The 288,358-nt window shown below is 40.4% G+C and overlaps 1 non-coding gene across 1 annotated transcript; it reads left to right on the top strand.

Annotated features, from left to right (window-relative positions):
* The first annotated feature begins 160,511 nt into the window (after positions 1-160,511).
* Positions 160,512-160,615, top strand: LOC126070795 (U6 spliceosomal RNA). The gene has a single exon (XR_007516312.1). It is a non-coding gene; the product is annotated as a U6 spliceosomal RNA (small nuclear RNA).
* The last annotated feature ends 127,743 nt before the right edge of the window (positions 160,616-288,358 follow it).

Genomic DNA, 288,358 nt, shown 5'->3' with positions numbered 1-288,358 from the left:
CACTGTTCTACTCTGGCTTGTATGGTGTGGCCATGAGTCAGAATCGACTTGAGAGCAACCAGTACTGCACTCTTAGCTTCATTTTATTTAATACAGTACACTTTCTACCTAGGAGTTTCTTCCTGTGTGTCTATAGCTCTTCAATCTGATTTCACTTAAGACATGTCACTACACATACTTATGGTTTCCTGGCTTAGGAAATCTGTCATTGCTACCATGACATCAGACGAACCTCAGAAATATTTCTTCAATTCAAATCAAAACCAAGAAAGCCTAATCATTCCATCTTCCCATATTCAGATCAACAATTTAAATCCACCTTTAATAGTTTTCCGATATCACCTTCTGGAACCCCTGGGCTCTATGTCCTCTTTCAAACACTCTTCCATGGTTGACTCAAGGTAACTCTTAGCCTGACTACACAGAGCATGGTTTTACTTTAAGTCTTCTTCCTACTTAGGAAATCATATCAAAGCTTTTCCCTCATTGCTCCAATTCTCACAAACTAATCTTAATGAAAAATTATAGAAAGCTGATGAATATTTAAAATATATGTGGAAACACAGTTTATTCAATACACTTCACTCCCAGACATGAGAAACTGATTTAACTCCTCCGTTCTCATCAAATGATGCTTATCAGACTAGAGCAATCGGTGCCCACTCTAACAACATGACCTCACCAAAGGTCTCCGATTAAAATTCACCTGAGTTTGCATGTGTTTATTAAAATACTATTTATCTAGTTCTTATACCTTTTTTAAAACACATCTACCTAGATGATCTTACTTTATCCCTACATAAACTCTACAAATAAAGCAATAATAATAATCAGGAGGAAGACAGGAAGATACTCTTCCACATTTTTAAAGATGAGCAAACCAAGCCCTGAAATAATTGGCTTTGTGATTGCTTCAGAGGTCCCTGGGTGACGCAAAGAGTTTGTGCTCAACTACTAACTGAAAGGTTGGCTGTTTGAACCCACCCAGTGGCTCCATGGGAGAAAGGTTTGGTGATCTGTTTACATAAAGAGTATGGCCAAGAAAACCCTATGGAGCAGTTCTACTGTGTAACCCTTTGGGTTGCTATGTATCAGAATTGACTCAATGGCAATGGGTTTTGGTTTTGGTGGCTGGTTCATAACCTTTTAAAAGAGCATTATCCTGATCTATAGAATGAAATAATTGAGCCCTGGGTGCTCTAAGGTTTTTCCAGCATTGACATTTAATTTTTACTCAGTATTCTCTTGACAGAATGCAGTTTAGCGATAGATCCAAAGCTAAGAATTCAGATTCTTTGAGGAGGAATAGGGAAATATCACGAAATCAAACAAAAATACCAAGTTACAACTCCAAAGAGGTTGAAGTTACTGAATTAGAGAATTTCATGTCTAAGGCTGTGACGATACCCAGAGTGAATTATAGAAGACAGCATACATAATCCTAAAGGTGAAGCTCAACTTTCATTGGCAGAATCTCAGCAACAAGTGGAATATTTGAAAAAGAGCAAAAAAAAAAAAAGTTTATCTTTCAGGCTGTAAAATGGTCTTGTTGAAAATTCCATCCATTTCCAGCCAAGTGACTCAACCAAAGTTAGAAATGCAGGTGGACCTGAAGCAATTTTTCAAAATGGAAAGGTTTTTATACAAGAAATGCAGTTTTCACCAAGATCGTCTCTGGATCATGGCTCGTTGCCTGCACCAGGGTCAGCTAAGGGGTCAGCAGCTAGACACACTGAGCCCAGCGCAGGGCTGTTGAAATTCCACCCTGAAGTGTGTGCTTGAGCTGCAGTAGGTGCTTACCGTCAAGGGCGCAGGGGTCCGAGCACTCAAGGACATTGAGTCTCTCAGCTCAGGAAGCCTCTCACCAGAAGGCTTACTCTCCTGGGCCAGCTGTGAACTTGGCATTGCTTGGCAGAGTCATTAGCCATCCTTAAATAAAAACCCCAGACTAAGGTCACAGAGCTGCCCATGGGAGAAGCAGCTCTACCTCAAGTCAACATTTGCAATTTGGAGAGTCTGCCCCTGTGATTTTTTTTCTTTATGGGCTTATAATCAAAATGACTATTTTCTCTGTCCATGGTGGTTGTTTTTTTTTAAATAGGTTTATTGAGATATAATTTGCATATCATAAATTCACCAATTTAAAAGGTACAATTCAATGGTTTTTAGTATGTTCACAGAGTCCCCGGGTGGTGCAAATGATTAATGTGTTCGACTCTTAACCAAGTGGTTGGAGGTTCAAGTTCACCCACAAGTGCTTTGGAAGAAAGGCCTGATGATCTACTTCTGAAAAATCAGCCGCTGAAAACCCTGTGGGACATAATTCTACTGTGATGCACGCGGGATCACCAGGAGTCAGAATCGACTTGATGGCAACCATCACCACAATCTAATTTTGGAATGTTTTCATCATCTCAAAACAAAACTCATACTCATTAATAATCACTCACCAGTCCCTCAGCCCCAGCTCCTAACAACCACTAATCTATTTTCTATCTCTATGGATTTGCCTATTCTGGACATTTCATATAAATGGGATCGGAAATATGTGACCTTTTGTGTCTGGCTTCTTTCACATAGTGTAATGTATCTGAGGTTGATCTGCTTTGTCCCAGTACTTCACTCCTTTTTATTCCTGTATAATATTCCATTGAATGGATATACCAATTATGTTTATCTATATATCAGTTGATGGACATTTATCTTTTTTCCACTTTTTACTACTATGCATACTGCTGTTGCAACCATTCATGTTCAGGTCTTTGCATGGATATATGCCTAGGAGTGGAATTGCTGGGCTATATGGTAATTTTGAGGACTTGTCAAACTGTTTTCCATAGAACCTCTGCCATTTTACATTCCCATCAACGACGCATGAGGGTTCCAGCTGCTCCGCATCCTTGCCAACACTTGTCATTGTCTGCATTGTCCATGGTGTCTTAGTAAAAATGTCCAATCACTCCCATTTGATGCTTCATTGTAGCTTCAGTGCAAGGTGACTGTCCATCCCTTGATAGTGTCTCTTTGGGCTCCAAAAGTGGCAATTTGGTATACTCTAATCAGACTACCCAAACATACCTGGAGAAAATATTCTCAGACATTTCAGTCATTTTTGCCTGATATGATAATATTTATTTCATTTATGTAGATAGGTTTTAGTCCTTTAATACCTTCTTGGTCTCCTTCTCACCAGAGTCTTATGATGCATAGATTCAAGCTCAGAGACAGTTACAGATGATTCACCAAAAGAAGGGTTTCAGACCTCTCCAAAATGGCAATTAACTCAGAAACTCAGGATACAATCATTACTTGGTATTATTTTGATGGTTATTAATTTTTTAAAAATAAGGATGTAACCCAAATATTGAAAAACATAGTTTCTCAAACTGATATCTATGATGCACCTGCATCAGAATCATCTGGGAGGAGAGTGCGCTTGCTAAACACCCAGATTCCCTCCCCCATTTCGAACCTACCATAGTGGAGTCTCGAGTGGAATGAATGAGTCTGTACTTATAACGAGAGAAGAGACGAGGATGATGTACCCTAACACTTGAGGCTGTCTGCTATAAAGCCCACAGTATGTGTCTGAGCCTGGCTACTATCTGGGAGAAAGAGGGAGAGAGTTCAGGGCCGTATACCCCTGGGGTTATTGGCTGAACGGGAAAATTCAGAGGGCTTATTTCCAGTAAAGAAGCCCCAGGGTAATGCAGGGTAATGCAGTTAACACACTCAGCTGATAACTGAAAGGTTGGAGATTCAAGTCCATCTAGAGTTAACTTGGAAGAAAAGCCTGGCAATCCACTTCCAAAAATCAGCCACTGAAAGCCCTAGGGAACATAGTTCTACTTGGGTACACATAGTCTCCAGGAATTGGAATTGCCACGACAGCGGTGACTTATTAGGTTATTCCTAATAAGAGAGAGATAATCAGGTAGCAACTCTCTTACTAAGTGGGATGCTTAGAGGCAAGGCCTCTTATTTGAGGTAGATTGGGGTGTACACACCACATCTAGTTTAAGATTCAGAAGTATTGTGCCCATTGCATTTAGCCAAGCTCCTTCAAGAGGACTTGAGCTGTGGCTCTCTGAGTTACCAGAAATGAAAGATCCAACATGTGAGTGGAGAGGTCAAGAGAAGACCTGATTCTGGCCAGCTCTACTAGCCAGGGCTGGAAGGAACTATCAGTGTGGTTCTGTCAGCTCAGCTCTTCTGAGACAGTGGAAGCAAAAGCTGGTAGAGTAGTGCAGACAACCTCTGGCATGGCGAAACCTGTGGAGAAGTATTTGGGCGTCTCTAAGGGGCTTATTCCTCATCTCCTAGTAGAGATATTTCAAGATTGGTAGCAACAGCAGTGGACATAAGGGGGCCACATTCAGTGGCCACTAGTCCAAAAGTATACTCCCCTATTGATGGCAGACATAGTGACCATTAGGTAGCTACTCTGGTAGTGGGCAAGGCCATGGTAGAGGGCAGAAGGCAGCTGGGCAACTGTTACCAGGAGGCCAAGGTCTCCAAACTCCAAAGCCTGTGGCCACCACGAGTAGCAGCAGCAATGAGAAGAGGATAGTTCTTCCTCATGTGGGAGAAGAAACAAACCTTCTTTCTCTGAACCCCACATAAGTGTCCAAAAGCCCATGCCAGCAGCTGTAGCCAAGAGTGGGGTTCTGAGTCTAAAGAGCTGGCCCAAGTAAAAGCAGATCCCCAGTAAGCGGGATCTAAGCTAAAATCCTACAGGGGGGTCCTGTCAAAGCTCAGGTGGTCATATCCTCAAAGGGTGGATATGGGGTCCTAAATGGCCAGAAGCCAGTTGGAGCCTGGATTAAAACATATGGAGCAGGTCCTGGGTGATGGCTGTGAACCCTTTTGGAGTGGTTACCTTTACGCTTTGGCAGGTGAGAGCCCAGAGCAAGGGGATGACCTAAAAATATAGACGGAATTGGGAAGATTATGCTCCCCAGTTCTCTCCGGGGCTGGTCCCCGGTAGGAGTTTATTTGAGGAGGGAAACACTGTGGACTGAGTTTTTCCCTGGGCCTGGCACATTCTCTCCTAGGAGTGAGGCTGGATCTTGCTGATTTTCCCTGGAAAGAGCCAAGAAAGACAGCTGATGGGTGGGAAAAGAGTTCTGGAATTCTGGTTGCTAGAAAAAAAGAGGCTGTCAATTAGTAGAAGCCCAGGGTTGGGCTACCCCTCAAATTCCTCACTAGGGTTATAGGTGTAAATCCAGTGAGTTTATGATTTGGAAGATTCTCAAACACTCTCAGCCCCCCGCACATGCATGCATGCATGCACGCACACATACACACTTACCTGTAGACAAACACGTATCGATAAATAGATACCAAATAAAACCAAAGCCAAAAACAAAAAACCCTTGCCGTCGAGGCAATTCCAACTCACGGTGACCCCATTCCATCTAACGAGTGAGCCTGGGCCTTGCTGATTTTCTCTGGAAGGAGCTGAGAAAGGTGGCTAAGGGGCAGGAAAGGAGTTACAGAGCAGAACCGCCCCATAAGGTTTTCTACCAAAGGAGATGACCAGGGCTTTCTTCTGTGGCCCCACTTGGGTGGGTTCAAACCACCAACCTTTCAGCTAATAGTCAAGCACAAACCATTTGCACCACCCCAGGACATTTAATCAGACACCATAGACCACAGAGCTTACAAAGGCTACTCAACAGAGAAGAGCTGATGAGGATCCATTTGTTGATTATTATTCAACACAGAGACAAAGGAGGCCAGCAGGGGAAGGGTTCAGATGCCAAAACTATCTGGGATTAAAAACCTCAAGGGATCAGATTCCCTCACCAAATTTGAAGTATTTCCTGGTCTGAGCTGGCCCTTAAATGCCAGAAGTTCCCTGGAGCGCCTGACGTTTTGGTATTTCCAGCAATTAGTGGTGTTGAAAATCCTTAAAGGGAAAAAAAAATCTAGGTGGTAAGTTCACAAAAGAAAATCAAATAAACAAATCCCTAAGTGGGGGGTGAGAAAGTGAGCCAGATTTTCATGTTAATTTTTGGAAAAACTGTAAATGTTTTTTATCTGTGTTGTTTTATCCACTCTGGCAGTTCTCTGGGTCCATGGGAGTGTGAGTGGATGGCCTTCGTCCTTCACATCAAATTGTGGATCTAATTTCGATCCTCTGTCAATTATGCCATTTCAAGTTTTCAGACAGATTTAAATTAGTAGCTGGGAATCTTCATGTGAATAGAGGTGGTCACGGTGGCCTCCTTTTGGTCCTGCCTGCTGGCTGGGAAGGCTGAGCACCGACACCCTGGAGTGGTGGCCAAGTGCTGATAACCGCAGAGGGGTGAATTTATGAAGTGAGCAGCTCATCAAAAACACAAGTCTCTCAGAATTCATCGAAGCAGGTGCGAAATGACCAGGTTTCAACAGCTGAGGTAGGATGATACTTTGTAATAGGAGAAGCCATTCCTGGGACAGAGTTGAGCGAGACCTAATCAGGGCATGCTGTGATGGAGTCCAGGACTCCGGAGCTGGGTTAACCCACGCGGAGATGACAAGCCCGCGGCTCAGCGTGGGACGCAGGCCCGCCCGGCCGGCAAAGGCTGCGGTCGCAGGGGGCAGAGGGGCAACAGCGGAGAAGAACGCAGACGCACACAAGCTTGCAAGCGTGCTTAAAGAGAGCCTCCCGCCAACATCAGAAGCCAAAAGTTCGATAGGTTGCACAATGCAGGCTTTTATTTTATTAAATAAAAATGCTCAAATGTAGTTTTAAATACTTTGCAAACCAAAAATATCAGCACTCGCCAGAGCGAATTTACCAACGGTTTTCTGCCTCTTTCTTTCAAAAGAGAGAAAAGGCAAATAATTATCCTACAGTTGGGCTTCAGTTTTAAATGTTCTGTTTCCTTAGAAGTAATTTAGAATGAAATGCAAACTTTACTTTTTTTTTTTTTTTAAAGCACCAGCCCAACAAGGAAGGGCAGTTTACTTCACCAGCAGCCAACAGAAAACACCACGGTTTTTAGATTTCATCTCCTAAAAATTACACCTACTGTGGGACTTTTTTTTTTTTTTTTTTCTGATTTATTGATGGTACTTTTTGAAGTTGAATAAAACCACTCTTTAAAGAAATAAGTATTGTCCTTAGGCACAAATCTGAAGGGCACATGGATGAGAGCGTGGAGAGCTGAGTAGCCTTTCCAGCAAGGGAGGCCATTCCAGGAATCAAACCTTGAAATGGCTGCACCTTTGGGTGAACAACTGAAGGGAGACAACAGTTTGATCCCTTAAACTGAGTGAAAGTCAACACGGGCCTCCAGTGTTGTTAAGGTTGTTTTACTTTGAGTTTTTAATAAACAAATACTGTGAAATGTTATGAGGAAAAGAAAATGTTCTGGGCAAACTCAGCAGGGGGTAGGGGTGTCCATACAGACCAAACACTTGAAGCAGTTGCAAATGTTATTGTTTTACTCTTCTTTGTTTTTATTTCTTTTATAACCTTTTGACTCTGCTTTTGAGAGGTCAGATATTCAGGTAGGACCAACTACATAATCTTCAGGGGACAATGAAGAAATGCAAATGTGGAGCTCTGTGGAATTTCAAGATGGTGACGGCAGACAATTAACCACAGGCGGGAGTGATGAGCCCTGTGCGTTCATCGTAGGTCCTTCGACCCTGTGAGGTCGGCCTGGTTTCAGGGATTACTTCACCTTCGGGTGCAAAGCTGAATGACAGACAGACCTTGTTTCTTCATTTCACAAGGCAGCACTGCTTGAGGTACCTCCTCAAGCTCTGCCATCTTGCTGAAGCTTTATACCCCGCAGCCCTTACCAGGCCAATAGAGGAGAAACTGTGAGATCTCAGCTGCAAAACAAAAAAGACAAGGGCAGCTTACCTGCCCAGCAGCCATCAGAAAACACCAGGGTTTCTAGATTTCATTTCCTAAAAATAACACCTACTGTGGGACTTTTTTTTTTTTTTTTTCTGATTATAAAAATCATGCGTTATTATTGAAGAAATTTTTAAAAAGAAATATAGGAAAGCATAAAGAAAACAAAATTGCCAGTAATCCAACCACCCAGATATAACAACTGGTCACATATTGTTAAAAACCCTTAACAACAATACATATTGTTAAAAAGAGTTAGGTATCTTTATTTTTTCTATGTATATTTTACATATATGTGTATGTATAAAATTTGACAAAACTGGAATCATATGCCAATGTATTATTTCCCTTTGTCATTGCATATTCTGTAATCACCTCTTTTTTTTAAGGGTTGCATGGTAGTTGTATATATATATATTTTTTTCCTTTATATACATATATATATTAAAAAAAAAAAACCAAACCCACTGCCATCAAGTCAATTTCGACTCATAGCAACTCTATAGGACAGAGTAGAACTGCCCCATAGGGTTTCCAAGGTGGTAATCCTTACCGGAGTAAACTGCCACATCAGTCTCCTGAGGAGCCATGGTGGGTTCAAAATGCCAACCTTTCACTTAACAGCCAAATGTTTAATCACTGTGCAACCAGGGTTCCTGTGTGTATATATATGTATACATACATACACACACACATGCATATATATATAGTATATATGTACTTGATTTATGTTGTTGTTAGTTGCCATTGATTTGGCTCCAACTCATAGCGACCTTATGTGTAACAGAGCAAAACTTTGCCCAGTCCTATGCCATCTTCGGATACCCTGGTTGCATAGTGGTTAAGTGCTGTGGCTGCTAACCAAAAAGTCAGCAGTTTGAATTCACTAGGCCATCTTCATGATCATCGCTATGTTTGAGTCCATTGTTTCAGCCCCTGTGTCAATCCATCTCACTGAGGGCCTTCCCCAGCTTTTCAGACCCACCACTTTACCAATCACGATGCACTTTTCTAGGGACTGGTCTTTCCTAATGATGTGTCCGAAGTAAGTGAGCCAAAGTTTTACCATTCTTGCATTCTGGTTGTATTTCTTCTAAGACCATTTCCTTGTTCTTCTTGAAGTCCATGGAGTCCATGAAGTTCAATATTCTTCTCATATATACACATATATGTGTATACTCACACCAAAATGTGTTTAATGGATTATATGAATTTGGTCATTATTTACAAAACCAATGAAGGCTATGTCTGGCCACACTGGTTAGATTGAAATGAAAATTCCCTTCACTGTTTGCTCATTTTGTAGTATTTAAAAAGAAGGCATTGGATTGATTTTTCAATCATAAATTTGAAAGAAAAGGCATTCCCAGCTTCTGGAACAATTTTATCCCTGCATAATTGGCACATTTTGTCAAATAATTAGTTCACTGAGTGCCATTCTGTTTGGTCCAATAGTTAAATGGCATTTCTTGATATTCCCAAGTGATGATTCACGTGCAGTCGACAAATGTCCACAGAGGAGATAACCAGCAATACTCCTCCTGCTCCAAACTGGAGCATTTCCTCATTCAGTCACGCAGGCGGGGGCGGCAAAGAGCCTTCCAGATTAAAAAGAATAATGCTAATACTACGCTAAAATGGTTTTAAGCATGAAGGGATGTTTCAGAAGTGGGTTTTCATTTCAACATTCTTTCAACAGTTCAGTTAACTTCTCGTAAAATTAGTAGTAAATACTTTTTTAAAGGGGTGTATATGTGCTGGTATTTTTGTTTGATTTGTTTTTGTGTTACTGAAATATGCTACCCTGGAAAATGCTCAGCTATAAATGCCAGTCTTTATAAACATGAGCTGGACTGCTGATACATGGCTTTGCAGTTCTCTTTGAACTGCAGTTTTGGTGGTTTCTACTGCCTTCTTGCCACCAAGCAAGGGTCTAGGAATAAGAACTCAAGATGAGAAGGTCACGAAGTTGTAGTGGAAACAGGATCTATCCCTCTAGGTAGATTTGGCTAACATTTATCGAGCAGTTAACTTACACCATTAACCTTCCCAGCCCCTCTTTTAAGAACTACTAGCCCAATTTTCAGAGTAGAAAACTGAGAATCGGATTACTTAAGCATCTTGCTTAAAATCACACCATTATCGGGTGGCCAAGGAGCCCTGGTGGGCCAGTGGTTAAGCACTTAGCTGCTAACCAAAACGTCAGCAGTTCAAACGCACCAGCCACTCTGAGGGGGAAAGATGTGGCAGTCTGCTTCCGTGAAGATTATAGCCTTGGAAACCCTATGGTGCAGTTCTACTCTGTCGTACAAGGACACTATGAGTTGGAATCAACTCAAAGGCATTTTTTGCGGGGGTTGGGGTGGGAGGATTCAGGTGGATGGCACAAATAGTTTAGCACTTGGCTACTAACCGGAGGTAGGTAGGGCCAGTCCACCCAGGTGCCTCAGAAGAAAGGGCCGGTGATCTACTTCTGAAAGATCAGCCATTGAAAACTCTACGGAGCACAGCCCTACTCTGACAGACATGGGGTCACCATGCGTCAGAATCAACTTGACAGCAACTGGTTTGAGTTTGGATTTTAGTTGGTGGCAAAACAAAGATGAGAATCAGATCTCATTCTCCAAGCAGGATTGCTTTTCTAACAAATCTGCCCCATGTCCTGGTAGGGGCAGGAACAAGGACCTACTCAGTCCCTTTACCTGAAGTAAGTATTTTGAGGGACCTTCTGGTACATGTGGTGGTTTTCAGGGTGATTTTTTTGCTTTTTTTGGAAGTTTCCACACCCGACAGCATTAACTAGTGACTGGATCCTTGTTAAGTGTATTCTTTGAAAGATCATAATCTGGGTTAGACAACCCCAGAAGGACAAGCCAACATTTTTCTGGTGACTTCAACCATGACCTAAATTTTTGGACCTTCCCTAAGAGCTGAAAACGGAAAACGTGTATGTGTGTGTGTGTGTGTGTGTGTGTATACAATGGACATGAAGTAATAGGGATAGAGCCTGGGCAACAGAAGGAACTTCACCACTCACATAATAAAACCAAAGTCTGCCCCCCCCATTGCCACTGACCCCATCTGATCTACTTCCACTGCCACGCTTGTCACCACAATCCATCCCGTGACATCTGTTTCATATAGAGGTACCTCTGCAAAATCCTGTGATTTTCTGCAGGGCTCTACTGGCTCTCTGTTGTTGTTGTTAGCTGCCTTCAAGTCATCCACTGCCCATGGAGACCTCATGTACCACAGAATGAAATGTTTCACAACCATTACGCTCCATAGGGATTTCATTGGCTGATTTTTGGAAGCAGATTGCCAGGCCTTTCTTCCTAGTCCATCTTAGTCTGACTGCACTAAAATGTTCAGCATCACAGCAACACACATATGCGTGAGGTTCATTGGCCAGAAATCATACCCTGCCTCCTGCATTAAAGGTGAGAATTCTACCTCTGAACCATCAATGCTCCCACAGTGGCTACTCTAAGGGGTCTAAAATACTTTCTGGGTCAAATTCCCTCTGGTGATCAAACTCTAGCTTCAATCAGGTCAAGAATGGCTGCTCAGTCAGGTAGAGTCGTAGTGTAACTCCTCAGGGCCAGAAATTGTGTCAACCCCACCATGCACAGTACACATATACTAGGTTTTCTGCCTTGCACCCAGGTACATCCTTTACTCAGAGAGAAAACCATTAAGTGCTATTAAAAGACAAGCTAGACTAAGGAACTGCTCATCTTGCCCTGGGCCCACAGTACTGTTAGTGAGGAAAAGAACCTGGAAAAGGCAACAAACACCCTGTCAACAGTCATGGACAGTGAAGGAGAGTTTTTAATTATTGTAGTCCTCTACCCCACCGCATCTTCCACACTCATCTGTCAGTTTGTCGTACTGTAGGGCTTTCATGTTGCTGTGATGCTAGACACTATGCCACCAGTATTCAAATACCAATCAGTCACCCATGGTGGACAGGTTTCAGCTGAGCTTCCAGACTAAGACAGATGAGGAAGAAGGACCTGGCAGCCTACATTTGAAAAAAAAATTAGCTAGTGAAAACCTTATAAAGAGCAGCGGAACATTGTCTGATATAGTGCCAGAAGATGAACCCATCAGGTTAGAAGGCACTCATAATACAACTGCAAGAGCTGCCGCCTTAGAGTCAAACTTAACGACGTGGATGGAGTCACGCTTTCAGGACCTTCATTTGCTGAAGTGGCAAGGCTCAATATAAGAAGAAGCAGCTGCAAACACGCACTAAACCTCAACATAAAGTGAACAAAAATCATCACAACTGGACCAATAAGTGACATTATGATAAATGGAAAAATGAAGTTGTCAAGGATTTCATTTTGCTTGGATCCACAATCAGCACCCATGGAAGCAGCAGTCAAGAAATCAAAAGACTCATTGCATTGGGCAAATCTGCTGCAAAAGAGCTCTTTAAAATGTTAAAAAGCAAAGATGTCACTTTACAGACTAAGGTGGACCTGACCCAAGCCGTGGTGTTTTTTAATCACCTCATAAGCATGTGAAAGTTGGATGATGAATAAGGAAGACCAGAGAAGAACTGATAGGTTTGAATTACGGTGTTGGCAAAGAATGTTGAATATACCATGGACTGCCAAAAGAATGAACAAATGTATTTTGGAAGAAATATAGACCAGAATGCACCTTAGGGACAAAGACAGTGAGACGTCATCTCAAATAATTTGGACATGCTATCAGGAGAAACCAGCCCCTAAAGAAGGACATCATCCTTGGTAGAGGGTCAGAGAAAGAGAGGAAGACCTTCAACAAGATGGATTGACACAGTGGCTGCAACAATGGGCACAGGCATAACAAGGATCGTGAGGATGGTGCAGGACCACACAGTGTTTTGTTCTGTTGTACATAGGATCAATATGAGTCAAAACCAACTGGATGGCACCTAACAACGACAGCAACCCTATCCCATCTAGCTCTGTTATTGTTAGGTGATGTCAAGTCAGTTCTGACTCATAGCAACCCTGTGTACAACAGATCGAAACATCGCCCAGGCCTGCACCATCCTTACAATCATTGCCATATTTGAGCCCATTGTTGCAACCATTCTGTCAGTCCACCTTTTTGAGGGTCTTCCTCTTTTTTGCTGACCTCTACTTTACCAAGCACAATGCCTTTCTCCAGGGACTGCTCCTTCCTGATAATATGTCCAAAGTACATTATCAGTATTTGTATATACAGAGCATGTCCTATATTTAATGATTTTTGTCCTGTGCCATGTATTGACTTTGTCAAGATGTCCTAAATGTCTTGTATTTACCTTTTTTCAATAAATTACAAAAATTTTGGCAGTTAAAGCTCTTTTTCAAATTTAATTGGGTGTCTTGTATTTTTATTTGCTTAATCTGGCAAACCCATGGAGAAACCACTCTGCTAAAATCTTGTGGAATTTATCCTGAGAAATATGTCCTCCCAGATTCAGTATGTGTCTCGACCTCTTTTCCAGGTTTTTATCCCAGACCTCTGAACTTCAGTAGGTTAAGTCTGTTGGAAAAATGTGGCTACTGTACTAGCCAAGAATTTCACTTCTTTCTTCACTGTTCCTGTTATTTAAGTTGAATTTAATAGTTTGGCATTTATCACACCCATATATCACACATGAGATAAATTAACATTGACAGGCATTTGTTGCTAATAAAATGATCCCAAATTTTTTGGTATTTGTTTTTCTTGTGTTGTTTTGAAAAGAATAAAATTAAGGCAAGCAGTGGTGATAAAAACAGGAAACAGGAACCCACAGATAAGCCAGATGGACATGAAATGACTGTTCATGAACTGCTGGCTCCCACATAGGACCCAGGGCTGTAGATGCCACAGAAAAGATGGAGAGGCTGATTGAACTTGAGTGTGTTCAGTCAAATAACACAAACATGCTGATAAGCCTTTGGAGCGTCTCTTGATTGTGCCTGGGCGCAGCTGAAGCACAGTCTAGCCTTCAGAAAAGAGCTTTTATTTTTGTCATTTTCTATCCCTCACATTTCCCTGTTCTGATTTCTTCCTACCCCATCCTTCCTGTGGGCCGGGGAATAGCCAACCTTCTGTGTGGGAATGTAAGTGCAGTGGATATAAACAATGAGGTTTTGTGCTAGATGATCAGGTGCAGGAATTATCCTAGGAAGCATCAAAAAAGGGTGAAGAGATGAAAAGAATGAGAGAAAAGTTAAGAGACATGGAAGATAGTCATAGAAATAGCAACATCTTTCTAATAGAAAAAAAAAAAAGAGAGTAAATGGAGGGAAGGAAATAGTGGGGCAAGTAGACCACAAAAAGCACACATATAGAAGACTTCAGTAACATAATTTATGAAAGTGAAGAGGACTTGAATCACTTACTGATGAAGATCAAAGACTACGGCCTTCAGTAAGGATTATGCCTCAACATAAAGAAGACAAAAATCCTCACAGCTGGACAAAATAAGTAACGCCCTGGAAAAAGAGAAGATATTGTAGTGGTCAAGGATTTCATTTTACTTAGATCCACAATCAGTGTTCATGGAAGCAGTGTCAAGAAATCAAAAGATATATTGCATTAAGCAAATACACTGCAAAAGACCTTTTTAAAGTGTTCAAAAGTAAAGATGTAACTTTGAGGACTAAGGTGCACTTGAGCCAAGCCATGCTATTTTCAGTCGCCTGAAAGCTGGACAACGAATACGGAAGACTGGAGAAGAACTGATTCATTTGAATTATGGTGTTGAATAAATCATGGACTGCCAGAAAAAGGAAGAAATCTGTCCTAGAAGAAGTATAGCCAGAATGCTCCTTAGAAGCGAGGATAGCAAGACTTCATCTCACATACTTTGGACATGTCATCAGGAGGGACCAGTGCTTGGAGAAGGACATCATGCTTGGTAGAGGATCAGCAAAAAAGAAGACTCTCAATGAGATGGATTGACACAGTGGCGGCAACAAGGAGCTCAAACATGGTGACAATTGTGAGGAAGGCACAGGATCGGGCGGTGTTTCATTCTGTTGTTCCTTGGGTCACTATAAGTCCGAACCGATTTGATAGCACCTAACAACAACAAAAAAAAAAAAAAAATTTTTTTTTTTTTAACAACAACATATATATAGGTATATATAGTCACCACGAGTTGGAATCGACTCGTCAACAACTGGACTGGTTATGTGTGTAGGTGTGGGTATAATTTTAATTTCCAACAAACAGAATTCATATTCTTTTCAAGCTTATAAGAAACTTCATAAAAATTGGACGTGCTTTTGGCTATAAACAAAGATTCAAGACATTTCAAAGGGTCAATATGATGCAGACTTGACCACAGTGTGGTAAAATTAGAAATCCATAAAGTGATATGGGTTTTTTTTTTCCTAATCCCTTATGTCTAGAAATAAAAAAAGATACTAGTAAACAATATGTCAGTGCAAGGGGAAATCAGATAGAAAATTATAAAGAATATGAAGCTTCATGGCAAGGAAAGCATCACATTTCAACAGCTAAAGCAGTGCCTAGAGAACTAGTGAGAGCTTTGAATACATGTAACAAAAAAACAAAAAAGATTGAAAGTGAAAGAAATATAACAGCATACATTAAGAAACAAGAATGAAGAAAATAAGATAAGGAATATAAACAATGAGAGACACAGAGATGAATACAAAATAAGGAATACAAAATATTCAAGGCAGCTTTTTTTTTTAAGTTCATTTAAATCTTTTTTTTTTTTTGGTGAGAGAATAAAAAAAAACACCCAAAAATATACCATTTCAACAATTTCTAGATGTACTTGCAAGGTTGGATGAGAAGCTTAGGGGGCACTGTGTTTAAGATAAGGGTAGTAGAAAGACAGCTTTTTAAAAAGAGATGAAAGGTAAACAAATCTCTAATATGATCAATAAAAAAAAAAGAAAGAGAGAGAGAGGGAAAAGTGCTAAGTGTACATAAAAAAAAAAAACAACAGAGAATACAATTTGTCTAATTATCTAGTCCTGCTATAACAGAAATACCACAAGTGAATGACTTCAACTGAAGAGAAATTTATTCTCTCACAGTCTAGTAGGCTAGAAGTCCAAATTCAGGGCATTTGCTCCACAGAAGGCTTTCTCTCTCTGTCGGCTCTGGAGGAAGGTCCTTGTCACCAATCTTCCTGTCAAGGAGCTTCTCAGTGTAGGAATCTCAGGTCCAAAGAAGCACTCTGCTCCCTGCATTGCCTTCTTGGTGGTATGAGGTCCCCCCGTCTCTCTGCTCACTCCTCTCCCTTATATCTTAAAAGACATTATCTATTCTTACAGATCTCATCAATGTAACTGCCACTAATCCATCTTATTGGAAACCCTCACGGTGCAGTGGTTAAGTGCTATAGCTGCTAACCAAAAGGTCAGCAGTTCAAATCCACCAGGCACTCCTTGGAAACTCTATGGGGCAGTTCTACTCTGTCCCATAGATAGGGTCACTATGAGTCAGAATCAACTTGACAGCAATGGGTTTTATTTTTAATCCATCTTATTAACATCACAGTGATAGGATTTACAACACACAGGAAAATCACATCAGATAACAAAATGGTGGACAATCACACAATACTGGGAATCATGGCCTAGCCAAATTGATACATTTTGGGGGGACACAAAATTCAATCCATGACACAATTATAGAAATGCCAGAGTTTTTAATTATTAAAATTAGAATGAACAATTACATGCCAAAAAAAATTGAAAACCTAGATTGATAAAAATTGACAAAATTGTGGGAAAATATGAAATGGTCAAATTGGCATAAAAAAAAAAAATGGAAAGCCATTTAAGAAATTGAAATAGCAATCAAGTGTTCTCCCCCTAGAAGGGTTTTTAAAGATGTTCAAAGACCAGAAATCCCTACATTCTATATGTTGTTCAGAAAACTAGATAAAAGGAAAATCTCCAACTTATTTTATAAGATCAGTATAACCTTGATACCAAAACTTGTAAGGACAGGCAAAAACATAAAAGAAAATAAAATAAGCCAACTATTAACACGGATACAAAATCTTAAATAAAATTTTAATTGAAATAATAGTATATTTTTAAATATAATGATCAAATTTGTTTTACCCCAGCCATAAAAGAATATCCCATCAAAAATTTATTGAAATTCACCACAGTGATGGACTAAAGAATATAAAAATCACATGATCATCTCAATAAATACAGAAAAAGGCATTTCATTCATTCATTTAGTAAGTGTTTGCTGAGTGCCTACCATGTGCCAGGCAGAGTTCTGGGTGCTAGGGATATAGAAGTGAAATAAATAGCAAAAATTCCTTCCCCCGTGGAGCTTTTAATCTAATGGAAAGAGACAGAAAACAACACACACACACACACACACACACACACACAATGTTATATAGCAGAGGTTCTCAAAGTGTGGTCCTGGAACCTGCATCATCATCATTATCTCCTGGGAACGTCTTAAAAATGCAAATTCTCAGGCACCTCCCCAGATCTACTGAATCAGAAACTGAGAGAGGGGCCAGGAATCTGTATTTTTAATACCCCTCCCCCCTTGATTCTGATGCCTCCTGGAGTTTGAGAACTTTAGTTATAGGTGATATGTTAGGAGAAAAAGCAGGAAACTGGGAATGTAGCTGGGGAAGACGTTTATTATTCTAAATAGAAGAATTAAGGAAGGCCTCACTGATGGCGACTTTTGAACAGAGCACCTAAAAGAGGTAAGGAAGAGAGTCAGGAGTTACGTAAGGCAAGAGTGGTCCAGGCAGAGAGAACGGCAAGTACAGAGGCCCTAGGGCAGGTCAGTGTGTCTGGAGTAAGTGAGCCAGGGAGAGAGTACTAGAAAATGAAGTTAGAAAGATGAAGAGCAGTAGGAATGAGGGGCAGATCCTGCTGGACGTTTTAGACCATTGTAAGGACTTTTGCTCTTGTTCTGAGTGGCATTGCCTATTTCCCTGCTCTTTTTCACTAGAAAAGTACTTGTAAGAGCTGTCTTTAGTCTCTTATCTCCACTCCCTTAACTCCAATTCTCATCTCAACTCACTCAATTTGGGATATTGGCCTTTAGATCTCAATGAGACTGTCCTTGACCAATGGTCAGGTTGCCAAATCTACTGGAAACATCTCTATTCATAACTTACCTGACCTCTTAGTAACGCGCAATACTATCAAGCATTGTCTCCTCCTTGAAACACTTTCTTCCCTTGACTTCTGTAATGCCAGACTCTTCTCGATTTCATCCTACCTCCATGGCCAGTCATTCTTGGCCTCCTGTGTGCCTTCCTCTGCTTGACTTCAGTACATTGGAGTGCCCCAGGGCACATGGTCCTCTTCTTGGTCTGCCCCTCTTGATGACTTCAGCAAGTGCCTTATCTTTAAACACCACTTTAAATGCTCTTACCTTTCCCCAGGATTTCACACTGTCTACTTGAATGTCTAATTGTTGTTGCTGTTAGGTGCCTTCAAGTTGGTTCTCACTCATAGTGACCCTATATACAACAGATCAAAACACTGCCCAGTCCTGTGTCAACCTCACAATTATTGCTATGTCTGAGTTCATTGTTGCAGCCACTGTGTCAATCCATCTCACTGAAGGTCTTCCTCTTTTTCGCTGACCCTCTGTTTTACCAAGCACGATATCCTTCTTCAGGGACTGATCCCTTCTGATAATATATCCAAAGTATGTGAGATGTAGTCTCGCCACCCTTGCTTCTAAGAAGCATTCTAGCTGCACTTTTTCCAAAACAGGCTTGTTTGTTCTTTTGGCAGTCCATGGTGTATTCAATATTCTTCGCCAACGCCACAATTCAAAGGTGTCAATTATTCTTCGGTCTTCCTTATTCATTGTCCAGCTTTCACATGCATATGAGGCAATTGAAAACACCATGGCTTGAATCAGGTGCACCTATCCCTCAAGCTGACATCTTTGCTTTTCAACATTTTAAAGAGGTCTTTTGCAGCAGATTTGCCCAATGCAATGTGTCTTTTGGATGTCTAATTAGTATCTTAAATTAACCTGTACCTGTTACCATTGAGTCGATTTTGACTTGTAGCAACCCTGTAGGACAGAGTAGAACTGCCCCAAACAGTTTCCAAGGAGTGCCTGGTGGATCCCAACTGCCGACCTTTTGGTTAGCAGACATAACAGTTAACCACTACACCACCAGGGTTTCCAATCTCCTAATTAGCCATGTCCAAAATAGATCTATTAATCCCTCCCCCCCGCCCCGCCCCACCTAGGATTTAACCTCTTTTTTATCTCAGTAGATTCTGCTCTGTCCTATAGGGTTGCCATGAGTCAGAATCAACTCGACGTCAACAGGTTTTTTTTTTCTTTTGGTATCTCAGTAAATGGCACCACAATTCACCCAATGTTGTTATTGTCATTACATGCCATTGAGTTGGTTCTGACTCATAGTGACCGTATGTACATTAGAGCAAAACACTGTCAGTTCTGCACCATCCTCACAGCTGTTGCTACACTCACCATGACCAATAGCTCAAGCCAAACATTTCTTATGCTCCATATTAAATACATCTACAAGTGCCGTCAGTTTTATTTCCAGAGCATACTCAAAATCCATCCAATTGTCCCATATTCACTGGAATCATCCTAGCCCAAGGCGTCACCACTCTCTCTCATCCAGACTTCTGCAGTGGCCTTCACCTGGTATGTCTATCCCTTCCAAGTGTTCTACTTGCCAACATTTTCAAAATCAGGAATTTTCTAAACTGATGTTATCATTCCCTTTAATTTTTTTAGTCTCTTTTGAAAATAAAAGATAAAATTTCTCTTGAAGCTGAATGTAAACTCAAGCTTTGGGATGCAGGTCGTCAATATCTTCTCCCTTAATTTCCCTCAAAAGCCAAAGCTGAAGAGCCATCCAATTCCTTAGGCACCTCAGACATTGGAGAAACCAATGTACTCTATCCTTCCCAGGGTCTGTTTCAAGCCTGCCCTAGGTTATGTGGATGTATGAGGATGTCCTAAAAGAAAGACAGTCTCAGTTTGTCTGCCTCACTCCAATCCACCTCCTAGCTCCGCAGTCTATTTTCTCCCAAAAATTAATCAGTCCTGGATTACTTTCCAAACTGAGATAAATTCCAATAAATCCCAAATTGAGATAAATTCTAATAATCATCTTGGTCTCACCTAATTTCCTCACTAGGTAAGAACATTTCCCTTCACCTGTGCATGTTGATGGACCAGCTGATCTCATTCCTTAAAGACACCTGAAGACACCAGCTACACAGAGAATTTATGCAGGGCACTGAGGACAAAGGGATGGATGCATGGAGAATGTAAACATAGGAGTCAAACACCATGCCCCCTAAACCTTTTGTCCCTAGAGTGTGGTACCAGGGCAGGCTGCTCATGGGCCTCCTCAGGGCAGAAGTTCTTGCTTTCCACTAACACCTACCTGAGCTTCTTGGCCCTCGCTTCTAAGGAACACCAGGAATTTTCAACATGGTTACTAGTCCTTTCCTCACTTTGAAAAAAAAGGCAAAATAACTTGAAGACACAATAGTAAGCTGACACAGAAGGCAGAATGTTCTTCACGTTTCCCTTTTTCAGGCATTGCCCCTTCCCTTAAGGCTAGACTCCCGTCTTCTCCATGACACTTTGACTGTGGTAACTCATATACGTCCATTGCTCTCTGGGAGTCACAGTCAGCAGACTGTCCCTTTTTGTTGTCTCCCAGGACTTTTAGCCTTGGTTTGCTTTGCTGAGAAGCAGCAAATCTCATAGTGAGGAACACAGACTTGAGAGAGAGATAGGTCCAGATGCCAATTCTGGCTCTGCCAGTTACAAGCTTGGACAAGCCACTTAACTAGCCTCACTTCCCTACTGTTAAAACTATTCAATCATATTTACCCCACTGGCCCTTTTCATGAGTTTAAAGTAGATAACATGTAAGAAGCCTAGTAGTTTGCCTTGCACATGATATGATACTCCATAATTACACTACTGTTGTCATTATTGAATTTATTATTTCTAACAGCACACCTCAAATGAGATTTATGCACTCCAATGTTAGGAGAGTCTTGTTTTCCTTGTGCACAATTCCTGGGCCTATATATTCAATCTGTGTGCTGAGCAAATACTCCGAGAAGCTGGACTATATGAAGAAGAAGGGGGCATCAGGATGGGAGGAAGACTCATTAACAACATGCGATATGCAGATGACACAACCTTATTTGTTGAAAGTGAAGAAGACTTGAAGCACTTACTAATGAAGATCAAAGACCACAGTCTTCAGTATGAATTACACCTCAACATAAAGAAAACAAAAATCCTCACAACTGGACCAATAAGCCACATCATGATGAATGGAGAAAAGTTTGAATTGTCAAGGATTTCATTTTACTTGGATCCACAATCAACAGCCATGGAAGCAGCAGTTAAGAAATCAAAAGAAGAATTGCATTGCGCAAATCTGCAGAGGAGGACCTCTTTCAAGTGTTAAAAAGCAAAGGTATCACCCTGAAGACTAAGGTGCACCTGACCTAAGTCATGGTATTTTCAATTGCATCACAAGGATGTGAAAGCTGGACAGTGAATAAGGAAGACTGAAGAAGAATTGACACCTCTGAATTGTGGTACTGGAGAAGAATATTGAATATACCATAGACTGCCAAAAGAAGGAACAAATCTATCTTAGAAGATGTACAATCAAAATGCTCTTTAGAAGCAAGGATGGTGAGACTGGGTCTTACATACTCTGGACATGTTGTTGGGAGGGATCAATCCCTGGAGAAGGACATCATGATTGGTAAAGTACAGGGTCCGCGGAAAAGAGGAAGACTCTTAATGAGATGGATTGACACAGTGGCTGCAACAATGGGCTCAAGCATAAACAATGATTCTGAGCATGGCGAAGGACTGGGCAGTGTTTTGTTCTGTGGTACATAGATAGGGTTGCCATGAGTCAGAGCTGACTCATGGCACCTAACAATAACAACAATGAGCTCCAGTCAGAGCTGTCATTATTACCCAATTACAACGATTGGAATTACTTGGTTTCGTCTGCACAGGCTTCAAGTGCGCATCGTTGTTTTACTTGCCGCCAGTGTTTTTATAGTGACTGATTTTGTCAGATTTTCTAGTGGTTTAGCTACAATATTGTGGCAATTAGTATTTGTGAACCTATATGTATAACTATTTTGGGAATGAAGTAGTAATTAAAGGAAAACAAAGAGGAAAATCAAAAAAGGCTTCCACTCAGTTACTAATAATGTAACTACACCTACTCCTCACTTATCAACTATCTTGTTATCCAACATTTTGCATTTATAACGATAATAAAAAATCTACTATCTGGCTAGTTTGTGCATTAACAACGTACATCTGGGAGTAATGAATTCCAAGGTGTGAGGCGAGAGTAACTCTGTCTATGATGGTTAAGTTTATGCGTCAGCTTGGCTAGGCAATGATTCTCAATGGTTTGGCGGTTACGTAATGATGTAATTTGGTGGTTATATAACGATGTAGTCATCCTACATTTTGTGATCTGATGTGGCCATCCTCCATTTCTTCATAACACCAATTTTTGCATAATGACCTGGTTGTTCGAACCTGATCATGTTAATAAGGGAGGAGTGGGTGTAATAATGTTGTAATTCAGTGTAGAAGGATTTTACAAAACAATTTTGTTGTTAGTATTCATATAATCTAAGAAATATTACATTTAAGCTATTTACAACTATATTTATCACATATTATTCTATGATTAAAATTGATAATAAACATCACTAAGGATTCTGTATGGCCTGGTATAGGAGGAGGTCCATGGGGGGGGTGACACCATGAGTTACTGAACTGGGTGACACCAACGCTAGTGACACCACCGGCCCAGCCCCACCCCCACCAGTAACCTTTTCAATCAACGAACTGACAGACTCATATCTGTAGGCATTAGAGGCCAGGCTGTACTACCGAAAACAACAAAAATGTTCCTCCAGAAAAATTTGTGAAGCAAAACTCAATTGTCAAACACCAGTTTTCTCTCAAAGGTACACTTTTGAGTGTTAACATTCCAAGAATTTTAACAGCAGCTTTCCAAATCTAAACCAAACCCAGGTTTCTTCACTGACCCCTGCCACCCACCTCCCCCACCAAAAAAAAAAAAAAAAATTCGTTCTTGTTTCAGCCTTTGCATATGCCATTCCCCCAAATCTGCAACGTTCTTCCATCTGAAACGTTCTATGTCTCTCTGCCCATTTGAATCCCACCCTGTCCTGAAACCCACCTCTTCCTTGAAGCAATCTCTAGACTCCAATTTGCATTGGTGTCTCGCCACCCTGATTTCCTCCAGTAATTATTTCCTAATATTGTTATTTCTTTGTAGACTTTTGTGTCTAACACTAGCCTAACACTACGCCAGGCACAGAACAGCTGCAAAAACTTGTTCCTTCACTTTGAGTTGATTCACATGATCTTCCTTTTTCTTTATCCTGTCCCTCTACCCACCACTATGTACACATACATGTTTTGTTTTTTCTCTCCTGGTTCCTTGTTTTTAATTGTATAACATTGGACCACATTACATACTAAAGGTTACTTGTAAAGTGATTTACCAATGGAAGATGTTGTTATAATTATACGAGGACAATCCCTGGGAGTTGCTTCTCTGGCAGACATTCCCATACATTTTTTTGCTAGCAGAGCCCTAGTTTTGTCCAGGTACCATTGTGCTTACCTCAGGGGTTGAATGCCATTGATCTAAACCAATTAGGGCAGAACTATTAACCTTTGCAATGCCAGTGGCAGTCAGGTGACCCACTTCTGGGTCAGATGATCCAATGATATGGAAGGAAATCCACTGGGGGGTTTCTGAGAAAGGTTTTATTTCTTGATAGAAGGAACAAGCAGTCATGGAAGGAAAGCCTTTTTTGCCTTTTCTCTCCCTTTCTGTTTTGGAGCCTGTCATATGAAAAAAATGATTTTGGAGACTCTGCATCTATCTTGTGGCCATGAGGAAAATGTGGTTCATAAACAGAGGATAACAGAGAGAAGATAAGGGAGCGTGGGTCCTGGATGACGTTGCTGAGCCACTGAGCCTTTTTTGATATGAGGAAAACACCTGTTCCTCCTCCCCTCATGTATCTAAACTAATTGCAAACTTTCCTAGTGTTGCCCTCACTCCACTCCAGACCTTTAAGGGAATTGGACCAGGTTAATGAAGGCAAGTTCCATGCATAGCAATCTTCCCCTCTTCTCCTCCCCTCTCCTTCTACAGCTTTAAAGCTGGAAGATGCAACACTGAAACAGGGTCGACCAGAACCCAGACTGAGCCTCTCTGTATGGTGCTCCAGACAAGGTCAGTGATTTTACAAGCTTATCATGATGCTGAGAACTAATTAAATCTCTGGGGATGTTTTCAGACCCCAAACTCAACAAGCTTAAGCCCTTTTCTGGATTTATCAAATCCATTGCAAAAAGGACATTTGTGATAAGCCCTACAGATTGGAACCATCTGGCCATGTAAAGTTACACAATGAAGAAGAAAGAGGAATGAGTGTCTAAAAAGAAGATATTTTTGTTTGCATGTGATCCTTAATGCCAAGTTTTGCTGACCTAACAAGATAATCGTTAATGGTGAGGTTCTTTTTTTTACAGATTCTTTTTTCTCCTGATGAAGGTGATGATCTCAAGTTCTGAGGAGCCAAGAGCTACTTAGCGGCAAATGATTTTTCTTTAGGAACATAAAACTAAGGACCTCCCGACTTGGCACATCAAGAGCAATTTAATGATAATTAAAATCCTCATAATTTTTGTATCTTCCTTGACCTGCCTATAAAGGGTCCAGGCTGTGCACTCTGATAGTTAATCTTTGATGAGGTTATTCCTCTGCCTACAGGAGGGAAACACTGTTCTTCTCTAAGAACTAATCACCAGGCAGCTAGTGAAAGACAGTGTCCCCAGCTCCCACACAAGCCAAAAGTATTTCTAATACTTAACAAATCAAAAACATTTAAATCATGTTAAATAAAGGGAAATTTTAAGACTCTCATATGGAACTGTTGTTTTTTTTTAACATTCTTTGTAATGAGATTCAAATCTTTGGCTGTATCTCCAGAGGCACACTGAAGCATAAACCAAACCAGTTTCATTATTTGAGTTAACAAATGCTTCTACTTAACTACATGGCTATTTCAGAATCTAGTGGGAAGTTTTGGGGTGAGGCAGTAAAGAGGGGTGCTTTTGAATACTTCATATAGTCAAGATCCCAGTTAATAAATAAGTGATAGACACGAAGGCTCAGTTTATAGAAGGGAAAATACAAATATCTGATCACCAGTATGTTCAGACACCCTTGTAATTAAAAAGAAGAAAAGTAAATTAAAATGGCAAAAGATATACAGCTTTTCACCTATCAAATTTTGGAGAATTTAAATATATATATGTATGTATATACACACATATACAATGATCGATTCCAGATACAAGACTGTGATAAAACTCAGTGCTTCTGGGGGTATAAATATGTACATTTCTGGAAAGAAATTTGACCATTCTTTTAAGAACTGTTAAAATATCCATATTTTTCGGACCCAGTAGTTCCATTCCTAGGAATCTTTATGTGGTAGACACAAACCGAGGTGAATACTGTGTTCACAATGCCTCCCCTAGTGATCCTGTGTCGGTGAGACCCCTATTTGCTGACCGAGCCAGCGTTGACTTCACCTCATCATCCTCTACTGGCTGTGGGAAAGCTGAAACACATTGTGCCTGAAGAGCCACCTGGGTCCCACCTCCTTGATGCCTGGATGTTCACCATGTTTTACAACTTTGTGAGCTACTCCTATCTCCTTCCAACAATCCTCCAAGTAATCCCTATTTTGCATAAGTAGCCAGAGTTGTGACTATACCTTTAAATGCTCAGACTCTTTGAACTATTGTTTCCACGTTTGCTCATACTCCTTGTCCCAGTATTTCCAGATTCCAAGAATCTGGCCTACGGAAATAATCTGAAATCTAGACACAAAGAATGCTAGAATCATTTATAATATAAAAAAACAAAAACTTACAGTGCTCAAAGATTACAGAATGATTGAGTAAATCATACTAATTAGAAATTATGAAGCCATTTAAAATTATGCTTCCAAAACATTTTAGTGACGTACGGGAAATGCATATGACAATGTCAAGCGAGAAATAAAATTATATGAAATTATGAATATAGTATGATTGTAACCACAGTATATGTGCATGTACTTATAAATGTCAAGTAGCTAAAGCAAACAGAAGAAATGATGAAGTAAAATTGCTGAACAGAAATTTTCAAATGGTGGCTTGAGACAACAAATTAAAGTATTACAATGACATGTGCAAAGATCTGGAGTTAAAAAAACAAAAGGGAAGAACACATTTGGCATTTCTCAAGCTGAAAGAGCTGAAGAACAAATTCAAGCCTCAAATTGCAATATTGAAGGATTCTATGGGCAAAATATTGAATGATGCAGAAAGCATAAAAAGAAGATAGGAGGAATACACAGAGTCGCTGTACCAAAAAGAACTGGTCAATGTTCGGCCATTTCAGGAGGTAGCATATGATCCAGAACTGATGGCACTGAACAAAGGAGTCCAAGCTGCACTGACACTGGCAAAAAACAAGGCTCCAGGAATTGACGGAATAGCAATTGAAATGTTTCAACAAATGAATACACTGTTGGAAATGCTTACTTGTCTATGCCAAGAAATTCTAAAGACAGCTTCCTGGCAAACCGACTGGAAGAGATCCATATTCATGCCTATTCCAAAGGAAGGTGACTCAACAGAATGTGGAAATTATTGAATATTATCATTAATATCACACACAGGTAAAACTATGCTGAAGATCATTCAAAAGCGGTTGCAATAGTACATTGACAAGAAACTGCCAGAAATTCAAGCTGGATCCAAAAGAAGACACAGAACAAGGGATATCATTGCTGTTGTGAGATGGATCTTGACTGAAAGTAGAGAATACCAGAAAGATGTTTACCTGTGTTTTATTGACTATGCAAAGGTATTCGACTCTGTGGAGCATGACAAATTGCGGATAACACTGTGAAGAATGGGAATTTCAGAACACATAATTGTACTCATGAGGCAGTCATTTGAACAGAACAAGGGGAAACTGTGTGGTTTTAAGTCAGGAAAGTTGTGTATCAGGTTGTATACTTTCACCATACTTACTCAATTTGTATGCTGAGCAAATCATCTAAGAAGCTGGACTATATGAGGAAGAATGTGCCATCAGGATTGGAGGAAGACTTATTCACAAGATGCGGTAGGCAGATGACACAATCTTGCTTGCTGAAAGTGAAGAAAAATTGAAGCACTTACTGATGAAAATCAAAGACCACAACCTTCCATATGGATTACACCTCTACATAAAGAAAACAAAAATCCTGGACCAATAAGCAACATCACGATAAATGGAGAAAACATTGAATTTGTCAAGATTTCATTTTACTTGGATCCACAATCAATGTCCATGGAAGCAGCAATCGAGAAATCAAATGACATACTGCATTTAGAAAATTTCTGCAAAAGACCTCTTTCAAGTATTAAAAAGCAGAGATATTACTTTAAAGACTAAGGTGTGCCTGACCACGGTATTTCCAATTGCTTCGTAAGCATGCGAAATCTGGACAATGACTAAGACCGGAGTATTGATGCCTTTGAATTAAGGTGTTGGCAAAGAATATTGAGTATATCATGGACTGCCAGAAGAACAAACAAATCTGCATTGGAAGAAGTACAACCAGAATGCTCCTTAGAAGCAAAGATGCCAAGACTTCATTTCACATACTTTGGACATGTTATCAGGAGGGACCAGTCCCTGGAGGATGAAATCATGCTTGATAAAGTAGATGGTCAGCGAAAAAGAGGAAGACCCTCAAGAAGATGGTTTGATACAGTGGCTGCAATAATGGGTTCAAGCATAGCAGCAATTGTGAGGATGGTGCAGGGCCAGGAAGTGTTTCCTTCTGTTGCATATAGGGTCACTAGGAGTCAGAACCAGTTCAAGGGCACCTAACAACTACTTATAAATGAATGGAGAGAAATACAAGAAATCAGTTATCTACAGCAGAAAGATTTTGATAATTTTTTATTTTCTTAATATCATATTCCTATTTCCAAATTTTCAACAACAAGCATTTATTTTTTTTTATAGCCAGGAAATATATTTTAAATAATTCTAATTAGGCGAGATCCTTATTTTGCTTGCATCATGTCTCCCCGCTGTGACTGAGTGAAGTGCAGTTCTAGCAGATACTTTGGGGCAATGGTCTGCACCTGGCTGCCTATTAAAGTCACCCGGAACACTTTTATCCATGTATCCATCTGTTCTCCATAGTAGTGGCCAAGTCATCACTAGTCACGCCACTACTATTTTGAATACTTTGACTTGTTCTCTATTACGGAACGGTTAAGAGCAGAAACCTTGAAGCTAGCCTGCCTGGCTGTGACTCCTACCTCCACCGCTTTCCAGCAGTGTGATCACGAGCAAGTTATCTAACCTCTCTGTGTTCTAGTTTCCTGGTCCATAAAATGGGAATAATAATTATGGTACTTAAATTCACCAAGTTGTTGTAAGGATTAAATTAGTTAATATATGTAAAGTACTTAGACTATTTCTGGCAAAAAATGTTATTGTTGTTAGGTGCCATCAAGTCAATTCTGACTCATACCAACCCTATGTACAACAAAATGAAACACTGCCCAATCCTGTACCATCCTCACAATTGTTGCTATATCTGAGCCCATTGTTGCAACCACTGTGTCAACCCACATCGTTGAAGGTCTTCTTCTTTTGCACTGACTCTCTGCTGTACCAAGCATGATGTCCTTCTCCAGGGACTGGTCTCTTCTGACAGCATGTCCAAAGTATGTGAGACAAAGTACCGCAATCCTCACTTCTAAAGAGCATTCTGGCAGTACTTCTTCCAAGACAGATTTGTTTGTTCTTCTCACAGTTCATGGTATATTCATTCTTCTTTGCCATCACCACAATTCAAAGGCATCAGTTCTACTCTGGTCTTTCTTATTCATTGTCCAGCTTTTGTATGCATATAAGGTGATTGAAAAAACCATGGCTCAGGTCAGGTGCACCTTAGTCCCCAAAATGACATCTTTGCCTTTTCAACACTTTAAAGAGGTCCTTTACAACACATTTGCCCAACACAGTATGTTGTTTGATTTCTTGACAGCTGCTTCCACGGGCATTGATTGTGGATCCAAGTAAAATTAAATCCTTGACAACTTTAGTACTTTCTCTGTTTATCATGATGTTGCTCATTGGTCCAGTTGTGAGGAATTTTTTTTTTTTTTACGTTGAAGTGTAATCCATACTGAAGGCTGTATAGTCTTTGATCTTCATCAGTAAGTGTTTCAGGTCCTCTTCACTTTCAGCAAGTGGCTTAAAATTAGCACTGTATATATTTGTATTAATATTTTTATATACATGGGGGTTGCCCCGAGTCAGAGTCTACTTGAGAGGAACTAGTTTGGTTTTTGGTTTTATGTTATCAAATAAAGTCTAGGTTCTTCAAAGCCTTCCAGGCCCTCCCAGAAAGGATCTCTGGGTCCTTTCTACCTTCTAACCTAATCCTTTACTCCCACACACCAGCATTTGCCACAGTAGATTATCTACCCATAATTTCCTGCCTTCTGACCTTCATTTACCCTTTGCTGCCTGGGATGCCCTTGTCCTCATTTCTGGCCATGGAAATTCTGTGAATTCTTCAAGTCCAGCTCATAGACAAGCTTATTCATGACCCCTTCACTGATGCCCCAAATTGGAATTCATTTCTCCTTCCTAAACTGTATACTTGTCCTTCACATTTTACATTTAACAATCATGCCTGATATTACAGGAAGCACATGTGGCCCCTTTCTTTCTCCTGCCACCCCCACAACTTCCATTGTCCAGGAAAATGTAAGCTCTTAAAGAATGAGTTCTTTGCTTGTTCACACTTTAAACATTTTTATTTAATTTATATTTTATGACCTTGCACTTAGCAAAGTGCCTAGTCTAAAGGAAATGCTAAAGTTTGTTAAGGAGAATTGTTGACTGCGTACAGAAGCTGTCATATCTACTCCAAGCTGAAACAGAAATTCAGAAATTATCTGGTGACTATAATTAGGGTATGAAATTTGACACTAAGGACAAAATAGTCTCTCTGAGACCCAAGTTGTCTAACCTAGCCTACACTGACGAGACTGGCACTGCAAATCTAATACGTCCATTGATCTGGGTTTGTCATTCAAAACTTTTTGGTTGCAAGTAATGTAAAGCTGATGTAAACAGATTTAAACAATGAAAGAAATTTGGTACCCTGTGACAATAAAATAGGAAATGTTCAGGCAAGGCTTGATCAAGTAGCTCAACAATGTTTACAAAGACCCAGTTCTGTCCGATCTTTCCTCCCTATCTTATACAGGTTGTGTTAAACCCTAAGGCTTATGGCCACAATATGGCTGCCAGCAGCTTCTGGGGAACATATTCTTTCTCACTCATGTCCACTAGTAGGGCTGCCAAGTTATACAACTCTAGGGCACATCATCCATTGAAATGAATAAAATATGATGTGCATGATGCCCCTGGAATTGTACAATGCAATGGCTTTGCCCATCAGAAAGAGAGAATCTTTCCAGGAGACTTCCATAGAAGAGAGAGGAGACTTCTTTCCCCATAGTAGACAGGAGACATCTTCTTACATTTATGGATTCCATTAGCTCTGCCAGTCAGAGCCATAGAGTGAGATCAATGGAATTGATCATGTCTGGCTCCATGTTTGGGAGGACTTGAGTTACTGTGAAGACTAGAAAGATGGGCAGTGACTCAGAGAGGAGAGACCAGTGAAGATGGAATTTGCATGTATTGAATATATGCACTGAATGTGGACAATAAAAAAGGAAGACTGAAGAAGAGTTGGTGCATTCGAATTATGGTGTTGGCAAAGAATACTGAATATACCACGGACTGCCAGAAGAATGAACAAATATGTCTTAGAAGAAGTACAGCCAGAATGTTACTTAAGAGCTAGGATGGCAAGACTGCATCTCATGTACTTTGGACATGTTATTAGGAGGAACCAGTCCCTGGATAAGGATATCATGCTTGATAAAGCAGAGGATCAATGAAAAAGAGGAAGACTCTCAATGAGTTGGAGTGATACATTGGCTGCAACAATGGGCTTAAATATAGCAATGATTTTGTGTATGGCACAAGACCAGGTGGTGTTTCATTCAGTAGTACATAGAGTCACTATAATTCACAACTGACTGGACAGCACCTAACAACAACAAAATATGCGTACACATATAATAAAACCATAATTTTCATTTACTGGACAAATATTTGCCTGCTACGCCCAGTGCTAGAGGTGCTCAGCCGTCTATGCCAGGACATTTGGAAGACAGCTAGCTGGCCAACTGACTGGAAGAGATCTATATTTATGCCCATTCCAAAGGAAGGTGATCCAACAGAATGTGGAAATTATCGAATGATATCATTAATGTCAAATGCAAGTAAAATTTTGCTGAAGATAACTCAAAAACAGCTGCAGCATTTTATTGACAGAAAACTGCCACGAATTCAAGCCAGATTCAGAAGAGGATGTGGAACCAGGGATATCATTGCTGATGTCAGATGGATCTTGACTAAAATAGAGAATACCAGAAAGAAGTTTACCTGTGTTTTATTGACTATGCAAAGGTATTCGACTGTCTGAATCATAACGAATTATAGATAACATTGTGAAGAATGGGAATTTCAGAACACTTAATTGTGCTTATTGGGAATCTGAATGTAGACCAAGAGGCAGTCATTCAAAAAGAACAAGAGAATACTGCATGGTTTAAAATCAGGAAAGGTATGTGTCAGGGTTGTATACTTTCACCATGTTCATTCAACCTATACAATGACAAATGATCTGAGAATCTGAACTATGTGAAGAAGAACACAGCATCAGGGTTGGAGTAAGATTCATTCACAACATGTGACATACAGATGACACAACGTTGCTTTCTGAAAGTGGAGAGGACTTGAAGCACTTATTGATGAAGATCAAATGGTACAGCCTTCAGTATGGATTACACCTCAACATAAAGAAAACAAAAATCCTCATAACTGGGCCAATCAGTAACATCATGATAAATGGAGAAAAGATTGAAGTTGTCAAGGATTTCATTTTACTTGGATTCATAATCATTGCCCATGGAAGCACAGTCAAGATATCAAAATGACATATTGCATCGCGCAAATCTGCTGCAAAAGACCTCTTTCAAGTGTTAAAAAGCAAAGGTGTCACTTTAAAGACTAAGGTGGGCCTGCCCCAAGCCATGGTATTTCAAATCATCTCACATGCCTGTGAAAGCTGGACAATGAATAAGGAAGACTGAACAAGAATTGACAAATTTAAGTTATGGTATTGGCAAAGAATACTGAATATACCATGGACTGCCAGAAGAATGAACAAGTCCGTCTTGGGAGAAATATAGCCAGAATGTTCCTTAGAAGCAAGGATGGAGAGACTTTGTCTCACTTACTTTGGACATATTATCAAGAGGGACCAGTCCCTGGAGAGGAACATCATGTGTTGTAAGTAGAGGGTCAGTGAAAGAGAGGAAGACCCTCAGTGAGATGAATTGACACGGTGGCTGCGACAATGGGCTGAAACATAACAATGATGGGGAGGATGGCACAGGACTGTGCGGTGTTTCTTGGTGTCTTACCTAAGTTTGCTATGAGTCAGAACCGTCTTGAGGGTACCTAACAACAACAACAACAACCTGTGCCCAGTACAGTGAACAATATTCATTCTTTGCTCTTATATAGTCCTTTCCCTTTTCCTTCTCCCCTTCATTACCAAGTCAAAGTGGCTGAAGCCTTGTCTTATCCTTTAATACAGCCTTTTCAGCATCTCAGTTTTCCAGTATGCTCATTCTTTTTACCTTTAACGTTCAGAGAATGAGGGGCTGTTAGGCATGCTCTGCCTGTGGCCCCATAGGCTTCTTTCTAAGGGTGGCTGAGCTCATGTCAGCCATATAGAAGGTACTGCTCAGTTTGACCTGGGGCTCCCTGAGTAGCCCAGAGGCAGAAGCAGATTACCACAGCTGAGTGCTCGTAGATTTAGTTCAGTCATTCAACCTACATTACTACTTATCCAGGAAAATATACTCGGCCCCTCTTTCAATGAATGATGTATTTATACTGGGTCCCAGACATTTTGAGACAGGGTTTTAAAAATGATTTTTCCACATGTGGTGAAATTTCTGACCTCCAAACAAAGTGCAGATTTCTAGTCCCACCGGGGTAAAATCTATCAGATGAGATTGAGGAGACCAGAAGTCTGGGCTCTGTCATTTATTAGTTATTTTGTTCTGAACAAGTCATTTCACCTCCTTAGGTCTCAACTTCATTAATCAACAATAGCCCACAGAAAATATTTATTGGGTGCCTGTTATGGGCCAGGCTCTGTGCTAGATGCTCAGGATATAACTAACCATAAAGATAGTTTCTATACCCATAAAGAGAATGAGAGGCCTAGATAATGTCAACCTTCCTCCCAGCTATAAAAAAACTGCAGGCCTTAGAGATGGAGACAGCAGATACTTGTCCCCAAGCCTCCACTGCAAGGACCACAAGCAATGGGTTGTGATGACAGCAGAGACCGTTTCCACCTGTCATAACCAACTTCTCTTCCATGCAATGCTGGGACTCCACATGACCAGGATGTAAAGTGCATTCTGCCAGGGCTGCAAACCTCTGACTTGCAGCCATTCGTCATTTAGTTTATAGGTTAGTGGATTATAAATACCCTATCCAAAATAAGTCATATATCCTCCACTCCTCAAGGTATAGTCCCAGAAGAACAGGTGTGTTTCCTCTCCTTTCATATAAACATCAGAGCCGGACCTGCGAGTTCATTTAAAAAACAATCCATTGGTGGGTGGTAAAATTCCTTTTCAACTATCTGGCTGTGCATGGAGTTATTCTCAGAGTGATCAGTGATCATCTGGACAGCAAAGAGAAATTAATCACATTGGAGGTTTGTCTGCTGCTATAAACCAGCCAAAGATGTGGTGCCTGTGGCTGTGAGGCACAGGGGAAGGTGGAATGGGATTGAGGCAGAGAAGCTGGGCTAGTTTAAGTCTTAGCTTAGCCAATTTACCAGAGAGACCTTGGGTATATCATTAATCTCACTTAGTCTCAAATGTCTTATCTGCAAAATGGGTATATCTATTCTCAGTTATTCTTAGTTATTTTTAAGATTACCTGAGCTAATACGTGTAAAATGTACTATACAGATGTCAGTTATCATTCTCTTTATTCCAGGATTTTAAATATTTTTTCTTAGAAAAAGGTGAGAAAGACCCTACAAACAGCATCTAGCAATCAGTTGGAATCATAGAATTTTAAACCTGGACAGGACCATGCCAACCATCCAGCTCACTCACACTATTTCACAGAAACTAAAGCCCCAGAAGGTTGAGTGGCTCACTCAAGAGAACAGTGTTGGATGTAATAACAAACAACAAAAAAACTAAAAATGGGGTTAAACAATAGATTAATCATTTCACATAACTAGAAGCCTAGAGAGTTGGCTATTTTAGAAACTCAACTTTGTTAGGGCTCAGACTGTTCCGTCAGGTAGATAAGATGGTTTTCACAGACTCAAGTATCGGACCCTCATAGGATAATGCCCAATGAAAGGAGGTATGTGTGTGTGTGTGTGTCTGTGTGTGTGTTGGGGAATGGAGGATGAGGAAACTCCCGTTGCATATCCTTCTTTTTCTTTGACAGAGTAAATATTTCCCAGAAGCCCCCAGTTGATGTTCCTTCAGGTCCTCTTAGCCAGAAATGAGCTACACGCCTACCTCTAAAGCAATTACTGATCAAAAAGATTGGGGATTACCATTATACATGGTTAGATGATTCATAAATTTTGCCCTGGGACCACCTTCCCTGAACATGTTGCTGACTCATGCCCAAATAAAACCAGAATCCTATTAGTTAAGAAAAAGTGCGGGGTGGCTGTTGGGTGGACAGCCATCAAGGTCTGTCATACCTGTTAAAATAGTCTGCCATTCTTCTTAGCATCCATCATAGGTGGTGGTACATTGGATAACTGGTGGCTCTTGTCACATTAAGAAATGAGTCCATGCATTTAGGTCAATTGGCATAACAAAATGTATTAAGAAAACGTTCTGCATCTCACTTTGGTGAGTGGTGTCTGGGGTCTTAAATGCCAGCCAGCAGCCATCTAAGATGCCACCTGGAGCAAAGGAGAATGAAGAACACCAAAGACACAAGGTAATTATGAGCACAAGAGACAGAAAGGGCCACATAAACCAGAGACTACATCAGCCTGAGACCAGAAGAACTAGATGGTGCCCGGCTACCACTGATGACTGTCCTGACAGGGAACACAACAGAGAATCCCTGATGGAACAGGAAAACAGTGGGATGCAGATCTCAAATTCTTGTAAAAAGACCAGACTTAATGGCCTGACTGAGACTAGAGGGACCCCAGAGGTCATGGTCCCCAGACCCTCTGTTAGCCTAACATTGAAACTATCCCTGAAGTCAATTCTTCAAACAGGGATTGGGCTGGGCTACAAGACAAAAAATTATACAGGTGAAGAGTGAGCTTCTTGGCTCAAGTAGACACATGAGACTAGGTGGGCAGCTTCTGTCTAGAGGTGAGATGAGAAGGCAGAGGGGGACAGGAGCTGATTGAACGGTCACAGGGAATACAGGGTAGAGACAAGGAGTGTGCTGTCTCATTAAGGGGAGAGCAGCTAGAAGTACATAGCAAGATGTGTAAGTTTTTGTATGAGACTGACTGGATTTGTAAACTTTCACTTAAAGTGCAATGAAAAAAAAAAGAAAGAAAGAAAGGAGTCCATGGTATTCACAGTCTTGTTTCTTTTACATAGAGGCTAATTCCTTGCCTTCAAGGAGTTTTTAGTCCTTTCTCATGGTCTTTTGTAATACACATGAATAGTTCAGAGAATTTTTCATTCTCTAAATATAAGGAATGCTGGATTAAATGCTAATAAATTAATTCCTAAATAAGAAAGGGAATTCTTGAGTAGTACAAATGGTTAACACACGTGGCTGTTAATTGAAAGGGTAGAGGTTTGAGTCTGCTCAGAGGCACCTTGGAAGAAAGTCCTGTGATCTAATTCCAAAGAATTAGCCGTTAAAAGCTCTGTGGAGCACAGTTCGGCTCTAACACACACAGGGTCACCATGAGGTGGAATCAGCTCCACAGCAACTAGTTTGTTTGTTAAATAAGAGTTAGTCGAAATATTTACTCACTTATTCAAAACACTTTTTGAGCTCCTATAATTACCAGCAAATGTTTTTGGTGTGATTCAAATATGGCCCTGGGATAAATGGTCAACTATCTGGAGAAGGCAAATAAACGGCTAATCTATTAAAGAGTTATATATTTTAAAATTATATTTATGCAAAATTGAGATAGATAAGGCCTTTATCATAAAGGAAAGGAAAAAAAATCATAAAGCAAAAAGTTAAGTTACAAAAAACTTTTTAAGTTTCTATGCATCAAAAAAATAATATATTAAGATAAACACAAACTAGAAAACACATTTGCATTATATTCAAGAGAATTTGAGTCTTTATATAAAGAGCTTTGTAAATCAATACAAAAAAAGAGGATAAACCAAAAATATGGTCAAAGGAAGGAACACATAAGTCATAAGGTAAGAAATACAAATGGTCAATAAATTAAAATGTTCAATCTCGCTAGTAAAGTGCATAAAATTCTGTATTTAAACAATAAGATATCATTTTAACTTATTAAACTGGCAAATGATATTAGCATGTGTTGGTAACGGTAAATGAAAAATGACCACTCTCATATGTTGCTGGTGGGAGTATGAACTGGCACAAAATGTTGGGAATGCGACTCGATGACATGTAGTAAGAAAACTTTAATAAGGGGCATACCTTTGGATCCAGCAATTCTATTTCTAATCATTTATCCTAAGGGAATAATCAAGTGTACGTCCAAAGATATTTTGAATCAATATACTCACCATTATTGCTTAAAATGGTACTTTAAACTCAGGCTGTGGATTCGAAGGGCAGACATCAAACCTAACTGTAGATTTAATTTGACTTCTCTGGGGCCTACCAAAATGTTATGGATTGTGCAGCACAAAGATCTAGAAAAGAAAGGCATTTTAATTTTGAGGGCCTGTCTTATAAGAAAAGTTTGAAAACATTTGAAAATCTGTACATCTTTTTGTGAGAAAGTATAACCTAAAAATATTAAGAAAACATTCCTTCACCTTCAAATTTTAAAAAATCAGAAAAAAAGATGTATTATGTTGTATCACCTGTTGAAAATTAACCTGAAAGGTAGCATTTAAAAATTTTAAAGATGAACCTACAGATTCTAAAACTTTAAAGAGAGGAAGAAAAGGAAAAAAAAAAAGCACTTTTAAACTAAAACCATGAAAGAATTTAAATGAGGGGAAAAGCCAGCTTAGGGCCAGATAGCTTTATGTAGTAGGCTTTTCTGTTTTGTTTTATATATTTTAATTATTTCATAATTATTGTTATTTAATGCTCGATTATTTAATGTTTAATTATTAAAATTCAGAAATTTTACATTGCTCATATCTAGAGTTGTGGCTTATATGTAACTTAAGAATTAACTAAAGAAGATAATTTTTTAAAGAATTCAAATTTTTGTTACTAGTTTGTAATACTTTATCAGGGTATGTGCTAAATGACCCAAAATAAGTAGTTCTAATAGTCACTAACATCTATTGTTTACTGTGTACAAGGTGTTGCTTTAAGTTCTTTGTATATATCGACTCATTTAGGCCTCAGAACAACTCCATGAGGAGGTACCATTATTATCCCCATTTTACAGATGAGGAAACAGAGGCACAGGGGGGTGACTAACCTCCCCATGTATACACTATTAGTAGATGGCAAAGCACACATTCTTATTCCAGAGTTCTAGCTCATAACCGCTGGGCAGGACTGGGCCAAGTGCCTAAATAAGATCCCATACTAGGTGTGGACAATAAAGACAATCTCACTGAGTAGAGACAGGAAGTATACTCCGTGCTTTCAAACCAATTCACCAAGGAAATATTTGGAGAAAGTTGTGAAAAATACAGATTCCAGAATCAGAACCCTGAGAACCCTGAGGTAGGGGGCAGCAAATCTGCCTATTTAACAAGCTTTCCACTAGCCAAGTAATAACAACAAATGGTTTTTTAGTGTTTACTATGTGCCAAGTAGAAACCCTGGTGGTGTAGTGGTTAAGAGCTATGACTGCTAACCAAAATGTCAGCAGTTTTAATCCACCAGGCATTCCTTGGAAACCCTATGGGGCAGTTCTACTCTGACCTATAGGGTCACTATGATCGGAATCTACTCGATGGCAACAGGTTTTGGTATATGTGCCAAGTGCTAAGCTAACTGCTTTATGTGCCTCACCTTACTTAGTCAAGCACACAAGCCCCACACGGTTGATACTCTTTACACTCTTCCCGTTTTAGAGATGTGGAAACTGAGGCTTAGAGAAGTTAAGTGATGTATGTGCCCAAGATCACAAGCTAGTGAGCAGTCAGATCAAGGCAGAGGGAGAGAGCACCACTTGCTGGCTATAGCAACAGACATTCTGCCCCTCGGGTAAATGAGTCAGGCTCTAGAGGATTCTCCAGCATGGGGAACTGGTGAGTGGGCCAGGGTGCTTCTGGGCCCTTGAGCTCCACGATAGACTTTGTCCTGTGGAGGCTGACGGTGCAAACTCATAGTAAGGGCTGATGTGGGCAGAGGAGGATGTGGCCAGCCCGAACCAAGCCCCTACAGAAATGAAACCTTCCCCAGGAACTGTCTCTGAATTCTAGAACCTTCTCAGACACTCAGGATTTGATAAGAATATTAGATGCTCTAAACTGCACTGTTCCCCATACGCCCGTGAAATTCAAAATAAAAACAAAAGTAAACAATAAACTAAACCCAGCAAAGTTCTCATGTTTTCCTCATCATCATAATTTTGATATTACTTTGAATTATTTATCTACACCAGGGGCATCCACTTTTAATTATTGCTAAGGTCCAATACTACTACCACCTTTGCTATCAATGGAAGCTTCCCTTATGGTAAATTATGGCCAATGTGTTTATGTGGGAAGGGGAGAAATTTTCTGCCTCATTTCAGACTGAGGTGTCAACATGATAAATACCAGGATAATAAAGTAGATATGTGACAAATTCTTCCACCATCACACACACTCACCCACTCACCCCTCCCACAATCGCACACACATGCATGCACACACACACGCACTCTCACACATTTATGAAGGAATGGCTCTGAGAACCCGAAGCATAAAAGGAATCCGAGAATGGAGGGAAGAGAATTCTGTGGGGAAATTTTCAGAGAAAATCGTGCTCTGAACTTTCTTCCCTCCTCCTCCCACAGGGAAGGGGGAGAGCCCCTCCTGAGGGGGTCTTTCTTGGATGCCCTTCATGGAGGCAGATGTGGCCCTGCAGTCCCGGGCACGTGGGGAAGAGAGGGTCTGTGGAGTCATCCAGGGGAGCAAGGCGGCCTCAGCAAAAGGAGGCCAGGGTTTATTGCCAGCCACAAGGACTGCTGCAGGAGAGAGAAGCCCCTGAGGGAACTACCAAGGATCCCATAGAGGTGCCCGTGAGGGAATACTCCAGCCATCTGCCAGGTCCCGAGAACTTGATGCTACCCAGCCAATTAGGAGCTGTTTTATCCTTATCCCTTTCCTCTACCCAGCCCTGTCTGCCCCACTTGGCTGCGGCAACGAAACCGTTACCGATGAGTGGAGACTGCAGTGAGCAGAGGGCAGACAGACCACACCACAACTTGCCAGCTTCAAGAGTGAAGGGGTAAAGCTTAGAATTTTTATTATTGTACCAGTGTGAGCATTCTATCTTCTGATTCCTGACTGTTGGACTTAAAGACACTGACGGCTGCCGCTTTCCTGGGTATAAGTACGACCCTGCCTGATTCTTCGTTTGGGTCAAGGAAACATTACCACCACCACCCTGCATGAAGTTAAAAGACCCCATGGAAGCAAAAATTAAATTGTGCTTTGAATACCCTGCAAGCTGTACTTGTTCAATATGCTGGTTTCTCTAACATGTGTGGGGCACCTACTTTTTGCCAGGCACTATGCTAAGAGAGGAATCCCTGGGTGGTACAAACAGTTACTGAGCTTGCTGTTAACCGAAAGTTTGGTCGTTTGAGTCCACCCAGAGGTGCCTTGGAAGAAAGGCCTGGCAGTCTGCTTTTGGAAAAGTTGTAGCTATTGGAAACACACAGGGGGTCACCATGAGTCGGAACCAACTCAAAGGCAGCTGGTATGCTAGGAGAAGCACTTGCTGTCTAAGTTCAAAACAGTCCTTTTAGGAGGTATACATCTCCCCCATTTTTTTACAGATAGGAAAACTGAGGTTGAGAGAGGATAAATGACGGACTGAAGCAATCCAAATCTGTTTGGCTCCACTAGGAATGTTATTGTTCTTAGTTGTCACTGAGTTGGCTACAACGCATGGTGACGTCTGTTTACCCAAACAAAACGCTGCCAATCCTGCATCATCTCCACGATCATTGGTATGAATTCCTTTGCCTTTATACCATTGTGCCTTGGGGTGAGAGGACTTGCAGCCTCCTGTAGAAAGAGTTCCCTAATTGGAGCCTTGGGGCAGCCGGCATATTGATTTATCCTATGCTGCAGTTGCAGGGAAACCCTGGTGGCGTAGTGGTTAAGTGCTACGGCTGCTAATCAAAAGATCTGCAGTTTGAATCCGCCAGGCGCTCCTTGGAAACTCTGTGGGGCAGTTCTACTCTGTCCTATAGGGTCGCTATGAGTCGGAATCGACTCGACGGTACTGGGTTTGGTCTGGAGTTGCAGAGACAAGAGTTGCCCTCTATGTATAGATACAGCACTGCAGACGCTACCGGGGCGGGGCGGGGGAGGGCATCTGATTCGACTTTCATTTCAGGCAGTGGGGACAGATGTACACGGAACCGCATACACTCTCTCATCCATAACAGCCATCTAAAGGGAGCATGGAGGTGCAGCCCTCATCCCAAAGGTGGTAGATAAAGCAAGTTAACAGACACCAATCTTGGCCCCTTGTTAACATGTTAGAATAAACGGTAGAAGCCACTAACATCCAGAACAGCTAAGTATATGTGAAGCAAGGTATTTAAATCAGCAAGCAGACAAGACTGAAAAGGTAAAAAGAGTTTAGAATTTTACAAAAAGGTGATGTTTAAGCTACCATGAAGAAGAATGCTGAGATCTGAGTAGGGTCTTACAATAATCAGCTTAAGGGGTCAGGGTTTGAAACAGAAAAACCTCTTTTTCATCAGTCTTTAATGTGTCAGGAAACTGGATAGGTGACTTTTTTTTTTTTAAGCTTTTCATAAAGTCTCAATAAATCAGGTTCAAAATGACTTGTAAATTTCCAGGCAATCCACATATCACCCCCCAACTACATCCCCCCCCTCTGCCCCGAAACCACATAAACATATAAACAGAAGCAGGTTTCTCTCAAGTACAGGCTGCATTCTTCAGATTACTAAATCTTCATGAAAAGCTGCCATTGTCCTGGCAAGGCATTTGGGACACCCAGATTGACAGCGTTGCCTACAGAATCGCCCATGTCAGGCCAGAGGGGGCTCCTGGGCAGCCAAATGGAGGTTATCGCATCAGCAGATGGGGGTAGGAGTGGGGTAGGGGGAAGGTCACTAATTTATCTTAGTGGGGTGCAAACTTTGAAGCACACTGAAGGCTACTTAGATGTTAACATTTCGAGGGGAAAGCACAAACACCCAGCTTTCAAGCCATCAAATTTTTCTTTTAAGAGATAACCACTTCTGACTCAAAAGACAAATATTAAAAATAAAAATACCCAATCCAAACAAAAACCAGACCAGCTCTCCACCATCCATACGCTCTTGGTGGTCTCAAGGTGTGTGTGTGAGTGTGTGTGTGTGTGTATGAGTGTGTGTAAGTACATCCCAACACAGGTTTTCTTTTTTTTTTTTAAACAGTTTCTTTTTCCCCACTTTTCAAAGGTTAGCTAAGTTACACAAATTCATCTGACCAAAGCAAATCCCATTTACAAGTGATGAAACACGGTCTTATGAAAGATAAATAGAAAGAGGTATTTCATTAGCATGAAGCCCAAAAAAAAAAATCCCTTATCTAACCATGAATTCAGTAAGAGGAAAAATTGTCTTAAAGAATTTAAACAATGAGATTTTAAGTCAAGGCACTATTTTACGTTTTAGAGGCTATTAGTTCCTCCCATCACCCCTCGCCTCCCCTCCCCCAAAAAACTTGGCAAGGGAGTGCTACAAAGAAAGAACAAAATTGATGTTCTTTATTTGCATTCAAAGCTAAGGTTTCAGTTGTTAAATCTAGAGTATTAGTTTAAAACTAGATTTTCCAAGGCCCAGATTTTGACTTTTTCTTCCAGCCAAGGTCTCTTCATCAGAAACCACTTCTATCTCTCATTAATTCTCCTTTCTGCTTCCAGCTGGTGACTCACCCATAGAGATCAGAAAGCACTGAGCTAGCTCCTCCAGTGACTCTACTTTCACCACCCAGAAGGAACTCCTTTTGTATCATTTGCAAAAAATTAGCCTCGTCTTTCTGGCTTTACCAAGAACAAAACCTGGAGAAAGCATAGCAGGACCAAACAGCCATTCTAATTCCCCTTTCACGACAAAATCTTGCCAACAGATTTAGAATGGGGTAGGTTGGCAGTTCGAACCCATCTATCACTTCCTCAGGAGAAAGACCTGGTGATCTGCTTCCATAAAGATTACAGCCTAGGAAATCCTACAGTTCTACTCCATCACATGGGGTTGCTGTAAGTCAGAACTGACTCTCAACAGCACCCAACAATAACAAAAGCTTAGAACCCCTGTAGTCTGTAAGTTTATCGTATTGTGGCTTGCATGTTGCTATGATGCTGGAAGCTATGGAACCGATATTTCAAAACCAGCAGGGTCACCCATGGTGGACAGGTTTCAGTGGAACTTCCAGACTAAGACAGAGTAAGGAAGAATGGCCTGGCGATCTACTTCTGAAATTTGCCCACGAAAACCATATGGATCACAGCAAAATATTATCTGATACAGTGCTGGAAGATGAGTCTTCTAGGTTGGGAGGGACCCAAAATACACAGTGGACATAACAATGGACTGAAGCGTAGTAACGATTGTGAAGATGGCACAGGACTGGGCAACATTTTGTTCTGTTGTACCTGGGGTTGCTATGAGTTGGAACCAACGTGAAGGCAAGTAACAACAACAGCAGAGCTTAGAAGCCAAACAAAATGAAGAAAGCTTTCTATTGAAAGTGGTCTGTTAGCTTAAAAACTACAATGAGATTCCATCTCACTCCAACAAGGCTGGCATTAATCCAAAAAACACAAAATAGTGAATGTTGAAGAGGTTGTGGAGAGATTGGAACACTTACACACTGTTGATGGGAATGTAAAATGGTACAACCACTTTGGAAATCAATTTGTCGCCTCCTTAAAAAGCTAGAAATAGAACTACCATACGATCCAGCAATCCCACTCCTCGGAATATATCCTAGAGAAACAAAAGCCTTTACACAAACAGATATGCACACACCCATACTCATTGCAGCATTGTTTACAATATCAAAAAGATGGAAGCAACCAAGGTGCCCATCAACGGACAAATGGATAAATAAATTATGGTATATTCACGCAATGGAATACTACGCATCCATAAAGAACAATGATGAATCTGTGAAACATTTCATAACATGGAGGAGCCTGGAAGGTATTATGCTGAGTGAAATTAGTCAGTTGCAAAAGGACAAATATTGTATGAGACCACTATTATAAGAACTCAAGAAATAGTTTAAACGGAGAAGAAAATATTCTTTGATGGTTAAGACGCGGCGGGGGGGGGGAGGGAGGGAGAGAGGTTTTCACTAATTTGGTAGTAAATAAGAACTATTTTAGGTGAAGGGAAAGACAACACACAATACAGGAGAGGTCAGCACAACTGGACTAAACCAAAGGCAAAGAAGTTTCCAGAATAAACTGAATGCTTCAAAGGCCAGAGTAACAGGGGAGGGTGTTTGGGGACCATAGTTTCAGGGGACATCTAAGTCAATTGGCATAATTAAATCTATTAAGAAAACATTCTGCATCTCACTTTGGAGAGTGGCGTCTGGGGTCTTAAATGCTATCAAGCGACCATCTAAGATGCATCAATTGGTCTCAACCCACCTGGAGCAAAGGAGAATGAAGAACACCAGAGACACAAGGTAATTATGAGCGCAAGAGACAGAAAGGGCCACATAAACCAGAGACTACCATCAGCCTGAGACCAGAACTAGATGGTGCCCGGCTACAATCGACGACTGCCCTGGCAAGGAACACAACAGAAAACCCCTGAGGGAGGAGGAGAGCAGTGGGATGCAGACCTCAAATCCTCAACAAAAAGAGCAAGCTTAATGGTCTGACGGAGACTAGAAGGACCCCAGAGGTCATGGTTCCCAGACCTTCTGTTAGCCCAAGACAGGAACCATTCCCAAAGCCAACTCTTCAGACAGGGATTGGATTGTACTATGAGATAGAAAAAGATACTGGTGAAGAGTGAGTTCTGGGATCAAGTAAACACATGAGACTATGGGCGCAGCTCCTGTCTGGAGAAGAGGTGAGAGGATGAGGGGGTCAGAAGCTGGCAAAAGAGACACGAAAATAGAGAGTGGAGGGAAGGAGTGTGCTGTCTCATTGGGGGAGCACAACTAGAAGTGTATAGCAAGGGGTACATAAATTTTTGTATGAGGGACTGACTTGATTTGTAAACTTCCCCTTAAAGCACAATAAAAATTAAAAAAAAAAAAAGGGATTTCAAGGCCTGAAGAGTTCCATATTTATATACGTAGACACAGCACACATACATGGACTTTTAGAAAACCTTCTAGCCCAACTGCTGTTCAGCGTAGAACTTCAACATTGTAGTGCTAAAGCAAAATATAAAATCTGTCTTTGCTTTTTTTCTCTTCATTCACATCATAGCCCAGACAAAATTCTGCCTTTACTCCATGTCTTTGCCTCCCAAGACCATTCTGAGACCAAAAAAACTCAACTAGCCTTGTGTTTGATAGAATTTTCAAATGCTAGAGGCATAAATAACGGCATCCACAATGGTTTAAAATCCATTTTGCCTGCCTTCTGCCTCACTTTTTCCTACCTGAAGCCTCTCCTTCTGGTTCTCTTTGTCCTCCTTTGCTATTTCAGCCAGAACAATGACTTTGTGTTGGAAATTTTGGGCCAGGTGTGAGGTATTTAGATTAACCTTGGCAGAGACAGCAAAGATTAATTTAAGAAAAATATAAGTTGGCTGAAGAAATTGCAGTAGCTGTTTCTCCAGGAACAGGATTAACAAAGAAAAATAAAAGCTATTACACCGGACATATTTCAAAGACATGAGAAAACACATGGATTGTATAAAATAAGGTGAAGTTCTAAGTTGACCCAGTCCATAAAGAATTAAGAAGGCAGCAATAAAAATGTTAAACAACATAAACACAGTAATTCCTTTCCCTTTATTCCTTAAATCCCGCCTCCCTCCCCGCCCCAACCCCATATATGTCTTCACAAACTTTCTTTAAATATTTTTCTTGGGCCTTTCTTTTCAGCCCACCACTGACAACCTCACAGATCACTGACATACACAATTCCAGTCTTTGTATCTGTCAACATGGTCCACTCACACACTTTATCTCTTCATTACTCAAAATGCCTCCACCTCCAAGATCTACAACCCTGGAGTTTCCCTCACAGACCTACTACCTCTTTACCTTCCATCTTTCTTATTCCTTTATTCCTACTGAGCTTAATGTCTCCCTAACCCTGACTCTTCCATATTACTCTTATCTTCTAACCCCTCTGACTTCATTTTTCATCTCTATTAAAAAAAAAAAAAATTTTTTTTTTTTTTTTATTTAACCTGAATGCCAGGTCAATTATTTCAACAAATGGAATCGACTCGACCGCACTGGGTGGGTACCTAGATCCCTAGAATCTTTCACTGTCTTGTCTTAATTCCTGACTCTGGGGAAACCCCAAACTCTGCAGTCTTCGTTCCCCTTTAAGAAGAGTTGAGTCTCACTGGAGAAAACCAAATCAATGCAAATTCCTAATATTTCATCCCCCTCTCAGCGACCCTCTTCATTCAGCATCTCCCAAGAGCATTCAAAACTCTTCATTATATTTATCCTAGGTATAACCATTCTCTTGCAGTCATCTTTAATGCCTAAGCCCACATGTTCTTTCTCCACCTATTCATCTGTCTAGGTGCCATGTCCTATTGATTTTGATTTCCACAATAATTTTAAATCATTCTTTTCTTTTCAATTTCAGTTCTTAATACCAATGCCTCGGTTCAATCCTTCAGTATGTCTGTTCAGACATTTCAAGAGATTACATCCTTCTAACTCCCAGCCTCCCCTTTCCAATCCGCCAATCTTTCTAAAATACCTCTGGAATCACTTCAATCATGCAAAGAAGTCTTCGGTGGCCCCCTTGTTGGCTACCAACTGCAATACAAACTCTACAGCTCAGCACAAGTCCATCTACTTTTCCCAATCTACTTTTCCCATCTCATTTCCTGATATTCTATTCTTTGTCCAAACTGAAAAGACACACTGTTTTCATACCTCTACACTTTTGATCAATTCCCACCCATTTCAATTCAGTCTTTTAAAAGCCTAGCAAATTTCAAGGCTCCTCTCAAATACCTTCACTTCCATGAAGCCTTGCTGGTCTGTGATCTTCCATTCCATTAAGTTCCACAGTAGGTTGTTTGGGTCACCATGAGTGAACTCATCTCACCCTTCCCTGGATAGTTTGCTTATATACTTCTCTGCGTTCGAAGCTCCTTGAGGAGCCTTTTCACCTTATATCCCTACAGGATTTGTAAAGTGCCTTTTTCCACAATACAGGAGCTGTATGAATATTTATGAAAAGAAAAGAAAAGAAAAGGAAGAGTAAAACAACCAGCTGGACCTAGCTATTCAATTTTCCACTCTGCTTCTAATCGGTGGGATGTCCCAATACGTCCATTAACCTCTCTGGGTCTTGTCCTCTCATTTGAAAAAAGAGAAGATTTTAACTTCAAGTTCTCTAAATTAATAATCTAAATCAAATGGAATATAATTTCTCCTGCTAGCTAAATAAATTTTGAAAAATACTGACAAGCTTGATTTGCCGCTTCTATAAGAAAATCCTCCTCAAATAGGTAACTCCACAAACTTGCAATCATAATATTGTCATTGTCAAGACTGACTACATACAATCTTATTTAATGGAGAAAGGTCCAAGGAGTGAGGTTATGATCCCAGCGCTGTCTGACATCATCTGACCCACTCACCCACTCATCCACAACATTATTATGTGCAGATATTTAAATTGCATATTGTTTTCCCAAGACTTACAATGAATTCCACAGAGTCATCCTTTCAAAGTCTTATTGGGTCTCATGAGATATGATGACAGGATCAGGGTCTGCCATTATTTTTTAAATTTAATTTCCTGATTCAGTCTCACCTCTCCCTACTTGGACGATCCACACGTAAATGGTGACCCCTGTCGTGAAAGTGGAGCCCTGGTGGAGCAGTGGTTAAAAGCTCAGGCTGCTAACCAAAAGGTCGGCAGTTCGAATCCACCAGCTGCTCTTTGGAAACCCTATGGGGCGGTTCTACTCTGTCCCATAGGGCCACTATGAATCAGAATCAACCCAATGGCAACAGGTGTGTGTGTGTGGTGTGCTCTGAATGTGGTGTTTTATTTATTTACTTACTTATTTTGGTAGCACTTACTGTAAAAGACCATACTAAGACTCTGCCATTCTGCTAATGAAAACAAATATGTTTTTGCTTTGGCCTTTGTCCTTTTGGTAAACTGTGCACTGACTGATAGAGGATGTTTTGAATCCTGGAAATGATATTTGATATTATGGCAAGCTAACAAGTGTGTAAGAAGCCCTGGTGGTACAACAGTTAAGGCTTTGTCTGCTATTAGAAAGGTTGGCTGTTCAAAACCACCCAGCAGCTGTGGGAGAGAAAGAATTGGTGACCTGCTTTCATAAAAATTACAGCCAAGAAAACCCTATGAGGCAGTTTTACTTCTGTACATGGAGCCACTGAGTAGGAATCCACTTATGGGACCTAACAACAATAAGTGTGTAGAATGAAAAATGCTATACTAAATATTATTGCATATATTATATACTTATTAAATAATATGAGGAGCCCTGGTGGCAGTGCTTAAGCACTTGGGTGCTAACCAAAAGGTCAGCAGTTTGAACCCACCAGCCACTCCTCTGGAGAAAGATGTGGAAGTCCACTTCCTTAAAGATTATAGCTTTGGAAACCCTGTGGGGCAGTTCTACTTTGTCCTCTAGGGTCGCTATGAGTCGGAATTGACTCAATGGCAGTGAGTTTGGTTTTGTTTTATATAATATTAACAATAAAATATTCATCTAAAAGAATAGGAAGGAACTAGAAAAAGTAAGACTCTCTGGCAAAGTCACTTGGCCACCATGGCCCTGGGCTATAGAATTTTAGATCTGGGCAGCTCTATTATTAGCTCATATTTGCAAAGTATTTTACTTTCCAACAAATGTTTCCAAACACTACCTCCTTTCATCCTTGTGACATCCTTATGAAGAAAGCAGAGGGAGTATTATTATCCCCTTTTAACAGATGACAGAACGGCGTCTCAATCTACTCATCAAATGGTACACTTCAGAGAGTCACAGCTACGAGCCAGGAACCTTGACTCCTGCTCCAATTGTCTTCCCACTACATTGTACCACTGCTGAAAGGTGCCCAGAGGACATTCATTCCAAAGGCCCCCTTTTAGAGACAAGGAAACAAAAGTACAGACAGTTCCAAAGCACTGCAGTTACTTAGAGCAGAGTGTAGCTGAGAACAAGGACTTTTGAGTCCTCAACCAGCAGACTGCCTCTGCTCACAAAAGAAAACAAGTGGTATAGAAACTAAACCCTTCTGAGGAGGTATTACTTATGCAAGATCAAAGGTTTTATATACTTGCCATAATCTCTGTAAGTTTTAAAACTGTGATAAAATTATCATGATGCCAGAGCAGGAAGCAATGTTACTTGAGCAATTAAAAAATTATACTGTCCTATAAATATGGAGCTTACTGCTGTAAGCCAAATTTACAATGAAGTTAATTTGACAAATTTAGTGATTACATATATAATATACATACATACTCAACAGTAACAAGTTTGATATATATATGTATGTGTATATATAGATACATTTATATATATGAATTTCATATATATACACACACACACACACATCGAGCCCATTGCTGACTAGTTGATCCTGACTACAGACTGACAGAATACAGTAGAACTGCCCCATAGTGTTTCCAAGGCTATAATCTTCATAGTTTGTTAAAACCTATCAATTCGTGTTTCAGCAATTCCTGAAGCTGTGTTTTCTGTCGATGCCTTCAGAGCAGCTTGGACTTCTTCCTTCAGTACCTTTGGTTCTTGAGCATATGCTACCACCTGAAATGATTATCAACAAATTCTTTCTTGGTACAGTGGCTCAGTGTATTCCTCCCATCTTTATTTATTTATTTATTTATTTGGTGCTTCCTGTGTAGTTCAAATTTTTGCCCATAGAATCTTTCAGTATTGTAACTTGAGGCTTGAATTTTGTCTTCAGTTCTTTCAGCTTGAAAAATGTCAAGCATGTTCTTCTCTTTTGGTTTTCTAACTCCGGGTCCTGGCATATGTCATTACAATACTTTGTCTTCTAGAGCCGCCCTTTGAAACCCTCTGTTTAGCTCTTTTACTTCATTTCTTCCATTTGCTTTACCTGCTCTACTTTCAAGAGCAAGTTTCAGAATCTCTTTGGACATACATTTTGGCCTTTTCTTTCTTTCCTGTCTTTTAAATGACGTTTTGCTTTTGTCATGTACAATGCCCTTGATGTCTTCCCACAACTCACCTGGTCTTTGGTCATTAGTGTTTAATGCATTAAAACTATTCCAAAATCTAAATCTAAACCAAAAGGGAAGGACGTGCTTGGCGTTTCTCAAGCCGAAAGAAGTGAATAAAAAATTCAAGACTAAAGCTGCAATAGTGAAGGATTCTACAGGCAAAATACTGAATGATGAAGGAAGCACCAAAAGCAGATGGAAGGAATACACCAAATCACTGTTCCAAAAAGAATTGTTTGACTTTCAGCCATTTCAGGAGGTAGCATATGATCAAGGACCAGTGGTATTGAAGGAAGCAGTCAAAGCTGCACTGGAGGCACTGGTGAAAAATAAGGCACCAGGAATTGATGGAATACCAATTGAGATGTTTCAACAAAGGGATGCAGTGCTGGAGGTGCTCACTCATCTATGCCAAGAAATTTGGAAGACAGCTATCTGGCCAACTGACTAGAAGAGATCCATATTTGTTCCCATTCAAATTTAGGTGATCCAATGGAATGCGGAAATTATCAAACGATATCATTAATATCACACACAAGTAAAATTTTGCTGAAGATCATTCAAAACTGGTTGCAGCAGTATATCACCAAGGAACTTCCAGAAACTTAAGCTGGATTCAGAAGATGACATGAAACAACAGGTATCGTTGTGGATGTCGGATGGATCTTGGCTGAAAGCAGAGAGTGTCAGAAAGGAGTTTATCTGTGTTTTATTGCACATGCAAAGACATTTGACTGTGCAGTCGTATCTATATGAGAGCCCTGGTGGTGCAATGGTTAAGAGTTTGTCTGTTAACCAAAAATATCAGCAGTTCGAATCCACCAGCCATTCTTTGGGAAATCTGGAGTAGTTCTACTCTGTCCTGTAGGGTCACTATGAGTCAGAATCGATTCGATGTCAACGGGTTTGGCTTTGTATATGTATATGTGTGTATGTATATGTGCATTGTATATGTATAAAAAATTAAATTTGATGATACATAATGCACATATTTATATAGAAAAAAAATGTTATATACATACTATTATATATACATACATATTTATATACATACTATTATATATACATACATCCTGTTGAGTAGAATGAGAACTAGTCAGAAATAAGAAGTATGTCTCTTGAATGGCTTTGATGACCTTATGCAATCAATCCATGTGAATACTTTAATCCTCCTTGTTAGTATCCCAGCATCTTTTTTCAGCATCGGTGGCATCTGCATACCCTGTTATTCTGTGATCTTTTATGTTTATCTCTTACACTCTGGTTTCCCCTCGTTTAACATTTTGGCTGCCCTATCCTACTACCTCCACCCTCCTACACACACTCACATACACACACTCACCATACAATGCCATGGTTTTGGGCCTTTGCTCTTACATTCCGTCTGTTTGGAATACTCTTCCCACCTTTGTTTGCCTGGATAATATCACTTATCACTTACACCGTCAGATTCAAGTTTTATCTTGGGAAAGTTCCGCTCAGTCCCAATTAGAGCAGTGCCCTTCCTTTGTGTTGTCCTAAGTGTCCTGTGGACTCCTCTGTCCTAGCCCTCACTATGTGTCATTCTCATTACCTGTTTATATCCTCTGTGCAGTTAGCCAGCATGCAGATTTCCAGAGGGCAGGATCATCGCTTATTCATCCTTGTAACCCCGGCGTTGGCACAACCACAGCCATAAAGGAGGCCCTCAGATTTTTAAATGAATCAAACCTGAAAAATAGGAGATTAAAAAATATTTATCTGTGGATTGGACTGGACAATGGGTTGGAGAGGGATGCTGGTGAAGAGTGAGCTTCTTGGATCAGGTGGACACTTGAGACTATGTTGGCATCCCCTGCCTGGAGGGGAGATGAGAGGGTGGAGGGGGTTAGAAGCTGGTGAAATGGACACGAAAAGAGAGAGTGGAGGGAGAGAGCGGGCTGTCTCATTAAGGGAAGAGTAATTGGGAGTGCGTAGCAAGGTGTATATGGGTTTTTGTGTGAGTGACTTGATCTGTAAACTTTCACTTAAAGCACAATAAAAATTATAAAATATATATATACATATCTGTATAGGATTTTAGAATTGAAACAACCAAGAACAGTTGATTAAATATTTTCACTTGTCCTTAGTGACAAAGAGTTGGTGATTGATATTGGATTATTAGAATCCAGGCTGCCACTAGTGGTGGTGCCCCAGGTAAGCAGCACCCCTACAGTAGGCTCTTTGTCATTGTGGCTTGCCTACTGCTATGATGCTGAATAGGTTTCAGCCAAGCTTCCATACTAAGAAGGACTAGGAAGAAAGGCTTGGCTATCTACTTCTGAAAATCAGTCAAAGAAAATTCTATGGAACACATCGATCCAATCTGTGAGCCATCTTAGGGATGGCACAGGACTGGACAGCATTTCATTCAATTGTGCTTGGAGTCGTTGTGAGTGGGACTCAATGGCAGCCAACAACAACAATAACCACCTCCGCATGCACTGCCTTACCCTTCACACCTGGCTCCCACCACAGGGCATTTCACCACTCCTGCTGGATACTTTCATTCCCTCTACAGCTAACGTGTTGAGGTTTGGGAAGGGGCAGCATTTCTGCTGTGGTGAGTTGGGAACAGTGCCCTCTCCACACAGTGTAAACAGTGTGTCTTTGCCCCAGCATCTTACGGAGTGTTGACTCCTGATCTCCTCTGTCCCCAGGACTTAGACATGATCTCGTGAAAGATTCACTGGTAGCTGCTACTCCTCAAAGGACCAGGCTTCTTACTGGGACACACTTGTTCTGCTTCATTCTCCCTTTAGGATAAATTCTTTCCAAGAAAGTGTCTTCATCTCCCATGTACATAGGCTTCTGCAGGCCTGGCTCACTAGTTCCTCGGAGGTATTTGAATCAGAAATATAACTTAGGCTCCATCTGGGACAAGGGATACTGTGTGTATTTTTCCACAATTCAAATGCAAAATGAATGTGAATATTCAGTTAAACATTGCAAACATGGTGTTAAATTTATCAGGTCACAAGCAAATTCTCAGAATACATTAAAACAAACAAACAAACATTGCCGTTGAGTTGATTCTGACTATATTTGGCTTTTATTAAGATCTAAGAAGACAGTTTTAAATCTGTAAAATTAGGATATTTTTGAAATCTTGAGAATGTGACTCTGGAAAAGAAGTTAGCCTGGAAAATCTGAACGTACACAGGGTTTGATCCAGATGATCTCAACTATTAAGGAATTACTTAAAGACCATTCTATTGTACTTGTTTTGTTACTGTGTATTAAACTTTGACGTGGCTGCACCAGCTTTGCTGTCTTTGATTATAAACGGAACACTACTGGAAAATTGGGAGTTTGGAAAAGAGCAACATTGGTGTTTGAATATATAGCAAAGGCTATATAAGGAAATATTTTAAGGAGATAAATACGCATATTATACAGAATATATTTAGCATAAACTCACATCTGAAATATATTTATGTGCCTACATATAGAATAGCTACTGAACAAATATTTCACTTTTACATATGAGATCTACTACGCATTGTTCAGTGAAAGACTAGAAATCAAGGGTTAGAAGGGACTGGAACAAAACATTTAATCCATTTGCCTCCATTTAGGCAAGTTCTTTCCACCATGCATGAAATCTTAGATAGTGTACTTAAGCAACTTAGCAAATTGCTGGCATAACCACGCAAACTATTAACTTCCTCTACATGGATCCTTAGCCATTAGTGTCTGCTTGGTCTAATTGCAGCTAGATCAATTTCATGCTTTTCAGTCAATAGACATTTAATTACGTCCTAGTTAAACTATCAGGCTTCACACTGTGGTGAATCTGAAGAAACTAGCAATACCTTAACCTATATGTCATATATTTACGCATATATTTTTATACAGTACTTTCGCACATGTTATTTCATTTAGTAGTTACAACAGCTTCTTTTAAAAATGAAAAAAGTAAAGCTCAGAGAAGGTCAATGACTTACCCAACTACCTACAGTGGCAAAACTAAGGTTTGAATTCAGGTCTTATGAAATTCAAGTTCCAGTTTACTAGATTACAACTTCCCTTAAACATAACAACTTCCCATAACCTTGTTCCCCCAGTCCCCACGAGGAATTGGCAATCTAGAAGCGGGCTAAAATGTGTACACATTGATGGGAAGATAACATGATGACTGAAAAAGAATGATAGGAGAGCAGAATACGGTGGAATCAATCACTTCCAAATTGGTTGATTAGGAAAAGTTCAAGGAGGAGGTAAAAAATTTGATTTGGATTTTGAAAAACTGGCAAAATTTTTGATTAAGATGGTAAAAAGGCCATTCCATGAGTTTTCAAGATCAGATATAACAGGGAATGCCTAGGGATTATTATTGGTTGAAATTTAGGGAACATGAGGGGGCACAGCAGAAAATAAACCTGAAGTTATAAATTGGGTTCAGATTATGCAGGTCTTTGAATATCAGGAAAAGGTGTTAGGTCCCCATAGAAGGTTCTTGAACAAGATATCTCTGCACCTATAGATTAGAGGAAGAAGAGATTAGAAGAGGGAGACCAGTTAAGGTTCTACAGAGAAGGGCACAACTGTATGACATGAACTTCAACAAGTTATTGGTCAGTGGAAGAGTCAGAAAATTCTGGAGTGAAGTGGCATAGTTTATTATGGCAAGGCTCTTAACTCTACCTCCTCAGCCCCAGAAGCCACGCAGGTGTACCAACTAAATCCAGGGACATCTCATTAAATCCCAAAATTAAGACAGAAGCTTACTGAGGTGATAACTCTCCAAACAGGAAGTCATGGAAAACATTAGAATACAGAGGAAATGAACAATAAGCTATAACCACTTAATAGCATTGAAGGCTCTAAGACTAAACATTAAATTAGGGGTAGATTCAAAGTCTGGGGATATCTTCCCATAGGACTAGAATACAACCCCTCAACTCAGTAACGAATGCCCTGAAACATTCAGCAAGCTTTAGAAATAACCGTTGAGCCCTGAAACTCTGATGTAGTCTGCACAATACCTCAACTGAACTCTGTCCTTCCTTGCCATGCTCTCAAACTATAAAAAGGATAGGACACAAAAGACCAAACCCTAAAATTATGGCTTGTCAGGAAAACGAATGGATTTCAGATGAGGTGGGAAGGGAGACTCAAAGACACCTACACTATATTAGAGCAAATAACATGTCTGAACCAAGTGGCCAGTTGAGCAAGATGAAAATTAATGATCAGGCAATCACCCACACACACACACCTAGAAAGCAAAAGATAAAGATACCAACTTAGATGTAAAAACAACTAAAACACAGAAGACAATTCCTCACAAGTGCTCACAGCTAAAGAAAATGCAGTAAGAAGATCAATTCAATAAATCCAGGACCCAAAGTCAAGATAACTAAATAACAGATTAAAATAAACAGGAAAGTTACAAAACCAAGAAAACAAACTGAGAGAGAAAACTACATCATTGTATATCTATGATTAAATTTGAGATGACAAGAAATAAACTGGATCCTCATAAAAATAAAATTTTCAATATATAGGAGAGTGAAAATCAAAAAGCACAAAAAGACAAGAGTAATCAAAGAGAAGCTAATTAACACAGACAGCGAAATTGACACAACATAAGAATAATTAGTATTCCTGAAAGAACCCAGCAAAAGGGATATACAATGTATTAAAAGACATAATACAAGCAAATTTTACCAGAAGGAAAAAATTATTCAATCCGCTGATCACGCCACTCCATGTTAAAGAAAAATTTAATGGAGACCACTTACACTGTTAAAATAATGAATTTCAAGGATAAATAATATGACATTCGATATTCAGACAGAGTAAAAACCAATCACATCGAGGGAAAAAAATATCAAATTGATCTCAGTCCTCTCTACAGCAACATTTGATGCCAGAAGAAAATGTAAAAATGTACCCAAAGTTCTGAGAGAAACAGTATGTGTTTAGGAGAACTAGGCAAGTCATTGACGAATATCCAGATATTTTCAAATATGAAAGAGCTATGATATTTGGGCTTTTCTGAGCTTTCTTTTTTCTTATTTTGATTTTTGATGCCGATGGTATATGGCTGAGATTTGTTTTATATACAGTAAAATTCACAAAATTTGAAGTATAGCTCAATGAATCCTGACCTGTGTAACCAGATCAAGATTTAGAGTATTTCAGTCACCTCATAAAGCTTCCTGATGTCCTTTTCCAATAATACCCCCATACCCTTTTCTAATTTTCTCACCATAGATTATTTTTGCCTGTTCTTGAAATTCAGATGAATGTGATTACACAACATGCACTGTTTTATCTAGTTTCTTTAGCTCAGAAGGAGTCCCTAGGTTCTACCGATGTTAAGCACGAGGCTACTTACCTAAATGTTGGCTGTTCGTACTCAACCAGAAATGACTCAGAGAAAGGGCTGGTGATCTGCTTCTGAAAGGTCACAGCCATGAAGACCGTATGGAGCACAGTTCTACTCTAAAACACATGGGTCTCCGTGAAACACAATCAACTTGACGGCAACTGGTTTGGTTTGGATTTGGGTTTTCTAGGGCTTTTTTTTTTCTTAAGCTCCAAGTAATGTTTTTGTGTTTCATTCATGTTGTAGTGTGTATTAGTAGTTCTTTGTTCTTTTTTTTTTTAATTTCTGAGTAGTATACTGCAAGTTTTACATTCTAATGTTGAATATTTGGGTTGTTTCCAGTGTGTACCTCTACGAATAAAAATCTTACGAACATTCTTGAAGGAGTCATTTTGGCTATATAGTTTGTTGTTGTTGTTAGGTGCCCTCAAGTTGGTTCTGACTCATAGCAACCCTATGTACAACAGAACAAAACTGCCTGGTCCTGCACCATCCTCACAATCATTGCTATGTTTGAGCCCATCATTGCAGCCACTGTGTCAATTCATCTCATCGAGGGTCTTCCTCTTTTTCGATGACCTTCTAGTTTACCAAGCATGATGTCCTTCTCCAGGGACTGACCCTTCCTGATAACATGTCCAAAGTATGTGAGACGTAGTCTCGCCATCCTTGCTTCTAAGGAGCATTCTAGTTGAACTTCTTCCAAGGCAGATTTGTTTGTTCTGTTGGCAGTCCATGGTATAGTCAATATTCTTCGCCAACACTACAACTCAAAGGCATCAATTCTTCTTCAGTCTTCCTTATTCATCATCCAGCTTTCATGTGCATATGAAGCAATTGAAAACACCATGGCTTGGGTCAGGCACCTTTATCTTCAAAGTGACACCTTAGGTTTTTAACACTTTAAAGAGGTCTTTTGCAGCAGATTTGCCCAGTGCAATGCATCTTTTGATTTCTTGACTGCTACTTCCATGGATGTTGATTATGGATCCAAGAAATCCTTGACAACTCCAATCTTTTCTTTGTTTATCACGGCATTGCTTATTAGTTCAATTGTGAAGATTTTTGTTTTCTTTATGTTGAAGTGTAATCCATACTGAAGGATGCAGTTTTTTGATCTTCCTCAGTGTTTCAACACCTCTTCACTTTCAGCAAGCAAGGTTGTGTCATCTGCATACCCCGGGTTGTTAATAAGTCTTCCTCTAATCCTGATGTCCCGTTCTTCTTCATATAGTTCAGCTTCTGGGAATATTTGCTCAGCACACAGATTGAATAGGTATGCTGAAAGATACAACCCTGACACACACATTTCCTGACTTTAAATCACACAGTATCCTCTTGTTCTGTTTGAACAACTGCCTCTTGGTCTATGTATGGGTTCCTCATGAGCACAATCAAGAGTTCTGGAATTTCCATTCTTCAAAATGTTATCCATAATTTGTAATGATTCACACGATTTCTGGCTACGCAGACCTAAATCTATGCCTCTAAACTTTTCTGTGGTTCTATGAACTACTGAACAGCCTACTTAGCTCATTTTCTACTTCTATCAACCAAACTTAGTTTCTATTGCTTGCAACAAGGGGCACTGACTGTTAAAGACTGAATCAAAACTCACACTTACTATATAGATGACTTTGACTAGGTCATGCAGTGTTCCTGAACATCTTTTTCCTGAGCTCTTAAATGAAAGAAATGATACCCACCTCAGCGCAATTTTGATTGTTAAACAAGGTAATATGCAAAGCAACTGATATGTAGCTAGTGCTAAATAAAAAATTATAAGTCACATTGTTAAATGCACACATCACAAATCAGAACAATTAATAAGAAACTTTGGGTGGAGGTAGGCAGTGTAGTCTTCACTTTCAAGATTCTGAGAGTAAAGAAAGGCAGGCATGGAATGGTAACTCAAGGAGCAGGGTGGAAATAAGATTTTTTTGTCTTTTTTTTAGGAGCTGGAAGACCTGAATTTGTTTTTAAGATGAAAAGTAGGAGTTAATAAAGAAAGAGCAATTTGAACAGAAAAAGATTGTTGATGAAAATGCTTTAAAAATATCGAGATGCTGGATTAAAAATATTTTTTGTTGTAAAAGTAAGGGTGACAGGGAATTTTACATACCGGTTACCATAAGACACAAAGAATAACAAGTATTAGCCAGGTGAGGGAAAGTTCCTGTTTAAGTTAAATCTATACATACTCTGTATCTTGTCATCATAAAATTGAATTGTTTACTGAAAAAGGCAAGAAACTCTCCTGTGATTTTTCTGCTCTTAAAAACCACAGAAGTTTTATAGTTATCTCCCACGGAATGTAAACCTTGACTACAAAGCTACGATAACTGCAAATCTTCTTTTACATATTTGTTGTAGAAATTATATTTGGATACTTTGTTATAGAAAATATTTTTGTTAGAATATGTTGTAGTAAAAATGTTGAACTAACTCTCCTAAATTATAATTTACACACCAGTTTATGTTGATGGTGACTGGCATTGTGAGCCCATTAATTTTATTCTCCAAATTTACTACCATGTTGTGGCAGATCCTTTTGTCTTGCTTTTCTCCTTTCTCAAAAACCTGTTTTTTAAATTAAATTTGTGATTTTAAACACAAATGAAGTTTGTTTCCCTGTTTTCTTCTTCTTCCTCCTATCAAGAGAGCGGTTTTGACAAAGTAAGGGGGATGATAACCAGACCAAAAGGGATGAGGGAGAAAATGGCAGTAAGGCAGGCCATGTGGATGCCGCCTTAAATATGGGGGGTAAATGAAAGGACATGAATATAAGATCATAACATAAGAGGATAGGTAGCAGGGTTAAGTCAAAGTTTTTTAGATGAGGGAGTCTTGCATTTTTTTGTAAGACAAGAAGCAGGAGCCCATGAAGAAGGAGTAAATTGAAAACTCAAGAGTAACGAATAAGAGTAACGAAACAAAATCTTAGAAAAACTGGGCTCAAGGGCACATATGATGGGACCGGTATTTTGGAGAAGGTGGGACGCTTCTTCCTCTGAGAAAACAGTGAATAAGCAGATGATGAAAATGCTAGGATCGACATGAAATCTCGTATTCAGATAACGTCAACGTTCCTTTAGAAAACTAGGGCAGCAAGTCAATTTCAAGACTGGAGGAGAATGGAGACTGGAAACTTCAGAGGAGAATGCAATGCAGAATCATCAAGAGTTGAACAGGACAATTAGTGAGCTCAGTAAGGATACTGAAATGCTGTTGGATCCAACTAGCAGAGTTCCTTGAATTTTTCTAGCAACATGTGGGTGTAGAGAATCTCTAACAGAAGCTGGAATATTAGGGATACTGGCCCTCCCATGCAGCTATAGAGCTTGTGGAAAGATCCAAGAATGATACAGAACCAAATAGAATCAAAACAATAGAGCCGGGAGGAACACTTGGGAGACTGTGGGATCCACCCATCTACCTCCGGGCAGAGGGATGGCTGGATCACCTGTTGGAGGTACTTGATGGTAGAATACGGTGTTCCCAAAGAACTTGAAAATGAGAGAAATGAAATTGTCTCTAACATCTTACATTTTGAAATCAATACACAGTACACCAGAACAGAAATATGCATTCCCACCTTAATGATCAGAGTGGCTCCCAGGCCTGCCAGACCCGACTGTAGTGACCTGACTGAATATATTAACATATCTATGGAATGTAGGAGTTCCAGGGTGGCACAAACTCTTAGTCTATAGGAGAAGGCCTGGGTTCAAATTCCAGCTCTGCCACTATTTATCTCTGTGACCCTAGCCTACTTCTTGGCTGCTAACCAAAAGGTTGGTGGTTTGAATCCACCTAGAGGCACCCTGGAAGAAAGTCCTGTCAATCTAATTCTGAAAGATCACAGCCATTGAAAACCTTATAGAGCACAATTCTACTCTGAAACACTTAGGGTTGCCGTGAGTCAGGATCAACTTGATGGCAACTGGCTACTGGTTATGGAAAGCATCAATCAACCCAAGAAAAGAGAAAAAAGAGAACACTGTCCAAGGGGAAAGAGAATGTTGCCGCTGGACTTTGAGTTTTCTGGTCCTCTTGGCAAGATCATCCCTAAACGGCCTGGGATGTGACAGGTGGCCTTTGCATCATGCCATTTAATGGGTCAGTCATCAGATTTGCTGCTGACCTAGAGACATTCTGAAAAGAATTTGGCTTCCTTTAATTGTAGGGATTCCAAAAGGAAGATAATACGCATGCTGACATGAGTATTCTGGTCACCATGACAACTAGTTTTTGTTATAAACTTACTAACTAGTGACCAGTTTTATATATCAGTCTATGAACTTGACTAACCTGAGCCCACCTCTGAAAGTTACATCTCTGGGTGGGCTGGTCATGGACTTCTGAACCTGCAAGACTAAGATTACACCATAGACCTTGAAGAATTCACCACAGTAAGATTCCTTCCTTCAAGGTGTCCTGGGAGACAGTAGACTGGCCTTCCCTTGGTGAGAACCCAGGTGCACATAGCCTTTTCCATTTTAAAACAAAAACAAACAAAAAAATATGTGTAACAGATTGGGCATGGTCTGGTGTATTTCCCCCTCACTTGCCATATGGATGTCTTTTGCAGGCCCTTCAAGATGGCCCTGGCCCTCCAGATTTCCTTACAGCAAAGGGAATAGGCCCAGTGTTTGGCAGGGCAATTACAATGCTGGACTGCAGATCAATATCATTGAGTGCAGAGTCTGAGGAGCCAGTAGTCAGCAGTTTTGAGTTCCTCCCACCTTATTTATTTATTTTTTCCTTCTCTTTTTCTGGTGAGACTTTAGGCTAATGACTCTAGACTGAACATCTCTGTCTCTGCAAGAGCCCATTTAGCAAAGGGAGCTATTTCCTCAAAATACCCATATAAGCTGTGCTCCTAAAAGGTCTTCCAACTACATATTTCTCTCCATGATCTCGGAGGTCTTGCCTACTTAAAAAAACCAATGGTTTGCCAGGCAGGTAGAAAGTCTGGAGGAAGGGGTTTAATTTATAGTCTCGAGTGCTTGTATCTATGTGCGTGACAGCTCCTCTGCCTTGTGGAAAGATAAACACAAAGTGTTTAACATTTTCCAATAATTTTTATCCACCTGGACTTCCTCTTACCTTCTCTATCTCCAGCTTTCACGTGGGAGTGTTGTGGGGTCAGGTGTGTAAAGGAATGAGGATGAGGTTAGATAGGTGTGTGTGTGGCAGGTCAGAAAATTTGACACATGAGAAGCTGGAAGCAGAAAGATCTATTGCTCCCAAAAGAAAGCCAGTGGAAACACAATTGTAGGGAAACAAGAAGGGGTACTAGACCAAAGAATCATGGAACCTGAGAATGAAGGAGATGGTATAGTGATCAAGAGTAAGCAGTCTATAGGGAGAATGCTTGGGTTCAAATTCTGGCTCTACCACTATTTATCTCTGTGACCCTAGCCAGGTTCTTTAACCCTTCAAATCTTGATTGCCTCCTGAAAAAAAGAGGCTATTACCCTGTCATCATCATTATGATGATTAAATGAAGTCATGAATGTAAAAGTGTTTGGTATAGTATCTAGCTCAAAGTGAGCATTTATTAAATATTGTCATTACTATTCCTTTGGGAAGGAGCCTGGTGCCACAATGATTAGAAGTTCTGCTCTAATAGAAAGGTTGGAGGTTCAAACCCACCCAGTGGCTCTACGCCAGAAAGACCTGGTGATCTGCTTCCTTAAAGATTACAGCCAAGAAAACCCTATGTTACAGTTCTACTCTGTTACATGGGGTTGCTATGAGTTGGAATCAACTTGACTGTACCCAACAACAATCCCCTTGGAAGGTGTGGTTAATCTTTAACCCTTTGGTGAAGCTATTTAGTTTATTATTTTCTAATGGAAAGTTTTCTGGCACGGTGGGGCACGGTAGGATACAACACAAGTCTTGGTACTGAAAGTCTAGCACACCAAGGACCCCTAGGGAGGACCAGCAAGGGACAGACACCAAGGCAGGGGTAGAGGGTGGGAGTCGGGGAGAAGTTCCACCAGCCAGGAGAAAGCTCTGAAGAGGAAGTGAGTTGAGGCTGGTGACCCTATAGATGTGCCTAGGTCTTTGATCTTGTGGGTGGTGGAAGAAGTTTTTATAGGTCTCCATGAAAAGGCTGTAGATGTCCTTCTTTCTTCAAGTGTGACTCTAGACTATGTGTGATTGAACTTTGACCAAACACATTGGATCCCGAGGCCTGGTGTTATTGTTTGCACAAATGAGAAAAAGCAAACTCCCTGGGCAGCCCTGTCCAAGGTAGACAGCCTAAAGAGCAAACTGCAGGCTAAATTTCAGCCCTCTCTGCCAGTTGTCTTTGTGGCATGCGTTACCTGCTCAATCATCCACAGTAGATGAATATGAAATGGATATTAGGGAGATTTTAACATGGCGGCATCTACACTAACAATAACCCAGCTGTCATCAAGTCAGTTTTGACTCATGACATCACAATGTGTGCAGAGTGGAGCTGCTCCACAGGATTTTCAGAAGCAGATCACCCGGTCTATCTTCTGAGGTGCCTGTGGGTGGGGTTGAACCTCCAGCATTTCAGTAGTAGTCTAGAGAGTAACTGTTTGCACCACCGAGGGACTCCTACATTAGCAATAAAACCCAGAACCAAACCCATTGATTCCAACTCATAGCAACACCATGTGTTACAGACTAGAACTGCGCCATAGGATTTTCTTGGCTGTAACCTTTACAGAAACAATTTGCCAGCCCTTTCCACTGGGTGGGTTCAAACTGCCAGTCCTTAGGGTAGCAACCAATCACAAACAGCTTTTGCCAGCAAGGCCAACCCAAACCATTTGTTACATAGGAATGATCTCTTTTGTTTACAAAGTATCTCACACTCACCTTCTCAACTAATGCTATTCTATCAGCAATTTTAGAGTGTAAATTTGGAGATATTTGAACAATGGTAACATTTTTTAAAGAAATGTACACTTTATATTACATTAAACAAAAAACCAAACCTGTTGCCATCCAGTCAGTTCTGACTCACAGCTACACTATGGGACAGAGTAGAACTGCCCCATAGGGTTTCTAAGGAGTGGTTGGTGGATTCGAACTGCTGACTTTTTAGTTAGCAGCTGGGCTCTTAACCACTGTACCACCAGAGCTCTTTATATTACGTTACTTTCTGCCAAATGTGTGTGAGGTACAGAGGAAAGAATGGAGAGTACAGACTGTAGTGTTGGCTTTAAAGAGGTCTCAAAACACGTATCAATACAAACAGCAATCACAGCCTCTAATACTTCCTAAGTGCCAGGCAGTAGCACAGGTCATTTAACATATTAATTCATTTAATCCTCACATCAACACTGAGATCGGTACCTGAGGTCGCAACTATTGTTTCCCTGTTTTATGATCTAAAATTAACAGACCGAAAATGTATTTCTCTCACACAATATTAGAGCTTCAAGTAACCTTAGAGGTGAACACTCCCTATTTTGCAAATGAAACAAATGTTTGTGTTCTACTCCACTCAAAGGTTTTGTTATTTTTTTAGCACACTCCCCAAATAGAAGGCATTTGTTACCCTGAGTGTGCTAATCATGAGTTCCAATTCCTGTGACCTCTAGCCCAGCTATGTCCTATAAGGGAAGTGACACCTAGTGTAATGCTCTCCAACCCCATAATCCATCCATCACATACACTTTGAAAAGCACTAAAGCAAAATGTTTGCAATAACCAAACACACCTAGTGTATTTCACAAGGCTTGCCTAAATATTTCCCATTTATGCTATTTTGAGAACTGGCTTCTAGCCCATTTCCAACCACACTGTTGAAGATTAAGTGGAAGACCATGAGAGCATGGTAATTGAAAATACAATTCTCCCCCCTCAGGGTTATTAGCTATGAGTTTACTCACTTGTGTGTGAGATCCCCTTTTGAGCATTTATGAAATGCGGATTCTACAAATGTCTTACTTACTGGAAAAAAAAGTGTGTCCTATTAGGGTCCCAGAGGACAACGGTATGTCGACTCTAATCAGTCTTCCCTCAGAAGATTCTGCAGAAGCTTAGCCCAGAAGCCCCTCCTCAGACTACCTCTCCCACAGCAACCACCTCACTCTTGGCAAAAGCACAGATACTTTGCTCTGTTCAACTCTGATGACGTCAGTTGTGTTAATAAGCTAAGGGTTCCAGACAAGAGTGGTTACCACAGAGCCGTCTCGAAGTCAGCTCTAGGGGCACCAGGAGCTCAGTTCCTGGACAAAATCCCACTGTGTTTTTGGATTAAAGCCTTTAGCGGCATAGCTCCATCTTTGGGGATAGCCCATCACGGGACCAAACCCATTGGCTGATGACAACCTGATGCATTCATTTGGCCAGGACATTCTGAGCAAGACAGTAATCAAATTTTGATGACTTGGATGAGCTCTGCCTTCCCTCCCAATGCTGCCTGCTTCTGCACCAAGTCTAATACTTAAAGGAGAGGAGAATGCTTGGGATATGAATTTTCTACGATCAAGCAGCTGGCTTAGATCTATTAAATTGCAGTTTTAAATTAATATACTCTATACTTCTCCCATAAATCAAGGAAAACAACTACGTATCAAAGGAGTAGAAAGAAGGTTTGTGAGTTCTTTTAAATTGTGTCTAAAGGTTTTGAAGAGGGAGAAGACCTTGGTTGAAAGTCCCTGAATGTGAATGCCAAACAAACCCACTGGATTTTTTGGCAAGACATTTGTGCTTTGGGTTCTCCCAATTAGAATTATTTACTCTAATGCTTCATATAAAATTATAACTTTGATTTCAATTGGCAGCCATTTCATAACTGCATCGTAGAAGCATAATATCATTTAGTCTCAAAATTCAATAAGCTTTCTCAGTTATGGGATGAGTAACTGACTTAACTAATTATTCCTTTAGATGTCCACATCTTTATTTTGTCCACTTATTAGTTAGCCAGGAACATTTGAACAACAAGTGTGTGGTCAGCCCCCTAGCTCCTGCCCAAACTTTCCTCTGTCTCCATAAGTTTAAAACCAATTGCCATCGAGTTGATTCCAACTCATGGTGACACCATGTGTTGCAGAGTAGAACTGTGCTCCATAGGTTTTCATGGCTGTGACCTTCTAGAAGCAGATTGCCAGGTCTTTCTTCTGAAGAAATTCTGAGTGGGTTCGAACTGCCAACCTTTTGGTTAGTAGTCGAGTGCTTAACTGCTTGCACCACCTAGAGACTCTTCTCCATAAGTTGGTTCCAGCTCATAGCGACCCTATGCACAACAGAAAGAAACACTGCCCGGTCCTGCGCCATCCTTACAATCATTGTTATGCTTGAGCTCATTGTTGCAGCCACTGTGTCAATCCACCTCGTTGAGGGTCTTCCTCTTTTCCACTGACCCTGTACTTTGCCAAGCTAGGAAGAAGGACCCGGCCGTCTACGTCTGAAAAGCATTAGCCTGTGAAAACCATAAGTTTAAGGACCTGAAAAAGAGGTAAATTCCAAGTAAACACAGAAAATATTATTTATTAAGTTCCTCAAAGGCTATGTGTATCTACAGGCGGTCATCACATAGACTATTTTGCAGGCAACTGCCTGGCAGAATGGATCAGGCAACATACCAACAACTTGCTATTAAAGATCTGCTACACACTCAGTACTCAAGTCCACACTGATTATGAGCAATACTGGAAAACAGGGAGTTGGTCACTTTTCATTATCAACTTTTCTTTTTTTTTGCTTCCTTTTTAAATTATACAGATGTGGCCAGAGTTTGAACCTGCATTGCCTGGATCAGACCATGAGTAACTAACTGCATTGATTGGGAAGACAGGTGAGGCTCCAAGATCCTTGTTCTCTATCTGCTTCCACCCCAAGAAAAGGCTGTGCTTCCTTCCAGTGAACAACCCAGTACAAGCAGTGACTTTTCCTGCATTTTCTGGCAAGGACTATGGAAAAGAATGTATATGGAAAATTGTGTGTGTTTGTGTGTCTGTGTGTGTGTGGTATAATATTTTTTGCTTTTTTTTTTTTCCTCCAATGATTTTTTTCTATCTTTCAGCTTTCCAGGATAGAGTAGTAATAAACACTGCAGCTCTGTTTATTTGCTAGGCCCTAAGATTCCTCTGCACACTGGAGCCTCAAGGCCAGTTTCCAACTTACGAGCTTTCTATTTTTTTTTTTTTTTAATTATTCTGCCAATGAGGTTTGACACAATAAAACAGAATAGGAACCTGCCCTTGAAGGAGGATATTTCTTCTTTGTTTTTAATTCTATAATTGTTCACCACGAGGGTGTGGTTGAATGGATACTAAGAGGAAAGTTTATTTAGCCTAAAAATGAGAAGACAGAGGGAAGGAAATATAATTCCGATCTGGAGGTAGATTTAGATGAGGATTAGCAGCTGCCCTGTCTCCTTTGATGAAGAGCTTAACTAACAGCGAGAGGAATTGAGGACACGTCTTAGGAAAACTTCCTGACTCTTCTAAAGTCCTGGCAATGTCTTACCCCAGGGGATTTCTCAGTGCACCTCACTACATTTTCTTTTTTTTTTTTTTTAGTGTGGTGATTACATTTTTTCCTGTTATTCAGAAGTTCCAGATTTTTATGTTTTTTTTATTACCCAAGTTTATTGTATAAAAAATGGAAAATATTGATAAGAAACAAGAAAAAAAAATTATCTGTAATTTCATCACCCAAAGATAAATACTGTTATTAGTCTGGGTCACGTCCTTTCAGACATTTTTCTCTGGGAGATTGGTTATGTAAATGCTGGTAAACCAAAAAAGTAAACCCACTGCCTTCAAGTTGATTCCTGCTCATAGCAACCGTACAGTGTTGGTGCAGTTATAACATGTGGCTACTAAAACTGATATATGTGTGATACCCAATGTCGAGCCTTGGCCTTGATATTTGTCCAAAATCTCTGCTCTTTGGTTTTGTCTTTGGTCTTGGTTTCGGCCGGCCAAAAAGCTGAATGCCAACTTCGTCACCATCTGGCAATCCTGAACTTGGTTTTATTGGGTGATTGTATGGTGGACTAGATTACCATCACATCTAGTTGGCGATTGTGTCACTAATCATTCAGATTTCAAGATAGTATCTGAATATTAACCAAAAAATATAGGTAAGCATTTTAGATGTAACTTGGAGTGAAAATCTCATGTGCTCAATGTATTGGGATTCTAAGAGTTGGGGTACAAATATTAGTGGTTAAGAGTTTGGCTGCTAACAAAAATATCAGCCGTTCAAATCTACCAGGCACTCCTTGGAAACTCTGTGGGGCAGTTCTGCTCTGTCCTGCAGGGTTGCTATGAGTTGGAATTGTCTCGACGGCAATGACTTTTTATGTTTATATATATATATGTGTAATATACTTTGAATATGTTATATATTATTACAATATATAAGAGTAAAATCATACACTAAGAATGATTTCAAAAACTTCATTTTATGTGCTAAAATAATTATTAGGAACTTTCAAAAGATTAAATAAATACTCCATAGACACATCCAGAATCCCTGAGAGACCGAATTACAAGGCTCAAGGGCTGTGGGGACCACGGCCTTGGAAAACATCTAGCTGAATTGGCATAACATAGTTCATACAGAAAATGTTCCACATTCTACTTTGGTGAGCGTGTGGGGTCTTAAAAGCTTGTAAGTGGCCAACTAAGATCCTCCACTAGTCTCACCCCATCAGGAGCAAGGGAGAATGAAGAAAACTAAAGACACAAGGGAAAGATTAATCTAAAGGACTAATGGACCACAACCACCACAGCCTCCACCAGACTGAGTCCAGCACAACTAGGTTGTGTCCGGCTACCACCACTGACTGCTCTGACAGAGATCACAGTAGAGGGTCCTGGACAGAGCTGAAGAAAAGTGTAGAACAAAATTCTAACTCACGAAAAAAAGACCAGAATTACTGGCCTGACAGAGATTGGAGAAACGCCAAGAGCATGGCCCCTCAGTCTTTTAGCTCAGTAATGAAGTCACTCCTGAGGTTCACCCTTCAACCAAAGATTGGAAAGGCCTATAAAACAAAATGAGATTAAAGGGGCACAGCCCTGGGATAAGGACTAGAAGGCAGGAGGGGGCAGGAAAACTGGTGATAGGGAACCCAAGTTAGAAAAGGGGAGAATGTTAACATGTCATGGGGTTGGTAACAAATGTCACAAAACTGTATGTGTACTATTTAATGAGATGCTAGTTTGTTCTGTAAACCATCTAAAGTAAAAAAATTAAAAGAAAAAATTAAATAAATAAGGGAATGACTTGCAAATATTAAACTGGAGAGTGAATTAACCCAAATATGAATAGAGAATAATTATTTAGATAACTCAGTAAAGTCATGATATCTATTTTGAACAAAAACATGCTTATAAAAATATAAATAATAATACATGGCAGACTTATATTCCACTAATTAATTACATTTGCCTGTGAATTTTTTTTTATAATTTTTATTGTGCTTTAAGTGAAAGTTTGCAAATCAAATAGTCTCTCATACAAAAACCCATATACACCTTGCTACACACTCCCAATTACTCTCCCCTAATGAGGCACTCTCTCCCTCCACTCTCTCTTTTCATGTCCATTTCGTCAGCTTCTAACCCCCTCCACCCTCTCATGTCCCCTCCAGGCAGGAGATGCCAACATAGTCTCAAGTGTCCACCTGATCCAAGAAGCTCACTCCTCACCAGCATCCCTCTCCAACCCATTGTCCAGCCCAATCCATGTCTGAAGAGTTAGCTTCGGGAATGGTTCCTGTCCTGGGCCAACAGAAGGCCTAGGGGGCATGACCACCGGGGTCCTTCCAGTCTCAGTCAGAGCATTAAGTCTGGTCTTATGAGAATTTGGGGCCTGCATCCCACTGCTCTCCTGCTCCCTCAGGGCTTCTCTGTTGTGTTCCCTGTCAGGGCAGTCATCGGTTGTAGCTGGGCACCGTCTAGTTCTTCTGGTCTCATGATGATGTAGTCTCTGGTTCATGTTGCCATTTCTGTCTCTTGGGCTCATAATTGCCTTGTGTCCTTGCTGTTCTTCAGTCTCCTTTGATCCAGGTGGGTTGAGACCAGTTGACGCATCTGAGATGGCTGCTTGCTAGCGTTTGAGACCCCAGATGCCAGTCTCCAAAGTGGGATGCAGAATGTTTTCTTAATAGATTTAATTATGCCAATTGACTTAGATGTCCCCTGAAACCATGGTCCCCACACCCCTGCCCCTGCCCCTCCCCCTGTCCCTGCTATGCTAGCCTTCGAAGCATTCAGTTTATTCAGGAAACTTCTTTGCTTTTCGTTTAGTCCAATTGTGCTGACCTCGCCTGTATTGTGTGCTGTTTTTCCCTTCACCTAAAGTAGTTCTTATCTACTATCTAATTAGTGAATACCCCCCACCCCCCTCTCGTAACCACAAAAGAATGTTTTCTTCTCAGTTTAAACAATTTTTCAAGTTCTTATAATAGTGGTCTTATACAATTTGTCCTTTTGCAACTGACTAATTTCACTCAGCATAATGCCTTCCAGGTTCCTCCATGTTATGAAATGTTTCACAGATTCCTCACTGTTCTTTATCAATATGTAGTATTCCATTGTGTGAATATACCATGATTTATCTATCCATTCATCTGTTGATGGGCACCTTGGTTGCTTCCATCTTTTTGCTATTGTAGACGTGCTGCAATAAACATGGGTGTGCATATATCTGTTCGTGTAAAGGCTCTTATTTCTCTAGGATATATTCCAAAGAGTGGGATTGCTGGATCGTGTGGTAGTTCTAACTTTTTAAGGAAGCACCAAATAGATTTCCAAAGTGGTTGTACCATTTTACATTCCCACCAGCAGTGTAGAAGTGTTCCAATCTCTCCACAACCTCTCCAACATTTATTATTTTGTGTTTTTTGGATTAATGCCAGCCTTGTTGGAGTGAGATGAAATCTCATTTTAGTTTTGATCTACATTTCTCTAATGGCTAATGATCACGAATATTTCCTCATATATCTGTTAGCTACCTGAATGGCTTCTTTAGTGAAGTGTCTATTCATAACTTTCACCCATTTTTGGGTTGTCTTTTTGCAGTTGAGTTTTTGCAGTATCATGTAGATTTTAGAGATCAGACGCTGATCGGGAATGTCACAGCTAAAAGCTTTTTCCCTGTCTGTAGGTAGTCTTTTTAGTCTTTTGGTGAAGTCTTTGGATGAGCATAGGTGTTTGATTTTTAGCAGCTCCCAGTTATCTGGTTTTTTTTTCCTACATTCTTTATAATGTTTTGTGTACTGCTTATGCCATATATTAGGGCTCCTAACGTTATCCCTGTTTTTTCTACCATGATCTTTACCATTTTAGATTTTATATTTAGGTCTTTGATCCATTTTGAGTTAGTTTTTGTCCATGGAGTGAGGTATGGGTCTTGTTTCATTTTTTTGCAGATGGATATCCAGTTATGACAGCACCATTTGTTAAAAAGACTGTCTTTTCCCCATTTAACTGTTTTGGGGCTTTGTCAAATATCAACTGCTCATATGTGGATGGATTTATGTCTGGATTCTCAATTCTGTTCCATTGGTCCATGTATCTGTTGTTGTACCAGTACTAGGCTGTTTTGACTACTGTGGTGGTATAATGGGTTCTAAAATCAGGTAAAGTAAGGCCTCCCACTTTGTTCTTCTTTTTCAGTAATGCCTTATTTATCCAGAGCCTCTCTCCCTTCCATATGAAGTTGGTGATTTGTTTCTCTATAGTATTAAAGCATGTTGTTGGAATTTGGATCAGAATTGCATTAAATGTATAGATCGCTTTTGGTAGAATAGACATTTTTATAATGTTAAGTCTTCCTATCCACGAGCAAGGTATGTTCTTCCATGTATGTAAGTCTCTTTTGGTTTCTTGCAGAAGGGTACTGTAGTTTTCTTTGTACAAGGCTTTTACATCTCTGGTAAGATTTATTCCTAAGTATTTTATCTTCTTGCGGGCAACTGTAAATGGTATTGATTTGGTAATTTCCTCTTTGATGTTCTTTTTGTTGGTGTAGAGGAATCCAGCGATTTTTGTATGTTTATCTTGTATGCCGATACTCTGCTGAACTCTTCTATCAGTTTCAGTAGTTTTCTGGAGGATTCCTTAGGGTTTCCTGTGTATAAGATCATGTCATCTGCAAATGGAGATACTTTGACTTCTTCCTTGCCAATCTGGGTGCCCTTTATTTCTCTATCTAGCCTAATTGCTCTGGCTAGGACTTCCAGCACAATGTTGAATAAGAGTGGTGATAAAGGGCATCCTTGTCTGGTTCCCAATCTCAGTGGGAGTGTTTTCAGGCTCTCTCCATTTAGGGTGATGCTGGCTGTTGGCTTTGTATAAATGCCCTTTATTATGTTGAAGAATTTTCCTTCTATTCCTATTTTGCTGAGAGTTTTCATCATGAATGTATGTTGAACTTTGTCAAATGCCTTTTCTGCATCAATTGATAAAATCATGTGATTCTTGTCTTTTGTTTTATTTATGTGGTAGATTACATTAATTGTTTTTCTAATTTTGAACCATCCCTGCGTATCTGGTGTGAATGCCACTTGGTCATTGTGAATTATTTTTTTGATATGTTGTTGAATTTTATTGGCTAGAATTTTGTTGAGGATTTTTGCATCTGCATTCATGAGGGATATAAGTCTATAATATTCTTTTCTTGTGGTGTCTTTACCTGGTTTTGGTATCAGGGATATGCTGGCTTCATAGAATGAGTTAGGTTGTATTCTGTCCTTTTCTATGCTCTGAAATACCTTTAGTAGTAGTGGCGTTAACTCTTCTCTGACAGTTTGGTAGAACTCTGCAGTGAAGCCAGGGCTCTTTTTGGGGGGAGTTTTTTGATTACCTTTTCAATCTCTTTTGTTATGGGTCTATTTAGTTGTTCTACCTCTGTGTTATTTTAGGTAGGTGGTGTGTTTCTAGGAATTCATACATTTCTTCTAGGTTTTCAAATTTGTTAGAGTGCAATTTTTCATAATAATCTCATATGAATCTTTTAATTTCAGTTGGGTCTGTTGTAATATCGCCCATTTCATTTCTTATTTGGGTTATTTGCTTGCTCTCCTGTTTTTTTTTTTGTCAGTTTGGCCAGTGGTTTATCAATTTTGTTAATTTTTTCAAAAAAACAGCTTTTCATCTTGTTAATTCTTTCAATTGTTTTTCTGTTTTCTATTTCATTTAGTTCAGCTCTAATTTTTATTATGTGTTTTCTTCTGGTGACTGTGGGTTTCTTTTGTTGCTCTCTTTCTATTTGTTCAAGTTGTAGGGATAATTTTTTGATTTTGTCCCTTTCTTCTTTTTGGATGCGTGCATTTATCGATATAAATTGGCCTCTGAGCACTGCTTTTGCTGTGTCCCAGAGGTTTTGATAGGAAGTATTTTCATTCTCGTTACATTCTATGAATTTCCTTATTCCCTCTTTAATGTCTTCTATAACCCAATCTTTTTTCAGGAGGGTATTGTTCAGTTTCCAAGTATTTGATTTCTTTTCCCTAATTTTTCCGTTATTGATTTCCACTTTTATGGCCTTGTGGTCTGAGAACATGCTTTGTAATATTTTGATGTTTTGGATTCTGCAAAGGTTTGTTTTATGACCTAATATGTGGTCTCTTCTAGAGAATGTTCCATGTGCACTAGAAAAAAAAGTATACTTTGCAGCAGTTGGGTGGAGAGTTCTGTATAAGTCAATGAGGTCAAGTTGGTTGATTGTTGTAATTAGGTCTTCCGTGTCTCTACTGAGCTTCTTACTGGATGTCCTGTCCTTCTCCAAAAGTGGTGGGTTCAAGTCTCCTACTATAATTGTGGAGGTGTCTATCTCACTTTTCAGTTCTGTTAAAACTTGATTTATGTATCTTGCAGTCCTGTCATTGGGTGCATAAATATTTAATATGGTTATATCTTCCTGGTCAATTGTTCCTTTTATCATTATGTAGTGTCCTTCTTTATCCTTTGTGGTGGATTTAACTTTAAAGTCTATTTTGTCAGAAATTAATATTGCTACTCCTCTTCTTTTTTGCTTATTGTTTGCTTGATATATTTTTTTCCATCCTTTGAGTTTTAGTTTGTTTGTGTCTCTAAGTCTAAGGTGTGTCTCTTGTAGGCAGCATATAGACGGATTGTGTTTCTTTATCCAGTCTGAGACTTTCTGTCTCTTTATTGGTGCATTTAGTCCATTTACATTCAGCGTAATTACAGATAAGTATGTGTTTAGTGTTGTCATTTTGATGCCTTTTTATGTGTGTTGTTGACAATTTCATTTTTCCACTTACTTTTTTGTGCTGAGACGTTTTTCTTTGTAAATTGTGTGTTCCTCATTTTCATAGTATTTGACTTTATGTTTGCTGAGTCATTACATTTTTCTTGGTTTTTATTTTGAGTTATGGAGTTGTTATATCTCTTTGTGCTTACCTTAATATTTACCCCTATTTTTCTAAGTAAAAACCTAACTTGTATTGTCCTATATCACCTTGTATCCCTCTCTATATGGCAGTTTTATGCCACCTGTATTTAGTCCCTCTTTTTGATTATTGTGATCTTTTACACATTGACTTCAATGATTCCCTGTTTTGAGCATTTTTTTTTAAATTAATCTTAATTTGTTTTTGTGATTTCCCTATTTGAGTTGATATCAGGATGTTCTGTTCTGTGACCTTGTGTTGTGCTGGTATCTGATATTATTGGTTTTCTGACCAAACAATTTGCTTTAGTATTTCTTGTAGCTTTGGTTTGGTTTTTGCGAATTCTCTAAGCTTGTGTTTATCTGTAAATATCTTAATTTCATCTTCATATTTCAGAGAGAGTTTTGCTGGATATATGATCTTTGGCTGGCAGTTTTTCTCCTTCAGTGCTCTGTATATGTCATCCCATTGCCTTCTTGCCTGCATGGTTTCTGCTGAGTAGTCTGAACTTATTGATTCTCCCTTGAAGGAGACCTTTCTTTTATCCCTGGCCGCTTTTAAAATTTTCTCTTTATCTTTGGTTTTGGCAAGTTTGATGATAATATGTCTTGGTGTTTTTCTTTTTGGATCAGTCTTAAATGGGGTTCGATGAGCATCTTGGATAGATATCCTTTCGTCTTTCATGATGTCAGGGAAGTTTTCTGTCAACAGATCTTCAGCTATTCTCTCTGTGTTTTCTGTTATCCCTCCCTGTTCTGGGACTCCAATCACACGCAAGTTATCCTTCTTGATAGAGTCCCACATGATTCTTAGGGTTTCTTCATTTTTTAAAATTCTTTTATCTGATTTTTTTTCAGCTATGTTGGTGTTAATTCCCTGGTCCTCCAGATTTCCCACTCTGCATTCTAATTGCTTGAGTCTGCTCCTCTGACTTCCTATTGTGTTGTCTAATTCTGTAATTTTATTGTTAATCTTTTAGATTTCTGAATGCTGTCTCTCTACGGGTTCTTGCAACTTATTAATTTTTCCACTATGTTCTTGAATAATCTTTTTGAGTTCTTCAACTGTTTTATCAGTGTGTTCCTTGGCTTTTTCTGCAGATTGCTTTATTTCATTTCTGAGGTCATCCCTGATGTCTTGAAGCATTCTGTAAATTAGTTTTTTATATTCTGTATCTGATAATTCCAGGATTGTAACTTCATTTGGGAAAGATTTTGATTCTTTTGTTTGGGGGGTTGTAGAAGCAGTCATGGTCTGCTTCTTTATGTGGTTTGATATCAACTGCTGTCTCCGAGCCATCACTAAGATATTATAGTGATTTATTCTATATTTGCTCACTGAGTCTTATCTTGTTTTGTTTTCTTTCAATATATGTGGATGGGCTACTAGATTGTGCTGTCTTGATTGTTGTAACCCTTGACTTACTTATGACCTATTACCAACTGGTTTGGGCTGTTACCAGATATATAAGCCTAAGAATCCATTCACTATTCTTGAGTAGAATCTGATTTTGGGTCATCAAGTTTGTGATGCACCCTATCACCTATCCACCTTGAGAGGTAGTGGTGATAGTTGTGTGCTCCAGAATCTAGTAGCAGCTGGGGTTCACACTCCAGGGCAGGGGCAGGATGCTGACAGGCTTCCCCCAAGTGTCCGTGAGGTAGGTGTGTCTCTGTTCCTAAATGACCTTGGTGGGAGGGCTCTGCAGCTGTACCTTAGGCCCCCAATGCAGGTACCTCTACAGATTGGTAGGTGTCACTCTCCTTAGAACCCTAAGGCAGGAGGCTAGGTGGTCTGGGGGGAGCTTCAGCCCTCAGTTCCCTGTTGTGGGTCAGTGAGGGCTCTGTTGAATAGGCAGAGATATCAGACCTGGGAAACTTGTCTTTCCAGTAAATCCGCTAAAAAAAAAAAATGCATTCAGATCCCTATCAGAAATGCCTTTGCATTATAATAGCCACCTTGTTCCCTGTAGGGATGAAAGCCCGAGTCTGTGGATCACATATGCTTGGCTGGAGCTGGTTCTGTGTTTTTAGTCCAATTAGGGAAGGATTTTGGGTCCCTGGGTTTTTTGTGGTTGCTTCTCTCAGGCCGGAAGAATGGGTTAGCAAAAGACCAAAAAAAAAAAAAAAAAAAAAGGGAAAAGAAAAACCGCGGACCAGTTCTCCCTCTGGCTCAGGAAATTCCAATGTTAATGAAGCCGCCTGGGAAGGGGAGGGGAGGGGAGGGTTCAGAAAAACAGGAGAGAGTAGCACCCCGGAATATAGACAAAGTTACTTATCTTGCTTGGGATGACTATTTCATCTGAGATTCCCAAGGGGCATGTCGCCTATGTGTGCTGGCTGGGTAGAGATTGCCCCCGAGGGTCAGGCCCGCAGAAGCCACGGTCAGTTCCTCCGCTGCCAATCCAAAGCCCAGCGTCAAGGTTCGCTGGCTGGGACGCTGCATTCCCGGCTCCAAAACCAGTCACTGCCTCCCAGGGACTTCTCCTCCCGCCAGCCGCTCGCCACGCCGCCCGTGCGGACCGGCTGGGCCCCCTCCCGAGGTCAGTTCAGGGGGGTAGGGCTGTGCCCGTGTTTGCGCTGTCACAGGATGTTGTGTTCAGCTCCCCTGCGCCCAGTCCTAAGCCTGGCGCCAAGGTTACCTGACTGGGACGCAGGCTCCAGGCTCCGAAAACAGTCTCCGCTTCCCCGTGGTTGTTCGTTCTCTGTCTCTGTCACTCAGGTCAACTCTTTAAATCTGTGTTTGTTGGTCAGGGTTCGTAGATTGTCATGTATGTGATCGATTCACTTGTTTTTCCGAGCCTTTGTTGCAAGAGGGATCCGAGGTAGCGTCTACCTAGTCAGCCATCTTGGCCCCGCTCCCCCTGCTCTTTTTTGATTGTTGTTTGCTTGATATATTTTTTTCCATTCTTTGAGTTTTAATTTTTTGTGCCTCTAAGTCTAAAGTGTGTCTCTTCTAGGCAGCATATAGACGGATCTTGTTTTCTAATCCATTCTGCCACTCTCTGTCTCTTTGTTGGTGCATTTAGTTCATTTACACTCAGGGTAATTATGGATAGGTATTAATTTAGTGCTATCATTTTGATGTCTTTTTTTGTGTGTTGTTGACAGTTTCTTTTTCCCACTTGATTTTATGTGCTGAGTGGATTTCCTTTATAGATTGTCCTTTCCTCATATTTGTTGTAACAAATATTTCTCCCTTGTATTTTATTTTGATGAGTGGATAGTTTGTCTCCTTTGTGGTTACCTTATTATTTACCCCTATTTTTCTAAATTTAAAACTAACTTTTATTTCTTCGTATCGCCATATCTTCTTCTCCATATGGAAGGCATATGATTACATTTCTCAGTCCCTCTTTATTATTTTAATGTTGTCTTCTTTTCTGTAATAACGTCGCTCTTACCCTGTTTTGGGCTTTTATATATATATATATATATATATAATTTTGCTTTGTTTTTTTGGATTTCCCTGTCTGGGTTGACTTCTGGTTGCTCTGCCCAGTGTTCTAGTCTTGGGTTGATACCTGATATTATTGATTTTCTAACCAAAGAACTCCTTTTAGTATTTCTTGTAGTTTTGGTTTGATTTTTACGAATTCCCTAAACTTCTGTTTATCTGGAAATGTCCTAATTTTACCTTCATATTTAAGAGACAGTTTTGATGGATATATGATTCTTGGCAGGCAATTTTTTTCCTTCAACTTTTTAAATATGTCATCCCATTGCCTTCTTGCCTGCATGGTTTCTGCCAAGTAGTCTGAGCTTATTCTTATTGGCACTCCTTTGTAGGTGACTTTTTGTTTATCCCTCACAGCTCTTATAATTCTCTCTTTATCCTTGGTTTTGGCAAGTTTGATTATAATATGTCTTGGTGACTTTCTTTTAACATCTACCTATGTGGAGTTCGATGAGCATCTTGGATAGATATCTTCTCATCTTTCACGATATCAGAGAAGTTTTCTGCCAACAAATCTTCAATAGTTTTCTCTGTATTTTCTGTTATCCCTCCCTGTTCTGGTATTCCAATCATTCATTGGTTATTTCTCTTGAGAGAGTCCTACATGATTCTTAAGGTTTCTTCATTTTTTTAAATTCTTTTATCTGATTTTTCTTCAAATATATTAGTGCCAAGTGATTTATCTTCAAGTTCAGATATTCTAGCTTCTGCTTGCTCAATTCTGCTCCTCTGACTTTCTATTGAGTTGTCTAATTCTGTAATTTTATTGTTAATCTTCCGAATTTCTGATTGCTGCCCTTCTATGGATTTTTCCAGCTTATTAAACTTTTCATTATGCTCCTGAATAATCTTTTTAATTTCTTCAGTTGCTTTATCTGTGTGTTCCCTGGCTTGTTCTGCATATTGCCTCGTTTCCTTCCTGATGTCTTGAAGGGTTCTGTATATTAAACTTTGTATTCCACATCTGGTAATTCCAGGATGCACTTTCATCTAGAAGATCCCTGGATTCTTTGTTCTGAGAGCCTGTTGAGGTGATCATGGTCTGTTTCTTTATGTGACTTGATATTGACTGTTGTCTCTGAGCCATCTATAAGTTATTGTATTAGTTTATGCTTGCTTACTGTGTCATAGCTGCTTGCTTTGTTTTGTTTTGGTATACCCCTATGGGTTGCTTGAGTGAGCTAGCTTATTTTTACCTTTGGAGCTGTGGTGTCCTGTCCCCAGCTGGCTAGAGCTGTTATCATGTATATCAGTCTAGGAGTCCATTCAGTTTTCTTGTATGAATTCAGCTCAGGTTTCCAGGTAGCTGATCATCAAGTATGTGGTATAGGCTCTGTCCTACAGTCTTAGAGGGCGGGGTGATTGGCATTTATACCGGTATCTGATTGCAGCAGGGGGTCATGCTCTGAACAAGGCAGGGGGCTGAGAGCCGACCCCCAGGTGTCTCTGAGGAAAATGAATCTCTGTTCCCTAGAGCAGCTGGTGGGTGGGTTCTGCAGAGGGACCATGGGTACCCAAAGTTTTTGGTTGTAAGGACTTGGTGGTACCAGTTATCTTTGGACTGCTGTCAGGGGTGGCTGCTGCCTGTGAATTTTTTAAGAAAAAACTTTTTTTTTTAATTCTCCACTGTTTTGTGGGTGAATTAACAGCAGCATGGAAACTGTGTCACTTTACAATTTCACAAGTAGGAAATGGTCCCAAATTATGGACCACCATATCCATGATAAACTGCCTATCATCCAGACATAAAATAAAATATAAAGAGTACAAATCAAAGAAGAAACTGTTAGAGAAAAATGGGCACATGTGACACATTTTGTTTTTACCCTTCAAATTTCATAATGACAAACTGGATTAGAATTTTCTTAGAAGGCCATCCTTTATAGCCTTTGAGCTTATAATGGCTAACATTCTAAATAAAAAACTTGCTGAGATTATTGCTGTATATATTCAATTTTGGCAGCCAAAGATTAAGCATTTTTGAGATTTTCTAAAGCTATGACTGTTGGGTAAAGTTCTTTCTAGAAAACACACTACTGGAACCTTTTATCGAATTATATTCTGCTTAGTGTAAAATGGTTGGTGCTTTTACTAAATGTGCCAGTTGAAATGGAACCTCTCTTTAATGTTGAAATTTGCAGAATAGTGGGTTTTTATCAATAGTAATTGATAGTGCTGAGAAACTGTTTATACACTATAATAACAAAATTTGAAATTTTGACTATCAAATACTAACAATGAAACTATAGTAATAATTTAAACATTTTACATAAATTTTTAGTTTGATTCTTGTATTTCAGAAGTTCATTCAATGATTGTGATGTTTGACTCTTGCCTCTATTTCAACAGAATGCTTCATTTAATCCTCAGTCATTTACTATCCAGCCGGAATTTTAACTGGTGCCTCCTGAATGTATTACATGTTAAAGATGGGGTGAGTATATTGGTTAGCATGCCTTCAGTGTATGAAACAGTCATCTCTACCCAAACTGGCTTTAAAAAAGTGGAGAGGGGAAGATAATTTATTGGCTCATTCAACTGAATAGTCTAGGGATAGTGCATAATACTTGTTTCAGACAAGGTTTTATCAAGGGCTCAATGATGTAAAGAGGACCTGTTTTCTCTGTCTTCATTTCCCAGCTCCTGAAGCCATTTGCTTCCACATTAACATCCAGAAAACAAGATAGTCTTTGTCCCAGCATCTCCCAGCAAAAGTCTTGGAGTACACCCTGATGCATTCACCTCTGAACCAATCACTGTGCTCAGAAGGACACCATATGATTCTTTACTTAAATAAACTGATGTCATAGCTAGAGGAGGGAAAAGGTCAGTTTCTACTAAGCCTCATTGGGAAGTGGTGGCTTCCCATGGAAGTTACGAAATGCTATTACCAAGACTTAGGAGAAATTTATGTTGTCAAGCAAATGACAAATGTGAACCCACAGCGTGGAAACATATTTCCCATTGTTAAAATGATTATAAAATGATATATAGAGTGCAATCCTAATACGTTTCAGTGCAAACATTTTATGTGCCTTCATTTATTTTACCAATTCCCCCTACGGTTTTTTGGTTCCACCAATTCACTATTAGAATCAATACGTCAGTTAGCACAATGGTACAAAACTTTTTGCACATGCATAAGATGACTTCCTTAGAATAACTTCCTAACCACTGAACTGTTGAGTCAAAAAAATATACACAATTTAAGATTTTTACACATCTTGCCAAAGTGCTTTTCAAAAAAGTTTGCACACACTTGTATTTCCAGGACAGGTGTATAACAATGTCAGTTTCCTATAGCCTCTCCAACGAGTAATATCATTCACCAATTCAATAACATCTCATTGTTTAAATATGTACCTTTTTTATCACTAGTAAAGGTGAAATTTCTCTCACATCAGTTATATACTGGTATTTAATTTTGCTTACCTATTAGTATTTAATTAGTTGCCTATTGGCAACCCTGGCTTATTTCTCCATCAGATATTCATCTTTACATATTAAAGGAGCTCTGGTGGCACAATGGTTAGGTACTTGGCTGCTTACTGGAAGATCAGTGGTTCGAGCCCACCAGCAGCTCCTCAAGAGAAAAAACCTGGTGATACACTCCTGCAAAGACTACAGCCTAGGAAACCCTATGGGGCAGTTCTACTCTATCACATGGGATCGCTATAAGTCAGAATCAATTCAACGCCGTGAAACAAGAGCAACATATTAAAGAGACTCTGTAACGTGGCATAATTTTTTCTCATTTGTCATTTTTCTTTTGATTTTGTTTTTGGTAAGGTTCATTTGTTTTTTGTATAAGTGCTAAATTTAGATGTAATCAAAATTATAATTTCCTTTGAGATTTCTGCCTTAAATGTCCTTTTTAGAAACAATCTTCCCCATCCCAATTATTTGAATTCATACTTTTATTTTCATCAGCTACACTTATTGTTTCTTAAGCCCTTAATTCACCTAGAATTTACTTTGTTGTAAGATGTGAAATTAGGGCATAGTTTTACTTTTCTCTAAGTGGCTAAATAGGATCCCTAATGTAGATGCGGTGTTGCCTGGTGGTAGGTTTGTGACCTTTGAGAGGTATGCATCTTTTCGGTGTCCTGTCTACAAAATAGGGATGAAAATAAAAGTGTCCCCCTCATAGGGTGGTCATGAGTGTGAAATGTGTTGAAGCACATAAAGAATTAGGACATTGCTCAGAGCATAGCAGATGTTAGACATTGTTATTATTGCTTTCTATTGATAGATCTATCAATTCCCCTCTTGAGATACTACATTCGTGAAATACTATTTATCTATACCTGGGTTTGTTTTCAGAATTTTTGTGTTCTTCTCTTGATCAATACATTTGCTTTTGCCACTCTGGTGATTCTTTAAAAGAGTTCGTATCAGTATTTCTGGAATCATCAGAGTTATCTTGTGACTTCTTAAGACACCTTGGTTTCTTGCCCTTAAAAGCAGTAGAAGTCATTTCTTTCCTATGTGCCTCATGTCAATTTTGTACAAATTAGCTATCATCATCAAGCTCTATGGGTATAATTTTGTGGTTCTTTAGCTAGTTCAGTATCAGCTGCCAATTAGTGGCTGTGTAACACCTAAATTCCTGGCCTCAGTTGCTTCTTTTGTAAAGTGGACATAAAAACAGTTATGACCTTATAGGGCTGATGTGAGGATTAAATGATATACTACATATAAAACACTTAATACGGTAAACATAATAATCCCCACATAATTGCTATTTATTTGTATTATTACTTTTGTTCTATCATAAGTCCCTAAAGTCTTTTTTCATTGAAAGGCCTAAAAACTACTGATGTGAGCAAAGATATGAGGGATACAGAGAAAAGGAGGTCAATGGTATTTTTCACGTAAAGTTATTTTTTTCCCAAGTAACAGATATTTAATCAATAGCATCCAATGTAATATACATAGAAAGTGCTGAAAATACTGTTGAAATGGTGGATCTAAAGATATCATACTATCTTTCTATAGGTACAGTGCTGAGGATTCCACATGAAGTGAATGTTGAAAAAAAATTCACAAATACAGGCATATCTCAGAGAGATTGCAGATTCAGTTCCAGACCACTGCAATAAAGTGAATATCACGATAAAATGAGTCACATGAATTTTTTTGGTTTCCCAGTGAATATAAAAGCTATGTTTACACTATACTGTAGTCTATCAAGTGTGCAACAGCATTATGTCTAAAAACGCAATGTACATATATTAATTAAAAAATACTTCATTGCTAAAAAATGTTAACAATCATTGGTGCCTTCAGCAAGCCGTAATGTTTCTGCAGGTGGAGGGTCTTGCCTCAATGTTGATGGCTGCTGCCTGCTCAGGATGGTGGTTGCTGAAGGCTGGGGTGGCTGTGGCAACTTCTTAAAATAAGGCAACAATGGGAGGGCGGGACCAAGATGGCTGACTAGGTAGAAGCTTCTGCTGATCCCTCTTGCAACAAAGACTCAAAAAAAAAAAAACAAGTGAATCGATTATATACATGACAATCTACAAACTCTGACCGTCAAACACAGAACTAAGGAGTTGACCTGAGTGACAGGGGAGCGAAAAGCTGCGTGCTGAAGAAGGGACCACTTCCAGAGCTGGCATGCCATGCCACAGCCTTGAGCCCTCATGGTTCTCTGGAGCCAGAGTGGTGGGGCTGATCATAGCTTACTGAGACACGGCAAGTGCAGGACACGGCCCTAACCCCTTGGAGTAACCTCAGTGGGGGCCCAGCCAGTGCACACAGTCTGCGCACTGACACTGCTGACAGGAGAATGAGAAACCACGGGGAAGCAGCACCTGGTTTCGGAGCCTGGCGCACAGCATCTCAGCCAGGAGACCTTGGCTCTGGGCTTTGGACTAAGCATGGAGGGGCTGATCACAGCTTCCAGAGATGGCACAAGCATGGGACAAAGTCCTAACCCTCTGGGGCAATCTCAACCCAGCCAGCACACACAGGCTACACACCCCTCTGGAATCTCAGATAAAGCAGTCCTCACCAAACAAGATAAGTAACTTTGTCTATCTTGCCGTGCCGTGCTACTCCCTCCTATCTATCTGATCCCTCCCCTCCCTGCCCCAGCTGGCTTCATTAACATTGGAGTGCTCTGTGGGTTTTTTTCTTTTCTTTTCTTTTCTAACGCATTCTCCTGGCCTGAGAAAAGCAGCAATTAACAATCAGGGAAAAGAATCCTTCCCTGACTTCCCTAAACTGGAATAATAATACAGAACCAGCTCCAGCCATGCATAAGAGATCCACGGTCTTTGGCTTTCATCCCTACAGGGAACCAGGTGGCTATTATAATGCAAAGGCAATTCTGATAGAGATCTGACTGTAATTGTTTTAGCTAAGCAGTGGAAAGAAAGTTTTGGAGGTCTGATACCTCTCTACCTATTAAACAGAGCCCTCACTAATTCACAGCAGGGAACTGAGGCTGAAGCTCCACCCACACCACCTAGCCACCTGCTAAAGGGGTCTGAGGATAGTGACGCCTACCAATCTTTAGAAGTACAAGCATTGGGTGCCTAAGGTACAGCTGCAGAGCCCACCCACCTGAGTGCTCTAGAGAGCAGAAACATTCCTACCTCACTGGCACATGGGGGAAGGCTGTCAGCATCCTGCCCTCCTTGGAGTGTGACTCCCTGCTGCTACTAGAGTATGGTGCATACAACCATCACCACTACTCCTCTAAGTTAAATAGGTGACAGCCTACACCACACACTAGGTGACCCACTATCAGGACACCTAAGCTGATTCTATTCAAGAATAGTGAGTGGACTTATAGGCTCATATATCTGATAAAAGTTCAAACCAGCTGCTAACAGGACATAAGTGATTCAAAGGCTACAACAATCAAGATAGTGCAATCTAGTAGCCCATCTGGATGTATTGAAACAAAACAAAGCAAGGAGATTCAGTGAGCAAATATAAAATAAATCATTACAAAATCTTATAATAGATGGCTTGGAGAGAGCAGTTGATATCAAATCACATAAAGAAGCAGACCATGATTGCTTCTACAAATCCCCAAATCAAAGAACCGAAATCTTTCCCAAATAAAGATACATTCCTGGAATTGCCAGATGTAGACTATAAAAAACTAATATACAGAATGCTTCCAGACTTCAGGGATGACCTCAGAAATGAAACAAGGCAATCTACAGAAAAAGCCAAGGAACACACTGATACAGAAATTGAAGAAATCAAAAAGATTATTCAACAACATAGTGAAAAATTTAATACGCTGCAAGAATACATAAAGAGACAGCATTCAGAAATCCAAAAGATTAACAATAAAATTACAGAATTAGACAACTCAATAGGAAGTCAGAGGAGCAGAATCAAGGCATTGGAATGCAGAGTTGGGGAGACGGAAGATAAGGCAATTGACACCAATATAAAATAGTTGAAGAAAAATCAGATAAAAGAATTAAAAAAAAATGAAGAAACCCTAAGAATCATGTGGGACTCCATCAAAAAGAACAGCTTGCATGTGATTGGAGTTCCAGAACAGGGAGGGATAACAGAAAATACAGAGAGAATAGTTGAAGATCTGTTGGCAGAAAACTTCACTGTCATCATGAAAGATGAAAGGATATCTGTCCAAGATGCTCATCGAACTCCATACAAGATGATCCCAAAAGAAAATCACCAAGACATAGTATCATCAAACTTTCCAAAACCAAAGATAAAGAGAAAATTTTAAAAGCAGCCAGGGATATACAAAAAGCCACCTACAAAGGAGAATCAACAAGAATAAGTTCAGACTACTCAGCAGAAACCATGCAGTCAAGAAGGCAATGAGATGACATATATAGAGCACTGAAGGAGAAAAACGGCCAGCCAAGAATCATATACCCAGCAAAACTTTCTCTCAAACATGAAAGTGAAATTAAGTCATTTACAGATAAACACAAGCTTAGAGAACTTGCAAAAACCAAAACAAAGCTACAAGAATTACTAAAGGAAATACTTTGGTCAGAAAATCAATAATATCAGATATCAGCACAACACAAAGTCACAGAACAGAACATCCTGATATCAACTCAGATAGGGAAATCACAAAAACAAAATCAGATTGATTAAAGAAAATGCTCAAAACAGGGAGCCACTGATACCATTAGGTTGGGAGTTCTTAAATTACTTTTTCAATCTCTTCTTTTGTTATGGGTTTATTTAGCTGTTCTGTCTCTGTGTTAGTTTAGGTAGGTAATGTGTTTCTAGAAATTTGTCTATTTCCTCTAGGTTTTCAAATTTGTTAGAGTACAATTTTTCATAGTATTCTGTTATGATTCTTTTAATTTCAGTTGGGTCTGTGGTGCTATAGCCCATCTCATTTCTCATTCAGGTTATTTGCTTTGTCTCCTATTTTTCTTTTGCCAGTCTAGCTAATGGTTTATCGATTTTGTTAATCTTTTCAAAGAGCCGGCTTTTGGTCTTTTTAACTCTTTCAGTTTTTTTTTTTCTGTTTTCCGTTTCATTTAATTCTGCTCTAATTTTTTATTATTTGTTTTCTTCTGGTGCCTGAAGGTTTCTTTTGTTGCTGTCTTTCTATTTGTTTAAGTTGTAGTGGTAATTTCCTTCAAGAACTTTTCCTTTGCATTCACAACTTGGCTAACTGGTGCAAGAAGCCTAGCTTTTGGCCTATGTCGGCTTTTAATGTGCCTTCCTCACTGAGCTTAATCATATCTAGCTTTTGATTTAAAGTGAGAAATGTGTGACTTTTCCTCTCACTTGACCACTTAGAGGCCATTGTGGGGTTATTAATCGGCTTAAATGTTTTCATGTCTCAGGGAATAGGGAGCCCTGAAGAGAGGGATAAAGACAAGGGAACAGCTGGTCAGTGATAATTCTTGGATCTTGGCCCTTTCATCTTTTTGTGTGTGTGCATTTATTGATATAAATTGATCTCTGAGCACTGCTTTCACCGTGTCCCAAAGGTTCTGATAGGAAGTGTTTTCATTCTTATTGGAGCCAATGAATTTCTTTATTCCATCCTTAATGTCGTCTAAGTCTTTTTTGAGGAGGGTATTGTTCATTTCCATGTGTTTGGTTTCTTTTCCCTGATTTTTCTGTTATTGACTTCTAGTTTTATAGCTTTATAATCAGAGAAGATGCTTTGTAGTATTTTGATGTTTTGGATTCTGTTACGGCTTGCTTTATAGCCTAATATGTGGTCTATTCTAGAGAATGTTCCATGTGCATCAGAAAAGAAAGTATACTTGGCTGCTGTTGGGTGAAGTGTTCTGTATATGTCTCTGAGGTCAAGTTGGTTGATTGTGGCATTTAGATCTTCCATATCTTTTTTGAGCTTCTTTCTTGATGTTCTGTCCTTCACTGATCAGTGATCTTTGATGTTACCACTACAATTGTTTTGGGACATCATGAACCATGTTCATATAAAACAGCAAACTTAATTGATAAATGTTGTGTGTGTTCTGACAGCAACACCTCATCCAAAGACTTCACTAAAAAGGTAAAAAGATTACCTACAGATTGGGAAAAAGTTTATAGCTATGACATTTCTGGTCAGCATCTGCTCTCTAAAATCCACATGATACTGCAAAAACTCAACAACAAAATGACAAATAACCCAGTTGAAAAATTGGCAAAGGGTATGAACAGACATTTTACCAAAAAAGACATTCAGGCTGTTAACAGATACATGAGGAAATGCTCATGATAATTAGCCATTAGAGAAATGCAGATCAAAACTACAATGAGATTCCATCTCACCCCAACAAGGCTGGCATTAATCCAAAAAACACAAAATAATAAATGTTGGAGAGGTTGTGGAGAGACTGGAACACTTATACACTGCTGGTAGGAATGTAAATGATACAGCCACTTTGGAAATCAATTTGGTGCTTCCTTAAGAAGCTAGAAATAGAACTACCATACGACCTAGCAATTCCACTCCTTGGAATATATCCTAGAGAAATAAGAGCCTTCACAAGAACAGATATATGCACACGCATGTTCATTGCAGTACTGTTTACAGCAGCAAAAGATGGAAGCAACCAAGGTGCCCATCAACAGATGAATGGATAAATAAATTATGGCATATTCACACAATGGAATACTACACAACAATTAAGGACAATGATGAATCTGTGAAATATTTCATAACATGGAGGAATCCAGAAGGCATTATGCTGAGTGAAATAAGTCAACTGCAAAAGGACAAATATTGTATGAGGCAACTATTATAAGAACCCCAGATAAAGTTTAAACACAGAAGAAAATATTCTTTGATGGTTATGAGGGTAGGGAAGGAGGGAGAGGGATATTCCCTAACTAGATAGCAGACAAAAATCTTTTTAGGTGAAGGGAAGGGCAACATATAATACAGGGATAGTCAGTACAACTGGACTAAACCAAAAGCAATTTCCTCAATACCACCAAAATCTTCAAAGGCCAGAGTATCAGGGAAAGGGGTCTGGGGACCATAGTTTTAGGGGACATCTAGGTCAATTGGCATAGCAAAATGTATTAAGAAAACAGTCTGCATTCCACTTTGGTCTGGGGTCTTAAACCCTAGCAAGCAGCCATCTAAAATACATAAATTGGTCTCAACCCACCTGGAGCAAAGAAGAATGGAGAATACCAAAGACATATGGTAAAGATGAACCCAAGAGACAGAAAGGGCCACATAAACCAGAGACTCCATCAGCCTGAGACTGGAAGAACTAGATGGTGCCCAGCTACCGCTGATCACTGCCCTGACAGGGAACACAACAGAGAGTTCCTGATGGAGCAGGAGAACAGTGGGAAGCAGATCTTAAATTCTCGTAAGAAGATCAGGCTTAATTGTCTGACTGAGACCAGGAGGACCCTGACGGTCATGCTCCCCAGACCCTTTGATGGCCCAAGATTGGAACCATTCCAGAAACCAGCTATACAAACAAGGATTGGCCTGGACTATAAGACAGACAATGATGCTGGTGAGGAGTGAACTTCGTGGCTCAAGCAGACACATGAGACTATCTGGGCAGCACCTGTCTGGTGGTGAGATGAGAAGGAAGAGGGGGATAGGAGCTGGTTGAATGGACACAGGGAATACAGGGTAGAGAGGAGGAGTGTGCTGTCTCATGAAGGGGAGAGCAGCTGGGAGTGTATGGCAGGATGTGTATGGCTTTTTGTATGAGAGGCTGAATTGATTTGTAAACTTTCACCTAAAGCACAATAAATAAAAGAAAAAAAAAAAAGATCACTGACCACAGACCACCATAACAGATATAATAATAATGAAAAGGTTTGAAATATTGCAGGAATTACTAAAATGTGACATAAAATACAAAGCAAACACTGCTGTTGGAAAAATGACACTGACAGACTTGTTTGACACGAGGTTGCCACAAACCTGAAATTTGTAAAAAACGCAGCATCTGTGAAGCACAATAAAATGTGCTACGCTTATAATCCTTCTCAAGAAGTGTGAATCAATAAAGCAATATTTAGATATTTGTTCAAGTTTTCTGGTACTTCTTTTCCCTTATGACTACCACATGTTTACACACTTGGAAGAGATGAAAAAAAGAAGAAAAATGATTCGGAGTTAGAAGTCCATCAGATCAATATCTCCATTTTCTTGAAAGCTGTGTTCTTCCACAGAGTAATTATCGTCTTCTGTAATATATGTGACACACACAGAGACACACACACACCACAAACAGGCATTTCTTGATATTTTAAACCTTCCCAGATTGGCTCAATTCCAGTTAATCATATTAAAATGTCAAGAAAATTAAGTATTAAAGATACAATCTGGTCCTTCTTGAACTTATTTACTCGTTCTTAAAAAAAAGAGAAAAACAGATATGCAGGGAGCAGCTGACAGTATCCTTCCTTTCAGCAGACAGCCTACTTAATGTCTTCTTGCTTTTACTCAAGCAATGTCTTTTACCACGTGTAAAAAGGCGGAAAGACAGAGGGCTTTGAGCCTACATAAGAGAGAAAGTGTGGGCATGTGTTCTATTTTTGCCTGAGGTTTAAAGTGTTAGGGCAAAGCCACTGATAGAGACACTTGTGAGACTCTCAACCCTGAATCATCTTCGGGATGCCGGTAGCATTTAAGATGTTATGCTAAAGAATGATTAAGAACCAAAACATTAAAATCACTCCCATGTGAGTATGGAATTCGATCTTCTTGACTCTTGAAGAAGAGATGCTTCCTTTATAATTCCTCCTTTTTTTTTTTTTTTTTTTTAATGCCCGTAATTGCCCACTGGATTAAAAGACTGATGAGAAATGGAATTGGAAACCTGGAGATGATTTAAGAATAGCTTGGGTAACTAGACCCAGTCTTTGAAAAGAACCGTATGGGGGAGGTCTTAAATGATCTTAACTCTTAACCACAATTCCTTGGACACCACCACAGAAAAAGAAAACACCACTTATGTTTACGTGGCATCTGAAAATTCAGCTATGTCAGCTTGAGTTGATTTTTACAGCCATTTTCACAAGTGATTTAAGTCACTAATTAATTGGCAAATGTTCAATTCCCAGCCAGTCCAATTCCCTAGGTCAAGAGAAATAAACATATCAATGTAGCCAATAAAGAAAGAATTAGAGAATTCCTTTACTGATCTGTGACACAAAAGCCTTTGCTTTGGTGAGCTAAATAACATAGCTATCCCGGTCAAATCAGACTTTAAAAAATAGGCATACTCCCTACTTCCTATATAGGCTTATGTTTTAAATCTGATTTGAGACAAACTCCTTAGTCCAAGGCTTTCTTCTAAAGATTTTAGAAAACAGAATAAATAGGTAGATGATAGAGAAAGATTGATGACAGATAGATGATAGGTAGTATGCATATAGAAGAACCACCTAAAGAACAGATTCTAGGTTCAAAACTAAAATACATTTATTTTCTCCAAATTCATTTGTTCATTTCGTACATTTCATTAAAGGTCAATCATTGTTTTATGCATAGAAGATAGAATGGTGATCCAGAAGACAAATATTTTTCTCTGCCCTCACTGGCACTTCTAGTCTAACGGAGGTCAGGGAAGACTTCTCTGAGAAGTAATACTTGAGGTGCAGTTTGAAAAGGAAATAGGACAGGTATTAACTAGGTAAGGAGGGGAAGGAGAAGTAGAGGGATCAACATGAACAAAGAGTTGTTTAATATCCCCTAAAAATATATGTTGAAGTCCTAACCCCATTTTCTTGTACCTGTGAATGTGACCTTATTTGGAAATAGGGTCATGGCAGATTTAACTAGTTAAGATGAGGTCATTAGGGTAGCCCCCAATCTCTTTATGACTGGTGTTCCTAAAAGGAGAAAAGAGAAACATGGAAGACAGCCTTGCGGAGCAGGAGGCAGAGATTGAAGTTATGCTGCCACAAGCCAAGGAACACCTAGGGCTACCAGAAGCTTGGAAAGACGAGGAAGAAATCTTTTCCTAGAGATTTCAGAGAGAATATGGTCCTGCTGATACCCTGAATTCAGACTTCTAGCCTCCAGAACTGTGAGACAATAAATTTCTTTTGTTTTAAATCACATAATTTGTAGTAATTTGTATTGGAAGTTTAGGAAACTAACACAAAGACTGTATGGTGGGAGAAAGCAAAGACTGTAGAAAGCAAAAGAAAGCCGATACAAAAAAGAGGCCATGGTTTAGGGTGCAAGATAAAGCTGGAGAGCCCATGTTGAGTGTTGTGTGCATTGTAAGAACAATGAGAAACCATTGAAAGAATTTAATTAAGAGGGTGTCATGGTCAGAATTACATTTTATAACCATCTGTCTGGGCGCGGTACAGAGACTGAATTAAAGAAGGCCCAGAGTGGCTATGGGGAAACCAGTTAGAAAGTCAGGGATAAGTTATTGCTGTCATCTGGTGACAATGGTTGCTTGGATCAGGATGGTGCCAGCGGAGATGGATCAAAGGAAAAATTGCCAGGACAGGAATTAGATTTGAAGAAGGAAAAGGGCATTTTGGATAAGGTTAGGTAGTAATTACTTTGAGTCAGGGAGGTGTGCAGTAGGGAGGGTTAAAACAACATCAGTCCTTTCCAAGGCCAAGTAGTCCTCACGAATCAGGCAACTGGCATTCTAAGTGTGTAGTTGTTGTTGTTACATACCATCAAATCAGTTCCAACTCATAGCAACCCTATGCACAACAGAACGAAACACTACCTGGTCCTATACCATCCTCACAATTGTTGTTATGCTTAAGCCCATTTTTGCAGACACTGCTTCAATCCATCTTGATGAGGGTCTTCCTCTTTTTCACTCACCCTCTGTTTACCAAGCATTATGTCCTTCTCCAGGGACTGATCCCTCCTGACAACATGTCCAAAGTATGTGAGATGAAGTCTCAACAACCTTGCTTCTAAGAAGCATTCTGGCTGTGCTTCTTCCAAGATAGGTTTGTTTGTTCTTTTGGCTGTGCATGGTACATTCAATATTTTTCACCAACACCATAATTCAAAGGCATCAATTCTTCTTTGAGAAACCTGTCCACCATGGGTGACTCCGCTGGTATTTGAATCCTGGCGGCATAGCTTCCAGCATCACAGCAACATGCAAGCCCCCATAGTACGACAAACTGACAGGTGCATGGGGGATTCTAAGTTTAAAGAAATCTAAATCCAGAATTCTGACTACTTTACACTGCACTGAGGTCTCATGCTTCATCCAAAAGCAAAACTCAAAAACCAAACCCACGGCCATCAAGTCAATTCCAACCCACAGTGACTCTGTAAGGACAGAGTAGAACTACCTCATAGGGTTTCCAAGGCTGTAAATCCTTACGAAAGCAGTCTGCTACATCTTTCTCTTGCAGAGCAGCCAGTGGTTTCAAACCACCCACCTTTCAGTTAGCAGTCAGGTACTTAACACACTGCACTACCAAGGCTCCTTGTCTAAGACAAAACTCTAGCAAACTATGGGAGTTTTGCTTCTAGTGAAGATGTAGAAAGGCATAAAGATTGCCACACTAATCATAACAAAAAAAATAAACTGGACATTATATTTTTCTTAAAGACCATCAAAGAGCAGCAGACACACAAAAAAGAGTCTACATAAACTATTTCCAGAGAACTATGGCCTTCGAATACAGAAATGATTGGTGATTATTTTCATTCTTGGGGCAAATTGGAGCCCTGGTGGCACACTGGTTAAGAGCAGCTGCTAACTAAAAGGTCGGCAGTTTATATTCACCAGTTGCTCTCTGGAAATCCTGTGGGGCCTCTCTATTCTGTCCTGTAGGGTTGCTATGAGCCAGAATTGACTTGACAACAATGGGTTTGGTTTGTTTTTGCTTTTGTTCTTTGGGTATAGGCAGCTTGAGGAGCAGGTGTGACATAGGTAGAAAGAGTTTGTTGGATTGTGGAGAAGCCAGCTAACTTTTAACAACAGTGTGGGCTAGCTAGATTGAAAGATTGAAATCTGGAATAGTCCCAAACACAAAAATAAATCTCTCAGAACAATAATTCTCTGCCATGTGAATTTTCCTGAGTCAGCAGCAATTGGGGCAGAGCTAGACAGTAGAAAAAGATCTCGAGTCCCTTGGGCTTCTTAGGTTCCAGAGCCCTTCTGGAGTTGAATCTGAAGGTGAAATCAAACTAAATCTGTAACAAAACCCCCTTCTAGTTCAAACCTTGGAAAGACCAAAGAGATCAGCCCCTCAGATGTGAAGCAAGACATTGGGAGTTAGGTTGAAAGGCAAAGAGAGAACTCTTTGGCAAGAAGTAAACTAAAACTAATTAAAGGTGTGTCCTAGTCACAGCTCAGCTAGACTCATAATGGGAACTGGATTTAAAAAAAAAAAAAACTCTTTCCAAGCTACCTTACAGAGAAAAGAGAATGCCCTCGGGGGGCGGGGGGGAATATATATATAATTTAGTTTATTCCCTACTGTTCTTTTATATGAAAGTTCTGAAATACAATAAAAGAAAAAGTTATGAGACATGAAGCAAAGAATGAAAATGTGTCCCATAATTTAAAAAAAAAAGTCAATAGAGGCAGACCCACTGATGACCAGACAGTGCAATTAATAGACAAGGTCTCTGAAATGACTATTTTAAATGTGTTGAAGGATTTAGAGGTAAAATGGACAGAATGGGTGAAGAGATGGGCAACTTCATCAGAGAAAGGAACGCTCTAAAGAAGACCCTTAAGAGAAATTTTAGAATAAAAAAAAATATGATACTCAATGAAGGAAGTATCAGGGAAGTCAAAGGCAGAAGTGAAATACAGAAAGAAAAAAAAAAATTAACACTGAACATAGCATCAGAGACATGTGGGTTAATATCAAATGATCTTACGTGTACTTGGAACTCTCAGAGTATATTACCTCTCCAAAATGGAATCCAACTAAAAATCAGTAATAAGATAATAACTAGAATATTTGAAAACTATGCCACACATTTCTAAATAAGCCTGAGTCAAAGAAGAAATGACAATAGAATTTACAAAACAATTTGTACTAAATAGTAATGAAAGTACAGCATATCAAAATTTGTGGGCTGTAGTTAAAGCAGTGCTTAGAGGAAGAGTGATAGTAGAAAGGCAGAACAGTTTAAAACTAAAAATAAAAGGTATAAAGATTGAAGGAGAAGAAATAAAATGACCTTTGATTACAGACAATATAATTATACATGTAGAAAATCCAAAGGAATCAAGAAAAGAGTACTGGAACTACTCAGTGAGCTTATCAAAGTTATAAGATACAACGGTAAAATATAAAAAGCAATTGTATTTCTCTATCCTGGCAGCAACAACAAAAAAATTGAAAAATGAAAAATTTAAAATAACATTTCTAATAGCATCAAAAACATCAAATATCTAAGAATTTTTTTAATATGCACAAGTCCTCTATACTTGTAAACTACAAAAACATTACTGAGAGAAACTTTAAAAAATCTAAATAAATGGAAAGATATACCATGTTTAAGGATTGAAGCATTCGTTATTGTTAAGATAGCCGTTCTCCCAAATTCATCTATATGTTAAATATAATCCTAATCAAAAACCCAACAGGCTTCCTTGCAGATTTTAAGACATATTATAAAGTTGCATTAATTATGATAATCTATTTTTTTTTATTGGCATAAGGAGAAACAAATACATCAGTGGAAAAAAGAGTCCATAAATAGATCCATGTAAATATAATTAACTGACTTTCAACAAAATTTAATACAATTCAATGGAGAAATATCAATGGTGCTATAACATCAAAAGTACTGAAACAACTAGATACCTGTATGGAAAAAAACTACTATTGATCCCTAATTCACAGTATACACAAAAATTAACGTGGAATGGAACATGGATCTAAATGCAAAAAAAAAAATTTCTAAACCTCTAGAAAAAAAGTACACAGGAATATCTTAATGACTGTGATAGTCAAAGATTTTTTCAGTCAGGCTGCAAAAAGCATTAACCAAGAGAGAAAAAATGACAGTTGGTTTCATCAAAATTAAAAGCTTTTGCTCTTCAAAAGACAACATTAAAAAAGTGGAAGAAAAAAAAAAAAAGGCCATTCATACACAGTGAGGAAACGTTCACAATACATATATATGAAAGAGAATTTATTGCCAGAATATATAAAGATCTATAAGTCAATAATAAAAACTCAAACAACCCAACTAAAAAGAGGGAAAGAACTTGAACAGACCATTTCCCAAGAAATGGCCAATATGAACATAAAGAGGTGTTTAACATCATAGGTTATCAAGAAAATATAAAATAAACCTATAATGAAATACCACTTTATACACAATAAAACCAAAAAACCAAATCCATTGCTGTCGGGTCAATTCCAACTCATAGCGACCCTACAGGACAGAGTAGCACCTGGTGGATTCAAACTGCCGGCCTTTTGGTTAGCAGCCATAGTCATCAGCCATGACTGAACCAGTTCGAACCTGAGTGAAACCTGGTTTTAGTGATCATCCTCAAAGATGATGACAGGCAGCTTGGTGGAAACATTTAGACTCTGGAGCAAAGCAAACCTAAATTCAAAGGCTATCTGTACCTGTGAATTTCTCTGTGACTTTGGCTGTGATCCCTGACTCTCTCTGCCTCAATTGCCTCATCAGTAAACTGGAGATAGGATTGTTGTGAAAATTAAAGGAAAAATTTATAGAAACCACTTAGTGCCTGGCACATAGGCAACTCTCAATAATTAGTTGCTATGGGGAGGTGATAACTTGAGGCGACGTGGTGGAAGTAGGCATAAACTGAAGTTGTCAGCAAGGAGGTGCTAGTGTTGCCAAGCAACCAACCCCAGTGTCATCTTTCCTGAATGTTTGAATTTCAGAGCTTTTTTTTTTTTTTTTCTGTATTAACTGAACCACCAGATCCTCCCTCCAGAGGTATGATTCTAAATTGTCCTTTAACAATCACAAAACAAGCAAGCAAACAACACTACCAGGGCTCAGAATGACTACCTGGACTTTCTGTCATCTAGATACTACCTATATACAGTTTTCTAGGATTATAGAGACTGCACCACCCAGGCCACTTCAAATTCTATTCCTTCAGAACAACGTAATTATAGTAACAATGGACTAACTGTGTCTCATCATTTTTCTAAACATCAGTTTAGCACCTCAGGGTTTTTCCATTTCACGGTCCTCTCTGTCTGTACCTCTGTGTTCTCTTATTCTCTGTCCAGCTGGACATCTCCTTCCTTATGTTTGCATTTAGTTTGTCTGTGAAATTTGAACGTAATTGCATTAGAAGTTATGTAGATTTCATAATGCTATATCATCATATCACTTCACAGAATCTTAGAATTGTAAGAGACCTCTTTGTTCATCTGGTCAACCCCAATCCTCTCACTCACGTTCTTCACAAGGCTACTGACTCAGAGTCTGCAGTTAGCTCTTCACTTATATTGAACTCATTTTTTCACAAAAGGTGAAAAAATGCATGGATGTTGTTGCTATTGCTGGGTGTCATTCAGTCTATTCTGAATCATAGAGGCCCCATGTGACACCGTAGAACTGTACCATAGGGTTTTCTTGGCTAGAATCTTTACTCAAGCAGATCTCCAGGTCTTTCTTTTGCAGAGCCACTAGGTGGATTCGACTCACCAACCTTTTGGGTAGCAGCTGAGTGCTGTTGTGTTGTTGTTGTGTGCGATCTAGTTGATTCCAACTCAGCTGACCTACAGGACAGAATAGAACTGCCCCCCAAGGGTTTCCAAGGAATGGCTGGTGAGTTGGAACTGCTGACATTTTGGTTAGCAGCCTGAGGTCTTAACCACTCCAACTAAACCAAAAACCAAACCTGTTGCCGTCGAGTCAATTCCGACCCATAGCGACCCTGTAGGACAGAGTAGAAACCCCATGGAGTTTCCAAGGACTGCCTGGTGGATTTGAACTGCTGCCGTTTTGGTTAGCAGCCTTGGCTCTTAACCACTATGCCACCAGGGTTTCCACTGCAACTAGAGAGCTCAAATTGGAAAATTCTTTCTTATATTGAACTAAATATGTTAATTATGTTCTTCTTCAAAGGGCAGATAAGACATCTGAAAAGACAATTAAAAGGGAGATTTTATCCCCTTTTCAGCTATACTCCCAGGACTCCTTATCTATCCTTTGAAGGAAAACAAAATTAACATATTTTCCTTTCACACAACAGGCCTTCCCCAAATTTGGAATGGCCAGCAACTTCCAAGATCATGTCATCCAAACTAATCTGTTCCTTAGTGTTCTCTACTTAAGCCTTTCCTGTTTCCTTCTTATCAGAATTTGCTTATCACAATTTGCAGTTGTTTTGTTGTTGTTATTGTTATTGTTGTTAGGTGCCATCTAGTTTGTTCAGACTCATAGCGACACTGTGCTCATAGCCACACTGTGTACAACAGAACGAAATACTGCCCCATCCTACAGCATCCTCACAATGCTTGAGCCTATCGTTGCAGCCACTGTATCAACCCATCCCGCTGAGGGCCTTCCTTTTTCCCTGACCCTCTACTTTACCAAGCATGCTGTTCTTCTCCAGGGACTGATCCCTCCTAATAACATGTCCAAAGTATGTGAGACATAGTCTCGCCATCTTTGTTTCTAAGGAGCGTTCTGGTTGTCCTTCCTCCAAGAAAGATTTGTTCATTCTTTTGGCAGTCCATGGCATATTCAATATTCTTTGCCAAAACTACAATTCAAAGGTGTCAATTCTTCTTCAGTCCTATTTATTCATTGTCCAGCTTTCACATGTGTATGAGACGATTGAAAACACCATGGCTTGAGTCAGGCGCACTGTAGTATTCAAGGTGACATCTTTGCTTTTCAACACTTTAAAGAGGTCTTTTGCAGCAAATTTGCCCAATGCAATGTGTCGTTTGATTTCTTGACAGCTGCCAATTGTTTTACGTTTTTTGTATGTTCTTTTCACATGAGAAAGTTAAAGGGGGTATTATACTGCCCCTAGCACCAGGGCACTCAATAGACACCAGATAAGGAATGCATGTCTTTATATATTTAAAAACAGTTAATATTCTCTCCTTAGCCTTCTGTGACCTGATTATATATCTTTATTTCTTCTGAGAGCCTTTGAACTCCAGAGCCTCAGAGAATAAGCAGGTAACAATGGCCAGGAACTAAACTAGCTAGTATAAAAAGGAAGTGAAGAGGCTGTGGAACTGGACAGCACACATGCATTGCCCAAAGGCACTCAAATCCAAGAATGTTTCAACTGCTGGGATTACTGAGGATAGCATGTCTACTGCTGGATTGGGCCTGCAGGCCACCATTTTATAAGCCGTCCTTCAACCCTTTTTCTTGAACATAGTTTCCAGATCCCTCATCTCTCTCCCCTAGAAATATTTCAGTTTGTCAGCTTCCTTCTTAAAGTTTGCTTAATTGACAAGGAGTCACAGTTATATGGGGCCCTGAGTAGAGGGGACTGTTGTCTTCTGTGTCTGAATATTAAATGGCTCTCCAAGCAGCCCAGCAGGCCTGAGGTCTCTCAGCAAATGTCTTGTCTTAACATTGTTGTTGGCTTCAGCTGAGTTTGCGGTCAATACGTCTTTTTTCCCCATGAGCTGCTGACAAGCCACTTAATGATAATAATATTTATTGAAACAGCCTAAACAAAGATCTCTGGCCTTGGAAGAATTCAGACCATACATTTATTTCTTGACTATGTTTTCCTTCAGCACAAGTCTTGACAAGAACAGGGATCTCCAATTGTGCTGATCTCCTACAGACAGGTGAGGCTCAAACAATCAATCCAACCACAAAAGAGTAATCCAATCAGTTGTTCTTACTAACCAAAACAATTAAACTAGACCAGTAGTTCCCACCCCTACCTGCAAACTGAAATCATCTGGCCTCATCACTGGAGATTCTGACTGATTGAGACTGCAGTGGGGCAGAGCAACCTGTATTATCAAGTTCCCCAGGGAATGTGGCACATTCAAGGACCTGAATTTATGAGCCACTGTCTAGACTAGGGAAACCCTGGTGGCATAGTGGTTAAGTGCTACAGCTGCTAACCAAAAGGTCAGCAGTTCAAATCCACCAGGTGCTCCTTGGAAACCCTATGGGGCAGTTCTACTCTGTCCTATAGGGTCGACTCGATGGCAACAGTTTTGGTTTCATTTTGTTTGGTCCAGACTGGCAGCATCAGCATCACACGAAAACTTATTAGAAATGCATACTCTGGGAGGGAGGCCCTCTAAGTGATAGATGTACCACAAAGTTTGAGAGCCACTGATCTAGATCAGGGTTGGCAAGCTTTTTCTTAAAAAGCCAGAGAGCCTAAATCTTTTAGGCTTTGCAGGCAAGGAGACAAAATCAAGGATATTATGTGGGTACTTATATAACTGTTTAAAACGTAACCATTTAAAAATATAAAAACCATTCTTCACTCAAGGGCCATCTAAAAATAGGCAGGTGGTGGGCCATATTTCACCCTGGGCTGTATCCAGACTATGCCTAAACATTGGCTTAGCATCTTAGCAATAAACATATTCATAACCTCATAATAGACTGAGTTTTAGGTCCTCAAGTCTCATTCAAATATTACCTCTTCCCTAGGTCAGAAGTCCAGGATGTTGTGGCTGGGTTCTTTCCTTGGTGTTTCACAAGATAATGACCAACTGCATTGTCATCTCATTCCAAGCTCATTCCACTTATGCAAAAAATTCAGTCACTTAATGTTGTAGGACTGAGGTTTCCATTTCTTGTTGACTGTTGACTGTTGGCTGAAGGTCGGTTTCAACTAGGCCACTCTCCAATCTCTGCATGTTGTCCCTTACGTCTTCAAAGCCAGCAACAACTCTTAGCATCCTTCCTATGTTTCAAATCTCTCTGACTTCCCATTCTCCCTTCTGCTGCTGCTTTTAAAGGGCTCATGAGATTAGATGAGGCCCACCAGGATAATCTCCATATTTTAAGGTCAATTGACTTTAGATTTTAATTACATCTGCAAAATCCTTTCACAGCAGTACCTAGAGTAGTGCTTGATTGAATAATCAAGGGGCCAGAATCTTGAGGCATCTGTAGAATTCTGGCTCCTGCATATAGCGGACACCTGAAGGTCATCTTTACAGGTAGCAGTGGTGGTGGGATCCTAACCACTCTGTTTCAACTAGGAGGGAGTTGTTCTTCAATCTTTTCTCCATTTGCCATGATGTAGCTTACTGGTCCAATTGTGAGGATTTTTTTTTTTCATGTTGAGTTGTAATCCATACTGAAAGCTGTGGTCTTTGATCTTCATGAATAAGTGTTTCAAGTCCTCTTCACTTTCAGCAAGGTTGTGTCATCTGCATAATGCAGGTTGTTAATAAGTCTTCCTCCAGTTCTGATGCCGTTATTCTTCATATAGTCCAGTTTCTTGGAGTATTCGCTCAGCATACAGGTTGAATAAGTATGGTGAAAGGATACAATCCTGACACACACATTTCCTGACTTTAAACCAGGCAATATCCTCATGTAGTTCTTATTGAATTTAACTTTGTGTTTTCCTAAACAGGACAAATTCTTCCTACAGACACAGCCAGACTACCCATGCCTCAAGTTTCAGATTTTGTCCCTGAGCTAGTGTACAAGGTCACCTTTCAACACAAAAGCTAACATAGGCAGGGTTTCTGGGTTGACTTCACTAGAAACATATGTGTATCAACATATTCCTTTCTAATCCAAAGTTTCCTCCCAGGGATTTCTTTATTCCATAGGGTGAAAAGACTTGGTCGACACACTTGAATTTGGTCACAAGAACCCAACCTGTTATCTTCTAACCTAGGAATCATTTTTCTGACCCTAGACAGTCTAAGGAGTAAAACTGCCCTGGATTGGACAGGGTGGTTGGCATGGATAAAAGTGGCTTCTTTCGGCTATTGGACTAAACAGTCCAAAAATGTACAGAGAAAAGAAAACAAAGCAGCCCTTTCTCCCCCTGAACTTTGATTTTGTTTATAGACAGCAACCTTTATGTGGAAAAATGCACTTGCGCCAGCCTCTTCAAGCATCGCTGCGAGAGCTCTTTCCTCCTTTGTTGAACTTAGCTTGGAAAAAAGCATCACAGAGGGAGGAATGGATGGCACTGGGCAGAACATGCTGTATATTTCCAGAGTCTACTCCAGCATAAACAGACCACGCTTATTATTTAATGAAGAGCCAGGAACCTCCCTGCTTGTAGAAGACATAAGCCACATCCAGGAAAATCAGGAAACAGATTGAGTGCATTCTTTGTACCCAGCTTCCTCTTCTTCTGTGCTGCATCCACCCTTTCAATGACTTCTCTCCCACTCCTTTTGATACCCAGAGCCCTCACGTTCCTCTGCATAGCTTCAGGCATCCTAGAGTACAAGGTTTAGCATTTAGCTCTAGGATGCAGTTCCCTGTGCCTTTGAGACATCTATAGTAAAGCAGACAAGGAAAGATGAAGGAGACATTTCCTACTCTGAGATCTTGATTAGTAAATGCAAGGGACATTTGAGCAGTACAGACATGAAGCATTCAGACTCTGCAGCCAGATGGCCTGGATTTGAATCTAGCTCCACCACTGTATTTGTCAGGAAGAGTGCTATAATTAAAAGAATAAATCCTCAAATCTCAGAGACTAAACATAGTCAAAGCCCACGGAAGCAGCAGTCGAGAAATCAAACAACGTATTTCATTGTGAAAATCTGCTACAAAAGACCTCTTTAAAATGTTAAAAAAGCAAAGATGTCACTTTGAAGACTAAGGTGTGCCTAAGCCAAGCCACGGTGTTCTCAATTGCTTTATATGCACGCAAAAGCTTGACACTGAATAAGGAAGACCAAAGAAGAACCGATGCCTTCAAATTTTGGTGTTGGTGAAGAATGCTGAGTATACCTTAGACTGCCAGAAGAATGAACAAATCTATCCTGGAAGAAATACAGCCAGAATGCTCCTTACAAGTGAGGATGGCGAGACTTCATCTCATGTACTTTGGACATGTTATCAGGAGGGATCAGTCCCTGGAGAAGGACATCATGCTTGGTAAAGTAGAAAAAACAAAACAAAAACAGTGACCCTACAGAGGGTCAATGAAAAAGAGGAAGACTCAAAGAGATGGATTGACACAGTGGTTGCAACAATGGGCTCAAACATAGCAATGATTGTGGGGGCGGTACAGGACCAGGCAGTGCTTCTTTCTGTTGTAGGTAGGGTCGTTATGAGTCAGAACCAACTTGATGACAACTAATAACAACAACAACAAACGTAATATAGTTCTGCTGCCCACTCAGGTCACAGTACAGTGTGCTTCTGGCTAGAGGCTCTGCTCCACACAGTTGTTCATGTATTCAAGCTCTTTCCATTTTGTGGCCCTGCGGTCCCCCAGAGTCTTAGGGTCAGAGGTCAGGGAAGAGAGACCATGGTCTAGAGGTATGTATATCACTGTCACTCACCATCGGACATATCGGCAATCAGTCACATGGTCTCACCTAGCTGCAAGGGAGGCTGGGAAATATAGTCTAGATGTGTATCCAGAGGAAAAGAGAAATATTTGAATAACTAGTCATTCTGTACCATAGCCTTGAGACACTTAACTGACTTGGGTTTCGTCTTCTTCTTAGGGATGATTAATTAGTATGTATAAAGCACCTAGGACAATGCCTGGCTTCTAGCAAGTTCTCTGTAAATATTGGTTTATTATGACTACTATTGTTAAAGATTGACATTGTCAAGGATTTCGTTTTACTTGGATCCACAATCAACACCCAAGGAAGCAGCCATCAAGAAACCAAAATTGCATGGGGCATTGAGTGGGGCAAATCTGCTACAAAAGACCTCTTTAAAGTGTCGAAAGCAAGATGTCACCTTGAAGACTAAGGTGTGCCTGATCCAAGCCATGATATTTTCAGTCACATCATATGTGTGCAAAAGCTGGGCAATGAAGAAGGAAGAATGAAGAAGAATTGATGCCTTTGAATTGTGGTGTTGGAGAAGAATATTGAATATACCATGTACTACCAAAAGAGAAAACAAATCTGTCTTGATAGTAGTACAACCAGAATGCTCCTTAGAAGCAAGGATGGCAAGACTTCATCTTACATACTTTGGACATGTTGTCAGGAGGCATCAGTCCCTGGAGAAGGACATCATGCTTGGTAGAGGGTGAGCAAAAGAAAGACCCTCAGAGAGATGGATTGACACTGTGGCTGTAGCAGTGGGCTCAAGCATAGTAATGATTGTGAGCGTGGTACAGGACCAGGCAGTGTTTCATTCTGTGGTACATACGGTTGCTGTGAGTTGGAACCAACTCAACAGCACCTAACAACACCAACAACAACACTACTGTTAGTATTATCATCATTACTACCATTAATTGAAGCCAAAGCTCAGAACCAGTAGCACAACCGTCACCCCAATATTTTCCCTCAACTACCCCATCTCAGGAGTGATCGACCTAGAGGGAGCTAGTCTTATTTGAACAAATACTTTCTTTCTTTTTTTTTTTTTTTTCAAAGTACTTTCCCATTTACTATCTCACTCAGTCCTCACAACCCTGTAAAACAGGCAGAGCAAAATCATTCCTACTGTTCTTATTTTAGACATGCAGTTCAAAGATGCTGCCTGCCCTCCCACCCATTATTCCTAATCCCTGCTCTGCCTGTCCTCCAGATTCTGTTCCAGAAGAACCACCCCTGCCTTATGCAAGCGATGCCTTTCTTCCAACCTGATTTGAAGCTCATTGTATATTACCATAGAAATAATGATGCAACAAGTGTTGGGCAAGATTAATTGAAATATTCCTATTAATACCAATCTTCAGGTACTGCATGGGTTAATTAGTGTTTTCTGGATGGATCTGGGGGACTCTAATTCAGCATTCAAAACATTTAGAAATATTATTTCCCTGGGAAAACAAGCTCCACGATGCAAGAAATAAACATATGAATGAACTTTTGGAATATGACTCTGTTCATAAGAGGGGATTTCCTGCGTGAGTGCTGACACCAGGGCTGGCCTTAGGCACAGCTGGGAGGTAGTTAGAGTTTGCCTTTGGTCTCCTTCCCACTCCCTGTGTTCCAGGGCTCATCCTTCTGTAGTCGATCTGTTTTCTTCACTGTTGCTTATACTAATAAATAGGACAGAAGTAGAAGCCAAAAGATCTAGGTATCTGACTTGGCTCTGCTACAACTAGTTGTTTGTCCTCAGGCAAGTCTTTTTACTCTAGTCTCCTTGGCTGTGAACTGAGAAAGGTTCATGAGCTTATAGTAAGTTGCCTTTCAACTGTACCCTTTCTCAATCTATTCTGGCCGCTTCTCCATAGGCTGTCCTTGTCAGGTATCTAATAACTGAGACTCACAAAGCTTAGCTTCCTCTCACCCTAAGTAGCTGTTCTGAAGTCTTAAAGAGAGACGGTAATGACTCCAAAGCTTTCAACACACAAAGGAGTTTCTCACTAATGGTGGGAGTTCAGGCATAGAGCTACTCTACTGGAGAAATCTTTGCCCCTTAAATCCTATCAATTGGGAAACAGCACACTCTCCACTCTCTCACCAGCCGGCCTGGTATTAGGTACCCAGCCAAACATGGCTAGAGAAAGAATGTTTACACAGGCTGGAATGATTGGGGTAACTGGAGCCATGTGGAGTTCAGTTGGAGAGAGTCATTCAATCACAAATACTGCCCCTCAAAACCCAAATCCTTAGAGGGCGAACCATTTCAGCTGTCTGAGCTGGTGCATTTTACGACGCAGTTGGTATAGAGCCTCCTGCCCAGCCACAGGCACGATCCCCTATTCCCAAGGGCAGCGGTGACCCCCACAGAACCTTTTCTCCCTGACCTGCATGCTAGCCAATCATGCTCTCCTGAAACTAGATACTGTGAGGCCAGACTTGTACAAAGCAAAAGAGACCGCCCCAGCACACTAATCCAATGAAAGGATAGCTTTACACAGGGCACATAGTGTTCCACTCAGCCCATAATGCCTGCATGTGCCTGGGGGTGGCATAGCAGTTAAACACCCAAGACGCATCTAAGCCTGCTGAGCAGTCCACCCATTCTTGTCAACCCTGAGCAAAATAAGTTGTACAGTGTAGCATAACACAACATAACAGTCCTGAGACCTAGGGTTCAGTCCAGTTTCTATAACTGGCTTACCATCTGGCTTAGGACTCTAGGAATAGGCCCAACACATTTCCATGGAGTCATGACATTCCTCACTTTCATTATTTTCTCTCCTAAAGAAGAAAGTTAAAAAACAATTACAAATAAACATTAGATACCTCTGATACACAGATATAATCTTTCAATCCTCCCATTTACCCAATGAGGCAAGTATTATTACCCTCATTTTACAAAGGAGGAAACAAGGTTTCAGGGAGATTCACTAATTCCAGATCACACCATAGTGAGTGATAGGGGTGGATCCCAACCAGAACCCACACTCTGTTATCCCTGGCTCCCAAGCCAGTTTTCAGTTCACCTGTTATCAGAACCACCTGAGGGTGCTTGTTTAAAAATACAGATTTCCAGGCCTCACCTCAAACCCGTTAAATCAAAATATCTGTGGATGGGGTCTGGAAATCTGCATTTCTTTTTTTACAAAGTTTGGGAAACCACTACGCCATGATACACTGCTTCTCTTCAGTCAAACTCCAGCAGTTAAGAGAGAGATGCCTTGGACCAAACTGTTTACTACGATGACAGCATCCAGCGCAGCACATGCTCAAAAAAGTGTCATTGACTGATGAGTTCATGACATTCATTTGGACGTGAAGAGTGAACTTGAACTTCCAAACTGTCTCTGGGTTCAGGAAGTTTGAAAACAGTTTTTAATCTCCTATTACTTAATGAGGGGCCCTGCTGGCGCAACGGTTAAGCGTTTGGCTGCTAACCAAAAGGTTGGCAGTTCGAAGCCACCAGCTGCTCCTTGGAAACCCTATGGGGCAATTCTACTCTGTCCTATATGGTCACTATGAGTCGGAATTAACTCAACGGCAACAGGATTAGTTTTGGGTTTGGTTTATTACTTAATGAAGACATCATTCTGTACTACAATCTTTACAATGACAGAGACTATTCAACTAGACTTTTTGGAATGGTTAATTTTTAAATTTTTCAATCAATTTTAAATCTAAACACTCTTTGCAAGTATTTCCAGGGTAAAATCAGTTGTCATCGAGTTGACTCCAACTCGTGATGACCCCATGTGTGTCAGAGCAGAACTGTACTCTGTAGGGTTTTTAATGGCTGATTTTTGGGAAGTAGATCACCAGGGTAACACTACCGTTAACACTGAGATAACTGACAAAAATACAGACTTCATTGGTTCACCACTTCTCTCATCATTCATTCCCTTCTGTTTGTTTTGATCACATTCTTCTTTGGTCAGGATAGAGAATAGCTTAGGCTATTGTATACGTTCTAACATACAAAATTTATGTACCTGAAAGTCACAACAACCTCCAAAATTACTGGAGTTAAAAAAAAGTACAAAACAATGTGTATTAAAAGCTACCATCTATTTAAAAAGTGAAAAAATGTATACATACGTGTGTAGGCAGGCATGTATATATGTATGTGTTTGCCTATACATGTATAAAATATCCTTGAAAGGTTTCACACACACACAAAATGACAACACTGGTTTACTCTGGGAAGAAGAACTTGGGGGCTGGGGGAGGGAGGGAAGAAGGATTTATAAAATATCTTGTGTATGTGCATGTTTTTAAATTATTATTTACTATTCTATTCTATTTACTATTCTTCGACAGCATTGGTTTGGATTTATTCTATTGAGGCAAAGTGCACAAATCTTAAGAGAACAGTTCAATGAATTTTTATGTACGTACTCACCCTTGTAACATCCACCCTAATCGAATTGTAGAACATTCCCAGAACTTCAGAAGGCTACACTCTGCTCTCACACAGGTAAGCCCTTCCCCCAGAGATGACCGTCTTATGACCTAGAACATGAGAGAGTTATGTTTGGGTGGGAATTAAAAATAGTGCAAGTAAGAAAACAGGGAGGAGACAGATCATTATAGACCTTGCTTCTTATGCTAAGAAATTTTAACTTTATCCCCAAAGCTTTGGGTAGGTCACTGAAATATTTTAAGCAGAAAGGTAATCTGATTTTTTTTTCAATTTTTATTGTGCTTAAAGTGAAAGTTTACAAATCAAGTCAGTCTCTCATACAAAAATTTATATACACCTTGCTATACACTCCTAATTGCTCTTCCCCTAATGAGACAGCCCGCTCCTTCCCTCCACTCTTTCTTTTCATGTCCATTCTGCCAGATTCTGACCCCCTCTGCCCTCTCATCTCCCCTCCAGATAGGAGAAGCCAACATAGTCTCAAGTGTCTACTTGATCCAAGAAGCTCATTCTTCACCAGCATATGTTTCTACCCCATTGTCCAGTCCAATCCCTGTCTGAAGAGCTGGCTTTGGGAATGGTTCCTGTCTTGGGCTAACAGAAGGTCTGGGGACCATTACCTCCGGGGTCCTTCTAGCCTCAGTCTGACCATTAAATCTGGTCTCTTTACAAGAATTTGGGGTCTGCATCCCACTGCTCTCCTGCTTCCTCTGGGGTTCTCTGTTGTGTTTCCTGTCAGGGCAGTCATCGGTTGTGACCAGGCACCATCTAGTTCTTCTGGTCTCAGGATAATATATAAAAAAAAAAAAAAATAGTCTCTGGTTTATGTGGTCCTTTCTGTCTCTTGGGCTCATAATTACCTTGTGTCTTTGGTGTTCTTCATTCTCCTTTGCTCCAGGTGGGTTGAGACCAACTGATGCATCTTAGATGGTCACTTGAGAGCATTTAAGATCCCAGACGCCACTCTCCAAAGTGGGATGCAGAAGGTTTTCTTAATAGATTTTATTATGGCAATTAACTTAGATGTCCCCTGAAACCATGGTCCCCCGAAGCATTCAGTTTATTCAGGAAACTTCTTTGCTTTTGGTTTAGTCCAGTTGTGCTGACATCTCCTGTATTGGGTGTTGTCTTTCCCTTCACCTAAAGAAGTTCTTATCTACTATCTAATTAGTGAATACTCCTCTCCCTTCCTCCTTCCCTTCCCCCTCTCGTAATCATAAAAGAATATTTTCTCTTCTGTTTGAACTATTTATCAAGCACAGTATTTGTCCTTTTGCAACTGACTAATTTCACTCAGCGTTCCAGATTCCTCCATGTTATGAAATGTTTCACAGATTCATTACTGTTCTTTACTGATGTGTAGTATTCTGTTGATGGGCACTTTGGTTGCTTCCATGTAATCTGATTTTTATGATGAGAAGATGAAGTTTTCTTATACTGCTTACTTAGACAGAGAACCAGAAAGAAAAAAGAGAACTAAGGAAGGGAGAAAGCAAAACAGGGGCTCAAATGGAAGGCAAGAAAAAGAAAGTAAGGAAAGCAAAGGTAATAAGAGAAGGAAAAGAAAAATTGGACCCATTTTATTTTATTATTGTTAAAATATAGGAGAGTATTTTTATAACCTTGGAGCAGGCAACATTCTCTTAAAGAGAATTAAAAAAAGCATTAACCATAAAATAAAATTCATAAATTGGACAATATTAAAATTAAGAACTTCTCTTCATCAAAGACTCCATTAAGAGAATTAAAGGAAATGCACACAATGTGTGCGTGTGTGAGCACACATCTGTGTGTGTATATATATATGTCTGTTGTTGTTGTTAGGTGCCATCAAGTCGGTTCCAACTCATAGCGAATCTATAGGACAGAGCTGAACTCTCCCACAGATTTTCCAAGGAGTGGTGGATTCCAACTGCTGACCTTTTGGTCAGTATGTATACATGTTGTTGTTGTTGTTAGGTGCCGTCGAGTTGGTTCCGACTCATAGCGACCCTATGCACAACAGAATGAAACACTGCCCGGTCCTGCGCCATCTTTACAATTCTTGTTATGCTTGAGCTTATTGTTGCAGCCACTGTGTCAGTCCACCTCGATGAGGGTCTTCCTCTTTTCCACTGACCCTGTACTCTGCCAAGCATCATGTCCTTCTCTAGGGACTGATCCCTCCTGACAACATGTCCAAAGTACGTAAGATACAGTTTCACCATCCTTGCCTCTAAAGAGCATTCTGGCCATACTTCTTCCAACTCAGATTTGTTCATTCTTTTGGCAGTCCATGGTATATTCATTATTCTTCACCAACACCACAATTCAAAAGCATCAACTCTTCTTTGGTCTTCGTTATTCATTGTCCAGCTTTCACATGCATGTGATGTGATCGAAAATACAATGGCCTGGGTCAGGTGCACCTTAGTCTTCAGGGTGACTTTGCCCTTCAACGCTTTGAAGAGGTCCTTTGCAGCAGATTTGCCCAATGCAATGCGTCTTTTGATTTCTTGACTGCTGCTTCCATGGCTGTTGATTGCGGATCCAAGTAAAATGAAATCCTTGACAACTTCAATCTTTTCTCTGTTTATCATGATGTTGCTCATTGGTCCACTTATGAGGATTTTTGTTTTCTTTATGTTGAGGTGTAATCCATACTGAGGGCGGTGGTCTTTGATCTTCGTGAGTAAGTGCTTCAGGTCCTCTTCACTTTCAGAAGCAAGGTTGTGTCATCTGCATAACGCAGGTTGTTAATGAGTCTTCCTCCAATCCTGATGCCCTGTTTTTCTTCATACAGTCTTGCTTCTCGTATTACTTGCTCAGCATACAGATTAAATAGGTATGGTGAAAGAATACAACCCTGACGCACACCTTTCCTGACTTTAAAACAATCAGTATCCCCTTCTTCTGTCCAAAAAACCTGCCTCTTGATCTATGTAAAGTTTCCTTATGAGCATATTTAAGTGTTCTGGAACTCCCATTCTTCACAGTGTTAGCCATAGTTTGTTATGATCCACACAGTCGAATACCTTTGCATAGTCAATAAAACACAGGCAAACATCCTTCCGGTATTCTCTGCTTTCAGCCAGGATCCATCTGACATCAGCAATGATACCCCTGGTTCCATATCCTCTTCTGAAACTGGCCTGAATTTCTGGCAGTTCCCTGTCAATATATTGGTGCAGCTGTTTTTGAACGATCTTCAGCAAAATTTTGCTTGCGTGTGATATTAATGATATTGTTCTATAATTTCCACATTCGGTTGGATCACCTGTCTTGGGAATAGGCATAAATATGGATCTCTTCCAGTCAGTTGGCCAGGAAGCTGTCTTCCATATTCCTTGGCATAGACGAGTGAGCACCTCCAGCACTGCACCTGTTTGTTGAAACATCTCAATTGATGTTCCATCAATTCCTGAAGCCTTATTTTTCGCCAATGCCTTCAGAGCAGCTTGGACTTCTTCCTTCAGTACCATCAGTTCCTGATCATATGCCACCTCTTGAAATGGTTAAATATCGATTAGTTCTTTTTGCTGTAATGATTCTGTGTATGCCTTCCATCTTCTTTTGATGCTTCCTGTGTCGTTTAATATTTTCCCCTTGGAATCCTTCACTATTGCAACTCGAGGCTTGAATTTTTTCTTCAGTTCTTTCAGCTTGAGAAATGCCAAGCGTGTTCTTCCCTTTTGGTTTTCCATCTCCAGCTCTTTGCACATGTCGTTATAATACTTTACTTTGTCTTCTTGAGAGGCCCTTTGAAATCTTCTGTTCAGTTCTTTTACTTCATGAATTCTTCATATTGCTTTAGCTGCTCGACACTCAAGAGCAAGTTTCAGAGTCTCCTCTGACACCCATCTTGGTCTTTTCTTTCTTTCCTGTCTTTTCAGTGACCTCTTGCTTTCTTCATGGATGATGTCCTTCATGTCATTCCACAACTCGTCTGGTCTTCGGTCACTAGTGTTCAATGCATCAAATCTGTTCTTCAGATGGCCTCTAAATGCAGGTGGCATATACTCAAGTTCATATTTTGGCTCTTGTGGACTTGCTCTGATTTTCTTCAGTTTCAGCTTGAACTTGCATATGAGCAATTGATGGTCTGTTCCACAGTCGGCCCCTAGGCTTGTTCTGACTGATGATATTGAGCTTTTTCATCTTCTCTTTCTATGGATGTAGTCAATTTGATTTCTGTGTGTTCCATCTGGTGAGGTCCATGTGTATAGTTGCTGTTTATGTTGGTGAAAGAAGGTATTTGCAATGAAGAAGTCCTTGGTCTTACAAAATTCTATAATTCAATCTCCAGCATTGTTTCTATCACCAAGGCCATATTTTCCAACTACTGATCCTTCTTCTTTGTTTCCAACTTTTGCATTCCAATCGCCAGTAATTATCAATGCATCTTGATTGCATGTTTCATCAATTTCAGACTGCAGTAGCTGATAAAAATCTTCTATTTCTTCATCTTTGGCCCTAGTGGTTGGTGTGTAAATTTGAATAATAGTCATATTAACTGGTCTTCCTTCTAAACATATGGATATTATCCTATCACTGATAGCATTGTACTTCAGGATAGATCTTGAAATGTTCTTTTTGACAATGAATGCAACACCATTCCTCTTCGAGTTGTCATTCCCAGAGTAGTAGACTATATGATTGTCCAATTCAAAATGGCCAATACCAGTCCATTTCAGCTCACTAATGCCTAGGATATTGATGTTTATGCATTCCATTTCATTTTTGATGATTTCCCATTTTCCAAGATTCATACTTCATACATTTCAGGTTCTAATTATTAATGGATGTTTGCAGCTGCTTCTTCCCATTTTGAGTCATGCCACATCAGCAAATGAAGCTCCCGAAAGCTTTACTCCATCCATGTCATTAAGGTCGACTCTACTTTGAGGAGGCAGCTCTTCCCCAGTCATCTTTTGAGTGCCTTCCAACCTGGGGGGGCTCATCTTCCAGCACTATATCAGACAATGTTCTGTTGCTATTCATAAGGTTTTCACCGGCTAATGCTTTTCAGAAGTAGACTGCTGGGTCCTTCTTCGTAGTCTGTCTCAGTCTGGAAGCTCAGCTGAAACCTGTCCTCTATGGGTGACCCTGCTGGTATCTGAATTCCGGTAGCATAGCTTCCAGCATCACAGCAACACACAAGCCCCCACAGTACGACAAACTGATAGACACATGGGGGGTATATATACATACATGCATATATATACACATTTATAATACATATACATACATATATGTGCAATATTTATCTGAGAAAGGATTCCTATCCACAAAAACTCTTACAAATCAACAAGAAAATGACAGGAAACTCAACAGAAAAACGTATAGACAATTCACAAAATAGACTACCCAAATAACTAATAAACGTATGAAAATGTGCTCAAATCTCCTAGTCATCAGGGAAATGTAATTTAAAACCAGAGGAGACATCTGTGGGTTTTTTTTTTTTTTTTTTTTTGCAGAATCTGCTAAAGCTGAATATACATTCTCTAAAGGTCAGCAGTTCAGACCCAACAGTGGCTCCACGGGAGAAAAGACCTGGCGATGTGCTCTGATAAAGATACAGCCTAGGAAACCCTATGGGGCAGCTCTACTCCATCATACACGGTTACTGTGAGTTGAAGTTGACTCAATGGCACACAAGAACATGATTCATTAATTGTACTCCTAAGTATATATCCTAGAAGGTACTAGAATGTTTATAGCCAAACACTATTTGTAATAGCCAAACGTTAGAAACTATCCGAATACCCTCAATAATTGGAGAAATACATTGTGGTATAGTCATGAAACATGATGATGCTATATAGCAGTGAGATAAATGATCCACAAGTACACACAACAGTATGAATGAGTCTCATAAACATAACGATGTGTAAAAGCAGCCAGACACAAAAGAGTACATACAGTACGATTCCATTTACAAAGTACAAAAACAGGCAAAATTAATCTATACTGTTAGAATTCAGAATAGGATCTACCCTTGGGAAGGATAACATTTGAACACAAAGAAACAGGCAGGATTTGTAGACAGAAAATAAATTTAGAATTCTGGGTCCGACACAGGAGTTTTGGCGCTGGGTTCTGGGTATGCAGCATTTAAGTTACCAGTGTGTAGTGTTTGGGGACATTAATAAGATGAGCATATAAAGGGAGAATTTGCCCCCAAGCCATGGCAGGAAAATATGCTTACTCCTCACTACTGCCACAGAATCTAAAATGTGCAGTAAGTGGTTTATTCCTTTGGGTTAACAACTTCCGTCTCTGAACAGAGCAGAGGAGAGGTAGAAGTATGACACTCCTGGTATAAGGCAGGCCTGTTTTCCTTACATATCTCTAGAGAACAGTATCTTAGCAAGGGACCTGTGACTTGCCTTGTACAGGTAGTGCTGGGACTCTCACTGAGCTATCAGTCATAGAAGCAGAAGCCACCCGAGATGTAAGAAATGCCAAGGACCTTAAAAGGCCACTACTGTGGTGAGTCCCCACTGGTAAGAGTGCCCACAGGAAGGTTTAGGCGATACCACCCATTAAAGCAAAATCTAGTAGTGGCCCTCTCTGCCACCTGCCACCTTCTTGATATCATCAAGAAGTCCCTTCCAGGAGGTACTTGTACAAGCTGTAGAGTAGAGGTCAGAACAGAGAAGTCTTGTTACCCAACTCTCTGATATTATTGCCATCCTGATTGAGCCGCCCTCAACATTCAAAGAGAGTCTACATAGAGATGGTTGCTGTTGTTGTTAGCTGCCATGGACACCCAATACACAATGGAGCAAAATGCTCCTCAGTCCTGTACCATCCCCATGGTGGGCTATGGATCAAACCAATGTAATCCATAGGGCTTTCTTTGGCTGATTTTCAGAGGTAGATTGCCAGGCCTTCCTTCCTAGCCCATTCTTAATCTGGAAGCTCTCCTGAAACCTGTTCAGTGTTCAGTATCATAGCAACATGTAAGCCTCCACTGACAGATGGGTGATGGCTGCACATGAGGTACGTTGGCTGGGAATTGAACCCGGGTCTCCCACATGGAAAGTGAGAATTCTACCACCGAACCACCACTGCCCACATAGAGTTTACTAGTTTTTAAATACACACTTCCCTAAAGAGGAAGTATAGCCATTTCTCACTAGGAAACAGGGTGACATTGGGGCTCTGAAATCCTGCATAAGGTCTCCAGTAAGCAAGAGACCAACAATTCAACTTCTAATGGAGAATGCAACCTGGAAAATCTGGGTTCAATCCATTTTTTTCAACCTCTTTCAACAATGACCCATAAAAAGAAATACATTTTACATTGAAACCCAATACCCACATATACCAAATCTAAAAAAAAAAAAAAAAACTAAGTTGTCATCAATTGCAAGATACATCATTCTTTCACTGCAGAGAAAGAAAACAATGTTGTCTATTAGAAGACCCATCCTGATTTCAGAGATTTATAATTAAAAATAAGTATGTCTTCAAATGGATAAAACATAGGGCAAAATTTCCAACAACAATACTTTCATTATGTGCAATCCACTTTGATATTTTCTACTCTATTCTATGTCACTTTCCCCTAACACCCCTCCAAAAAAAAAAAAAAAATACTGGTCATGGCACATTAAACTGAGTTCATAATCCACTGCAAGAATTCAACCCATAGTTTGAAAAACACTAGGTTAAAGTTAAGATATAGGTAATTTTACCGAAAACCCCAAGGAGTTTGAATCTACTGGCAAGAGAACTGAAACCACGTGGTAATCACTGGGCCACATTGCCTAGAAACTGAAGTAGACCAGTTCAGAGACATTGCTATGGGAATAATGCAATATCCTGGTGCTGTGGATGTGCTTTGCTGTAATTAAGCCACGAGACATGTCAGCCAGGGCATTTCTGAGTGCTGATTCCTGCATGCCTCCTGTATGTTGTAAGGTATGTGTCCAAAATTAGAGTGACTGAAAGCCCCGAAAAAAGTGCAATAATCCTCCCCTTTAATATCCCTTCCTGGGGAGTTAGGCTACTATTTATAAATGTGGTTTAAGAAGGAAAATACCCAAAATTTTATTTTATAACTCTCTGTAGACTCAAGTATAATAGCCAATCAGAATCTACTCCAGTGCCATATTTCGCCTCATATTTTGGAGTGGAATCTGTTCCATTCATGTCAGAGCCCAGGAGAAATCAGATGAGAAGTGCTTCAGCTGTGCATTGCTTGAACATTTAGCTATGCACCCAGTGTCATTCGAGGCAGATGTGTGTTGAGTAACAAATCACTGGATGAGTCGATACTAGAATCACAGACAAGTTCAACATCTTGTTGAGAAGGTGGGGCCGCTGAACATACTGATAAGTCATTTTATTTTGTGCTTCATGTGGAGGATTGGTCAAGAATTATCCACCAAAACATAGAAATGGAAAGCTCTCAGTTTTCTAAAGAGCTTCCAGGAGTGGAATCTCCTGGAAGTTGTCATCAATGGCAAGATACACCATTCTTTTACCGCCGAGAAAGAAAACAATGTTGTCTATTATAATTATAAGACTCATCCTGATTTCAGAGATTTATAATTAAAAATAAGTACGTCTTCAAATGGACAAAACATAGTGTGTAGTTCTATACACACTGATACAACTCAAATGGAATTACCGTGAGCTGGAAAAAAAAAATTTACTTATTTTTCCAATTTGGTGTGAATTTTTGAAAATATCGTCTTGGACAACATATGAACATTTTTCTTTAGGAGAAAACCATCAATGAGGGTAAAGAACAAAGCAAGATCCAAGATTCAGGTGTGATCCAAGAAGCCAAAACCTAAGTGTTAAAATTTGGGTCTTCATAAGCAGACAATTATAGCTTTTACTGATCTCAGGAGATTTCTTCCCCTTTCCCTAGGAGATCAGCCCCATTGCTACTCTCTGCTAGAAGTTAAGATACTCTGAACACTTGGAACCCCATCAGTGGATGGTCAGGGTTGTTATATATCACTGTACAGGTTGTTCACTGCACAAGTACATGCAGCCAAGAGGGTGACCGAAGGCTGAAATCCAGCCTACACTCCTGTTGCCCGATACGCACCCTGATGCAGGCATGCTTCTGCCTTTTAGAATTTTCACTAAAGCGACATATGGATCAGTAGATGGCTCTGTGAATGGGGGAAGAGGAGGTGATATAGTCATTGGCTCTATCATACTTCAGATAAATTGCAAATCCTCCTCTCTATTCTTCCTAAATATCAGCGATTGCCATTAGATGCCTTCAAGTTGATTCCAACTCATAGCAATCCTATGTACAACAGAACGAAACACTGCCTGGTCCTGCGCCATCCCCATAATTGTTGCTATGTTTGCCTTCCGACCTGAGGGGCTTAGTTTCCAGCACTATATCAGACAGTGTTCTGCTGCTATTCATAAGGTTTTAACTAGCCAATGTTTTCAGAAGTAGACTACCAGGTCCTTCTTCCTAATCTGTCTTAGTCCAGACGCTCAGCTAAAACCTCTCTACCATGGGTGACCCTGCTGGTATATGAAATACTGGTGGCAAAACCTCCAGTATCACAGCAACATGCAAGCCACTACAGGACGACACACTGGCAGACATGTGGTGGAAAATATCAGCTAGCTCCACGGAATATATTGGTATTTTAATCTAGAAATCTACACTTCAGCCCAACTCTACATGTACTTAAGAAATATAGGAAATGCAGGTGTGTAGAGCCCTGTTGTAGCCTGTTGTTGTTCTGATGATATCAAGCTGTTCTTTTCCATCATCTCTTTCCACAGATGTAGTCAATTTGATTTCTGTGTATTCTATCCAGAGAGGTCCACGTGTATAGTCACCATTTGTGTTGCTGGAAAAAGTTATTTACAATGAAGAAGTCGTTGATTTTGCAAAATTCTATCATATGATCTCCAGCATTGTTTCTACCACCAAGGTCATATTTTCCAAATACTGATCCTTCTTCTTGGCTTCCAAATTTTGCATTCTAGTCACCAGTAATTACCAATGCATCCTGATTGCATGTCCAATCAATTTCAAACTCCAAAATTTGTTGAAAATCTTCAATTTCTTCATCTTTGGCCTTAGTGTTCCATTGCTATTCATAAGGTTTTTACTGGCTAATTTTTTTCAGAAGTAGACCACCAGGTCCTCCTTCCTACTCTGACTTAGTCTGGAAGCTGGGCTGAAACCTGTCCACCATGGGTGACCCTGCTGGTATTTGAATACTGGTGGCATAGCTTCCAGCATCACAGCTACATGAAAGCCCCCACAGTACAACAAACTGATAGACATATGGGGGTGTTGGAACCTATTGATTAGAAATTTGGTTTAAAAAATCCCCATGAGATTTGAAGATGAGAGCTGGGGCTTAAAGGGGGAGGTGGAGAGAGAGGGAATGTCAAAACTGAGGACCTGCAATGCAAATACTATTTACCTCATGTCTTAAAGTATGCCCAAACTAGAATTATTAAAGTAGGCTGCGTCTTGGCATAAGTCTCTTCAACCCCTCACCCTGACCTCAAATCTTAGACAAAACAAAGATAGTTCTTCCATCTGGAAGACTATTGGTTTCCATCAGAAAACCAGCAAATTGTCCATTCTAATTGTTAATTAACCAGTGGGAATATTGGCATAAAAACCAAGTAGCAGAATTTAGGATTTAGCAAAGATATAACTTCAAATTCAGGCCATCTTCTAAGAAGTATCAAACTGAATGCTAAGTATCAGAACTCCCTGTTCCAGCCTCAGCCCAGCTTTCAGCATGTTCTTTCACTGCTTCTTCATAGGTTGTCACAGACCATCCAACAGAAGAAACATCTGCTGCTGGACAAATCACCCTGGACCTTGCTCCTGTTCTTCCTTTCTCAGGTGGACGCTTATTCCCTAATCACCTTTCAAGACTCTGCTCATAACCCTCCTTCTCTCTTCTCCCTGATATGTTTCCTTATTCCCACTATTGGATTCTAACTCTCAATCCTTTCAAATCCCTGGAACTTACTTAGCTCCACCCTCCCCAAGGCCTTTATGCAGGCTCTTCAACCTGTTGTCTAGAATGTTCTTAAGCCACCACCACCCTGATCCCCACCCACATACCCATGGTTAACTCCTCTTTATCCTCCAAGTCCCCCAAAGAGGCCTCCCCTGCCACTCTTTTATCTTTCATAGCTATTTTTTCCTAATTCTTATCACAAATTGTCATGCTATATTTCTGTATTTACTTGTTGCTTGTCAGTCTTCTCTACTAGATTGTAATCTCCTATGAGGATAGGCATCTTATCTGTTTTATTTCTCTAGCACAGTGTCTGGCACATAGTAGGTAGCCACTCAATAAATATTTGTTGGATGAATAAATAAATGGACGAACAAACACCACAGTATTTAATTTTATCTCTCTTTTTTTTTTTTTTTAATGTAGGGCAGCCATTTAATTTATTGTCCAAACCAGGACACTTGAGTGTGAAAAATGCTAATTATTATAATTATGTTGAGATAAAACAAGTACATACCAGAACCTACAGTCACCATACTTTTAAGGTATCTCCTTCTAAATGTTCTGGCTTTAACAACCAAGTTCACAGACTCCACAATATCTAGATGCCACCTGCTGAACAAATTTCCTTTTGTTGACCAGATTCCTTCTCTTCAAGAGCAAATCTTTGACTTGTTATTTTCTTAGAAGAGCTTCATCTGTGTCATTGACATCAGTTCCGATAATGCTGGGCATTATTTCCTTAGCATGGCTTATGAGCATGTCTTCATCGATAGCAATGTTCTCACTCAAGGAGTCCAAGGGAAAGGTTGCTTCCTTTCAAGGGCAGCTAATGTCATCTCGGACATCTAATCCAATTTTATTTCAGGACAGGCTGTGTTAGTGCCACATGTAACAGGGAAGGCAGATATCTCTGCTGTGGCTACACTCCAGCCTTGGAGTCAGAGGGGAAAGAGAAGGGTAGAGAGAAGGCCAGCGGTGGAAGAATGGTCTTTTGGATTCAAACCCTTCTAGGCCATAGCTGGGAATAGCTGGAAGACTCCCAAGCAGAGGCAAGGTGACAAAAAGGGAAGGGGAAGAACATGAGGGTCTAAGATAAACATTTTTGGCGTGGGTTCCAGAGTCTGCCTTTTTTCAGCTACGTGACCTTGAAAAAGTTATGCTTTAAGTCTCAGTCACCTATCTGTAAAATGGGTATAAACCCAAACCAAAGCCCCATTGCTGTTGAGTCAATTCTGACTCATAGCGACCCTGTAGGACAGAGTAGAACTGCCCCATAAAGTTTCCAAGGAGTGCCTGGTAGATTCGAATGGCCAACCTTTTGTTTAGCAGCCATAGCACTTAACCACTACACCACTAGGGTTTTCAAAATGGATACATTCCTATTTAAAACCTGCTTATTGATTACAATCAATAAAGTACCCACCAAGGTTCCTAACACATAGTAAGTAATGAATAAGTGTTGTCATAAAAATAATTGTTTCCAGCCATCTAAGATGCATCAATTGGTCTCAACCCACCTGGAGCAAAGGAGAATGAAGAACACTAAGGTCACACGATAACTATGAGCCCAAGAGACAGAAAGGGCCACATGAACCAGAGACTTACATCATCCTGAGACCAGAAGAACTAGGTGGTGCCCGGCCACAACCGATGACTGCCCTGACAGGGAGCATAACAGAGAACCCCTGAGGAAACAGGAGAACAGTGGGATGCAGACCCTAAATTCTCACAAAAAGACCAGACTTAATAGTCTGACTGAGACTAGAGGAATCCCGGCAGTCATGGTCCCCAAACCTTCTGTTGGCCCAGGACAGGAACCGTTCCTGAAGACAACTCATCAGACATGGAAGGGACTGGACATTGGGTTGGAGAGAGATGTTGACGAAGAGTGAGCTACTTGTATCAGGTGGACACTTGAGACTGTGTTGGCATCTCCTGTCTGGAGGGGAGATAGGAGGGTAGAGAGGATTAGAAACTGGTAAAAACATCACGAAAGGAGAGACTGGAAGGAGGGAGCAGGCTGACTCATTAGGGGGAAAATAAGTGGGAGTATGGAGTAAGGTGTATATAAGCTTATATGTGACAGACTGACTTGATTTGTAAACTTTCACTTAAAGCACAATAAAATTATTTAAAAAAACTGTTTCTTAATAAATGCTATCATTTTATTATAATACGAGGATCTTAGTACGGGTAGCCCCCAACTTATGACGAAGTTCCATTCCAATGACTCTATAATAAGTGGGCTCTGACATCAGTTGAAGAACTTTTTTCTTTTTAGCTTTCATTATTATTGCCTTTTATAATGAGAATCTCTATAAATCTAATCTTTATTTGTCTTTCGGGGTTAGAAACATTGCATAAAAACATCTGTGAGTGAATATCTGTGTATGATAACATCAGCAAATTACACACTGCAACATTGTGTGTAATACATATTACTAATGATAAGATGTGCCATAAAAAAAAACAAAAAACAAAAAAAGACGGTTGTAAGTGTGGTTCATGGTAACTTGCATACGCCGTAAGTCAGGGACTGCCTGTATAATGTAGTGTTCAAGAACTCCAGAGCCCTGGGTTCAACTTCTACTTCTGCCACTTACAATCAATGTGGCCTTACGGAAGGAATTTAACTTGTATAGGCCTCAGATTCCTCATCCGTACATTGAAGGTAATTATGACTACTTCCTAAGACAGTTCTGAAGATTAAATGAGATCATGTATATAAAATGCTTGGCATAAGCATTACTGGTATGTGGTAATATTTTTTAGAGTAGAATTTGCTGTTGTTGTTGTTAGGTGCCATCCAGTTGGTTACGACTCATAGAGACCCTATGCACAACAGAATGAAACACTGCCTGGTCCTGAGCCATCCTCACAATCGTCGTTATGCTTGAGCTCATTGTTGCAGCCACTGTGTCAATCCTTGAGGGTCTTCCTCTTTTCCACTGATCCTGTACTCTGCCAAGCATGATGTCCTTCTCCAGGGACTGATCCCTCCTAACAATATATCCAAAGTATGTAAGATGCAGTCTCGCCATCCTTGCCTCCAAGGAGCATTCTGGTTGTACTTCTTCCAAGACAGATTTGTTCGTTCTTTTGGCAGTCCATGGTATATTCAATATTCTTTGCCAACACCACAATTAAAAGGCGTCAATTCTTCTTCAGTCTTCTTTACTCATTGTCCAGCTTTCACATGCATATGATGTGATTGAAAATATCATGGCTTGGGTCAGGCGCACCTTAGTCTTCAAGGTGACATCTTTGCTCTTCAACACTTCAAAGAGGTCTTTTGCAGCAGATTTACCCAATGCAATGCATCGTTTAATTTCTTGACTGCTGCTTCCATGGCTGTTGACTGTGGATCCAAGTAAGATGAAATCCTTGACAACTTCAATCTTTTCTCTGTTTATCATGATGTTACTCGTTGATCCAGTTGTGAGGATTTTTGTTTTCTTTATGTTGAGGTGCAATCCATACTGCAGGCTGTGGTCTTTGATCTTCATTAGGAAGTGCTTCAAGTCCTCTTCACTTTCAGCAAGCAAGGATGTGTCATCTGCATAACACAGGTTGTTTATGAGTCGGCCTCGAATCCTGATGTCCCCTTCTTCTTCGTATAGTCCAGCTTCCCGTATTATTTGCTCAGCATACAGATTGAATAGGTATGGTGAAAGAATACAATCCTGACGCACACCTTTCCTGTCTTTAAACCACTCCGTATCCCCTTGTTCTGCCCAAACAACTGCCTCTTGATCTTTGTAAAGGTTCCTCATAAAAACAATTAAGTGTTCTGGAATTTCCATTCTTCGCAGTGTTATCCATAATTTGTTATGATCCACACAGGCAAATGCCTTTGCATAGTCAATAAAACACAGGGAAACATCCTTCTGGTATGCCCTGCTTTCAGCCAGGATCCATCTGACATCAGCAATGATATCCCTGGTTCCACGTCCTCTTCTGAAACTGGCCTGAATTCCTGGCAATTCCCTGTCAATATACTGCTACAGCCATTTTTGAATGATCTTCAGCAAAATTTTGCTTGTGTGTGATATTAATGATATTGTTCTATAATTTCCACATTCAGTTGGATCACCTGTCTTGGGAATAGGCATAAATATGGATCTCTTCCAGTCAGTTGGCCAGGGAGCTGTCTTCCATATTTCTTGGCATGGACAAGTGAGCACCTCCAGCACTGCATCCATTTGTTGAAACATGTCAATTGATATTCCATCGATTCCTGGAGCCTTGTTTTTCACCAACACCTTCAGAGCAGCTTGGACTTCTTCCTTCAGTATCATCGGTTCCTGGTCATATGCTACCTCTTGAAATGGTTGAACGTTGACTAATTCTTTTTGGTATAGTGACTCTGTATTCCTTCCATCTTCTTTTGATGCTTCCTGTGTCGTTTAATATTTTCCCCATGGAATCCTTCACTATTGCAACTCGAGGCTTGAATTCTTTGTTCATTTCTTTCAGCTTGAGAAATGCTGAGCGTGTTCTTCCCTCTTCGCTTTCCATCTCCAGCTTTTTACATGTCATATTACTTTGTGCTCTCGAGCTGCCCCTTGAAATCTTCTGTTCAGTTCTTTTACTTCGTCAATTCTTCCTTTTGTTTTAGCTGCTTGATGTTCGAGAGCAAGTTTCAGAGTCTCCTCTGACATCCATCTTGGTCTTTTCTTTCTTTCCTGTCTTTTCAGTGACCTCTTGTTTTCTTCATGTATGACGTTGTTCCACAACTTGTCTGGTCTTCGGTCACCAGTGTTCAGTGTGTCAAATCTATTCTTCAGATAGTCTCTAAATTCAGGTGGGATATACCCAAGGTCATATTCTGGCTCTCGTGGACTTGCTCTGATTTTCTTCAGTTTCAGCTTGAACTTGCATATGAGCAATTGATGGTCTGTTCCACAGTCGGCCCGTAGGCTTGTTCTGACTGATGATATTGAGCTTTTCCATTGTCTCTTTCCACAGATGAAGTCAATTTGATTTCTGTGTGTTCCATCTGGTGAGATCCATGTGTATAGTCACTGTTTATGTTGGTGAAAGAAGGTATTTGCAATGAAGAAGTCCTTGGTCTTGCAAAATTCTATTATTCGATCTCCGGCATTGCTTCTATCACCAAGGCCATATTTTCCAACTACCGATCCTTCTTCTTTGTTTCCAACTTTTGCATTTCAATCGCCGGTAATTATCAATGCATCCTGATTGCATGTTCCATCAATTTCAGACTGCAGCAGCTAATAAAAATCTTCTATTTCTTCATCTTTGGCCCTAGCTGTTGGTGCATAAATTTGAATAATAGCCATATTAACTGGTCTTCCTTGTAGGCATATGGATATTATCCTATCATTGACAGTGTTGTACTTCAGGATAAATCTTGAAACGTTCTTTTTGACGATGAATGAAACACCATTCCTCTTTTGAGTTCTCATTCCCAGCATAGTAGGCTATATGATTATCTGATTTAAAATGGCCAATATCAGTCCATTTCAGCTCACTGATGCCTAGGATATTGATGTTTATGAGTTCCACTTCATTTTTGACAATTTCCAATTTTCCTAGGTTCATACTTCGTACATTCCAGGTTCCGATTATTAATGGATGTTTGCAGCTGTTTCTTCTCATCTTGAGTCATGCCACATCAGCGAATGAAGGTCCCAAAAGCTTTTTACTCCACCTACGTCATTAAGGTCGACTCTACTTTGAGGAGGCAGCTCTTCCCCTGTCATCTGTTGAGTGCCTTCCAACCTGGGGGGCTCATCTTCCAGCACTATATCAGACAATGTTCTGTTGCTATTCATAAGGTTTTCACTGGCTAATGCTTTTCAGAAGTAGACTGCCGGGTCCTTCTTCCTAGTCTGTCTTAGTCTAGAAGCTCAGCTGAAACCTGTCTTCCATGGGTGACCCTGCTGGTATCTGAATACCAGTGGCATAGCTTTCAGCATCACAGCAACATGCAAGCCCCCACAGTATGACAAACTGACAGACTCGTGGGGGCTAGAATTTCCTTGAAGTACTAAAATAGAAGCAAACAGCAAGGACTGGAATCTTCTTGAGAGATTTCTTCATTTCTTCAAAAATGGAGCCCTGATGGCAGAGTGGTTAAAAGCTTGACTGCCAACTAAAAAGTCAGCAGTTCAAATCTACCAGCAGCTCCCTGGAAACCTTGTGGGACCGTTCCACCTTGTCCTATATGGTCGCTATGAGTCAGAATCAATTCAATGGTAACAGTTTTTTTGTTTTTTTTTCTGGGGGGAGGAGAATGTTACCCACGAAAACGGGGGCCTACACAGGATTTTTCTACCTTGGTATCTGGTCCCAAGGAGCACTGGGGAGGACGAAATGCCAGAAGAAAGTTGTAATATAGTGTTGTCCACTGAAGATCCCAATTAGAATGAGAGAGTAATCAGAAAGTATATGCTTCCTAAATGCTTCTAGTGAAGGAGGTAAGAGAGGCTGGAGAAAGGCAATTCCAATTTAGTAGATTCAGTGACCTTGGTTTTATGTTTGACTTTGCCATTAAAATCAGAGCATGGTAGACTTGGCTGGACATTACAGACATTTTTAAACACTCAGTATTTAAGATTTTTCCTGTTTTTACTATTAACCATGCTGTATAATTTGTCTTGGTCCAAAACTTCTAAAATTTTCCTCCATTGATCATAAAGAACACACCTTCGTCTTGGTCCCAAACTTCTAAAATTTTCCTCCATTGATCATAAAGAATACACCTCTACTAACCATCAAATGCTTTCCTAAGTGTACATTATTATATTAATGATAGGTGAAACTAGGAATGGCTTTGTTTTAGAAAAGTTATTTGATTGTTTTTAAAAGATCTTTGCTAATTACCTCCTTGGCATTTACTCACTCCATTGCATGGCATTTTAAGACATGAAAAATTCATTGGGAAATTCCAATTTTAACGATTCCTCAATTTACAGAAATTGCCTTAGGATACAAATTCCATTCCCTACATTTTTAGCATTGGATAATAGTATACACGCAAATACTGCATAGTAATGTATTAGAACTCCAGAAATTGCTGTGTGTTATGACACTGGATGAAATGGTACAAAATTTCACACACACAAACTCAGATATGCACACACACATATGCAACAATATTTAAATCTAGGTTTGAAAGAAACAAAATTTCCATTTGCTTCTGAAAAAAAATGCTTTTAACTCACTGGACTGGAGAACCTCTTGTATGCTCTGAAATGAAGAAACTAACTAATGAGGGAAGGGGAGTTTTCAGAAGCAAATCTCTCCAACCTTTTTGGAAACTAAAAAGACCACGTTTTGGTGTTAAACAAATAACCTGAAAAATGTCCCTTAAAATCCAACCAAATATCATTACGTGGAATACAAGAAACACTTTCATAATAACCATTATGTCTGCCACTCTTGTCACCATCATGTGTACCTAGCCATGCCATTTAAGGACCTGTTTTGCAAATCCCCAAAAGGGGAAAATGAATCTGTCAAAGCACAATTTAAATTTACCATATTTAAAAGTGATTTTGATTTCTTAAATTGTTTTTTCTTAAAATTGTTCAGTCTTTCAAATCAAGTCATTTAATCTTTGAGGCCTCTACCTCTCATTTTATAAGTAACCTGAGACCAAAGCATCCCTGGGTAGGGTTGCCAGATTTAACAAATATAAATACATATGCAAATACTGCATGGGACAAATGGTTACTAAAAATTATTTGTTGTTTATCTAAAATTTAAATTTAACTGAACATCCAGTATTTTCTCTGGCAGCTCTACTCCTGGGTTACCAAGTTAATGAATAGAATAGCCGCACAAGAACTGGATGCTCTGACAGTCTAGAAAACAAGCAGAACTCTATTTCTGGTGAGAATCCATCCATTGAACAATTATCCCTTGAAAGCTAGATGTCCTGGGAAACAATTGGCGGTGTAAGGTGTCCCATGCCCTCAGGGAGCCTGCAGTCTAATGGCAATGATTTCAGGGGAAACCTAGGTCAATTGGCATAATAAAGTGTTAAGAAAATGTTCTGCATCCCACTTTGGGGAGTGGCCTCTGGGGTCTTAAATGCTAGCAAGCGGCCATCTAAGATGCATCGATTGGTCTCAACCCACCTGGAACAACGGAGAATGAAGAACACCAAAGACATAAGGTAAAGATGAGCCCAAGAAACAGAAAGGGCCACATAAACCAGAGACTGCTTCAGCCTGAGACCAGAAGTACTAGGTGGTGCCCAGCTACCACCGATGACTGCCCTGACAGAGAACACAACAGAGAATCCCAGATGGAACAGTGGGATGCAGATCTCAAATTCTCGTAAAAAGACCAGACTTAATGGCCTGTCTGAGACTAGAGGGACCCTGGAGGTCACGGTCCCAGGACCCTTTGTTAGCCCAAGACTGCAACCATTCCTGAAATCAACTCTTCAGACAGGCATTGGACTGGAATTAAGACAGAAAATAATACTGGTGAGGAGTGAGCTTCTTGGCTCAAGTAGACACATGAGACTATGTGTGCAATTCCTGTCTGGAGGTGAGATGGGAAGGCAGAGGGGGACAGGAGCTGGTTGAATGGACATAGGGAATACAGGGTAGGAAGGAGGAGTGTGTTGTCTCATTATGGGGAGAACAGCTAGGAGTACGTAGCAAGGTGTGTGTAAGCTTTTGTATGAGAGACTGACTTCATTTGTAAACTTTCACTTAAAGCACAATAAATACATTTTTAAAATTTTTTAAAAAAAAAAAAAAGGTCAGTGTAACCATTTCAGCAAACTACTACCTGGGAAAATACTTCTCAATCCTGGCTGCGTGCTGAAATAACCTGGAGAGCTTTAAAAAAAAAAAAAATTATTAATGCCTTGGGATTCTGATTTAATTGGTTTGGGCGGGATCTGAGAACTGGCCTTTTTTTGGTCTTCCTTTTTCAAAATACCCTCCAGATAATTTTAATGTACAGCCCAGTTTGCGTGGTGCGCCAGAGAGCTAAAACTTAGAAATCTCCTCATACTGATTCACAGAATGAGTAGATCTGTGCTAAAGTGGGGGGTGTGTGTGTGTGTATTCCCTAAGCCCCATACTTCTTGCACCAGGGAGGTATTTAAAAAGGCCACTTGTACCTTACAATATGATTCATTAAAGGGGGAGCATTTTTAATTTTGTCCCTATTCTGACCTTGGTTCTTTGTCATTTTTTAGTCTATACATTTTGCAGCCTTTCTCCTAAAATTCTTTTTAAGTATAACCAAAAAAACCAAACCCAGTGCCGTGGAGTCGATTCCAACTCATAGCAACTCTATAGCGACTCTATAGGACAGAATAGAACTGCCCGATAGAGTTTCCAAGGAGTGCCTAGTGGATTCGAACTGCCAACCCTTTGGTTAGTAGCCATAGCACTTAACCACTATGCCACTAGGGTTTCCATTTTAAGTATATAAAAAAAAAAAGTATACAGGTCACATATTCCTTAAACATGAAATAATGAAGAGATCCAAAACCTAAAACCCATTGCCATTGATTCCGATTCATAGCAACCCTATAGGACAGAGTAGAACTGCCCCACATGGCTTCCAAGGAGCAGCTGGTGGATTCAAACTACCAGCTTTTGGGTTAGCAGCCTGAGCTCTTAACCACTGTGCCACGAGGGCTCCTAATCGAGAAATACCCAGTGCCGTCGAGTCGACTCCAACTCATAGCGACCCTATAGGACAGAGTAGAACTGCCCTGTTGAGTTTCCAAGGAGTGCCTGGCGGATTCAAACTGCTGACCCTTTGGTTAGCAGCTGTAGCACTTAACTACTATGCCACCAGGGTTTCCAGTTAAGAAATAGTTCCATTTAATTTTATAGTCTGTCCCAGAGTTACCTGGGGTCAGACCTGTGATCTCTAGCTCAGAATAGATCCCAGGGCTTCAGCATTGTTTGCATATCTTCCCACCAACAGAATCCACTAAATGGAAGCCCCATTTAGTCCTATGTCTTCCCACAGAGAGATAAATAAGAAGAAGTCTGGGTGTTCTCATTACTGTCATTATGTTTGTTGTCCCAGTTAGAGAGAGGTAAAAAAAAAGCCACAACCACATCTTCCTCTACTCATCTATTATTATTATTACCAAAAAGACACAGTAGTAAGCATACAAAAGTAAGATTTCTCAACACTATCACCTCTGTCCTGGAGTGCGGCCCTCAGCGACTTATTTCTGACAAAGTACAAGGAAGGTAAGTTCACTGCCTCAGTTTGCTGCATTTGTTTGCAGACTTGTGTCACCTCTCAACACGAGCTTAATTTAATATTCTGGAATCATTTTGACAGCCTCATGCCATCTGAAGTCCAAAGACAATGGCATCTCACCTCCAACAACAGGACATGTATGGCTATGGGTCAAGTGTTCTTCCTAAGGGTCACTGTTTTGTAATGCGTATTTGGGGCATTTTACATAATTGTTAATCCTTCCATTCCAGAATCCGTCTGAGATCAGTTCAGCCTATGATAGCAACACTGTTCTGCTGGGATACTTGGCCAGGACCAGTTTTCTTAGCCTAACATTTGAGAGAACCTGTATCTCCAAAAGTGTTCAACTGAAAATTCTGTTACAAATAAAAAGCATGATAGAGCCAAATAAGACCAATTGCATCTCTCCAGGAATAATGAGATGGCACATTTTGTCGACACATAAAAGGGCTAAATGACTGCTCGATAATACCAACACCTGGCAACCTTATAATCAAGACAAGTCAAAAATATTCCAAATGAGTGTGAGTAATGTTAAATATTTCCTATTCCAGTTACCAACACGCCATGTTAAAACCGGTCCCAACTCCTTTTGGAAATCTTGTTCTGTTTCCCATATGAAAGGTAATGTAAGAATTTTGATGAGTGATGCAATATTGTTAATTCTCATTGGGTAATTTTCCCCATTAGTCAGAGCCTGGCTTTGCCAACTTGGAGGCCTCACGTGCTTTGCAGTCGGCTGCCATCAGGAGCTAGCTGTCAAAACCTAGGAGTGCTGGAAATTCTAAAGGCCAAACTCCACCCTTGGCTTGTGTGGCTTCAGTTCCTCACCAAGCACAGAAGCCTCAACTCCATCGCAAAGCCTGTGATTTCTAGTCATTCTATAGGAGGAAAGATTGTCTTTTTAAATCCTAGTTGATTTGCAAAGGCGAGAGTTCAGATTTTTAAATTCTTTGAATTAGTTAAAATTCATCCTGCGGATGGCCTCAATGTCAATAGGTCCACCTGCCATGGCAGAGGCAGACTAACTGCTTAATCTTCAAGGGCTGGAATTTGGGTTAAATGACCAAAGAGGTCAATGGGGGCGTTGTCACCTGGGCTAAATGAGTAAATAGGTTCATGGGGCCAATGCAGGGGCAGATTAACCCCTAAACAAGGTATGCACAGGCATACAGTAAACAAGATATGCGTGGGCTTAATTGTGTTTGCTGACTAATCTGTAGTGCATGATTTCACCTGTTTTTCACCATATCAAAGATGTAGTGAAACCTATATGAAATTGTGCACTACAGACTAGTAAGTAAACACAAGTAAGCCAGTGCGTAACTTGCTTATTGGGTCACCCGTCCCTGGGCCCATACATATGTATGAGAGGTGTTCTACACCCATCTCCGTTACAAATCAAATTCCTGCAGCCAAACATACACATTCAGGAGTAAACAGGTTGACTCTCTCCAGTGTTTCTAAATTGACAATTCAAGTGGTATAATTTTAACATAGAAAAGGATGTAGGTTAGTTTCCCAAACACAATCAAAACAAGGTCAACATCATCAGGAATGCCTAGAACTGGGATACAGCTTCCCTGCTTTAGATCTGAGGAAACTCAACTGAAGGCCCAGTCATGTGACCTATACAAGTGCCTACGAAAGTCATGAAAACCAAGACAAAGCTATGTATCTCTGTGAGCCAACTCTAATTCACAAGCAGTAAGGCAAAACTCCTTTCCTCCTCTGCCCCATGGCAAAAAAGTGAGTCTGTTCCATCTGTTTACAATGAGTGCTGTTACTTTCCAGTATAACCATAATCTTATTTTGTAAATCCTATTCCTGACACACCTCAAACCATCTGACTATTCTTTCTCGGGTTTGCTTGGGGCTGTTTGGCAAATGTATGCCATTACCTGTAAGTGGAATATTTTTTAACAGAGTACATGCCCCTTCTAAAGGCATGTTGCCATGGCTGCTCGGTGTTCCTAAATAATCTCCTTCAGGCCTTCCTCTAAACCCAACATGCTTTTAGTAATATTTAATATGAGTAAAATAAAGACCAAGAGACAAAGAGGCATACATGCAACCATTTGGGCTTCAGATTCAAAGTATGCTTGCACATGATCTCAGTCAAACACAGGACCCAGTTGAAATTTTACTCATAAAATCATGTCGGTTGGAGGGAAGAGTTAGCCTCTGTTTCAGATTCAGATTTGCAAAAAGTTTTGGAAAAAAAGTGATAAAACCTGAGCGATAGAATTTCCACTATTGCTTCTCCTCATAGATCTGGGCCTGGTTTCTCATCAAGTCTCCACAATCTGCCTTTCCTTCATCATTTTGCTGTCTTCCTGTTATTAGAACTACAGGGAGCTGAGGAAGGCCAGAGAATCCCAAACTGGACAAAGGATATGGGATCAGGCAATTCACAGAGCAATAATAAAAATGGCTGAACATGAGAAAAGATGGCTCAACTCATTAGTAATTAAGGAAATCTAGAATGAAATAACAATGAGATCACTGTCAGCCAGTTAAAACAGCAAAGATTCAAAACATTGAAAATATTGAGCAAGGGTGTGGGGAAATAAGTGCTCTTATGCACTGCTGGTCCCCATGTGTCTGTCAGTTTGTCGTACTGTGGGGGCTTGCATGTTGCTGTGATGCTGAAAGCTATGCCACTGGTATTCAGATACCAGCAGGGTCACCCATGGAAGACAGGTTTCAGCTGAGCTTCTAGACTAAGACAGACTAGGAAGAAGGACCCGGCAGTCTACTTCTGAAAAGCATTAGCCAGTGAAAACCTTATGAATAGCAACAGAACATTGTCTGATATAGTGCTGGAAGATGAGCCCCCCAGGTTAGAAGGCACTCAAAAGACAACTGGGGAAGAGCTGCCTCCTCAAAGTAGAGTCGACCTTAATGACGTGGATGGAGTAAAGCTTTCGAGAGCTTCATTTGCTGATGTGGCATGACTCAAAATAAGAAGAAACAGCTGTAAACATCCATTAATAATCAGAACCTGGAATGTAAGAAGTATGAATCTAGGAAAATTGGAAATCATCAAAAATGAAATGGAAAGCATAAACATCAACATCCTAGGCATTAATGAGCTGAAATGGACTTGTATTAGCCATTTTGAATTGGACAATCACATAGTCTACTATGCTGGGAATGACAACTCAAAGAGGAATGGTGTTTCATTCATCGTCAAAAAGAATGTTTCAGGACCTATCCTGAAGTACAACACTGTCAGTGATAGGATAATATCCATATGCCTACAAGAAAGACCAGTTAATATGGCTATTATTCAAATTTACGCACCAACCACTAGGGCCAAAGATGAAGAAATAGAAGATTTTTATCAGCTGCTGCAGCCTGAAATTGATGGAACATTCAATCAGGATGCATTGATAATTACTGGCGATTGGAATGCAAAAGTTGGAAACAAAGAAGAAGGATCAGTAGTTGGAAAACATGGCCTTGGTGACAGAAGCAATGCCGGAGATCAAATGATAGAATTTTGCAAGACCAAGGACTTCTTCATTGCAAATACCTTCTTTCACCAACATAAACAGCGACTATACACATGGACCTCACCAGATGGAACACACAGAAATCAAATTGACTACATCTCTGGAAAGAGAAGATGGAAAAGCTCAATATCATCAGTCAGAACAAGGCCAGGGGCCGACTGTGGAACAGACCATCAATTGCTCATATGCAAGTTCAAGCTGAAACTGAAGAAAATCAGAGCAAGTCCACGAGAGCCAAAATACGACCTTAAGTATATCCCACCTGAATTTAGAGACCATCTCAAAAATAGATTTGACACATTGAACACTAGTGACTGAAGGCTAGATAAGTTGTGGAAGGACATCATACATGAAGAAAGCAAGAGGTCATTGAAAAGAAAGGAAAAAAAGAAAAGATCAAGATGGATGTCAGAGGAGACTCTGAAACTTGCTCTCGAACATCAAGCAGCTAAAGCAAAAGGAAGAATTGATGAAGTAAAATAACTGAACAGAAGATTTCAAAGGGCAGCTCAAGAAGACAGAGTAAAATATTATAATGACATGTCCAGAGAGCTGGAGATGGAAAACCAAAAGGGAACAACATGTTCAGCGTTTCTCTCAAGCTGAAAGAACCGAAGAAAAAATTCAAGACTCGAGTTGCAATAGTGAAGCATTCCATGGGGAAAATATTAAACCATGCAGGAAGCATCAAAAGAAAATGGGAGGAATACACAGTCGCTATACCAAAAAGAATTAGTCAATGTTCAATCATTTCAAGAGGTGATATATGATCAGGAACCAATGGTGCTGAAGGAAGAAGTCCAAGCTTCTCTGAAGGCATTGGCGAAAAACAAGGCTCCAGGAATTGATGGAATATCAATTGACATGTTGCAACAAACAAAGGCAGCACTGGAGGTGCTCACTCATCTATGCCAAGAAATGTGTGGAAGACAGCTTCCTGGCCAACTGACTGGAAGAGATCCATGTTTATGCCTATTCGCAAGAAAGGTGATCCAACTGAATGTGGAAATTATAGAACAATATCATTAATATCACACACAAGCAAAATTTTGCTGCAGATCGTTCAAAAATGGCAGCAGCATTATATCGACAGGGAACTGCCCGAAATTCAGGCCGGTTTCAGAAGAGGACGTGGAACCAGGGATATCATTGCTGATGTCAGATGGATCCTGACTGAAAGCAGAGCATACCAGAAGGATGTTTCCCTGTGTTTTATTGACTATGCAAAGGCATTTGACTGTGTGGATCATAACAAACTCTGGATAACATTACGAAGAATGGGAATTCCAGAACACTTAATTGTGCTCATGAGGAACCTTTACAAAGATCAAGAGGCAGTTGTTTGGGCAGAACAAGGGGATACTGAGTGGTTTAAAGTCAGGAAAGGTGTGCATCAGGATTGTATTCTTTCACCATACCTATTCAATCTGAATGCTGAGCAAATAATACGGGAAGCTGGACTATATGAAGAAGAACGGGGCATCGGGATTGGAGGAAGATTCATATAACAACCTGCGTTACGCAGATGACACAGCCTTGTTTACTGAAATTGAAGAGGGTTTGAAGCACTTATTAATGAAGATCAAAGACCATAGACTTCAGTCTGGATTGCACCTCAAGAAAAAGAAAACAAAAATCCTTTGGAAATCAATTTGGCCCTTCCTTAAAAAGCTAGAAATAGAACTACCATGCAACCCAGCAATCCCACTCCTTGGAATATATCCTAGAGAAATAAGAGCCTTTACACGAACAGATATATGCACATCCATGTTTATTGCAGCACTGTTTACAACAGCAAAAGATGGAAGCAACCAAGGTGCCCATCAACAGATGAATGGATACATTATGGTATATTCACACGATGGAATACTACACATCGATAAAGAACAGTGATGAATCTGTGAAACATTTCATAACATGGAGGAACCTGGAAGGCATTATGCTAAGTGAAATTCATCAGTTGCAAAAGGACAAATATTGTATAAGACCATTATTATAAGAACTTGAGAAATAGTTTAAACTGAGAAGAAAACATTCTTTCGTGGTTATGAGAGGGGGGAGGGGGAGGGGGGAGGGGGGCATTCACTAATCAGATCAGTAGATTAGATAGTAGATAAGAACTACTTTAGGTGAAGGGAAAGACAGCACACAATACAGGCGAGGTCAGCACAATTGGACTAAACCAAAAGCAAAGAAGTTTCCTGAATGAACTGAATGCTTCGAAGGCCAGTGTAGCAGGGGCAGGGGTCTGGGGTCCATGGTTTCAGGGGACATCTAAGTCAATTGGCATAATAAAATCTATTAAGAAAACATTCTCCATCCCACTTTGAAGAGTGGCGTCTGTGGTCTTAAATGCTAGCAAGCAGCCATCTAAAATGCATCATTTGGCCTCAACCCACCTGGATCAAAGGAGAATGAAGAACAGCAAGGACACAAGGCGATCACGAGCCCAAGAGACAGAAAGGGCCACATGAACCAGAGACTACATCATCCCGAGACCAGAAGAACTAGATGGTGCCCAGCTACAATGGATGACTGCCCTGACAGGGAACACAACAGAGAACCCCTGAGGGAGCGGGAGAGCAGTGGGATGCAGACCCCAAATTCTCATAAGACCAGACTTAATGGTTTGACTGAGACTAGAAGGACCCCAGTGGTAATGGCCCCCAGACCTTCTGTTGGCCCAGGGCAGGAACCATTCCCAAAGCCAACTCTTCAGACATGGATTGGACTGGACAATGGGTTGGAGAGGGATACTGGTGAGGAGTGAACTCGGATCAGGTGGATGCTTGAGACTATGTTGACATCTCCTGCCTGGAGGGGAGATGAGAGGGTGGAGGGGGTTAGAAGCTGGCGAAAAGGACAGGAAAAGAGAGAGTGGAGAGGAGAGAGCGGGCTGTCTCATTACAGGGAGAGTAATTGGGAGTGTGTAGCAAGGTGTACATGGGTTTTTGTGTGAGAGACTGACTTGATTTGTAAACTTTCACTTAAAGCACAATAAAAATTATTTAAAAAAAAAGAAAACAAAAATCCTCACAACTGGGCCAATGAGCAACATCATGATAAACGGAGAAAATATTGAAGTTGTCAAGGATTTCATTTTACTTGGATCCACAATCAACACCCATGGAAGCAGTAGTCAAGAAATCAAAAGATGCATTGCATTGGACAAATCTGCTGCAAAGGACCTCTGCAAAGTGTTGGAGAGCAAAGATGTCACCCTGAAGACTAAGGTGCGCCTGACCCAAGCCATGGTATTTTCAATCGCATCATGTGCATGTGAAAGCTGGACAATGAATAAGGAAGACCGAAGAAGAATTGACGCCTTTTAATTGTGGTGTTGGCAAAGAATATTGAATACACCATGGACTGCCAAAAGAACGAACAAATCTGTCTTAGAAGTAGTACAGCCAGAATGCTCCTTAGAGGCAAGGATGGCGAGATTGTGTCTTACATACTTTGGACGTGTTGTCAGCAGGGATCAGTCCCTGGAGAAGGACATCATGCTTGGCAGAGTACAGAGTCAGCAGAAAAGAGGAAGACCCTCAACGAGTTGGATTGACACAGTGGCTGCAACAATGAGCTCAAGCATAACAACGATTGTAAGGATGTCTTAGGACCGGGCAGTGTTTCGTTCTGTTGTGCATACGGTCACTTTGAGTCGGAATCAACTTGACCGCACCTAAGAAGAACAACAACATGCACTGCTGGAGAAAGTAGAAATTCATACAGCTTTCCTGGAGACACTTCGGCTGTATCTAGCAAAGATTTTCTGGAAGACACCTTTTGCTTCACTTTTAGGCCTCCATCCTAGAGAAATACTAGCATGTATAGACACACACACAAAAAAAATTGAACATATTCATACCAGCATTGCATATGAGAGCCAAAACTTAGAAACAATTGATTAATAGGGAAATGGTTAAAAAACTATAGTTTATCTACCCAATGAAATATTATACTGTTGTCAAGAAAAACGAGGCAGGTAAACATGATCTGTATATTTAGCAGAAATCAGATGATATCAAGATAGTAATTTGGAGAGCATTAATATGTTCCAAATTATGAAATTTTTAGTCTATAACAAGCTGTTAAAATGGATCTCTTCCACAGCTTTGTCTAAGGCCCCAAAAGACCCAGAAGAAGCAATAAATGATTACCAAAACCAGTTACCATGAGATCAGTTCTGACTCATGGCAACGCAATGAGTTTCAGAGTAGAATAGTGCTCCATAGGGTTTCCAGTGGCTGTGATCCTTTGGAAGCAGATCACCAGGTCTTTCTTCTGAGGTGCCTCTGGATGGATCTGAACTGTCAACCTTTTAGAGTTAGTAGCTGAGAACTTAACAACAAATTGAATGGCACACAGCCATTCAAAACCAAAAACAAATTCACCATCAAGCTGATTCTGCCTCATGGTGACCCTATAGGACAAAGTAGAATTGCCCCATAGGGTTTCAAAGGAGCAGCTGATGGATTCAAACTGCCGACCTCTGTGCCCCTCAGGGACCCCTAAGAAAAAAAAAAAACCTGTTGCTGTTGTGTCCATTCTGACTCAGGGACCCTTAATAGGTAGTTAAAAAATAAATTCTGACTCATGCAACTCTATATTTTACAAAGTAGAACTGCCCCATACTGTTTTCTTGGCTGTAATCTTTACACGAGCACATTGCCAGGCCTTTCTTCCATGGCACTGCTGCATGGGTTTAAACCACCAATCTTTAGGTTAGTAGCCAAGCACAAACCATTTGTACCACCCAGGGATTTTAATAAGTGATGAGTGCTCCCACTTTCCAAAATGAGCTGCTAGACTACCTAGGCAAGATTTACAAAGACTGTACCCTCTGGAGCCATTAGTCCATCACCACCACCAGGGTATAAAAGGGCTGAAATTGAGAAGACAAAAGAGGATTTCTTTGGAATGATTTGTTGAAGTGAGGTAGTGTTTCCCCCCTCCCTAAGGAATGCTTCTCTTTTACCTCAGTCTAAATAAGAGGGGTCTCAAGGAGACCACTCATATCCCTGGAGTCTATAGGGTACAGACTAGCCCCTGAGCCATGTCCAAAGATTATCTGCCTGCAAGAAGTTGGATCCAGCAGCTTATGGAGGCCCAGCCCTGAGTGAGCTTCACTGCGGCTGACTGCACCTCTGCTAACAGGGGGAGCAAGAGTACATCAGAAAAATAAAACACACAAACAGAAAAAGCGTGCATCAGTGTTTTAGTTGGATCACATGCAAGGGAGCCAGCAAGGATCATTTTTAAAGGGGCCTCACCTAGAGTGATGCTGTTAGGGTCCACCCATATCTTTCAGATCTCTTGATCATGTGATCAAGATGCATGTGAGCTCTTGCATCTTTTGTCAAGGGATGCACTTGGGCTGCTGGAACCCACTGTGTGCCTAGGGCCAGAGAAATCCTGGGACTATGCTTGGAACTTGAAGTGACTGGAGAACTTTTTATTATATATGAGTTTCCAAGAAAGTTGAAACCGACCTGCAAATCATATTTATAGAGAAGTAAGGAGAAACTGTTCTCTACCGGCACTATAGGGAGTCCTGCCCTTTCAATATGATGTTGGTAACTACATATGTGTAACAGAGAAAAGGTCTGGAAGGTTACACACAAAACTGTGATCTCTAGGCAGTGGAGTATGGTTAGTGGACAAATGAAAAGGAACTTGTCATTCATATATACTTCTAAATAGTTTGATTTAAAAAAAAAAAGCATATATACTGATCTTTTTTATAAACAAAAACTGAGGATAGATGTACTCTTTGTAGAGAATTCAGTAAAAGAAGAAAAATACAACACACAAACAAGCCAAAAACCTAATTCCACTTCTCCTAGATCCTACTTCTGTTGGTAATTGGGGAGTTTTCATTCCCCATCTTTGGCTATTTTACTATTTGCTTTGAGTAGGTAGGCTGAGCTCTGACAATCTAGTTAAATTAAACAAGGAAGAGCTCCAAGGATTGTTTACTGTCTTCGCCCATATCTTCTGTGGCCATAATATAAAAATTCGGGTGTAGGAGCAAAGAACAGATTTGCTACTTATGGCTGTCCTTTGGAGTCCCTGGGTGGTGCAAAAGGTTAACACGCCCGGCTGTTAACTAAAAGGTTGGAGGTTTGAGTCACTCAGAGGTGCCTCAGAAGAAAAGCCTAGAGATCTACTTCCAAGAAATTAGTCATTGAAAACCCTCTGGAGCACAGTTCTACTCTGACACCAATAGTATTGCCATGAGTCAGATTGTCTTGATGACAACTGATTTGGTCTCCCTTAATCTCAAAGTGCTCACAATTGAGGTGGAGAAAAAAATCCTCAGTGTGGCATTTTATGCACTGCCTCTAGACAACAGCAAGGTAGCAGACTAGATTAGAATTTACTGCTTCTCTTATGAAGTCAGAAATGCATCTTCCTCATCTAAAAATGAGCACTCAAGTGCTCAAGCCTGCCAAGACTTTCCAAGTCTGCCAAGAAAGCCCGCCTGAGTCTAAATCACCTCCATGCAAATTCGAGGTGACTTTTTTTCTTCCTCTCTGAGATTTACACAAAAACTAATCAGTTGCACTCTGCCCAAACTCATCTCCTAAAAACACAAACACAACTTAAAAGCCTTGGAAAACCAAAGGGTTGCTATACATGTAGAAATTACATCCTGGTTTGTTTTCGGTCTTCCTGTTCTCGCCCCGGAACAAGAGAACAAATTCAGTTCCTAAACCTCGAAGCAGCATGAACAATGAACAATGGTGAGCCTAGACATAGCAGACAAAGCCTATTACTTCACAATGGAAAGCAAACTGCGTTGTCCTGAGGTTTTGTTTACTATCCAGACTTGGTGGGTAAAATGATACAGGAGAGAAGCAAAGCTGGTGTCCTAGTCATTAGAAATCTTCGAGACACCCTCTACATTAAGGGTAACATCCAACTCCTTTCTGTTTTCCCTCTTGTTGAGTATAGGTTTGGATAATTATATGTAATTTCCGAAAGTCTGTCTACAGGAATGAACCTTCTTACCAATTTCAACCAAAAACCTCTACCAAATCAGATGAAGATAGGGTCAGCGGAAAACCAGTAACATGAAAGTACACAGTAGAGATCTTCATTTTTTTAATTTAAGTGGCAAACCAAACGTCTTGAAGAGGCAATAATCCCATGATCCAACAAAATAGTGATGGAACACATAAACATTCCCTTGGCTTGGAATATGAAAAAAAAAAATTAACAGTAAATGATATTGAACTGAAATTTTAAAGTCAGGGACAGCAAAGTGTGCTTTTTACCAAATTTGTTGGAAGCCAGTCAGAGTCTGAGAATAAACCCAAACTCAAACTGGTGCTAATGTCCACTTTCATCTTAGCATTTTTAAAAGGAGAAGAAAGAATGAAAGAAAAACAAACTTTGTAGGTTTTAAAATGAACTTTTTAAAATAAGGTACCAAGGGTTACTTGGATGTTGGCTGGCAATACATAAAACAATACTAACAAGTTGAGTGTAAATGCATCAAAACCAGACAGATTCCATTTCCCCTCAAGTAAATGGGTGTTTGGAGGAAAAAAAAAAGGCTTCTCAAAATGTATGTATATGAGTTTTAACAAAACCACAGGGTTCTGAATAAAAACTGGAGAAATTTCATGTGATCTTCAACCAGGATTGGGTGAGTGATATCCCAGGGGGCCCTTCTGTGTCAGGCATTGAACCTCAAGAACACTGGCTCATTTCATTCTCATGATAACCTGTGAAGTAGGTAGGTATTTTCCCCCTACTTCAGAGGTGAGAAAATAAAATTTTGGAATGCTGTAGTCACCTTATCTAGGCCATAACAACCAGTAAGTGTCCATAAAGGGCTTCTACATTAGGAAATGGTGTTCACCCACCTCCCATGTTGTTGTTACATGAGAATCATTGATTACTTTGGAGAGTATGATTTAATGATGTTGAATAAGCCTATTTTGGAGCACTCCACTAGGGCAGTGGAACATCCTGTCAAGGCCCCAACACCTGTGCTGGCTTAGACGGTAACTGGCAGCACTAGATGGGGATGGAGAAGGATTTTATCTTGACTTGACTTACAGTCACTCTGAAGTCATGTCATAACAACTCCAAGCTATTCAACTCTGTGGCAGGTCTGGCCTAAGTGCTTTACCTGCATAAACTCCCTTTATACTTACAATGACTCTAAGTTTCTTTGCATTTTTATTCCCATTTTATATCTCAGGAAACTGAGTCCTGGAAAGACTAAGAAAGAGCTAGGGCCAGAATTCTATCCCAGCCTGTCTGACTCCTCTAGGTCCAGAGCATGAGATCTTACCCACTTTGCCAAACTGAGAGGGTAACATCATCAAAGTACTACAGAATCAAGTTCAGGATGACTATAACACTAGCTAGCAAGCAACAATGGCCTCCTTAAGATATGTTGACTTACGATCAGTTCTCTAGAGAAGCAAAACCAGAAAAGTATACATATATAGAGAGATTTACATCAAGGAAACGGCTCACGTGGTTGTAGAGGCTAGAACATCCTGTGGGTCACAATAGAGGCTTCTCCTGATTCACGTAGCCGCAGGGGCTGGCAAACCCACGATCTGCAGATCAGAGAGCAGGCCTCCTGCTCACAGGCTGTGAAGATCAATGAATCCCAAGATCAGCAGGCAAGATCTCAGGTAAGCTGCTAGCTCAAGTCCCAAGAACCGGAGATCAGACAAACAGGAGCCAGCTGCAGGATCCAGAGGGAGCAAAAGCCCTCAAGCCTTACCGGAGTGTCCACTTATATTCCTTGACCACACATCCAAGGAAATTGCCTTTCAACTGATTGGCTACACATAGCAGATCCCATCATGAGGGTGATCACATATCAAATCTCAATAGGAAAGTGATCACATTATATGACCACCAAAACACTAAGAAGCCAACTTGACACACGATCTTAACCATCACATATGTGAACATCAGAACTTAATAGCATCTTCCTACACATTTATCCATCCATCCATCCATCCATCCATCCATCCATCCATCCATCCATCCATCCATCCATCCATCCATCCACCCATCCATCCATCCATCCAGCAACTATCGATTACATGCCCTTGGAGACTAATTTTAAAAGATGCATTTTAAAGTCTAGGAAGTTCATTTTTCTTTCTTCTCTTTTTAAAAATGCTAAAAGGAAACTGACATAAACCAAACCAAACCAATGCCACTGCCGTCTAGTTGATTCCAACTCACAGGGACCCTATAGGCCAGAGTAGAACTGCCTTATAGAGTTTCCAAGGAGCACCTGGCATATTCGAACTGCTGACCTTTTGGTTAACAGCCGTAACACTTAACCAGTATGCCACCAGAGTTTCCAAAGCACCAGTTTATTCTCAGCCTCTGATTGGCTTCCAACAAATTTCATAAAAAGCACACTTTGCTGTTCCCAGTTTTTAAGTTTCAGTTCAATTTAATTTACTCTTGAAAAAGAGTTTTCATATCCCAAGCCAAGATGAAGGGTTATAAAGAGATCAAAGATGTACAAGCCCTTGTCCTTAGGAAAAATACAATATAACAACATGCCTCAAGTCATGCACATCATGGATTTACTTGGTTCTGAATCTTTCCCTGGCCTTCTATTTCTTGTTCTTTATCTTTTCAACACTTTTATTACTATTTCTTTCTTTCTGACGTATCTAAATTTATGATTTAAAATATTTGTCCCTGAGAACAGGCAAACCTGGCTGAGAGACAAGAGAATGGAGAGACAACTTTAAACCAAGGAACTCTTTTCATTCATAGAACATTAGTTGTCGAAGGGACTCTGGGATGGAGCCCGTGTTGGTCAGAGTAGGCTAACAAACAGTCCCAAAAGTTTACTTCTCGTCCTAGCACAATTGAATCTGTATGTTCCTGGTTAAGCCACAGTCCTCTCAGTGGTGACACATGGGGATCCGGGATCCTTCTGTGCTGTGGCTTCACCATCTCCACAAAGAGTTGCAAGTTGCCCCAGGCTTCATCCAACCAGCAGATAGAAGGAAGAGAGCAATTTTTAAGAAGGCACACTTACTCCTAACTGCCTCCTGCTATTCCATTGGCTAGAGTGAGTCACATGGCCATCTAGATGTCAAAGGCCTGGGAAATCTACATTAGCAGGGTGGCTGGAGAGAATACACAGATCTAGCGAGCGTGCAGTCAGTCTCTGACATAGATACCAGTCACCACCATCGTGCAGGTGAGAAACTGCACCACAAAGCAGTTAAGTGAGTTGTCCAATACCACACAGAAGCAGATTCTGCCTTCCAGTGCCGTGCTCTCTCCCTACAACGTTGCTACTTTCTAAAAACACATTTACTGTTTTTATTTTTTATCACATGCTTACCATAGAAAATTTGAAAAATATGGAAGACTTCAAGAAAATAAAAATTGTTTATAATCTCCCAGTGAAAACCTTGGTTTATAGTTTCATGCATATCTTCCAGTATGCATGTGTGTATTATATGCATTTATTAATGTTTATTTATAAGATATTTCCAACATACAGAAATATTAGAAAAGAACCTATGTACACACCACTCAGATAGAACAAATGTTAACATTTTATCATATGTGGTTCAGTCCTCTCTCTTTTCTTTAAAAGAAAATGGATGCAGCTAAATCTCCACACCATTTACATCCTTTCTGCTTCTGAAGAGAAACCAGGGAGCATCATCCTGAAGCCGGTATCAATCCTGTGCATGGTTTCTATTTTACCATGTATTTATATATTCATAAGCACATGTATTTCTTTTGTGCGTTGTAAATTTTTGCATAAATGGTATCATACCGTATATATCCTTTTATACTTTGCTTTTTTTCACTCAATAATATGTTTTAAGATTTACCCATGTTGATACATGGAGATCACTTTCTTTTAGTTGAACTAGATGTCGTATTCCATTGTATGACTAAGCCACAGTTTATTACTCCTTCTTCCACTGACATAGAGTTAGGCCATCTCCACTGTTTTGTCTCACAATCTTTAAAAAACCAAACTGGCATCAAATTATACATAGATTTGTTACCTGCTTTTTCTACTTAACATTGTCTAGTATTCGCACATAGTCTTTGAGAATATTAACAGTTGCATAGTATTCCATGACATAAACATACCAAAATATATTTAACCAATTCTTTCTTGTGGAACATCTAGGTAATTCCTAATAATGTGCTATTTTGAATTATATTCCCATGAATATCCTTTCACATGCATTTTTGGCACATTGGCAAACAGAGAAGACTAGGAGTTACCTCTGAGAGGCAACATACTGCTGTGGTTAAGCAGCCGTGCTCTGGCCCATCATCCCTGGGCTCAAATCCAACCAGTTCCACTTACTAATTGTGTGGCTTTAGGAAAACTCCTTAAATTTTCTGTTTCAGCTTTCTCATCTGTAAAATGAGATTCATTATAGCACTAAGCTTGAATTCCATACCAAGTGGGTTTATATGCTTTGAGTTCTATCGTCTCTTTGAATTCCCTTCCAGGCAAACAACAGGCAAATAAAGGTAACCCTGCACGTGACAGCAAACTTGCTTACATAAAGCTAGTTCCACTCAGAGGACAAAAAAATCCTGTGAAAGTTAAATCACTTACTCCAGAAAAGTGCCTGGTGCTCACTAAGCACTCAGTAAGTGTTGAGTTAAAAAAAAAAAAATTGCACATACGCATAGTAAATACATACGCACATACACACACATCTATAACTCTCTCTACATAGTTTGGCTTTGTGATATGGAGCCCTGGTGGCACACTGCTTAAAAGCTATGGCTGCTAACCAAAATGCCAGCAGTTTGAATCCACCAGCCACTCCTTAGAAACCCTACCCGGCTGTTCTACTCTGTCCTGTAGAGTCCCTATGAATCAGAATCGACTCAATGACAAAGGGGTTATGTGTTTTTTTTTTTTCTTATACTTTAGTTTTTCTCAACTATCCTTATAAGATTACCTAATCTTCTCTCTAGTGATTGTTCCATCCAGCACAACTTTCAGTTTTGTCACCTTTCATGGGTAATTGAATCTGAGACTGCCAGCAATCCTTAGCTACCTTATACATTATACACGCAGCAAGGGTCACTAAAGCCAGTAATTGACTTTACGAAATTTTCAGGCTTCTCCTTTAATTTTCATATATCACCTGCCCCCAGTTTCCTCCTCTCTTTTTGTCTTATGAACGGCACTGCCTTTTCAGCTAACATCAGGTGACTTGAATCTCAGTGCAGAATTACCTTTTTAAGGGAATTAAAAAAAAAAAAAAGCAATAAAGTACAAAACAAAGAAACCTACTTGATTTTTTTAGTCCACCTAGGCATGGTGTAATAAAAACTTCACTAGCCACAAGAGACTTCCCCTAATTCAGCTGAACAAACATTCTTCCTTCTACTCTTGGGAATGCTATTGGACAGGCTAATGGACTTGGAAAAACTCTATGGGGCTCCTGCACTGGAAAGGGGATGAAAGGAAGCTACGGATGACCAGTGAAGCAGTCAAGCTCAAAGCCCAGCCCTCACCTCAGTGGTCAGCACTTTCCAAAGCCTGATACAAACCAGAAGTTCACAGGGAAGTACTTACACAATTTGTCACTTAGGATAATAAAAAAAGGATAATAGTGGTCTCTTTAATCTTTGTAGTGCCAGGGGAGTACTTGAAAGGCCCTTAATTGCTGAACACCATCATGGTTACAATTATTTCCGCATTACCAAATATGGTATAAATCAGCCTCAAAAAAACAGGAAAAATATTTCTAGAGAAGAGAAAACACCACACATACACACATGTGCATGTACACACACACACTCTCTTCAATTTGATAAAGCTAGTTAAAAAGGGGATTAGGTCCCACCCTACTTCTGTGGGGAATATTAGTGTCTTTTAATCTCTAGGAATGTATTTGTTTTCCTTAGCTGCAAGCTTAGTTACACTCTCCCAACTCATTAGTATTAATTCTTTTTCCTACTGCATCCTGACCAGAGCTAATTCTGTTCTGAGGAGTCTTAGCAATGAAATCCAAATGGAGTTTTGCCCTCTGGCCTACAACAGTTGGTATTATTCCTGTGAGACCATGTCTAGACTCTTAAGGAAAGTCAGAGAAGATGTCATCCTTGATTGGCTGCTGTGGTTTTGAACTTTGGGAAGTTAGGTAACTCTGCCACCCCTTTTATACCCTCAGGAATCCCATATCCTGATTCAAAATTAAGGGGAGATGGGAATAAAGTAGGCATAAATCACGTCTACTCTGTGATCATGCCATTAATGATCACACTTTCTTTATAACAATGCCTTTCCAAAAAAAACCAAACCAAACCCATCGCTGTCAAGTCGATTCTGACTCATAGCGACCCACTAGGACAGAGTAGAACCTCCCCATAAGGCTTCCAAGGAGTGGCTGGTGGGTTCAAACTGCCGACATTTTTGGTTACCAGCCCAGCTCTTAACCACTGCACCACCAGGGCTCCAACAATGCCTTCAGGAATGGAGAATTTCCATAATCTGAGGTAAACACTTATTTTTTGCCTTTGCTATATACTTTCCTTTTCTAAGGTTTCTTTTTTTCTTTAAGACTGGGGGTCAGTAAGTAAAGTGTTTTATTTGAGAGCAATTAGCATCAACTGAATTATAAACATATTCTATGTCTTCATCCTGACAATTCATTCCCAAACATTCCTTTTCCGAAGAAGGAAAAGCAGAGAAGAGGGCATTAAGAAGTGGAAGAGGAGAAGAAGTTGGAGGATTAGGCAGAGGAAGGAAGGAAAGGAAGAAGAAAGAAGGGAGAGGAGAAGGGAGGAAAAGCACCTTCTGCCACAGTATCTGAAAGAAAATGATATATGGAACAGAAAATTTTCAACTGTATGCCCAGTAAACCAAAAAAAAACCCAAATCTGTTCCCGTCATGTTCATCCCAATTCACAGCAACCCTACAGGACTGAGTAGATCTGCTCCATAGGGTTTCCAAGGCTGTGATCTTTATGGAAGCAGACTGCTCCTGCAGAGCAGATGGTGGATTTGAACCTCCAACCCTTCAGTTAGCAGCCTAGTGCTTAGCCACTGTGCCATCAGGGTTCCTTTCATGCCCAGTAAGGCCCCCTAATTTTCACTACATTCTTCACAAAGTCCACTCAACCCTAAACAACCTGTAAAAATGCCATTGTCATCAAGTCAATTCTGACTTGAGGTGACCCCATAAGACAGAGTAGAACTGCCCTATAGGGTTTCCAATGCTTGTAATCATTATGGAAGCAGATTACCACATATTTCTCCTGAGGAGCAGCTGGTGGGCTTGAACCACTGATCTTTCAGTTAGCAGCCAAGTGATTAACGACAGTGTCACCAGGGCTCCTTCCCTAAACAATCAATCCCCTCAAACACAAGACTCACAGATCATGATAATGATAAAAATGAGCCCCCTGGAGTTCCTAGCATTGGTTGCTGCAACAGTGGGCTCAAACATACCAAAGATTGTGAGGATGGCACAGGACTGGGCAATGTTTCATTCTGTTATACGTAAGGTTGCCATGAGTGGCAGCTGACTCCACAGGAACTAAGGACAACAACAGAGTACCTTAAAAGTATCCACGTTGCTTAACATTTTAAATCAATGCAGACTCACATTTCTAGACTCTCTAATATCACCACTTTTGCTGAGAGTCAAGCAAAATGGACTTCTTTAAATCTAAATTTAATTTGCCTCCTGGTAACTGGCACAGGATTGTGTGATGTTTCATTCTGTACATAGGGTTGCTGTGAGCCGGAACTGACTCAATAGCACCTAACAACAACTGGTGTACAGAAAACTGCCCTCTCCTGAGGGAGGATGCTACAAGGAAGAGCACAAGCTTGTGACTCAAGGCTGCATGGAAATGGGCCTCTCCCTGCCTGACAACTAACCGTGTTGATTTGGATAAACTATTTAATCCCCAGCAGCCCATTTCTTCCTCTGTAAAATTTACTAGTCTCTGAGGGTCCTCCCTGCACTGAGAGTTCAGCTGTGGCCAGATAACTAATTCACTTCTAATGTTTCCTTCATCAGTGAAATAGAAAAATAATATCTACTCTGAGGGCATGGTATGTGAAATACCATAGAAGGTAAAATCCACTGCATACATACTAGAGGACTTTCAGTACATTCTCCTTGAAAGTATAGAGTCACAAAGTCTATGATTCACAGTGTTTCTGTGAGTCTATGATCTATGATTCCAAAATACACGGTTCTATCCCTCCGAGATCTTGCTTCAAGAGCTTGCTTCTTATGTTCAGTCCACTTCCAACAGTGTGGCCTTTGCTGCCTCTGCCATTCCACCTTCAAGTGTCTTTGGGGAACTAGATATGAGACTCAGATTGAGAACCAACTAGACAATAGACTCAAATTAAGAACTCACTTGGATTAGGGTCATATTGAGTATCTGGGGTAGTGACCAGACAGCCTCTTAGACAGTCCTAGAAAGATCTGTCTTGTTACCTTGCAATTCGGCCATTGATGGTACCAGGATTTGGGATGGATGGGAGTAGGGAGGCAGGTGTTGTATAAAATGAGAGAAGTTGAGGAGGCTCAGGATACTTCTACCATTAGCACTCTGACTTCTGGGAACTGTCGGCCATAACCAAAACCATTGCCCGAGAGTCAGTTCCAACTCATGACAACCCCACGTGTTAGAGTAAAACTGCCCCATAGGGTTTTCTTGGCTGTAATCTTTATGGAAACAGGCCTTTCTTCCATGGCACCGCTGGGTGGATTCAAACTGCCAACTTTTAGGTTAGTAGTAGAACACAAATTGTTTGTGCCACCCAAGAACCTTAAGAGAAAAAAAAACCTGCTGCCATTGAGTCGATTCCGATACACAGCGACCCTATAGGACAGAGTAGAACTGCCCCATAGTGTTTCCAAGGAGCACCTGGTGGATTTGAAGTGCTGTCCTTTTGGTTAGTAGCCAAGCTCTTAATCACTGCACCACCAGGGCTCCTCAAAGACCTTAAGCATCCTGTTATTTGGAGGGGCAGAGAATGAAACAGACAAGTGCCAGAAGGGGACATTTTCTTATCCTGAACTCCAATCTAGCTTCCCCAAGAGGCTTGGAGGTGGAATGGCAAAGGCCGCACTGCTGGCAGTAGACTGAGCATTCGAAGGAGTGGACACAGCAAGAAATGGAGCAGGAGACCTGTTACAATGCAGATGTTCCTCACAGCGTGTGAGGCTACGCAGGCTCAAACAGCTACACCAGCAGGAAAAAAACCCAGTGCCGTCGTGTCTGGAGAAATCCCTGTTGAGCTGTTTAGCAGCAGATGCTAATCCTGACTCCAAGCGTTGTTCTAATTGTCTGCTATTGATTTCTTTAGTGATGTTGGTTACTTCCCTACAGGTCAAGTGAGGAGGGCCAGTAGAAATCCTGAAAGGACATGAGGCAGTTCCATATCTGCAGGGACTGTACTCCAGCTGCAAATGACAAATATGCGAGGCCTGGTTGTTATGATGACAATTGCTAAAGAATAGCGAAGAATATGCACAAACGGGTTAAAGACTGTTTCTAGATGAATTACATAAGCCTGCAACACATTTGGCGTAACTCATTGCCGTAGAAATGGTAAATATTGCAGTTAGCCAAGAGAGAAGCCCTGGTGGCTAGTGGTCAAGAGCTCAGCTGCTAACCAAAGGTCAGCAATTTGAATCCAGCAGCTACTCTTTGGAAACCCTGTGGAGCAGCTCTACTCTGTCCTATAGGGTCACTGTAAGTTGGAATTGACTCGACAGCAACGGACTTGGTTTAGCCAAGAGACAAGAGTATCTGACTCTCATGCAAAACAGATTGCCCTTTTTTTTAAAAAAAGGATTTTTCAAATTAGCACCTAAATCTTTTTTTTTTTTTCTGACAGAGTCAAAACGCAACTGTCACCCAAAGGAAAGAAATATCCAGAGAGACAGCCAAGTTTCTAAGAAGCTAAAATATCTCTTCCATTTCTCTTATAGTTAATACCTTGGGCTTCTCCACAAGAAAAAAAGCTATGAGTGTGTAATTGGCCTTCACTTTGCTTATTCACAGTGCCACAAGAGCTAAGAAACTAGCCACGTCTGCAGAAAGTCTTGTCAGGACATTGACTAAAAGGCATGGGAGGGTCTGTGAAAGCTTTGAATAAAATATTTTGGTGAGCCCCTAATTTGGGAAAGCCAGGCTCATGAAAGTCAGAACAGTCAACATTTCCTATTGGCAAGTTCCTAGGTTGTCATCTGTGGTGGAAATCCTGAGTAGTTCAATGGTGTCATCTCTATTTTCCAGACCAAGAGATGAAGATAAAAGTTGAATAAGTCATCCATCCATCACCTGCAGCATCAGTGAGTGCCAGAATCAGACCTCAGTCATGCCTCTCAGAACCACACCCTGCCATCTTGCTCTCTGTCAGGGCGCCATGGACTCTTGCTCAAGACCCCAGCAAGCTGTTTCAGCTTCACTTGACACTGGCTCATCTCTACTGTCTATGGAGTGGAGTGCCTGTCGTCCCCACTGTTAGACTCACCAGGAAGGTCTTTTGTCCCATCTCTCAGAGAACAGCTAGAATTGAAACACTTGCAAATCCCCTTAGAATCGCTGAAATTTTTAAAGGTACTATTTTACCCCTCAACACTCCTTAGGACTTGGACAGACAGGCAGGATGGCTGTTTGGCTGGGGCAAGGAAAAGTCATCGGGCCACTGCCTTTTTGCCTTCCAAGAAAAAACAGAGTAACAGCACAACTCTCCTCTCTTTGCTACTCCCATCACCAAGCAGGTATGCTGGTAACCAGAAAGTTCTCATTTGTGCAGATTGTACTCTTCTTACCTTGGATGCCAGCCATTGAGCAGTAGGAGATTTGATGGGGGAAGAAAAACTGAGGTGTTTCCGTTTGTGTGTTTTAAAGATCTGAGGCAAATTTATCCTCGTTCTACAATTTAGTAGGAATTCTTAGGGAAGAAATTGATGAGGATTAGGGGGTTGGGATAGTCTGTTCTTCAGAAGCCTGGATGACTGTCAACTTAGCAAATTAAAAGCACTTGTATTGGGCTCAGGAACACACTCACTCCTTTAACCACATGTGCTAGAGTTTTCACTTTTTACAATAATTCCTCATGGGAGAAGGATGAAAGTTGCACTTCAGCTTTTGTTAAAACTTAATGAAGCTTCATGAAAGGAATCTGATCTGTGCCCCGGCACTTGGAGGCTGCACCTTCATAAACCGTATGGCAACGGTCTTTGGAAGATTTATAGGAAATGGCAATTGGTAGAGCAAACATTTGCTCCTACCCTGGCCCCATAAAGCTTGACTGTTGGCTTTTGCAGAGCTCTCAGAAATGTTATTGAAAACAAAGGCAAAATCAATACCAGTCTACTGCCAGAGTGAGCCCCTAAAGTGGAGAAACTTGGATTCACCTGCCTTTCACAAGAAGCATTTTAGTATGTCAGCTTCAACTAGATTGCAATTATTTTCAAAGTTCTCTACCCAAATCCTTAGAAAGTAGTCCCTCAACAGAAATGGTCATGAAATCTCTCAACTACAAAGGAGACAGCATGCGAGGATTTTTCAATTCAGAGCAAAATAATGGAGAAGAAAGGATTGTTTTCTGCATGTTATGTAGTGAATTTGATACTGATGCTTGTTCAATGCGAGATAGCTCTAGAAGTGTATGCCAGGCAACTCTACAAGTGTCTCACGTTGCCAAGAACCAGGTAATTAATAGGGGACCCAGACTAATTGTGAGTTTGGAAAGGAAAGAAATAAAAGGAAGCAACATTCACTGAGAGTTGGGTTTTGTGTAACAGAATATAAAGTTTTTCTTTCTGACTTTATTATATGGAAGAGAATGACTAATTATTAAACACCATGTCTCCCACCTTGAAACAGAAAGTTCCAAATGATTAGTTCACATACCTTATTCTTAGAACCTCCTTGTTCTACCCAATATGAAACAGCTTACAGGTTAATGTGCCAATTAAACCTCTGCCAGGCCATGCCCTCCTCAACATTTCCGCTGTAGGAGTCGTGAATGAGGAGCTCTGCACAGGATTTTGCTGAATGAAATAGCTTGTGCTTCTAAAATCACCAACCAGCACTCCCCTCCATCAACCCCTTTAATTTAAAGTTGGTGGCTTGTCTCTTCACCCTGTCGACTCTCAAATACTTATCCTCTGGGGTTGGGAAATGTCAAGTTCTCTGCAGAAGAGGGAAAATTTTCTCAATTACTTATCCAAATGCACTGGTCACACAAAAGTGCCCCAGTGCTGATCTGTCCAGTTGGCTTTGAAGGACAAAATTTGGCCCTCATCACTTGGAGGACAAAAGCAGGCACACATGAACATCATAGCAGCTCCTTGCAAGGCCCTGGTCAAGCCAACCATTCATGCTGGTAGTGTGGAATTTCCCTGTCACATAAAACCATGGCGAGGTCAAGAGGCAGATACACTAATCAAGGAGCAGGGTAGGACAGACAATATCTTCTCTCTGACTTCGAAGCTGGGGGAGGTGAAGCAGTTCTGGCAGGTTTCAATGGAATGAAATGTCCAGACACAATAATTTCACTTACCAGCAGACTGACAAAGCAATAAATAACAAACAAATATGTGCTGCATACCTACTCTGTGCAAGGAACTGAGATAAGAACTTGCTAGGGATAAAAAGAAGTGAAGCAGAGTCCTCCTCTCCACAAGGTTATAAGCCCAGGCAATTAAGATTAACAAAACATGGTGTCATAAGGCTATCCTATGAGTGATAGTTGCTTATCTAACAGCCATTAGCCTTTCTACCCTGCTAACTGAACCTTCCATGACTTGTCTGTCTGTTCATCATACTGTGGTGGCTTGCATGTGATCCACACTCATGCCCATTCCAAAGAAATGTGATTCAACAGAGCATGGGCATGATCAAACAATATCATTAATATCACACACACACAACTTTGCTGAAGATAATTCAAAAACAGTTGCAGCTATACATCAACAGGGAACTGCAAGAAATTCAAGCAGGATTCAGAAGAAGATGTGGGATGAGGTGTATCATTGCTGATGTCAGATGGAACTTGGCTGAAAGCAGAGAATATCAGAAAGATGTTTACCTGTGTTTTATTGACTATGCAAAAGCGTTCAACTCTGTGAATCACAGCAAATTATGGAGAACATTGCAAAGAATGGCAATTCCAGAGCACTTAATTATGCTCATGCAGAACCTGTACATAGACAAAGAGGCAGTCATTTGAACAGAACAAGGGGAAACTGCATGGTTTAAAATCAGAAAATGTGTGTGCTTGGGCTGTATCATTTCACCATACATATTTAATCTGTATGTTGAGCAAATAATCCAAGAAACTGGACTATATGAACAAGAATGCAGCATCAGGATTGGAGGAAGACTAATGAACAACTTGTGGTGTGCACATGACCCAACATTCCTTGCTGAAAGCAAAGAGGACTTGAAGCACTTACTGATGAAGATCAAAGATCACAGCCTTCAGTATGGATTTCGCCTCAACATAAAGAAGACAAAAACCTTCTCAACTGGACCAAGGAGCAACATCATGATAAATGGAAAGAGTATTAAAGCTGTCCAGGATCTCATTTTACTTGGATCCACAACTGAGGCCCATGGAAGCAGCAGTCAAGAAATCAAAAGACATATCACATTGGGCAAATCTGCTATAAAAGACTTCTTTCAAGTGTTAAAAAGGAAAGAGGTCACTTTAAGAACTATGGTGCACCATGGTGTTTTCAGTTACTTCATATGCGTACAAAATCTGGACAATGTATATGGAAGACTGAAGAATTGACGCCTTTGAATTATGGTGTTGGATAAGAATATTCAATATACCATGGACTGCCATAAGAATGAACAAACCTGTCTCTGAAGAAGCACAGCCAGAGCATTCCTTTTGAGTGAGGATGGAGAGACTACATCTCACTTACTTTGGACATGTTATCAGGAGCGATCAGTCCCTGGAGGACATCATGCTTGGTAAAGTAGAGGGTCAGCGAAAAAGAAGAAGACACTCAAGAAGGTGGATTGACACAGTGGCTGCAACAATGGGCTCAAACATAACAATGATTGTGAGGATGGCACAAGACCAGGCAGTGTTTTGTTCTGTTATACATAGGGTTGATATGTGTTGGAACCAACTCAACGGCACCAAACAACAACAGAATCTTGATTTTTTTTCAGGTATCAGCGGCCTTGTGTTTTTCCAAAGGCTGGGCTTCTTTCCAGTTCTAGGAGTTGAATCCTGATTTGTCGAAGTCAGTGAATCTCAGCCCTGGTTGTACATTAGAATCACCTGGGGCAATTTTTAAAATTCCAATGTCTCTGATTTAATTGGTGAGTTTCAACATACGATAGTTTTAATAGTTCCCCAGGTGAGTCTAATGTGCTACACAGTTTGAGAACCACTAGACAAAGTCAACACAATTAGCGATTAGCTCTTTAGTCATTGACTTAGGATCAGTCATGTAATTCACTCTGGGTCAAAGATGAGAAGTCTTCTGGAGGGCTTCTGGGAAAGTTTTTGATGGGTTTAAAAAAGACAAGGAAGAAATGGGCTCTCCTTTTCTGGTCTTGAATAGTGTTTGGAGATGATTAAGGTTTGAACAGCTGCAAACAACTTATGACAACGAAGGGAAAAGCCAACAGAAGCCAACACCCTGAGGATGGCAGAGGAAAAAGATTAAAGCTACAGTTTACGTTGACACTGTTGGGCTGATGAAGTAACCAAACCTGGAACCTCTCTACCTCTAGACTAGTGGATTTCGAACTTGGCTGCACACTGTAAATATCTGTTGTTAGAGGCTGTCAAGTCGGTTCCAATTCATAGCAACCCTATGTTCAACAGAACAAAACACCGCCTGGTCCTGTGCCATCCTCACAATCATTGTTATGTTTGAGCCCATTGTTGCAGCCACTGTGTCAATCCACCTTCTTGAGTGTCTTCTTCTTTTTCGCTGACCCTCTACTTTACCAAGCATGATGTCTTTCTAGGGACTGGTCCCTCCTGATAACATGTCCAAAGTATGTGAGACATAGTCTTGCCATCCTTGCTTCTAAGGAGCATTCTGGCTGTATTTTTTCCAAGGCAGGTTTGTTTGTTCTTTTGGCAGTCCATGGCATTCAATATTCTTCATCAACACCACAATTCAAAGGTGTCAATTCTTCTTCGGTCTTCCTTGTTCATTGTCCTGCTTTCACATGCATATGAGGAAACTGAAAACACTACAGCTTGGGTCAGGTGCACCTTAGTCTTCAATGTGACATCTTTGTTTTTTAACACTTGAAAGAGGTCTTTTACAGCAGATTTGCCCAATGTAATGCGTCATTTGGTTTTGTGACTGCCGCTTCCATGGGTGTTGCATGGGGGTTGTAAATTCTAAATGCCTGGAGTGCTTTTAAAAATACCTAGGCCTGAGTCTCACCCCTAGAGGGCCTGATTTAAAATCTAAGTAAGTAGTGAGGTGTGGTCATCAGGATTAAATTAGTTATAACATGAAGCTAAGTTTGAGAACTGTGTTCTTGTTGAGTGAGACCACTAAAGTCCTTTTGTTTAATTAAGCCAGTGATTCTCAAAGTGTGGTCCCTGGGCCAGCAGCATCAGCATCACCTGAGAATTTGTTTGAAATGCAAATTCTTAGGTCCTACTCCTGATCTAGGGAGCCCTGGTGGTGTAGTGGTCAAGAACTTGGCTACTAATCAAGAGGCTGACAGTTTGAACCCATCAGACTCTTTGCAGGATAAAGATGTGTCAGTCTGCATCTGTAAAAATTTACAGCCTTGGAAACTCTATGGGGCAGTTCTACTCTGTCCTATATGGTCGCTATGAGTAGGAATCAACTCTATGGCAATGGGTTACCCCTGATCTACTGAATCAGAAAATTTGGGGGTGAGGGATAGCAATCTGTGGCTTAACAAGTCCTCAAAGTATTTCAGATGCATGCTAAAGTTTAAAAGCCACTGGTTTAAGCTACTTGACTCCAGGTTTTCTGTTAATTTGCAATCCAAAGCATCGTAATGGATACAAAAACTCAGAGGTAAAAAGGATCACCTCAGCTGATGGGATTTGAATAGATGAGGTAGAAGGAACTAGCATATCTCATATCGCGTTTAGAAGTTTTACAGCATATTTAGGAAATGGGGGGGTAGAGGGAGACAGTGGGATGCCAATCAAGCTGAAGCAGAAGGAGTTTTTAACAAGTTCAGAAAATTAAGCCTAGAAAGACAGAGTAGAGTCATATTCCTCAGGATTTCGAGTGAGAGGTTAAGGATACTATATTTTATCTTCTAGGTAATGGGAATCCACTGAAGAATTTGAAATAGAACAGTTTTCTTTTTTTTTTTAATTAACTTTTATTAAGCTTCAAGTGAACATTTACAATTCTAATCAGTCTGTCACATGTAAGTTTACATACATCTTACTCCCTTCTCCCACTTGCTCTCCCCCTATTGAGTCAGCCCTTTCGGTCTCTCCTTTCGTGACAATTTTGCCGTCTTCCCTCTCTCTCTATCTTCCCATCCCCCCTCCAGTCAAGAGTTGCCCACACACTCTCCAGTGTCCACCTGATTTAATTAGCTCACGCTTCATCAGCATCTCTCTCCCCGCCGCTGACCAGCCCCTTTCATGTCTGATGAGTTGTCTTCAGGGATGGTTCCTGTCCTGTGCCAACAGAAGGTCTGGGGAGCATTGCCGCCGGCATTCCTCTAGTCGCAGTCAGACCATTAAGTATGGTCTTTTTATAAGAATTTGGGGTCTGTATCCCACTGATCTCCTGCTGATCTCCTGCTCCCTCAGGAGTTCTCTGTTGTGCTCCCTAACAGGGCAGTCATCAATTATGGCCAGGCACCAACTAGTTCTTCTGGTCTCAGGATGATGTAGGTCTCTGGTTCATGTGGCCCTTTCTGTCTCTTGGGTTCTTAGTTGTTGTGTGACCTTGGTGTTCTTCATTTTCCTTTGCTCCAGGTGTGTTGAGACCACTTGATGTATCTTAGATGGCCGCTTGTTAGCATTTAGGACCCCAGACGCCACATTTCAAAGTGGGATGCAGAATGTTTTCATAATAGAATTATTTTGCCAATTGACTTAGAAGTCCCCTTAAACCATGTTCCCCAGACCCCAGCCCCTGCTCTGCTGGCCTTTGAAGCATTCATTTTATCCCAGAAACCTCTTTGCTTTTAGTCCAGTCCAATTGGGCTGACCTTCCTTGTATTGAGTGTTGTCTTTCCCTTCACCCAAAGCAGTTCTTATCTACTGATTGATCAATAAAAAACCCACTCCCTTCTCTCTCCCTCCCCTCTTCGTAACCACAAAAGTATGTGTTCTTCTCAGTTTTTTCTATGAAATAGAATAGTTTTCTTTTAAATGATATTTTAAGATGATTTAATTGGATGTCATAAATTGGATAGACTGAAGGCAAAAGAGAAACTAGGTGCAAGGAGACCATCATAGCTGCACATAAGTTCTAGTTTCCCTTCTTAGCATCTGAAATAGTCACGCTGAAGCCTAGGCATAGGAAGCATCATCAAGAAGACCCTTGACCTAATCCTTGGTATCTCTACTTTGTTAGGAAATGAGACTCAGGAAAGCTGCCTTTCAACCTCCACTCTCCTGGGTACCTGAGAAGGAAGATATGAATGAGTTTCCTCCGCAAAGGGTTATTTAACTTGACAGTGTAAGTTACCTACAGCACACAGCCCTTCTTGTTTCTTTATTGTAAAGAGAATGAGGTGAGCCATTCTCTCAGGAATAAAGTTGGGAGGAATCAGGGTCATGATACAGGGAAGGTAGGGCCCAAGGGAGGGGAAGGTGAACACTTGAACACTCTTCTTTCCCAAACTGGACCAGAAATAAAATCAGAGATCATGGAGCATATCTCCCTGTTCATAGATCCTGACTTTTGTGCTCACGCCCACACAGCCTGAAGTACAAGGCACCACGAAAAATAACTTACTACAGCTTTTTCAGTTGGCTGATATCACATAAATATCAGTCTGCCATCATTGGAACCAAGTGGGTAGTTGTCTCTGTTAAGAGTGGTTTCAAGTCATCCTGGTTTTTGAGCACTTCCGTTTACCAGAAGAGCTTCAATGTAGGATGTGAGTTAATGAATAATGTAAAATTACATATGTTTGCCTTTGAAATACACTTTCTCATTTCAGATAAAGATATGCCTTTCTAGTTGCATTGTCCCCAATATTTCATTATGAAAATTGTCAAACATACAGAAAAGTTAAAAGTATTGTACAGTGAACAAATTACATTTTGCTATATTTGCTTTATCTCATATCTATTCAATTATCCAGCTCCATCTAATTACCCATCAATCCATCTAATTTTCTGATGCATTTCAAGTAAGCTGCAGACATCAATATACTTTACCCCAAACATCTGAGTATGCATATCTTAAACCCAGACTCAATACTTGCTTACTGTTCTTTTTTTGGATAAATTTGAACGAAATGCACAAATCTTAAGTGTACTATTCCATGAATTTTGAATTATCTTCTGAGCATGTTTATATTTTAATAAAACTAATATTCATTAAATTGCATGTCCTAGGTGCATCTTGTTGCAATGTTATGGTCAATTATGTAATAATAAGTGAGCAAACAACACAGTACAATATATTAATAACATCTTATTGTTTTACCATACATAAAATCTGGGTGTTTTTTCATCTGACTTTTATGAGATAATAAATACTGGCAGGTATTAAAAGTCATTAGTGATTAGTATGTGAATCAAAAATTTCCTCCTATCCTGCCATTTTTCCCCCTTTCTTTCTTTTCTTTCTCCCTCCCACCTAGCATCATCTGCCACCTCTACTTCTTCCCACTGGGCCATGCCACACCACCACATCCAGAGAGCCACCAACCTGCTGATACCCTAGGTCCACCCCCACTCCCACCAGCTACATCCTGCCTCACCATTTTTTTTCTTTCCCTCTTTCTCTTTTCTTTCTTCTTTCTCCTAGCCCCATACAACAGCTCACCCCCCTTCCACCAGCCCCAGGTCTACTCTGCCCCCACCCACCAGCTACCCATTTTTTTTCTCTCTTTCTCTTCTTTGTTGCCCCTACCTAGCCCCGTACACCAACCTCCTTCCTGCTGGCCCTCATGGTACTGCTGCAGCTAGAGCATCCTCAACTCAAGGCCCAGTGCTGCACTGGACTTGCATTGCCCCTCCCTACCTGCTACTCAACCAGCTGCTGAACAGAGGAAACAAGTCTGTACCACTCCCGGTCCATCACCCTGGCCTCTGCCAAGGGGCTGTGAATACTCTCATGCCACTGGACCAACACCAGGAGGCAGACAGCATCCACCCAGCCGACTGTCAGCCACCTCGCCAAACCAGTGTATAGCGAAGCATGCTCACCCTGACTGCTGCTGCCTTGCCCACCCGGAAAAGGTGGTGAGACATATCAAAAAAAAAAAAAGAAGTAGGACAAAACAAATGAACACATAATCGATAAATACAGAAAATAGTACCTCAGTGTCTCAGAGACAGCAGACAATATCAAAACATATAAAAAGGTAGGACAAGATGGCTCCAGCAAGTGACCAAAATAAAGAAACAGATGACCCTCCATTAGAAGAAAAGGCAGTGGAACTACTTGATGTGGAGTTTTAAAAAGGCTAATATCTAGGGCTCCCCAAAGGATTAGGAAAGAGATCAAGGAAAACACAGACAAAACCAAGGAAAAAAAAAAATAGACAAAATCGTTGAAAACACAGATAAAACCAACAAAAACATAGCCAAAATCAGGAATAACACAAAGCACAGAACTCAAGAAAATAATACGAGAACAAAATGTGAAAATAAATAAACAATTAGAAATCATACAAAAGAAGCAACTAGCAATTCAAAAGATAAACAAAATTTCAGGAATGGACAACTCAAAAGAAGGTTTTAGAAACAAATTTGAAACAATGGAAGACAGAATAATTAAGATTGAAAACAAATCCACGAACATTACTTTGAGGAAAAATCAGAGAAAAGAATGAAGAAACCCTGAGAACAATGTGGGTACAATCAAAAGCAAAAATTTGCATGTAATGGGAGTTACAGAACAGGAGGAGAAAATGGAAAACAAAGAGAGGATCACATGAAAGATGAAAAGTTGACCATCCAAGAAGCTCATTGAGCCCCATATAGAATAGACTCCAAAAGAAAATCACCAAGACATATCACAATCACACTGGCTAAAACAAAAGACAAAGAAAGAATCCTGAGAGCAGCCTGAGAAAAACAATAAGTCACATACAGAGGAGAAACAATAAGACTACTGTCCAATTACTCAGCAGAAACAATGCAAGCAAGAAAGTAATGGAATGACGTATATAAAATCTTGAAAGAAAAAAACTTCCAACCAAGAACAATATATCCTGCAAAACTCTCACTCAATTTTTGTGGTGAAATTAGGACATTTCCAGATAAACAGAAAATAAAGGAATTTGTAAAAACTAAATAAAACTTGCCGGAAATATTAAAGGGAATCCTTCAGTTAGAGAACCAACAACATCAGACAACAACTGGAGTCTAGGACGCAGGACAGCATCAGCCAGACAGCAACCTAGGCAAAGCATTTTCAATAATAAAACAAAGCCAAAAAATTTCAAAGAGGGAAACAGATATGTCAATCTGTAAATGACAATGGCAAAACAATAAAAAGAGGAATAAACGATGTAGGTATAGGACTTTTAAATGGAGAGGAAGTCAAGGCAACATCAAATAATGAAAGACTGGTTCAACCTTAGGCAGATAAGGGTAAATTTCAAGGTAACCACAAAGAAAGTTAACAAACCTACTCATCAAAATAAGGAAGAAAAACATAAAGTCTCAGTAAAAACAAAATCTACAAAAAAAGAAAACAAACAAAAAATTCACAAAAGGAATTCAGCACAGAAGAGTAAAAGGAACAAAGAAAACATCAGCACCACCAGAAAAAGCACTACAAAATGACAACAATAAATTCAGACCTATTAATAATCATGCTGATCACAAAAGTCTTAAAAACATCCATAAAGAGACAGAGAGTGACCAAATGGATAGAAAAAAATAAGACCCATCAATACGCTGTCTACAAGAGACACACCTTAGAAACAAAGACATAAATATATTAAAAATGAAAGGATGGAAAAAAATATATCAAGCAAACAGCTACCAAAAAAAGAGCAGGAGTGGCAATAGTAATCTCAGATAAAATAGACTTTAAAACTAAATACACCATAAAAGATAAGGAATGATAGTATATAATGATTAAAGAGACAATCCACCATAAGGACATAACCATAATAAATACCTATGCACCCAATGACAGACCTCTAAAATACATGAAACAAACTCTAACAGCACTGAAAAGAGAAATTGACAGTTCCACAATAATAGTAGGAGACATCAACACATCACTCTTGATAAAGGACAGAACATCTAGAAAGACACTCAACAAAGATACAGAAGATCTCAGGCCACAATTGGCCAGCTTGACCTCACAGACATATATAGAACATTCCACCCAACAGCTGCAAATTACACATTCTTTTTTAACATACATGGAACATTCTCTAGAATAGACCACATCTTAGGCCACAAAGCAACCCTCAACAAAATCCAAAACATTGAGCTAATACAAAGCATCTTCTCTGATCACAATGCCACAAAAGCAGAAATTAATAAAAGGAAGAGCAAAGCAAAAAAAATCAAATACATAGAAAATGAATAACACCTTGCTTAAAAACCACTGGGTAGTACAAGAAATCAAAGATGAAATAAAAAAAAATTCCTAGAATCAAATGAGAATGAAAACACATCATACCAAAACCTTTGGAACATAGGAAAGACAGTGCTCAGAGATCAATTTATAGCACTAGAGGCACACATCCAAAAAAAAGAAACAGACAAAATCAACTATAGCTATACAACTTGAACAAATAGAAAGAGAACAGCAAAAGAAGCCCATGGCAACCAGAAGAAAGGAAATAATAAAGATAGAGTAGAAACAAATGAAATAGGGAGAATAGAAAAACAATTGAAAGAATCAACAAAACCAAATGTTGGCTCTTTCAAAGAATCAACTAAATCAACAAACCATTGGCTGAACTGACAAAATAAAAACAGCAGTGGATGCAAGTAACCCAAATAAGAAATGAAATGGGGAACATTACAACAGATTCAACCGAAATAAAAAGGATTACAACAGAGTACTATGAAAAACTATTCTCCAACAAATTCGAAAACCTGGAGGAAATGGACAAATTTCTAGAAACATAGGTACCTACCTAAACTAACACCAGCTGAGGTAAAAAATCTGAACAGACCAATAAAAAGAGAAGGCATTGAAAAGGTATTCGTACCAGATATGCAAGGTTGGTTCAACATTAGAAAATCAAACAATGTAATCCACCACATAAATAAAACAACAGAAAAGAATCACGTGCTCGCTTCAGCAGCACATATACTAAAGTTGGAAGGATACAGAGATTAGCATGGTCCCTGTGCAAGGATGACACAAAAATTCGTAAAGTGTTCTTTATTTTTTTATGGTATATTCACATAATGGAATACTATGCAAGGATTTAGATCAATGATGAATCCGTGAAACATCTCATAACATGGAGGAACCTGGAAGGTATTACACTGAGTGAAATTAGTCAGTTGTAAAAGGACAAATATTGTATGATACCACTACTATAAGAAGTCTAGAAAAAGTTTAAACAAAGAAGAAAATATTCTTTGATGGTTAAGAGGGTGGGGAGGGAGGAAGAGGGATATTCACTAATTATATAGTAGACTAGAACAATTTTAGGTGAAGGCAAAGACAATACACAATACAGAAGAGGTCAGCACAACTGGAATAAACCAAAAGCAAAGAAGTTTCCTGAATATGACCAAATGCTTCAAAGGCCAGAGTAGCAGGGATGGGTGTTTGGGGACCATGGTTTCAGGGGACATCTAGGTCAATTGGCATAACAAAATGTATTAAGAAAAGGTTCTTTTGCATCCCACTTTTGTGAGAGGCATCTGGGGTCTTAAACACTAGCAAGCAGCCATCTAAGATGCATCAATTTGTCTCAACCTACCTGAAGGACAGGAGAATGAAGAATACCAAAGACCTATGGTAAAGATGAGCCCAAGAGACAGAAAGGGCCACGTAAACCAGAGACTACATCAGCCTGAGACCAGAAGAACTAGATGGTGCCTGGCTACCACCAATCACTGCCCTGACAAAGAACACAACAGAGAATCCCTGATGGAGCAGGAGAACAGTGGGATGCAGATCTCAAATTCTTGTAAAATAAAATAAAAAGACCATGCTTAATGGTCTGATTGAGACTAGAGGGACCCTGGAGGTCATGGTCCCTGGACCTTTTGTTAGCCCAAGATTGGAACTATTCCCGAAGCCAACTCTTCAGACAGGGATTGGACTGGACTGAAAGATAGATGATAATGATACTGGTGAGAAGTGAGCTTCTTGGCTCCAGTAGATACATGAGACTATGTGGGCAACTCCTGTCTGGAGGCAAGATGAGAAGGAAAAGGGGGATAGGAGCTGGCTGAATAGACATGGGGAATACAGGGTGGAGAGGAGGAATATACTTCTCATTAGGGGGAGAGAAGCTAGGAGTACATCGCAAGGTGTATATAAGCTTTTGTATGAGAGACTGACTTGATTTGTAAACTTTCACTTAAAGCACAATGAATAAATTTTTTAAAAAAAGGAATCACATGATTATCTCAATTGACACAGAAAAGGTATTTGATAAAGTCCAACACCTAGCCCTGACAAAAACTCTCAATAAAATAGGTATAGAAGGAAACTTTCTCAACATAATGAAGGGCATCTATACAAAACCAATAGCCAACATCATTCTTAATGGAGAGAGTCTGAAAACATTCCCCCTGAGAGCAGGAACAAGACAAGGATGCCCTTTTTCACCACTCCTATTTAACATTGTGCTGAAAGTTCAAGCTAGAGCAATAAGGCAAAAAAAAGAAACAAAGAGCATTCAAATTGGAAAGGAAGAAGTAAAACTGTCTCTATTTGTGGGTAATATGATACTATGCATAGACAGCCCAAAGGACTTGACAAGAAAATTACTGGAATTAATAGAAAGATTCAGTAGAGTAGAATGGTACAAGATAAACATTAAAAAATCAGTTGGCTTCCTATATAGCAATAAAGACAGCTATGAAAAGGAAATCAGGAAAGCAATACCATTTATAATAAAAAATAGCCCATAAAAAAAAAAAAAAACACTTAGGAATAAATCTAACCAGGGATATAAAAGACCTATACAAAAGAAAACTAAAAAACACTACTGCAAGAAATCAAATAAGACATACATAAATGGAAAAACATACCATGCTCATGGATAAATAGACTCAACATTGTACAAATGTCAGTTCTACCCAAAGCAATCTACAAATTCAATGCAATCCCAATCCAAATACCAACAGCATTCTTTAACAAAATGGAAAAGCTAATCATTAACTTTATATGGAAAGGACAGAGGCCCCAGATAAGTAAAGCACTATTGAAGAAAAAGAATAAAGTAGGAGGACTTGCATTACCTGACCTCAGAAACTAGAGCTACAGTAGTCAAAACAGCCTAGTACTGGTACAACGACAGACACACTGACCAAAGGAAAAGAATTGAGAACCCAGGTGTAAAACCATCCACCTACAGTCACTGGATCTTTGACAAAACTCCAAAGTCCAATAAATGGGCAAAAGACAGTCTTTGTAACAAATGGTGCCGGCAAAACTGGATGTCCATCTGCAAAAAAATAAAATAGGACCCATACCTCACACCATATACAAAAACTAATTCAAAATGGATCAAACTTAAATATAAAACCAAAAACTATGAAGATTATAGAAGGGTCAATGCTAGAGGCCCTAAATGGAATACAAAACATAACTGACAATACAGAAACACAAGAAGATAAGCTAGATAACTGGGATCTTCTAAAAATTAAACACTTAGGTTCGTTAAAGGACTTCACCAAAAGAGTAAAAAGAGAGCCTACAGACTGGAAAATTTTTTGGCTATGACAAATCCAACAAAGGTCTAATCTCTAAAATCTATAGGAAAATCCAACTCTTCTACAATAAAAAGACAAATAATCCAATTAAAAAATGGGCAAAGGAAATGAACAGACACTTCACCAAAGAAGACATTCAGCAGCTAACAGACACATGAGGAAATGCTCCTAATCACTAGCCATTAGAGAAATGCAAATCAAAACTACAATGAGGTACCATCTCTCCCTGACATTACTGGCACGAATCAAAGACAGAAAATAACAAATGTCGGAGAGGCTGCGGGAATATTGGAACTCTTACGCACAACTTATGTACAACTATTTCGGAAAATGATATGGCACTTCCTTAAAAAGCTAGAAGCAGAAATACCATACAATCCAGCAATCCCAATCCTGGAAATACATACTAGAGAAATGAGAGCTATCCCATGAATAGAAATATGCACACCCATGTTCATTGTGGCATTGTTCACAATAGAAAAAGATGAAAACAATCTAAGTGCCCATGGTACATACACTCAATGAAATACTACACAACAGTAAAGAACAATGATAAATCTCCAAAACATCTCACAACAGGGAATGAATCTCGAGGGCATTATGCTGAGTGAAACAAGTCAATCACAAAAGGACAAATACTGTATGAGACCACTATTATAAAAACTCATGAAAAGTTTTACACACAGTAAGAAATAGTCTTTGATGATTACCAGGGACGTGAAGGTGAGGAGAGGAAGACACTAACTAGACAATAGATAAGTGGTAACTTTGGTAAACGGTAAGACAGTACACAATACTGGGAAAGTCAGCACAACTTGATGAAAGCAAGATCATGAAAGCTTCATAGATACATCTAAACTCCCTGAGGGACCAAATTACTGGGCTGAGGGCAGGGGAACATAGTCTCAGGGGACATCTAGCTCAATTGGCATAAAAAGTTCATAAAGAAGATGTTCTACATCCTCTTTGATGAGTAGCATCTGGGGTCTTAAAAGCTTGCAACTGGCCATCTAAGATACTCCACTGGTCCCACCCTGTCTGGAGCAAGGGAGAATGAAGAAAATCAAAGACAATGGAAAGATTAGTCCAAAGGACTAATGGATCAAAACTTCCACACCCTCCACCAGACTGAGTCTAGCACAGTTAGATGGAGCCCGGCTACTACCAACAACTGCTCTAACAGGGATCACAACCGAGGGTCCCGGACTGAACTGGAGAAAAATGTAGAACAAAATTTTAACTCACAAAAAAAGAAAAGATTTACTGGTCTGACAGAGACTGGAGAATCCATGAGAATATGGCCATTGGACACTCTTTTAACTCAGTACTGAATTCACTCCTGAGGTTCACCCTTCAGCCAAATATTAGCCAGGCTCATAAAACAAAATGAGACTAAATGGGCACAGCCCAGGGCCAAGGTCTAGAAGGCAGGAGGGGACAGTAAAGCTGGTATCTGGGAGCCAAGGTCAAGAAGGGGCAACCAATGTCACAAAACAATATGTGTATTAATTTTTTAATGAGAAACTAATTTGCTCTGTAAACCTTCATCTAAAGTATATTTAAAAAAAATTCTAGCCCATAGAATTCAGCATCATATCAAAACAAAAAAATACACCAAGAACAAGTGGGACTCATACAAGGTATGCAAGGATGGTTCGACTTTAGAAAATCAATCAAAATAATCTACCACATAAATAGAACTAAGAAAAGAATCAATCATCTCAATCGATGCAGAAAAGGCATTTGATAAACTCCAATGCCCATTCCTGATAAAAATTCTCAATAAAATAGAAATAGAAGGAAAATTCCTTAACATAATAAAGGCCATCTATATGAAACCAGGAGCCCTGGTGGCACAGTGGTTAAGGACTACAGCTGCTAACCAAATGACCAGCAGTTCAAACAAATTTACCACCCACTCCTTGGAAACCCTATGGGGCAGTTCTACTCTGTCCTTGTCTTAATCCCCTAGTGCTGCTATAACAGAAATACCACACATGGATGACTTTAACAAAGAGAAATTTATTCTCTCACAGTCCAGTAGGCTAGAAGTCCGAATTCAGGATGCTAGCCCCAGAGGAAGGCTTTCTCTCTGTCAGCTCTGGAGGAAGGTCCTTGTCATCAGTCTTCTTTGGTCTGGGAGCATCTCAGTGCAGAAACCTCAGGTCTGCTCCCAGCACTGCTTTCTTGGTGGTATGAAGTTCCCACTCTCTGCTAGCTTCCCTTTCCTTTTATCTCTTGAGAGATAAAAGGTGGTGCAGGCCACACCCCAGGGAAATTCCCTTTACATTGGATCAGGGAGGTGACCTGAACAAGAGTGTTACATCCCACCCTAATCCTTTCAACCACAGGCAGAGATCATGAGTTATAACACATAGGAAAAATCACAAAATGGAGGACAACCACACATGGCCTAACCAAGTTAATACACACATTTTGGGGAGGACATAATTCAATCCATGACAGTCCTACCATAGGTTTGCTATGAGTTGGAATTGACTCAACAATGACAACAGGTTTGGTTTTGGGTTTAAACAAATCTAACTGCCAACATCATTCTCAATGGAGAGAGGCTGAAAGCATCCTACCTGAGCACTGGAAAAAAGGATAAAGGATACCTTTTATCCCCATTCCTAATTAACATTGTGCTGGAAGTCCTAGCAAGAGTAATAAGGTAAGAAAAAGAAATAAAGCCCATCTGAATTAGAAAGGAAGAATTAAAACTATCCCTATTTGCAAATGACATGATCCTACATATAGAGAACCCCAAGATTCTACAAGGAAACTACTGAAACTTATAGATTCAGCAGAGTAGCAGGATGTAAGATCAACATACGAAAGCCCTACCTGAATTCCCATACACCAACAAAGAGAACTTCAAAAAGGAAATCAGGAAAGCAACACCATTTATAAAAAAAAGACATTTATAATAGCCTCTAAAAAGATAAAATACTTAAGAATAAATCTAACCAGAGATGTTAAAGACCTATACAAAGAAAACTACAAAACAGGAGTGCAAGAAACTAAAAAAAAAAACTAAAAAGAACTACATAAATAGAAAAACATACCATGCTCATGAGTAGGAAGGCTCAACGTTGTGAAAATGTCAATCTTATCCTAAGAGATCTACAGATATAACACAATCCCCAATCTAAACACCAACAGCATTCTTTATCAAGATGGGAAAACTAATCACCAACTTTATATGGAAAGAACAGAGGCCCCAGATAAGCAAAGCATTATTGAAGAAAAAGAACAAAGCAGGGAGCCTTGACTCTACCTGATCTCAGAACCTACTATACAGCAATGGTAGTCAAAACAGCCTGGTACTGGTACAATGAGAAACACACTGACCAATGAAACAGAATCAAGAACCCAGATGTAAATCTACCCACCTACGGTCAGCTTATCTTTGACAAAGTCTATTAAATGGGGAAAAGGCAGTCTTTCTAACAAATGGTGCTGGCAAAACTGGATGTCCACCCGTAAAACGAAATAGGACCCATACTTCACACCACACACAAAACTAACTCAAAATGAATCAAAGACCTAAATATAAAACCAAAAGCAATAAAGATATTGGAAGAAAAATTAGGGACAAATAAATGCTCTAATACATGGCATAAATTCAATTTCAAACCATATCTAACAATGCACAAACACCAGAAGATAAACTAGATAAATGGGGGCTCCTGAAAATTAAACACTTATGCTCATCAAAAGACTTCACCAAAAGAGTAAAAACAGAACCTATGGACTGGGGAAAAAAAAAATTTCACCACGATAAATCCGACAAGGGTCTAATGTCTAAAATCTATAGACTATTTCAACATCTCAATAACAAAAAGGCAAATATTTCAGTCAAAAAATGGGCAAATGACATGAGCAGATACTTCACCAAAGAAGACATTCAGGTGGCTAACAAACAAATGAGGAAATACTATCATTAGCCACTGCTGTTGTTGTTAGGTGCCAACGAGTTTATTCTGACTCATAGCAACTCTACAGGATAGAGTAGAACTGCCGCATAGGGTTTCCAAGGAGTGGCTGGTGGATTTGAACTGCTGACCCTTTAGTTAGCAGCCAAGCTCTTAACCACTACACCACCAGGCCTCCAGCATTAGCTAGCCGTTAGAGAAATGCAAATCAAAACTACAGTGATACCATCTCACTCTGACATTACTAAAAAGAATCAAAAACCAGAAAATAACAAATGTTGGAGAGGTTGTGGGGAGCTTGAACTCTTATGTACTGTTGGTGGAAATGCAAAATGGTACAACTATTTTGGAAAACAATATTGTTACCTCCTTAAAAGCTAGAAATAGAAATACCATACGATCCATCAATCCCACTCCTAGGAATACATCCTAGAGAAATAAGAGCCATCAGACAAATAGATATGTGTACACCCATGTTTATTGTAGTACTATTCACAACAACAAAAAGATGGAAACAACCTAAGTGCTCATCAACAGATGAATGGATAAACAAATTATAGCACATACACACAGTGGAATAGTATGCAACAATAAAGAACAATGATGAATCTGTGAAACATCTCACGACATGAATGAATCTGAGGGAATTATGCTGAGTCAATCACAAATGGACAAATACTGTGCGAGATCACTTACAAAAACTCAAGAAAAGTTTTACACGCAGAAAAAGAAAACAATATTTGATGTGAGGGAGGGAAAGGTTAGGGAGGGGAAATCACTAACTAGACTGTAGCCAAGTGTTAACTTTGGTGAAAGACAACACCAAATATATAGGGAAAGTTGGCGCAACTTGGCCAAGACAGAATCATAGAAGCTTCCTAGACATATCCAAACACCTTGAGGGACTGAGATACTGGGGCTGAGAGCTGGGGACCATGGTCTTGGGGGACATCTAGGTCAATTGGCATAACATAGTTCATAAAGAAAATGTTCTACATCCTACTTTGGTGAGTAGCATCTGGGGTCTTAAAAGGTTGAGAAAGTCCATTGAAAGTATATCAATTGGTCCCATCATGTTTGGAGTGTCCTTTGGACTCTGGATTCCTTTGGAATCTGCTCCCGATGCTGCTTTCTTGGTGGTATGAGGTCTCCTTGTCTCTCTGGCTTAAGACACTATCTAATCTTGTAGATCTCATCAACACAACTGTGGCTAATCCATCTCATCCCCCACCGGCCTGTCAGTTTGTCGTACTGTGGGGGGTTTCATGTTGTCATGATGCTGCAAGCTATGCCACCATATTCAGATACCAGCAGAGTCACCCATGGCCAACAGGTTTCAGCTGAGCTTCCAGACTAAGACAGACTAGGAAGAAAGACTCGGCAGTCTACTTCTGAAAAGAATTAGCCAGTGAAAATCTTATGAATAGCAGCAGAACATTGTCTGATATGGTGCCAGAAGATGAGCCTCCCAGGTTGGAAGGCACTCAAAACACAACTGGGGAAGAGCTGCCTCCTCAAAGTAGAGTCCAGCTTAATCATGTGGATGGAGTCAAGCTTTTGGGACCTTCATTTGCTGATGTGGCACGACTAAAAATGAGAAAGAACAGCTGCAAAACATCCATTAATAATTGGAACATGAATATACAAAGTATGAATCTAGGAAAATCAGAAATCATCAAAAATGAAACGGAACACATAAACATCTATATCCTAGGCATTAGCGAGCTGAAATGAACTGGTTTTGGCCATTTTGAATCAGACAATCATAAGCTAAGAATGGCAACTTGAAGAGGAATGGTGTTGCATTCACCGTCAAAAAGAATATTTCAAGATCTATGCTAAAGTACAATGCTGTCACCAATAGGATAATATCCATACTCCTACAAGGAAGACCAGTTAATACCACAACTATTCAAATTTACGCACCAACCACAAAGCCCAAAGATGAAGAAACTGAAAATTTTCATCAGCTTCTGCAGTCTGAAATTGATTGAACATGAAATCAATTGATAATTACTGGTGATTGGAATGTGAAAGTTGGAAACAAAGAAGAAGGATTGGCAGTCGGAAAATACGGCCTCGGTGATAGAAACAACGCTGAGATCCAATGATAGAATTTTGTGAGAACAATGACTTCTTCAATTGCAAATACCTTTTTTCAACAATGTAAATGACAACTATACACATGGACCTCGCCAGACGGAATACAAATCAACTACGTCTATGGAAAGAGAAATGGAAAAGCTCTATATCATCAGTCAAAACAAGGCCAGGGGCCAACCACCATATCAACTGCCATATCAATATCAGACCATCAATTGTCATATGCAAATTCAAGTTGAAACTGAAGAAACTTAGAACGAGTCCACGAGAGCCAAAGTACGACCTTGAGTGTATCCCACCAGGATTTAGAAACCATCTCAAGAATAGATATAACACATTGAACACTAATAATTGAAGACCAGATGAGTTGTGGGGTGACATCAGGGACATCATACACGAAGAAAGCAAGAGGACATTAAAAAGACAGGAAAGAAAGAAAAGCCCAAAATGGATGTCAGAAGAGACTCTGAAACTTGCTCTTGAACGTCGAGCAGCTAAAGCAAAAGGAAAAAATGATGAAGTAAAACAACTGAACAGAAGATTTCAAAGGGCGGCCCAAGAAGACAAAGTATTATAATGACATGTGCTAAAAGCTGGAGATAGAAAACCAAAAGGGAAGAGCACACTTGGCATTTCTCAAGCTGAAAGAACTGAAGAAAAATTTTAAGCCTCGAGTTGCAATAGTGAAGGATTCTATGAGGAAAATATTAAACAATGCGGGAAGCATCAAAGGAAGATGAAAGGAATACAGAGTAATCATACCAAAAAGAATTGGTGGACATTCAACCATTTCAAGAGGTAGCATATGATCAGGAACTGATGATACTAAAGGAAGAAGTCCAAGCTGCGCCAAAGGCATTGGCAAAAAACAAAGCTCCAGGAACTGATGGAATATCAACTGAGATGTTTCAACAGATGGATGTAGCACTGGAAGTACTCATTCATCCATGCCAAGAAATTTGGATGACAGCTACCTGGCCAACCAACTGGAAGAGATCCATATATTAATGCCCATTCCCAAGAAAGGTGAGCCAACCAAATGTGGAAATTATCAAACAGTATCATTAATATCACACGCAAGCAAAATTTTGCTGAAGATCATTCAAAAACAGCTGCAGCCGTATATCGATAGGGAACTGCCAGATATTCAGGCCAGATTCAGAAGAGGATGTAGAACCAGGGATGTCATTGCTGATGTCAAATGAATTCTTGCTGAAAGCAGAGAATACCAGAAGGATGTTTACCTGTGTTTTATTGACTATGCATATGCATTTGACTGTGTGGATCATAACAAATTATGGATAACACTGCAAAGAATCAGAATTCCAGAACACTTACTTGTGCTCAGGAAACCCTGGTGGTGTAGTGGTTAAGTGCTAAGGCTGCTAACCAAAGGGTCAGCAGTTCCAATCTGCCAGGTGCTCCTTGGAAACTCTGTGGGGCAGTTCTACTCTGTCCTACAGTGTAGCATGAGTCGTAATCGACTTGACGGCACTGGGTTTTGGGTACTTGTGCTCATGAGAAAACTGTACACAGACCAAGAGGCAGTTGTTTGGGCCAAACAAGAGGATACTGCTTGGTTTAAAGTCAGGAAAGGTGTACGTCAGGGTTGTATCCCTTCACCATACTTATTCAATCTGTGTGCTGAGCAAATAATCTGAGAAGCCAGACTATATGAAGAAGAACGGGGCAACAAGATTGGAGGAAGACTCGTCAACAACCTGCGTTATGCAGATGACACAACCTAGCTCGCTGAAAGTGAAGGGGACTTAGAGCACTTACCAATGAAGATCAGAGACCACACACAGCCTTCAGTATGGATTATACCTCAACATAAAGAAAACAAAAATCCTCACAACTGGACCAATGAGCAACATCATGATAAATGGGGAAAATTAAAGCTGTCAAGGATATTATTTTACCTGGATCCACAATCAACACTCATGGAAGCAGCAGTCAAGAAACCAAAAAACGCATTGCATTGGGCAAATCTGCTGCAAAGGACCTCTTTAAAGTGTTAAAAAGTAAAGATGTCACCTTGAAGACTAAGTTGTGCCTGACCCAAGCCATGGTATTTTCAATCGCATCCTATGCATGTGAAAGGTGGACAATGAATAAGGAAGACTGAAGAAGAATTGGCACCTTTGGATTGTGGTGTTGGCGAAGAATATTGAATACACCGTGGACTGCCAAAAGAACGAACGAATCTGTCTTGGAAGAAGTATAACCAGAATGCTCCTTAGAAGCAAGGATGGCGAGACTGTGTCTTAAATAATTTGGACATGTTGTCAGGAGGGATCAGTCCCTGGATGAGGACATCATGCTTGGTTAAAGTACAGGGTCAGTGGAAAAGAGGGAGACCCTCAGTGAGATGGAATAACACAGTGGCTACAACAATAGGCTTAAGCATAACAACGATTGTGAGCATGGCGCAGGACTGGGCATTGTTTTGTTCTGTGGTACATAGGTTTGCAACGAGTTGGAACTGACCAGATGGCACCTAACAACGACAACAATCCACCTCATTAGAATCATAGTGGTAGGATTTACAACACATAGGGAAATACATCAAATGACAAAATGGTAGACAATCATACCATACTGGGAATCATGATCTAGCCACTTTGACAGATATTTCTGGAGATCACAATTCAGTCCATGACAACGAGCCACATGAACCACAGTTTCCTCCAGCCTGAGCCCAGAAAAACTAGATGGTGCCTGGGTACCATCACTGACCACTCTGACGGGATCACAATAGAGGGTTCTGGACAGAGCAGGTGAAAAATGTAGAACAAAGTTCCAATTCACATAAAAAGGCCATACTTACTGGTCTGACAGAGACTGGAGGGACCTCCGAAACTATGACCTCTGGACATGCCGCTAACTCAGACCTAAGGTCACTCCCGAAGTCCACCTTTCAAACAATGATCAGACAAGCCTGTAAAACAAACAATAACACAGGTGAGGAACGTGCTTCTTAGTTCTGTCAAGTATAGGAGACCTATTGAGCAATACCTGCTCAAAAGCAAAGACAAGAAGGCAGGAAGGGACAGGAAACCTGGATGAATGGACACAGGTAACCTGGGGTGTAGAGGGGTAAGAGGAGAGTGTTGATGCATTGTGGGGATTGTAATCAACGTCACGAAACAATTTGTGTATAGATTTTTGAATGAGAAACTATTTAGTGCTGTAAGTTTTCACCTAAAACAAACACATCAAAAAAAAAAGACTAGTACTAGGGAGGGGGAGGGGAATGAGCCCTCATGGCACAAGCTTTGCTAACCCAAAGGTTGGCATTTCAAACCTACCCAGTGGCCCACAGGAGAAAGACCTGGCGATCTGCCTCTGTAAAGATTACAGCCAAGAAAACCCTGTGGAGCAGTGATACTCTGTCACATGGAGTCACTGCTAGCCAGAATCGACTCAAGGGCACCCAAAGCAACAGGGGGGATGGGGGCTGCAATAAAAACAGAAGCTGGTTCTCTTGAGTCCTTATCTAATAATCTGTATACCCTACCACGAAGTATACCTGTGGTCATAATTAATAGACTACCAATTAGTTGTTTACCTATGAAAGGTGCTAAATGCAAAATAAGAGATTTAGACAATTTAAAAATTTTTTCCTCCCATTCTTCTTTTACTCTTCTGCATGGGTGTAAATGGCGAGTTCCCTGAAATAACAAGGTGATCTACGTAAAAAAGAAAAATTGATCCTCTTAATGAATCAGGATTTTCTCAATATCATCAAACCTAAACAAAACACAGCAATAAGTTGGCTGTTAAGAAGGCTGATGTCAGATGCCACTTACCGCCATACCCCTGATTTCCAATTTTGTGTTCATACTGACTGACTTATAAGTAAACATGATGAATTTCAAAATTTAATATAAAAAAGAAACCCAAACCCATTGTCATCAAGTGATTCCAACTCAAAGCGGCCCTATAGGACAGAGTAGAACTGCCCCACAGAGTTTCCGAGGAACATCTGGTAGGTTTGAACTACCAAACTTCTCATCAAGAGCTGTGGCTTTTAACCACTACACCACCAGGGCTTCCTAGAATGTTTAATAAGCTCTTGCCTATTGGTGCTTCAGATAAAATAATACTTCACTTTCAAAAAAAAAAAAAAGGTCCACTGCTAAATGAAAAGATTGAGAACTACTGAATCAAATGCATCGCCCTTATTCTATTGAAGAGGGAACTGAAGCTTGAGAACTAGGACTCAGGTCTCTTTTGATCCTAGACTGTTACCACTATATAAATACAAAAATGGGATTAACCAATCTATATTTATTACACAGGCATACCTCATTGTATTGTGCTTCACTTTATTGCATTTCACAGATATTGCAATTTTCACAAATTGAACGTTTGTGGCAACCCTGCTTTGCGCAAGTGTATCCGTGCCATTTTTCTAACAGTACATGCTCGCTTCATGCTTCGTGTCAATATTTCAAACTTTCCCATTGTTATCATGTCTGTTATGATCTGTGATCAATGATCTTCGATGTTACTATTGTAATTGTTTTGGGGCAGCACAGATCCTGCCTATAAAAGATGGCAAACTTAATCGATGAATGCTATATGTGTTCTGACTGCTCCACCCACCAGCCATTCTCCCATCTCTATCGCTCTCCTCAGGCCTCCCTATTCCCTGAGACAGGACAATGTTGAAATTAGGCCAATTAATAACCCTACAATGGCCTTTAAGTGTTCAAGTAAAAGGAGAAGTCACACATCTCTCACTTTAAATCAAAAGCTAGAAATGATTAAGCTTAGTGAGGAAGGCGTGTCAACAGTCAAGACAGGCCAAAAGCTAAGCCTCTTGAGCCAAACAGCCAAGTTGTGAAAGCAAAGGAAAAACGCTTGAAGGAGATTAAAAATGTTACTCCAGTGAACACATGAATGACAAGAAAGAGAAACCGCCTTTTTGCTAATATGGAGAAAGTTTTAGTGGTCAGGATAGAAGATCAAACCAGTCACAACATTCCCTTAAGCCAAAGCTTAATCCAGAGCAAGGCCCTAACTCTCCTCAGTTCTATGAAGGCCGAGAGCAAGAAAGTGGCAGAAGAAAGTTTGAGGCTAGCAGGAGTTGGTTCATGAATTTTAAGGAAAGAAGCCATCTCCATAACATAAAAGTGTGAAGCGAACCAGCAGGAGCTGATGTAGAAGCTGTAGCAAGTATTCAGAAGATCTAGCTAAGATAACTGGCTACACTAAACAACAGGTTTCCAACGTAGACAAAACAGCCTTCTATGGGAAGAAGATGCCATCTACGACTTTCATAGCTAGAAAGAAGTCAATGCCTGGCTTCAAAGCTTCAAAGGACGGGGTGACTCTCTTGTTAGGGGCTAACACAGCTGATGTCTTCAAGTTTAAGCCAACGCTCATTTACCATTCTGAAAATCCTAGGGCCCTTAAGAATTATGCTAAATCTACTCTGCCTGTGCTCTATAAATGGAACAACAAAGCCTGCATGACAGCACATCTGTTTACAACATGGCTTACTGAATATTTTAAGCCTACTGTTGAGATCTACTGCTCAGAAAACAAGATTCCTTTCAAAGTATTATTGCTCATTGACAATGCACGTGGTCATCCAAGTGCTCTGATGGAGATGAACAAAGAGATTAATGTTGTTTTCTTGCCTGCTAACATGACATCCATTCTGCAGCCTACGGATCAAGGAGTAATTTTCAGATCTTATTTAAGAAATGCATTTAATAAGGCTGTATCTGTCATAGATAGTGATTCCTCTGATGGATCTGAGCAAAGTAAATTGAAAACCCTCTGGAAAGGATTCACCATTCTAGATGCCATTAAGAACATTCATAATTCATGGAAGGAGGTCAAAATATCAACATTAAGAAGAAGTCGATTCTAACCCTCAGAGATGACTGTGAGGGGCTCAAGACTTGAGAAGTTAACTGCAGATGTAGTGGAAATAGCAAGAGAACTAGAATTAGAAGTGGAGCCTGAAGGTGTGACTGAATTCCTGCAATCTCATGATAAACTTTAACAGGTGAGGAGTTGCTTCTTATGGATGAGCAAAGAAAGTGGTTTCTTGAGATGGAATCTACTCCTGGTGAAGATGCTGTGAACATTGTTGAAATGACAACAAAGGATTTAGAATATTATATAAACTTAGTCGATAAAGCAGTGGCAGGGTTCGAGGGCATTGATTTCAATTTTGAAAGAATTTCTACTGTGGGTAAGATGCTATCAAACAGCATCACATGCTACAGAGAAATCTTTCATGAAAGGAAGAGTCAATTGGTGCAGTAAACTTCACCGTTGTAGTATGTTAAGAAATTGCCATAGCCGAGGTATGCCCAACCTTCAGCAACCACCACCCTGATCAGCCAACAGCCATCAACATCAAGGCAAGACCCTCACCAGCAAAAAGATTATGACTCGCTGAAGGCTTAGATGATGGTTAGCATTTTTTAGCAATAAAATATTTTTTAATTAGGGTATTTTTTTAATACACAATGCTATTGCTCACTTAATAGACTACAGTATAGTGTAAACATGTCTTTCATATGCACTGAGAATCAAAAAATTCAAATGACTTGCTTTACTGCAATATTCACTTTATCTCGGTGGTCTGGAGTCAAACCCGCAATATCTCTGAAGTATGCCTGTACATCATAATATACGCAATAGTGTGCTTGATCCAAGGAACCAGGTTGCACAGTGGTTAAGCACTTGGCTCCTAACAGAAAGGTTGGCAATTAGAACTCATGGAACTAAAATGTGGCAATCTGCTTTTGTAAAGACTACTGCCTTGGAAATCCTATGGGGCAGCTCTACTCTGTCCTAAGAGTCAGAATCAACTTGATGGCAATGGGTAATGGATGCTTGGTCCTTTGAGGTTTAGTGTAAGGCATGGTACCTTCCTCCCTTGCAGACAACTAACTCCATAAATGAACTTACAGTTCCCATGAGGAGTTAGGACTACTACAGATAAAACAATGCACGGAATCGTTTAAACTCTAAACTATATGGACTACTTCATTCCAGAGAAGGGGATTAGAATAGTTAGATAAATTATGTTGTGTAAGAAAAGGGGAGGTGAGGGAAGGTGTCTTATAGGAAGTGTTTCATAGGAAATATGAACTTGTAGAATCATTTGTATGGTGTGTATTCTACATTGACTTTGGGAGTTGTTTAAGCTGTTTATTTTGTTTACTGTGAGAAAACTCTAAGTCCTCCTTATTTCCTTTGACATAGTCTCCAGGCCTTTGGAGTCACCTTCCGATTTGATAAAAACAACTCTAAATAAAGTCAAACCTATAGGGGACCCAAGGAGCCCTTGTGGCCCAGAGGTTAAAAGCTCGGCTGCGAACTGTTTGAACCTACCGACCGCTCTGTTGGAAACGCTATGGGGCAGTTCTGCCCTCTCCTATAAGGTCACTATAAGTCGGAATTGACTCATCAGCAACCTGTTTGCCTATTCAATTAGATTGCATCTATCTGCTCTATAGACTCTTTTTCTATAGAGTGGGAGGCATGAGAGTATGGGCAAGATAAGAGCAAAATAGTTTTTTCTAAACCAAAAAACCCACTGCCATTGAGTCCATTCCGACTCATAACGACTCTATAGGACAGAGTAGAACTGCCCCCATAGAGTTTCCAAGGAGTGCCTGGTGGATTTGAACTGCCGATCTCTTGGTTAGCAGCTGTAGCACTTAACCACTACGCCACCAGGGTTTCTGGTTTTTCTGAAGCTAGGTGAAAATCTCGGTGTGGAACAGTAAGAAATAAAACCACTTCCAAGACTGTCTCAAATCCAGGAGGAGGGAAACAGCTGGATCTAATTAACTTTGCTCACACATCTCCCAGTAAGACTTCTGCCTTCTAAAGTGATAAGCATTACCCATGTTACAAAGATTATTTAATTTTCTAAGATCTTGGCATTGTTCAAAATTGGTTCCCTAAATACTGGAAGCTCCAGGCCTCCTGGTTCACTGCTTTGAAAATCTAAAACATATGACAGGAAATTCTAGTGAACTAAAGAAGAAATCCTGCTTATTCAAAATTACGAGTCAATTCAAATGCCCTACAATATGTGTGGAGTGCCTCATGTTCAAAGCCTGTAAAGTTTAGATGGTGTTTACCCAACGAGCTCTCCGGGATGGCAGGCCAGGCACGAAAAATGTTGACGCTCACTCCTTCTGTAACTATACACTGCCCTCACTCTCAACCTGCAACTGGAGATTGATATTTAATAGTGCCACAGGGCCCTGGGAAATTTCTTAAATAACACTGCTTGCTGTAAGCACTCAGAGCTACCCTTTTAAGACCATTGCTCGTAGCTGGGTAGCCCCAAGAATGCTAATTCAGTCATTCACAAAAGGCAAGTGCTCTCAAATGACTTGGGCATTCCCAGAAGTAATTCTGCATGCCTGAACTTAGAACTTTTGCTCTTTTGGTTGGAAACTTAGGTCATGCCTTCTTTAACATTGGTGCCTGCCCCCCAAAAGGAGAACAATGTTTATACTCAATTCTTATAACTAAGTTCCAAAGCAAGCTATAAACAAAAAACCAAAGCTGTGGCCATTGAGTAGATTCTGACTCATAGCGACCCCATGTGTTTCACAGTGGAACTGCACTCCATAGGGTTTTCAATAGCTATGATCTTAAAGAAGTAGATTGCCAACCCTTTCTTATGCAGCACTGCTGGAAGGATTTGAACAGCCAACCTTTCAATTAGTAGCCTGCAAGTAAACCGTTTGCACCAGCCAGGGACCATAGCACCTGGTTTTTGTATTCCTGCCTCTTCGAAAAGTCTTTGAACAGTATCCATACAAGCTCAGTATCCTGCAGAGGAAAATTTCTAGGTGAATGTTACCTATTGTGGGGTGATGTATTCATTGAAGAGGCAGAGGAGTTATTTTTGTTAAGAATCGGTAGGTTCGGGGGGAAGTTGCTACCTCTTTGTTATGGATTGAACTGTGTTTCCCAAAAATGTGTCACCTTGGCTAGGCCACGATTCCCACTATTGTGTGGTCGTCCACCTTTTTGTGATCTGATGTGATTGTCCTATGTGTTGTAAATCCTAATCTCTATGATGTTAATAACTCTGGATTGGAAGCAGTTATGTTAATGAGGCAGCACACAATCTACAGATTAGGTTGTATCTTGAGTCAGTCTCTTTTGAGATACAAAAAAGAATGGAGCAGAGAGGAAAGGGACCTCATACAACCAAGAATGAAGAACCAGGAGAGTATTGTGTTCTTTGGACCTTGGGTCCCTGCACTGAGAAGCTCCTTGACCAGGGAAGATTGATGACAAGGACCTTCCCCCAAAGCTGACTGAGAGAGAAAGCCTTCCCCTGAAGCTGTCACCTTGAATTCGGACTCGTAGCCTCCGAGACTGTGAGAGATTAAATTTCTCTTTGTTAAAGCCATCCACTTGTGGTATTTATGTTATAAAAAAAAAAAAAAAAATTTTTTTTTTTTTTTTAGCAGCATTAAATGACTAAGACACTTTTCTTCCATAATCAAGAAAGACAGGAGGAATTTGGTGCACACTAAAGAAAATGTCTTTCAACTTTGGGCGAGATGACTCTTTATATAAGAAAGTAAACATAGAGATCAGTTTTCGCTCCTTGGTGTCTCCCACATGCATTTCAAAGGTCTTTTAACAGCAATCACAGTGCTCCAGGACTGTAGGAGAGTTGCAAGTTAGGCCATGTCAGGTCGTAGCTGAACCAATTTTCTGCAGCACTAAGTTTATTCTTTGCCAGTTCAGAGTACCACCCACCTTCAGGGCCAATGGATCCTGTCGTATATGCTGCTGTGAGAAACTAAAGACATCGGAATTCAGTATGGGTTCTTATGAGTTCTAGGGATGAGCCCAAGTCCCCAGCGTCTGCCTGGAGCTGACAAATTGAATTAGCCAGCTTCCTGGAAGCAGCAGGTGACCAACTCCATTAAGCCAGCTGACATTTTATTGTCATCTTTGACTGATGAGCTATTCATAGAACTCCTCCTGTCTTTGAGATTTCACTCACTTAAACCCCTATTATGCATCACGTATGCAGCCCACATGAAGATAACATGGCTTGATTCTCCTTGATGGACTAAAATAATGCCTACTGAAATCGATTATATTGGTGGTCCGACTTTAAGCAAGAGTTGAGCTTAGGGTATTGATCTCTGTTTGCAAAGTGCTTCTTTAATCATTTGATTAGCTCTTCTTTAAGATACTTTAGCTGGCTTCCTGCTCCTAGCCTGAACATTAGCACCAAATCCCAGGCCCACTTCTAAGATGATTAGGGCCAGAAATAGTTATGGCCAGCGGTCCGAGGGCCACAGACCCAGTCCTCAAAAACGTTATCAGGATAGATCAAGACACCGTGTAGCTATTATAAGGGAAAAGCAAAAGAGGCAAGATCAGAAAGAATACAAGCATTGTCAGGCAAGTAGTCCTGCACCCAGAACAGACGAGGTACACCTTCCCAAAACAATCAGGAGGCATCCTGCTAACAAGGTGCTCAAGAGAAAACAGCCACTCCATGGACAAGGAATTAGGGCAGGCTTCAGGATTACAGAGATCCACAGACAAGGAGTTATCTAAGAAGCCCAAACTTTCTGCATGCCCCCATTGTCCAAGCCCAGGAATCTGAGATGGGACTGGTCCCTGCAGATTGCTGAGGATTGCAGCACCAGAGAACCACACGGCTCTTGAGCTCACAGAGCTCTTTGTAAGCCAGGCCTCACTGAAGGACAAACAGCACCTGGCTCAATGGCTGGTGGGATTCACAAGTCCACTACACTGGTAAAGTCTGAATCTCAGAGTCGCCAAACGTGCTTTCGCTCATGGCACATCTCTACAGCTCAGAGAAAGGTCCTGATGCCCCCAGGTTGGTTTTTTTGTTTGTTTGTTTTTTGTGTTTTAATCGATCAGGGGCCTCAAGACAGTGTAATACTAGCAAGAGCTCTAGAGTCAGAAAGATCTGAGATTGAAACCTGGCTTTGCCACTTCCTAGCTGTGTGATTGATATTTCCTTTCTCGAAACATCGAGTTCCTCGCTGTAAAATGAGAGTCATACTGGTGCCTGCTTCACAACTACTGTGAGAATTTGAGAATTAAATGAGATGATGTCTGTAAAACCCATACAGTGATGCCTAGTACTTAGTAAGTGCTCAGTGTGCTGTGCTTATTATTGTCTTCCTTATCCACACAGTTTTTTTCAGAGTCTAAGTCTCACACACACACACACAGAGTCTTTCCTCAGCCCTCTAACCCCTAGTTCTCCCAAGAATACAAATTCTTACCTATGGGAAACATAGGGTATTCCTCATTATTAAAAAACTATGAGAATTTACAGATGTTTAATGAATGCTCAATATAAATAAAGTACTGAGCCAGATACAACGTCAGGTCTTTAAAGACAGACTCAAAGCTTATGTTGAATAATCAGAAAATAGAGTTGGATAGAGAGGTTGAGTCACAAAGACCTCTCTTTTCCTTTACTCAACTAGTTGCTGAAACCCTATCTTCTCTATAGACTCTTTCTTGAATAAGGAAGGAAGGGTATTGGCAATCTTCCATAAACCAATCCTTTAATGCAGATGTCCAGACTTAGGTGTTGGGCTACATGACGAGCGAGGGGAGGGGTAAAAATAGGACTTGAAGCTCCCAGACAAAATATAGGAACGTACAGGTTATTTGTGATTTAACTATGTACCAACTAGTCTTACTACCCCTATGCCTAATCCCTACCCTAGCTCGAGAATGCCACACATAATGTTCTTCCTTAAATGCACCACTATCGAGTATTGAAGGAGGCCTGGTGGCACAGCAGTTAAGCGCTCAGCTGCTAACCGAAAGGCCTGTGGTTCAAATCTATAAGCCACTCTGCAGGAGAAAGATGTGACAGTCTGCTTCTGTAAAGATGACAGACTTGAAAACCCTATGGTGCAGTTCTACCCTGTCCTATAGGCTTGCTGTGAGTTGGAATTGACTCTATGGCAAAGGGACAAGTATCAAATGTTGGCCTTTTCTGAGGACTTGTATCTTCAGGGCCTTGTTGGAAGCCAAGTGAGGAGAAAGGAGATTCAAAGCACAGACCACTGTGGAGAGAACAGAGAATTCATGCCCTCCCTCTCAATCCCCAAAGCAATATGTATGAATATTATACCTATGAAAACAGACATCCATATACACCACACAAATATATCATGTCCCTGCTCTTGGCAGACACCCAACTAGCCCCAGCTGCAGCCTTAAGCCAAATCTCCTACCAGCCACTTGTGGTGGCCATGAAATATGATCAGACAGGAGTCATATTCCTTACCTGCTTGACTTTGAAATCAAAACCCTGGAGAAGCAAATGAATTTATCCCCAGGTTGTTTATTCGAAGAGTTAGTGATTACAAAGCAGCAAGGATTTTCTCTGTTGGCATAGATTTGAGAGCTGATGTCAACCCAATCTGAAGTGGGAACTTTCTGAGACTATGTTTCATGGAAAGGCAATAAGGCAATTTTATCCACATGTCACCCTGCCTAGATTGGTGGAGATGTTCTGCAGGAGACATGCCAGCACAAGCCAAGCCCCGAGACTTCTGAAATGATTAGGGGAGTACATAATATTTAGCCCCATTTGCAGACAGAGCGAATGTCCACAAATCCATAACTCCATTTGCTTAGAACCCTTCACAAAGGCACTGCAGTATTTCAATTTGATTCTACGTGTATGTATTCAGTCACTAATGTCTGCCTATATATAGTGTTTGTGTGAAGTGTCAGGAGTGGTGAGGGGAGGCTAGGGGAAGACTCAGGAGAAATGTAAGGCATAGATCCTGCTTTTCAGAGTTTATAATCTACTTAGAGTCTGGCCAACACACACACACACACACACAGACACACACACACACATACTCATACACACACGATACCACTAAATGACAGTACTAGTTGCCATCGAGTCAGCTCCTACTCATGGTGACTCCATGTGCGTCAGAGTGTTACTGTGCTTCACAGGGTTTTTAATGGCTGGTTTTTTTGGAAGTAGATTGCCAGGCATGTCTTCCAAGGCACCTCTGGATAGGCTCCAACCTTTACCCTTTCAGTTGGCAGCTGAGTGTGTTAACTGTTAATACTATTCAGAGACTCAGGGAAAATGTGATAAAGTTCCCAGTGAATTTCAGTGAAGAGAGAGATCAGAATAGACTAGAGAAATCTCAGTAAAGGATGGAGTTTATTCGTTCATTTATTCACCAAATATCCGTATTCTATGTGCTGCTAGGGAGGATACCTGGTGGCACAGTAGTTTAGCTCTCACCTGCTAATTGAAAGGTCTGTGGTTTGAACCCACAAGCTGCTCCACAGGAGAAATATATGGCAGCTTCCATAAAGATTACAGCCCTGAAAGTCCTATGGAGCAGTTCTACTCTGTCATATAGGGTCGCTATGAGTCAGAATCAACTTGACAGCAACAGGTTTGGTTTTGAAATGTGCTACTAAAAGGAGCTCTGGTAGCACAATGGTTAAGCACTCAGCTGCTAACCGAAAGATTGGCAGTTCAAACTTACCCAGCTGCTCCACACAAAAAAAAAAGACCTGGTAATCTGTTCCTGTAGAGATTAAAGACTGGTAAACCCTATGATGCAGTTCTACTCTCTCACATGGGGTCACTATAAGTTGAAAATCAACTCAACAGCACCTAACAACAAAAACATGTGCTACTAAAAGTCTCTGAGTGGCTCAAATGGTTTCCACTTGACTACTAAAAGTCGGTAGTTCTATCACACCCAGAAAAGACCTGGCTGTCTCCTTCCATAAAGATTAAAAAAAAAAAATTACAGCCAAGAAATCCGTACGGAGCAGTTCTACTCTGTAACACATGGGCTTGTCATGAGTCGGAATAGACTCAACGGTAATGGGTGTTTTTTTTTTTTAGGTTTATGTGCCAGACACTGCGCTAGGCACGGGAAACACACTGGCGAGCAAAACAAGATACAGTCCTTATTCTCACAGAGCTTACCAACTAAGAACAAATAGCAGGAGTTCCGGTATCCTTGCTTTTAGTCCTTATATATTACATCCAATCAGTCATTTATTTACATTCCTCCTGGTGTTTTTCCAAAATAATCCTGAAGCCTTGCATTTACTCCCTTTACTACCTGTCAGGCACTGCTAACCACTTTGCATGAATTATCTCATTGACTCTTTGAACCAACTTTATAAACTGAGTTTGATTATTCTCACTTCGAGGTTAAGAAATCAGACCCAGAGAGGGTAAAATTTTACCCAGGTTTGCACAGCTTGGAAGAATTCCAATCTAAGCCTCTCAGATTCCAAAGCCACCAGGTGTTTCTTGAAGGCTCAGGTGTGCAGCTGGACCAAGGCCTTAAGGAAGAAGCATTTTGTCATCACCTCATTAGAATAAAGTGAAAAATGTTGCAGGTGGATGTGAGGTTTAAAAAGCTTCATTTTGTGACTATTGAAAAGTGGTTAGTCCAGCCAAATGACTAGTACACGTTTATTTCTCCTTGGCTGGCCAATGGACAACAAATATTTATTCTTTTTACCACCAAAAATTTAAACAAATGAATCCTGAAGTTAACCTTACATGAATTTGTCATTTGTGCTCTGAAAAACTAATTTCCTCCCTCCTAAAGCTCCCAGAGAAGGCCCAACTAGAGAAAAACCCGGCATTTATGCTAAATGCTGATTCCCAGGTGTCCTTTCTCTCTCCTTCCACTAAAGGCTTGGCCCTGAGGGCCACTATCAACAGCATTCGACGAGTGATTCTCCGGAGAGACTCAGAGCCCTCCTGCAGAATTGCTGCTCAACCATATCCTCCCCAAGGTGACCCAGCAAAAGAGGGGAGACCCGCCAAAGTGTCCTGACATTTTCCATGGCTCCTTTTAAGGAACAGCTGGGCCATAATAGAAGGTTACTCAGGGATACCCATAGGTTTGACAGGAGCCCATATTTTAAACAGGGCGGATACTAAATCCATCCAACTCCTGGAATGTTACTGCTCTCTCAGGAACCCAAGAGAAATTTCTGATGCTGATCTATAAATCTCCGTGGCCTAAAATACCCAAAAATGAGTTTCTGCACCATGGGAACATAAAATGATATGGCTTTCTTCTTTGACATGTCAGTTAATAAAGAGTGGGTGGTGGGGTCCAGATGCTGCCTGCCAGGTTTCTGAAGGGCTTACTCATTAAAAATGGGAAGCACTTTAATTACCTGTTTGGTTTCTTGTTATATGTGTGTGTTATATGTTTTAAAAAGAAAGGTCCTATGAACACTCAGGAAATTATATCATTAATTATGCCTGTCAGGACGTTATGTGACCGAAAGTAAATGGAAGTTCCTTTTCTTTCTTTCCTTTCTTTTTTTTTTCCTAGTTTAAAAAATGTTTTAAAAATATTGTTTTCAAATATTTTCACTGACTCCACTCTAAGCACTTGATTAATGAAGGAACTGGATTTTGGGCAGGCAAGGTAGTTATGGACAATCGAGCAAAATGGATAACTATGAAATCTGTGTACTTGTCTTGGAATTTGTTAATTAATGGTTTGCTTAACAGAAAATTTACTTTCCCAAAGTTTGTGTTACTTAACCGAATATTAATGCTAATTTGCATTCCTATACACAGTAGCCATGAGGGAAGAGGGGAGAAAGCAGGCGCCTCAGTGGTACAGGAGGAAGGGCAGCAGGCTGGGATCAGGCCCTCCACTTAATTGGGAGACAGGATTATGTGGCGTGTCATCCTCCTGTTGCTAAGGATACCCACTGGCTTTTGGGACCAGGAAGGAATTATAAGGCAATACACATCAGGCAATTCTAGACTAGTAGCCTAAGGGTGGGTAGCACTCCCTGGCCCCAGCAGAGAACATCTGGCTTGGGCTATACACTGGCTAATTAATTTTTCCAGATCCTGGCTCTCACTTGACCCATTTGGGTTGGGAAGCCAAGGGGATGGTCCCCATGTCTTTGGAAACTAAACTACAGTAGGCTTAGAAGAAGACCTCTACCCCATGGATCCAATTCAGAACCAGTTTGTGGAGAGCCCACAGAGAAGCAGTCAAGCAGATTCTTAGAACTCACAGAAAAGGGGATAATTGGAGCTTATGGACTGGGAGAGAAGGAGCACTTAACCAGCATACTTTAGAGCCATCAAGATTTTCTAAACGCTCTCCAGGGCTCTCACCTCTTTCATGGCTCAATGGTTGGTATCTGTGGTCCTGTCATTCCTGCCGGAGGGCTCAGTAGGGTGAGGGCTCAGTAGGATAAGGGCTTATAAATACCTCATCTGTGAGGCTGTATATGATTAAAGATGGTACCCTCTAATATTGAGGGAGCTTTTGTGACACAACAGTTAAGTGTTTAGCTGCTAAACAAAAGGTTGGCAGTTCAAACCCACCTAGTGGTTCCATAGGAGAAAAACCTGGCCATCAGCTCCCATAAAGATTACACCCTAGAAAACACTATGGGGCAGTTCTACTTTGCCCCCACGGAGTTGCTATGAATCGAAAATTGACTTGACAATGTCTAATGACAACTCTAACATTGTCATGGTGTCAAAGAATGGATGATGCTCTCAAATACACTGCAGGTGGGAGTATAAATTAATGCAATCTTCCTGGAAATCTACTTGGCATAATGTACCAAAATGTATAAAAATGTTCACACCCTCTCAGTCAGCAATCTCGCTGCTAGGACCCTACCTTAAGGAAATAATCAGAGATGGGAACACAGATTTATGTTCAGGAATGTTGGTCACAGCTTTTTCTAGCATAACAAAAAATTGGAATCAAATTAAATCTTGACAATAGGAGATGGATTAAATAGACTATGAAACATCCATACTGTGATACTTGAAAGAGCTGATAAAAGTAATGTTTTTGAAAAATACTCCATGGAAAGAAAAAAAAATGTCCATTTTAATGGTGACTGAGTTATTGAATTATGGTAATTTTCATTTTCTTCTGTAAACTTGCGTCAATTTTTCAAATCTTCTACAATTAGTAAGAATTATTCATATTCAGAGGGCAGTGGTGTTCAGTGGTAGAATTCTCACCTTCCATGCAAGAGACCTGAGTTCGATTCCCAGGCAACGCACCTCATGCGCAGCCAGCACCTGTCTGCTACGATGCTGAACAGGTTTCAGCAGAGCTTCCAGCCTAAGGTGGACTGGGAAGAAAGGCCTTGCAGTCTGCTTCCAAAAACCAGCCAATGAGAAAACCTAAGAATCACAATGGTTAGATCCCACTGTGCATGGGGTCACCACAAGTTGAGGGTTAACTCAATAGCAGCTAACAACAAGAACATTTTATTCAGGGAAAAATACATTGTTAGAGAACAAAAAAGAAATGACTCAATGGCAACGGGTTTGGTTTGGCTTTGGAACCTTCAGCCAAACAATGATTTTGCGCTCCTTGTACTTCTCAAGGGAGGATACAGGACCCTGTCAACTTCTGTATTTGAATGGACGATCATCATCCACTCACTTGGGAGAGCTGCTCTGAAGATGACATTAGTGCAGTTTTATAATCCTTTTGTACACAGCCTATGGACTCTATAGGATGCCTTTCTAGAGAAACACAGGAAAGCATCCTATAGATACTATAGGCATTGAATCATAGATGAATGCCACAACTAAAGTTTAAGACCCAGGCCTTTGTAGCCAAACTCAGAAGGGCCGGTTTTGTTCTTGAGCTCTTTAAGGGCTGCTTAGCAAAGGTCACATCAATATTGATGGTGGCCTTGGATGGGGAGGGCAGGACACTAGTCATTAAACAGAGCCAGCTGTCCCAGAACGCTTGTCTCCAGTGTAATTGGTGTCTTGCTTTCCCATGCCCTTGTTCCAGGAAAAATTGTTTGGTTGAGTCCGGGGTTTTTGTAAACTGCAGTGTCCCTTGTAACAAAGGTCCATATCTTTTTTCCCTTTAGTCAACTCAATATGCATTTGTCAGAAGGCAATTCTCCCCCACCACCATCAGAGTTTACATTGAGGATATGTCAGTCATATCACAGAGGGGTATGTGGAAGAAGATAAAGCCTCTCAAACCTGAAAAAAGCTCTATCTTTAGCCAAATCCCAAGCACAGTTTGCCAAACACTCTCCCCTGAAATTTTCAAGTCCACGTGCATTTGAATGGGAAATTTAATCCACATGTTTCTTATTCATATATACACTTAAAGCTTCAAAATATGATATCTTTGAAGTCCAAATGGCCTCTTTATAGACCTCTTCCTTAGGAATGGAAAGTTGATCTTGGCCAAGAACTAACAAATTTGAACCCTCAAGAGTCCAAGTTCCTTTCAAAGTTCCCAACTCAGGAGATTCCACTGGGCTTTGAAATACACCCTCCACCTCCCTAGCCACCTCAATGTGATTGTAAATCTTGGGATACTTCATTCCACCATACTTTCTCAGTCTTGATCACATACGTCACAGATGCTCTTTCTCTAAGGGAAGCCAAGTGGTTAAGAGCTATCTTCCAGTGAATTATCACAACAGTGCTGTGAGGAAGTGTGGATCAAGGCAGGGCTTCCTGCCCCTTTCCAGGAACCTGAGAGGGGAAATCAAACAATTGGCCAGAAGTGACAGAGAGATTGGGACAGAGCCAATGATTCAGTCTCAACTGCAAACCTGGGGTGGGATCGCAGGTTTAAAACATCACAGTTGGAAGATTGGGATTCAGAGCTTCTACAACGTCCAAATGTCCCATTGCAAACACTGCTCCAAACCTCATGCTGATTGTGAGTCTGTGTAGCCTCTTCAAATCTCCTATACGAAGATGATTTGAAACATAAATCAGTGCTGTCAAAACTGGTGATTAGGAAAGAATACTGTGGAGGATGAGAGAGAACTGTCCACTTTATACACTGTTTCCATCAAACTGGGCCCTCCCCACTGGCCACTACCAGCTGGGCCCCAAGTTGCTAATGGTTGGTGGGCCAGTGAAAGGTGGAGTTGTCCGAGTAAAGCACAGAGGATCAACGATTTCCCTCTGAATTCCTCAACAGGCAGTAAGGCGCTTGAGATCAGGACTCTGTTTAATTCATTGTCATAGCCCCCAAGTGCTTGGCACATGGTGGTCAATAAACTTTTGTTGAATAAATTGTGTGCCTACCTGAAATAAAACTTAATGGAGTCTTTCATTGTTCTTTGAACATCCCTTCTACCTCTTTTCATTCACTTACACTTCCGAAATTTGACTGCAGGAAACTTATCAGCACCATCTCCCCAATGTACCCACCATTAAGAATTATTTACTAAAAATAAATCAAGTCTGTATCTTAAGCAATTTGCCTGCCTTCTATCATTAATCACTTCAAGTGGGCAAATGAACAGTCATTTGCAAATGGGCATAAAACATAGGAAAATGTGAACTACAAATTCAGTTAAGCTTGTCTTCTTAAGATAATAACTGAAAATGTTTATGAACTCAAAGATAATGCATCTAAAAATATCCAGCCTTGTCTACATTAGGGAGTAGGGAAAGAGTGTAGCTTATTATTTTCACCCTTTTTAGTCTAATGAACTTCACCAACCAAAACCATAACGGTTTGCACTTGAGTCTATAAAATCAATTCTGAGTTCCAATTGTTTTTAAAGAATTGCTTACCAAAGCTCTGCCAATCCCCAAGGTTGACACCCAAGAAACAAAATTCCCCTCACCTTCTAGTTTCCCTGATGAAATCCACATCTGTGAGTTTTTAATAAGCCAAACAGAATGAGCAATCCAGGCCTCCATTTTTCCTTCAAATGGTGTACACTGCCATAACCACCATATGTTTTATAGCACCAATTCATGTGCTACTTCTGTTATCCAGATGTGAAAACTAAAACAGGTGGACCATTTTCATAATATGCCAATGAGTTGATTTAGAATTTTAAGGTCAGCATCTCTTGCCTATGGCTTAAACCTCTGAGAAGTATTATATCCCAAAAATTCTTCCTTCCTCATGGTTTCATGGAAGTGTGAGGGGCCTAAGTGTTGATCTGCTTCTATGGCTTTTCAAAAAATGCTTAGGAGCCATTTCTTTGTATCCATAAAAATCTTATGCTAGTGCCCAATATGTAAAGTCCAAACTCTCAGGGGTACACTGGTCGAAAATCCAGTAGTGGGGTACAGGGAGCCAGCCCTCTGTCTATTTGATCCTGAAAGGATTCAAAGTCTGACTAAAACTTCTCAAAGCACAGGTTGAAAAATCCATGAAATAATTTTACAGCTGAGGAAACAGAAGGTGGAAGAGGTGAAATGACTTGCCCAGGGTCTCCAAGCTAGCAACAGAAACAAGCTTAGACCCTAGCAGACAACTCTTATTTGTTCTTTAATGTTACATAAATTTGCCCTCACTTTGAACCAACCCCTACTCACAACAAATTCTTCATTACAACTGCCTTCACTTGCTGTACATGAAGATTTTAAATCATTGAAAAGGCTTCAAGCCTTGTCTTGCATTAAAGTACAGCTGTAAGGCTAAATAAGAACTGTATGCACCTGTTCCGACCTATCTACCAAGTTGACTTAAAAGACAAAGCTAGGAACAGATCTTGTTCGCAACCTGGGGACTGCCTGTGTACTGGAACTAGGGCTTCAAACTGGTTCAAAATGGTTTAGTAATGGCCATCATAAACAAGGGCAGCATATATGTTGCAAGGCAACCGCATCTGTTGCCCTCCAGATTTTGACCCTACTACAAAACAAACAGCAATGTCCCACTCAAAGATGGCAGCCACCGCCCTACCTTGAATATGTGTGGCCCTCCACAGTCCTGCCAATAATCCTGTCTCCTATATTAGGCTCCTGAAACATTCAAAGTGTCACAGTTGGCAGATATCTTTGAGCAGGGCACCAATTTGTTTCCTACTCGGGTCAAAAACTGACGGGCAACAGATTTGGTTGCTATACAATGTGTATGCTGCTCTTGTTTATGATGGCCATGATGGAACAATTTCGAACCGGTTCAAAGCCCTGACTGGAGCCTGCTACTGAGAAGGTTTCATTTTCTAAATCAGCAGCCTCATCACTACTACAATCTAAGTGTCAGAGTCAAAAGTAAAGTGGTTAATACATGGAAAATGGAACCTTCTTGGATCTCGATAAAATCATAAATAGGAGGTAGTGTAATCATTTAGAACAGGGATTGGCAAAATGTTCTAAATGGGCCCGATAGTAAATAGTTTAGGCTTTACAGGCCATACGGTTACTGTCGCAATTACTCAACCCTGTCAGAGCATGAAAGCAGCTATAGACAATACGTAAGCAAATGAGGAGGGCTGTGCTCCAACAACACTTTATTTATGGACTTTGAAATGTGAATATCATTTCATTTTCATATGTCACAAAATATTCTTCTTCTTTTGATTTTTTTCCTCCAAACATGAAAAATCGTTATTGACTTAGAGGCCACACACACACACACACACACACACACACACAAAAAAAAAAAAAAACTGGCAGAGGGCTGGATTTGGCCCATGGACCAAAGTTTGCTGACGCCTGGTGTAAAGAAAACTTTGCTCCATCAAACCCTTAAGTTGGGTTGAACAGAGCGTGCGGATTCTTTGAAATGCACTTAGCACATCATTCTTAGAAGAGCTCAGAAAATGTAGTCACTCGTAAGCATTAACATCTGGATTATCTTTTATTTAACCCTAGGACATCTATCAAGGAGCTCTGGTGGTACAGTGATTAAAGCACTCAGCTGGTAACCAAAAGATCAGAGGTTCAAACCCACCAGCCACTCTTTGGGAGGAAGATGTGGCAGTCTGCTTCCATAAAGATTTACAGCCTTAGATACCCTATAAGGCAGTTCTATTACTCTGCCCTATAGGGTCGCCATAAGTCAGAAATGACTTGACGGCAGTGTGTTTTGGGTTTTTGGAAGTCTATCAACTCCCCCTGCCCCGGAAAAAAAGTAATGGTTCTTTGCCTTTGATTGAGAACTTATGGGATCAGAGCCTTGTTACAGGGTGTGGTGGGAGCTGGTGAACCAAAAGGAGAGGCTGTGGGCCAGTCTGGAGGCAGCAAGGTGGGCTCTGGTAGCAAGATTCCACATATCTGTTGCTGGAGAGTCATGTTAAGCAGACCCAAGTGTCTCATTTCACTCTAGGCTAGGTGTGATCCTAGGAGCCTGGAAGTCACCTATTTGTTCCTTAACCAGAATCATCAATTTATTGGCAGGCGTGCTCATAACCATCATGGTATTCCTCAATGGACAAACAAGGGAGTGCAATGTGCTGTGTTCTGTCTTTGGGGACCCGGGTGAGTTTTTCTCATGGAAACAATTTTAACAGTAATTGGTAGTGTAACCACTCCATTAAAGATGCATTAAAAAAAAAGAAAAAGAAAAAAACAAATCCATTGCTGTCAAGTTGATTTCGACTCATAACACCCCTATAGGACAGAGCAGAACTGCCCTATAGGGTTTCCAAGGCTGAAATCTTTAATGGAAGCAGACTGCTACATCTTTCTCCCGCAGAACAGTTGGTGGGTTTGAACCTCCCACTTTTCAGTTAGCAGCTAAGCACTTTAACCACTGTGCCATAAGGGCTCCTTAAGTAAGCATAACTTATGAGATTTAGCCATAAACTCTAAAACCAAACCCGTTGCTGTCGAGTCAATTTTGACTCATAGCAACCCCATGTGTTACTGCCCTGTGGGGTTTTCTTAGCTGTAATCTTTACAGAAGCAGTTCTCCAGGACTTTCTTCCATAGCATCCGTGGGTGTGTTCAAATCACCAACTTTTTGGTTAGTAGTCAAGCACAATTTGTGCCACCCAGTGACCAAACAACTTATTCACTGGGGCATAACTGGATAAATTGGATAGCCCCTGGATAAAAATCTGAACAGTCCCATGACTTCCCTGATAAAGTTTATGAACTATGAATACTGTATTTTCCCCAAATAACTCATAGCATAGCTTGCTTAAGAAAATAGCGCAGCGTTGGGGGGAGGGTTGTGCCGTTGGCAAAAACAAATAACTCCTGTGTTATTTGTGTAAAATATGGTAATTTCAATCCATTAATTAGATCTGTTAATTAAAATGTCCATCCCCATGTAAACTTGCTGTAAATTGAGACTTATGCCTCCTCACTTCACCCTTACCCCTAGCTAGGCCCTATTATAGGCTGGAAACCCGAGATGAGAAAATGGGTTAAAGACAATTTATTACCTCTTCCATGACCCAGTACTTATATTACTTCTCTCTCAGTTTGCTAAAAGTGCTTTCTGATATTTCTAAAACTCTTGGAAGAGGGAAAGAAAGCAGGGCAGACTCACTCTTAATTGGTTGATATTATTGTGATATTCAGCCTTGTCACTCTCTGGACCTGGCAAAATCTCTTATGGGCACTTTTCTGAGTGTTTTTTTGGAGATGCTCCATAATTATGGACGTCCCACTAGCAGAATGAATCTCTATTCCAGCTGGAGGTTTATTCCTCCCTCAGTCCTAAGAAATCCAACTTCCCCCTGATAAGCTCAGTGCCCCTCCATGAGGCTCGTTCAGGTACGACTTAAGGAGACCTCCACACCAGCTATTGCTTGCTGCAACATGCATTATCTGCTGAAGGAAACTGAAGGTATTGGTCAGTCCCACTGCCACGGCAGCCTCTCTTTCACACCTGAGGACAGGGCAACTAGATAGACTATCTCTTGCCTTTTGGACTTTAGACGTGATAACTACTGTATCCCCTAAACTCAAAGGAACACACAACTTAAGCCCCTTTCTCTTTGTCTGAAGAGAATTAGCAACAACTCCTTTGAGAGGCTCCTTTGTGTTGGATCCCACTCTCTCCAAAAATACTCTCCACAAATCCTCTTCAAAAGTACTCCTCACCTTGGCCCTTTATACCCTCAGTATGGATGAAGGGTTCTAGGTTTTAAGTAGCTGGTCTCACACTTCAGTTTGGGATTTTATTTTTACTGTCTTTGGATCTCAATAAAAGCTTCCATTTAAACCTCCTGTTACAGTCATTTATGAGGACAATTGACCAAAGTCTATCTTCAGTGTAATGTAACCAAACCACAGTGTTAGCAGCGTCGCACCATAGAGCCAGCCTCTGTGACAGACTGTCCTATGTGAAGAGTTACCACTGCACCAAGGCCCTTCTTCTCTTGACCCATGCTCCTCTAAGGTATCCCATGTTGCCCTGGAATATTTATTTGCCCCTGAGCAAACCATATGCATCATTTCTCATTGTATTTGTTCATACTGTTCCCTCAATTTGTAGTGCAATCGCCTTTCTTTCCCATCTCAAAACCTTTCTTATATTTATCCCTCAAGGCTTAGCTAAAATGTAACCACTTTCATGAAGCTTTCTTTCAAAGTCCCCATTAGAATCCTTTCCGCCTTCCCTTGTGTTCCCATTGTAGTTGCTGTTGGTTGCCATTGAGTTGGCTCCGACTCGTGGTGACCTTCTATATAACACAATGAAATGTTGCCCGGTCCTGTGCGGTCTTCATGATTGTTGTGTGTTTGAGTCCACTGTTGTGACTATTGTGTCAATCCATCTCATTTGAGAGTTTTTCTACGTTACCAAACATGATGTCTTTTCTATGTGTTCCCATAACACTGTGTTTTTACCTCTTCATAGCCTCAATTTCATTATATTTAGGAACTATTTTAGTTAATTGTGTACATGGCTCCATCTCTGACAAGATGGTGAGTTCTGCGATGGTAGATATTTGCCTTACTCTCCTGTGTATACTCCATGTTTCTGTATCAGGCCTCAAGAGCAAGGTTCTGTTTACCAGGATAGGAAGAAGAAAGTGACAGAAAACAAGTCCAGGTGCCCTCAGGTATAGCAGAAATAGAGCTCTGGGCCCATGGTAGAGTGGTGAGAGTCTACCCTGAATGTCTCGCCCCGCGCCGTTCCTGAGGCACAGGCCATTCCTACAGTGCGATGCTTCACACACTGCAGAGGACGCTGTCAGTGCTCTGGCCAGAGCCTCAGGCCCGGATTACTGGCTTTGTATGCCCTTCATGCCCCAGCTTCTTTATGCTTTTGCATTAACACAAGCGGCCCACTTTCCCAGATGTGTGAAGCTGAAAGTACCTGAAATTTTGCTTCTTCTGTTCCCTCCTCCATCTTCTGGCCCTTAGCCAATGGTTGACTGGTGAGGGAACGTGAAAGCCCAGCTCCCTTGCCTCAAGGCAAGACAAACTCTAAGGTGGGTTTATGCTCCTGAGCGGGATCAGGTTGAGTGATTTACCTGGGGTGACATGGCTGATGCCAGTGGCTGAGATGGGATTCAAGCCCAGTCACTGTTAACGACCACCATAGATAGCTTGTGATTTTAAGTAGTACCACCACCATGTTCATTTCTACAGACAAACGGTGAACTCATAGCATTTATGAAAGAAAGGAAAAGCAGAGTATTTTTGTATTAAACTATTGTGTAGAAAATGGGCAGGTCAATTTTGCTCTAAATTATTTGCATTGCACAGATATTATTTTCCTTGCAGGGAAAAAAAAATCAAGAGCTTTGAACTTAGGACTGGCTTTGAATCTCAAGTCTGTTACAAACCAGTTGGAGGACCCCAGGTAAGTTATTTCACTTCTACCAGCCTCAGTGTGTTCATATGTAAAATGGATCTAATAACGTCTAACTTGCAATGTTATAGAAAGTGTCACATATATACCAAGCCTCTGGCAGAGTGTCTAACACGTAGTAAACATTCAGTAAATGGCCATTGCAGTATTATTAAATGTAATAATATAGACCTGGAATCAAAAGAAAATAAAATAAGTGATTTGTGTAACAGTGAGGCTCAAAAATACAATACCTCCACCATGCACCATGGTAATCTTTGAATCTAATGGAGTATGACTGGTAAAAGGTAGAACTTGGGGGACTGCATTTCACAAAAAAATGTCTACTTAGAGAGACCCATGAACACTTCTGGCTGACATGTCAGGGATGATCTATCTGCCAGTAATCAACGCCTGTTGGAAAATGAGAATAATTATAAACATCACTGCGTGAGAACTAGGGAATGAGTTCTTCCCAAGACAGGTTGCAACTGTACAATTTCAAGCTGACATTTTATTTCACCTTAAAGAAATAATTGTGCTTTAATAAGATAGCACTAGAGGTTTGGGATCTGGGACCAAGCTTCTATCATTTGATGTGTAACAATTACAAGCAAGATCTGTTTGGAGTTGAAGAAGTCTGAGGGAGCCAAAGAATCCACTTTTCCAAAATGTATTGTAACTCCAGCAAAGGGATTTACATACTGATACCTAAACTCTATTAGAACAGAATATTTGGGTTTATTTTTAAAATGGGTGTGTATATTTGTATTTTCTTTCCTTTTTCTGGTTACAGATTATTTTGTTTTGTTACATGGTTGTAGGAAAACACCTCTGGCTAGCCCTTGCCTTTCTAGAGGGAACAGAGCAGATACATGGTAGGTTTCATTCACAAAGACAACCAAATATGGCAAAAACATTTAATCTGCTTTATGATGATCATTTGGCTGTCCATGGAGAAACAAATTAACCGAGTAAAAGCTAAATCTTCACTTATTTGTGCCCTATTACCACTCAATCTTTGGTTCCTGGCTAACTTAGTAGACACACTTCTAATCCATTAGAAGCCTGGAGAAGTATTCCAAGTTTGTAAACAAATCAAAAAGCACAGCCCATTAGGTCCCAAGGTCAACCAATGTTTTTTAGCCTTTTTTAACCTCCAGCAAGAGGAGCAAGCCAGAGGTTCACTGATCTTCCCAAGGGAGCAAGGTTGATGAGTAAAGCTGATTTATGGGGGCTGGAGTGGAAGACTCTTCAAAAATGTGCCTCCTTTTATTTCCCAGCCTTTGAGCCAGGCTTAATTATATTTAAGGTAGAGATGGGTATTGCCCTGCCTCCATCTTCTATGTATTTATTTATGTCAGAAGTCCGTGTGTCATCACTGCAGAGTCAATAGTAATTTGAGGAGTAAATATTTCTTTCAACTGGCCTGCCTGACATCGTGAAGGCAAAAAAAAAAAAAAAAAATCTCCTGACTGAATTAAACTTGTTTGGCTTTTTGTTATTTTTATGCAATTCAGACTCTCTGATCTATGAACGTGCCAAATTGCTTAGCATGGCATAAAAAAATGTGACTAAGAAAAATCATCCTTCAGCCCTGAGTGAAAGATGATTTTACATAGATAATCCCCAAAAGACAGACACAGTGAAGGAACTACCACACACAACGGATGGAATTTGAAGACTCTGGATTAAACGCTTGACTTGGTCATTAGGCAGATCTTGACTCTGGACCTGTTTTTTTCATCTCCTCTATCCTTATATGTAAACTAAGAGACATAGACTGAGTGGATGAGATCTAAGATTCCTTCTAGCTGTATGACTCTGTTGGGGGTGGGGAGGGCAGATTGATGTCGTAGGTGCAATGTAATTACAAATTCCATAAGAAACAGTCCCATTTGTAAATAGAACTGTTGTACAATAAGTTAGGATTTGACCAAATGCACAATTCTCTCTGCAAACCAAACCAAAAAATAATGTTTATAAATACAATTTATATTAAATTGATGGCAAATCTTTGAAAATTCAATTTTTAAAACAAATTTATTTATGTTATTATTTCTATCTTTTGCCTCGTTTGTTTCTTAACTCATCTGGAGAACTCAAATAATTAACAGTCTTCTACTAACATTATTATTTATATGGTTCCCACCATACATGACCCATCAGTAATTTTCCAGCTAAAGTTTCTGAGTATGAGAATTCAGACACACATGTTAAAACTGTCATGTTTGTGGATACATTTATCACTCTCTGAATAAGGTGATAGGTTCTGCCTGAATGCAAAGACACACCTTGGTCATTAATTTTTCTTTAGGATGCTCATTTTAAAGTGATGGTAATAATTACATGACTCTGATTTCAAATATAAAGAAAAAAAATTTTTTTTTTTATAAAAACCTTACCAAAATCTGAGCCAATTCTTTTCATTTCAAACACAGCAAACCAAGCTCAGAACCTTCAAATCATTCGTTGCTTTTTTATCTTATCACAAAGCTCTCATTGCAGGTTGAATTTCCAGGATGCACATCCTGAGCACATGCATGTAGGAAGTTTATTAGGGAATTAATACCTGCAGAAGAGAAGGGACAGAAGCAGGACTGAGAAGAGAAAGAAGCTGGGTTTCGACATAGACCCAACTACCAACTCCACAGAAACCTCTGAAGCTGAGAGGGCCCTTCCGAGTTGTCACAACTGAGAAAGCAGTTGATGGAATAAATCCCTCAGTCCTGCAGAGGGATCTGGGTGGCTCATCCCGGCATCCACCGCTGGTCCTAATGGAGCCAGTTCTAAGTAGGCTAACATTCCAGTTTGCCTGTTATCAACCTATATTTGAGTACCTACCATGTACTAAGTACATGTACATACATCTTCCAGCACATATCAGGCAATGTTCCACTGCTATTCACAAGGTTTTCACTGGCCAACTTTTTCAGAAGTAGACTGCCAGGTCCTTTTTCCAAGTCTATCTTAGTCTGTAAGCTCAGCTGAAACCTGTCCACCAAGGGTGACCCTGCTGGTATTTGAAATACCTGTGGCAAACCTTCCAGTGTCACAGCAACATGCAAGCCACCACAGTATGACAAGCTGACAGATACGTGGTGGATGTATTACATATACAGGATCCCCAATAGTGCAATGGTTAAGTGCTCAGCTGTTAACCGCAAAGTTGGTGATTCAAACCCACCCAGTGGCTCCATGGGACAAAGACCTGGCAATCTACTTCCATAAAGATCGGAAACCCTGGTGGCATAGTGGTTAAGTGCTATGGCTGCTAACCAAAAGGTCGGCAGTTCAAATCCACCAGGTGCTCCTTGAAAGCTCTGTGGGGCAGTTCTACTCTGTCCTATAGGGTCACTATGAGTCAGGTCAAGAAAACACTATGGGACAGTTCTAGTTTGTCACACAGGGTCACTATGAGTTGAAATCGACTCACTGACACCTAACAACAAATATATATATATATACACACACAGGATGGTTGAGTCTACAGAGAAAGAGAGAGACTCAATAACTATATATATATAGATATAGAAGCCCTGGTGGCATAGTGGCTAAGTGCTACGGCTGCGAATCAAAAGGTCAGCAGTTCGAATCTGCCAGGTGCTCCTTGGAAGCTCTATGGGGCAGTTCTACTCTGTCCTATAGGGTCGTTATGAGTCAGAATCGACTCGACGGCACTGGGTGGGTTTTTATATATATACATATATATATCCATCCAAGGAAGAACTGATGCCTTTGAATTGTGCTGTTGGCAAAGAATATTGAATATACCATGAACTGCCAAAAGAACAAACAAATCTGTCTTGGAAGAAGTATAACCAGAATGCTCCTTAGAAGCAAGGACCGCAAGACTACCTCTCACGTACTTTGGATATGTTATCAGGAGGGATCAGTCCCTGGAGATGGACATCAGCAAAAAAGTAGAAGATGCTCAATGAGATGGATCAACACAATGGCTGCCAACAATGGGCTCAAGCATAACAACAATTGTGAGGTTGGTGCAGGACCAGGCAGTGTTTCACTCTGTTGCACATAGGGTCACCATGAGTCAGAACCGACTTGATGGCACCTAACAACAACATGTATCCTTGCTATCAAGAAACTTACACTTTTGTTGAGGAGAGCAGATAAAAATGCATGAAAAATTGCAGTTTTTTCTTTTTTTTTAAATGACAGGCAAAGATAACACTAGGAGAAATCAGACAGAGGTCATTTTAAAATTTGAAGGATGGAAAGATAAATTAATTCTGTGAATCTTGGAACAAGAGAACTTGAGCTGTGTCTTTAAAATCATTAGGATTTTGATGAGTAGAAAGCAGGAGGAAAGACATTCTTGGTAGCGAGGTATCAACAAAATAACAAAGAGCCAAGTGCAGAGCATCTGGAGGTCATCTTCATAGAAAGAACCAGAAAGTTTTCAAGGGGAACCTATCAGGACCAGGGCTGGGAGAAGAAAGGGAAGTGCACAATGAGATATGGAGGCCACTCAGTTGAGTCCGGATTTTCTGGTAAGCATGAAGATAGAGGCATTTGACTCTTTTGCAGCTGGGAGCAGCAGTGACAGCTTTGATTGATCAGTTTTCTGGTCAGGGCAGAGGCAGTCTGGTTCTGGGGCTCGCTGTGGCAACAGCTCCTTTAGAAGGCCATTTCTACAGTGTGCTTTCTGGAAGCCCAACCTATAGGTCTTTTCCTCTGTATTCTCAGTGATTTGCTTAGCTAATATCCTTTAATAAATACCTTTCTTTTTAAATTAGCTAAAGCAAACTCTGTTGTCTGCAACTAATAACACTAAGAGATACGCACTTCCTTATTTAACATTCACAACAATTGCGTGAGTAGGTATCATTATTCTCTTTTTACAGGTAAGGAAACAGAAGCAAAATGCTCAACAACTTGTTCAAGGTTTTCCAGTGAGTATGTGGTAGAGTCCAGATTTGAAGCTAGGGCAATCTCACTCCCAAGCCCATGTCATTTCTACAACATCATAACTGTTTATAGAAGATAGAGACATGAATGGGCTTCAATATTTTCCATAGGAACATGGATACTGTTATCTGCAAACAGAATGCTTTCCACAATGGGTCATAAGACATTTCAATCAAACTCTGCACTGGAATACATAGTATTACAAGTGAATCATTCCAATGTTAGAACAACATCAAAAAGTAGAAAGATGCCTCCAACCCATGCCAAAGACAGAAAAGAATGAGTCCCTGGAGCCAATGGGCCATCCTAGCACTGTCTAACTCTGCTTTCTGTGATTGTTTACAAATTTAGCAATAAAATTCAGTATCTATAGCCTCATGTTGTTGTAGTTGTTGTTAGGTGCCATAAAGTTGTTTCTGACTCACAGGGACCCTGTTTACAACAGAACGAAACCATGCCCAATCCTACACCATCCTCACAATTGTTGTGCTTGAGCCCATTGTTGCAGCCGCTGTGTCAATCTATCTCATTGAGCATGATGTCCTTCTCTAAGGACCAGGCCCTCCTGATAACATATCCAAAGTACATGAGACGAAGTCTCACCATCCTTGCTTATAAGGAACATTCTGGCTGTACTTGTTTCAAGACATATTTATTTGTTCATCCTTCTGGCAGTCCATGGTATATTCAATATTTTTCACCAACGCTACAACTCGAAAGAAATCAATTCTTCTTCAGTCTTCCTGATTCATTGCCCAGCTTTTGCGTGCATATGAGGTGAGTGAAAACACCATGGTTTGGGTCAGGGACACCTTAATCCTCAAAATGACATCTTTGCTTTTTAGCCTTTGACTCTTTGAAGTAGCCTTTTAAGGCAGATTTGCCCAGTGCAATGTATATTTGATTTCTTGACTGCTGTCTCCATAGGTACTGACTACAGATCCAAGTAAAATGAAATCCTTGACAACTTCAATTTTTTCCTCATTTATCATGATGTTACTTATTGGTCTAGTTGTGAGGATATTTGTTTTCTTTATGTTAGGGTATAATCCATACTGAAGGCTATAACTTTGATCTTCATCAGTATGTGCTTCAAGTCCTTTTTACTTTCAGCAAGCAAGGTTGTATCATCTACATGTCATAGACTGTTAATGAGCCTTCCTCCAATCCTGATGCCATCTTCTTCTTCATATAGTCCAGCTTCTAGTATTGTTTGCTTAGCATACAGACTGAATAAGTATGGTGAAAGGATACAGACTAAGCACACCTTTCTTGACTTTAAACCACCCAGTATCCCCTTGTTCTGTTCGAAAGACCACCTCTTGATCTATGTACAGGTTCCTCATGAGCATAATTAAGTGTTCTGTAATTCCCATTCTTCATAATCTTATCCATAATTTGTTATGATCCACACAGTCAAATGCCTTTACATAGTCAATAAAACACAGGTAAACATCTTTCTGGTATTCTCTGATTTCAGCAAAGATTCATCTGACATTAGCAATGATATCCCTTATTCCAGCTCCTCTTCTGAATTCAGCTTGAATTTCCATCAGTTGTCTGTTGATGTACTGCTGCAACCACTTCTGTACGATCTTCAGCAAAATTTTAATTGTGTAGGATATTAATGATAAAAAAAAAAAAACACATTCAGTTGGATCACCTTTCTTGGAATGGTCTCAAATATGCATCTCCTCCAGTCATTTGGCCAGGTAGCTGTCTTCTAAATTTCTTGACATAGATGAGTGAGTGCTTCCAGCACTGCATCTGTTTGTTGAAACATCTCAATTGGTATTCCATCAGTTCCTGGAGGCCCGGTTTTTGCCAATGCCTTAAGAGCAGCTTGGACTTCTTCCTTCAGTACTATCGGTTCTTGATCATATGCTACCTCCTAAAATGCTTGAACATCAACCAATTCTTTTTGGTAAGGAACTTTGTGTATTTCTTCCTTCTTCTTCGGATGCTTCTTGTGTCGTTTAATATTTTCCCTGTAGAATCTTTCAATATTACAAGTCGAGGCTTGAATTTGTCTTCAGTTCTTTCAGCTGGAGAAATCCCAAGCATGTTCTTCCCTTTTGGTTTTTTAACTCTAGGTCTTTGCACATTAAAATATAATACTTTACTTTGCCTTCTCAAGCTGCCCTTTGGAATCTTTGTTCAGCTCTTTTAGCTTCATTTCTTCGTTTCGCTTAAGCTACTGAACGTTCAAGAGCAAGTTTTAGAGTCTCTTCTGACATCCATTTTCGTCCTGTCTTTCTTTCTTGTCATTTTAATGACCTCTTGCTTTCTTTGTGTATGATGTCCTTAATGTCATCTCACAACTTCTCTGGTGTTCAGTGATTAGTGTTCAACATGTCAAATCTGTTCTTGAGATGGTCTCTAAATTCAGGTGGAATTCCCTCAAAGTCCTCCTTTGGCTCTTGTTCTAATTTTCTTCAGCTTCAACTTGAATTTGCATATGAGCAATTGACGGTCTGTCCCACAGTCGGCCTCCAGCCTTGTTCTGTCTGATGATATTGGGATTTCCATTTTCTCTTTCCACAGATGTAGCCGATTTGATTCCTGTCTATTCCGTCTGGCCAGGCCCACATGTATAGTCATGTGGTGAGAAAAGGTATTTGCAATGAAGAAGTCGTTGGTCTTGCAAAATTCTATTATGTAATCTCTGTCATCATTTCTATCATCAAGGCCATATTTTCCAATTACTGTTCCTTCTTTTTTTCCAACTTTCACATTCCAATTGCTAATAATTATCAATGCATCTTGACTGCATGTTTGATCGATTTCAGACTGCAGAAGTTGGTAAAAAATCTTCAATATCCTCATCTTGGGCATTAGTGGTTGGTGCATAAATTTGAATAATAATCTTTTATTAATTGGTCTTCCTTGAGGCATATGGATATTATCCTATCACTGACAGTGTGGTACTTCAGGATAGATCTTGAAATATTCTTTTTGATGACGAATGCAATGCCATTCCTCTTCAACTCGTCAGTCCTGGCATAGTAAACCACACAATTGTCAAATTCAAAATGGCTAATACCAGTCCATTTCAGCTCACTAACGCCTAGGATATTCATGTTTATGTGTTATATTTCATTTTTGACAACTTTCTGTTTTCCTAGATTCATACTTTGTATATTCCACATTCCAATTATTAATGGATGTTTGCAGTTGTTTCTTCTCATTTTGATTGTTGTCACATCAACAAATGAAGGTCCTAAAAGCTTGACTCCATACACGTCATTGAGGTTAACTCTGTTTTGAGGAGGCAGCTCTTCCCCAGATGTATTTTCAGTGCTTTCCAACCTGAGGGGCTCATCTTCTGGCACTATATCAAAGAATGTTCCACTGCTATTCATGAGGTTTTCACTGGCTAATTGTTTTGGAAGTAGGTCACCAGATCCTTCTTCCTAGTCTGTCTTAGGCTGGAATCTCAACTGGAACCTGTCCACCAGGAGTGACTCTGCCGGTATTTGAAATACCTGTGGCATGTCACAGCTACATGCAAGCCCCCACAGTAGGGCAAATTGACAGAAGTGTGGGGATAGCTTCATAGCTTCATAAATAAATTCAAGGCCACAATGTAAAGCAAATTTTGCATTACTCACACCCTTGTTGTTCCATATACTGAATTCAATCATCTCATAAAGGCTAATGGAAGCAAATTAATATCAGCCTTAGCTCTTTCAGGTTCAAGATCAATTGTATTTGGCAGACTCAGTAGACACTTTCCAAGAGTATTATTTCTAAGACCAATTGCCTTTGAGTAGAAGGAGAATGTAGGGCAGGACTAGAAAAGAAATGATATAGTATCACCACTGATGTTGTTGTTAATTGTCGTTGAGTTAATTCTGACTCATGGTGATCTCATGTGTGCAGAGTAGGACTGCTCCATAGGATTTTCAAGACTGACATTTGAGAAACAGATTGCCAGGCCTGTCTTGCAAGGCACCTCTGCGTGGGTTTGAACTGTCAGGCTGGTGGATTTGAACGGCCAACCTTTTGATTAGCAGCTGAGCTCTTAACCACCAGGGCTTCTGTATCCCACTACTCCTTCCTAAGCCCAAAGGAACATGATCACCACTGGACTCTGGCTTAAACTCTTTCTCAGAACAGTGCCCCAGAGAGCCTGTTCATCAGTCAGAGTTGGTACTTGAATTAAAACCAATATGCAAAGCCCAGTATACAGTCTTCACCTTGGTAAACTCATGGGAAGACTCACAGTCACTGAGTCTCTATACAACCATTTTGTACCTACCATGTCTAGGTTTCTGAAAATTTGCCAGAGAATGACTTAGGCTCCAGGAGAAAGAAAGCTTACTCTCGAACCTCAATACAGGCATTCCCTGGGTTATGAAGGAGTTCCATTCCTACGTCTGTATTTAAGTCAAGTTTGTATGTAAGTCAGAACAGTTAGATATGATTCAGCTTATGTTTGTCAAATGTTTTTCTTAGTATATATGTCAGTCAAATGTTTGTCTTAGTATATAATATATAGTGTACCTTTCTATGCGTAACAAGCATTAAAGAAACACTTCCAGATACACTAAAACATCTCCAACATAATAATAATGTTTTGATGCCAGCAAAATAGCATCCACTTGTTATTGAGAATCATTGTATATACCTTCTCCACAGCTGAAGAGATACCTACCAGGGCAAATATTACCCAAAATACTCAGAAGATTCTGTTCTGTAAAATCTTTGAGACCAATTACATACTTTATTGTAGACTCTGAACTAAAAAATCTACATTGTACCACCAGCTGCCTTTCTGCTGGGTTTTGAACCCTCCTCAGCAGAGGCAGAGAGGGTTGGGGGCATGGGTAGGATGGTGCTGGGGCCAGGGGAATCATTCCCCCATCACCTCCTCACCAAACCTGTCAATCTCATGCACCAACTATGAGGCCCCTGCCTCAGGGTGCAAGGGAGAAATTGCCACTCAGGATGTGCTAAGAGCGAGCCTGGGGCCTAGAAGTTGGGAAAAGGATGCTTCAGCAAACCAATTCCAAAGTTCTCCACACCTCAGTAAACAATATGGACATACAGAGGTCAGGAATCTAAGACTGCCCTCCGCCTTTCAGCCACCAAAATGCCAAGAACCGCTGCAATGTGAAATCTTACATGTGCAAGGCAGGGGAGAAAAGTCCAGGCAGGTGCTGCAATGGCCCCAGGCTGCACAGCACGTGGAGGGCACAGCGGAATGGGGTGGGTCAGAGCTGGCTAAGGGGGCACCCAGGAGGCCGGGCAGAGTGCCCAGCGCGGTGCACTGACAGGTTATGTACTCCCAGAACAAGTAGAGCCGGGTGCATCCTGGCCACCAGCCGCCACTACTTGCAGTCCTGCCAAGTGGAGCAGAGCCTCGGTGCTTGGGGCACACAGACTGTAGGGCCTGCCCTCTCCACTAGCTGATGCAGGTTGCAGCTGGGCACACGGTGTCTCAGGGGCCTGCCCGCCACCGACAAGAAGACCTGCTGAGACACCTGCGCATACTGGAGAAGCACGCCCCGTCGTGGGAGCCCGTGCCTAACATGAGTCATTTTTTTCCTAATAAGCTTTTCCGGGGTTGGTTGTAACCAGGTGTTGTACGTAGGTCGGGCGTTCATAACCCGGGGACTGCCTGTACTTCAAACCAGACATCACATCAGCTTAAAACACTTTATGGCGCCCTTCCATTCATAGAGTGTTCTCCTGGATGTTTCCTTCTGTCCTCAATTCTGTCTTCCGCACAGCTGACGAATGCTGCAGGGACACACAGCTGTCTCCCGAGAGGAGCCCCAGACTTTTTTAAACAGCTTTGCTTTGTGACCTGACCCGCAGGCCGGCTGCATACTTCAGTGCACTGACAGATAAGTCATGTCTTTTGTCCCAGGCACACGGATACAGCAGGATAGGAAGTTCACATGGAACGCTCACATTTCAAAACGTAAATAAATGGCTCCCACCAGAGGCCCAGTGCACTTAAGTTTGGAAGACAAAACCTCCCAAAGAAAAGAGTGACCCGAAGGGGGCTTTTCAGCGATCCCTGCAGGACCCTGTGGCTCTGCTGGCTGCACCTGGAGGGCTGGATGAGGCAGAGCTACCACCAGCAGGAGACCAGATGTCCTGTGCTGAGGACACATCAAGAGTCTCACTTGTCTCTTCTTGACCTGTTCTCCAAAATACCCTCCTGTTAGATTTTCTTCTCACAGAGCCCTACTCCTTTCTTTCATTTTCTTCCCTTTATCCCTTTTTTCTCTCTCCATTAGGCTTTTTGCTTCTTATTCCTCCTGCCTTTTCTCATATTTACAGGTTCTGCAGCTCTTATTTTTCTTGCACTTGTGACCTTTTTATTTTCTTCCAGTTTCCCAATGAAGTTTCACAGCTGGTTCCATCTGTCTGTCCTAAATGATTCTTCCCTCCCTAACCACACTCATTTCCTCTCTGATTCCACCTGCCTTTAATAGACTGGACCCCACAATCTCCACACCCTAAATCCTACTACCAAATATGGGTTTGGGGATGGCGTAGCAAGGCCCTGAATTCTATCACCCTTTAAACACCAGTCATGGATAGCCACCTCACTAGTGTGTTACCACCCTTCATCCCTTTTCTTCAATTTACTTTTTGATATTTAACCCATTTCAAAACTTTTATCATTTTACAACACAAGTAATAAATGTTCATTGTAGAAAAATTAATGATAGCAGATAAGTAGAAAGAAAAACTAATAAATCATCTGCAATTCAGAGAATATTCCTATGTTTCAGGATTGGCTTGATGAACACTGTTTCAAAGACACCAAGGTGCATTAGAAAGACATCCTCTCTACTCTTGGAGAGCCTATATCCAGTGGGGAAGAAATTCAATGAGCAAATACAACATAGCATGACTATATGCTCAGGTAATTGCTGAGCAGGGACTACTCAGGTGCTTTAGCCACTTAAAGCCACTTTGAGCTCTATTTAAGAAAAATAGTGTGAAAGGGGGAGAGAGTTTTTTTTTTTTTAATCAAATAAGTTTGAAATATGATGTATCTCATATTTCCACTAACACACTAAAGGCTGAGAAGTCTTTATCTTATTAAGCATCTCTTAAACTTATTCCACTCTCTCCCTTTTTTTCTCATATTGCATCTATCAACATCCCCATGGAAGCAGTGATATATGGAAGACCCACTAGTAAATGCTAAAGAATTAACATCTAATAAGGGCTCAATGTGCTTATTCTCCCTGAGGCTGAACTTTAATAGAAGGCTGCTCTGCCCAGAGACAGATTGTTATGCATCTTTTAAAGCACCCTGCTTGTGGTCAGAACTCGGCCCTGTTGTGGACAAGTGAAATCTAAATAATAATGGCTAACATTCTTAAAACATTAAAATGGAGTCCCTGAATAGTGCAAATGGTTAAGCACTGGGCTGCTAACCAAACGGTTAGCAGTTCAAACCTTCTTCTTGGAAAACAAGCCTGGTGATCTGCTTCCCAAAGGCCACAGCCCTGAAAACCCTGTGAAGCAGTTTTACTCTGCAAACATGGGGTCTCCAATGAGTCAGAATCAACTCCATGGCAATTGGTTTAACTGGTAACATTCTTAAAGATTTAATATGAACTAGGCATTGTTTCAAGTGCTGTTAATATTATCTCATTTAGTCTTCAGACAATTCTTTGAGGACTGTCCTGTTATTATCCTGTTGGTCAGATGAGTCAGCTGAGGCCCAAGGACACATGGGTGGTAAGTAGTGGAACGAGATACAATCTTAGCAAAAACCAAAACCAAACCTAATGCAGTTGAGTCGATTACTACTCATAGCAACCCTATAGGACAGAGTAGAACTGCCCCATAGGGTTTCCAAGGAGCGCCTGGTGGATTTAAACAGCTGACTTTTTGGTTAGCAGTCATAGTGCTTAATCACTCTGCCACTAGGGTTTCCAGATACAATCTTACCAAAACCCATTGCCCTCAAGTCGATTCTGACTCATAGCGACCCTATAGGACAGAGTAGAACTGCCCCATAGAGTTTCCAAGGAGCACCCGGTAGATTTGAACTGCTGACCTTTTGTTAGTAGCAGTAGCACTCGACCACTATGCCACCAGAGTTTCCAGATACAATCTTAGGCAGTCTTAATTACTATACTATACTCTCTCTTATGAGGCCAGCTACATTCTCTATTGAGTCTAACCATGCTGGGTAAATCAATCAGGAAATTCAAGCAAATATGTTTTGTGTGTGAACCATCCATTTTCTTTATTATGATGGAATTTAGCCCTTTGCCTTGGACTTGAAGAGCAGTTGATTTCCCTGGTTGAGTACCTGGGTAAGCTGGAAGTGGGGTGTGTGCAGGAAGAGGCTTTAAAAGGACCAATCCAGAAGCAAACTGAGCACACAAGACCAGAAATGTTAATATGGAATTCCCATGTTGCTGTTTAGACTGTCTCAAATTCGCAAATGATCAGTCAAGCTCATGTTTTCATTTCTCCGTGTAGCACTTACGAGAGCATGTTTTTACATATTGTTATTGTTGAAAGTTGTTCCAGGTCCTTAAAAGCACTTACGATTTCCCTATTCTAGACTATGGCTTGCCCATTACTGACTCCACAACAATTTTTGTTGTTCATTAAAACAATACAGTCAATATAATTGTTTGGATTTGAGCCGTAAGTCTAGGCAAGTGTTTTTTAAACTCTTTTGATGATAATTCAGAAAAAGAAGTAGGTTTCATACCGAGATCTAGTACAAACACAAATATCTATATAATTGAAACAAAAGCAATAAGAACCAATAATTACCACTATAGCACGTGATGAATGCATCCACTTTCTTTTCCATTTTATTCTATTTTATTTAGTCTATTCTATTTTACTCTGAACTTTGGAACAACCACTTTGGAAAACTCTTTGCCAGGATCTACTAAAGTTGAACATATGAATATTCTATCACCCAGTAATTTCAGTCTTAGGTACATACCCAAGAAACATGAAAGCACGTGTCACCACTTGACTTGTTCTAGAATGTTGACAGAAACAAAATTTATAAACCTAAACATTGAAAACCATCCAAAGGCTCATCAACAGTAGAATGAATGAATAAATTATGGTATGAACCATCTATGATTGCTTACAGTAATACGGATGAATCTCCCAAACATGATGTTAGCTACCAAAGAGTTCATAATGCTTAACTCTATTTATATAAACATCAAAGAGAGTCAAAACTAATCTATGCTGTTAGAAGTCAGTATGGTGGTTACCTTTGTAGGGATCCTGATTTGACGCAGTCATGAGAGGTCTTTGGGGGTGCTAGTCATATTCTATTTCTTGATCTGGGTGCTGGTTACATTAGTGTGTTCAATTTGTAAAAAGGTATCAAATTTTACGTGTACTTTTCTGTATATACATTATATTTCAATAAAAAGTTAAGAAAAAATATTTGTCAGAATCCACTAAATTAGATTCTCTACTCACTAATGGCTTGCAACCTGCAATTTGAAACACACTAGATTAGATATTAAAGGCACCGAGGGAAGGCATACTATAACATATCGAAATACTTATATTTTATTTATGACAATAAAATAGAAAGCTCAAAAGTTGTATTTATGAGGTTTTAGACACCGTGAAAATAAAAAGAAACCAGAAAAAACAAAACAGCTAAACACAAGAATACACTCTCTTCTTACTTGCGTTTTAAAAACTTTACAGCTGCTTTCAATTCAAAATTTTATTGAAACTTTTATATTAATCTATACTTGCTGCCAATCACTTCGTTAAGAGACACAGTTTTGAATATGTTTACCCAGCTTTTTCCATAATGTCCAAGCTACCCGTCTCTTCTTGTTGAAATATCAAGGAGCAACTCACCCATAAAGAACCCCACCACCACAACCTCACCTTTATGGTTATAAACTGACATTTCCCAATGGAACCGGTTTTTCCCTTGGAGCTTCCATCTATAACAATCTATCTTCACAATCTCCCAGCTGCTCCAGCCCAGGCTGGAGGTGAGAAGAGATGCCACCCAACCACGGCCAATTGCAGTCAACATTTACACATTGGTAAAATGAGTGTGGTGCTTGGTATTTTAGAGAGACCCAGATGTATCTCTCTTCCAACCTTTATCTTTCTCAAGTGAAGTGTACTTTACAAGCTACATTGCATATCATTTTTGTTTTTCAAACAGCAGATTGTTTCACACATATATAGGGCAGATGTCTTCCAGGACATTTCTTGGCTGACATCTTTATTCCGTGGTTCCATGAGAGTTTTCAAATTCTACAAAGTGGTAAGATCTCCAAAGGAAGGCGGTCCAGCTCTCTTGGGAAAGCATTTTCCATTTTTGCTGGCCTGCAAGTGTCAGTCCTTCGCAGGCCACAGATGCCATTGCTTGGCTTGAGTTCTCACCCAATGCCTCACTGTGGAACAGATAAAGGTCTTTGGGGTTTTACAATCTCTTCTGAAACGTAGATTGCATCAGTTTCCAAGAATGTCTGACTTCGTCTGGCTGTCCAAAATCTCTGCCCAAGTCCTCCTTACGCTTCACATCTGTCTAAACATAAGGGCAAAAGATATACTGTGCATGATGCAAAGCCAAGAGACAATGCAATGCTCTTCAAACTCAGAGTCAGCAGTGAGAATGACATGAAACAAACTCAACCTGCTTTTCACAAAAGCAGAATTTAAATTTGCTGTCTGCTAAAAGCACATTTGAAAAATGAAATTTTTCCATATGGCTTTATTTTTTCTTATATAAAAGGGTTAGACTGAATTCTGCTTTATTTTAAAAAAAAATAGAGTTCTATGTACACAGTGCTGACATATACACTAAAGTCATCTGGAAAAAATATAAGCTACTACTATAACGAATGCCAAATGCCAAAAGTAGCCAGTTTCAGGCTATTGAAACAAATAGATGGAAGGGGAAATGTGATTAGTTGACAGAGTGAATAGAGAAAATTGGTCTCCTATTGTCAAATATTCCATACCCAGGTGCAAGATATGGGAAGCTCTGCGATGTATTTTGCACATAAAATAAATTTAAAACCTGCAACTGAACCTATTTCAAAAGCTTCTTACAACCAAGGAATTGTAACTAGAAATTATTCATACCAGACTAAGCGTTTACATTAAATCGTTCTCTTTAATTCTTGAGAGAAAGAAAAACCACCCTTCTGCGGAGAAGCATATTTTTTACACAAAGTTTTGAATCTCAAATGGAAAGAAAGAGCATACTCCAAAAAAAGAACATTTAGCACCTAATGTTCAAAAGATCCCTTCCGTGCCCCCCTTTTATGAGTACAGAGTTGTGTCGGCGCCTAGACATTTCAGATTATAGTACACTTGTAATGGGACCACATTTCTTTTTGGAATATAACACAGCTGCAAATAAACAAACAAAATATTATATTTTTTCCAGTTTTTTGCCAAATGAACACATTGTCACACCACTAAGAAAAGTCTAGCTGGGATCCAGATGACGCCAGGAAAGGGGGCAGGGATAAAAAAAGGGTAATTAAGCCCTCTTTCCATTTGCCATAGAATAAATCCAAAGAGAAAGGAAAGGAATAGCATTTCTAAGAAGGCCGAAGGTCATATTTTAAAACATTTAGGTTGTTTATGTTTTAACATACCTTTTTTTTTTTTTTTTTTGGTTTTCAGCTAAGAACCAGGACCTTATTTTTGCTGTAACACAAGAAAGTGATTTATAGACAACCTGACTTGCACAAAGCTTTAAAAAATAATTCATGGATTTATTAGCATAATCCCCACAGTCTTGGCCCTTTCAGATAGCAGACTAATACCGTTTCCTTCAATTAGCCACCAAGCTCCACCTCTCTTCATTGCCACCATTTCTCTTACTTTGTTTTGTCTTTCCCTTCAGTAAACTCGACACCCAGGTAATTCAATCTCCTGCTCAATGTCATGGTTGAATCAAATCGCTGTCACTCAAAATATAACCTGAGGCTTGAACTATGGCATGGTTGAGTGATCAGGACAAATATCCCCAAATCTGGAATTTCTGGGTTTTCAGCCATTGAGCTACTAAGTGGCTTTAGACAAAATCTTCCCATCGCCTCATGAGAACAAGTCAAATCCTCTTTGTACTGACAAGGCCTTGCTGGGGCTGAACACAAGGGGAAGGGAGGAGAACCCCACCTGTGACTGGGCTGTCTGCTGTAACATGGGGAATTGGTTGTAATGGGATTTAAGCAGCAAATTGGCAATAACAGCATTGACTTCACACTATGGATGTGGGAAATAGCAAATAATGGAAAAGCTTAAACAAATGTCACTTTCACACCGGGGTAGAAATTGGGAAAGACCAAAAGAGAGCCCCATTAAAAGATGTCTTTACTCATACAGTATAAATAATCAGGTTTCCCAGAGAAATTCATTTCCATTCCCATCACCAGCTCTGCTTAAACAAGTTTAAAGTCCAATAAAAACAGCATTGGTTTACAAGGGTTAGGAGAGATGAAGGAAGATGGTGACTCTTTCTTGAGTTCAGAAGTTTAAAGAGAAAATACTAAGGATATGAAGTGACAAATTGTATTAATACTGGATCTATTTTATAATTCAAGACATAAACCAGGACCAAGCATATTATACAACTGCTATTAGACAAAGGGAAACCCTGGTGGCGCAGTAGTTAAGAGCTACGTCTGCTAACCAAAAGGTCAACAGTTTGAAAGCACAAGGTCCTCCTTGGAAACTCTGTGAGGCAGTTCTACTCTGTCCTATAGGGTCACCACAAGTTGGAATTGACTTGATGGCAAAGGGTTTGGTTTTTGGGGTTTTTTTATTAGACAAAGAGTAGAATCTATTTCCAGGACTATGACATGGGAAGAGGCTCTGGGTGATGCAAACAGTTAACATGCTTGGCTGCTAACCGAAAGGCTGAAGGCTCTAGTCCACCCAGAGGCATCTTGGAAGAAAGGCCTGATGATGAACTTCTGAAAAATCAACCATTAAAAACCCTATGGGAATTGGGGAAAAGATAGTCTTTTTAACAAATGGTGCTGGCATAACTGGATATCCATTTGCAAAAGAATGAAACAGGACCCATACCTCACACCATGCACAAAAACTAACTCCAAGTGGATCAAAGACCTAAACATAAAGACTAAAACGATAAAGATCATGGAAGAAAAAATAGGGACAACCCTAGGAGCCCTAATACAAGGCATAAACAGAATACAAAACATTACCAAAAATGATGAAGAGAAACCAGATAACTGGGAGCTCCTAAAAATCAAACATCTATGCTCATCTAAAGACTTCACCAAAAGAGTAAAAAGACCACCTACAGACTGGGAAAGAATTTTCAGCTATGACATCTCAGACCAGCGCCTGATCTCTAAAATCTACATGATTCTGTCAAAACTCAACCACAAAAAGACAAACAACCCAATCAAGAAGCGGGCAAAGGATATGAACACACATTTCACTAAAGAAGATATTCAGGCAGCCAACAGATACATGAGAAAATGCTCCCGATCATTAGCCATTAGAGAAATGCAAATTAAAACCACGATGAGATTCCATCTCACACCAATGAGGCTGGCATTAATCCAAAAAACACAAAATAATAAATGTTGGAGAGGCTGTGGAGAGATTGGAACTCTTATACACTGCTGGTGAGAATGTCAAATGGTACAACCACTTTGGAAATCTATCTGGCGTTATCTTAAACAGTTAGAAATAGAACTACCATACAACCCAGAAATCCCACTCCTGGGAATATACCCTAGAGATACAAGAGCCTTCACACAAACAGATATATGCACACCCATGTTTATTGCAGCTCTGTTTACAATAGCAAAAAGCTGGAAGCAACCAAGGTGTCCATCAATGGATGAATGGGTAAATAAATTGTGGTATATTCACACAATGGAATACTACGCATCGATAACGAACAGTGACAAATCTGTGAAACATTTCATAACATGGAGGAACCTGGAAGGCATTATGCTGAGCGAAATTAGTCAGAGGCAAAAGGACAAATATGGTATAAGACCACTATTATAAGATCTTGAGAAATAGTAAAAACTGAGAAGAACACATACTTTTGTGGTTACGAGGCGGGGAGGGAGGGAGGGAGAGGGTTTTTTATTGATTAATCAGTAGATAAGAACTGCTTTGGGTGAAGGGAAAGACAACACTCAATACATGGAAGGTCAGCTCAATTGGACTGGACCAAAAGCAAAGAAGTTTCCGGGATAAAATGAATGCTTCAAAGGTCAGCGGAGCAGGGGTGGGGGTCTGGGGAAAATGGTTTGAGGGGACTTCTATGTCGATTGGCAAAATAATTCTATTATGAAAACATTCTGCATCCCACTTTGAAATGTGGCGTCTGGGGTCTTAAAGGCTAACAAGCGGCCATCTAAGATGCATCAATTGGTCTCAACCCACCTGGAGCAAAGGAAAAGGAAGAACACCAAGGTCACACGACAACTGGGAGCCCAAGAGACAGAAAGAGCCACATGAACCAGAGACCTACATCATCCTGAGACCAGAAGAACTAGTTGGTGCCCGGCCACAATCGATGACTGCCCTGACAGGGAGCACAACAGAGAACTCCTGAGGGAACAGGAGATCAGTGAGATGCAGACCCCAAATTCTCATAAAAAGACCATACTTAATGGTCTGACTGCAACTAGAGGAATCCTGGCGGCCATGCTCCCCAGACCTTCTGTCGGCACAGGACAGGAACCATCCCCGAAGACAACTCATCAGACATGAAAAGGACTGGTCAGCGGGTGGGAGAAAGATGCTGATGAAGAGTGAGCTAATTATATCAGGTGGACACTTGAGAGTGTGTTGGCAACTCTTGTCTGGAGGGGGGATGGGAGGATAGAGAGAGAGGGAAGCTGGCAAAATTGTCACGAAAGGAGAGACTGAAAGGGCTGACTCAATAGGGGAAGAGCAGGTGGGAGTACGGAGTAAGATGTACGTAAACTTATATGTGACAGACTGACTGGATTTGTAAACATTCACTTGAAGCTTAATAAAAGTTAATAAAAAAAAAAAAAACCCTATGGAGCACAGTTCTACTCTGACACACATGGGGTCGCCCTGAGTCAGAATCGACTCAATGGCAACTGGTATGATAGGGAAACACCTGGAAAAACAAGGCTTGATCATGAATTGAAAGAGTGGTGACAAACACACAAATGATCACAGCCATCAGACTTGCTGGACACTTGTTGTACACTGCAAGAGGAGTGTTGAAAGGAACCCAGAGAAGCTGAAACTATCTGACAAGATCCAGAGCTAATAAGATATGCTGCTTGGAGATCGGAGAGCTTGGGCTAGCAAGTTCACTCGAAAGGAGAAAGGGGGCAAGCATGTAGCTGCTAGCTTGATCCTATCACAAAGTCAGCACTCCATAAATCTTAGTAGAATTGAATTGCTGAAATAAACCATACTCCAATGGAAGAACTGAAATTTTTCACATGAGAAGAGCTTCCTAATGAGTTGTACTACTCAGAGAGCAGACAGAGAAGGAAGGAACTCTAGAACAAAATAGTCTCGTTCACAACTGATATTAAAATTAGAGGGAAAACAGATAGCAAGAGAGTACGCAATCAAAATCAAATGGATGGGGCCCATTAAAGTAATTGGGTCAAGGGACAGTAAATGCAGTTCAATTTAGGATAATGTTCAATAAATTACTTCAGGAAATAATCTAGGGAATACATGTTAAATAGAACAAACATGCAGGAGATTGATCTGAAAGTCACAATGAAGAAAATCATTGAAACCAACCACCAGTGCGTTACCAGCATTAGGAAGAGGGCCTGAGCAACTCCAACAGGGAAAATGGAAATAGAGCCTCACCCACCACAGAGCAGCTGTCTTCATTCCAGGCTGCTCTTCGCTCTTCCTGGGCTACTGCAAAGTTAACCATTTTCCAAGCAGCTTTCTAAATTAATATATTTCAAGATCACTACAGGCTTCCCCTAATTTCTGTCCAAACCTCCTTCTTTGCTTGCAAAAAATGGCAGTCACGGCGTTCACAGATAAAATGAACATGTTATAGATATTACTAAAACCAAAACCAAACCAGTTGTGGTCAAGTCGATTCCGACTCAGAGTGACCCTATAGGCCAGAGTAGAACTGCCCCATACAGTTTCCAAGGAGTGGCTGGTGGATTTGAACTGCCGACCTTTTGGTTAGCAGCCTGAGCTCTTAACCACTGCACCACCAGGGCTCCGTAAATGTTACCACTCACTCCAAAAGAGAAAGCAGGCAAGCATATAGCTGTTAGCTTGGCCCTATCACAATTCATTGGACCTAATTCAAATCCCTTAGTGGACTACCAGGAACGGCACCAGGGAATCCATGGTGCCACAGCTGAAGGACTTTCCCCTTAAAGGAGATGTAATAGGACACAAAGACAATACCAGCCCTACAGGTAAAGCTAACAATAAACTAACCTCACACTTTCCCCAGAAACAGAAGGGAGTTGGAAATGATTTGGTTGCCATTTGCCTGCTTGAACTGTGCTCCAGAGGTTTTTAAATGGCTGATTTGCAGCTCTGGGTGAACTCTAACCTCCAAAGTTTAGGGTTAGCAGCTGCATATTGATCATTTGTACCACCTAGGGACTCCTGGAAGGTTGGAGGTTAGTCTACCCAGAGGTGCCTCAGAAGAAAGGCCAGGCAATCTACCTCTGAAGAACCACCCATTGGAAACCCTCTGGAGCACAGTTCTACTCTGACACACATGAGGTAGCCATGAGTCAGAGTCGACTCCAACAGTAACTGTTTTTTTTTTATCTATTTGAATTTAAATTTAACCAAAAGGTTGGCAGTTTGAATCCACCAGCCACTCCTGGAAATCCTGTGGGGCAGTTCTACTCAGTCCTATAGGGTCAATATGAGCTGGAATTAACTTTAGCGCAATGAGTTGGTTTTGTTTTTTGGTTTTTCTCCTCTAGCTCCAGAAAGGAAGCATTAAGATACAAGTTTACTTCAATGGCCATGTGCTGAGTTTAGCTTTGCGCCAGACACGAGGTGCTGGGGATACCACAGTGAAAGAGACACATCCCCTGCCCTCTGGAAGCCCACAGTCTATGGGGGTGAGAGAGATCATTACAACACCATGTACAGGGCAAGGACAGCTTCTACATGGAAGGTGATCACACACATCCTCTGCGCACCAGGACTGGACATAAATTTGGAACAAGTTTTCAAAACCCCCAAAATTAAAAAAAAAAAACATTTTATTGGTATATGTAAGACCCAGCTGAAGGAAAGACAAGGTGATGACCGCCAATTATTTTGCTAAACACAAATGGTCTGTTCTCGCCAGGGAGACAGCAGCTTGAGCAGCAGCACTATTGCGGCCAAGTTCCTTTCTCAGCTTAAGTCTGTCCCATTTTGCCCCAGCGTTGGAGGAGCTTGCTCTCCCTGCCAGCTGGGCCTCACCTGAATTCCTGAATTAGGACTAACACAGCCAGACTAGTTAGGTGTCTGGCTTTCGTCGGGCTCAAGGAAAAACATTTTAATGAGGAGTAGCATGGACATTGGAGTCTGAGAGAGCTGGGTTTGGATCCCGCCTCTGTATTTCATCAGCTGGTACTTAGCCTCTCTAAACCTCCACTCCTTCTATAATAATGGGAATAACAAGGCTTCTTTGCTGGGTTATGCCTTATATTAAATGAGATAATATGTATAACACAGCACCTCTAAGCCAAACCAAACTCGTTGCCATAGATGCGATTCTGACTCATAGCAACCATATAGGACAGAGTAGAATTGTCCCACAGGGTTTCCAAGGCTGTAATCTTTACAGGGAAACCCTGGTGGTGCAGTGCTTAAGAGCTATGGCTGCTAACCAAAAGGTTGGCAGTTCAAGTCTACCAGGTGCTCCCTGGAAACCCTATGGGGCAGTTCTGCTCTGTCCTATAGGGTCGCTACGAGTCGGAATCGACTCGACGGCAATGGGTTTTTGGTCTGGAATCTTTACAGAAGCAAACTGCCACATCTTTCCCCCACACAGCAGCTAGTAGGTTCAGACTGCTGACAGTCTGGTTACCAGCTGAGGGCATAAACACTGGGCCAACAGGGCTCCTTACACAGTGCCTAGCACATTGTGGTGGTGGTTAGGTGCTGTCAAGTCACTTCCGACTCATAGAGACCCTATGTACAACAATGAAACACTGCCCAGTCCTGTGACATTCTCCCAATCATTGTTATGCTTGAACCCACTGTTGTAGCCACTGTGTGAAACCGTCTCATTGAGGGTGTTCCTCTTTTTTGCTGACCCTCTACTTTACCAAGCATGATGTCCTTCTCCAGGCACTGATGCCTCCTGATAGCATGTCCAAAGTGAAACAAAGTCTTACTATTGTTGCTTCTAAAAGAGCATTCTGATTGTGCTTGTTCCAAGACATATTTGTTCATCCTTCTGGCAGTCCATGATACAGTCAATATTCTTCCCCAATTCAAAAAAGTCAGTCTTCCTTATTTATTATCCAGCTTTCACATGCATATGAGGTGATCAAAAATACCATGGCTTGGGTCAGGCACACCTTAGTACTCAAAGTGACATCTTTGCTTTTTAATACTTGAAAGTGGTCTTCTGCAGCAGGTTTACTCAATGTAATATGTCATTTGATTTCTCGATTGCTGCTTCCTTGGGAGGTGATTGTGGTTTCAAGTAAAATGAGATCTTTGACAGCTTCTATCTTCTTTCTGTTTATCATGATGTTGCTTATTGGTCCAGTTGTGAGGATTTTTTTTTTTTTTATGTTGTTGTGTAATCTGTTCTGAAGGCTGTGGTCTTTGATCTTCATCAGTAAGTGCTTCAAGTCTCTGTCGCTTTCAGCAAGCAAGGTTATGCCAGCTGTGTTTTGAAGGTTGTTAATTAGTCTTCCTACAATCGTGTTGCCAAGTTCTTCTTCGTATAGTCCAGCTTCGCTAATTATTTACTCAGCATAAAGACTGAATAAGTATGGTGAAAGAATACAACCCTGATACACATTTTCCTGACTTTAAACCCCACAGTATCCCTTTGTTCTGTTAGAACAACTGCCTCTTGGCCTATGCACAGGTTCCTCATGACCACAATTAAGTGTTCTGGGATTCCCATTCTTCCAAAACTTATCCATCATTTGTTATGATCCACACAGGAGAATGCCTTTGCGTAGTCAATAAACCACAGGTAAACATCTTTCTGGTATTCTCTGCTTTCAGCCAAGATCCATCTGACACCAACAATGATATCCCCCATTCTACATCCTCTTCTGACTCCAACTTGAATTTCTGGCAGTTCCCTGTTGATGCACTGCTGCAGCCGTTTCTTAATTATCTTCAGCAAATTTTACTTGCACGAGATATTAACAATGGGAGAAAGGTGTGGCAGTCAGCTCCCGTAAAGATTACAGCCATGGAAACCCTATGCGGGAAGTTCTACTCTGTCCTATAGGGTCACTATGAGTTCGAATCGACCTGACTGCTGTGGGTTTGGGACATTAAAGATAGAGTTTGATTATTTCCACACTCTGTTGGGTCATCTTTCTTTGGAATAGGAAGAAATATGGATCTCTTTCAGCTGGCTGACCAGATAGCTGTCTTCCAAATTTCTTGGCATAGATGAGTAAGCACCTTCAGCGCCGCATCCTTTGTTGAAACAGCTCAATTGCATTCCTTCAGTTCCTGGAGCCTTGTTTTTCACCAATGTCTTCATTTCAGCTTGAACTTCTTCCTTCAGTACCATTGATTCTTGATCACATGCTACCTTCTGAAATGGTCAAACATTGTCTTAGTTATCTAGTGCTGCTATAACAGAAATACCACAAGTGGCTGGTTTCAACAAAGAAAGGTTTATTCTTTCACAGTCTAGTAGGCTAGAAGTCCAAATTCAGGGCACAGCTCTAGGGGAAGGCTTTTCTCTGTGGGGTCTGGAGGAAGGTCCTTGTCATCAATCTTCTCCAGCTCTAGAAGATTCTCAGGCTCAGGGACCCTGAGTCCAAAGTACAGGCTTTGCTCCCAGCATGGCGTTCTTGCTGGTATGAGGTCCCCATCTCTCCACTTCCTTCTCTTTCCTTTTATCTCTTGTAAGGTAAAAGGTGATGCAGGCCACACCCCAGGGAAACTTCCTTTACATTGGATCGGGGATGTGACCTGAGTAAGGGTGTTACATCTCACACTAATTCTCTTTAACATAATAATCTATGCATCTTGATCACATATTTGATCAATTTCAGACTGTGGAAGTTGGTAAAAGTCTTCAGTATCTTCATCTTTCACATTAGTGGTTGGTGTGTAAATTGAATAATAGTCATATTAACTGGTCTTCCTTATATGTGTATGGATATTATCCTATCACTGACAGCATCGTAATTCAGAAAAGCTCTTGTAATGTTCTCTTTGATGGTGAATGCGACACTGCTCCTCTTCAATTTGTCATTCCAGCATAGTAGACCGTATGATTGTCTGATTCAGAATGCCAATACCAGCCCATTTCAGCTCACTAATGCCTGTGATATCAATGTTTATGCATTCCATTTCATTTTTGACAGCTTCCAATTTTCCTAGATTTATATTTCATACATTGCACATCCCAATTAGGTTTGTTATACTATGGCTTGCATGCTGCTGTGATGCTGGAAGCTATGCCATCAGTACTTCAAATACCCATCGGGCCACCCATGATGGACAGGTTTCAGCAGAGCTTCTAGACTAAGACAGATCAGGAAGAAGGACCTGGTGAACCACTTCTAAAAAATTGGCCAGTGAAAACCTTATTAATAGCAGTGGAACATTGTCTGATATAGCGCTAGAATATGAGCCACTCAGGTTGGACTGGGGAAGAGATGCCTCTTCAAAGTAGTTGTTAGGTTGTTGTTAGGTGCCACCAAGTGGGTTCCAGCTCATAGTGACCCTATGTACAACAGAACAAAACATTGCCCAGTTCTGTGCCATTCTCATGATTGTTGTTATGCTTGAGTCCATTGTTGTAGCCACTGTGTCAATCCATCTCGTTGAGAGTCTTCCTCTTTTTCACTGACCCTCCACTTTAGCAACCATGATGCCCTTCTCCAGGGATTGGTCCCTCCTGGTAACATGTCCAAAGTATGTGAGACAAACTTTCCTCATCCTTGCTCCTAAGGAGTATCCTGGCTATACTTCTTTCAAGACAGATTTGTTTGTTCTTTTGGCACTCCATGGTACATTCAATATTGTTTGCCAACGCCACAACTCAAAGGTGTCAGTTCTTCAGTCTTTTTTGTTCATTGTCCGGCCTTCGATTGCATATAAGGCGATTGAAAACATCATGGCTTGGGTCAGGGGCACCTTAGTCCTCAAAGTGACATCTTTGCTTTTTAACACTTTAAAGAGGTTTTTTGCAGTAGATTTGCCCAGTGTGATGCACCATTTGAGTCTTGATTGCTGCTTCCATGGATGTTGATTGTGGATCCAAGTAAAACGAAATCCTTGACAGCCTAAAACTTATCTCCATTTATCATGATGTTGCTTATTGGTCCAGTTGTGAGGATTTTTGGTTTTTTTTTTTTTATGTTGAGATATAATCTATACTGAAGTCTGTAGTCTTTGATCTTCATCAGTAAGTGCTTCAAGTCCTCTTCACTTTCAGCAAGCAAGGTTGTGTCTTCTGCATAACGCAGGTTGTTAATGAATCTTACTCCAATCCTCAAAGTAGAGTCAACCTTAAAAATGCGGATGGAGTAAAGCTTTTGGGACCTTCATTGCTGATGTGATATGACTCAAAATGAAGAAAAACAGTTGCAAACTGCCTAGCACCTAGTAATACTCTACAAAAGTTAAGACCTTCTCCATGCCATCACTGCTGTCCACTTCTTAGAGAAATGACCTTCCTACACTCCATTTTTCCACCTAGCCTACCTTGATGTGTAGAATTGGCCTCAACTAGGCACTGATTTCCAAGAGAAACCTAAGCTGGTATTTTGTGAGTAAAAACATGGCAGGTCTGCACAGGGAAGCCATCTGTCTTTCCAGAAAATATTTCTAGAGTCATCCTTGTAAAAACAGTCTTGAAAAGGAATCCCTTTGTGCATTCTATAGTTGTTTTTGTCCAAGATACATCATATCTTAGTCAAGATACATCATATCCTAGAATGGTAGAATTTGGCCAGAAGGTGGAACGAAGAGTGAAAGAGAAAAGAAAAATACTATCATCATTCTCATTATAGGCAAGGAATTTTAGAGAAGAGAAAGTTTGAATAACCAGCCAGAGACACATAGCATTTCAGAAGTAAAGCTTATCATGTCATTTGCCTCAGTTTCCAGCATTGTGCTCTATTCTGACATATACTGAGTCTGCCTTTCTCTCTGCAATATCATTAACACTCAGGACCTAGTAATACTCAGAGCCTTGCAACTTATGGTAAAACCTAGTAACACTTAAACCATACTAGGCACTCAATACGTGCTTATAAATAAATAATCACAAGAAAGGTAAAATTAAAAACATGCAGCAGCTCTGTACCTGCACTTAAACCAAAACCTAACAAAATTTATGTACTGAAAAGGAAATAATTCCTTTCCAAACTAGGAAAAAATGAGACACTTTGTTCCAAACTAGAAGAAAAATTTTCAAGTTCTCTCACTTCTATCCAATCACTATCTTGCAATTTTTTTTTCCCCCATTTCTGCCCTCCTCTGGACAATTTGCTATCCATTCTCAAAAGCAACTTTCCAAATAAAATATAGTTCATCATGATTCAAACTTACAACATTTTTTAGTAAAGAAACACCAGATAAACACTAGGAAAGCTAACATTTTGGTGCCAAACAAGCAAACATATGTGTTTCCTACCACTTCCTACCTTTCCAAAAGACATGATTAATGGGGAATTATAGGAATATTCTAATTCTTGTTGAAAAGCTTGATCGATTTATTGGTGCTTGCAGCCAAACAATAACCAGGTCCATGCTTCAAATCACTGCTGAGGACCCAGAATCTGGGGCTCATCATGATTCTATACTTTGCTACAAGACCGGTGCCAAGAAAATTTCCTCCCAGCTCAGTAATTCGTCTTCCTTTCTTGATAAATTCTGCATAGCCTTCCCTTTGCTCCTGCCTTAGTTTAAGATTTCTCTCGGCAGCTCTGTAAATGACTTCTGTCTTTGGAAGATTCGTTCGATAAAGCTGCATTGTGCCTCTGATCTACATCTTTGGAAGAAATTCCACTTTCCACCAAAACAGGACCTTCCACAGAGTCTCAGGACAGCATCAATCACCCCAGGAAACTATCATTGATCCTTCTGACCCTAGACAAGTTTTTCTACTCTGTGTTTTCATAGCGATCTGTGTCTCCTCATCATAGCCCTTTCACATTTTATTATTAATTTTTGTTTAATTGCTCTCTTTCCCTACTAGACTGTAAGACCATGAGAAAAACATCCTATCCTCAGCACATAACATAGTATCTAGCACACAGTGATTTGTTAAGTGGATAAATGCCTCCCAGAGTTGTATCAGCCCTTAAAATCCAAATCTCATTCCATCCCATGAGAGAAATCACCACACTTCCACTTAGGCTAATTGTATCCTGATCTCCACTCTCACTTCCATTCCTCTGGTAATAGGAGCATACTAGTTTCTGCTAGAACATGGGCACACAGCTAGAGAGATGTTTCCAGCTTCCCTTGCAGCTAGGCTTTGGTCAACCAGATGTGAGCTGACAAGATATGTGCAATGTTCAGGTGATGTCATTAAAAAGGAAGCTGCTTCTCCTCCAGTTGGAGTCCCTGTGTGGTGCAAATGGTTAACACATTTGGCTGCTCACCAAAAGGTTGGAGGTTAAAGTCCACCCAGAGGCACCTCAGAAGAAAGGTCTCATGATCTACTCTAAAAGATCAGCCACTGAAAACCCTATGGAGCACAGTTCTACTCTAACACAGGTGAGATCACCATGAGCCAGAAGAAGCGCAATGGCAACTGATTTGTTGTTGGGTTGTTTGTTTGTTCGTCTGCTTGTTTGTTTTCAGCTCCGCTTACTCTTTACCCCTTTCTAAAGGCTGGAAAGCAAACATGGTGGTGGTGAGTCAGCTTCAACCAGAAAGATGAAGACAACAACTTAAGCCTAAGAGATGGTAGAACAAAAGAGAAGAAACCTGGTTCCTGGGTGACCATAGAGGGCAGAACCATCTGTCCACCCATCTGTCTCTGGACTATTACATCAGAGAGAACCAAACTTTTCTCTCTTTTTTTTTTTTTTTTTTGCCTCAAACTTTGGTGTCTCTTTGTTTTAGCATCTTAACTTGAGCCTTAACTAATAATTCACAACAATTGTGAACCCTTAGAACTTGATTTTGCCTGAAGTAGGGGATATTTTTGAAGTTTCCTCTTCAAGTATCCAAGCATGTAGCACTACCATCATGTATATAGGGAACTCCAATCATTTACTATGCATGCAGTTACTATTCAGCAGTAATAATTTAGTAGAATATAACTATGTTTACCACCTACGTTCAAGTAAATGCTTCTTTACTTAATTGATGGCCTCTGTCTTAATTTGAGGAGCCCTGGCAGCTCAGTGGTTAAGTGTTCAGCTGCTAACCAAAAGGTCAGCAGTTCAAATATGCCGGCTGCTCATTGGAAACCCTGTGGGACAGTTCTACTCTGTCCTATAGGGTCGCTGTGAGTTGGAATTGAGGCAATGCAACAGGTTTGGTTTTTTTGGTCTTAATTTGGAGTCATAAAAAAAGTTTGTGCTAAGTGGTACAAACTGACAAAAAGACAAATTGCCCTTTCTCAACATCATTTTGGGGCATGGAGAGTCCTTTGTATAAACAGCATATTCAGCTAGATTTAAAGCTTTGTATAATATCCTCTACCCATCCATAAGACCTTACAAGGCTACAACTAGAAGAAATACAACTGATTTTCATGGGATGTTTATGAAATCAGTCTTATGCTTCAAGTTACACCAGTATATTCGAATGTTTTAGAAAGTAAGTATTTCACTGTTAAAAAATAATAAACCACCAGGGGCATTACAACAAATTTGATGCTTCTCTTTCTTCTTCGTTGTACTAAAACCTTGAGGTCAGAGAGAATAAGTGATACTCATAATGGCTGGCAAGGACTGTCTCAGCTTTTAAAGTTTTTTAAAGACACATTCAGTCAGTCATCACCATGAGTTTTTCAAGTGAGTCTGTTGCTGAAAGTAGCAGAAGAGCGTATTCAACATCATTCCCCATTGTTTGGTTCCAGAGGATAACATCACAGATTAGAGCAAAGATGGAGGCAGAAAGATCAATTATCTCTGGAGTATTCTCCATAATTTGGAGACCAGCTCCTCTTGTTTTAATAAATGGCCTTTAAAAAAATACAATCATTAACTATTCTGCAGGAGCTTAGAAATGGTTCCCTCAATAAGTTTTGCTGAGCCTGAGTGATCTACCTGTGGCACACTCTCTCCAGCCTCTCCCAAAACATTATTCCATTGTCCCAGATGGCAGAAAAACAGTCTTTGGGAAAATCCACCCTATGTCTCCAGCAAGAAAGGCGGTGCTTTGCAAGTGTTGCAGGATGCATCCTTCCATTCTCCTCCTTTGTTCTCTGAGTGTAAGCAGATGTTAGACATTCTCCTCATTGTCTCAGGATACTGCATAATATTATTACGGTGTCAGGCTATGAGAGGCAGCAAACACCATGCAACAACAGTCTTAATTGAGGCTTAGAGTGGAATTGTAAGTATGTAACCTTACTTAGGGGTGTTTGCAAATGCTTTCTGGAAACAGTTAAAAAAGATGTTTTCAATTGTTCCAACAGCTGCTTGTCCTGCCAAGATCAAGTAAAAGCTCCTTAAGATATGGGCATGATTAACATCTTTCTTAAGATTTCAATATTTTTGCAGCCAAAAGCACAGCAAATCTGTGAGCCAAAAAGCCTCATGCATGCCACTTCCTGGATTGTTCCAGAGAAAAACTAATGAATGCTGCAAAAGTTGCACTCAGATCTACTGTGATCTCATGGCCACAGAATTCCACTTTTTCTTTGAAGTTATTTTACTATGATAATAATTATCTGTCCATAAGCCTGGACTTGGCAATGGCCTATACCTAGGGATTTGATTTTTGGGGCATGCAACAACAGCCAATTCTCAGCAAAGAAGCTCCTGGTATAGAAGGCTGTCCATCAATCTTAGCTGAGATACTTACCACCATACAGATGAAGTTACTAGTCTTGTGCTCCTGTGGTGAATTACAGCTCTGAAGCCCTTGGTCGAGGTACATTGTGATTCTGACATACAGACTTAAAAAACAGAAAAACCTGGGTCATTTGAGATTAATTCCAGGCATAAACTGTTAACTGACAGCCTGATTCTTCTTTACTGGATCGAGTAAAGGAAAACAGATAATAGAAACATGGAAAAGTATATTCAGAGCAGGATCCAGAGTTCAGGGGTATATTATCCAGGCTGTGGATTGTGTGGGCTACTCTTTCAGAACTTTGCTCCCAAGGAATTGACTCGAATGGTTGTTTTGTTTGTTTGTGACTTGTTACCATGTGCACAAGAAAGGGACCAGCTCAGCATGCTCGTTTTGTTTCTTCTTGGCGACAGTAGTTAAAAGTTAGGTGGGAAAAGCCAGAGGAATGAAGATGTCTTAGTTACCTAGTGCTGCTGTAACAGAAATACCACACGGGGGTGGCTTTCAGAAACAGAAATTTATTTTCTCAAGTTGAGGAGGCTAGAAGTCTGAATTCAGCATGTGGCTCTAGGGGGAAGTCCTTTCTTATCTATTTCAGCTTCTAGTAGCTACCAGCAATCCTTGGAGTTCCTGGGATTGTAGACTCATCTTTGGACAGTGTCTGTCTTCCCTATGTCTGCTTGCTTGCCTGTGTGTGTATGCTCCTCTTTATATCACTCAACAATGCTTAGGTTTAAGACATGCCCTACAGTGATAGAACCTCATTAACATAACAAAATCCTATTTCCAAATAGGATTGCATCTACACATACAGGGATTAGGATTCCAACACATATTTTGAGGGGCCCATTCAATCCATAACAGAATGGATTGTAAAATCTCAATCAATTCAGAATTTAGGATCATTCTATCATTGTTGTCTTTCAAAGAAGATTAATAATGTATAAAAGACTAGAAGGCTGTGTCTAAGCCATTTATTCAAGAATAGTTTCATATAATTTAGATAGGGAAGGGAAGAGGGCTATGTATCAATTATTGTCATGTTTTTGCTCAGTAGGATTTATATACAAGAGTATTTTCCATGGACATAGTATTTACCCTAGTAAAACTATATGTCTTTGAAAAGTCAATCCATAAATCAGGTGCTACAAGTTCAGCTAGGGTTATACCCCAACCCCATACTCATACTAAAAAGTCTGGTGTAATGAAGAGTTTACTGTATTAAAATAAATGAGATTTAGCCATTGTGGTTGGTTTTTCCTTTTTCTTCATTTCTCATGACCAGAACTGACGTATATGAATAGGATTTTAATGTCAAATTGATTCTGGCAAGTAAATGGAGATCCTCAGTGCTCAGCATAGCCCTCGTTTTCTCCTGCCCTGCTAGGATTATTTACATTTCTGATTTTATTTTTCAAAACTCTACTTGAGGAATGAGAGAGGCAGAGCCAAGATGGCGGAATAGACAGACGCTTCCAGCAAGCCCTCTTTACAACAAAGACCCAGAAAAACAAGTGAAAGGAGTATATTTATGACAAGCTAGGAGCCCTGAGCATCAAAGGCAAGCTCAGAAAATGAACAGAGGGGTAGGGGGAGGAAGAGACAGTTCAAAAACAGAGAGAAGTTACCAGACCTGAATTGCAGGGAGTCCTCAGGCACCGTTCCTGAGTGGCAGCAGCGGGCTGGTACTAGCGTTCTCCCACAGTTTCCTCAGGGAGAAGCAGCCAGGCACGCAGCCTATCACGCTTCCGGAAACAGAGAGGAACGGCGCTCTCGTCAAAAGTTAAGTACTCACATATATTTTAACGCACCCCCCCCCACCCCCAAGACAGCGTCAACGGCTGAATTCCCTGGGCCTGAGATAGGCACTGTTGAGCACCTACAGCCACCCTCCTGGCCTTGGAAAAGGAAAAAATTTGCATTTTGGGGAAAAGATAATTTGCCAGCTACACCAACTGGAGGAGCTCAGGACAGAAGCAGCTCCTGTCCAGGCATAAACGGTCCATGGACTTTGAGCACCTTTCCCTTCTGCATGGACCTGTGTGGGCCTATTTCAGGAGAATAGGCCATTGTTGGCAGACTCCAACCATTTCCCCTGTGTGGTGGAAAGGTGGGTGTTTGATGTTTGACATTGCTTTGTCTATTAAACAGTCTTCTCACCTACCCACACCAGGGGCCTAAGGACTGGTACTTCCACTCCGGTCACCCAGCCACCTGCGACAGGGGTCCAAGGATAACTGGTACCTACAGTCCTTACAACTAAAAATATTGCAAAAAAAAAAAAAATTTTTTTTTTTTTTTTTTGGTCTGCCTGCAGAACCCACCCACCTGCATGCTGTAGGGAACAGGGACGCATTTTCTCAGAGACACTCGGGGGTCAGTTCTCAACCCCCTGCCTTGTTGAGAATGTGACCCCCTGCTGCAACCAGATACAGGTACCTACACCAATCACCCATGCCCCTCTAAGACTATAGGACAGAGCCTGTGCCACATACTTGATGATCAGCTACCTGGACACCTGAGCTGAATTCATGCAAGAAAAGCGAATGGACTCCTAGACTGATACACCTGATAACAGCTCTAGCCATCTGGGGACAGGACATCAGAGCTCCAAAGGTGAAAATAATCAAGCTAGCTCACTCAAACAACCCATTTGGGCATATCAAAATAAAACAAAGCAAGAAACTATGACATGGTAAGCAAACATAAACTAATACAATAACTTAGAGTTGGCTCAGAGACAACAGTCAATATCAAGTCACATAAAGAAACAGGCCATGATCACCTCAACAAGCTCTCAAAACAAAGAATCCAGGGATCAAGCCTTAGCAGAATCCAAAACAATGAAATATTACAAAGCATCTTCTGTGACCATAAGGCCATAAAAGTAGAAAACAACAGAAAAATCAGGGGAAAGAAACCAAACGCTTGGAAACTGAACAATGCCCTGTTCAAAAAAAGACTGGATTATAGAAGACATTAAGGATGGGATAAAGAAATTCATAGAATCCAATGAGAATGAAAACACTTCCTATCAGAACCTTTGGGGCACAGCGAAAGCAGTGCTCAGAAGTTGATTTATATCAATAATGCACACATCCAAAAAGAAGAAAGGGCCAAAATCAAAGAATTATCCCTACAACTTGAACAAATAGAAAGAGAGCAACAGAAGAAACCCTCAGGCACCGGAAGAAAACAAATAATAAAAATTAAAGCAGAACTAAATGAAATAGAACACAGAAAAACAATTGAAAGAATTAACAAGATCAACAAAACTGATAAACCATTCACCAAACTGACAAAAGAAAAACAGGAGAGGAAGCAAATAACCTGAATAAGAAATAAGATGAGTACTGTTACAACAGACCCAATTGAAATTAAAAGAATCATATCATATTACCATGAAAAATTGTACTCAAATTTGAAAACCTAGAAGAAATGGATGATTTCCTAGAAACACACTACCTACCTAAACTAACACAAATGGAGGTAGAACAACTAAATAGACCCGTAACAAAAGAAGAGATTGAAAAGGTAATCAAAAAACTCCCAAGAAAAAAAGCCCTGGCCTAGAGGGCTTCACTACAGAGTTCTACCAAACTTTCAGAGAAGAGTTAACACCACTACTACTAAAAGTACTTCAGAGCATAGAAAAGGATGGAATACTACCAAGCTTATTCTATGAAGCCACCATATCCCTGATACCAAAACCAGGTAAAGACACTACAAAAAAAGAAAATTATAGACCTTTATTATTCCCTCATGAACTTAGATGCAAAAATCCTCAACAAAATTCTAGCCAATAGAATTCAACAACATATCAAAAGAATAATTCACCATGACCAAGTGGGATTCATACCAGGTATTCAGGGATGGTTCAACATTAGAAAAACAATTAATGTAATCCACCACATAAATAAAACAAAAGACAAGAATCACATGATTTTATCAATTGATGCAGAAAAGGCATTTGACAAAGTTCAACACCCATTCATGATAAAAAAAACTCTCAGCAAAATGGGAATAGAAGGAAAACTCCTCAACATAAAAAAGGGCATTTATACAAAGCCAACAGCCAACATCATCCTAAATGGAGAGAGCCTGAAAGCATCCCCCTTGGGAACGGGAACCAGACAAGGATGCCCTTTATCACCACTCTTACTCAACATTGTGTTGGAGGTCCTAGCCAGACCAATTAGGCTAGATAAAGAAGTAAAGGGCATCCAGATTGGCAAGGAAGAAATAAAAGTATCTCTATATATTTTTTTTTCTATTTGTAGATTATGATTATAAGATTATGATCTTATACACAGAAAACCCTAAGGAATCCTCCACAAAACTACTGAAACTAATAGAAGAGTTCAGCAGAGCATCGGCATACAAGATAAACATACAAAAATCAGTTGGATTCCTCTACACCAACTAAAAGAACATCAAAGAGGAAATTACCAAATCAACACCATTTACTGTAGCCCCCAAGAAGATAAAATACTTAGGAATAAATCTTACCAGAGACATAAAAGACTTATACAAAGAAAACTACAAAACACTTCTGCAATAAACCAAGAGACCTATGTAAGTGGAAAAACATAACTTGCTCATGGATAGGAAGACAACATTATAAAAATATTTTACCAAAAGCGATCTATACATTTAATGCAATTCTGATCCAAATTCCAACAACATTCTTTAACGAGATGGAGAAACAAATCACCAACTTCATATGGAAGAGAAAGAGGCCTCAAATAAGTAAAGCATTACTGAAAAAGAACAAAATGGGAGGCCTTACTCCAACTGATTTTAGAACCTGTTATACCACTGCAATAGTCAAAACACCTGGTACCGGTACAATAATAGATACATAGACCAATGGAACAGAATCGAGAATCCAGACATAAATCTAAACACATATGAGCAGTTGATATTTGAAAAAGGCCCCAAAACAGTTAAATGGGGAAAAGACAGTCTTTTTAACAAATGGTGCTGGCATAACTGGATATCCATCTGCAAAAAAATGAAACAAGACCCATACCTCACTCCGGGCACAAAAACGAGCTCTAAATGGATAAAAGACCTAAATATCAAATCTAAAACGATAAGATCATAGAGGAAAAAATAGGGACAACTTTAGGAGCCTAAGATATGGCATAAACAATATACAAAACATTGCTAACAATGCAGAAGAAAAACTAGATAACTGGGAGCTCCTAAATATCAAACACCTATGCTCATCCAAAGACTTCACCAAAAGAGTAAAAAGATTGCCCACAGACTGGGAAAAAGTTTTTAGCTATGACATTTCCGATCAGCGCCTGATCTCTAAAATCTACATGATACTGCAAAAACTCAACTACAAAAAGGTGAATAAGCCAATTAGGAAATGGGCAAAAGATATGAACAGACACTTCACTAAAGAAGACATTCAGGTAGCTAACAGATACATGAGGACATGCTCGCAATCATTAGCCATTAGAGAAATACAAACCAAAACTACAATGAGATTCCATTAATCCAAAAAACACAAAACAATAAATGTTGGAGAGGCTATGGAGAGACTGGAATACTTATACACTGCTGGTGGGAATGTAAATGGTACAACCACTTTGGAAATCGATTTGGCGCTTCCTTAAAAAGCTAGAAATAGAACTACCATACGATTCAGCAATCCCACTCCTTGGAATATATCCTAGAGAAATAACAGCCTTTACAGGAACAGATATATGCACACCCATGTTCATTGCAGCACTGTTTACAATAGCAAAAAGATGGAAGCAACCAAGGTGCCCATCAACGGATGAATGGATAAATAAATTATGGTATATTCACACAATGGAATATTACTCATCGATAAAGAATGGTGATGAATCTGTGAAATATTTCATAACATGGAGGAACCTGGAAGGCATTATGCTGAGTGAAATTAGTTGCAAAAGGACAAATACTGTATAAGACCACTATTATAAGAACTCAAGAAATAGTTTAAACAGAGAAGAAAATATTCTTTGACGGTTATGACAGGGGAGAGGGAGTAGTAGATAGTAGATAAGAACTACTTTAGGTGACAAGAAAGACAACACACAATACAGGTGAGGTCAGCAGAACTGGACTAAACCAAAAGCAAAGAAGTTTCCTGAATAAACTGAATGTTTCGAAGGCCAGCGTAGCCGGGACAGGGGGTTGAGGACCATGGTTTCAGGGGACATCTAAGTCAATTGGCGTAATAAAATCTATTAAGAAAACACTCTGCATCCCACCTTGGAGAGAGGGGTCTGGGATCTTAAATGCTAGCAAGTGGCCATCTAAGATGCATCAATTTGTCTCAACCCACCTGGATCAAAGGAGAATGAAGAACACCAAGGACACAAGGTAATTAGGAGCTGAAGAGACAGAAAGGGCCACATAAACCAGAGACTACATCAGCCTGAGACCAGAAGAGCTAGATGGTGCCCAGCTACAACCGATGGCTGCCCTGACAGGGAACGCAACAGAGAACCCCTGAGGGAGCAGAAGAGCAGTGGGACGCGGACCCCAAATTCTCGTAAAAAGACCAGACTTAATGGTCTGACTAAAACTAGTAGGACCCCAGTGGTCATGGCTCCCAAACCTTCTATTGGCCCAGGACAGGAACCATTCCCAAAGCCAACTCTTAGGACAGGGATTGGACTGGACAGTGGGTTGGAGAGGGATGCTGGTGAGGAGTGAGCCTCTTGGATCAGGTAGACACTTGAGACTATGTTGGCATCTCCTGCCGGGAGGGGAGATGAGAGGGTGGAGGGGGTTAGAAGCTGGCAAAAAGGACAGGAAAAGAGAGAGTGGAGAGGAGAGACCGGGCTGTCTTATTAGGGGGAGAGCAATTGGGAGTATGTCGCAAGGTGTATATAAGTTTTTGCCTGAGAGACTGACTTGATTTATAAACTTTCACTTAAAGCACAATGAAAATTTCTTTTTAAAGAGATGGAAAAAAAAAAACTCTACTTGAGGCAAAGACTTAAGTTAGAACCAGAAACCCAAAAGAAGGCCAAAATGGCTAAGATGTAATATAGTGGTTACAAGTATGATCAGACCTACATTCATAACCTTGACTCTGTCACTTACTTGACTGGGATATTAAAATAACCTCTCTGAGCCTCGGTATCCATGCCTACTTTGTTGTTGTTAGGTGCCACAGAGCGGATTCCAACTCATAGTATCCCTATATACAACAGAACAAAACACTGCCCGGTCCTGCACCATCCTCAGGATTGTGGCTATGTTTAAGCCCATTGTTACAGCCACTGTGCCAATCTTTCTCATTAAGGGTCTTCCTCTTTTTCAATGACTCTCTCCTTTACCACGCATGATGTCCTTCTCCAGGGACTGGTCCCTCCTGATAACATGTCCAAAGCACGTGAGCTGAAGTCTCTCCATCCTTGCTTCTAAGGAGCATTCTGGCTGTACTTATTCCAAGACAGATTTGTTCATTCTTCCAGCAGTCTGGGGTATATTCAGTATTCTTCACCAACACCATAACTCAAAGGCATCAATTCTTCTTTGGTCTTCTTTATTCATTGTCTAGCTTTTGCATGCATATGAGACAATTGAAAAAAAAAATACCATGGCTTGGGTCAGATATACCTTAGTCCCCAAAGTGACATCTTGCTTTTTAACACTTTACAGAGGTCTTTTGCAGCAGACTTGTCCAGTGCAATGAAGCATTTGATTACTTGACTGCTAAAAGGGGCAATATTATCTACTTCACAGAGTAATTGAGAAGATAGGACAGAGTAGAACTGCCCCCATAGGGTTTGCAAGGAGCAGCTGGTGAATTTGAACTGCCAACTTTTTGGTTAGCAGCCGAGCTCTTAACTATTTGTGCCACCAGGGCTCCTACTGAGAAGGTAGAAAGAGAGAATTTGTGGTACATTGGCCATGTAGCATTTTATTAACACACTTATAGTGCTTTGGTTGTTAATCGAAAGGTTGGCAGTTCAAATCCACCAAGCGTTCCTTGGAAACCCTATGGGGCAGTTCTACTCCGTCCTGTATGGTCACTATGAGTTGGAATGGGCTTGAAGGCAGTGCATTTGGTTTTGGTGTTAGGTGTCCCTGGGTGGTGGAAATGGTTAAGTGCTTGACTGCTAACAGAAAGGTTGGTGGTTCGAACACACCCAGAGGTGCCTTGGAAGGCAGGCCTGGAAATCTGATCCCAAAAAGTCAAAGGTTTGTAAACCCTATGGAGCAGTTCTACTCTGCACACATGGGGTCTCCATGAGTTGGAATAGACTCGAAATCAACTAACAGCCAAGACAATAGTGCTTCCTGTGTGCCAGGCACTACTATAAGTAAATTAAAAAAAAAAAACATGGGATTTCAACCCAGGCAGTCTAACTCTGGAGCCTATACACTAAACCACTATGCTGAACAGCCTCAATATGCACTCATTAAATGGGAATTCGTAAATAGTAACAATAGTAGTAGTATTGCCATTGACATTATATCAATTGGCTACTGCTATATAACAACAAAACACCCCAAAGCATTATGGCTTAAAACAACAGTAATTTCATCTTCCTCATCTGTAGGTAAACTGGGTGGTTCTACTGATCCAGGTCATCCTCAGCTGAGCTTGTCTGGGCTCACTTGTATGCCTGCAGTCAGCTGGTAGGTTGGCTGGAGACTGGCTGGTCTTGGATGACCTCAGACGACCTGAATTTCCTTCATGTGCTTTTCACAGTCCTTTAGCAAGCTAGACTGATCATATTTTTGTGGTTATGGGCAAAGAAGCAATAGCAGATTGAGTGCTAAAGTGCATGTTTTACACATTTGTTGACCAAAGCAAGTCATGAACATGAACCAAGAGCTAAGGGTTAGGTCAAAGTGCCCCTCCCACAGGGGAAGTGAAGAATTGGGACCACTAATGCAATTCATACACCACAGAGATACTCATAATTTTAGGGCTGGCAGAATTAAACCCTAAAAATGAATTCTTTCAACAAATATGTATCAAAAGCCTAGATGAACCCATGAAGAATTAATAGGTCTAAAAGTGGTTTATTGATGGTTAATAAAATATAAATAAACCAATATAAATATGAAGTAAAATTATTAACATTTAGTTACAGCTCTACCATTTCTAAGTGATACCACATATATTTTTACATTTAACTCTCACAATACTCCACATGCGAGAGCAACCAGAGTTATAGGAGTCAACTTCCCTTTAGTCTGACTTTCTCTAAGTAGTATCCACAGGGCTCAAGATTTATTACTTTTACAACCTGCTAGTGAAAACTGACAAATTTTGTAATGCCATATTTTATTAAGTGAGAGCAGCCTGGTTATGATGAGAATCAATGCTGATGATCAAAATGATGATAGTGGTGGCTTTAAATTCTATCTGTAAAATACTTCATCAAAGAACTTGTTGTTGTGAAGTGCCATTGAGTCAGTTCTGACTCATAGCAACCCCAGGTACAACAGAATGAAACACTGCCCGGTCTTGCCCCATCCTCACAATCATTGCTATGTTTGCACCCATCATTTGCAGCCACTGTGTCAATTCATCTCATTAAGGGTCTTCCTCTCTTCCATGACCCTCTACTTTACCAAATATGATGTCCTTCTCCAGGGACTGGTCCCTTCTGATAACTCATCCAAGTATGTGAGACGAAGTCTCACCATCCTCTCTTCTAAGGAGCATTCTGGCTGTACTTTTTCCAAGACAGAATTGTTGGTTCTTTTGGCAGTCCATGGTATATTCAGTATTCACCAACACCATAATTCAAAGGCATCAATTCTTCTTTGATCTTCCTTATTCATTGTCCAGCTTTTGCAAGCATATGAGGCAATTGAAAATACCTTGGCTTGGGTCAGCCACACCTTAGTTCTCAAAGTGATATCTTTGCTTTTTAATGCTTTAAAGAGGTCTTTAGCAGCAGATTGGCCCAGTGCAATAGATACATCATTTGATTTTTGACTGTTGCTTCCATGCGTGTTGATTGGATCCAAGTAAAATGAAATTAAGGACTTAGACCTGGTATTTCTCAGTTAAAAACCAAGATGTTATTATTCAGGGGTACTAGGCAAATCGTTTTTGCTGTTAGCTGCTGTTGAGTCAGTTCTGACTCATACTGACTCTATGTAAGAAAGAACGAAATATTTCCCAGTCCTGCGCCATCCTCACAACCATTGTCATGCTTGAGAGCATTGTTGCAGCCACTGTATCAGTTCATCCTGTTGAGGGTTTTCTTCTTGTTCGCTGACCCTCTACTTTACCAAGCGTGTTATCCTTCTCCAGGGACTGATCCCTCCTGATAGCATGTCCAAAGTATATGAGACAAAGTCTCACCACCATAGTACAAGAAACTCACAGATGAGTGCTGGTTAACATAAGTATAGCTCTAAAATGTAGAACAGAGCCTTGTTATATATGGAGATATATATATATATATATACTTTGTATGTATAGTTGGAGATGAGAATAACCGTCATGTTATTTCTCTAATACAGAAAAAAGGATATAATGCACATTACTCTAAACAAGAAGATTCTTCAACCAGAAGTATTTAAATGTATGGTATGTTGTTGTTCTTGTTAAGGGCCGTCAAGTTGCTTTTGAGTCACAGTAACCCCATGTCACAGAGTAGAACTGCCCCATAGGGTATTCTGGAAGCAGATCGCCAGGTGTTTCTCCCTCAGTTAACACCCAAGCACTTAACCTTTGTGCCACCAGGGCTCCTTAATCCTGTGTATGACACTTATATGCTGTGTAACCTTGGACAAATTACTTATCCTCTCTGTACTTAGTTTTCTCTTCAGTAAAACGGAAATGACTGTATTCCCATGTGTATCTTAGTTTTCTCTTAATATTTCCATATGTACCTCTTGGTACAGTCCCATTACATACCTTAGTTTTCTCAATGTAAAATGGGAATAATACCTCATAGTGTTATGAAGATTGATTTAATATATTTTGTAAAGTGCATACAGTAGCACCTGGCACATAGGAAGCACTCAATAATAGTTAATTGGTTTTATCATCATTTTTGTTAAAGCAGAACAGTTTATGATAATGCTTTATTGTCCTACCTGTCTGCTCTCTATCACATTCCCTTTGATTAATTGTATGTAGAATTTAAACTAATGAAACCCATTGCTGTCAAGTCGATTCCAACTCATAGCAACCCTATAGGACAGAGTAAAACTGACCCATAGAGTTTCTAAGGAGCACCTGGTGGATTCGAACTGCCAACCTTTTTGGTTAGCAGCCATAGCACTTAACCACTGCACCATCAGGGTTTCCAAACTAACCAAATTGTGTTTGAATTTTACAGAATCTAAAGCCTCTAAAATAGAACATTTTCAGAGTGGTGTTTTTCATTTGCTAGACAGTGACATCTTCTGTTGAGGTAAAATATTGTAGCCCAGCTCTAAGGGACACTAAATAACCTAAAGGACAATGCAAGCAGAGTTTCAGAGACCTGAGTATGAAATCAGGGAATTTCTAAATATTGTATAAATGACTAGGGCTATGATGGGAAAGAAAGGAAGCGGGATGAAGGAGAATTGAGAAAAGTGCTGTAGTAGGCAACAGAATGGCTTGAGTAGAGACTATAAACTCCAGAAAGCACGTAATTCCTTCAGCACCACCATATGTCCTTCAGCTGGGTACCCTTTAAATACTTTTCCTGCTAGAATTTTTCAACTCAATCTATTGGAGAATTTTCCCCAGATGACTAAATCTCCAGCTATTAATGGAAAATAATGTTTATTTTATAGTAAACTTTGCTAGTATGTACTTGCAGAGTATATTAAAGAAGGCCTGTATACCTTTCTAGTGACGTATGTGAAACATGCAAAAAAGTGTTATAGAAACTCTAGTACAGATTAGGCAAGACAAAGAATGAAAGTATTCTAAGAATAGTATGGTATTTACTTTAAACAGTCGTAAACTGATCAACAAGTCATTTAGAAAAACTACTGAAGTAAAACTTGGCTCTAAGCATTTGTTATTACTTGAAAAACATTTGAAAGGTTACCTAGAACCCACCAAGTTGTCTGTGTTGGAACATGTCCATCCTCACCTATAAGGGACTGCAAGAATATCTGGAAGAGGCACCCAGCCTTCAGCTACAGGTTACTTACTGTAATGAAATTATTTTATAGGAATACACATGAAGAGATAGCAAAACATGCTTTTCCTAGAATATTTTATATCCCTGTTATATCCCTGATGCCTACTTCAATTAAGTATAAATTGTAATTAGTTTATTATTTATATGCAAAGGGATAAAGCTGATGTCACAGGAAGAATCCTCTCATAGTTTGCTCTTTCAAGTAATCTAAATGTTCCTTCCTGGAATCTATCTGGAATCTATTTTTTATATTTGTTTGCATAGAGTTCTGAGGGTTGTTTGCTGTTGTTTGGCTGGTTGGTTTTTTTTTTGTTTTTTTTTTTTTTAATGTTTTGGTAAGAAAGCTAAACCAAACCAAACCCATTGCCGTCTAGTCAATTCCAACTCATAGCGACCCTATAAGACAGAGTAGAACTGTCCCGTAGACTTTCCAAGGAGCACCTGGTGGATTCGAGCTGCCAACCTTTTTGGTTAGCAGCCACAGCATTTAACCACTATGCCACCAGGGCTTCCCAAGAAAGCGAAAGTAAACATAAATTCAGCTCAAGTCTGTATTATTCTGAATTTCCTTTTAGTGGGATCTGAATTGAAGAGAATGTACCTAAGTAAAAGGCCTCTGACAGTGACTCACAGGTGTGGTTCAGAAGAAAGAGAAGACGACAGAAAGTAACAAGAAGAAGGGAAAGAAAAGGGTGGAGAAAAGAAAGTGAGGAAGGAGAAGATAAAGCAATGCAATACTGAGTGTTCCTAGGAGCTCTAGCTTGTAGCTGAGTCACCCATCCCAGGGAAAGAAAACCCTCAGGTTCCAAACACATAGGAACCATTTCAGTCATTTATTTATATTCAAGAAATATTTACTGAAAACCTCATATTCACCAAGTATTGCAATATGCATTGGAACAAATATCAAAAGTACTATTACCATGACCCCTGTCCTCCGGGAGCCCACAGCATAGTGGCAAATACAAACACATAAACCAATAATAACAATCAGTATTAGTTAAGGATAATGTAGCTGCTATAACAAACCAAAACCTCCCAAATCTCAGTGACTTAACATAACAGATGTTTTTTTCTGGCTCATGTAACAATATGACACAGATGTTTCTGGTTAGTTGGCTGCTCTCCGCCAAGAGGTAATTCAAGGACCTAGGTTCATTCCATCTTGTGGCTTCAATATTTTTAACATCTGGTTTCAAAAGTTACGTAAAGAACAGAAATTACCAATATCAGGAATGAAAGGACAATCACCACATTCTACAAACATCAATAGGATAATAAATGAATATCACGAAATACTTTATGCCAACAAATTTCACAACTTAGATGAAATGAACAAATTTCTGAAAAATACAACTTACCAATACTAACATAAAATGAAACAGAAAATCTGAATAGGCTTATAGCTATTAAATAAATTGAATTTATTATTTGAAACTCCCCACAAAGAAAACTCCAGGCCCAGATGGTTTCACTGGTGAATTCTATAATATATTTATGGAAGAAATCATTTCAGTCTTACACAAATTCTTTTGGAATAATTCCCAACTCATTTTATGAGACCAGCATAACCCTACCACTAAAACTAAATAAAGACATTATAATAAAAGAAAATTACCAAGTTTCACTGGGCATCATCTCCATTCCAGCCTTCTGGAAAAGAGCATAGATGATTTCATACAAGAGGTTTTCTTATGAGGCAGGTCTGTATATGGGATAAACTACCCTGCTCACATTCCTTTTGCACATTCCTTTTGCTAGAAATCGGTCATATGGTTAGGCCTGAAAAAAAAAAAAGAAAGGAGCCCTGGTGGTGCAAGCAGCCCTGGTGGTGCAACGAGTAAGCACTCAGCTGCTAACCAAAAGGTTGGGGATTCAAACCCACCCAGCAGCTCCAAGGAGAAAGACTGCGCCTGTAAAGATTACAGCCCGGAAAACCCTATAAGATACTTCTGCTCTGTCATACGGGGTCAGTATGAGTTGAAATTCACTCATCAGCACCTAACAAAAATAATGGCAAAAAAAATAAAACCAAACCAAATCTATTCCCATCGAGTTGATTCTGACTCATACTGACTTGTGCTTAGCTGTCTAACCAAGAAGAAAAGCAACTAGGTTTGTCTAAGCTAGCAATACAATATGATAAATGATATAAGAAAAATGTGTACAGGGTGCTGGTCTACCACAAAGAAAAGACTGGCTGGGGAAATGAATGAATGAAACAAATGAATGAATGAGCGGTTAATGATATACATAACCCCCCTCAAGCTCCAGATGAGGTGGTAACTGAACCAAAAGGAGTAATGATTTACAAATCACTAATGGGCTCTGCTTCAGTGTAAACTCGTGGCAAACACTGAGTGTGCATTTGTTTTCTGTGGGTCTTGGCAGCAAGCCTGGCCTACAATTAAATGTCACAGTTCTGGTTCTACATTAAGCTGGTGGTATTTTCTGCAGTCATTTAGCCTACTACCCCCCAAAATTTGTTTCCTTTTTTATTTCTTTGAGAAGGTGGTGTATGGAAGGTGGGGAAAGGAGGGAGCGGGGGAACTCCAGAAATACGTCCTAGTTGAATTTTATGACAAACACTGTGTGGTCTCCCTTTACACATGGAAAGTTGCTAGGGTTCTTTGTTTTTCGTTTTTAAAGATAGGAAACTTGTGTCCTTTAAATATATGCCACATGCCTTCACACTTTCTGTAGATCTCTTTTTCCTTATTTCCATGCCCTCTCCTACAATTTTTCTTCCTTCATTTCCTGATCTTCTTGGAAGAAGAACAACCAGAAAGATCCTTAAAAACAAGGATGGTGAGACTACACCTCACATACTTTGGACATATTGTCAGGAGGGATCAGTCCCTGGAGAAGGACATCGTGCTCGGTAAAGTAGGGGGTAAGCCAAAAATAGGAAGACCCTCAGCGAGATGGGTTGACACAGTGGCTGCAACAATGGGCTCAACCATAACAACAATTGTCAGGATGGCACAGGACCAGTCAGTGTTTCATTGTTGTGTATAGGGTTGCTACGAGTCAGAACCAACTCGAAGGCACTTAACGACAACATTTCCTGATCTACCACAAAATACCCTGGTTCTCTCTAAAGAGCCAAAGGGAAGATATGCTTTCTGGAGGTTTCTAAGCATAGTTCAAAACCAGATTGTTATTCTCTGAAAATTAATATGGTTGTTTCCTCCAAATACCAGCAGCACCATTTGGGGAAGAGGTGTGTTACCATGGTAATACATGGAGAGAGCTAACTCTTTAGGACTACAATGATATCTCCTATTTACTCACACCTTTTTAATAATGTCTTTAGTCACCTATTAGAGTCCCTTGGTGGTACAAACAGGTATCACGCTTGGAAATTAAGTGAAAGATTGGCGGTTCAAGTCTACCCAGAGGCACCTTGGAAGAAAGGCCTGGTGATCTACTTCCAAAAAAACCAGTCTTTGAAAATCCTATGGAGCACAATTCTATTCTGACACACATGGGGTCAAAATTGACTTGACAGCAACCTGATTGCATCTGCAAGAATAATGAGTTAGAATTTCCACCAATCTTCCCCTCTCCCCACAACTTCTACTCTTAATAGGTCCCTGGGCCACAGCTTCCCTGACACCTCACCACCACTTCCACTATACAAGCAAAACCACAGAGGGTCTTTACTAATTACCTTGAGGAGCCTACCATGGTGGAGGAAGAATGACCTTCCAGCTGACGTTACACTTCATCTTGGTAAGGAGTTTATCTTCACAAGACACAGTATGTTCAAAATCAACAGTTTAGTTGTATTTAATTTTTCTAATGTAAAATGGGGTTCTCTTGCTAGTTATATTTTAAGTTCCTTGAGGGAAAAGCATGTCTAATGCTGCTTTGACACCTCCACAGCCTCACACACTGCCTTGCACATAGTAGGGTCCTCAATAAATACATGTGATTTGATTTAGGTCCAACAAGAGTACAATCACTAGTTAAAAGGCAAAACATCTCTGAGAAAGAGAATGCTTTAAACTCTTCGTATCATTAATCACCCTCATTTGAATACATTCACTGGGTCTTTTTTGTTGTAGCATTTTCATTGGGACTAATAGTGAGAAGATGAAGATGAAAATTCAGTCCTGAGAACAGGGAGAACAGAAGATGCAGATCTTGCTCCAAGTAGGGGAAATGAAAAATTAAGGGAGGTTGGGACTATCCTTTACATTGATTGTAGGACTACCAGAATTCAAAGAACAAATTTCTCCATGGTAGCTGGAGCGGCCGAAAAAAGTTTTGTGAAAGAAGGAGAACTGGAGCTAAATCTTAAAGGGATATGATTTGATTAGGTGGAAAAGTCAGGGAGAGCGTTTCTGGCTTGGAGAACAATATAAGCAAAGACAAGAGAGCATGAAGAGATGGTGCTAGCTTCAGCCAAGAACACTGGGTGATTTTTCTTGGTATATATAATGGGGCAAGTATTTTGAGGCCCATTTATGAGGAACCTTGAAAGCCAGGCATGGGAGTAGGAAGACATTATAGAATCTTAAGCTGGGGAGGGCTCTGGTACATGTGGTAGTTTGGGAAGATTCCCACCATAAGGAACTGCTACTTTACCTCTTATCAGTGCTTACTATTTACATATACAGTTTCCTTGTGAGATAATACGTGGTTTGATCAACCAATAGAGTTTTGTAAGTTCAACCTGAACCAAAGACTACTTTGACCTTTCCCCTCTGCACCTGGCCTTAGTTAGACTAACCTGTGTCTCACAGTCCAGTCCTCTTTTTTTTTAGAGTCTTTGTCTTAGTTATCTAGTGCTGCTATAATAGAAATACCACAAGTAGATGGCTTTAACAAACAGAAACTTATTCTCTCACAGTTTTGGAGGCTAGAAGTCCAAATTCAGGGTGCCAACTGTAGGGGAAGACTTTCTCTCTCTGTCTGCTCTGTGAGAAGGTCCTTGTCTCCTGTCAACATCTTGGACTCAGCATCCCTTGGAAATCTCCATGTGTCTTGGCATCAATCTTTCCCTAGGTTTAGGGGGCTCTCATTGCAGGGACCCTAGGTCCAGAGGACACACTTCACTCCCAGCTATTCTTTCTTGGTGGTACTGAGGTCCCTATCTCTCTGCTGGCTTCTCTCTCCTTTCATCTGTTGTAAGATAAAAGATGATGTAGGCCACACCCCAGGGAAGCTCCTCTTACATCAGATCACAACTGTGACTTGGTTAAGGGTGTTGCACCCTACCCTAGTCCACATTAACATGATCTAATCCTGCCTCATTAACATAATGGATAGCTCACTCCCAAATGGGACCATAACCACAGGCATAGAGGCTAGGATTTACAACACATCACAAAATGGAGGATAATCAGATCACAAAATGGAGGACAACCACACAATACTGGGAATCATTGCCTAGCAAAGCTGACACATATTTTTGGGGGACACAATTCAATCCATGGCAGTCCTCTATAGCTTGCCTAAGGACTTCTGGTGATGGAACAGTTAACTGTACAGCTGCTAACCAAAAGGTTTGCAGTTTGAACCTGCCCAGTGGCTCCGTGGGAGAAAGACTTGGAAATCTGCTCCTGTAAAGATTACAGCCTAGAAAAACCTATGGGGCAATTCTACTCTGTCATATAGGGTCACTATAAGTCAAAAATCAACTCAACATGTCATTGTTGTTAGGTGCCATCAGGTCAGTTCTGACTCATAGTGACCCTATGCACAACAGAATGAAACACTGCCTGGTCCTGCACCATCCTTACAATCATTGTTATGCTTGTTATGTGTCAGTCTATCTCGTTGAGGGTCTTCCTCTTTTCCACTTACCCTGTACTTTACCAAACATGATGTCCTTCTCCAGGGACTGATCCCTCATGACAACATATCCAAACTATGTAAGACACAGTCTTGCCATCCTTGCTTCTAAGAAGAACAACATAGATTAGCTTATTTACTCATTATTTGTACAGCACTGCTTTTTTTTTTTCTCACTTAACTCTTTCTGGGCAAGCTGATGAAGTCCAGATTAGAAGTTCTCATTTAACATTAGTGTTAGGGAATGTTAATTATTCATTAATCTGCTACTGCCACACAAGTGCTGCCAAAAAATACGCCAACCACTGTGATATACATGTATCATGTACATTTAATGTACAACCATGCTAAGACAAGAAAAGCATAAAGGAGAAGTGACATCTGAGACTTCTAAGGTTAGGTTCTAATCCTAGCTTTACAGTTTTTGCCCAGGTCTCTTGGAAGCCAGCCACCATGCTGTGAGAAGCCCAAGCAACCCATGAAAATGCCCACATGAAGAAGAACCAAGACCCTGACTGATAGCCCTAGCTGAGTTGCCAGCCAACAGTGAGCACCATCTTGCCAACATGTTCCATTTCTACATTGGAAGTTATACTCCAGGCCCAGTCAGACCAACCCAGATGACACTATGTGGCACAGAGACAAGCTGTCTTCACCAAGCCTGGCCCAAACCACAGATCTGTGAATGAAATAAATTGTTGTTGTTGTCTAAGCTCACTAAATATTAGGGTAGTTTTTTATATAGCAATGTTGTTGTCATTGTGTGCCATCAAGTTGATTCAGACTCATAGATAACCATAACGCATGTGTAGACATCAACCTTTTTCCCTTCACATAATTTACACACATACTACTCACATTGCACAAGAATATCTGTTAATGTGTTTATCCTGAGTGTGTGTGTGTGTGTGTGTGTGAGTGTGTGTGTAAGAGTAAGCATTATGCCATGGGTTCCCACTGTATATCAGGTAAAAGAGGCAAGCCCTCTACAAAGTTCTCTAAGGAACCCATGTAGAGTGGGTCTTAGTCCCAAGATTTTATGTATGCTAATTTATTAGTCAGATGAAGTAACCAACATGGCACATAAATGTAGTATTCCTGTTTAAAGCCTGGGCTTCCTTAAAAAAATGAAGCTGATGAGACCTTCAAGCATCATGGTGACCTTTAGAGAAGACATATCTAGGCAGGGTCATCATCACCATCACTACCACTATCACCACAATCTCTCTCACCACCACGATCTCCTTCACTGCCACTACCACCATCACTAATACTACTAATACCACCACCATCCCTACCATGTCCATGTTGCCCCCTACATACCATCAAAGCTACTTAAAAGTCAGATCATCCAGTTATTCAAATAAACTCTTCCTTGGCATTCAAGAGATTACTGTTGTTAGGTGCCATCAAGTTAGTTCCAACTCACAACAACTGTCTTAGGCTGGGTTCTCCAGAGAAGCAAAACCAGTAACGCGTATAAATATATATAAAGAGATTTATATTAAGGAAACAGCTTATGCAATTACAGGGTTTCAAACATCCCAAGTCCTTGGATAAGGATAGAGTCATTTCCCACTTCACAGAGCCGCAGAAGCTGGTGAGCCCAAGACGAGCAGGTTGGAGAGCAGGGATCCCACTCACAGGTTGTGATGGTCGAGGAAACCCCAAGGTTGGCAGGCAAGACTGCAAGGTTTCTCCTGAGTCACTTAGCTGCAGGAGCTGGTGAACCCAAGATAGGCAGGTCAGGGGGCAGGACTGTTGCTCGCAGGCCATGAAGATCATCAAATCCCAAGACGGACAGGTAAGCTACTAGCTCAAGTCTCAAGAACCAGAGGTCAGACAAGAGACAGCTGCTGGATCCAGAACAAGCCAACAACTTTTGCAAGGCGAGCAGGAAAGAAGTAGATGGCGGAAGGCGGAGAGATGAAGGCTGAGGGGGCAGTGAGCTGCCACAGCCCCCACCCCCACCAGTATCACTCAGCAGATTCCATCATAGGGGTGATCACATATCAAATTTCGACAGGGAAGTGATCACAACATTATACAACTGCCAAAACACTGGGAGTCATGACCCAGCCAAGTTGACACACAATTTTAACCATCACAGTCCACCTCTTGTCAACTTGGCATCTGTACACATCTCCCCAAACCATAATCTCTGAATAAACACAATTATGTTATACTTGCGCCTAACATGATACAACTAACACATGTAAACTGAAAAAGCACTAGCCCCGTTTACATCTTATATTTTATAAGTGAAGAAAACAAAAATATCCAATGCACACGTACAAAGCAGAAATACCCATAACAATTACGGTCCTTGTTTCTGCAACTGGTCACGTGGCAATAACTGGTATTTAGAACTACCTTCTTCCACCACCCATTCTGTATTCCCTTTGCCCTCAGCAAGCACCTCAGCTGGTTGTGGTTCTTTGCCTGGTGCGGTAACCCAAACCTTCATTCCTGAAGGGTCTGGGCCATTAGTAGTCATGTCGAAATTGGGTTGGTGTAGTTTTCCACTGACTTTAATCACAGGACATGGTAGTACTAAGAGATGCCCTAAAGAATCTCCTGCATTCCAGACATAATCTTCTTTACCCTCATTGTGTAATATCAATCTGATCTCCTCTTGATAGTCTGGATCAATTACACCAGCCATTATGGTAATTCCCTTCTTTGCCTGTTGATCCAGAGCCATAAGGAGCCCAAAGTGGTCAGGTGGCATTCTTAGTTTCCAGTTCAATGGAATCAGTGATGTGACTCCAGGTGGGAGCATTCCTCCCTTTGGAACCAAGACCTCTAGGCCTACACAGCATAAGGTCGTGGGGACAGAAAGCAAAAATCTTCCAGGTGGGTCACTAGGGGTAATAGTGAGTGGTGCCACTCCCATTTCCACCCCTTGATTCCTGGATCCATGAATCCTTGCTAGGGGAGAAACCCTACCATATATTGGATGCTGGTTTAGAGCATAAACAGCCTCTGGAGAACACTGCCCCAATGCTGCAAAGTGTTTCCACCTAGCTGGCACCATAATTGTGTCTTTAGGAGACCATTCCATCGTTCTACCAAGCCAGCTGCTTCATGATGATGGAAAGCATGGCAAGACTAGTGAATTCCATGAGCATGGGCCCACTGCTGAACTTTGTTTGCTCTGAAGTGAGTCCCTTGATCAGAGGCAATGCTGCATGGGATACCATGATAGTGGATAAGGCACTCTGTAAGTCCACGGATGGTAGTTTTGGCAGGGAAGACAAATCCATATCCAGAGTGTCTATTCCAGTAAGGAATAGACCCCTATATGCAATAGGACAAAACACTGCCCAGTCCTGCGCCATCCTCATAACCATTGTTATGCTTGAGCCCATTGTTGCAGCCACTGTGTCAACCCATCTCATCAAGGGTCTTTCTCTTTCTTGCTGACTCTCTACTTTACCAAGCATGATGTCCTTCTTCAGGGACTGATCCCTCCTCATAATATGTCCAATGTACATGAGATGAAGTCTTATCATCCTCACTTCTAAGAAGCATTCTGGCTGTACTTCTTCCAAGACATACTTGTTCGTTCTTCTGGAAGTACATGATATATTAAATATTCTTTACCAACACCTTCCAAGAGATACCAACAATCAAATAAGCGTGAAACCAGCAAATAATGACACTGAAACCAAGACTGTGATTCCAATCAAACAATAATGATTATAACCAAAGGTTAGTAGTTACTCAAGCACAGTCACAACAGTACAGGATACCAACTCTGTAATGGATTGAATTGTGTCCCCCAAAAATGTGTGTCAACTTGGCTAGGCCATGATTTCCAGTATTGTGTGGTTATCCACCATTTTGCGATCTGATGTGATTATCCTGTGTGTTGTAAACCCTAACCTTTATGATGTTAATGAGTCAGGATTAGAGACAGTTATGTTAATGAGGCAGGACTCAATCCACAGAGTTAGAGATCGAGTCAACTTCTTTTGAAATACAAAAAAGAGAATCCAGCAGAGAGGAGAAAGACCTCATACCACCAAGAAAGAAGAGCCAGAAGAACAGCACGTCCTTTGGACCCGGTGTTCCTGTGCTGAGTAACTCCTAGACGCAAGAGAAGATAGATGACAGAGAGAAAAAGCCTTTCCCTAGAGCTGGCACCCTGAATTGGACTTCTAGCCTCCTGAACTGTGAGAGACTGAATTTCTGTTTGTCAAAGGCATCCACTTGTGATATTTCTGTTATAGCAGCATTAGATAACTAAGACAAATTCCTTCTGAAATATAGAACCCCATCTGATCAAAAGTACTGAAGCACAAAAAGAGACCCAGAAGCAAGACAAATCCTAACGAAAATAACATGGTTGTCATGAGGCATTTGCCAAAATAGTCACCTATACATAAGCACACTTTGGGCTTGAAGGAGAGTTTGTATATTTGAAAGGATTTTTAAAAAAAGTAAGTAGACTGGTTTATCTTACAGCTCAAACAGGTAACTCCTCTGTTACCTAACATTAAAAACAGAACATTGGCTTTTCTTTCCTAATAATTCTTTCTTGCCTAAGAATGGGATGAGCTGCTAAACTGCTGTGTCCATCAAACTCTAATCGCTGGCTAATATAATTTTCATTCTAGAAATCGGAAATCTGCCCAAGCAGTAGCAGCATTAAGTTCAAAAACATCTGCACAGCTAGGTAAAGATGATCTGTATACACAATGTGGGCAACGGTGATTTCCTCTTACTCACCTTCTGAAACAAGAAAAGCCGGAAGGCAGCAACTCGGCCCAGAGGCAGTGAACCTTGTGGGGTTTCAGAAGTGATTACAACGAAGTTTTCTAATTGCGTGTGTGTTTTATTAAGTAGAGCCCATTTGAGTTTAAAATCACATATGATGTTTAAATGTTATTTCTGTAAACTACACAAACCATAATTTTCCAGCAAAGAAAAAAAAAGATGCTGTCAAATAAGAGATGAAATGAGATGGTTTCCCTTATTTGTGAGACAGATGTTATTTTTGGCTCTACTGTATAATGCATTCCTTATTATAGCCTTTTTTGAACCAAACACTAGGAATAACACATGCTTGCACACAGTACACCAAAACCATTGTCAGTAAAACTTCTTACTATTAACTCTTCAGGACCCCAGTACTAAAACCTCAAGCTGTCAGCTGTAAACAGAGCCCATTATGCCAAAATGGAATTGTTTTCATGCATCTTACGTATACCTGCGATAGAAATAAAGCTATACATCTCCTTTAGAACCTGCCCCGAGGGTTGGCAGATTTTCTTTTTTCTTCTCCATCTTTCCTGTGATGCTCTTATTCTTTTATACAGACAGATTTCATCGGATTTGGGTTTTCTTAATCACCTTAAAAAAAAAAAAAATGTGGAATGAAAAAAGACTAGACTTGCTGGCCTGACAGAGACTGGAAAAACCCTGAGAGTATGGCCCCCAAGCCCCCTTTTAGCCCAGTAATGAAGTCACTCCCGAGGTTCATCCTTCAGCCAAAGATTAGACAGGCCCATAAAACAAAATGAGACTAAAGGTGCACAACAGCCCAGGGGCAAGTACTAGAAGGCAGGAGGGGACAGGAGAGCTAGCAATAGGGAACCCAAGGTCAAGAAGGGAGAGTGTTGACATGTCTTGGGGTTGTTAACCAATCTCATAAAACAATATGTGTACTAATTGTTTAATGAGAAACTAGAGTACAATCTAAAGTAAACTAAAAAAAATGTGGAAAAAGAAGAAAAGTAAGGATGCAGAAAACTTGTATAGGAAAAAAAATTACACATACCATTGAATATTCTTCTTGTATTTATCCCCAAAAAGTTTGATACTGAGTAAATATCAGCTGCAACTAATTAGCTCCGGGACAAAAATGTCCATATTGAACTGGGATGACAAGAATGCAACCAGAAACAAAGTGTACTGGTTGGAAGCAGACAACAGTCTGCCAACTAGTCTGTGCAGAGGGAGAGACAACTGGTTATTGTTAGGCTAATTTAATTTTCAGTTGGAGATTCTTCTTCATGGTGGAGAAGCTGATGTTCATTTAAATAATTTGACCTCAAACAACTGCTAACGCTTTCTAGATTTGTCAAGGTATTTCTTTTATTTTAGAGTTTTTAACAATGGTGGCTTGCCCTTCAACAGCCTGGGGGCACTACCGGCTTTGATAAAGAACTAATAAATACTCCTTAAAGAGACAAAAGTGTGCTACCTGGATACATGGAACACAGAGCTGCTCTCCATAATGTTTGATGCTCTTCACTGTCATCGACATAGGTGTGGAACGGAGCAATTTGGATTTAGTGGAGCAACAGGCCTCCCTGTTTCAAAGAATAATGTGGGAGAGTTTGCGAAGATTTCTGGGAACACAACTGGGTTGCTCTTTTCCATGGAGAGAGGGGATGGGTAGTAGTGAGAACATTTGCTCTCAAATTCACTGGAAACATAGAATGGGTAAGGCAACTAGCCCATGGGTACAACTATAAACTATTTTCCTTCAGTTCCCCTACACCCTGGGGTCCAGCTCCCACTCTCTCCCAATACAAGACTAGTCACCATTGAGCAGGGTGGTCTGGGGGTGCTGACCTCCTGCCCATTCCTTTCCATACAGCCTTGGCAGGAGTGGAGGCTTTACGCCCTGTTGTAACTTTGGGGAGGCTCTGCTACTGTGAGCAGGCCAGCCTTCCCTGCTGTAGGTCGAGCCATGCCCATATTCCTTCAGCCCACTTGGAGATCATTTGAAGCTTCAGCAGACAGTCTCCAAACATGGCAAAGCCTTTCTACCTCAAGTACTTGCTTCTCTCTCTGCCTAAGATCTTTCTCTGGACTTAGGAGCATGCATGGCCCTTACAACCAATGAAGGATGGAGGTTGGTAAATGAATACCTCATTGCCCTTATTGGGACAATTCCTAGGTGTGTTTTACCCAGTATCTCAGAGGGTCTGCAGCAGGACTGAACTGCCCCTAGTGGTAATATACTCATTAATGTCCCTTTTACTTGCTTTTCTCCCTTTTTGTTTGTTTCTCTTCCCACTTTCTCATTTTCTTAGGTTTACCTCCCAAATAAACTACTAACACTCAAATCCTTGTCTTAGAGTCTGCTTTTCAGGGAACCCAAACTCAGACACCTGCTCTATGAATATCTACGTTATATTAAGTTACTAAGGTTGAGAATCTGGTATCCAGTTCTCATTCAACCACGTGACAAAAACGCCCCCAAATAACAACAATGCAGCAGTCTACAAAGTTCTAAGAGATCACCTCTAAACACTGGTGCCATTGGTGATTTCCAAGAATTGGGAACATTCATTCATTCAACAAATATTTAGCAAGGGCATTGTAAACTGGCTTAAACCATTTTGTATGCAAAAGTAGTAGGTTCCTTTTTTTTTTTTTTTTTTTGGTAGATCTCAGTAGCAGGCCTTGTTAGAAGAAGGAGAAGTCTAGCTGCTTCTGCTCCTCCACAACCTGTCTATCAGTTTTAGTGAACTCACACCTCAGGCCAAATTCAGCCACATGGAACAGGCTGCTTGGCCATGACATGAACAGTACCTATGCCATTTTTCTCTCTTCTAAACTTATTTTTTGACTGCTCAGTTCCTTTTTCCTTGTTAAATTTTTACTAATCACTAATGTCCTTTTTGGAAACCCTGGTGCCATAGTAGTTAAGAGTTTGGCTGCTAACCAAAAGACTGGCAGTTCGAATCCACTAGCCACTCCTTGGAAATCCTATGGGGCAGTTCTCCTCTGTCCGATACAGTCACTATGAGTCGGAATTGACTCGACAGCGATGGGTTTAATGTCCTTTTCAGACTGCAGAATACAAATGATATGATCTAAAAAAGTCTTATGACCATTAAAACCACCCCAGGAGGCCAGTCACCCCCTGGGCAAAAGAGATAATACCTTGGGACCATGATCACTGAAAACATCCCAGGAAAGAATGACACTCCACAAGTTCCTGAAACCCATAATTTTGCCCTATAAAGCTTCCAGCCAGTCTCCATTTGGAGGAATCAGGCTTTGGAGATCACTCCCCCGTCCCCTGTGTATCGATATACGTTAAAGCTCTTGCTACTCACCTCACCCCGTCCCAGGAATTGGCTATCTGCGGCAGCTGGCTCTGACCCGCAATATTGCGGTAACACACACAGAGACATTTACTACTAAGCAGGCAGCAAATAGTGAAACAATCTGGTCTGTAAACTCAAAGATGTCCCAACTCTCTGTCCTTTTTAGAGTCCTCCCACACCTTGCACGAATCATTCGCCTGAGGAAACTGGGTGACATTCCATAGCAGGACTCAGTAAATGAGGCAGTCGAGAGCTGGACATAAGACTCTTTAGGAACACACATTCAGGTGTGCCTTGCTGTAATGTTGGTAAGACAACACTATTGTTTAGAGCCAGTTTATTGAGGTTCCTACCTGTTGACTAGAGCCAATTGCACACACTTCATTCCAACTCCTTGTTCAAGGATGTCATGTTGGTAGCTTGGCCATTGTGGAAGTATTTACACCATGGAAATCAGCAACTCTACAGATCAGGATCCTCTTCCCTCCTCCCTAGTGCCTGTTGTTAAATATTACCAACATGCCAATGGCACTATCCTTGAGAATTGAGTAGTTTCTCATAGCCTGTTGATACAAGAATGGGAAATGTCTCAAAAATATTTAAGTTAAGCCTCCCTTTTATCTTGAATACTACTATCTTTACTAACATAACGTTCATTCTGCAAATAGTAAAGCTTCTGGGTATCGATAGGAGACGGCTTTCTGAAGATCCCTTTAAAGTGTGACTTTTCTAATTAAATGCAAGTTGACTATCACTGGGGTGTATGTACATTCCTGATTAGAGCAACTAATCATCTCTAGAATGTAGCTTAAACCAACACTTGGGGTAGCATCTGGGATCATAAAAGCTTGCAAGCAACCATCTAAGATGCAACTATTGGTCTCTACTCATTATGAGCAAAAGTGAAAGAAGGAAACCAAAGTCTCAGAGACGAAAGTAGTCTACAGAGCCAATAGCTTATACGACCCAAGACCTTATCTACACTGAGACATGAAGAACTAGATTGTGCTCAGTTACACACTATGGACTGTTTTGATCAGGGCCACAATAGCTGGACCCTGATTAAAGGGGGGAAAAATGCAGAACAGAACTCAAATTCTTAAAAAGTCCAATCTTCCTAGACCAGTAGAGACTAGAGGACTCCCTGAGACTACTGCCCTGTGATACTCTTTAAACCTTGAACGGAAATTATCCCCTGAGGACACCTTTTAGCAAAATAACAGATTGACATACAAAACAAAGGATATTACCCATAAGTACTGTGCTCCATTAAAAAACCATTTATATAAGACTGAAAGGTCAACAATTACTCTAAAGCAAAGATAAGGGACAAGGAAACTAGAGTACTGAAAACGAAACAACCAGAACACAAAGAGAATGTTGACACATTGTAAAAAACGTAACTAATGTCACTGAATAATTGTGTAGAAATTGTGAAATGGGAATCTAATTTGCTGCGTAAATTTCCACTGAAAACACAATAAAATAATATTTAAAAAACTAACAGATAATGTCACTCTACCTATGTTGAAATATTTGAAAGTAAGCTGCAGACATTGTACCAGGGTACTTACTATGTCCCAGATGCTAGGTAAGGCACATCTCTATAAGGCCCTAGATATAACTCTTAGATGTTTTCCATGAAGCCATTCCTCCAACAAATGTTTACTGAGGAATTACTATGTGTGACTATCTCTGCAAACCACTATGAGAAATCCAAAGATGAGAAAACAAGGGACACTGTCCCAGTAATACTTAAGTCCTATGATGACCTTGTGAGTTCCACAAGAATAATGACCCCAAAAAACTCCTCTAGTTCACCCTCTGGAGGCTGAGGTGTAAAAGAAGAAGTACACTGGGACCTGGACTCCAAAGTCAGCTCTACCCCACAGAGCTCAAGAAGCAAAGCAGAGGCGGAGCCAAGATGGCAGAATAGGCAGATGCTTCCATCGAGCCCTCTTTACAACAAAGACCTGAAAAAAACAAGTGAAACCAGTATATTTGTGAAAAGCTGGGAGCCCTGAGCATCAAAGGCAAGCTTAGACAACAACCTGAGGGGCAGGGGGAGGAAGAGGCCGTTCAGAAGTGGAGAGGAGTTATCAAACCTGGGTCGCGGGGAGCCCTCGGGCATCATTGCTGGAGTGGCGGCGGCGGTGGTGGGCTGGTACTCGTGTTTAGCCGCAGTTTCCTCAGGGAGAAGCAGCCAGCCAAACAGCCCACTCACATCCCCGGAACCTGAGGAGAAGGGCGCTCCCGGCAAAAGCTACGTACTTGTGTATATTTTACCACACCCCCCCCCCGCCTCCCCGCGCCAAGCTGGCTTCAGCGGCTGAATCCCTGGGCCTGAGATAGACCCTGGTGAGCACCTAGAGCCATCCTCTCCGCCTTGGGGAAGGAAAAAATTTGCAAGTGGGGGGAAAAGATAATTTGCTAGCTACATTAACCAGGGGAGCTCAGGACAGCAGTGGCTCCTGTCCAGGCATAAACCATCTGTGGACCTTGAGCACCTTTTGTTTCTGCATGGACCTGTGTGGGCCTATTTCGGGAGAGTAGGCCCTTGTTGGCAAACTCCAACCATTTCAGCGGTGTGGTGGAGAGATGGGTATTTGACGTTTGACATTGCTTTGCCAATTAAACAAGGTCCTCACCTACCCACAACAGGGACCTAAGGACTGGTAGCTCCACTCGGGTCACCCAGCCACCCGAGACAGGGGTCCAAAGGTAACTGTTACCTCCCAGTCCTTACAACAAAAACTTTGGGTGCCCATGGTCCCTCTGTAGAACCTACCCACCAGCATGCTCTAAAGAACAGAGACTCGTTTTCCTCAGAGACACTTGGGGGTCGGTTCTCAACCATTGTCTTGTTCAGAGCATGATCCCCTGCTGCAATCAGATACCAGTATATATGCCAATCACACCTGCCTCTCTAAGACTGTAGGATAGAGCCTGTACCACACACTTGATATCAGCTACCTGGAAACCTGAGCTGAATTCATACAAGAAAACTGAATGGACTCCTAGACTGATATACATGATAACAGCTCTAGCCATCTGGGGACAGGACATCAGAGCTCCAAAGGCAAAAATAATCAAGCTAGCCCGCTCAAGCAACCCATAGGGGTATACCAAAACAAAACAAAGCAAGAAGCCACAACACAGTAAGCAAGCATAAACTAATACAATAACTTATAGATGGCTCGGAGACAACAGTCAATATCAAGTCACATAAAGAAACAGGCCATGATAACCTCAACAGGCTCTCAAAACAAAGAATCCAGGGATCTTTTAGATGAAAGTGCATTCCTGGAATTACCAGATACGGAATACAAAAGTTTAATATACAGAACCCTTCAAGACAACAGGAAGGAAATGAGGCAATACGCAGAACAAGCCAAGGAACACACAGACAAAGCAACTGAAGAACTCAGAAAGATTATTCAGGAACATAAGGAAAAGTTTAATAAGCTGGAAAAATCCATAGACAGACAGCAATCAGAAATTCAGAAGGTTAACAATAAAATTACAGAATTAGATAACTCAAAAGAAAGTCAGAGGAACAGAATTGAGCAAGTAGAAACTAGAATTTCTGAACTCGAAGATAAATCACATGGCACTAACACATTTGAAGAAAAATCAGATTAAAGAATTTTAAAAAATGAAGAAACCTTAAGAATCATGTGGGACTCTATCAAGAGAAATAACCTACGAGTGATTGGAGTACCAGAACAGGGAGGGATAACAGGAAATACAGAGAAAATGTCGAGGATTTGTTGGCAGAAAACTTCCCTGATATTGTGACAGATGAGAAGATATCTATCCAAGATGCTCATCGAACTCCACATAAGGTAGATCTTAAAAGAAAGTCACCAAGACATATTATAATCAAGCTTGCCAAAACCAAAGATAAAAAGACAATTATAAGAGCAGCAAGGGATAAAAGAAAAGTCACCTACAAAGGAGAGCCAATAAGAATAAGCTCGGACTACTCGGCAGAAACCACGCAGGCAAGAAGGCAATGGGATGACATATTTAAAATTTGAAGAAAAAAAATTGCCTGCCAAGAATCATATATCCATCAAAACTGTCTCTTAAATATGAAGGTGAAATTAAGACATTTCCAGATAAACAGAAGTTTAGGGACTTCATAAAAACCAAACCAAAACTACAAGAAATACTAAAGGGAATTTTTTGGTTAGAAAATCAATAATATCAGGTATCAACCCAAGACTAGAACACTGGGCAGAGCAACCAGAAATCAACCCAGACAGGGAAATCCAAAAAAACAAAGCAAGATTAAAAAAAAAAAAAAAAAAGCCCAACACACGGTAACAGCGATGTTATTATACAAAAGAAGACAACATTAAAATAATAAAGAGGGACTAAGAAATGTAATCATACACCTTCCATATGGAGAGGAAGATACAGTGATACAAAGAAACAAAAGTTAGTTTTAAATTTAGAAAAATAGGGGTAAATAATAAGGTAGCCACAAAGGAGACAAACTATCCTACTCATCAAAATAAAATACAAGGGAAAAATACAGACTCAGCAGAAACAAAATCAACAACAATAAATATGAGGAAAGGACAATAAATAAAGAAAATCTACTCAGCACATAAAATCAAGGGGGAAAAAAACTGTTAACACACAAAAAAAGACATCAAAATGATAGCACTAAATTCATACCTATCCGTAATTACCCTGAATGTAAATAGACTAAATGCACCAGTAAAGAGACAGAGAGTGGCCGAATGGATTAAAAAACAAGATCCGTCTATATGCTGTCTACAAGAGGCACACCTTAGACTTAGAGACACAAACAAACTAAAACTCAAAGGATGGAAAACAATATATCAAGCAAACAACAATCAAAAAAGAGCAGGAGTGGCAATATTAATTTCTGACAAAATAGACTTTAAAGTTAAATCCATCATAAAGGATAAGGAAGGACACTATATAATGATTAAAGGCACAATACACCGAGAGGATATAACCATATAAAATATTTATGCACCCAATGACAGGGCTGCAAGATACATAAAACAAACTCTATCAGCATTGAAAAGTGAGATAGCTCCACAATAATAGTCCTTCACTTTAGGTGAAGGACAGAACATCCAGAAAGAAGCTCAATAAAGACACAGAAGATCTAAATGCCACAATCAACCAACTTGACCTCGTAGACATATACGGAACACTCCACCCAACACCAAACAACTATACTTTCTTTTCTAGTGTACATGGAACATTCTCTAGAATAGACCACATATTAGGTCATAAAGCAAGCCCTAGCAGAATCCAAAACATTGAAATATTACAAAGCATCTTCTCTTACCATAAGGCCATAAAAGTGGAAATCAATAACAGGAAAAGCAGGGAAAAGAAATCAAACACTTGGAAACTGAACAATACCCTGCTCAAAAGAGACTGGATTATAGAAGACATTAAGGATGGAATAAAGAAATTCAGAGAATCCAATGAGAATGAAAACACTTCCTATCAGAACCTTTGGGGCACGGCAAAAGCGGTGCTCAGAGGCCAATTTATATCAATAAATGCACGCATCCAAAAAGAAGAAAGGGCCAAAATCAAAGAACTATCCCTACAACTTGAACAAATAGAAAGAGAGCAACAAAAGAAACCCACAGGCACCAGAAGAAAACAAATAATAAATTAGAGCTGAACTAAATGAAATAGAAAACAGAAAAGCAATTGAAAGAATTAACAAGACCAAAAGCTGGGTTTTTTTGAAAAACTCAACAAAATTGATAAAACTTTGGCCAAACTGACAAAAGAAAAACAGGAGAGGAAGCAAATAACCTGAAGAAGAAATGAGATGGGCGATATTATAAGAGACCCAACTGAAATTAAAAGAATCATATCAGATTACTATGAAAAACTATACTCAAACAAATTTGAAAACCTAGAAGAAATGGATGATTTCCTAGAAACACACTACCTACCTAAACTAACACAAATGGAGGTAGAACAACTAAATAGGCCCATAACAAAAGAAGAGATTGAAAAGGTAAGCAAAAAACTTCCAACAAAAAAAAAAGCCCTGGTCCGGAGGACTTCACTGCAGAGTTCTACCAAACATTCAGAGAAGAGTTAACACCACTACTACTAAAGGTATTTCAGAGCATAGAAAAGGATGGAATACTACCAAACTCATTCTATGAAGCCACCATATCCCTGATACCAAAACCAGGTAAAGACATCACAAGAAAAGAAAATTGCAGACCTGTATTATATCCCTCACGAATATAGATGCAAAAATCCTCAACAAAATTCTAGCCAATAGAATTCAACAACATATCAAAAAATAATTCACCATGACCAAGTGGGATTCATACCAGGTATTCAGGGATGGTTCAACATTAGAAAAACAATTAATGTAATCCACCACATAAATAAAAGACAAGAATCACATGATTTTATCAACTGATGCAGAAAAGGCATTTGACAAAGTTCAACACTCATTCATGATAAAAACTCTCACCAAAATAGAAATAGAAGGAAAATTTCTATTTTATAAATAAAGGGCATTTATACAAAGCAAACAGCCAACATCAAATAGAGAGAGCTTGAAAACATTCCACTGAGATCGGGAACCAGATAAGGATGACCTTTATCACCACTCTTATTCAACATTGTGCTGGAAGTCCTAGCCAGAGCAATTAGGCTAGATACAGAAATAAAGGGCATCCAGATTGGCAAGGAACAAGTAAAAGTATCTCCATTTTCAGATGACATGATCTTATACACAGAAAACCCTAAGGAATCCTCCACAAAACTACTGAGACTAATAGAGTTCAGCAGAGTATCGGCATACAAGATAAACATACAAAAATCAGTTCGATTCCTCTACACCAACAAAAATAACATCAAAGAGGAAATCACCAAATCAGTGCCATTTACAGTAGCCCCCAAGAAGATAAAATACTTAGGAATAAATCTTACCAGAGATGTAAAAGACTTTTACAAAGAAAACCACAGTACACTTCTGCAAGAAACCAAAAGAGGCTTACATAAGTGGAAGAACATACCTTGTTCGTGGATAGGAAGACTTAACATTATAAAAATGTCTATTCTACCAAAAGTGATCTATACACTTAATGCAATTCCGATCCAAATCCCAACAACATTCTTTAATGAGATGGAGAAACAAATCACCAATTTCATATGGAAGGGGACGAGGCCCTGGATAAATAAGGCATTACTGAAAAAGAAGAACAAAGTGGGAGGCCTTACTTTACCTGATTTTAGAACCTATTATACCACCACAGTAGTCAAAACAGCCTAGTACTGGTACCACAACAGATACATGGACCAATGGAACAGAATTGAGAATCCAGACATAAATCCATCCACGTATGAGCAGTTGATATTTGACAAAGGCCCCAAAACAGTTAAATGGGGAAAAGACAGTCTTTTTAACAAATGGTGCTGGCATAACTGGATATCCATCTGCAAAAAAATGAAACAAAACCCATACCTCACTCCATGCACAAAAACTAACTCAAAATGGATCAAAGACCTAAATATAAAATCTAAAACGATAAAGATCATGGAAGAAAAAATAGGAACAACATAGGAGACCTAATACATGGCATAAACAGTATACAAAACATTATAAAGAACGTAGAAGAAAAACTAGATAGCTGAGAGCTCCCAAAAATCAAACACCTATGCTCATCCAAAGACTTCACCAAAAGAGCAAAAAGACTACCTACAGACTGGGAAAAAGTTTTTAGCTACAACATTTTTGATCAGGGCCTGATCTCTAAAATCTACATGATACTGCAAAAACTCAACTGCAAAAAGACAAATAACCCAATTAAAAAATGGGCAAAAGATATGAATAGACACTTCACTAAAGAAGACATTCAGGTAGCTAACAGATACATGAGGAAATGTTCACGATCATTAGCCATTAGAGAAATGCAGATCAAAACTACAATGAGATTTCATCTCATTCCAACAAGGCTGGCATTAATCCAAAAAAAAACACAAAATTATAAATGTTGGTGAGGCTGTGGAGAGATTGGAACACTTCTACACTGCTGGGGGGAATGTCAAATGGTACAACCACTTTGGAAATCGATTTGGCGCTTCCTTAAAAAGTTAGAGATAGAACTACCATATGATCCGGCAATCCCACTCCTTGGAATATATTCTAGAGAAATAAGAGCCTTTACACAACAGATACATGCACGCCCATGTTTATTGCCACTCTGTTTACAATAGCAAAAAGATGGAAGCAAGGTGCCCACCAACAGATGAATGGATAAATAAATTATGGTATATTCACACAATGGAATACTATGCATCGATAAAGAACAGTGAGGAATCTGTGAAATATTTCATAACATGGAGGAAACTGGAAGGCATTATGCTGAGTGAAATCAGTTGCAAAAGGACAAATATTGTATAATACCACTCTTATAAGAACTTGAGAAACAGTTTAAACTGAGAAGAAAACATTCTTTTGTGGTTACGAGAGGGGGGAGGGGGGGCTGGAGAGGGGTATTCACTAATTAGATAGTAGATAAGAACTACTTTAGGTAAAGGGAAAGACAGCACACAATACAGGGGAGGTCAGCACGATTGGATTAAACCAAAAGCAAAGAAGTTTCCTGAATAAACTGAATGCTTCAAAGGCCATCATAGCAGGCGCAGGGGTCTGAGAACCATGGTTTCAGGGGACATCTAAGTCAATTGGCATAATGAAATCTATTAAGAAAACATTCTGTATCCCTTGCATCCCACTTTGAAGAGTGGCATCTGGGGTCTTAAACGCTAAGCAAGCAGCCATCTAAGATGCATCAATTGGTCTCAACCCACCTGGATCAAAGGAGAATGAAGAACACCAAGGACACAAGGTGATTATGAGCCCAAGAGACAGAAAGGGCCACATGAACCAGTGACTACATCATCCTGAGACCAGAAGAACTAGATGGTGCCCGGCTACAACTGATGACTGCCCTGACAGGGAACACAACAGAGAGCCCCTGAGGGAGAAGGAGAGCAGTGGGATGCAGACCCCAAATTCTCATGGACCAGACTTAATGGTCTGACTGAGACTGGAAGGACCCCGGTGGTCATGGCCCCAGACCTTCTGTTGGCCCAGGACAGGAACCATTCCCAAAGCCAACTCTTCAGACATGGATTGGACTGGACTATGGGTTGGAGAGGGATGCTGGTGAGGAGTGAGCTTCTTGGATCAGGTGGACACTTGAGACTATGTTGACATCTCTTGCCTGGAGGGGAGATGAGAGGGTGGAGGGGGTTAGAAGCTGGCGAAAAGGACAGGAAAAGAGAGAGTGGAGGGAGAGAGCAGGTTGTCTCATTAGAGGGAGACTAATTGGGAGTGTGTAGCAAGGTGTACATGGGTTTTTGTGTGAGAGACAGACTTGATTTGTAAACTTTCACTTAAAGCACAATAGAAATTATTTAAAAAAAAAAAAAGAAGAAGAAGCAAAGCAGATCCTGGCAGGCCAAACCCAAAAACTGATTGCCATCGAGTTGATTCCGACTCATAGAGACCCTATAGGACAAAGTAGAACTGCCTTATACAGTTTCCAAGGAGTGCCTGGCGGATTCAAACTGGCGGCTTTTTGGTTAGCAGCCATAGCTCTTAACCACTATGCCACCAGGGTCCTGGTGGGCAGTGGGGAGGAAATGGTGAAGGGGTAGGAGAAGAGGCTGAGGTGGGTGAGGAGGAAATAATCACTAGGTTAATGCAGAGTATGAAGGGACTTAAGAATTACATAATTTAAAAACAAAATTCAGGCTAAACACAACCCCCAACACTGACAAATTTCTTGAAATTGCTACCGATAAGTCAGTCCTTAAGGAATATTAGTTTTTATGCTACTTAATGAAAGATGTGGAAGAGGGAGGAGGGCTCATGAGCCAGCTGTGATCCATTTCTTCAACATATATTTATACACGACAGCAGTGGACGGATGGGATGGGGGTGGAGGACCCATGGTCTCAAAGTGCAGAGGATACCAAACCAAAAAATCAAACCCGTTGCTGTCAAGTTGATTCCGACTCATAGCAACCCTATAGGGCAGAGTACAACTGCCACATAGAGTTTCCAAGGAGTGCCTGGTGGATTCAAACTGCCAACCTTTGATAAGTAGCTGTAGCTCTTAACACTATCCCACCAGGGTTTTCACAGAAGATAAGGAATCTGTTCTGTTGTTGTCGTTGCTGTTGTTATTATTATTATCACCAAGAACAGGTAATTCTAAATAAAGTCAGTGAGAAAACCCTGTAGAAAGAGTGGTTTAAAATAGTCAAGAACAGTGGATTTGATGATTTCTAAGTCTCCTTTTCAGGTCTAGGAGGTCTAAATTCAAAGTATTTTACCTAATTAGATATCAGTCCCTTGGATATTGAAGGGATATAAGATCATGAGACAAGGGACTAATAAGTTGGATGGGGAAGGAAGAGGCTAGAGTTTAGGGTACAGCCTAGACCAGTGGGATTCCACAGCGGCAACCACTGGGCGCTTTGATAGTGCTGAAAAGGGCTGGAATATGACAACACTTGTAACAGTCACCGTCACAAATTTTCCTAAGGCCAGCTGCTTCATAGAATATGAAGCGGGAGGTGAGGAGCAAAGTACATAGGATCAAAATAAAAGCAGTGGTGCCCACCTCACCTAAACACATACAGCCACATGGATAAGGCATCATAGATTCTGAAGGACATACCACAAGTCTTGCTCACAAAAGAAAGGATGAAACTTATGGACTTAGGTTGTTGTTGCTGAATGCCATCGGGTCAGTTATGACTCACGGAGACCCTATGCACAACATAATGAAACACTGCACAGTCCTGCACCATACGCACAATTGTTGCCATGTATGAGCTCATCATTGCAGCCACTGTGTCAATCCACCTCTTCGAGGGTCTTCCTCTCTACTGCACCAAGCATGAAGTCCATCTCCAGGGACTGGTCCCTCCTGATAACCTGTCCAAAGTACATGAGGTAAAGTCATGCCATCTGTGCTTCTAAGCAACACTCTGGCTGTACTTCTTCCAAGACAGTTTTGTTCGTTCTTCTGGCAGTCCATTGTATATTCAATATTCTTCACCACCATAATTCAAAAGAGTCATTATTCTTCTGTCTTCCTTATTCATTGTCCAGCTTTCATATACATATGAGGCAATTGAAAATACCATGCTTGGATCAGGCACACCTTAGTCCTCAAAGTCACAATCTTTGCTTTTTAACCCTTCAAAGAGGTCTTTAGCAGCAGATTTGCCCAGTGTAATACGTCATTTGGTTTCCTGACTGCTGCTTCCACGGGTATTGATTGTGGATCCAAGTCAAATGAAATCCTTGACAGTTTTTTACTCTTTCATATTATCATGATGTTGTTTATTGGTCCAGTTGTAAGGATTTTCGTTTTATGTTAAGGTGTAATCCATACTGAAGGCTGTAGTCTTTGATTTTCATCAGTAAGTACTTCAAGTCCTCTGCTTTCAGCAAGCAAGGTTGTGTCATCTGCATATCACAGGTTGTTAATGAATCTTCTTCATATAATCCAGCTTCTTGAATTATCTGCTCAGCATACAGATTGAATAAGTATGGTGAAAGGATACAACCCTGAAACATACCTTTTCTGATTTTAAATTACACAGTATCCCCTGTTCTGTTGGAATGACTGCCTCTTGGTCCATGTACAGATTCCTCATGAGCACAATTGTTCTAGAATTCCCATTCTTTGCAATGTTATCCATAATTTGTTACGATCCACACAGTCGAATGCCTTTGCATAGTCAATAAAACACAGGTAAACATCTTTCTGGTATTCTCTGCTTTCAGCCAGGATCCATCTGATATCAGCAGTGAGTGATATCCCCAGTTCCACATCATCTTCTGAATCCAGCTTTTATTTTTGGCAGTTCCTGTTGATGCACTGCTGCAGCCATTTTTGAATGCTCTTCAGCAAACTTTCACTTGCATGTGATATTAAAGACATTGTTCGATAATTTCCACATTCTGTTGGATCACCTTTCTTTGGAATGCACACAGAATGGATCTCTTCCAGTTGGTTGGCCAGGTAGCTGTCTTCCAAATTTCTTGGCATACGTGAGTGAGTTCTTCCAGCATTGCATCCATTTGTTGAAACATCTCAGGCACCAGAATTTTGACAGTCTATTCAGAAAGGATCCAGATTGCTGGGGTTTGCACACATCTCCAGTGCCTAATTATCCAGTCTGCATTCAAATTTCCTAACTTGCTGTGTGTAGAATTCAATAAAATAAACTGATAAATGCCACCTGCCACAAATATATTAAGTATATGAAGTTCAGTCTTCAAGGCCTCTGAGTAGAAATGGGGTAGGATGCACACTGGCTTTCTCTCTTAGTACCTGGGTTTGATGGAGGTCAAAGGAGGAAGGATAGTCATAGAGGAGAGAGCTCTGGCATAGGAGACCAGAATGCACTCACCTTTGCAAAGAACCTAATTTTGCTTTTGTAGAGCAACCTACTGTTTCTTAACTTATTTTTTAATTTCTGTGTAATTTCCATTTTTATCTTTATTAATTCCCTCAGTCCACATTCTTTCAGTTTATTTTTCTTATACGTATCCAGCTTCTTGATTTCAAAGATGAGCTCATTTATTTTTTGTCTTCCTTGCTTTTCCTAATGAGTACAATTATATCAAATATTTCTTTGAGTACTGTCTTGGCCATATTATTCATTTTAACATGTTGTACTTTCATTGTATTACATTTCTAACCAGTGTTTGCTTGTTCAATTTCCTCTTTAGCCTAAACATTACAAAAAAGGGGACTTTTTTTATTTCAAGGAATACAGTTTGGGGTTGTTTTTTTTTTTTTTTTTACTATTTTCTTTCTTCTCAGTTTCCAAGTTTAAAGAATCATGATCAGTGAATGTGGACTATATGATTTCTTATTTTTTTTAATTTGTGAAAATTTTCTAATACATGGTCAAGTTTTTTCTGAATGATTAGCATGCTTTTGAAAAAATGTATGATGTTTACTGGGTACAAAGATATATATATTTATGTATGTGTATTCATACATATATACATATTTCAAATTTATTCACTGTTATTTAAATGCTTTATATACTTATTTATTTTTAATACACTTGATTTGTCGACTTTTAAAAATGCATGTTGTGATTATTAAGGTTGTGTGTCAACTTGGCTGGGCCATGATTCTTATTGTAGCTTGGCAGTGGTATGATGATCAGATCGTCCCTGTGATGAGATTTGATTAATGTGATCACCTCTATGATGGGATCTGCTGTGAATAGCCAATCAGTTGAAGGGGAGTTTTCTTGGGCATGTGGCTTTCATGCAATATAGGTGGACTTTCTGGCAAGGCTCATGGGCTTTTGCTTACTCTGAATCCTGCAGCTGACTCCTGTTCATCTGACCTGCGGTTGCTGGGACTTGAGCTAGCAGCTTACCTGCCAACTTGTCTGCCAGTCTTGAGATTCATTAGTCTTTGCAGCCTGTGAGCCAGAAGCCTCCAGTCTGACCCACAGACTTGGGACTTTCCAGCCTCTACGATTTTTGTGAGCCATTTCCTTTATATAAATCTTTCTCTATATATTTACACCCCCATGTGTCCAGCAGTTTGTCGAATTGTGGGGGCTTGGGTGTTGCTGTGATGCTGGAAGCTATGCCACCAGTACTGAGATACCAGCAGGGTCACCCATGGAGGACAGGTTTCAGCTGAGCTTCCAGACTAAGACTAGGAAGAAGGACCCAGCAGTTTACTTTGGAAAAGCATCAGCCAGTGAAAACCTTATGAACAGCAGTGGAACACTGTCTGATATAGTGCTGGAAGATGAGCCCCCCAGGTTGGAAGGCACTCAAAAGATGACTGGGGAAGAGCTGCCTCCTCAAAGTAGAGTCGACCTTGATGAAGCGGATGGAGTAAAGTTTTCGGGACCTTCATTTGCTGATGTGGCATGACTCAAAATGAGAAGAAACAGCTGCAAACATCCATTAATAATCGAAACCTGGAATGTACGAAGTACAAATCTAGGAAAATTGGAAGTTGTCGAAAATGAAATGGAATGCCTAAACATCAATATTCTAGGCATTAGTGAGCTGAAATGGACTGGTATTGGCCATTTTGAATCAGATAATCATATAGTCTACTATGCTGGGAATGACAACTTGAAGAGGAATGGTGTTGCATTCATCGTCAAAAACAACATTTCAAGATGTATCCTGAAGTACAATGCTGTCAGTGATAGGATAATATCCATATGCCTACAAGGAAGGCCAATTAATACGAATATTATTCAAATTTACGCATGAACCACTAAGGCCAAAGACGAACAAATTGATTTTTACCAGCTGCTACAGTCTGAAATTGATCAAACATGCAATCAGGATGCATTGATAATTACTGGTGATTGGCATGCAAAGGTTGGAAATAAAGAAGAAGGATTGGTAGTTGGAAAATATGGCCTTGGTGACAGAAACAATGCTGGAGATCAAATGATTGAATTTTGCAAGACCAACGACTTCTTCATTGCAAATACCTTGCAAATACCTTCTTTCACCAACATAAACAGTGACTATACACATGGACCTCACCAGACGGAACACACAGGAATCAAATTGACTACATCTGTGGAGAGAGATGATGGAAAAGCTCAATCTCATCAGTCAGAACAAGGCCAGGGGCCGACTGTGGAACAGACCGTCAACGGCTCATATGCAAGTTCAAGTTAAAACTGAAGAAAATCAGAGCAAGTTCACAAGAGCCAAAATATAACCTTAAGTATATCCCACCTGAATTTAGAGACCATCTCAAGAATAGATTTGACGCACTGAACACTAGTGAACAAAGACCAGACAAGTTGTGGAATGACATCAAGGACGTCATACATGAAGAGAGCAAGAGGTCGTTGAAAAGACAGGAAAGAAAGAAAAGATCAAGATGGATGTCAGAGGAGACTCTGAAACTTGCTCATGAACGTCAAGCTGCTAAAGCAAAAGGAAGAAATGATGAAGAAAAAGAACTGAACAGGAGATTTCAAAGGGCGGCTCAAGAAGACAAAGTATTGTAATAACATGTGCAAAGAGCTGGAGATAGAAAACCAAAAGGGAAGAACACACTCTGCGTTTCTCAAGCTGAAAGAACTGAGGAAAAAAATTCAAGCCTCAAGTTGCAATAGTGAAGGATTCTGTGGGGAAAATATTAAACGACGCAGAAAGCATCAAAAGAAGATGGAAGGAATACATAGAGTCATTATACCAAAAAGAATTAGTCGATGTCTAACCATTTCAAAAGGTAGCATATGTTCAGGAACCAATGGTAATAAAGGGAGAAGTCCAAGCTGCACTGAAGTCATTGGCAAAAAACAAAGCTCCAGGAATTGATGAAATATCAATTGAGATGTTTCAACAAACAGATGCAGCATTGGAGGTGCTCACTCATCTATGCCAAGAAATATGAAAGATGGCTTCCTGGCCAACTGACTGGAAAAGAGCCATATTATGCCTATTCCCAATACAGATGATCCAACTGAATGCAGAAATTATAGAACAATATCATTAACATCACACACAAGCAAAATTTTGCTGAAGATCCTTCAAAAACAGCTGCAGCAGTATATCGACAGGGAACTGCCAGAAATTCAGGCCAGTTTCAGAAGAGGACGTGGAACCAGGGATATCATTGCTGATGTTAGATGGATCCTGGCTGGAAGCAGAGAATACCAGAAGGATGTTTACCTGTGTTTTATTGACTATGCAAAGGCATTCGACTGTGTGGATCATAACAAATTATGGATAACATTGCAAAGAACAGGAATTCCAGAACACTTAATTGTGCTCATGAGGAAACTTTACATAGATCAAGAGGCTGTTGTTCAGACAGAACAAGAGGATACTAATTGGTTTAAAGTCAGGAAAGGTGTGCGTCAGGGTTGTATTTTTTTTTACCACACCTATTCAATCTGTATGCTGAGCAAATAATACCAGAAGCTGGACTGTATGAAGAAGAACGGGGCATCAGGATTGGAGGAAGACTCATTAACAATCTGCATTATGCAGATGACACAACCTTGCTTGCTGAAAGTGAAGAGGACTTGAAGCACTTACTAATGAAGATCAGAGACCACAGCCTTCAGTTTGAATTGTACCTCGACATAAAGAAAACAAAAATCCTCACAACTGTACCAATGAGCAACATCATGACAAATGGAGAAAAGATCAAAGTTGTCAAGGATTTCATTTTACTTGTGTCCACAATCAACAGCCATGGAAGCAGTAGTCAAGAAATCAAAAGACACATCGCATTGGGTAAATCTGCTGCAAAGGACCTCTTCAAAGTGTTGAAGTGCAAAAATGTCACCTTGAAGACTAAGGTGCACCTCACCCAAGCCATGGTATTTTCAATCACATCATATGCATCTGAAAACTGGACAATGAATAAGGAAGACCGAAGAAGAACTGACGCCTTTGAATTGTGGTGTTGGCGAAGAATATTGAATATACCATGGACTGCCAAAAGAATGAACAAATCTGTCTTGGACGAAGTACAATCAGAATGCTCCTTAGAGGCAAGGATGGTGAGACTGCGTCTTACGTACTTTGGACATGTTGTCAGGAGGGATCAGTCCCTGGAGAAGGACATCAAGCTTGGCAGAGTACAGGCTCAGCAGAAAAGAGGAAGACCCTCAAAGAGGTGGATTGGCACAGTGGCTGCAACAGTGAGCTCAAACATAACAAAGATTTTAAGGATGGTGCAAGACTGGGCATTGTTTCCTTCTGTTTTACATAGGGTCGGTATGAGTCGGAACCAACTCAACAGCACCTAACAACAACAACAACATATATTTATACACTTTTGTGGTTTTGCTTCTCTAGAGAACCCAGGCTAAGACATGTGTTAAAGTCCACTGTGATGTGGATCTATTAAAAATTAGTTATCCTTATATTCTCTATTCACTTTTGCTTTATATATTTAGAAGTTGTGCTGTCAGGTTCATAAAGGTTTAATCAGTATATCCATCTATTACTCTGAAATATTCCTCTTTAGCCTTTTTAATGATTTCTTCCTTGAATTTTCTTTTGCCTGATACTAATATTGCCATATTTGTTCTGTTTTTGGCTAGTATTTTCATTTCATTTTTTCCTATTCCTTCCATTTCAACCTTTGTGTGTCTTCTGCATGCTTGTTGAATAGGGCAGGACATGCTGTTCTGTGCAGTGTAAAGTTTGAGTAGCCTGTCTCCAGTGATTCTGTTGAGGAACAGAACTTCCAATCCCTCAGGGCCTGCCTTGAGTTAGTCTCCTGATGTGGGGGCTCATTGTTTTACCTGATGTCACAGCCGCCAGAGGCACCACCCAGTCACTCCTCACTGACTGTTCCTGCCTACAGGCAGACACATTAGTTGCTCATGGCCTGGGGGTGGGAGAGTCAGAGGGCAGAAAAGGTGCAAATGGTCAACAGACCTGAATATTTCTGCTGCTGAGCCCTAGCTAATCATCCTGTCTGTTGCCACAAAGGGATTCATGCTCTGGAAAGCCACCAACTTCTGGACTACAAGCATCCTTGGAGCCATGCTCACCTTTGAAGTCTTTTCTCTTGCATGGGTTTTTGGCTGTGGTTTCCTCTTTCAATCTGATTACAACAATCTTCCATCTTTCTGATATTTATCAAAAGTGTTTTAGACAACCTAAGACTCCTTTATTACTTTCCAGCATGATTTTTAAAATAATATTTTTTGCCGTTTCTGAAGATTTGGGATGAGAGAGAGAGGTTGTAAGAATTTCCGTAATACTTTTTCTGTCTTTTCAAGTATTTCTTTAGTTGGATTACCAAGTATGGGATCCTGAGGTAAAGCACATGAACATTTTTTAGGAATCTTGGTACATATTGCCAAATTGCTTTCTAGTAAAATTATAATAATTTGCACCATAATCAGCAATTCACTCATCGGAAATTTTGCTCATTGTTTAGAACAGAAAGAGAAGTTAGATATCAAGTAGTCCAATAGTTTTAAAGTTTTTTTTTTTTATATGTAAACAGATTTTTAGAGGTATAACTGACACACAATAAACCAAGCAGATTTAAAGTGTATAGTTTGATAAATATATATACCCATGAAACCACCACCACAATCAACATAGGGAACATATCTAACACCCCCGAAAGTTACCTTGTGCCCTTTGTAATCCTTCGCACTCACCCCTCCCTGCCTAACTCTCCATCCCCAGGTAACCACTGTTCTGGTTTCTGTCACTATGGATTAACTTGCATTTTCTAGAATTTTATATAAATGGAATTAAACAATATGTGCCTTTTTTCCCTCTAGTTTTTCACTCAGCATAATTATTTTAAGATTCATCTATGTGGTTGCATGTATCAGTAGTTTACTTCTGTCAATTGCTGAGTAGTATTTTTTAAATTACTTTCTTCTGCGTTTCATTTTCAATAGCTGCTGTTTCTATGTCTTCAAATTCACTAATCTTTTCTTCTGCAATGTCTAATCTGCCACTGATCCCATCTAATGTATTTTGTACCTCAAGCACTGTAATTTTCACCTCTAGAAGGTTGATTTGGGACTTTTTCATAAAATAGCCTCCATATCTCTACTTAACTTTTTGAACGTGCAGAATATAATTGTTTTAATGCTCTTGTCTACTAATTCTAACATTGATACCAATTGGTTGGTTTCAATTGATTGAATTTTCTTCTTGTTATGGGTTGTGTTTTCCTGTTTTCTTGAGCCGTGTGACCACGGGAAAGTGACTTAACCACTCCGGGTCTCAGTTTTATCAAGTGTAAAAAAGGAAGAATTTGATTAGGTCTACTGGTTTTCAACTGCATCCTGTGAATTTAAGAAGCAGGGGAGAATCCTTAGGAGCTGCTGAGAGCATCAAAGAGCAAGCTACAAGGACAGGTTTCCTTATGCTGTCAATCCTTTCCCCCACCTCCAATCACAGGGGTTTGATTTTTCAAACATTTCGTTTCTTTGTACATGGGTTGCCACGAGTCAGGGCCAATTCAAAGGCAACTAACAACAAAGTCCCTTCAAACTATACCTGATCATTTTCACTGCTCCAGTCATGGTGAATTTTACCTTTCTTGATGCTGGATATTTTTATACATTTTATGTATTACTATAAATAGGGCACTGGGGGGGGTTTGGGGGGTTATAAATATCCCAAAATTATAAGGAATCAGTTTGGTCCTTTTATTCTTACTTTTAAGACCTGTTCAGGAGGACCAGAGCAATGTTTATCATAGGGCTAATTATTTCCCCCAACTAAATCAAGACTTTCCTGAGTACTTACCTAATACTCCATGAATTGTGAAGTTCTCCGGTCTGGCTAATGGGAACAGGCACTATTCCTGGCTCCATGTGAGCACTAAATATTATTCCTCCTAATCTGTCCTCATATGCATGAGCTGATGTCCATTATCTTAAAAACTGTTGTTTCATATATTAAGTCTGGGTTTTTTTTTTTTTTAAGGTATGGTTGTTGTTTTAGTTTTTCAGGTGGGAGAGCAAATCCAGTGTCTTTTAGTTCAACTTTATTGGAGTAGAACTAAACTTCTTTTTTAGTGAGAGAAGCCTTTTGTCAACTCTACTATTTAACATAGTTAAAAATCAAACCCCTGTGATTGGAGTTGGGGGAAAGCATTGATAGCATGAGGAAACCTGCCCATGTAGCTTGGCCTTTGATGCTCTCAGCAGTTCCTAGGGACTCTCCCCTGATTCTTAAATTCACAGGATGCAATTTGAAAACCACTAGATCTAATAAAACCCTTCCTTTTTTTACGCTTGATATAACTGAGACCCAGAGTGGTTAAGTCACTTTCCCATAGTCATACAGTAAAACCTAGCTCACAGGATGAAAGAGAATAAGGACTGCAGGCCTGGTAAACAGTTATTTTTATGTCTGTCTTTGTATTTTTAAATTCCTGAGACTGATAGGAGAAGAGGAAAGGACTATGAATGTACCTAAAGGTTCAGGTGCTAAAGGGCCCCAGTCATATCTTCCCTTGTAAATCAAGTTCACTTCCTGAAACCCTTTTCTTGGGGAAGGGCCTCATGGCTCCAGCTCACTCAGAGGTCTCTGGCAAAGACTTGACTCCTCTAGGAGCCTCAGGGCTAAGGACTAGAACCAAGACCCTCAAATCACAGGCAAGTGTCCTATCCACTGCACTTTACCACCTCCTTCCATCAGTAGAATTATAAAATCCAGCAAAACCCTTATTCTTTTTGCTACCCACCAAATAATAAAGATGGATTGACCCAGAATAGTGTGTTGGTCCTTGTTGGCAAAAGTCCTAGGAGCACAGAAGGATATCTCAATCCCTCGCTTGCTAGAATAGCACAGATTCCATTTTGCCTTGAACTTCATGCACTAGAGTGTGGTGTGATGCTGGTTAGGAAGCAAGATGGAAGGAAGAAAAAGGATCAAAATGGAATAAAGCCTCTAGGCCCCTACCGAAAACAACAAAACAGGAAGGACATGGATGCCAAGAGTGTCATCCACATAGTGGATGAGTGTGGATTTGCCACTCAATGAATCTCAGATTCCTCATCTTTAAATGGTACCCATAGAACCCGTTCCTGCTTGCTTCCCAGAGAATCAGGGAGCTGCAACTGGATTTTAAAATAATTTGTAAATTACTTAGAGCTTCTTAGAGATAGAATGATATATGAATATGTGGTATTACTATTACATTTAACCACACTTAAATATGGTTAACCATACTTAAATATTTACAATATTACTACTGAGAGGGATTATCTTCAAAATTCATAGTGTCATCTCCAATTAATTTTCCAAATGATAGAGAAGTTAGTTACCCTGGGGTCTTACTATATTCGAATCCACTATAGCCTATAGGGTTGCTATGAGTCAGAATCCACTCGATGGCAATGGGTTTTGGTTTAGTTTTGTAGCCTGAAACTTAGGATGTATTTAGAACTCTTTTCGGATCAGTGAGAACTGAAAGATTTTCAATGTAACATGGTCATTCCCACACCACAACATCACAGTATGTCCCCAGAGGGAGAGCCAATGGCAAGAGTTAAGTATCTTTCCTGAGGATTCAGTACTGTCACTTTTCCAATACTAAAACCAAAAACCCACTGCCATTGTGTCGATTCTGACTCATAGTGACCCTACAGAACTGCCCCATAGGGTTTCCAAGGGTGTAAATCTTTACAGAAGCAGACTGCCACATCTTTCTCCCTTGGAGTGGCTAAACACAAAAAACCAGTGCCATCGAGTCGAGTCCGACTCGTAGCGACCCTATAAGACAGAGTAGAACTGCCCCATAGAGTTTCCAAGGAGCACCTGGCAGATTCGAACTAACGACCCTTTGGTTAGCAGCCGTAGCACTTAACCACTATGCCACCAGGGTTTCCTTGGAGTGGCTAGTGGGTTCAAACCACTGACCTTTTGGTTACCTGCCGAGTGCTTAGCCACTGCGACACCAGGGCTCTTTCCAATACTGTTGTTGTTGTTAGGTGCTGTCGAGTTTGTTCCAACTCATGGGGACCCTATAGAGAACAAAACACTGCCTGGTCCTGAGCCATCCTCACAATCGTTCTTATGCTTGAGCTCATTGTTGCAGCCACTGTGTCAATCCACCTCATTGAGGGTATTCCTCTTTTCTGCTGACCCTGTACTTTGCCAAGCATGATGCCCTTCTCCAGGGACTGATCCCTCCTGACAACATGTCCAAAGTATGTAAGACGCAGTCTCGCCATCCTTGCCTCCAAGGAGCACCCTGGCTGCACTTCGTCCAAGACAGATTTGTTCATTCTTTTGGCAGTCCATGGTATATTCAATATTCTTCGCCAACACCACAATTCAAAGGCGTCAGTTCTTCTTCGGTCTTCCTTATTCATTGTCCAGTTTTCAGATGCATATGATGTGATTGAAAATACCATGGCTTGGGTGAGGTGCACCTTAGTCTTCAAGGTGACATTTTTGCACTTCAACACTTTGAAGAGGTCCTTTGCAGCAGATTTACCCAATGCGATGTGTCTTTTGATTTCTTGACTACTGCTTCCATGGCTGTTGATTGTGGACCCAAGTAAAATGAAATCCTTGACAACTTTGATCTTTTCTCCATTTGTCATGATGTTGCTCATTGGTACAGTTGTGAGGATTTTTGTTTTCTTTATGTCAAGGTACAATTCAAACTGAAGGCTGTGGTCTCTGATCTTCATTAGTAAGTGCTTCAAGTCCTCTTCACTTTCAGCAAGCAAGGTTGTGTCATCTGCATAACGCAGGTTGTTAACGAGTCTTCCTCCAATCCTGATGCCCCGTTCTTCTACATGTAGTCCAGCTTCTGGTATTATTTGCTCAGCATACAGATTGAATAGGTGTGGTGAAAGAATACAGCCCTGACGCACACCTTTCCTGACTTTAAAGCAATCGGTATCAGGAACCGATGGTACTGAAGGAAGAAGTCCAAGCTGCTCTGAAGGCATTGGTGGAAAGCAAGGCTCCAGGAATTGAAGGAATATCAATTGAGATGTTTCAACAAACAGATGCAGCACTGGAGGTGCTCACTCGTCTATGCCAAAAAATATGGAAGACAGCTTCCTGGCCAACTGACTGGAAGAGACTCATATTTATGCCTATTCCCAAGAAAGGTGATCCTACCGAATGTGGAAATCATAGAACAATATCATTAATATCATATGCAAGCAAAATTTTGCTGAAGATCATTCAAAAATTGCTACAGCAGTATATCAACAGGAAACTGCCAGAAATTCAGGCCAGTTTCAGAAGAGGACATGGAACCAGGGATATCATTACTGATGTCAGATGGATCCTGGCTGAAAGCAGAGAATACCAGAAGGATATTTACGTATGTTTTATTGACTATGCAAAGGCATTCGACTGTGTGGATCATAACAAACTATGGATAACATTGCGAAAAATGGGAATTCCAGAACACTTAATTGTGCTCATGAGGAACCTTTACATTTCCAATACTAGAGGGAAATAATTACCAATTAGTTTTATTCATTACTGTGATGTAACCCTAAGAACCCTTCTCACTACCCATATTCCAGTTTATCATGCGGTAATGGCTTGTGTGTTGTTGCGATGATGATGAAAGCCATTCCATCAGTATTTGAAACACCAGCAGGGTCATCCATGGCGGACAGGCTTCAGAGGATCTTCCTGACTCAGACTAGGCAGAAAGTCCTAGTTATCTACTTCCAAAAATTAGCCAATGAAAATTCTATGGATTACAACCAAATGTTATTCCATATAGTGCTGGAAGATGAGCCCTGTAGGTTGGAAAGCACTCCAATACACAGTGGCCACATACAGGTGATTATCAAGATGATGGATGACTGGGCAACATTTCGTTCCTTTGTACGTGGGTTGCCATGAGTTGGGGCCAACTCAAAGGCAACTAACAACAACAAAAAAGTCCCCCTGAGCTATGCATTTATTATTTAGTTACTGAATATATTTAAAAAAAAAAAATTTACACCCTGTCAAATCAATAAAGTTAATAAAATAGAAAAGGGGGGGATGAATAGGGAAATATGCTAACATTAAGGGTTAAAATAACTGCCAATTAAATTTTATATTTGGCTCTGAGTAATCAGGGGAAAACCAAAAATGTTTCACAACTCTCATTTTTGAGAAGGGAGAAACTTCCCTCTTTCTCAAGGTATAACATTACTGTCCAAGTTTTAAGAAGATAACTCTGACCCTAGGTCCCCAGGATCATCCCCAGGCTTAAAAAAAAACCCTCGTTGTATTCTCCTAGATAAAGACAAAACATTCAGTTGATACCATTTTTCATAGGTAGTGAAATGTCACCGTGAGGTCCCTGAGTACCACAGAATTGAAGAAATCAGAACACAGAGAGGTTAAACAATACTTCAGAGGCCACCCAGCTAGTCATGAACAACAGAGGGATTAAAAACGCAAGAGTTCCTGACCTTGAGGTCAGCGCCTGGTTTTAGGTAACACACCACCCAGCTGGTGCAGAGGCCACAGCCAGCCCTTGTGTGGAGCTGAGCGTCCGTGGAGTCTGACGTGAGCTGCGGAAAGCACAGGAGAAGCTGAAAGGCAGCAGTGCACTGGGGTCTTCTGGGGCGTGTGTGTGTTCCTTTCACCACATCTCAGTTTTAACGTGACGAATGAAGTGCGAAGTTGACTTCCTCTTCTACGTAAAAAACTTTTCTCGTGGGGCAACCAGGGGCTGGAAGCACCAGCACGTCTGCAAGATGGCACCGTGTGTTGTTGGACCCTCTGCGTGGAAATGTTGCGCTAAGAAGCCATCGCAGGTTACAGATTTAGAAAACATCTGGCTCCGCGTAGAGATAGCGATGGCCCCCCACAAACCTGAGACACAATACAGGCCTGTCAACTCTCGCTCAAGTCATCCTATCTCCCCCCTCAAGGAGGCGTCTCCGGGGACTGAGGTCACCAAAACAGTGACTACAAAGAACACATATTAAGAATAAATTTTGACAGCAATTTGTAGAAACAGTTCCCTCATTTCCTGGTCTCAGGGAAGTGTTGTGAGGCTCCTCCCTGAGGGAACTGATTTTTGCTAGCCCTTCCTCTGATCTCCTCACTGGGGAAAAGTCTAAGGACGGTGATGGAACACAGCGTCCAGAGAAGGCACGGAAATAATGTATAACCATGAAGAGACATTTTTATTTTAAAAGCTGAAAATAACTTGACCGTGGATGCTCCTTACCCCAACACCAATTCTTCTCCCGTATTAGCCAGCAGGGGGCAACACTTCCAATTAAAAAAAAAAAAATTAGCTTCCAAAAATCATCGTTTTACATCTATGATATCTGTACAGGGTGTTAGAAATAAAAGGAATATCAAGAACCGTGTATGGCCTCTATTGAATAGTGAAATGATTAAGTTAGTGGAAACTCCGGGAATAGGCATTAGCTATCCCAACTCCTATTGAATGATGCACGTGAATTATGGTGTTGGCAAAGAATAGCGAAGATACCATGGACTGCAAGAAGAACGAACAAATCAGTCTTAGGAGAAATACAACCAGAATGTTCCTTGGAAGTGAAGATGGCAAGACTTCAGCTTCCTTACTTTGGACACATCATCAGGAAAGACCAGTTGCAAAAAAAGGACACAATAGCTGCAACAATGGACTCAGACATACCAAGGATCATGACAATGGTACAGGGCTGAGCAACGTTTCACTCTGTTATGCACAAGGTCACTATGAGTCTGAGCTGACTCGACAGCCATTAACAACCCCAAAACAACAACACCCCAACTCCTAATCAGGGTCCTTTCCTTTCATTTGTCTTTTTTCAACAAAATTTATTGCTTGCCTGTAGAACCAAAAGAAAACAAGAAAAATTGTGCTCTGGCTCTTAAAGTTCTGTCTCAGAAGTGACACACATGCTTTTGGGTCATTTCGTTAGCCAAAGCAAGTCACTGGGCCGTGTCCACAGTTTCAACAGCCAGGCATGGATATTGTTCCCGCGGAATGGGCACCATATACCTATGAACAGTACTACAGTCCGCCACAAGATCCCAGGCTCCGGGACAAGTCTTGGTTTTATCAGATTAGTTAGGTTAGGATCCCCAGAGTGTGAATCAGCCAATAATAAATAAGGAATCAATCACACTTCCTCATTCCTTCACCAGAACTAGAGACCCCCTGAAGACATGGACACCTATGCAGGCCACGGGCCGGAAGAGCTCTCTGGAAGCCCTTTGCAGGAATAGAATGCCTTTTCTTTCCGTGGGAACTCAAGGACATATATGCATGAGCCTCTTTTAACAAACCTAAAAGTATCCATGTACACACAAATATTCAACCAGGCGGGCCTGGGATGGACACCCTGGTGGTGTAGTGGTTAAGTGCTACGGCTGCTAGCCAAAGGGTCCGCAGTTCTAATCCTCCAGGTGTCCCTTGGAAACTCTATGGGGCAGTTCTACTCTGTCCTATAGGGTCGCTATGAGTCGGAATCGACTCGACGGCACTGGGTTTTTTGGTTTGGGCCTGGGATGAAACATACAACCAAGATGGGGTCCACTCTTGGCCTCCTCGAATATTCCAGACCTTGGAGCCAGAGCTGTCTTTTCAGAGTACAAATCTGGTTGGTTACCCATTCCTTCTTCTACTTTCTAAGGAAGAACTTTCCATTGCTTAAAACACATCAGTGGCTTTTGCTTTTTTTCACCCTAAGTAATGTTTCACGTTATTTTCACTCTAACGATAAAAATTCTAACTTATAGTTCCTTACTCTCTCTGCTCCAGGCACACTGGCTTTCTTTCAGTTCTTTAGGCTCACCATGTTCCCACCCATCCACAGAGCCATTACACATGCTATTCCCTCTGTCTGGAATGTTTTTCCCTACCCACTTCATTCGGATAATTTCTATTTCTTTAGATCTTAACTTATTTCTATTGCCTTTAGGAACTTTTCCTCCACCTCCCTAACCAAGTCAATCTCCTTAGATTACTCATACAACAAATATTTATTTTATACCTTTTTTTTAGTGCTAGGCATTGTCCTAGTTGTTGGGGATACAGAGGTAACAAAACAGTCAAGGTAGTAGAGAGGAACAATAAACAATAAATATAGACCATGTCAGATATGATAGGTGCAAAGAACAGCAAATAAACCTGGTAAAAGTTGAACGGTTAGTGGCACTATTTTAGATAGCGTGGTCAGGGAACGCCTGTCTTAAGTGAAACTTAACAGAGCCCTAAATAAAGCAAAGGGCCAAACTATGCTATGTGAAAGAAGAGGGATCCAGGTAGCAGGAACAACAAATGCAAAAGCCCTGAAGGTAGAATGGTAGCAGAAGAGCCATGGTTTTACGGTTTATTGCAGGCCTCTGTATCTTACTATAGCACTTACCACAGCTGCAATTAAAACCAGTTCACTTGGGTTCAGATTCATTTGTGTTACCTGATTGATGCTTGCTCCTCTAGACTGTTACTTCTAAAGGTATAAGAACAGGAACTATGCCAACTTTTTGCTCATGAATCCCCTGTGCCATGTCTGGTGCCTAGCACACAGTAGGTCCTTCATAAATGTTTATAGAATGAATGAAGAAGTGCTAGCTAGATGAATGAATGATACAGCAGATCCCCAGACGACCACATATCATAAATGTTGTCTGCCCTGGTAGGACCTGGGAACTCACCTCTAGATGCCAAAAGCTGTGTACCCCTATAAATCTCTGCCTGAGGGCTTTTTTCTGACCAAGACAGTTCTGGAGAGTTAATGACCCTAGAAGTAGCCCTCTGCCAATGATGGACTGAGAGCTCCTTGCCCCTTGATTGTGATAACTCTAAATCAGTGGTTTTCAGTCAGAACAGGGCTATTTTGTCCTTACCAGGGAACTTTTGGCAATGTCTGGAGACCATTTGGGTTGTCACAACTGGAGGCAGGGGGGTTGCTACTGGCATCTAGCGGGTAAAAGCTAGGGTTGCTACTTAACATCTGATGATGCACAGGGCAGCCCCTAACAGCAAAGAATTATCCAGCCTGAATTATTAATAGTGCCAAGGTTGAGAAACTCAGGTCTACAAGTGTATGTTCTGTAGCCTCCCAGAGTTCCCCAGCAGAATGGAGCTGCAGTTGCCCCAGATGGTAACTAGTTTGATAACACACTTTTTATTGACTTTCTTTGCTTTCCTCTTTCATTTCACCACTTTCCATCTGGTATTTCCTGGGATCAACTCTCGAATGAACTACCATTTACCAGTTGCCATCGAGTTGACTCCAAGTACAGCTGTACTTCATAGGGTTTTCAGTGGCTGGTTCTTCAGAGGTAGATCACCAGGCCTTTCTTCCATGGTGTCTCTGGGTGGGCTCGAACCTCAAACCATTTGGTTAGCAGTTGAGCATGTTAACCATGTACACTACCCAGTTGTTGTTGTTGTTGTTAGGTACAGTTGAGTCAGTTCCAACTCATGTCAACCCTAGCACAACAGAACAAAACACTGCCCAGTCCTGCTCCACCCTCAGAATTGTTGTTATGCTTGAGCCCATTGTTGTAGCCACTGTGTCAATCCATCTCGTTGAGGGTCTTCCTCTTTTTCACTGACGCTTTATTTTACCAAGAATGATGTCCTTCTTCAGGGACTGATCCCTCCTGATAATGTGTCCAAGGTATGTAAAACGAAGTCTCGCCGTCCTCGCTTCTAAGGAGCATCCTGGTTGTACTTCTTCCAAGACAGATTTGTTCATTCTTTTGGCAGTCCATGGTATATGCAATACTCTCCGCCAACACAATTCAAAGGTGTCAATTCTTCTTCAGTCTTCCTTATTCATTACCCAGCTTTTGCATGCATATGATGTGATTGAAATACCGTCTTGGGTCAGGTGCACCTTAGTTCTCGAAGTGACATCTTTGCTTATGAACACTTTAAAAAGGTCTTTTACAGCAGATTTGCCCATTATAAAGCGTCATTTGATTTCTGGACTGCTGCTTTCATGGGTGTTGATTATGAATCCAAGTAAAGTGAAATCCTTGACAATATCAATCTTTTCTCCATTTATAATGATGTTGCTTATTGATCCAATGGTGAGAATTTTTGTTTTCTTTATGTGGAGGTGTAATCTATACTGAGGTCTGTGGTCTTTGATCTTCATCAGTAAGTGCTTCAAGTCCTCTTCACTTTCATTAAGCAAGATTGTGTCATCTGTACTACCCAGGGACCCCCCTAAATAAATCACTTGCCCTCATATTCTTGTCTCAGGATCTGTTTCTGGGGAAACCAAAACCCATAAAATATCCCTCAAACTTTGTATGTCTCAGCAGGCAGTCTCTCTTCCCCTTAGTGTGGTTATGTAATGAAGGCATGGGGCTGACCTAGGAAACCCCAAGAAGTAAGCAAGTGAAACCAACAGCAGCTGGACTGCGACTCCCAAGGAAAGCCTGTGCCCTTGATAGAGGGTCTTATTTTGGAAAAAAGCTCTCTTCCCACTGGCACCTCTGGAGACTTACTCAGTTTGGAATAGGTATCTGATCCAAGGTGGTAGAAAGGAGAAAGGATACTGGGCCAGGAAATTGAAGACCTAGACTGAACCCTGCTTCTGTTGCTAACTATTTCCCTGGCCCTGGCTACATTCCATAACATGGCTTCGTATCAGTTTATAAAATGGGTTTATTGAACTAGGTGATTGCTGAGGAGCATTCTATGATTGTACAAAGAAAACCTTCACCTTCTATGCCACACCCTCAACCCGCTGTCCCAAGCATTGCCTGCTCTGCTTGTTGGTCTCTTCGCCTCCTGACTCTTGGACTGTCTCCCCTACACACACTGCCCCCCTGGGAGCAGCGCTCCGAAGGCTAGGTCTTCCTTCCCCTTTCCTTCTCTATTAACACTTACCTGATCTGTGTGCTTGTAGCTCATCCCTTCAAAACCTGAACTTGTCTGGGCATTCATTTCCTAGGAACAAACCAAGGCACAAAAAAGCTGGATCACTTTATCAAGGTTGCAATGTTGCAAAACTCAGCTCTTGGCCCATGACAAGCCCTCACCTCTTCCTTCCCCCCTTGAGTAAATGGTCAAAGACCCCTCAGCATGTAGCAGTTATATACTGGGTGTGGGATTTCAAGTGCAAAGGAAAAAAAAAATTAAAACCCTTTCTCCTATTTCACAAAGAGTTAGGGAATGAGATATTCTGGTTGAGAATTATCAAGCACATGCATATGAATGATTAATTTTTGAAGAATTAGAAAACAATAAAGCCCATATGCTTTGAAATTCACACTGCAGGTGAGTGAATATATTCTTGATGCTTCCATGGTCGTTTTAGGATGGCAAAAATAACAAGACTGCCTGCCATTGGTTTAGCAACACGGCATTTGCAGTTCCAGTTTTCAAGTGGTTTGTTTCGTATTCAAAAGAGCTGAGCGTGTCATTTCAGTGAGGCTGCGTCAGTCAAGGCTGTGGAATTGGGGGAAATGTATTATCGTGTGCCTTGTCCTGATGAGAAAACAAGCATGTTTTTTCCCCTTTTATTTATTTTTGGCAAAAATAGAATCATCTAACAGGTATACAAACATCAGAGGTTTTATAAAGATGTTCTAAATACATTATGTTATTACTAAAGTAACATACACTCATGTAGAAACTTAAAAATTGTTCAAAAAATAAGTAAAACAAAAATTATGAAAATAAAATTAAAAGCACCGACATTTCCACATCTAGAGATTGCAAGATTTGACCCTGTCAGGTATTTCCTTCCAATTTCCAGACAGTTCTTGTATCTTGCCTTTTTCATTTCTCACCATGTCATGAGCATTTAAACAAAGATTCTGGTTTTTTAATCATTGTATAATATTCTATTTATAGTCTATGCAAAATTGATTTAACTTAGTCTTTCTTGTTGGATGCTTAGGTTGAATCTAATTTTTCATCTTCTACAGAAATCTCTCTGACTCTCTGATAGATTCCAAGAAACAAATCACTGGGTCAAAAGTGATAAACATAAAAGATGAACATTTTTAAGGTTGAGAGAAGGTTTAAAAGCAATAAAGGCCAGAGCTAATTTAGTATCTTTCTTATTCCTTCTTAACTTGCTGAACACTGATTAATCTGATTGTGATCTTATCCATAGATTTCACTAGAGTTACTCTTCCTCACTTCAAGACCTTATTTTGGAATTATGATCACTTTGGAGACTAGGTCTTCTGGCAGAATTTAACATCAAAAGTTTCTCTTGGGGATGGGGAAGCTTTGGGGATACTGGTAATATTCTATTTCTTGATCTGAATGGGAGCTACGTAGGTGTATTCATTCTGTGAAAATTCATTGAGCTATACACTTGTAATCTGTGCACTTTTCTGTGTGTTTTTTGTTATACTTTAATAAAAACTATGCTTAGAAAAAAGTTTTTTTATGCCTCTTGAAGTCATTAACTGAATTTCCTTGAGCAAATCCTCCACGATCATGAAATTCCTGTCTTGGGAATAAAATACTGTGTGTATTTTAAAACCAGTAGGTGTTTTTTAGATGCAAAGGATTACTATTATCATCTCCTGAGTAAAGTAATTCAGGTTAAGGCATGAATGAGGCACTCTCTCAGAGCACATTTTTATTTTATAATCAAATTCAGAATTCTGAAATTGATGAGCCGACAGGTGAGGGAGGAGCCTTGAGCTCCTTCCTGCCCTCATCCTCTCACCCAGGGAATAAAGTGCAGGTAGTCAGGTTACCCAGGTTTTAGTTTTAGGTCTGCCCTCACCAGAAGCATGCCTTTCCACAAGTTCTTCAGTTTCTGAGGTCAGTTTCTCGCCTACAAAATGGGGCTTGGTTCTCTCTGAGCAAGGCCAATCCATATGGTTGGGAGGGTTGTTCATTGTACAAGCACACCTGGCTAAGGTGTCAAGTGGATGATGAAATCCAGTGCTGGCCAAGTCATGCATCCTGGCTAGGGGCTGCATTCACTCAGAAGAAGAGGTGGCTTTCTCTAACTTAGACAAAGATGCTAAATAGGCTAGCACCTGCCTCTGAGCACCTTCACCTCTAACGTTCTGTGATTTAGGTACATCTGTCTTCACTGCCACCTCATGTGCTCCAGCAGCCCCACTTTCAGGCCAGGTCCTGTGGATGGATTAGGCTCATGCGCCATGAAATACAGTGTGGATTCAGCAAGAGGGAGGTCACAATCAAGCAGAGTGGGTCCCTACAACCCCACAACATGCATGAGACTTTAGTTCTAAGGCAGGCCTTCTGGGCCCTCTCAGTTCTCTCCTCTGGCCAGCTGGGCTCTGGGCGTCTGAGAACTGCAGCCCTCCTAGTGAGGCATGCCTGTTGGGAAACCTCCACATTCTCAAGAGGCCTCTTACTTACTCTTAGGAGCATCAGGGACACTGTGATTCATGACAATCCAAAAAAAGCAAAAACCTACAAATGCAAAAAGCTCATTTGAACCCTCATTGTAGAGGGGTTTATAAAACTTCTAGTTACAAATACAAGCCCAGAATAGACCATTTTAAGATGACCAAAAATCAGTACAAGGACCCTTAGTGGCCCAGTGGTTAAGCACTCAGCTGCTAACCTAAAGTCGGCAGTTTGAACTCACCAGCCACTCCTTGGGAGAAAGATGTGGCAGTCTGCTTCCTTAAAGATGTACGGCCTGGGAAACCTTATGGGGCAATTCTACTCTGTCCTATAGGTTCCTTATGAGTTGGAATAGACAGGATGGCAATGGGCTTGGTTTGTTCTGAATATCAATATGGAGTCCTGGGTAATGCTAGGCTGCTAACTGAACACAGAGGCACTTCAGAGGAAAAAAGCCTGGTGATCTACTTCCAAAAAATTTTTTAAAAATCAGCCATTGAAAACTCTATAGAGCACAGTTCTACTCTGACGCACATGGGGTCACCATGAGCTGGAACACACCCCACGGCAACCGATACTAGCTTAATATCAATACAGAAAGGATAACACTTTGGGGGTCAGGACTTAAAGTGATTTCTTGACAATCGATTAATGCATGATTTCATTTGATCTAGCAGTACCTCCCCGGAATATAGTCACCAGCTCCGTTCTCATTAAATTCTGCTCATTTGAGGCAAATGGAATAAAACACAGGGAAAAGCAAGTTGTGTTCTGCCATTGGAGCCCATGCGATTCCCTAGGAGTTCCTCTAGGTCACTGGGCAGAGTGCTTTTTAAGTAACCCATGTCATTCAACTGACATTAAAAGTAAAACGAGTATCTAAAAACAGCTCAAACAGGAAATGAACATCTTCCCTGGATTTTCGTGAGCAGGCCCAGAGTTTGAAATGGCATGTAGATTCTACCAAAAAAAAACCTCTTCAGGAATTGCAATCAATCATTTTCTTTCCTCCCCTCCCTGACTCCCTTAATCTTTTTGACAGATTAAGCTAAAGAACCCTGCCCGACCACTCATTTCCTGTGTGCCCACTCCCTGCGACACACACAGCAGATCACTATCACCAGGGGGAGTGATCACCAACCAAGTGCTATTTTCACCTTCGCCAGCTTCGCACAGTCACGTGCTAAAGACTCTGGTTGTCTGTCAGTCACAATTTGGTGGAGTTTTTTTTAGCAGTTTCCTTTCAGATTTGCCCTTCTCCTCTCAGAATTCCCCTGACATGGGGATCATTATCATTCAGCATTTTTTCTTTTTTAATGTGGGAAATACATATATATATAAAAAACAAAATATTTGCTGTTTCTACATTCTTTACATGTACAATTCAGCAACATTAATTATGTTCATCATGTTGTGCGACCATTACCATTTTCCATCATCCTTATCAGAAGCTCAGCTTGCCCTAAGCAACAATTCCCCTTTCGTCTTCCCTCCCACCTGACCGCAGTAACCACTAATAAGCCTAGGTTTGTATATACTTGCCTATTCTAGATATTTCATGTAAATGGAACTATGCAATGGTTGTCCTTCTCTGAATGACTTACTTCACTCAGCAAGATTATTTCAAGGTTCCAGCTTGTTCTAGCTTCAACAGTTAATTTTAACATAGAAGGAAAATTCTTAAGAAATCTTAGTAGAGTAGCCCCAGCCATCAGTTTGTCTGTCAATGATGATAAAGATGAAGAGGATGAAGACGGATGAAGATGAGAGGAAGGGTCAGGAGGAGAAATAGTAGTAAAGGAGCTAAGATACCTGCAAGTTTCTTGTAGGTTGGACCTGAGCTTTGCTAATCTTTGAATTCTTACCTCCTGACATTATGCCTGGAGCCCTGGTGGTGCAGCGGTTAAGATCTCGGCTGCTAACCAAAAGATGAGCAGTTCGAATCCACCAACCCTTCCTTGGAAGTCCTATGAGGCAGTTCTGCCCTGTCCTGTAGGGTCACTATGAGTTGGAATCAACTCAACAGCAAGGGGTTTGGGGTTTTTGTTTTAACGTCATGCCTAGTACATAAACCAAAAAACCAAACCTGTTGCTCTTGAGTCGATTCTGACTCATGGTGACCCCACGTGTTACAGAACAGAACTGCTCCATAGGGTTTTCTTGGCTATAATCTTTACAGAAGCAGATCACCAAGACTTTCTTCTGCAGAACTGCTGGGTGGGTTTAAATCACCAACGTTTATGTTAGTAGCTGAGTGCAAACCATTTGTGCCACCCAGGAACCTGTGCCCAGCACATAAAAAACAAGTGTTTATTCAATGTCTGGGTAATTAAATAAGATAAAGAAAAATGAACAGAGGTAAAAAAGAAAGGAGTTGGTATCAAAAAAAAAAAGAAAGAAGGAGGAGAATATTCCTGAGAGTGTAAAGAAACATAGACAATAAACACAATTCCTAGAGTCAAAATGATTGGTTTGAATTTCAATTCTGAAACTCACTAACTGTGTCAGCTTGGGCACGCTCATTAAGCTTTCTAAGCCTCAATTTCCTCAACAGTAAAATGAGGATTATAATAGCACCTACCTCATTGGGTTGTCATGAGGGTTAAGTGTAGTAATACATGTAAATAGCCATTGCTGTAGCTGTTGAGTTAATTCCACCTCACAGCAACCCTACAGGACAGAGTAGAACTGCCCCATAAGGTTTCCAAGGCTGTAGATGTTTATGGAAGCAGACTGCCACATCTTTATTCCTTGTAGTGGCTGGTGGGTTTGAACCACTTACCTCTTGATTAGCAGCTGAGCACTTATCCACTGTGCCACAGGACTCCTATACATGTAAAGAAAAAAAGCACTTCATAAAATGTTATTATTATTATTTTCTTTATCATCATCGTATCATCATGGCAAAGTGAACACCATCTCTTGGAGATATTGTCATCCGTTGATCTTGAAACTGGGTCTTATTCTAAAAAGACCTTGATTTTAGTAACCAGAGAAAAATTAAGAAGTCTGTTTTGTAGAAATCCATGCTGTTACTCCGGAGGTAATTTAACATGTTTATTTCATGTTCGGACAGTGCTGCAGGACATGGTGGAGTACATAGTTCCTGCTGAATTTTGGTATTTTAATTAATGAAATGCAGCATTTCTCTGTATGTTCAAGGTATAACCTAAGAATGTGAAGCGGATACATCTTTCACCACTGTACGAATTGCATTACAGTGAATTTTCTCTCCGTGGGTTTACAACCGAATGTTCCTCTACATCCCAGAATGTTTTCAGCAGCCAAACCTGTACAAGCTTGGCAGGGACCCAGGGCTCACGGGCACTCACTCACCTGACAAGCAATCGCACTTCGTTTGCAATGAGGAGGAATTCTCTTTCTGATGACAGATGCGCTTCAGGGACATGTCTCACGACACTGACTTATTGATCTAGTGCTACTACAACAGAAATGCTGCAAGTGGATGGCTTTAACAAACAGAGTTTAGGAGGCTACAAGTCCAAATTTAGGGTGCCAGCTCTAGGAGGAGGTCCTTGTCTGTTCTGAGCTTCTGCTCCTGGGCAATCTTCATGTGGCTTAGCATCTCTCTTTTCCCCCATCTCTGCTTCTTTCAATTGCTCATTTAATCTCTTTTATATCTCAAAACAGATTGACACACCCTACAGTAATACACCCTACATTCATCCTGTCTCATTAACAAAACAAAGACAACCCATTCCCAGATGGGATTATAACTACAAGTATTAAAAAAAAAAAAAACCCAGTGCCATCAGGTATACAGGTTAGGATTTACAACCCATTTTTGGGGGGACACATCAATCCATAACAGCCACTCAGGGGAACTGACCCAACAAGCTTTCTGCATAGGCAGGTAAACAACGGCCCCAGCCTATCCATCCACATCCTTAAGGAAATGAATGCAGAAGTCTCTGGGAGTTTTCCAGGCATGTTCAGTGACGGGGAAGAGCAGAGGGAAGCATTAAGGCCTATGTCTTAATTCCATGTTTACCCACTGTTTTCCCCCTTCCCCCCATCCAACAGTTAAAGAAACACTTTGCTAAAAAAAAAAAAAAAAAAAGATTGGTGCTGAATTACCATCTATTCATTCGTTTTACAAAATTACTACCCTAGGGTTATAATTTTTCAGTGGTCTTTGCCCCTCCTCTTCCTCTCCTATCCCAGGGAGCTAGTCTAATCATATAACCTTTCACCCAGATCAGAATCACAAGCCTGACGATCAAGATATTTTTTTTCAAGTGAAAAAGAAAAGAAAATAACTACCTATGTCATGGTACACAAAGTTTATGGATTCCGGAAAATACATTTAAAAACATTCCCCCTAAATCTGTGATTCTCATCACTCCAATAAAATCTTTCTTTGAAACTCCAGGAGTAAAGCTGGGACTGATAGCAGCTCATCTCAGCTGTATATAATAATTATAATGACAGCATTTACACTTGACAAGTTAAATCTCCAAGCAAGGAACTCTATTTTCCATTTACAAGTGTTAAAAAAAAAAAAAAAAAAAAAAACTTATCCAATAAAGACTAGCAAAACTAGAAAGAATCTTCCTTTGACACAGACTAATATGAAAAGAGCTAAAAGACTATGTCAGAGCCTCCAGAGGAGATCCTGCTCACCTGAGGCCAAGGCTTGGTCAGCCAACCTGTGTTTTCCATTTCTTTCCCCTGAAATGCCCACCCTTCATCACGGGGCTGGATGAGCTCAGGTTCAGAGTCACAACACTAGAGACTGAGTCTGGACCTGCCAGTGCTGGCTGAACTTGAGCAGC

This window comes from Elephas maximus, chromosome 2 (genome assembly GCF_024166365.1).
Source record: "Elephas maximus indicus isolate mEleMax1 chromosome 2, mEleMax1 primary haplotype, whole genome shotgun sequence".
Lineage (NCBI taxonomy): Eukaryota > Metazoa > Chordata > Mammalia > Proboscidea > Elephantidae > Elephas > Elephas maximus.
Note: the sequence above shows the minus strand (reverse complement) of the source record. Positions and strands in the feature narration are given on the sequence as shown.